This window comes from Xiphophorus couchianus, chromosome 12, assembly GCF_001444195.1.
Source record: "Xiphophorus couchianus chromosome 12, X_couchianus-1.0, whole genome shotgun sequence".
Classification (NCBI taxonomy): domain Eukaryota; kingdom Metazoa; phylum Chordata; class Actinopteri; order Cyprinodontiformes; family Poeciliidae; genus Xiphophorus; species Xiphophorus couchianus.
This window is the reverse complement of record NC_040239.1, coordinates 25,744,236-26,020,354: the sequence shown is the minus strand read 5'-3', so window position 1 is coordinate 26,020,354 and position 276,119 is coordinate 25,744,236. Positions and strand designations below refer to the sequence as shown.

Here is a 276,119-nt window from a genome sequence, read left to right as displayed (position 1 = left end):
TTATTTTAAAACATAACGTCTTTAACCTAATTCATTAGAGATGGTCTATTTATCTACGTACATGCAGGGAACAATAAATACAGAAATGGCTCTTCAGACATAAAACGGGCCACTAGTTTTGTTTAAAACTATAACTCCTTGTCAGGATATTTTTTTTATTTTAAATAAGAGCAGATGAGAGGGAGTGGCATCTACTGTGGACTCACTGGAGTTTGGATGTTATGAATAATGAAATCCAGGTTATGAATAATGACATAGGATTTTGTTTTAAAGCTGCAGTATGAAACTTTTATACACAACATGTTATAAAATACATTTTTTTAGGATTGACTATGTTTTGACAGCATAATATAAATCGGCCAATTTATGAAAAGATTAGCCAATTGTGAAGCCGTGTGAAGAAATGCACTGCTGCCTAACAAAAACATCCAATCAGAGCCAGGAGGCGGGTCTGAGCGCTGTCAATCAACCTTGTGAATATGCTGCTAAACGTATTTAGCAGCATATTGAGAAACGACTCACTGTTAAAGAAAACAGGATGCTAACTGACACAAAACAGTGTCAGTTAGACTCAAAATAGACATAGAATTTAGTCTGCCTCTCTGAGCTGCTCTTTAGAACCACAGTGATGGCAGAACGTCAGAACTACAGACATGGTGGAACAACTGCTATAAACTCATTGCATCTCTGAATGGTGCTGTTTATGTTATATCTTATATGCATATCATGAAATGGTGGCAAAAGCAACAAAAATCTAGTGTGCTCTGGACTTAAGATGGAGTACATGCACGCATATTCATGACATACTTTGATTAAACTAATTTATCTTCGGTGTGATTCCAGTACCAAAAAATTAACTTTATACCAGGTGAGTCTCTCTAACCTGAGAATGTGAACTTGTACTGGGCTGATTCTGTGCCTTTAAATCATTTTAACAATACTCCTGGAGAAGATTCATAACTTATAACTCTGAAACAGGAACAGGTCTGAAAAACAGCCTGTGTGCTACACTCAAGAGAGAGATTCATTTGATGCATCAAAGAGTGATGTCATCACTGCTGATGTCATTGTTACCAGTAGAACTGAACATTCTACTGATGCATTAACATCAAACACGTTTTGAGTGTCAGGCGAGTCTGGTTTATATTCAAAGTCTATGTGAAGCGTTGGATGCGCTAGATTTGTCAAACGCTCCAAATGGTTCAAATTGCGCCACGCTAGAGGCTTGAAGCGTGATGCAATAGCCCTCGACGCGCCTCCACATAGACTTTGAATGCAAACCAGCTGCGCCTGACGCTCAAAACGCATTTGGTGTGAACGCACCATTATATGTCCAGTGTCACATTAGGTCAGTGCTTCTCAATTCCAGTCCTTAAACCCCCTGCTCTGCATGTTTTAGGTGTGTCTCTGTTTCAGAACAGCTGTTCCAGAACAGCATGACCTCTTCTGCAGTCATCAAGTACTGCAGTAGCATGTTAATCACCCACAGATTCAATCCAGGTGTGTGGCAGAAGGGGAACACCTAAAACATGCAGGGCAGGGGGGCCTGAGGACCGGAATTGAGAAACACTGCATTAGTTCCATCATATTTGGTCCTAATATGATGGACTCACTGCTTTGAGTCAGGGGTAACATTTAGAGGTAAGATGCCATTTAAGTTTTAGTTAGGGTTAGGGTTAGGAATAGACTAATATTGTTTGGGGTTATTGAAAATGTGTGGATTAGGCAAAATCGCAGCTACTAAAATGAAGGAAATCAATGCAAAGTTCTAATATGGGTCGAAATAGTTTTGACAAACCTGTACAGCATTTTGTTTTCTAAATCATTATAAACAATGATGATATAATATTAGGGTGTTTTTCTGCCAATTGTGTAGCTGCAGTACACTAGTAGTCTAATGTGTTGAATGTGCTGAGACACATTCAACACATTAGAAACCAATCAGAACCAAAGGTTTGCCTTTTGGTTCTGATTGGATGTTTCTGGATAGTAGCAGAGCTAGATGGATTTTTGCAGATTCTCTGTTTCATATTCTACTGTCAGACACTTTTAACAAATATTCATCCATCATCTAACACACTTATCCTTGCACACACACATTCACACCTTAGGACAATTTAGAGAGATCAATTAATCAAGCAATTAATGCCGAGTGTTAGCAAAACCTAGGTTTGGATACTGACCTAGGTCAGTGCCACCTGGGTGTGGGTCGGCGTAAAGGCCGAGCCGGGCATAGATTGGCCTTCACGCCAACGCCAACATGAAGCCCCTTCATGCAACCAGTGGAGGTTGGTCGCATGGACGTATGTCTTTCCTCGGACCTCCATGTTTGTGTGGAGGTTTGGCTTTGCGTGGACTCCTCTGATTGCAACCTGGGTGTGGGTCGGTGCAAAGGCCGAGCCACGCTATGCATGGAGAGCCCTGGTTGATTGGAGGTCTGTATTTCGTTAGACCTCCCTGATTGATTGGAGGTCTGTCTTTCCTCGTACCTCACTGATTGATTGGAGGTCTGTCTTTCCTTGTACCTCACTGATTGATTGGAGGTCTGTCTTTCCTCATACCTCACTGATAGATTGGAGGTCTGTCTTTCCTCGTACCACCCTGATTGATTGGAGGTCTGTCTTTCCTCGTACCACCCTGATTGATTGGAGGTCTGTCTTTCCTTGTACCTCACTGATTGATTGGAGGTCTGTCTTTCCTTGGACTCCTCTGGTTGTAGGGAGCCTTCTATTTGCAGGGGGACCTCTGGTTGGGTGGAGACTCTAGGACGGTTGTTTTCCAGAGCAAGTTTTAACTTCACCTTCAGGTCTGCAACCTGACCCTGCAGAGATTTCACCGTTTCCTCCTGTGCTTTGAATTTTGAAGCTTGCTCAGCGTGACTTTTGAGCTGCTCCTCATATTTAAGTCTCACTCTGTATTCTTCTACCATGACTTCTATCAGACCTTTGTTGCGGGAGGTGTATTTTTCAGCCTCCCTCTTGAAATAATCCAGCTGTTGAAGAATGTTCTTGTCGGCTGTAACTTTGGTAGAGCAAGAAACCTTTGATACAGCTTTAATCTCTGGCACGTTTCTTTCATGTTCACGTTTGACTCGCAGGTGATGTTCTTTTACTACCATAGTTTGCAGTTTCTCAATCTCCTCCTGCTGTGATTTGACTTCAGCCTGATATGCAATCCTTCGGTTTCTTTCCTTATGGAGATCAAAAGCCTTACTCTGCAATTCTTTTTTGAGATCGTCTACCTGCTTCGTGAGATCGATGACGTGTTGGCTTGTTTCTTCCACAACTTCCACTGCGGGGGTGATCTCGAAGCCAGCAGAGGGAGTTGTTTCCTGCTTGACTTCCAGTGATGTTGGACTCTCAAAGTTGCCAGAAGGACCTGATTCCCCCTGGATCTCTACTGATTCATCTTCCGGCTTAATGGGGCTGTCGCTGTCATCTTCAAAAGAAATGACTTCGTCGTAGTCGACTTGGATATTGAGGTCCATCATGTCGAGCCATGAAAGCTCAGCTGGAAAAGCTTCATGTTCACAAACAATCTGTTGTTGCTTCATGTCTATATTGTGGTAAATTCTTGCTTCTCTGAAAGGCGTGTAATATCTGGAATCGATATCCCGCTTGTTTCAATTAATTTCGAACGTGCTCTGAAGAGGGATCTGTCGTGCTAGAACTGTGGAACAGGTCTGAGAAAACGCTGTCTGCGAGCTACATTCAAGAGAGAGACTCCTTTGTGGTATCATAGAGTGACGTCATAACCGCTGATGTCATTGATACCATTGGAACTGAACATTCTATCAACCTTATTACTGGGAGGCTTACTGGGGAAACGATTAAGGGTGTTACTTCCGTCGCCCACCAGAAGTAGAAGTATTTCATTGTAATTTGGAGGGTTTTTGGCTAATCTATATTCATGATAGAAGTTACATCTCTGTTTTCAGTTATTGTACAATATTTAGTAAACTTGTTTATGGACACCGTCTGCTATCAGAGAGCTATTCAGTACAGAGGGTTGTAATTATGAGCTTAATCACGGGGAGCAACAGTGACACCGCGTTAAGTTTTGTAAAAGAATTTCAAAAGAAAAGCCTAAATATTCCTCTCAGGGTAGTGCTAACTAATATTAGCCTTTACTATCTTTTTTCTCTCAGGTTATTGCACTGCCCTGCTGCACAAGACGGTGAATTAACCTTAGCACAAACCTTTGCATTTTATTGCCCCCATTAGCATTAGCCTTTTCCCTAAAAGAAGCTTTTAGCTATTTTTCTTATTTATTAGCCATGCTTAGTACACTGAATGGAGTGATGCTCCACATGCTACTGACAGCATTTTGGCTAATGTTAGCAGTTTGGCTCATTTTAACTTGTACACTAATTTCAACATACTGAATGGCATAAGTCCATGTTACTCAACATGTTTGTCAATCTCCACATGCTATTGAGTACATTGTAGCTTACTTTAGCATTGATGCTAATTTGTAGCATCAGAACGCCCACGAAGTGTGCCAACCGACATGCAGACTTTGGCAGGCTCCGTTAAAATTTCTTCAGAAATGTTCTAGTATGTTTCTTACTATACTGTCACAACACAGTGAAGTTAAAACAAATATGTAGATTTGTTTTTTTATATAGGTTACATACTCTGAATCTGTGGAAATTAGCACCAGACCTATAGGCTGGTACAGTGCATCTTTCCTTTTAATGTATATTACTCATTGTCCCTGTTTTAAATACATAAAATCTAAAATTGTGAGCAACCTTCGTCCATGGCTGCCCCAGACATCAGACCACATATGACCTAGCATGATCTAGAGAGACTGTTCAAAGTTCCTCCTCCTCTGTCTCTAATCCAAGCCCGTAAAATATTAAAGCAGATGACTAAGCGCTGTCCTACTGTTAAAACAAGTTTGTACAAACACAGCCAGCAGGGCTATTTTTCATCACTGAGTAAATGCACTCAAATTAAAATGCTGCATTTTTCAAAATGATTAACTGTGAGTTTCATTTTCTTTCCTTGCGGCTTGATGCTTTCAACTTTCCCTGTGTTCATGGATCGCTCTATTTTTGGGTTTGAAAAAAAAAAAAACCCACACACATCAAAGAGAGTAGCTTGTGGTGCACAACGAGCAGAAATGCAACATCCGTCTGCAGGAAAAAATACCAGCCTCAGATTGGATTGTTTCTCCAGCCGAAGAGCCGATCATTAATAAAAGTAAATGTCTCGCGTCACGGCGCACACGGGGCTTACTGACCTTCTTGGGACACTGCATCTCCCGAGCCAAGCTGAGCAGCAGTTCGTGTGAGATGGGGTCCACCAGATTGAGGAAGGCGGCGTTCTTGTACAAGATGTCGTTCAGCGAGGCGCCCTCCAAACCCAGGTCCTAGCGAAGAAGGCGAGACAAGAGAAATGAGGAACAACACAACAGCAGCGAAAATGTGACCGGACCAAAGCAGGTCATGACTAACACTCCCAACGCTTGGCCTGGCTACGGGGTGAAAGGAGCGGGATGGAAATAGGTGCCTTCTGTGTCGGGGAAGGGAGAGGAAAAAAGGAGTGCTTTCCTTTAAATATTCATTAAAAGAGACAAAGAGTTTTTCATCTACAGTGGACAGTGAGATCTGGGGCTGCGTGTCAGCGGGAATGTTACCCGAAGACAGCGCTAAAAATATTGCTAGTCAGAAGTAGGACTGGGCATTTATTGTATAGTTTATCATTTATCATGATAAGCTTCTTAACAGGATAAGATTTTGATTTATTGGTGTCACAATAAAATCATAGTAATGATGTTTTACAACCCCTAAAACTGTCTGTATTATCAGGATTTAAAATTTTTTTCCCACGGTTTGTTTAATAAAGCTGTATCAATAAATATCAATAAAATCACACTTCTTTATGTGAGTGGTGACTAAGGCTGGACAATAAATCAATAACAGTAGATATTGAGACAGACACATGATTAATATCAATAGATAATACATCTGATAGAATTTTCAGTAAGTTTACTGAATATCCAGAAGCGCTCTGCATTCTGGGAGATGTAGGCAGAGGAGAGGATTTAACTGCTCAGCCTCTCACAGCGAGCTAAGCAAGGTGAAAGCCATCAACTTACTCGCTCTTTGGTTACCTAGCAACAACCTGTTGCTAACTCGCGCAGCAGCAGTTTCAGGTTTCACCACCGTGCCTCATAACTTCTTAAAAACACGAAATGGTGTGGAGTGAAAAGTTTGGCATTGTCTCAGATGTTTAAAACAAAAGAAAATGGATCAATAATTATTGATATCGACCAATATGAAACGCTGATGTTGTGATACGTTTTTCAGCCATGTGGTCCAGCCATGCTGGTGTTCTAAAGAACCGTAATTTGAAATGGGAATGTTTTTCAAGAGTAATATTTGTTCTTGTGGGACTATAATTGAGTCATAGATTTACAGTTACCTAATAAATAAGTAATAAACAGTTCTCATTGTCACTTTTACAGTACCACAAAATATTGTCATAAAAATAAAAAGTCCATGTCGCCCACCCCTAATCAGAATGCTACGCTCACTCACAATTCGCACTAACTCGTAATAATTTGAGTCTTTCAATGATGAATTCGGACCATTCTTTTTCCAGGTTGGGAGTTTTTAAAAAACAACAATGCGACCACCGTAAACCTGACTTTATATCCGACCAAATCCTCCTCTTTCACGGTTTTATCAACATGTCCACGTCGTTGTGCTGCTTTAATGAGAGAATAAAGCCTTCGAGTGCATCCATGCAGCACGCACATGCGTGCACAAAAGTATCTGCATGGATTTTCTGCCCAGCGCATTCGGCGTGGATTATAACAGACAGTCTGAGTGGGCGGCTGGCAAGCTCCCCTTTTTTAACAAGGGCAACAGTAAACACAGACTGAATCCAAAGCAGAGGAGAAGAAGAAGCTGCTGCCCGTCTGAGAAGGAAGGTATAAAAATATACCCCCCCCCTCCTCCATCTGTCCGTGTTTAGACACGATCAATTGTTATTTGCAAAGCGTGACATGACGGAACAAATCCTTTTTGCATCTGCAGGCGACACTCAGATCTCTGTTTCCTTCCTGGAGCAGAGCGAACACTTCTGAGAGCAAAATCTGTCATAGATCCGCTGAAAAGCATCATAATGTAGAGATAAATAATAATAATAAAGAAGGAACATATTATGAAGAGAGAACGAGGCTGCACGTGTGTCCCATATGTCGCACGGAGGCCAGCCAGTTTCTCTTCTTCTTGTCTTAATTAAGGAGGTGCCATTTTCCCCCCCTCCCCTGTATGGAGACTTCAGAGTAATTAACACAGTATTGAGCGGCTAAAACGCAGACCCAAATAAATGAGATCCCCAAGGAGATGCTGCTAGATCTGGATGCACCTACTTACATTTTAATGCAACATGTCATAGCAGGTGAGAAAAGCCTTTAAAAACAAACGTCTAATTAAGATCTGCCCATGTTTACTCGGTGTCACTGGATGCTGCTGCCTATTCCATGTCACAAGTGGAATGGCTGGAATATGCAGCAATTAACATCAAATGTAAAAAGAAAAATTAATAAAAAGAGTGGGGTTATTTTTAAATTGCGTGTATTTTACAGGTTGGTATAATGCGTACGGCTGGTAAGTGAAAAGGCTGCTTGTTTTCTTTCAAAATAAAAGAGTGTGTTGTGGAATTGGAGCCTGGAAAGCCAGAAAATCAAATGCCAAGAAGATCTCTGAGAATATTAGTGAACACAAAGAACCACAAGGACCAAGAAACACAGCAGACAGTGCCTGGGGGACGTTGTGGAGATGTTTAAAGGCAGCATTATTTCACAGAACAACATCCTTAACTTTGGAGATTTCACAGGAGGTGGAAATCCATCGTCAGAAAGTAGAGAGAGAACAGCACAACGGGAAACTAAAAAACAAGTAATATAGATGTAAAATTGTATTATGAAAACTTTCTGGCCTATATTATGATAAATGTAATGATACATCATCTCTAGAGCAACAACATACGCTGCTCTAAAAATGACCCTATTGTCAAATGACACCAGTACACCAGTTGCACTAAGTAGTGCACTTGTGTCTTTAAGTAATAAATAATAACTGTATTCAATCATGTGTTTCAAATTTATTGACAATTAAAGATGATGGTAAAAAAGACAAAGTTCAAACAGCAAAAGTACCAAAAGTAGTGTCAGATTTTGGGGGTTGCAAACACCATTAGCTCAGTTTTTTCACTCTTACAATTTATATTTTTAGAATTTTCTGCCAATGATAATCAACGATAACATAAATGCCCATTTATATTTCAAAACCTGCCACCTGAGGTGACAGGCTGGGGTAGGAGAGCATTAATCAGAGACACAAAGTCCTATGGTAACTTTGGAGGAGCTGCAGTGACCCACATGGTGGTGGCTGCATCATGCTGTGGGGATGCTTTTTGCAATAATTGGGGGGGGGGGATGTGATTCTAAATGCTCAAAGCAGGGAGAGCCATACAACACAAGACCTACCGCTTACACAAATGCACACCACACATTTGCAAAAATCTTTCTTTCCACTCACCGATGAAGTGCTAATCTTTCAAATAAAATACACTTGTGTTTGTATTTGAAACGTCACAAAATGTGAAATAGTTCAAGAGGAGAAAGGAGAAAGTACTTTGCAAAAAAAAAAAATAGACTCACACAGAACAAAGAAAGTCTATGCTGCAGAGGCAAGGACAGCACTTAATGGTTTTTTATATATATATTACTTCTGTGACCTTATTCCTTGTAGTAAAGAGTAAATATAACCTTTAAAGAAGCATTTGTTTTTCTGTTGAGGTAAACAAAGCCGCAGGCAGGGCTTAAATTGTCGCAGCGGAGGGAGATAGCCATTAAATGTGGGGAAGCGATAAAGAGGCCATGTAGCTGTAATGGCAACATTAGAACAGCCTGAGGAGAGACACGAGTCTGCCTACAGAGGAGGAAACAAAGGCACGGACGCACGGGGGTCGGCGTGCGCGTGGAAATATCCAGAGCCCATCAGCCAGGGAGAGAAAAATTAAATTAGAGAAAACGTAACGACACACACACACACACACACACACACACACGGCGTGCGGCTTGACCAGCTATCCCTTCGAATCTCATGTCAACGCGCTGTGCATCTTACCGCTCTGAGTCACGAGAAACGGTGTGTCACAGGTACGCTGCTCGGAGAGCGGCCTACTTTCCATGCAAACGAAGCAGAGAGGGGAGGGGAAAGAAACAGAGTGACGGTCAAAACTGCACAAAGAAAGAGGCCAGAGTGGAGGTGAGTTGGGGTCAAAGGTCAAGGGGATCAGGAATTGAAGCCCAGCCTGGATGACAGCATCATACGTAGTTCAAACAAAATATAAAACACGGTCTAATAGGTTTCACAACAGAAAAAAAAGATCAAATGTTCCCACTGCATATTGATCGTGATACTTTTAATACTTTTACTTCTCATATTTTTTTATGCAACAGAAATGTGGCAAAAATATCGACTAGTTAAATTTAGTCTTAGATGCACAGAAGGTCTTAGTTTTTTGCCATTCTGCTGTTTATGGTGCATCACTAGGAGTAAATGAAGCTGATTGGCTGTTTCCTCTGGTAACTAGCCTGCAGTCTGCTGCTTTACCAACATGTAGTTGTTTTAAAACAGCATTACCACAACTACATGGGTGGATGGCTTCCATATAATGGCTGTAAATGTTTTTCCTCACTGGGAATGTTTCCAAACAGCCAAATACACGTTTCATCCCTGCTGCTGTATTTTCCAGCAGTAAGGAAAATACAGGAAATAACGACTAAAAAATAGTTTAGTCTAAAGTAAGATGGATAACAAAGAGAAACGAGGAAAAAGAAAACAACAAATGATCAAAACTACAAATCTAGGAAAACCCAAAACAACCCAAGACTCAGGCAAAAGTAGATCCCATATTACCAATGCAACCAAATCTATCACCACATTTTCATTGGATTATCGAACAGCTAATTTATTGACCCAGATTTCCTGATACCTGAAACCGATCTTATCCATACAGGTCTGAACTTCAGCCACCGTCCTCTTTTGCTCTGTGGTGACAGAGCGCTGACTGATGCACCCGCCCACCAGGTCGCCTGGTTGACAATAGTCACCCCACTATTAACAACTTACCAACTCTGTCATTTTATTTACCAGCTTTACAGACCAAACGTTAGCACTGGTCAAAATTATACAGCAATCGGCAGGTCGTGCTTTTTAAAAATGGGTGATCGGCCAGAAAACTGCAATCGGTGCGCCCCGATTGGACTCTATGAATGAAGATTTAAGAGTAGAGAAAAGTTGAATGTCTTCTAATATGACTGCAGTCTAATAATAATCAATTTGACCAAATCCAACTGCCCACCCCTTTAAAAAGTTTCTGGCAGCGGCCCTGGCATGCACGAGACTAAAAGTGTTTAAACATGCCAACATCAGCCCCTCATCTGTTGCTCCTTAACCAGAACAGGATGCGTGGTGGTGATGGGCGCCTGACCTCTCCGTCCCCTCCTTTACCTTCCTCAGCAGCTTGAGCACGTCGGTCGCCTGCTCGATCCTGCGCTCGCGCAGCAGCTTCTGGATCTCCTTGATCCACGCCACCCTCCTCATGTAGGGGCTGTGGTTGGCCCTGCGCAGCATCCCGGGCAGCTTGTCCGACTTCAGCATCAGAGCAAACAGAAAGTCCCCGCCGCCCCGGCCGCCCTCCCCGGCGCCGTCCTGCAGCCTGCGCCGCTTTTTGGAGAAATTCTCGTCGTCCAGGCTGCTCTGTCTGCTCAGTCTGGAGCCCATGGCGAGCCGCGCGAGGTCGTTGTGCGCGCGCAGACGGCGTCTTTCTTTGATCGAGGAAGGGATGCAGCTGCGACAGTGTTACCAGAAGGACAAGCGCATGACACGGCCCCGGTTCCGACGCTCCTCGTTGGGTTCCGGTAAACAGCGCCGGGTTCGTCTGGAGCTGCTGCTGCTGCTGCTTGTCCGGGGCTGAGCTTCGACACAACAAAATAAATACAGAGCGGCGTTTTACGCGTCCGGCCCAGGGCTGCTCGCTCGGCTACGTGCGGTACGTGTGATGCCTGGGATGATGAGGAGCTCCGACTGCTTCATCCTCCGCTGCTGTTTGGGTTCGTGTAACGCGGGGCGTCTGACCAATCACAGCGTCTGCAGCCCGCTGAGCATCTCTGTAAAAACCCCTCGGTGCTTCACGGCGGGATAAAATGGTCAAACTTCAGTTTGTCAACGCGAGAAACACAACAGTCAACAACGAGCAAACGTTGTACTTGTTTTTAAGATTTAAACGTTTTTTTGTTTTGTTTTGTTTGTTGTTTTTTTTTACATGTTGGCAGCAGAATCTGGGGGGGGGGGGGGGGGGGGGGGGGGGGGAAACAAAGATTTTAAAAACGTAACGAAAGATACACAGAGAAAAAGAAAAACATAAACAATGACATTCAATAAATGAAAACCTTTTTTGAAGAAATATTGTTGGTTCTTTTCATTTGGTGCGGACAGTCCAAAATGCATGGAACTAAATTGCAACCATCTTTTTTCTGGTTTTTAAGGTGTGGTTGCTACGGTGATTCCAGTCTGTTTCTCAGCAGCAGGTTTAAAATCACACAGAATACAAAGATCTGCACCAACAGCTGCTGCTAACCGCAGATGGTTTCGAATGGCAGAAAAATCTGGTGCTTATTTATTGTGGGTTTTTAAAAAATATATATACAGCACTACTGATTTTTTATGGAAATTACGATTTCCAAAACTTCTCTCAGCTCTCACCAGTGTAGGCTTTTCTCACCTTTCAGTTCTGTTGGACACCAACAGGCAAATACGTCGCAACTTGTTCAGACTTTTTCAATTTTCAATTCAGATGAATAACAGACATGACACCTGTGCGTAGGCCGCTGAGCTTCCTCCTCCATGGTGTCGCTGATCCAGCCTTCAAAAGGCCTAAAAGTATATATTATTACCAGCTGTTGAAACAAGCTCTGCTCTCTCCCACCGGCCATTAGACAAGTAGGAATTTCTCTTTTGGTCAGTCCAGTTGTCACTTTGCCTTTGTACAAGCTGTCAGATCCAATTTGCTTCTGCCAGTGCTCTTTCTTTGAGGAACTTCCATGGCCCAGTTGGATCAGTATCTGTTTCCATGGGCCCACACTGAGAGGGGGAGGAGGGAAGGAGTGGCGCCCCAGGGGGGGCTTCAAACTACAAAGTAGACAGCTATCAGTAATTTCTCCTGCCTCTCCAGCCTGATTCTATTTGTAGCTCCAATCCTTGTGGCTTAAAGCACTTTGATCCTGGTTTGACCTTATTTTCTTCTATGATTCAAGCTTATCCGTTTTTGGTGTGGGATATACACGATCTGCTCTCCAACACCTGTTTCTCCTCCCTAAATATCACCTGTTGCTCACTTTCCTCAAAGCTGTATTTCTACAAAGACGTCCTTTTCTATAATGCTACTTATTAGCACCAACAGATCTACAATTCTGCAATATTTATCAGACATCCCTGTCCTTTTTTTTTCATGTATCGTCATTGCTTTTTCTCATGAGGTTCAGGTTTGGCTTTCTTAATAAACCAGTCCAGATATGGATCACCAGGATATGTGCTAAAGACGATTTTAATCACAACGCAGTCAGTAAAAACTGTAGGTCTTGTCTTTCAAGGGGGAAACCCTCTAGTGGCAGAATGAAGTATTACAAAAACAATCAATTTGATAGAGAAGTCTCTTCAAGAAACTCGTTTTCCTTCTATCTACAGTTAGAGAATTTCTCTCCTTGTGCAAAAATACTGTAATTATTCACAATATAGTGAAATTGTAATATCTGTAATGTAAACATTATCCAACTGCTCTAGTTCAAAACATAAAGACAGCAACATCCTAATGATATTAATATAATACATAGACTATTGCACTGATAGTTAGTCCATTTACAGTTTTTATTTACAGTTGATTGCTAATTTAGCAATGTAGCTAGGCAAACAGCTACATTAACATAATTTAATAAAAGATTAAGAGCAATTTTCAAGTGAGAAATTACACACTTGCCATTCTGCAATTCATATACTACTAAAAGTTTAAAAAGCTGACATGAGCTGGTTATTTTAGTAGAGCTATCTGCTGATATTTGCATAACTTCTGTCAGAGTGATGGTATTTAAAAAGACCTGAATTTATCTTGCAAGTGAACAGAATATGAGCCTTCATTCAGCCTGCTGACTGGCAGTGATCAGCAGCCGGTAGGAAAAGGAGAGCGCTGTGTCATTCTGCTCAGTCCAACACTTTCTCTATCATTTCTGGTAAGAACAGGAGCAAGAACATATGAACAATTTTTAAGTAGAGCTTCATAAGGCTTCCTAAGCGCGTGGCCTGAGACTGGGAACCTTAATGCGTATTCTCCAACACACAAAATCAATACCTGACAAATGTTTTTAATCAGACAAGTCCACCTGAAGATCCTAATTGCACAGCATTTTGTCAAAAATAGCTTTGAAGTATATTTTCACAATGCGACCTGATGATTATACCTGAGTTATATCGGTTTGAGTTGAACATAAATCTTGCATCGCTGCAGAAATGACACACATTTCTCTCAATAGAGACGTTTTTGTGTGTGCTGGCTGACACGTGGCCCCGTTTTCAGCGGTTCTCCTTCGGCTTCGTCATCTAAACCCATTAGGTTGTCGGGTGGAAAACATGAGCATGCGGTAATGACATTTCGAAAGGACAACAGAAGAAATCAGGTTTGTGAAGAGAGCACACAGCTCATGCAGAATAACGGGACAACTGGAGGCAGCAAAGCATTCATGCCTCAGTTGCTGATATGGATTTGGATGCTGATTATGAGCATGATGACCTCAATTTGACTCTTCTGAGTTCTGCACACTCAGCTCTAGCCAACATATAACAGTAAGGCAATATCACTAAAAAAAAGACAATATTTCTGTAAGTCAGATCTGTGCTACTGGATTTATGTGTGGTTTTTTAACCCCTTACGGTAAAAGGTGACAACATCTCTGAGTCTGGAAAGGGTTACAGACTCAGGGACGGGGATTCTAGTAAAACATGGTTTGGGGCTTTTGTCCACAAACGGAGAGAACTTAAAGTGTAAGTTGGCCTAACTAAACTATTGCAGGAGCATATCGAGAACTCCTTAAGGAAACCAGTAAAGAATCTAGAACAACATCTAAAACACTGCAGGGCTCATCTGCCGTGGATAAGGCCAGTGTTCATGATTTCATGACTCAGCAATGACAAAAAAAACCCTTCTAGGGTCCACTTCAGCTCCTACAGCGCTTGCTGTAACTGATGGACGCATGACCGATGCTTTTATGACCTATAGTTCATGAATGCGTGGGTTAACTAGCAGTAAATCCACCACTGAATGGTTCAGACGACACAAAATAAAGGTTTTCGGGGTGGCCTATTCAAAGTCGGTAGCATGAATCTGACTGTGACGTGGCAGCATGATATTAAACTGGCTGTTTGTTCTCAAAATCAAGCCAGTGTTGCTGTACTAAAACAATTTTGCATTCAGGAATGGGCCACACTTCCTCCACAGCAAGGTGAAAGACTTATTTATTGGTTTTACTCTGATGCCTGGTGAGAGTTTTGGCCATCAGGGACAATCTGTTATTAACTGCAGGAGGCGTTTGCTTTCTCACACAAGTCATGGTTGGTTTGGACAGCTTTTCAAAAGAAATAAATCATCATTTGAAAACTGCATTCAGTGTTTTACTCTGGTTCTCTTTGTTTAATCTTTGGTTTAATGATCTGAAACATTTAAGTCAAAAAAAAAAAAAAAATAGAAGAAATCTTTAACACCTGCTTTACAGCAATATCTGTACATATGTTGCCATCTATGTATATCCTGATGTGATAATGTGGTTTCAAAACCCAGCCGCTTATCACTGCTGGCACATAAAACACAGCCGAGATAACAACAGAGATCCTGTCATTAACAGCCCAGCAGCTGACCATGAAAACACGTGACATCACCACCTCCCTCCTCCTCCGCGGCCACCGTGTCCCAGCTGTTCATGTTGCTGCGGCCGGCTCGTGATTAAATTTTGCTGCTGCGCGTACAGGAGCAGAAGATCCACTTTTTTGTTGTTGTTGTTGTGCAAAAACAAACTGGGGCAAATCATGGCGGGAAGAGAGACAGAGAGAGAAGGAGCGCATCCTTCCCAGTTAATCCAAAAGAAAACCTACAGCTGTAAGCGTCTGGATCGAGGATAAAAAACATTTAGATGTTCAATCATCCAGAGACAATCACGTGCGAGAATAGTTAAGGAAAGCTTCTGGGGTCTGCTGCTGCAGTGCACAGTAATGTGATTGTCCTCTTTTGTAATAATTCAGCTGTGACTGCTGAATAAACATCGCTGCTTCGGGTGACTTTGAGCCTGAGAGACGCAGAACAAGATAGAAGTGATTCGATTTAGAGCCGATCAGCAGCTGGACAGGAGCGAGTAACGCAGGTCAGCAACAGGGCCGTGCACCGGAACAGCTGACGGAAACGGGGTGTGGTGACGGTATTCACACCCCTTGTTGTTTTGCATTTAGTCAAGCCTTAAACTCTATGATTCCTCAGCACAGTGTTGAAAAGTGCTTATGTGAGGATTGGGAGAAAGAGGACGCAGGGTTCCCCCCAAAAATCTTTACAAATAAAAACTTGAAAAGGGTGGAAAGCATTTTTATTAATCCCCCTTGGGTTAGTAATATGTAGTACTATGCTACTGGTTTTCAATTGGATTTAATTCTGGACTTTACTGGGCTCTGGCTATATTTTTGGTTTCATGAGCCTTCACCCCTGTCTTGTATATTTTGTAACCTCTGGCAAGTTTTCTTCCAGGATTGCAGTGATTTATCTTCCCACCAACTCTGGGAGGGGGAAAAAGGATCTTATAATCGGGGATGGTATATTTAGTGTTAGTTTTCTGGTACACATTGTTTTACGTTTAGACCAAAATGTTCAGTTTTCCTTTCTTAATACCAGAGCTTCTTCTTCTTCTTAAAAAGTTTGTGGCATTCCTTACATCGCAAACTGAAAACAGGACTTTTTAAGGTTTTCTTCCAGCAACTTTATGCCTAAAACCCAGAAAGGGTTAATTGGAGGAGTGTGTGATTAATAGTTGTCTTGACGAGACAACTTCTCTCAACTGTGAGGATTCAGATTTTTGTAAAAAATAAAAGAAACACACAAGCTAAAAATCTATTTTAGCATTGATCTATGACATAAAATCCCAGTGAAACACAGTGAAGAGTGTGGTTGTAGCATCACAAAGTGCAAACAGGAGGTTTTTGCTTTTGTAAGACACTGTGTTAACTGCTGAACGAACACATGAAGATCACCAATCACAGAATGCAGAGTCAGGACTTTAAATAGATCACCCTCACCTTCCCGTTGACAGGCCGTGGCAGACTGATGGCAAAGTGAAACGGAAGGTTATGGATGATTTGGGGGACAAACCCCAAGAGTTTCACTCTAAAGAAATGAGAGAAAGGCATCCATCACTTGGAAAACTCGCATCATTATCTGAGAAATGATAGATTAAACAGTTACTACCTCTGACTTGTGTGAAGATGTGATTCAGCAGTTTGGCTTTTGGAGCACATCTTCAATTACAGGGTCGTATCAAGACAAAAGAAAGTTGCAATAACTGTTATTTTTCCGTATTTCGTTATCCGTAATCCTCTTTCTTGAAGCACCCAGCGGGAACGCAGCACATGTTTAATAAACACAGTATGACAGTGAGCTAACACCTGAAAAACATGGATGACGCACCCAGTGGCTTAAGCCAGACATCTTTAACACCTTACCATTACAGCTGATGCTCATTCAGGATCTGGTCGGCTCTTCAGCTTGATGTTTTTCTCTTTTTATCAGCCTGTGAAACATAACAGCATATCAAAGGTGACCAAACTTAAAAATTGTGGGGGGGAAAAAAAAAAAAATCTGTGGGTGAAACTTTACTCACCTGAGCTGCAGGTCTGATGAAGGCGGTTTGATGATTTTCACGAACAGGAAAATGGTCGGGAAGTCCCTGATTGCTGGTGTGGTGGTCCTTCTGGTGGCCACCGTGAGCCTGTTCTTGGGGGTCTTCATGGGCTTAGGGAGGAAAAACGCGCCTCCCCCCTCAGACTACTTCTACTCAAAGGCCGCCGTGGCTGCTGATGCGGGAAAGTGCTCAGAAGTGGGGAGGTAAGAGCAAAGCCAGAGCGCATATGTTGAGCCATGTGTGTGTGTGTGTGCTTCTCATCCGGTAAGTGCATTCTTGTGTTTCCAGGGACATTTTGAAGAGAAATGGCTCAGCTGTGGATGCTTCCATCGCCGCCCTGCTATGTGTCGGCCTTTTGAATGCTCACAGCATGGGCATCGGGGGAGGGCTCTACTTTATAATATATAATGCTTCCACAGGTGAGTGCGTACAGCAGGTCAAGAGGTCACAAGTGAAGAAAAAGTACGGGCACTTTCCTATCACTCCTCGCTCTCTGCCGAACAGGGATAGTGGAAACGATAGATGCGAGGGAGACAGCGCCCATGAACGCCACCGAAGACATGTTTGGCAACAACACTAAACTCTCTCGCACAGGTACCGACTAGCTGTGTGCTCGCAGAGTGTTTTCCAGCAACAGATTGCATTTTTGCTTCTGTCTCTCCTCTTTAATCCCTAACAGCAGGAGAAGGATTTAGGGTGGACATATTCTAGTCTTAAAGTTGTCCACCCAGCTTCTGAGGAGTACTCTGTCTTCTGCAACATTCCTGTCACCTCTCTTGCTCTATTTATAACAGGATCATTCAAATAAAACAGCAACAGCTGTTAAATATAGACAAGCAACAATGCTTTGTGTGCTGTTACTTTAATCAGGAATGTTTGACAAAAACACAATTTGCTTTTGCACGACAGGTGGATTATCCATAGCGATCCCAGGAGAGATCCGAGGTTATGAGATGGCACACAAACGGCACGGCAGGCTTCCCTGGAAGGAGCTGTTTGAGCCCAGCATCGCTCTGGCTCGGGACGGTTTCCCCATCGGGAAGGCTCTGGCTCACGCCATCTTTAAGAGCAAAGAATCCATTCAAGGAGATGCCAACATGTGGTAAGGGGGAACAGAAAGAGTTGGCTTTGACATTGTGTTCATTAAAAAAAAACCCAACTGCTGCATTGTGTTGTTCAGGTAAATGCTGGGTTCATGCTGTTAAGAGAAGGAGTTGGTTAGTTTTAAACATTGGTTCAAAACCCCCAGCTAGAGAAGATAGTAGAAGGAGCCTCATCATTGTTCACCGACCGCAAATTTGAATTATGCAACAATCTGGTCAGAACCTTTTCCAACAGGAAAAATAAGATGGCAAAATGATTTTGTATAATAATGTAAATGTCAGTGGGTTTGTTGTTTGACTTTAATTAAAACCATAGAGTAAATTTTAACATTTACACTAGCCTTTTAGCTGCTAAATGATTAGCTCAAGTTAGCTGTGTTCCCACTTGCACCAAAGAGTTGGTCATAAATAGAGACGCTTAACCGACCATTCCCCGTGGCGGTGCCCGGCCCGCGGCGCCGTTCCCCCATTTGTGACTTCTCACTGGTATCCAGCTTCCTCCCATGGCTCAGAAACATGCATGCTAGGTTAGCTAGCCCCTCTGGACAAGTCACCAGTCTACACTGACTTCATTCAGTCAAAGTCTGAATGTTGAAAATCGTTAGCTATGATGTTAGCAAACAGTTAGCTAGTTAGAAAATAGTTAGCATTTGATAGCTTAATGAAACAAATGTAATGTGTGGTGTGAAGTAAAGTCTTCCACCCAACCCTTAACATCTTTAAACAGCATCATTTTCTCATCTTGCATTACTTGTTTCATTGTGTCAAATAGGTTCAGTGAAGTCATTTCAAGTTTTGTTTAAAATGGCGGTCGGTTAGTAACCATCAGGCTCCTTCTACTCTACTCTAACCCCACAAACCAGGTCACAATGTTTGAACTAATGTGTTTGTTTGGAATGATCCAACAGCCTGAACCCAGCATTTGAGATAAAGAAATAATAACCCAGCAGTATTTTATGGGTAATAATCTGCATACACAGGAGCTTTTTCTCTACTGAGGCTTTGTGGGCTCAGGGTTCCACATGTTCAGTCATGTCTTGCTGTCTTTAATTTTCTCTGTCTTCAGACACTTGTAACATCTTTATTTTGTTGCATTTTTTTTTTTTTTGTGGTCATTTTCACAGTGAGGTGTTCTGTGATTCTGAAAAGAGAATCCTGAAAGAAAATGATATTGTTAAATTCCCAAAGCTGGCTGAGACGTATCAGAGGATAGCGGACGAGGGGCCTGATGTGTTTTATAACGGGACCATGGCACAGAGCATCGTGGAGGACATCCAGGCGGCAGGTGCTGTGCTCAGTGTGTTTACTTTTTTTTTTAAAGATTTTATTGGCTCTAGTGACCTTTATTTGACAGTGAATTGACAGGAAAGAGGGTAATGAGAGAAGGGGGAAGACATGCAGCAAAGGTCGCCAGGCCGGGAATCGAACCTGCGACAGCCGTGTCAAGGACTAAGGCCTCTATATGTGGGTTGTGCTTAACCCCTGTGCCACCACAGCACACCCCAGTGTGTTTACTTTTAAAGTGAAAAGAAGTGGTGATTAATCAAAACAGACATAGAGGAGCCCTGATGAAGTTGCACAAAGTCTTAAAAATAGACCTTTTATTTGAGTAGGATTAATTACATGTGGGTGGCAGAGTTTCATTTTGTCATCAGGGCAGCACTCGGTCATGTGTTATACAGAAAGAGCCATCTTTCATTTTATTATAAACAATATAAACAACTTCTCTCTTATGTTTTCCTCTGCAAATTTTCTAAAGGTTTCTGGTATGAGAGCAAGACAGCAGCAGAAGGTGGCTGAGTTTATGTCTGTCGAACCATTTCTTTGTTGATGTGGCCATGTTTTAGTACACTTCCCAATTTTGACGAATTTTCATGTAGAGCCCACCTTTATTTTTATTCAAAACATGAGGAGAAACAGAGCTACAACGTCACAAACCTTCAACCGTACTTAACGGTTCCCATGAGGCGGTTTTCCACATATTCCTCCTTGGTTTTATGCTAAGTCCATCTTGAGGGATTTGTTATAAAAAAATTTTTAAAAACAATCTTAATCTTTGAACAAAACACACTGTTCCACTTAAAATTCCAGTGCAGCTTCAACAACATCACACTCTTACATTTACGATGATAGGACAGAGATAGCTTTTTTCCAACATTAACACTATCTGATTGGCAGTTCTGTAGCATGTCATGGCTGTTACAAAGATTTGTTGAACCCAAAATAATACTCTTTGCTGCAATTTTCTAAACAGCAAACTTTACTTCTCCTACTATCTTAATTTGTACCTCAAAAAAACAGAAGGCGAAGGTTTGCTAACTGCGTGTCCTCAGGAACTCTGATGAACTTAAGTTTTATTTATTTCTAAGAGATGACAAAATGTCCTAATACAAGATAATTTACTCAAAAAGGGTGGAATTTTCAACATTATTCAAGCAAACAATTTACAAGAAGTAGAGTAAAACAAAACCAACTTGAAGCGCATTCTCAGCGGTTTCATCTGTGTTCCAGGTGGCATCATCACGCTCGATGACTTGCTGGAGTACCAGCCTGTGCTGAACGAGAACCCTCTGAAGCTGAACGTTGGGGAATACACCATCCACGTTCCAGACGCCCCCTCCAGCGGGCCAGTGCTGGCACTCATTCTCAACATAGTGGACGGTGAGCAGGCCGGCTGAGTGCTTGGGCAGCCATGCGGAAGAAAGGATGTCAGGTTTCCCTAGGTCATCCCGGGAATGTTTCCCCGCCTGCTGTGGAGGCAGAAAACACTTGCGCTTGCCAGACAGAAATGGACCCTCACAGCAGCTCCATCTGTTGTAGCAGGGAAGCTGCGTTCCCAACGACAAAGAGATAACCTTGCAGCATTAATGTTGCATAAGGGAAAACTAGGACATACCTGTAGACTCGCAGCCATTGCAAGTAATGAAACAATTTAAGTAAAATGTGAATATATAATGATATTCATAGAGAATAAAAAAGCTAGAATAAGACGTTAAAAATTCTGTCTGTTATTAGGAAATGTTCACAAGTTGATAACTAGTCTGATAACTTTCTAAATTATCCCTCAAAATGAAAGTGAGTCAATCTGGTTTAGAAAATCTATTCGTTGTACTCGTAAACCTAAAACGCATTTTCCAGCAAAGGAAAAAGTTAGGACACCTCTACCTTCCAATAACTAGTGATGACACCTTTGGATGTAATACCTTTAGTGAGACCCTACTTGTAGCCATCTACCTGTCTTTGACTTTGGAAAGTTTGTCCCACCCCTCACTCTGAGCTGAGAGACGTATGAGGGGTTTCTTTCATGTTCAGATTTTAAGTTACTCTCAAAAACATCAGGGTTTAAACTTTGACTAGACAAAGAGTTTTCAAATTCTGCATTTTTATCCAATTCTTGGTGGGTTTTGGGCGGCTATTGTGTTACAGGGTACATCTCCAAACCAAGACACTTCAAAATAAGTGTTAGGTCCTTTTCTGGAATGTTGGGTTTAGTTTATACCAAACAAGTTCTCTGTTCTGGTGTCCAACTAATTTTTCTTTAAACTGATTTGTCCAAGAAAAAAAAACAACAAAAAGAAGTCCTGGTCCTGGTCTATGTTCTCTCCTGCAAGCTGCAGTCTGACTTTTATATCTTTCTTGGAGAGCAAATGTTTTCTCCTCATCTCCCATAAAACTTAAACATCTAAAGTTTCTTTTTTGATCAAATTGACACCCGCTTGCATATGAACGAGAGTCGTCTGTAGATTCTGTAATAACATTTTAGGATTTTTCGAGACTTCCTTTAGTTTCTTGTGGTCTGCTTTTAAGTTTCTTGGATGGCCAGAACTCAAGGATTTCTGACCATTTAACCTCATTTAGAGCAGCAATCCTCTGATCATGTGTACCTGATGTGATATTAGTGACAGAATTAATCTTTTGGTGTCCTATTTGAACAAATGTAATTTGGGGTTTCCAAAAGAAGGTTTTCCAATGTCTTTTCTTCAGCATGTCTGGTAACAATGGAATTTGTCAGCACTGTCAACACTGATCAAAAAGTCATCTGTGTCAAAATATGTTAGAAAATATATGGTTTCTATGTATATTTTATTTCATTTTCACATAACTGCATAACTGTATTGTTTCTGTTTTTGCAGGGTACAACTTCACGGACACAAGTGTCTCAACAGCCGAGAAAAAAACTCTGACCTACCATCGCATCGTCGAGGCTTTTCGCTTCGCCTACGCCAAGAGAAGCAGACTGGGCGACCCCCGGTACCTCAACATTACTGATGTAAGCTCGCCCAATTCATGCCCTTCCAATTGAACTGGAACATCAAGTGCTTGAGAGCCTCTCATCATCACGTCCGCTTATTTTCTTCTCGAACACCGACTTGTTTTTCTTTTCTCCACCGTCTCAGCTGATCCACAACATGACCTCAGACTACTTTGCTGACGGCATACGGAGTAAAATTACGGATGACACAACCCACCCAGATAACTACTATGAGCCAGAGTATTTTGTTCCAGAAAACCACGGCACAGCTCACCTGTCTGTCATAGCAGAGGACGGAAGTGCAGTCGCTGCCACCAGCACCATTAATCTATAGTGAGAGTCCTAAATGTTCAACTTTTTAAGACTCTTGATTTAGATAGATAGATAAACAAAACCTTTCTAAGAGTTGCTTTTGCTTCGCAGCTTTGGGTCTAAAGTCATGTCTCGGTCCACGGGAATCATTTTCAACGATGAAATGGACGACTTCAGCTCTCCGTACATGACCAATGGATTTGGGATCCCGCCGTCACCCAACAACTTCATACAGCCAGGTTTGACCAAATCAACCAATCACATTACAACAAACCTCAATGTGTTTTCTCGGCATTGTGTGTGACGTACCAACAGCGCGGCGAATGATTGTGATCTAGAAGAGAAAACAATCTTTTCACGAAAATTCGAAACGTCTGGTTTGAATTTGTATACGGCCCCCTCTACCTTCGCACCCTTAAATCAAATCCAGTGACAACAAAAGTCGCCTGATCTCAAATGGAGTCCACCTGTCCGAAATGTAATTTCACTGTAAATACAGCGGTTCTGTGAGGTCGACAGAGAAAACAATGGAGTCAACAGATTCACATGGACTCAGGAACACAGCAGCAGGTCAGGGAGGAACTTGTGCAGAATTTGGAAGCACGGTTTGATGACAAAACAATTTCCCAGGCATCCGGAGTGTTACGGTCCAACCAGTAAGGCACAAGGACAAAGGTATATATATATAAAAAATATTTTCTATTTATTTTTCAAAATATTCTTCACAAAAGATTTTCAACAAATCTCAAACATATAGCAAAATGTCAACTAAGGCACGCCTAACTCAGGACAGCAAACCAAAACTGACCTCACACGACGAACACACAGGGGGATTTATACACAAAGGCTGGCCTGCACAAACGAGGAGGGCTGGGAGAGAAGACAAAGACAAACAATGCATAAACATAAACAACTAATTCAAACCAGCACATTTTGACTACAACACAACTGTAAGAAACAAAACAACCTATCACCAAAAATATTTGAGCAGTTGTGCTATTAGTAGAGAGAGAGGCAGATTCCTCAACATCAAGTCCCCTGCTTCCAGGAGCCTGATGGGTTGTTCCACTTCCTGGTTTGCCTGTCAACCAGTCCTCTCTCCCCCAGCCAGTCCTTCAAACTCAGCAAAACAAAATAGTCAAGGATTCAAATAAACAAAAGGTGTTTACTAAATGTGTGCACCCATAATAGTAAACTACTCATTGCAATAACCACCACAAAAAAGAGTGAAATTCTAAATGTATCGTGTGAAAAATTCTAAATATATTATGTGAAAACATTTAAATAAATACTGACACTGGGGAAAAGATGGAGGAACCTCTACACGGAGACATCTAAAACAGGCTGTTTCTGACTTTGAGAACTGCAGTTGGGTATTTGGACAAAATCCCAAAAAATATACATAAATGCTTGTCATTGTAACACGACCAAAAATGGCAACTTTGCAAGGCACTGTAGAACCACTTTCTGTTTCTCTGTTGTTGTAGGTAAAAGACCTCTGTCCTCAATGTGTCCAACAATCATCTTTGACAAAGACAACAAAGTGAAGATGGTCGTAGGAGCATCTGGAGGCACAAAAATCACCACGGCTACTGCTCTGGTGAGTATGACTCAGCCGCTCTCGTCTCCTGTGGATTCCCACTCTGCGTCCTGCAAAACTTATGGAACGTGTTGTGGTGGCAACAGGTTATCCTCAACTCCCTTTTCTTCAACTATGACCTAAAAAAAGCTGTGATGGAGCCGCGAGTTCACAATCAGCTCAACCCCAACATGACGGTGGTGGAGCAGGGCTTCGAAAAGGTGAGCCAGGCATGGACGCAGCGTGCAAAACGACAGGAAAGAAAAGAAAAGTTAGCAGTGATGATACAAGGTCAAAAGACCTTTCGGTAACTTCTCTGCGGTGAATCTGAAACTGGTGTTAGTTTGCTCTAAAACTGTTGCAAAATCTCATTGCAAATACTGCAAGACTTTTAAAAAGGCAGAAGCCTAAAATGAACTTTCTCTAAAAGTAAATATAACTTTATTCGGTGCATTTATGCAGCGCAACAAGTATATATTATATTTAAGCATTTTTACATCGTAAGACTTTCCCTCTTGAAATTTGAACTCCCGTCTACCTCAAGAAAGAGTTTGGTTGGATTTGCTCTCAATTGATTTTTTTTTGCACTTTTGTTTTTGATATTGTTTTGGTTTACCAACTTATTATGTTAAGGTATTTTTGTAGATACCTATAAACTTTATCTAAATTTTGTTGTAGAATTTAACAAAATTGTTTGAAGGTAAAAACACCTAAAGTTCACAAGTTTGATGAAATATCCAAATTAAATAAAAAGTATTGGTATCAGTATCGGCGATACTTGCCTTCATTTCACTTGATATCAGATCGATATCAAAATATGCAGCATCGCATGCCTCTAATCTATAGCAAATATTCACACGCATATTGTGTGTGATACAATATGCATTGTATTCACATACATACAATATGTGAATACAATAGGTATTCACAATATGCTTCATTTTTTCAAAAGCATTATTGAAAAAAAAAAGATCGTTTTCAATAATCGTATGAAATTAATTACTCTGTATCCGCGCAGAGCGTCCTGGAGGGGCTGGAACAGAAGAACCATGTGACCCAAACACTGAGGACTCCGGACTCCGTGGTCCAGGCCGTGGTTCGGCAGGGAGAGCGTCTCTGCGCGGAGTCCGACCCCCGGAAAGGAGGCTATCCAGCCGGATACTGACCCTGTCCGGTTTCCCTCAGTGATCAGTTTCCACAGAGACTCTGACAGAAACAGGAAAATGAAGCTATGTTTACACTACAGAGACGCCTCTCCTCCGCTGCAAGAACATGGGAACGGACTCAGTACTAAGACCTGTTTTTCGGCAAAACTTCTCCTTATATAAATTATTTTTGTGTGTGTTTTAAAGTAAAGTAAGACGTCGTGGCCAGTATAACTCTCGGATGCTGGTCAGGAAAAGAAATTTTTAGGGATTTAAGCAGAAGCCAAAGGTTCCAAGTGGATCTATTTTTAGCCGGACAATCACTGATGAAGCAACGCAGCTGTATTTCCAACGAACGCCTGATGAAACCAATGTCAACTTTTGGCAAGTTGCCACTGCGGCGTTTTAACCTGTTTTGCAATATAATGATAAAAAGTAATTCTACTGTAACTTATGACACTGGAAAAGACGACTACAGGTAAAACGCTGCAGCGCCAGCAGGTATGATGAGTTCAGAGCGAGGACTTCTTAGGTGGCTCCGCCTCGAACCAAACCGGAAGCTCAACTTGTTTTCTACTCCACAGTGAAATTGTTATTTCTTCATGTTTAATATCGTAGAGAGGTTAAGTGAATGTATAGCATCTTCCGAAATAAGAAAACATTTGCAGATATATTTTTCTAAACATGCATTGTTCCTATGCTATGTTTTGTTGCCATGCTTGTTATTAAAACATCGAGAAACAGAAATGTGTGTCTCATGTGAGAGCTGAAGGAAAGCGGAGACTGCATTTCACCCTGAAGGCATCACCAAATCATTTTGACACTATTTTCACTCCATACACCACCACCATGGGACAGAGAAGTTTGAGACACGCAACACACCCGTAACATCTCCAAAAGGGTTTACAGGGCCTCCATAACGTTTCCATACAAACTTTCAATACTCTTGTTTTTAATGTTATTATAAACATTTTCCAAATTGGGTTTTATATTTCTTTAAACTACAAGTCAAAATAACAGCGTTGAAGTTGGCTTCCGATTCATCATTGTGGTAAAAGGTTATATCAGGTTTTGGCACCAGGAAAAGCAGCAAAGTTATACATATATATATATATATATATATATATAAAGACCAGTCTGGGATTTAAAATCACAGTTTGAAATCTAATATCTTCACTTCACAAAAATAAACAAAATTGGTAAGTTGCTGCTAAATACCCTACTCAAAAACTAGGAATCCGGTTTAAAAGCAAGGAGCTTAAAGGCTGGGAGGCAAACAAACAAAAACAGCAACGCAATGTTCTTTATTTGAATGATTGTGTTTCTCTAGCAGTGAGCTGGGAAGAAATCTCGAGTTGTGGAGAACCCTTGGTAGTTATCCAAGTAAGAATCAACAGGAAATATTTAGTTTTTATCAATTTTTTAAGAACCTTTTTGAAACTAGAATTAATTTAGTCTTGGAGACCCATTCTTTTTAGTAGCATTTTCTAGTTACTCAGACTTGGAAAATGATAAAAAATCATCTTCCAGGCTGTTAAACACTGTGTTGGAACAGTAGGAGTGGTATTTACCTTTGCATATATTATTATAGTAATTTGCAATTGTGTTTTGCATGTTATGTTTTTTTTCCCCATTTATCTGAGGATTTAGAGCCTTAGGAAGCCTCCAGGTAAAGCCTTGTATCATAAATTTGAGGTGCTTTTTATTTTAGAAAGTTAATTTCTTACACATTTCCAAGTAAATTGCTTAGTTATAAAGTGGGAGGCTTGTTTCTATAAATCTGTTTGACAAACGCCCCGAGTAAAAAAAAAACAACAACAAATCAAAAACAATTTACACAAACTAAATGTAATTTCAAAGTCAGTGAACACACACTCCTTTCCCTCCTGTACACCTGAAGCACTGGCAGTGAAATGCATGTTAAAACATGTAACTCCAGGCACTATACGGCCACACGAGTTACCTCGCTATCCAACGTCTCCACTGTTAAAGGCAGCTCTATCCTATATCTCTCTGGGATTTGCATGGTAAACGAGGCTTATTCTACAGCAACGTTATACAATTCAACTGTTAATCCATAGGAAGAGAAGCGAAGCCAACACATTTTAGACAATTCAAGAGAACAAACCAGGGCGTTGAGGATGGAGATTAAGAAACTTCAGCTGAAATATCCATAACAAAACAGAGTAAAGGTTAATACAGGTCCGAGCTGTAGCATCACTTCACGGCTTCATCGGTATTCTGGAGACAAAAATAAATCGGCCAGGCTCCTGAAACACATTCGCCCTGCGCCCCTCGCTCATCAAAACATGGAGGAGGATTGAGCGAGTCCGTGACTGTTCCCGATGAACTTCAAACACCTTCTTCCTCCAGGTAGCAACCCGGCCGGCTGCACATTATTCATCACTCAAACCGGATCCACGCCACACAAATCAAGACACAAAGTACAGACTCTCGCTTACGTCTCTTTATTCATGACTCCTGTCTCTGTTTTGTTGAAATATAACTAACATTTTGAGCTGCAAGTTCCTCGACAACCTCCTATTCAAATCGAAACGATTAAGAAATGAGATGTTCACTCCAAATACACAAAATCTTACACAATATTTTTGGTGTAGTTTCCGTTCACAATATCTTTGTACACTTGGAAAAAGATGAAGCTAACTAGTAACGATTTGGCAAGATGTAGGAGCTTGTTTTAAGTCAATAATTCCTTAATATTGATAAGAACATACTAGCCCAACTTGTATTATTTTTGCTTATAATGTGGATAAAGTGTCATTAAAAGTGAAATCTGCCTGTTAAAATAGTACTTTTTTAAACTTTTACCAATATTTAGGGATTACTGACTTAAAACAAGTTGCTCTTTCTAAAAGTTATTTGTAATTTAGTTCTCATTTCAAGTGAACTAAGATATTTATACTAGAAACTAGACCAAAAATACTTGGTGAGACTGTGGTCTTTTTGCTGTGTCTTAGTGCCGAGACAAATCAGGACAGGGCTTCACCCCCACCTAGTGGTGAGCCGCGGTACTGTACGTGTCGTAATGCAACCAGTCTGATGACGCTGCGAGGGTTGCGCTCTGTCAGAGCTGCATGAAGACCGGTGGGGCTGGGGACTGCAGCTCCTGGTCCAGCAGCCTGAAGTTCATGGCGCTTTTGTTGCTCTGCGCCGTCTGTCCCAGCGAGCGGTGGAGCTGCGCCTGGAGGTAGTGGACGTCTCGGAGGCGCTCCTTACAGCTGAGCCTGGAGAAATAAGACTCGGCCTCGTTGAGACCGTCAACAGCCAAAGCTGCCGAATGCTGGCCTGCGAGGAGACGAGAAGACAAAGAAGCAGAAGCAAAGAGTCAGATGTAAGATCTTCCACGTGGCTTGATCAGATTCAGGGGGTTAAAGGTCACCTAGATGGCCCTGTTCTTTCAGCCTGAAGCCAGCTACAGCCATGTGACAGCGAGCTGCCAGCAGCATGGCGCGGCCTTTGTCGATGACAGCTCCGTGGGCGAGGATGGGCTCCATGGCTTCATGGAGAACAGTCAGCGCCTGCCCAGGGATGCCCAGCATCAGCTGGAGGAGGAAGAAATAGAATCACCTGATATGGTCATGGGAATAGAGGAGTCAGATTATTTCAGTTGTATATTATCTTTAGTCCAATTGATGTTTTCTTTTAGTACTTGGCAGTGTTGGGCACACTTCCGCTAACCTGCTAACAGCCGAGCTAATTTTTCGCTCAGCGCTTTAGCTAACTGAAAATGTTTAGCTTAGCTTCCCCTTTATTCACTTTTCTGAATATATTCTAAAGCGCTAATTTGCTTAAATGTTTTGTAAACTTTCAGCCAAATCTGTGCTGACGTTTTACTTATCGACATCGATATCCATGCTCTTATTCTGAAGTAGATGAAGAGCAGATCTGCTTCATCTCCTTTATTTCCCCCCCCCCCAATAACTTTAGTTAAAACATGAGATGTACAGGAACAAAAATAAATCGTAGAAAACAAGGTGTAAACATAAACACAACATCAGAGGGCATTAAAGAAAATGTAAATTATAATGTTAAAACTAGAACATTTCTGAAGAAATTTTAACGGAGCCTGCCAAAGTGTGCCTGTCGGTTGGCACACTTCGTGGGCGTTCTGATGCTACAAATTAGCATCAATGCTAAAGTAAGCTACAATGTACTCAATAGCATGTGGAGATTGACAAACATGTTGAGTAACATGGACTTATGCCATTCAGTATGTTGAAATTAGTGTACAAGTTAAAATGAGCCAAACTGCTAACATTAGCCAAAATGCTGTCAGTAGCATGTGGAGCATCACTCCATTCAGTGTACTAAGCATGGCTAATAAATAAGAAAAATAGCTAAAAGCTTCTTTTAGGGAAAAGGCTAATGCTAATGGGGGCAATAAAATGCAAAGGTTTGTGCTAAGGTTAATTCACCGTCTTGTGCAGCAGGGCAGTGCAATAACCTGAGAGAAAAAAGATAGTAAAGGCTAATATTAGTTAGCACTACCCTGAGAGGAATATTTAGGCTTTTCTTTTGAAATTCTTTTACAAAACTTAACGCAGTGTCACTGTTGCTCCCCGTGATTAAGCTCATAATTACAACCCTCTGTACTGAATAGCTCTCTGATAGCAGACGGTGTCCATAAACAAGTTTACTAAATATTGTACAATAACTGAAAACAGAGATGTAACTTCTATCATGAATATAGATTAGCCAAAAACCCTCCAAATTACAATGAAATACTTCTACTTCTGGTGGGCGACGGAAGTAACACCCTTAATCGTTTCCCCAGTAAGCCTCCCAGGAATAAGGTTGATAGAATGTTCAGTTCCAATGGTATCAATGACATCAGCGGTTATGACGTCACTCTATGATACCACAAAGGAGTCTCTCTCTTGAATGTAGCTCGCAGACAGCGTTTTCTCAGACCTGTTCCTCAGTTCTATCACGACAGATCACTCTTCAGAGCAAGTTCGAAATTAATTGAAACAAGCGGGATATCGATTCCAGATATTACACGCCTTTCAGAGAAGCAAGAATTTACCACAATATAGACATGAAGCAACAACAGATTGTTTGTGAACATGAAGCTTTTCCAGCTGAGCTTTCATGGCTCGACATGATGGACCTCAACATCCAAGTCGACTACGACGCAGTCATTTCTTTTGAAGATGACAGCGACAGCCCCATTAAGCCGGAAGATGAATCAGTAGAGATCCAGGGGGAATCAGGTCCTTCTGGCAACTTTGAGAGTCCAACATCATTGGAAGTCAAGCAGGAAACAACTCCCTCTGCTGGCTTCGAGATCACCCCCGCAGTGGAAGTTGTGGAAGAAACGAGCCAACACGTCATCGATCTCACGAAGCAGGTAGACGATCTCAAAAAAGAACTGCAGAGTAAGACTTTTGATCTCCATGAGGAAAGAAACCGAAGGATTGCATATCAGGCTGAAGTCAAATCACAGCAGGAGGAGATTGAGAAACTGCAAACTATGGTAGTAAAAGAACATCACCTGCGAGTCAAACGTGAACATGAAAGAAACGTGCCAGAGATTAAAGCTGTATCAAAGGTTTCTTGCTCTACCAAAGTTACAGCCGACAAGAACATTCTTCAACAGCTGGATTATTTCAAGAGGGAGGCTGAAAAATACACCTCCCGCAACAAAGGTCTGATAGAAGTCATGGTAGAAGAATACAGAGTGAGACTTAAATATGAGGAGCAGCTCAAAAGTCACGCTGAGCAAGCTTCAAAATTCAAAGCACAGGAGGAAACGGTGAAATCTCTGCAGGGTCAGGTTGCAGACCTGAAGGTGAAGTTAAAACTTGCTCTGGAAAACAACCGTCCTAGAGTCTCCACCCAACCAGAGGTCCCCCTACAAACAGAAGGCTCCCTACAACCAGAGGAGTCCAAGGAAAGACAGACCTCCAATCAATCAGTGAGGTACAAGGAAAGACAGACCTCCAATCAATCAGTGAGGTACAAGGAAAGACAGACCTCCAATCAATCAGTGAGGTATGAGGAAAGACAGACCTCCAATCAATCAGTGAGATATGAGGAAAGACAGACCTCCAATCAATCAGGGAGGTCTAACGAAATACAGACCTCCAATCAACCAGGGCTCTCCATGCATAGCGTGGCTCGGCCTTTGCACCGACCCACACCCAGGTAGCAATCAGAGGAGTCCACGCAAAGCCAAACCTCCACACAAACATGGAGGTCCGAGGAAAGACATACGTCCATGCGACCAACCTCCACTGGTTGCATGAAGGGGCTTCATGTTGGCGTTGGCGTGAAGGCCAATCTATGCCCGGCTCGGCCTTTACGCCGACCCACACCCAGGTGGCACTGACCTAGGTCAGTATCCAAACCTAGGTTTTGCTAACACTCGGCATTAATTGCTTGATTAATTGATCTCTCTAAATTGTCCTAAGGTGTGAATGTGTGTGTGCAAGGATAAGTGTGTTAGATGATGGATGAATATTTGTTAAAAGTGTCTGACAGTAGAATATGAAACAGAGAATCTGCAAAAATGCATCTAGCTCTGCTACTATCCAGAAACATCCAATCAGAACCAAAAGGCAAACCTTTGGTTCTGATTGGTTTCTAATGTGTTGAATGTGTCTCAGCACATTCAACACATTAGACTACTAGTGTACTGCAGCTACACAATTGGCAGAAAAACACCCTAATATTATATCATCATTGTGTATAATGATTTAGAAAACAAAATGCTGTACAGGTTTGTCAAAACTATTTCGACCCATATTAGAACTTTGCATTGATTTCCTTCATTTTAGTAGCTGCGATTTTGCCTAATCCACACATTTTCAATAACCCCAAACAATATTAGTCTATTCCTAACCCTAACCCTAACTAAAACTTAATTAGCATCTTACCTCTAAATGTTACCCCTGACTCAAAGCAGTGAGTCCATCATATTAGGACCAAATATGATGGAACTAATGCAGTGTTTCTCAATTCCGGTCCTCAGGCCCCCCTGCCCTGCATGTTTTAGGTGTTCCCCTTCTGCCACACACCTGGATTGAATCTGTGGGTGATTAACATGCTACTGCAGTACTTGATGACTGCAAAAGAGGTCATGCTGTTCTGGAACAGCTGTTCTGAAACAGAGACACACCTAAAACATGCAGAGCAGGGGGTTTAAGGACTGGAATTGAGAAGCACTGACCTAATGTGACACTGGACATATAATGGTGCGTTCACACCAAATGCGTTTTGAGCGTCAGGCGCAGCTGGTTTGCATTCAAAGTCTATGTGGAGGCGCGTCGAGGGCTATTGCATCACGCTTCAAGCCTCTAGCGTGGCGCAATTTGAACCATTTGGAGCGTTTGACAAATCTAGCGCATCCAACGCTTCACATAGACTTTGAATATAAACCAGACTCGCCTGACACTCAAAACGTGTTTGATGTTAATGCATCAGTAGAATGTTCAGTTCTACTGGTAACAATGACATCAGCAGTGATGACATCACTCTTTGATGCATCAAATGAATCTCTCTCTTGAGTGTAGCACACAGGCTGTTTTTCAGACCTGTTCCTGTTTCAGAGTTATAAGTTATGAATCTTCTCCAGGAGTATTGTTAAAATGATTTAAAGGCACAGAATCAGCCCAGTACAAGTTCACATTCTCAGGTTAGAGAGACTCACCTGGTATAAAGTTAATTTTTTGGTACTGGAATCACACCGAAGATAAATTAGTTTAATCAAAGTATGTCATGAATATGTGTGCATGTACTCCATCTTAAGTCCAGAGCACACTAGATTTTTGTTGCTTTTGCCACCACTTGATGATATGCATATAAGATATAACATAAACAGCACCATTCAGAGATGCGATGAGTTTATAGCAGTTGTTCCACCATGTCTGTAGTTCTGACGTTCTGCCATCACTGTGGTTCTAAAGAGCAACTCAGAGAGGCAGACTAAATTCTATGTCTATTTTGAGTCTAACTGACACTGTTTTGTGTCAGGTAGTCTTTTGTTTTGAGTTGAATTTGGCTCGTTTTTTGTTAAGTATGTCGCCACAGTTACTCGAAATGCCAACAAAAGTAATAGCTCCCCTCACGGGATTGAGCCTCACGTTTAGATATATATGTTGTGATGGGGCATGCAGCGGTACGAGGCGCATTAACGGTAGTAGGAAGGGGCAGTTATTTTGAGGTGTAGAACAATAGGGGCCTGCCCATAGCAATGCATAGGGATTACATCCCTATGCATTGCTATGGGCAGGCCCCAATTAATTGGTGCTTGAGTGTTGTAGTCTTTCAAGAGTAGATATCATTTGAAGTGAAGTTAGCGCTTTAGAATTAGCTTCCTCTAATTACCGTGATTTGCTAAAAATGTGCTTTAGCAAATCTTTTGTTTTTCTTCCAAGTTTTTTATTTAACAGTTTAAAGCACAAAATGGTGCTGAATTAATCTTTATGATTAGAGCCTTATGGTTAGTACAACTAACGTTTTAGCTAGTGATGCCCACCACTGGTATTTGAATATTTAGAAATTTTTTGAGCGCTCATCTATGAACAATTTTTAGCTTTTCTGCTTGTGTAGATTTGATTTACTCTTACAGGTTTATTTTAGTAAATGCCCAATCAGCCATCAAGTCTGTAAACTAAACACAGAATGACCGAATGTCTCCCTATTTATTTTATACATCAACTTGACAAACACTTTTCTGTTCAATATTTTCTAAGCAGATTTATTCTGCATGCGTATAAAGCTTGTAATCACGCCAGCGAGTTCTGGAAACATTCGAAAACATTCACTGTGGAACTTGAAATCTTGCAAACCAATCTGCTTCGGTTGTGAGCCAATGCATGGCAGCTTTCAGCCAGCAGTAAGACCTCCCACGCTGCGTGGCAGCTACTGATGGACGGACACAGCAACAGGCTTTCTTGTTGTGGCTGACCTGAGTGAAGGCCAGATGAAGGACGCCCTCTGAGGCCAGGGACTGCAGGTGGTGCTGCCTGGCCAGAGCCAAGGCCTGCAGGAGGAGAGGAAGAGCCGTGGAGAAGCTGGACGACTCCCAGTGGAGCTCGGCGGTAGACAGCATCACTCTGGAGGGCGCAGGCAGCACGCGGGAGGCAGGCGACAGTTAAAATCCGACTTGCCGGAGTAAAGTTTGGTGCGTTTTCTTCTTCACGCTGCAGATCATTGCAACGAGAAAGTGTGCAAGAACAACATAAGAGCCGAACCTGATGATGATCTCCGTGCACTTGGTCTTCTCGCAGTGAACCTGCAGCTGCTGGAGGATGCTGTAGGCCTCGGTGCTGCGGTTCAGGGCTTTCAGAACTTGGGCTTTCCTGCCAATAAATAAACTTTAAACACAGCAGCAAAGAGAACAGTCTCTCCAGGCTTGTGTAATGGTGTGTTGTGATAGTAGCGGCCTACAATTACCAGTACGTTTCCATAACAAATGTGCGCAAATCTTTACCTAGATTCTGTTTATGTCGAAAAAATATAAGGTAGCAATGCTACTGTTAAATAAAAATAAGAAATTAAAATCCTGCTTTGATAAAGGTTGTTCATGTGATAAGTCATGGACATAAACAGTTACATGAAATTACATTCATAATCATATTTCAGTAGCGGCGCTAGCGCTCATCATCTATCGTTAGATTTATTTTTAACTGGAGTTTAACCTTTTGTTAACTTTTTTAACGAAGGGTTTTAACAAATAAATTGAAATAATTTCCAATTTTTAACAACATTTGTCCTCCTCTATGCTTTGACCATCACTATGGTTGCAATTGCGGCACATAACCTGTCAAAAAAAAAAAAAAGACAGGATTTTAAAATAGTTTGTATTGAAATTGCAAATAAAATTTTCAAGCACCTTCATGAAATGGCACCCTTAATACATCATGTCCTGAGAAGTGCAACATAAGAATGCCATTCAAGTTAGCATATACTATACACAGTATAGTATATATACACAAATCCTACAGAAAATCTCAAAAAATGATTCTAAGGAAACAAAAATCTCTTGAAAGATTGGAGTTTAAGAGACGCTGTGAAACAAGAAGTCGACAGGGATTGGTCAAAATTCAGCTGAGTTGCAGTGATTGGTCAGAAAAGAAGGAAGTACAGAAAAATGGCAATGACTTGTGAAAATGTCAAGTCCATGCAAAATTTGCGATTAGTGTGTGTATTTGAAGTAATAGCTTAATGACACCAGACGTCCTTCCTAGACGGACTGAAGTAGCACTGTTGTGTGTGGTTTGGCATTACCTGTACAGTCCCTCTGTTTTGTTTAAAGCAGACATGGCCTTTACAAGCGGCTCCGCTAAATGGTACTTCCTGTTGTTCATGTGTCTCTCAAACTGGATTTTCAGATTGCAAAGCATCCAGAGCTGAAGATAGGAGGAATGCGAAAGTTAAAGGATCTTAGATTGGACAATTAAACATAATATGTAAGTAAGTAAGTATTTGAGGTAAATTAAATACACATCTGCCAGATTGTGAGCTAATGTATTAGAGCAAAAAGAAAAATACCTTTGAATGTTGCGTGTGAGGAGGAAACTGTTCCTTCAGATGCTGAAAAATCTCTGCAGTTGCGCTGTACAACCCCTGCATCGAAAACGAGACAGAGACGCAGTCCAGCGTTTACAGTCCGTCCACACGCTGCAAAGTAAGGCTGTTTAACATTCACTACCTACTGTATGTTTACAGTGAGATGAAAACGCAGCTTCCCCGTGAGAGTCGGGACAGAGAGCAGGGGCAGCAGCGTTACCTGTTCGGCGTGCAGCTCGGCCAGGTGGCACAGAGCCACAGCGAACGCCTCCGTGTTGTTCTGATGGACCCCGAAGTTCACCGGTTCCAGGCTGCTCATGTTGAGAAGGAGCTGGGCCTGCTGCAGAGCCATGGTGCTGCGGGACGTAACAGAGGTCACACTAAAGCAGCAGCATGTAGCGCTGATATGTTTATCAGCGCTATATGTGATTGATGTTTTTATGATGCATTGATGCATGTTTTTTTTTTTTTTTATGAATTTGTTCAAACTGTCACCATGTTGTGGCAGTGAGCTGTGAGACAGATAATCTGTGGAAATATTGATCTCCTCCACCTTCCGCCATCTGCAGAAATGCACCGCTCCCGGTCAGAAACAACCAATCGGAGTCAGGAGGAGGGTCTTAGTGCTGTCAATCACATTTGTGAACACACTGCTCAATGAGCTAATGGCAAAGACACAATTTACCTTTCCTGAAAAACTGCTAATTAGCTTGAACATTCACCACAGATATCTGTTTATGAACCAGCTGTAGGAGGAGAGTGTGAGCAGCATGTACATGAGAATGATTGACAGCGCTCTGATTGACTGTTTCTGATCAGGCGGTGTATTTCTGCAGATGCCAGTGGGACTGCAAGGAGAAACCAAAGAAGCTTTTTTTTCACAAATGATCTGTTTCATATTACACTGTCACGAAATAGTGACAGTTTTAATAAATGTGAAAAAATATAAATTTTTATAAAAGTTTCATTCTGCAGCTTTAAAATAATTTATAAGCTTGTTTGCTTTTGAATAGTATACAGTAGCTCATCATTGGTGTTTAAAATCATGGACTGATCTTAAAACAAACATCTGTACTGAGTTTTTCAAACAACTGGGTTTGAACTTTATGGTTATGTAAATATTAGAGCCAGTATGTATCACTTGGATATGGAATAAGGGAAATGAATGTAGAATCCAAATCTGTGCGTTGAATTACTGTTTCTTTAAATCATTGAAGTTTTTGGTTTGATGATCATTCGCCACCAGAAAAAGAACAATGAATCACTAAAAGACAGAAAGTGGTGGAGATTCACGTCCATGAAAACCAGAACTGTAAACGCTGTTTTAGTTTAGCGAATACTGAAGAGCGTGAGTGTGTGTGTGTGTGTGTGTGGAACTGAAAACCACCCGTTAGCGGCGCCGCGTAGCGAAGACCCTCACCTCTTGCCGTACATCCTCCATATGGACGTGGTCTGAGCCAGGCTGATCTCGATCAGCTCCGACAGGCTGTGCTTCCAGTGCAGGATCTCCGTGTCCTTCAGAGCGTCCATCAGCTTGTGCGCAGCCTTACCCTGCATCGCCCCCTGCTGGACCAGCGACTGAATGTCCAGAGATCCCAGGTACTGGAGCGGAGAGGAGAACAAGTCGGACATGTTGGCGACAGATGTTGACCTCAGGTGGGGGAAGTGACCTGGACATAAACAACTGGAACCGATTGCTACTCACAATAAGTACTTAAAACAAACAAATTAAGAACTGATTCCACTGGATGTTTACAGAACGCACCTCTGCACTTGAAAGGTTTTCGATGGCTTTGGTTCAGTTATATAAGAGACTCCCAGATGGGAAACTTAAAAGGAAATTATTTATCAATTTAGGTTATGTAAAATGCTTCAGATCCAGCCAAAGCACAACACAAATGTGGGGAAGCATTATTTAAGTGTTGGTACTTTCCTGCTAAAAGAAACTTTCTGACATGTCTGAACTGCATGTGGTTACAATAGTAAAAAAAAGTAGCGTGCAAACGTTAATCTAGGTTCCGACTGCAGAGAAAGGCTTCAGACACACAAAGCAATCTGCAAGTTGGAACATGGATCATTTTTCTAGAATTGCTCACAACTGCTGGAAAATCTCAGCTCTAACTTGCACTAATGTCAGACGTTACACATCTACCTGTACTGAGTATTTTATCAAATGGATGCAACCCTGTTTTATTACAGCGACATTTAAATGTATCCTGAGTTCAATCAGGATAATTTTGATTTACTTTAAATTCTACTGAGGTCAGAACAAACTCAAATCGCTTTGTGTTCTGTTGTTGATTTTACTGTCATTTTGAGTAAATTTCCTGCATTTTCAGCCTGAAATTCCTGTAAAAAAGGCAGAGAAACAAAAATGTTTACCATTAAAATGAAGAATAAACTAAATTGTTTTATTTTATTGGCCCAGGTTGCCAATATTTTTCTTTTTTTTTTTTTTTGGTGGGAGTGCGGAGGTCACAACCACTGATGTACAGACTACATATAGTGATGGACACTAAAGCTGGCTCCGGACCGGGGGCCCACATCCTTCTAAATCCGGCCCTGCTGTTTAATGTCCAAAATGTAACGTTTGAAAGCCAGAATAAATCAGCACAACTTTATCAATCTGAAAGGACTCAATATTGTACTGTATTTTGTCGAAAATGATTAAAAACAAATACGTTTTTTAGCTTCTTTTTTTAAAAATATTTTTATTCAAGTTTCCTAGATCTAGACCAAGTCTAGTCTCTCAAGGTCAGAGCTTTATCACCCTTCTAATAGAAATAAATTAGCCGCAGGAGCTTCTCCAGACATTCATTATACATATAATCAATCTGCTGAATTCAAATAGCCTCATTAATCCAGAAACAGTGAAAGCACCACTGATGGAAGCAGCAGGCGTCAGAGCTCAACTATACCTAGTACAACATCTCCATGCCTTTCTTAAGGTGTTTTCGAGGTACACAGAGATATAAGGGGCTGGTTGAATTCGAGCAGTTTTTAGTTCAAACAGTTCTGACCGAAAGAAATACCAAAATTGACCTTTTTCTGTCCATGCATAAGGGTTTCACTGAAACTGAAGATTTTCTGTTGGAGGTGAAAATTGCAGGTAAAAGAAATGATAAAGGTGAAGGACCAAAAATCAATCAATATATAAATAAATAAACGGTAAGAGTCAGAAAACATTTCCATTAATACTGTCAGGGATTCTACACTTTTCCCATCGTAAAATTCAAGCACTTTTCATGTATTTTCAAGATAAGTTTTCAAACTTTTAAAGCACCACACTTTGGAGATAAAAACAACACAAATTAACTAAAAAAAAGATTCACTATTATATAATATAATTGATCACTGTTATTATGCATTGTGATAATAATCTGCATTCTACAGCAGGGACAAAGTAAACTAAAATATATCAAAGCTTCGTGTCTCACATAAAATAATTCTGGCGATTCCAGCTGACCTACAACAAGAAAAGTTCAGTCTGATTTAACTTCAGACGACGAGAAGAAAATAAAGAACTTGCATGTTGTTTTACTAAGGTAACCTGGTACAGACATTTTCTCAGTGTAGTCTGGGTTCAAAATCATAAAAATTAATCTACAGCACGTACAACAGCCGACGCCAAACTACCCAGCAGATTCTCCACTGAAAGGTCATGTTGCACTCACCGGCAGGCAGAAATGAGCGGCCATTTTCACCGAATCCTGAGTCAACACCGTGCTTTCCGATCCCTTCATGTGTTCCAGTGTGTAGAGCCAGCTCTGGGAGAGAAATATTTATGACCATCAAACCATTCTTGGCAACATTACTGCGGCGTCAGAGCATAAAGCTGTTTGCTTTACCAGACAATGCTGTAAGCACACGTGGTCGTTGGACTCCTGGGCAATGCGGATGGCCTCCTGTAGAGCCAGGTCGGCTTGCTGACTGAAAGAACCAAAACAACAGCGAGAAAATATTTCTTTATTCTGTCCGAACAAACTCAAACTGCGGCCCTCCAGCTCTGCACTCACTAGTGGCCGAAACGGCAGTGCAGGCTGGCCAGGTTCAGCGCAGCGTAGCGGAGGCTTCGGCCGTAGCCCTCGTCTCCGTTGCTCTTTCCCTCGTTGCTGGACAGGATGAGGCGGTCGAAGTAGTGCAGGAGGCTGTGAGCGGAGAGGAAGATGTCCTGGACTCTCATGCTGTTCAGGTAGTTCAGGTAATGCTGTTGACGGCAGGAGGAGCAGAGAGCTGCTGTAGGATACACACCGTCACTCAGGTAGCATAAAACCGCTACGCTGCGGCATCTCGCAGCATAAATAACGCCTTCTCAAAGTATGTAAGCACAACTCTTTCACAAAACTGTCCAACACAATCCAATTTAAAACAATAATGTGGCAACAACTCTGTGCATCGTAAATCTGGAGCAAACTGCAAAACACCTGAAACACCGAGTCCCTTTAACTCTAGGCTAAAACCTCTCCAGTTGCTTTGGACCCATAATCACTGAAACACTGAACATTTGTTTTTAAGACATAGAGCACTTTGAACTGCACCATTGCTGAAATGTGGAACACAAATAAACTTGGTTGATTGACAGACTGACATTTATTTTCTGATAAATACGATTAGAGTTTGGTTATGAGTTATAGTAATAATGCTATCTGCAACATTTCTTGTTTTCATTTTGATTTATAGACACTGTAAGGAGAACGAGAGATTTATGACTTTGCGTCTCTTACACGCATTCACAACAATGAATCACAAATTCAATTCAATTAAACACAAAAATACTTTATTTTAAAGGGTAATTAAATGTCATTGTCGTTCCTATCGTCTAAACATCTCGAAAGAGTCACCATGGACGGTGATGAGGGAAGGAATGATATCAAATTTAATGTTAACTAAAACACAGGATGAAGAGGTTTCTCTTCACTGACAGACTGCATAATAAACAGCGGCTACATTTAGCTGCAGTTTTTAAGGGAATGCCCTCTCAGCGCAGAACAGCATGGCCTGCGCTGGGAGAAGAGCAAGGTCATCAAAGCTGGTTAATTAGTTGGACTACTGTAGCGAGTTTACAGCTGGCAGCACTGCTTGCCAAGTTTCTCTTTTAAAACGGCGTGACACAACGACCCGCCACAAGTTTTTAAAGCTGCGTTTCTTCTAAGCGAGGGAAAAGAGTAGCTGTATTTGTTCAGTCAGCTGACTGGCAGTGCGCAGCATAAGGTCGGGGAGGGGCAGAGCTGCATTACTCTAAGTTCACACTTTCTACTGTATCTAATTAAAATGGCTTTAATCCGCATGTTGATATTTTTTATAAAACGCCAAGATACCATGGAAACGGCAACAAGCATGACTGGGGATGCAGTTAAAAGTTCTGCAGGGCCTCACCGCTTCTGCAAAGTCCGGGTTAAACTTCAGCATGTTGTTGAGCTCCTCCTGCAGCGCCGCCGGCCTCAGGGCTTTGTTCTCGTCGTTCTTCAGAAGGTAAGCCTGCGGAGGGACGTTCCCAGAGTCAGAGGGGGGCCGCGTCGGCGCTGCAAAAAACACATCCGGGCCCCACGGACCCCTCCGAGCGAAATGACAAACAATACTTCATTTAGACTTCATCCAGACTCACCTGTCTAGAAAGAAAGTATTCGGCCTGTTTTTGAGAGAGGGGGCCCCGGCTCGGCGTGTTGTCACATCTGAAACAGACACACAATCTGATGTCAACTTTTAAAAACGTCAAAGTAGTAGTAGAGCTGATTAATCGATTATTGAATTAACTGTCAACTAATTTAGTAATCGATTAACTGAAGTATACAGACTCAAAAAAAGGCCATCTGTGGAAACCCCCCCCCCAAACATTAACATTATAATTAGTAATTGAGCCAAACCTCTATAAAATATACATATTTTATAGAGGTTTTTTCCCCCCAGAAAACTCACTAAGCCCGGTGGTGGGGCGCTCGGCAGTCACTCATCCAGCGGCCCGTTGAGTTTTTGAGTTAAAAAATGTTTAAAGTTGACAGGAAATGTGAAAATACCAATTGATAATCGTGTGTTATTGAAAGATTGGAAGATTAACACCTGAACACCAACTAGAAAGTCATAGAAATGAAAACATTTAAAAAAAAGACTTAAATAAATAAGCATTGCTGAGCCTGGTGGCCCGCCAGGCTTAAAATACACTGGGGGAAACCCTGTATGTATTTTACATTTAAGATAAAAATGCCCCTGTCTATAAATACGTCTTATCCAAAATTCCTCAAGTATTATAGTTTTAGCCTCACCTGGTTCAAATTCCCTAAAGAAATGCTGTTATTGCAATTTAGGCTATAAAATGGTTATTTTCTTATTTTAAAAAAGGTAGTGATTATTTATTTCCATCTTTTAATGTATTTGTAATATTGCTAAAGAAAAAATCAAACCATTCTTTTCCTATATCTGACTAATCACCAGAATAATCAATTCCTAAAACAATCACAGTGATGCCAAACTGCACGTAGTTCAAGACTTTCCTTTTGGCTTGAAGGTGATCACTAGTGGTTAAAGTCAGACTTTAAAAATGAGACGCGCGTCTGGCTGAAAAGAACAGCATCACTAACCGAAGTTCGGACTCGTGCAGTGGGGTGTCCAGCTCTTCTTTGTCCGCTCGGTCCCCCACGGTGTCCTCGGTGCTGGTGAGGTCCATGTCCGAGTCATCTGCAGCCAGTGTGGGCACACACACCTGCCCGTCCGTGGGCTTGGCGTAATGGCTGTGATAATAGTGCTGCAGGGACTTGTACAGCTTGTACACCTGACTGAAAGACAGCTTGTTGTACGCCAGCAGCATGTGCCTCATGAAAAGACCTGCAGAGCAGAGAGATTATTGGGAAACGGAGGATTTCCAGAGAAAAACAAAGCACGAGGTTTTGCGTACCTACGACGCTGGTTTTGTAAGCCTCAGAATCGAAAGCGGTGAACGGAGTGGGCAGAGTGGAGAAGAAGTACTCCATGTCTTTCAGCTCTCCGTCTGCCATCTCATGCAGCCTTCAAGGATTAGAAGAGACAAGCTCGGTGACTTCCTGCAAACACCTTTTCCACACCGCAGAGGATCGACAAACTATAGAGCTACATTTTTTTTATAATATTTTCTTTTATAATAAACTACTATGGATTTTACTATGTGTATGCAGGGATGCAACTAACAATTATTTTAGTAATCGATTGTTCTGACGATTAATCAGGTAAAAAAAAATGTACACAGTCTTCATATTTTTCATTCAACCACTTAGGGTTCCTTTTATACAATATCAGAAAAGACAACTAATTCAGTTCCTTTTTAAATAAGAAAATAAGCATTTTGTTGCCGAAAATGTAATAACACAGCATTCCTTTAGTGGATGTTTTTAAAAAAAAAAAAAAAAAATCTTAAATCCAAAAATGTATATATACAAATATTTTAACAGTTTTGGATGAATTATTGCTCTGACTGTATTGTTCTATCAGGAAATTAAATTTTTTGATTAACCAATTACTAAATTAGGTGAGGATTATTTCTGCAACTGATTCATTACAATTAATCATGATTAATCGTTTGTATTTGTATTCATCTGTATGCTTGACAATTCAGACGTGTCGCCCCCTGCTGGACGAGTGAGTGTATTACAGTTTTTTCTCATCGACTTAAAAAAATTAGGAAACAAATTAAGTTTTTAGGTTTTTTTTAAGTGCAGGAGTAGGATTTATTACATGCAGGTAGAAAATCATTATCTTCACTGTTACACTGAATTATTTTTTACATTAAAATGGACAGAATTTAAGGATGTTCTTAAAGTTGAGGGATTTTAATACAAGAAGCATTAAGGAAGAAATTATATTTTAACAGAACAATAGAAAACGCCACCCAGTGTGTTACATTGAGTAGTGTTAAATCTAGTATCTTTGGAAAACACTCAGTGAAAAATACTCAATAACCTGTTGTGAAGGCACCACAGCAGCATAATGTAAAGCCCAGTAACTACTATCCTTGGCCAAAAAAGATTAAAGAAGCAAAAGAAAATAAAAATCCTTTTTGACCATGAAATATTTCTCTGTTGAGGAATATTAATATTTACTCCGATTGTTTGCGTAAACCAGATTAAGAAATTACACATTTTTACTTGTTGGATTACACTGTACTTTACAACTTTTCTGGAAAAAATATGATTTTAGTTTGAATGTTAAATAACACTTTACATACCCCATTTAACTCTGTGGTGCATTCACACCGTGTTGTAAACTAGATCATCTGATCATGATCTTATTCAACAAATACTAGATTTTATTCACCAAGAGGTTTTGTGGTTGTATGACAGCTTGAACTGAGTGATACAAATCTGACCAAAAATCTGTTTACATTTTAAACTGCTACTGCCTAATAAAATGAAATAAAAAATGTCACAATTGCCAGCTCAACACCTTAATGTAAAACATGGGATGATTCTTTGCACAGCAGGAGTGTCTAATAGGGCCATCATCATTGTTTATCTTTACAACTTAGCATAAATAACTGAACCTGATTGCACACAGATGCAGCTGAAGAAGAGACTCACAACAAACTATTAGTCTTTATTATTAGTTAATCAAGACCATTCTTAATTTTTCTATAATAGTTAAATAATGGCCAGTACGTAAGTGACTTATTTGGATAACTACAGAGTTTGGCAGACCTGAGTTTGACTGCATAGGCGGTCTTAGGACAACACTCCTCCACAGTCTTCAGGAACTGACCAAGACTCAGGTCTGGACCCTGGAAATTACATTAAAAAAACATAGTGAGCAACACAAAAATAAGGAAGTTTGAATAGACTCAGCATAAAGACTTGAACCTGTTGGAGGGGCAGGATGAGCTTGTTCAGCCGCCTTCTCTCCGGCAGGGTGATCTTTGAGGAGGTCATCTCGTACAGCAGCGCCAGCACGGAGATTTTATATGGACTCACCCAGTCTTTAATGCCGAACACGTTAGCGTGGACCACCCCGTTAGTCATCATGGGGTTAAAATACAAACTTTCATGCACACTCGCCATCCTTAAACGGACTTAGCACTAAGCTAAAGACAGCTCGGTGTCCAGCATGCAGCAGAGAGAGTAAGCTAACTACCTCACCGAGTCCCGTTAGCGTCAGGAAAGTCGCCTAAAAAGAGCAAGAATAACTCCGCGTTCATCTTAGGAACCTTTAACATAAAGGTTTTAGCTCAAAATGCGGATATGTTTTAACCTCGTGACAAAATATGTACTAGCTTCCGAATATTGACACAAGTTGGCTGTTTGGCTTTCAAACCGCCCTCCTTCTGTCGCCTCAAAGAGACGTCATCAAAACGGCAGGGATATATTAGCGCGTCCGCCATATTGTAAGTGGCAAAACCACTTTGGAAAGTCCATGGCCTAGGACTAGCCAGGTAATATGGTTTTCATAATTAAATACCTTCTAGATTTGGCGTTTAGTAAAAAATTTTTATATTTTATATATATATAAATATACTCTTATTTTATGTAAAGTAATGTTGACAAATATAAATAAAGTCTGCATAGTGAGTCGATGCGCTCAAAATGTCTCTTAAACTGACCTATTTAATCTCCAAATGTATCAGAAAGATTTAGCTTACAAATGATAGCTAGACCAGGTTTAGTTCTGCTAATTTGATTTACAAAAAAATATTAAGTGTAATATTACTCCTCCTCCTCCTCCTCCTACTACTACTAGTGATAATCATCATAATCTTCTTACAATAATTACAATTATCATATTCTGCCTATCTACTTACCTGCCAACTCATACTTTATAAAGAGACAGAACATTGTCAGCTATAAATCTAACTAAACCTTTCCTATTTTAGGTTAAGATTAATTTGGTAAACATCAGAACATGAACTAAACACATAAAAGTAACAAAACATTTTAAAATTAACTGCTACTACTCCACCATTTAACAATCAGAAACAATTTGAATACTCCTGAATGATATAAAACAGAAGAAAAATAAATTGTTTCGCTTTGGGGAGTTTTTGCCTTTGTTTTCTCAAACTTGCCACTCACAGTATGGCGCCACCTGGACGCCAATGCGCCTCTTTTATGTACATGAATATCTTAAGCAGACAGACATCAATAAGAAATAATAACTATTAGACTTATGAATGCTTTGTTCTGTTTACAGCTCATAAGATTGTACCCTCATCATGATGTTATACTTTTCCTAAATTTACTTTATCTGAGCAACTCGCTATTCATTAGTATATACTGCCCTCCAGTGGTTAAAATAAACACGCACCAATTTGAGATAATTACAAATTGTAACCGCTGGAGGGCAGTGTGGAGGCAACATAAGATTTCCCTTCAGATCACCTGAAACCCCCTTTAAACAGCGGGGTTTGAATTTTCATCTTCAGAGCTGTACATTCATCAGACAACAATACCGAATCTTCTATTAATTTCAAGCATAACAAATACTGTTTCTATTACCAAGAGTGACACATGACCGACCTAATTGGAAATTGATGTGATGTGATATGTTTCTTTGGAAAAAAAAGTGAATCTAGGTCAAAGGAGACGTCTGACGGTATATCAAATTTTAATTGCATTCTTCATCTTTATGGTGGATCTGCCACTTTGAGGAAAAAAAAAATCTCTGCACATATTCATGGGATGCATATTATAGAACATAACTTAACACATGACTTTCAGAACATGAACAGGGTTGCACTGACAATGTTAAACTTTATCTGATCAGGCTTTAAGATTTGTACTTAGAAAGAAAAAAAAGTCTAACTACTCGTGCAGTTGTGTACGACAGACTCTCTGTCTAGCTTGGGCAGATTTAAGTGATTCAAAAGAGCCCTGTTTATACCACAATGTTGATGTTTTCTCATTTGACAGATGGCTTCGGCCGTCCTGGGAACACTGGAGCGGGCTATTGGCTCAATAGCCATGCAGCAGGCTTCTGTGCCTGTTGCTTCACACATGCTCCAACATTATGTTGGTCCTCGAGTACCGCTGGACTTGCTGGTAATTAAAAACGACTCCGACTTCCATCAAGGTAAACGAGCATTTTTAATGTTGTCTTACTTTTTCTTAAGAGGATAAATGTGTATTTTATGGGCCGAGAACCGTGTAAATAAACAGATGCGTGTTCGGCCTTGACTGCACATATGTTCCCATCAGCTGCACCCTGTGTCCTGCTTTTAGTCCTTCTTTAGGTTTCATATTGCATCCATTCTCATTCGCATACCGATTTGTTATTCACTTTCATTATATGTTTCACCGTGAGACTCTCTTACATAAATCCACCTCATGCAGAAAAAAAAAAATTATGATAAATTGACATTTGAGTAAGTTAGGGGGAAGAAATAAAAGACAAAAAAAAAAGTGACGTGACTTTACCCAGAAGATGGCACTATTTGATTTTCATACATTGCAGGCGGGTTCCTGTTGCCCCTCGTGAGGAGGCAGCACCAGGAATCCTCTCATCTCTCTCTGTCACGTTCTTGCTGGTGTGAAGTCAGCAGACAGACAGACAATAATTCCCATCTTAGCTGATATTTTTCTGAAAAGCTTCAATAAATTTACCATGAATGCCTCTGTCAAGACATGAGTCATCGTGAGCTAACATTACCAGCTGAATGACTTTGGAGTTTTCGGGGGATGTTTGATGTTCGGGGAAAGCACAAACCCAATAGTGACTTTTCACATCGACTTTTGCATAAATCTGTCAATCTGTTACCCGCCTAAAAAAAGGAAAAAACGTGTTTGTGCGTTCCGTTTATAATTGCCTTTAATTCATGCAAAGCTATACAGTCGTTGTGTCTTCTCGACACAAACTGATGACCCTGTTTTGGGCTTTTACACAGCAACAGCAAGGTTTTCATGGTGATGCTTATTCAAATTTAATGGTGATGAAGATGAATGCAGCCAATGGCTCTGAAATGTGAAGGTCACAAGGGAGGGCTCTGATGTGCAGTCCCACTGATGGCCTCCAAAATGGCTCCAACATTCACTCAAAAACCCACATTTCTCAGGAAACAGTCTATAGTTTTACAGTATATCACTCCAGTGCTGTTGGACATTTAAATACGTGTACATGCAGAGTTTTGATGTTCTACCAATAGGATGTCAAGCTGGAAGAAAAATCTGATTTTGCTGCCTTTACTGTGTGTGCATTCAGTTTTTATTTGCATTTTCTGAAGCACATAAATGGTATGGGGTTTGATGGTTTTCCCACAATTCCCACATATTCTGCATTTAATCCTTATTAGTCCTATATATCCATCAGTCCCAGCTGAGCCCGAAATTGACCAATCAAGAATTTCCTTTTTGCACTTGGGGTTCATTACTTTATTTAGGGATACTTTTCTATGTTTTGTTCATGAAATTATACATTTTCTGTATATTGTTCCATATCGTGTCTGAAAAACTCTGTGTTTTTTGACAGTTTTCTGGCCGACTGGTGACTACCGACCTGTCAAAAGCCTGACCAGCTGATTCCAATTTTAGCTGATACAATTTTATTTTTTATCTGAAATGTTGCTAAGCAAGAAAATTGCTGAGTTGGCAACAGTGGGTTGACTGTTGTAAACTGTAACTGTGCAGACATGACCTGTTGGGGTGGTGTATCAGTCAAACCTTCCTCACTGCAGAGCAAAAGAGGACAGTGGTTGACCTCTGGACCTCTAGACCTGAGGAAGATAAGATCGGTGGATAAGATCGGCTTCACATGTACTGTAAGTATCGGCCGATCTCCCAAAATCTCCCAAGCAACTACATTTTGTTGCCAAATTCCCTGTTATGTCTCAGTGCAATGACAATAAAGTAAGTCTAAATCTATAAGTGTAAGTCTATGTATAAGTCTGACTTGAAATAAATGAAACTTTGAAATTTGGTGCCTTCAAATAGGGCGTCTGTCTCTTTAAGAAGCTCCTACTCTTTCCGACACCCCGCCTCCAGCTCGTCGTGGTGACAATGTTTCTCCATTATGCCGTCACTCAGAAGTAGAGTAGATTGTATGATGAGCTCAAACCTGCGGTTCCACCAGCTGTTTACTCATTGCTAGGAGGGCATACCATTCTAAAACATAAAATAAAGCTAAAACAAAAACTACATTTTATATCAAACTATGGCTATTCACTTTCATTATATGTTTCACCATATAATGTTAGACCTCTTTAGAACTGAACAGATTCTAACAGAGGTCCTCTTCAGTTTCTCTGTTGAATCAGACTGTATGGGGGGAGTTTTTCCTGAATGTTGTCTGTTTCTGACTCTTAAAAGTCTGTGGAATATGGATTGCCAAAGATAAACTTATTGCCCCCGAGAAATGACAGACCTCTGTGTACGCTGACCCTGAGTCAGCCTCCTGCTGCTTACTTAGTGACTCTAAATGGATTAAGTTGTCAGCTGGACGGCTCATCCGAGATTTTTAATATCCAGGCTGAGGTATATCAAGCCACCGTCTGCCAAGTGGTATCAGAGGGATTTACTTTGGCTTTATTGCTACTTTCTCCCTCCACCTTTCTTATCGGCAGTAAGGTATGGTCGTGCCCTCTGCGATTCCTTCAGGATGTTTCCACTGTACGTCAATAAGACTCTGAGAGGAGAGAATAAAATCCTGAAACTCTAGAGGGAGGATGATGTGTTTTAATTTCAGCTCATAAGTGCAGAAAGTAAAAAAAAAAAAAAAAAAGAAGCCACTTCTGGATTTATTACGTTCTAATCCAGTTAATCCAGTTTTCCGTAAGGTACACCATCACCTCCACCAAAGATCCCAACCCAGAACAAATTCTGCAGCAGAGGTCGCGTTAACAGAATATTTTCCGTATTTGACCGGTTATTTTTTTAAACGAGGGGAAAATTTGAAGCCCGTCTGTCATTTGAAAGGTTATAATTAACACCTTGACTGGTGCACAGACAGTATAGACTTTACGCAAAGAGTTCATCGCAGAGGCAGCTAAACTCAATTAATAATCATTTCTGAATATCATGTCATGGACTCTGAACTAAATGCGTCTTTCTGGCCGCGAGCTGACGGCGCGTTGAGGACATATGGACCGGACGCTTTGGCGCGCGTCCGGTTCAGAGGCGCAATCCAAACCTTTGGTAGAAATGGCGCGTTTAATTCAAGTCTAAATTACATACAGACCAGAGAAAACTTTAAAAAATGCAACATTGAGTTAATCCATTTATAGTCTAAACAGAGGATCCGTTTATCTTGAGGAAATAAATAAAGGTGCAGAAGTTAATTAGACCGTAACATGCGCAGTCATTTGCGGCTGCGCAACCAATGCGGACGCTGCGAAGAATTAAACTGAACTCATCCTGCGGTTTTAACAAATGGAGCCGGAAGACGTTACCCTGCCGGCCCAGAAGGAGAGCGGCGCTCAGAAGCGCGGCAAACGTTTCAGGGAAGCGAAACCACGCAACAAAAAAATAAAAAAACCCTCGTAAAAGCTCATGCCCGGACCGCGCACTGGGTAAAAAAAAAAAAGGAAAAAAAGTTGAGTTTGGATGAGACAGATCCAACTGACCGATGAACCAGCGCAGATTTCTCTGGACCAGGATGAATTTGTGAGGTACTGTGCATTCAGACCCCAGCAGGTGAAGTGCTGGTAATTTAAGTGGATTCGTTTAATTTAATTTATTATAAGTTATTGGGGCCTCAGTCTGGTTGTTGTCACTAGAAAAAGTTAATGCGTTCATCTGCTTTATGTGTGATGGGATCTGGATTCACGGTTCAACTTGGTGAATATGAACTAAACCGCATAAAAACGCGACTAAATGGCCTAATGTTAATGTGATTATAGTTTGACGGGTAAAAATAACCGATTTTATTTCATGTTGCCGGTCAAAATGACGGAGAACACACACAAAAAAAAAAAAGTCTAGCGCGACCTCTGCTCTGCAGTCTTACAGAAAGTGATCCAGATACCAAAACATTGGTGTTTTTTGTTTTAGTTTCTTCCTTTTTCTCCGGCGGGTTTCTCGAGGTTCGCCTAGGGACGGCTGTGTATTCAACAAGCAGACAAACAAACTGTTGGATCTCTGATCTCAGCCTGCTCCCCGTCTTGGCCGAGCCAAGAAGGCAAACACAAACACAGACGAATCAAGACGGTTTAATGGCTTTCCGAAGAGCCACAAAACTGGTCCGAATATTGCCAACCTTATGCGAGAGAACATATTACACCATAAATGACCCACACATCTCTACCTAACCATTCATTTCAACCCCAGATTCCCAGATTTCGGGGCTATTCCTCTCTCATTTTGTTCAAGAATCGAAGGGAAGAGTTGAAATGTGGGAGGAGTGTGTGTGTGTGTGTGTGTGTGTGTTCTCCACAGAGAGAAACATGTCTGTGTGTGCTTGTGCATTATTGCTCTCGAGCCAAATGTGTTTGGTTTGTTCAGCCTGTTTTGTTTGTGCCTGTGTGTGTGTGTGTGTGTGTGTGTCTGAGCCGCTGCTGAAATATCTTCTTTTTCTTTTGGAAGCATAAAAACATAATTAGGCTTTTAATAGCCAGTTATTGGTTTCTTTTTTTTTTTTACACAGTTTTTTATTATTATTATTATTATTATTATTATTATTATTATTATTATTATTTTGTAACTGTAGAGAAACAAACCACACATTCCCCAAACACTTTATCACCAGAGAGAGGAGGGGAGGATTCCTGATGCCGAGTGGAAACGCATGAATTAATTTGAGGTGTAATGTCCCGTAGTGTCGAGAGAAATCTGTAAATCCAGACTTTTATGTTTTTAACATGCCTACAAAAAGTCTTCACATCCCTCGAACTCTATCAAAGCTTGACAGATTTGAACCCACAAATTTCAAATGCGTATTTTTCTTTTAGGTGTGATGCATCAAAACAGAATAAAAATAATAAATTCACGCCCTGGCAGATTTAGGGTTAAAGTAATGTTTAGATTTAACCAATATTTTTCTCCCTACTGAAGGTCATACTAGCTTTTCTAAGCGAGTCCCAACCTGAATCTGAAAGAGAATCTGTGGAGGAAGCCAAAAATCAGGGCGATGGCAACCAGCGACACTCTTCAGTCAGAGGTCTGCACGGATTTGTTGCGAGACTGACTGCTACCGGAGATCCTTCTTGGTAGGAACAATTTTGGGTTTTAACACTACCTGTGAAGTGGACGAAAATATATTTTTTCTAAAAATGTTGAACAAATATATAAATATATTTTTTTCAGATATGATTCTGACTTAATAGTTTGTAAAAAACAGTCTTTTGCCACAATTACAGCTTTAATTCTTCACCTAGATAGTGACATGTTTGTCTTTTCTTCTTTGCAGAAAAGCTCGAGCTCAGTCAGATTCAATAGGCTCTGTCTGAGATCATCAATTTACAAGTTTTACCACAGATTCCCACATATTACTGGGCTTTGACTGGGCCATTTGAGTACATAAGTATGCGTTTATCTGAACCTGGGGTCCCCAGCCGTTGCCCTTTAACCTTTATACATGTCCCTGCTTCAACACCTGCATCAGATAAGTAGCCCGTTAGCAGAACGATAGAAGTAGTTCCACCGTTTCAGTTGGGTCAAGGTGGGTCAGGGACACATTTAAAAGTCGCATCGGCATACAAGGACTAGATTTTGAGACGCCTGATTGAAACCAGTCCACTACTCTGGCTGTGTGTTTTAATCTCCTGCTGGAAGGAAAACCTGAGCTGCAGTCTGAAGCTGCTTGGAGTCTCTAAAAGATTTTCTTTCATTATTGTTCACCTCTTCAAGTCCAACAACTCTGACCCTATCCCCAATAAATAAATGCATCACGATAGCATGATGCTGCCACCACCATATTTCACCCTGTGTTCCACCAATGTTTAGTCTTTAAGGGTTTGAATACTTTTTCAAGGCACTATAAGCTTTGTATGCACACTAATTTATCCATTTTATGATATATCTCAGGTGTTCAAACAACTTCAAAAATATGTCATCCAAAAGATAACCCATTTTTTTTCTTGACCAATCAGCAGCTGACACCGAACCGCTTTAGTGTTGAAATTGATTCAACAATTCATGTCAGTTTTAACTACACACACGTGGTGTGAAGACGCAGCGGGCAACCGATCCAGAGCAACGCCATTTCAACGAATCCATCTCCGTTTTTGTGAACATTTCCTCTCACGAAACATCTCAAGGATATCTGTTGCCGGCTCCCACGCACAGATCCTCTCTCTCCCTGTCTCACAGAAATCAAGGTAATTCATTTCATACATCACAAAGTCATTTATCACCTTAAAAGAGTGACAGGAACAAGGCGGCGGCAGGAGCACAGGCTGACGGATTCTACGCTGAAAAAAAAGATTGGTCTGATTAGTTTCCGTCTTGCCACTTTTTACCGGGGCGAGTAAGCAGTAGAGCTGCTTGTTATGCAACGGCCGTCATCCCAGGCGTTGATGAAACACGCAGGACTGTTTTCAAAGCAACTGTTAAAGGTGCAGTCTGTCAAAGTTTAACAAGCAGCGATACGGAGTTGTAAAGATGGTGGCTGTCATCTTAAACGTCGTCCACCCACGGCGTAGAATCGGCGGATCTTGTGAGCGAGAGGCACGATTCATCTGTGCTGGCCGAAGATGCTGACTGCTCTGCATGGACACCTTGCAGAACAAATAAGCCACCTCCTAAATGGTCAGGACCCAAACCCAGAAGGGCCGACACAAGGCTAATCAGTTCGACTCAGAGCAGGAGGACAACAGGAGAGATATTCTGTGTAATTTAAAAACCTGCAAAATAAATGGCCGCTTCGGAGAAAGTAAGATGCCCCACTGTGAGCGTTTGGGTTTTTTACCTTCGCTGCTCATCCTCCTCAGTCTGTCCGGTGGATTAAATTTAACGTCCTTGCCCTTGTTTGTCACACTTAAAAAAAAACAGCAAAAAAACTTTTCAACTATAGCCAAGTCAAGTCTGGGTGAGTAGCTATTTCTTTAAAAACTGATGTCCATCCTGACTAGAGATCAGGTATGAAATACTTCAATGACATGTCTTTATCTTTGAAGGCTGGCTAACAGAAATAGTGTGACATCATGGTCACATTCAAGGACCACCAGAATGGATCACTAATTAAAAGTTCACAAACAAACTTCAAATAATAATAATAAAAAAATCTGTTTCTGTCAATTTTCTGACGTGCCAATAAGTAAAATAATTCTCTTTTTGACATCAATGATTTTTTCCCCCCTCCACTGTATAAATGCACCAAAGTTAGAGGTTTTGTATTTTCTGAAGCTTTTACCCAATTTTCAGTGTCAGTCATACTCCTTTAACAAAACCTCAATTATTAAAGGCTTTAAAGCAGGGGTTTCAAACTCCAGTCCTTGAGGGCCGCAGTCCTACAGTTTTTAGATGTGCCACAGGTACAAAACACTGGAATGAAATGGCTTAATTACCTCCTCCTTGTGTAGATCAGTTCTCCAGAGCCTTAATGACCTAATTATTCTATTCAGGTGGTGCAGCAGAGGCACATCTAAAGGTTGCAGGACTGCGGCCCTCGAGGACTGGAGTTTGACACCCCTGCTTTAAATTAAAAGGACACATTATGAATGTTATTAAATGGGCAGCGTTATGCATTTTCCAGGCCCATAGTGCCATTTTATAGCAAAATCAAGCAACTGTGTCACATTTGGTTGCTATAAAAATGCAGTACATGCCAAACATGACTTAAATGAAAATCGACTTGGCAATTTGACGCCTCTGTCTCTTTAAGAAGCTCCTGTTCTTTCCGACACTCTGCCTTCAGCGCGTCGTCTCAATAAAGCCTTTTATTTATGATGTTTACAAACATCCTGGAGTGAGAAAATGGTTTGCATGATGAACTCAGCAGTGTTTGCTGCTGCTAGTCTGGAGGAGCTGAGTGAGGAATGGTTGCCACGAGAGATTAAAAAATTTCTCAACACGCACGAAAGAAAGAGAAGCAACACTCCAGCTCTGTTTTTGATGTAACATTGTTGCATGATGTAAAGCTAAAAAAAGTCGATTTTACATAACACCGCCCCTTTAAGTAACAGTTTCTAACGGATGTTGCTTAATTTAGTTTCCAAGACGATTACTTTTTCTTGTTCAAGAATATCTAGGCTCTTGGTTAAAAAATGTCCACAACTGTCTCCTCCATACGAACGCGTTTCTTTCATCAGACAATTTTTCTTTTCTTTTTTCTTCTTCTCCTGTTCAAAATGCTGGTAAAAGAAATGCCCCATAAATATAGCTTCTTATCCGAACAGTGTTTCCATTGTCCTTATGTCAAGATGACATACCGTCTCACCTGTCCAATTTCAGCTTGACCCATCAGATATCATTACTAGTGGCCCGACAACCGTGAAAGTGTCAAAGAGTAAATGATGTCGGGTGTTGCCGAAGCTATACATCACAGGATCTCGACCACCTCGCCCCGCGGTAAAACTACATCATTACACATTACAATGAAGCAGCAGAAATGCTGGAAACCAAGAGAAGCTTGCTGAAAAAGCATAAAGAAATCCGGATGAGAGAACGTTTGAGGTACTTTTTTTTTTTATCGACAAAATAGAAAACAAACGGACTAATTGATATTCAGTTTTTCTATTTGAATGTTTTCATACATCAGGGTTTTTTTTCTTTCTTTTCTTTTAGAGGGATTGCTCAGTGAAGGGGTTTTATGTAAATTATACATCCACATCTTATTAGGAGCTGTTTATGGTTTTAAATGTCACCAGTTCCTCGATACACACTCTTATTCTGCTGCGCCAGCATCCCAGGGACGGTCATTAAACCGGGCCGAGCTGCTGGAAACGATCTCCTCTTTCTGCTGATGAACTAATTGTGCTCGTGCACAGTAATAACACCATTAAAATGTAATACCCCCGGGGTCATTACTTCAGATTTTGTACAGTTGCGTGTTGCTGGACCAAAGGAGGAAAACAAGTGCTTTGGCTACAGTAGCGTTAACGCTCAGGATTAACGATTAATCCACTTGACCAAAGAGAAAAACTCTCAGAAGAGCAAGTGATGGTGACAGTGAAAGGAGGGCTGTTTTATTCCTGTGTTTACTAGCAATTGTGCTCAAAGGGCACACTAAATAATTAAATTAGGTTCAAAGACAAACAAAAAACCCTTACCCCCCAAGTTGTAATGGCTCACTCTATTAATAAGTTAGGTGTGGGCAACTACTGTAGAGTTTATTGTTACCATTTATTCAGAGCGGATAGAGAAGGTTTGAGTTATTGGGAAGCACCATGCAAAGATAACATCAACTGGGTTGAGAACGGCATTAAAAACTGTTAGCGGGGAATATCGTCCTCCACAAAATGTGGTTGGGAGACGATTTTTGAAAGATCGTGATTGCCGAACATTTAGTGAAATCAAAACATGAAAAAGGAGCAGAATCAGGCTGCGTTCAATGATCAATACACCATCTCTTTCGATGTTACCTTTGTGTAATGCTTCCCAATAATTTTACCGTTCTGAGTAGACGGTAACAATAAACGTCACAATAGTTTCCCACACGATTAATTCATCTACTCTGTGTATATTCATACGGTGTAAGTTAATATCTGAGTGTTGCTTCGGATGGAGCTTGTAGAGTGAGTCATTACAACCTGGGGGGTAAGTTTGTTTTTGTTTTTTTTACCTAATTTAATCATTTAGTGTGCATTTCCACAAGCACGATGTAAAGAAGAAATACAGGGTTGGAACTGAACAGCTATGCAGCCTCGAGAAAAAGGCTTCAATTGTAGGTTTTCATTATTTTACCAAAGTATTCAGTTTTACCACAATCTGTTTTTGCACTTGGGTTCTCTTCACACCTCAAACATGACAGATCTAGTCTTCTTCTTTAAATAGGGATGAGATTCAGTCAGACAGATCATATTCTGTCCAGTTGCCTCTCAAGTACAGTTTAAAGCTTTTCTCATCACATCCACCACAACATCTGATTTTCCTATTACACCAAAAAACACTTTTGAATTTGTATTGAACTGAATATGAAGGTGCTGGTAGCAAATCATCATCGTAAACGAAACTCATCGTACGTAGATACAGTATAATCCCAGTGGGGACCTTCACCCTCAGACTGCAGCTTCTAACATGCAGAGAAGGAAAGTGATGACGAACCTGTTGTTGTCTTCAGACGGTCTCATGGAACCAGTTTACAGATATTATTAGGGAGGTAGCCATCTACAAAAAATGAACGTCGATTTTTTTTTCAGTTAAATGATATTGCATTACAGAGTGCTTGGGAGTCTTCCACAATGCAAAGGGCTCCTTTCTTAACTCCTCTGCATTAATTGGCTGGATTGTATCCTTACATTTTCTTCTTGCATCCCAGGCCATCTGTGTTGTGCATGTGTGCCTCTTCTCTCCTGTCCTCGCACTCCAAACAGACCCGGCAGATGGTTGACCTTCAACAGTCTGGTTCTCCTCTCCCCTGTCACCAGCGGCCCTGTGCCTGGCAGAAGGATGGAAGAGTTCATTGGTGTTGTTAGCATAAACCGTCTGCGATGAACCGCTCTCGATGTATGGAACAAGAGCGCCCGGTTTTCTTTAACGGGGTAGCTCTATATTGAGCTCTACCTGAGCTATATATCATCTGATGATGTTGTTCCTTCATGATGTTGAAGCATTCCTGGAGTGTTGCCTTGATTCTCCCTTGGCAACCATTCAGCTGTGCAGGATGCTCGGTGGGACTGAGCACTGCCGTCGACGACATAGCTTCTCCTCATAGCTAAAGTTTCCAAGCTCCCGCCTCACAGAGCAGCCCTCCAGGATGACTCCCCCACTCAGCTCCTTCAGACTAGCAGCAGCAATTAGCAACACCTGGAGTAACTGCGCTTCTGCTGAACTCATTACACGTGCTACGTCTCAGTGGTAAAAGCGCAGTTGAAGGGTTAATAGAGGAGCAATGTTGTGAAGATTTCCTGAAGGCAGAGTTTCAGAAAGAGCTGGAGTTTTAAAGAGACAGAGGCCCAAATTCAAGGCGTTAAATTATATAGTCAAATATTTTTTGAGTCATATTTGATGCATACAGCATTTTTATAACAAGTGAAGGAAGCAGAGCTACATGATTGTGTTGTAAAATGTCGACTATTTTGGAACAATGAAGGTTTTACTTCACCAAAACGTTCATTTCAGTGACACGAGTGTATACTCTTTTGTGTTAGCATTCCAACACGCAGACTGACAGTGCCATAAAAATAAACCTCTGCTTGATGGATGCAGACTGTGGGACCCATATTTTGGCCGGCTGAACAGACAAGCAGACAAAAACTTCCAGTAACTCCAGCAGAGTTACTGGAAGCCTACAAGTTGCATGGATCTTCAGGACAAACTTTCCGGATGTTTCTGATCCAAGCGTCACTTCATTTGTTGTCACGAGTTGGAATCCTGCAGAAACTCCATCAACTGAGTGGCATTTTGCTGTTTTATACAATTATTATTGTCATTACTCTGCCTGCAGCAGATCGTCTCTGACAAAAGTACGTCCTCGTGCTTTTGCCTATCAGGTGAAAATATAAACTAGTCGGCTGGTTTCCATAGTTTAACCAGTTAAATCCTATGAATGCAGAGATATTAAATTTTATTCTATAACTAAATTGGAGGAATGAATTAAAGTTATATGGATTTGTTTAATTGGTGATTTAACTTGATTCACTGCAGTGCAGGCAAATTAAATTTATTGTAAAACTATATGCATCAAGTGTACGTCTTTAGCAAACCTGCAGCAAATTAAGTTTGTAATATTGTTTGTTTTTTCTGTTTTTCAAAGTAGTTTAACTTTTACAGCCAAGTCGCAATTGTCTATATAGACACAAAACATTAGCTGTAATCAAATAGTAAAATCTATGCCGAAGCTTGTTGCCCACATGCTGGTAAATATCGAGGTTTTAGATTCAGAAAGTTGAGCCACGGGGAGTAATTGTTGGTCCCAGTTAACAGAGTTACACTCGATTTGTTTAAAACAGCCTTTTGCTACTTCATTTAGTTTTGTGTAACTGAGTTTGTATGCAAAGACCACTAAATTACACATTTTAAAGTGGAGGGAGGAAAAAAAAATAGACCTAATCAAATGCAATTTTGGTGCAATTTATTTAGAGGCTCTTATCAGTTAAATTATACAATTTTTGTGTTTAGAGAATCCAGGTGCAGTCACTGAGGGAGTGGAGGGGGGTGGAAGTGAATCTGTTTCCTAATTCATTTATGTAAGCTTGGCCTCTCTCCAGTTGCAGCAGATGATTTCATTTGTCTGAGCAGAGTGCTTGATATAATAGGATTACAATCTGGCTGTTGGAAAATCGTCTGTGGACCTCTGTGTCTGAAGGCTTGAGCAGGTCTATTAGCCCATGATGGCATCTTTTTGCTCATTTCTTCCTCGGCGTCGTCTGACAATAAAGCAAATTGTATCGTTCATGTTGAGACTGAAGGAGTTTAGTACTTACTTTCACGGTGAGGGATACAGAACGTAAGGGAACATTTTGGGACTTTTGCAGGAGAAAAAGTCAACTAATCATTTTTGGTGAGGGTTCTAGGGAGCTAAATCCTCCACTTGTGTTTTCTCAGACTAGACTCTCGTACTCCTGTCACATTACCGCTCATCTACCTTGAGTTTATTGTCTTCCTATGCAGTTGTCGTACATAAGCCGGGCGAACGCACGTGTTTCGTAACACTGGATTCACAACTTTGAGAAGAGCCCATGAGGTCAAGGGAGAAAAAATTAGGACATCCAATGAAAACCTTTTGCAGTTTTGTAATATTTGGATTGGTTAACATTTTAATTTTAATAATAACTACAAATTCAAGTAATATGCACAAACTGGTACAAATGAAAACATTAAAAATGCACCATCTTTTAAATTTTTGTTTGAAACGGAGGGGGGAAAAAAGCAATTTCTTATGAGGAATAAATGATAACAAAAGCAGATTTATTCCTACTCAAAATGGCTAAAATCCCACATACTGTAGCTGTATTGTATCAGTCTTGCATAATTAGAAGATCAATACTCATTAAGCATTTCAAAACCCTCAAGCGTTTAGTTTGGTTGAAATTCAACAAATGGGAGGATTTAACTCATCGCTTTCTCACTGGTATGACAACAAGCTTCCTCACCAATCCAATATCGTGTAAGTTTGGTTTTAAATAGATAATTATATGAATGAAAATAGTTCTTATATTGTTCTGAAGTAAAATGATAGTTGGTTTTAAAATGGTCTTTTATTGAACCTACAGATACTTGCAGAAACCCAAACGTCTGCACTCGTCATCCCAGCGAACATGAACTATGCAAAACGTGAGTTCGCCAAAAAGCGAAGCAAAACTTCAAAGAGTTTACATCCACAAAAATATGCATATTTTCTTTCATTTAATACACGTTTTTTGATTCACCAAAATTAATGCCATGAAGGGAGGCCGTATGCCAGAAGCTTTAAGTTTCTCCTCATCAAAGGTTTATGGGTAATTGGCGCGCGTGTGTGTGTGTGTGTGTGTGTTTCTTCATCATCTCGTGTCAAATGAGTCCATGTGTTGAGTCTATATGTGATAATGATGATGATTTATGTCTGATGTGCATGAAGAGTGTGTTTAATTAGTCTGGTTTGGGACTTTATACATTTATTTCTAATCGTCGTCATTTATAGTTGATTCAATCTTTTCATGGCAATTTATTTTAAAATTCATTATTCAGTTTACAGAACGTTGAGCTTATGGGTAATGAAAGATGCAAACAAGCTGTCATTTTCCGCCGGGTAAACTGTACTTTTTTTTTTTGCTTTAAACAAATCACTGCTGCTCTTGGACTAACAAATATTGTTGATGATACCTGATGAGGTATCCATAAAACATTTGGAAAGATGTTTTAGAATTTTTAAAAAATATTTAACAACAGAAAATCCTTCTTTCTTTTTTTTAGCATTCAGCGACAGCTTAATCATTTTAAACCATGCAGAGTAATCTGTGAAACAAACATTAAAAACTTTAATCACTTAATTAACATTTGAATAAGAACTTGTACCCAAATAAAACAAATATTTATATAGAATTGACAACTATATGTTTTTTCATCTGTGACTTGTTTACCACCCTCACTTTGGTAGACTTAATAAATTAGACCATGCTCTTTTTAACCAGTTTTTGGGATTGAAATCAGCCGCATGTTTAGTGAATGCTTTAATGACTATATTTAAAGGGGTGGTATTATTTTCCAGGCGCACAGTGTCATTTTAAAACACAGCCAAACTGTGTGACCTTCGTTTGTTCTAAAAATGCTGCATATATCAAACATAATTTGAAAGAAATTTGACTTTGGAATTTGACACCTTGAAATTTGGTCTCTGTCTCTTTAAGAAGCTCCTACTCTTTCCGACAGCAAGACATCGCAACGATGCTCCCCCATTAAGCCGTTTACAGCCGTTTTTAAGAGCGTTGGGCTTAGAAGTAGTTTGTATTTTGAGCTCAGCAGTCTCACAGTTTCACCAGGTGATTTGCTAAGTGCTGCTGCCGCTAGTCTAGAGGAGCCGCACGGGGAAGGGAAGGGCGCTCCGAGAGGCCGGAGACTACAAAACAGTGTACAGAGTTACTCTGATGCCCATTTCTCTAGGTACAATTTAAAAATGCCATTTGTTAATGTAACTCTGTGCTCCAAAAATATTTCTGGAAGTAGTTCTATTTTTATTACATTAGCCACTGATAAATGTGGATCCTTGTTGTTCTGCTTTGTCTCCTAATTTATGCCTTTTATTCATGAAAGCTCCTAGATTCCTCCAGTCTTTTTAAATCCACACAGGGAGAGATATGCAGATCCCTTTAAGCAATCCCTTTTCTGAACTGCTTAGTAGTTCTTTTGTTGACATCATTCATTTGTTGCAGTTTTACTTACTAATTCTAAAAGGCCTCTCTTTCATTTTACTTCTATGCAGTAAGAAAAAAAAATACAAAAAGAAATGTTATTTGAAGCCTAATTAATAAATACTTTCATTAGTTCAGTAAGTTGAGATTGGATTGTTACTTAAACATCTTAAATTAAAATATGTGGGACTCTTTATCTAGAAAACAGCTTAAATGTTTTCACAGTGCAAACCAGAAAACCTCCTTCCAGCTTCATCAAGCCGTCTGAAAGCAGACGCCCACCATTATTTCCAGTCTCTTACGGACTTCCTGATGCATTTTAATTAGGGATTCAATCCTGACTTCCTTACGTCTGCAACAGGGTGAAGATGCACCAGCATGACCGGGTTTTACCACATCATCACCATCTGGCTTCCAACCTGTTTAACTTCACCATCACCAGGGAAGTGAACTCAGCAGAGGGAATGTAGCGAAGCCCAAACTCGTGTCTCTGAGGCGTATTCAGATGAAGGCTTCCCTTGAGACATGCAGCTGCTTCAGGGATGCCCTTAAGGTGGGATTTAGTAAAAAAAAAAAAAAAGAGCCACCTACAGTACAGAGGGAACCACGAGTTCTGCTGTGACAATGACTGACACTGTTCTATTACTAAATATATATTTGACTGGATTTTCTTACATACCGTATTTCACTCAGCTGTCTTAATGCCCATATGAGGGAAGTTCAACATGTGCATTGAAACAGCTTTCTTTCTCTGACAGTTTTCTTACACAGATATTTTAAAACATTAGTACTTAGTCTTTTGTTTGCTGTGTTCTTATTCATTAAGGGTACATTCACACCAGGCCTGTTTAGTCCGCTTTAATCGAACTCTGGTTTGTTTGCCTAGAAAGTCCGTGTGAATGCGCAATGCGAACTCTGAACTCTGGGTTTTTTTCATGCCTGATAGTCCGGGGGACTCGGTACAATTAGGCACCAACGTTGCGACATTTGTTGGATTTTCAACTCGTGCAGTTTGCGTCCAACAAACCGAACCCTTTGGAAAACCTGCTCACTCCTCACCTGTGGAGGCGCTGCATCAAGATCCACAGAAGGAAGCAGCATGAAAACCTCTGAGGAAGAAACGAGTACAACTTCCGTCCTCAAAAGGTAAATGAATAATTCGCTCATTCAAAGGGGGTTGATTCTGCTTTAAAGGTACGATTCATCAAGAACACCTGACATTTTGTTTTTGTGAAAACAAACTCAGTGCACACCATGTGCAACTATTACAAACTGTTTGAGATAGAAAATGTGCTGACTTCTTCTGCCAGTAAAGTAAAACAAAAAAACACTCATGTATGTCATTGTTCTCTCAATTTGTAGCGCTTAAATAAACAAAAATAATTTTTTTTCACATAATGAAAAATCACAAAATATCCACAAAAGGAAATTTGTTTAATTTTGTTTTTGCTCCTTTGGCTTTTCTGGGGGGATTTAATGTCGATGTAGTCCTTATTATTATATATTATAGTTTATTGTGAATGTTATGTAAATGAACCAAATGTGACCCAGTTGTTGCTCGTTATTTATTTTTTGTTGAAAACACGTGAACAGTTTGTAAATTGTCCACAGACATCCAGATGACACTTAAACTCGGCGGTTCTCGATCGTAAACATGCATTTCCTCCCCTTTCCTTTAATAAGCGAGATGCTAATCAGCACATTTAATTATGAGCAAAAAAGGGGGATTAATTGAAGGATAAAAACCAAAACACAAAGAAAGCAAATAATGACATGCAAATGATATGTAAGGCCAGGGCGCTTTCTGTCATATTTGTATGGTTTCTACTCTAAAATTAATGCTTTTTAAAACACTAATTCCTCACCTGCGTTGGATAAAAAATGGATGCTGTCTCCATCCATTGCAGTTAAAATATGAGAACATCGCTTTATTTTTTACCCCCATTCCATCACGTTTTAGCTACAAAACAAACAAAAGAAGAAGTTTTTGGCAAATGGATGTTGCTACTGCATTGACATAACCGACCAAGGGGTGAAATTGATTCATTTTGCTTTCAGAATCCGTTGGCTTATTCTTGGACTTTATAGGCTTTTGTTTCCGTCTCTTACCTCCGACCACTTTGAGGCTTTGCTCGGTCTGCACTACTGTGATGGTGGACGTGTCGGTTCGTTTCCAAGAATTGCTTCCTGATTTTTGTCAGTAAAACTGCATCGTCATTTTGATTGTGTCAGAGCAGGAGAGTCGAACTCGGTTTCATTTTGGGTCAGTTCAAGACCACGACTGTCCTCACAGGGCCCGGTGGTGGTAGAATCTGTAAATAAAGCTGCATATTAAAGTATCAAATTATTATAGCTTTCTCTGTATTTGAAAATGCCCTGCGACAGACTGGCGACCTGTCCAGGGTGTACCCCGCCTCTCGCCCGGAACGTAGCTGGAGATAGGCACCAGCAACCCTCCCGACCCCATTAGGGACAAGGGTGAACAGAAAATGGATGGATGGATGGATGGATGTATTTGAAAATTAAATAATATTCAACGTCTTTTGACATTAATGTAGTTTGGCATTATACAGATAATAAATTGATTTGACTGCTAGAACAATAAGCATAATAACGATACAGACATGACAACGCTCCTCCTTCCGCTCCTCAGATCTCCTCTGCCCTGCAACTCCACCGCTCAGCCCCTTCAGACTAGCCAGCATCAATTAGCAAACACCTGGTGGAGCTGCACATCTGCTGAGCTCATTATACCAGCCATTTCTCAGTGCAACACTGGTAAAAAACGTTGCTAAAAGGTTAATAGAGGAGCCATGTTGTGACGACCTCCTGAAGGCGGAGTTTCAAAAAGAGCAGGAGATTTTAAAGAGACACAGGCCCAGTTTCAAGCCGTTAAATTACGAAGTCAAATTTCTTTTAAGTTGATGTATAAATCGCTTTTATAGCAACTTAAGTTAAGATAGGTATATGATTGTGCTATAAAATAGTACTTTGTACCTGGAAAACGCATAACACTGCCCCCTTTTTAATAGTTTTCTCCCTCCAGATCATGTCATAAAGCACAATGACAAATATTCTATAAGCAGCAGCAAAAGCCAGAGAGCTTCTGGAGGGATCTGGCACGTACCTGTATGAACAAAATTAACCACTGATGTCATCTTACACAGACCAGGCTCCAGCGCCGAGTCGTGCCTGAGTGAGCGCACCGAGAACTGAAGGAGACAGGGATCTGCATTTTATTCCCCAGGCTACCTGCTCTGAAACACGAGCTCGGATGCTCATAGAGGGCGAGACACTGAGAAGTGACGAGGCTACGGATGTCTTGCAGGCGGAAGATATGACATGACAGATGCACCACAAACAGGAATGAGGTGAAAATAGAGGTAAACAGCTTGTAAGCTCCCGTCTCTAAATAGACCGAGGAGCTCGTTTTCTATTTTCTGTTTTGCTGCCACGCAAACTGACGCGACGGCATGAAAGTTTGTTCTGTTCTCATGCCAGGCGACACAAATCCAGGATGGCGCAGAAAAACGCCGCGTTGCTCCTTTGACTTCAGACCTTCAGACTCCCGGAAGGGGCTCGGCGTTTCTGAAGGCGCCTCGCGAGAGCTCACCAAGCACTACTTCATCTGCGAGGATGTCGACTATAATGTTGACAGTTAATGTGGTCATTTGGTGCATGGCTGGAAGTGATGGCTTTTCAATTAATACAACCCAAATGGCAAATACGCTCAATTAGCTTTAATGCGTTCCACTTTCTGACAAACGCTGCGTAAGTGGGCGAGGGCGAAATAATTCATTCCGTTGCATTGTGCATAGCGACTTCACTTAAAGCTGCGTGTGTTCAGCAATGCGAAAAGACCAAGATTTGTCTTCTCTTTTTTTTTTTTTTTGTTGTTGCCATTTTTGTGTCAACCTGAGCATGATGGGCGCCGGTTGTCTGGGAGACTTAATGCTTCCCCTGTGGGCAGCAGAATGGACAGCACAGATACGAAAGACATGTTGGCAAGAGGCGGTTAGAGGGGAAAGTGAATTTTGAGCCGCTGCACGAAACCATCCAATACCGGCGCAGGGAAGTGTAGCAGATGTAAACATTGGGGGTAAGTATCAAACGCAGACTGTCTGCAGGCCCCCAGAGTGTTGACGACAATAGGACGGTACGTGTTGCTGGTGCCGCACCGAGTTCATTGAGTGGCTGTTCTTCTTCACCCTTTCATCATTTTCAGCTCTCAGTGTGTGTGTGTGTGTGTGGTTGGAACAAGAGAGACGATATAGTTTGACAATGCCACTGACCGCAGCTGGTTTTCTTTCATGTTCAGACTGACATGTTTTTCCTTCCCTCTGTGTGAAATTCTCCGTCAAGCCATGGCAACCGCAGAGTCTGGTGCCTGTAAACTGGGTAATCCTCAGACTGCCTCTGAGACGACTCTGCCAATCTGAGTGGGATTAGACAGCGCTAAAAGGATTGCCTTGGAAACATAATATTAATTTCAGAACTCACAAACACGACAGCTAGCTAGCAGCGCTGCAGAACCGGTCGGTGGGTTCCTTCCCTCCATTGCTTTTATTTTATTTTATTTTTTGAAGTATTCTCTGAATAGAGTCCTTCTGAAAAAGGTGCATAATTCAATAAAATGTGTGGGGGGGAAAAAATCCCCTCTCCTAGAGCATTAGTTCCAGTTGTTTGGGCTCAGATGCTGGGATTTACGCTGACAGTTCGTCTGCGCGCGTAAGTGAGTGTCTGCGCGCCCGGATTTGGGTCCTGGTCCGTGAGATTTATCTGCCAAGCGCGCTTGAGCGAAAGCAACAGCAGGTGTGAGATTATAGTTTATTCTTATTTTTGAGGTGAGCAGATGTGATGCCGCTTCAGCGTTTCCAGATACAAAGCGGCTTTTTTTTTTGTTTTTTGTATCCTTCTCATCATCCTTTGATAGGGTTTCATCATAAAACCAGCCAGCTGGTTTGATGGCTTTTTAGATAGATCGTAAAAATGGGAGCATTCGCAGGTAGGCTGGTATTTAGGGGAATTCTTTTAAAGTGTGTGAAAGTTATTTGGAGAGGGCAGTAAAAAGCTGTGGCATTCACAGGGGGAAGACTTTAAAGTTTTAGGACATTTTTACTCTTCTCGTTTGCATGCTTTTAATTTGGAATATTTGTGTTTCCTTTGTTTTTTGTTCACTTTGTGTGAATTAACTCAGAAGAAATGCACATGAGGCGCAGGGGGTCGGCTTGTTCCAAAAAAGGTGACAGCAGCAGATTTACACAAAAGACCAGTGAGTGGATGGCAGGAAGTGGAGAACAGCATCTCTTGAGGAAAAACTAATGGCAGGATAAACCATTTTCGGGGTTTGTGTGTCCTGTTGTGAAAGCAGAACTGCAGTAAGAGTAAAAACAGTGGCTCCTGCAGCAACGTTCGTGCTGATGCCTGGACTCGTTAAACTAACTAACCTGACTGACCCAGTATATATCCAAACTTTAATACCACATTCTGCTTTAGGTAAATAACTCTCCAGCAGGAAACTCTTGTTTCCTGAGCCTCACAACTCTGAGAAGACATAACACAAACATGTATCGCTGCTTTACAATTGGGACATGTGCTGCAACAGTGAAGATGATTTAACGTCAGGCTACGCGATGCAGACACTCTGTCTACACAGGTGAAAAATTATTAGGGTTGGCACAATGCATCCTCTGAGAAATTTCAAGTTACAGTCTGACCTAATTTCTGATTATTTCAGGTAAAATAAGTTGCGACGGCTTACGGATAAAATATTAATTTCTGAATTCTCGGTTGATCTTAAAATATAGTGTGGGGAATTTAAACAGCAAAAGCACAACCGCCTGCCTTCCTAAAGCAGTAGAACACCAAGAGTTTGACATAAACAAAACAGGCACTATTACTTTATACACTTGACAAGATTTGATGTTCAACAAAATGCGCTTCATTTCCACACATTTTCATTTATGCAACGCCTCTTTTTCAATATGCCACTATATGTGGGACTATAGGAAGCAGCATGTCAGCAGCTTTATAGCAGCTACACAGAACCTCCAGCAGCAGTAAAAATGCTAATTCAGTGGGCCGACCTCAGAGGAGCAGCAGCAGCAGCAGAAGAAGCAAGAATCTGGAGCAGAGGCACCAGCAGGAGGGCAAAAAAGGAAAGAAAAAAAAAAGTGACTTTCTGGGAGAGGGTAGAGTCTAGCACTCTGCCCGCAAAGGTAGGCCTGCTGCAGTTGGATGTCTGAGACTTGATGAGAAGCAGAAAGACCCTGAGGGCCTCGCTGATTGCCTCTAACCTGGTCTTGATTTTAGTTTCACCTTGGACTTTCAGAGGAACGAATTTTAACTTGGGTTTTTCTGACCTGTTTGGAGCTCTGCGCTCGTTTAACCCAGGTTGTTATTTGGTTCTGCGCAGAGGTGGGTAGAGTGGTCGGAAACCGAACTCAAGCAAGAACTGTCAACGTATTTTTACTCAAGGAGAAAAAGCAGCTATCCAAGAAATGTGTCAGGTTTTGCGGTGTGAGTGGTGGTGAGGCAGAGGCAGCAAACCCAGGTAGCGATAAAGTAGATGATTTAATAAGATGCAAATCCAAAATCCAAAAGTCCAGAACACAGAGAAGCAGAGAGCAATGATCACAACAGGTGAAAACTGGAAACTAGACAGACACGACGAGGACCCGACAAGGAACAAAGAACACAGGTGGGGTTAAATACACAGAGGGTAATCAAGGAGACATATGTTCCTTACTTCATATTAACTTGACCTAGAAATGGTTCAGCCACTGCAGCAGATAGAAATCAACATTAAAACATTAAATGTGGTGGACAAGTCTCACTTTAACCCAAACTGTAGACGTGTTTCAGTGCGTGGTGCATTTTGGTTAAAACATGTTTGTTTTAGCAAACATGTTTGTTTGTTGTTCAGTTGCTTCATTCAGTGGAGCAACTGGAGGTGGGTAGAAAATGTAGTCAAACGGAGCTACTTCAATAACATTATTCATAAAAAAATTTTAAAAACCCTGGAAGTACGTTTTTATACAAACTGTTAATTATTTAAATGTTACTTTGTAAATGTAATTAGTTAAACTGCAAAAACCCAAAACATAACCATGCATTTTTGGGTCTAGTGCAAATATCTTGGTGAACTTGAAATGAGACGAAACTCACTCATAAGTAAACTTTCAGCAAGATATGGGGGATGGTTTTTTAGTAAATAATTCCTTACAATTGATAAAAAGTACTAGTTCAACTGGCATATTATTTCTCTTAAAACATGGGGAAGATATATTGTTATAAGTCGAATAATCTGCCAATGGAACTAATAATAAAAAAAAATCAATATTAAGGAATTATTGACAAACAAGCTGTAATAACTTGAACCATTTCTTGATGGTTAGTTTTGCTTTATTTGCTTTATGTACTAAGATATTTTCACTATCTAAACCAAAGATTATTGGTAAGATTTTGCACTTTTGCCATCATTACTGCCCACACCTGGCTCTTTATTTTTTACATTTCCAATCCATTTTATTTTATTTTCCTCTGTCATCACAATGATTCCTTCATCAGCTTTAAAAGGAAAACAACAGTACTAACAGTTTGTGTAACCAGTTGCTAACATCTGCATTGTAACCAGGCCAATGAAATTATATTCGTGTAACAAGAAAAGGTGGATTTTTGTAACAGCGCATTATGTGAATCATTATCCATACTATGTAGTGACTTCCTTGAGTGTGCAGACTGGGAGCTGCACAGTGAGGGGCTAGGCGCTCGCTAGCTGTGCATGCATGGGCTACTGAGCAATGCATACATGTTTAGCTCACTGGACACTCTAATGAGCGCCTCGCTGCGATTGCACATGGTGCATGCTTCTTTAATTCATGTGCCTGTTGAACCTGTGATGGATTGGCGGCCTGTCCCAGTCCCAGCCTCGCTGAACACCAGTAGAGGGTTCAGCTTCGCATTACCACGAACAGGATTAAACGGGCAGGAGAAGCAGATCTGCAGATAATTACCCTCAGCTTCAGAAAGGCAAAGTCAGAAGCATGCTCCACATAAACCGTTGATTGATCTTTACTTGAAGTCTGGAGCTTAACGACTAATTTGTATGCCCCTGTGGGGGGACCAAGGAAATGAGAGCTAGCAAACCAGAGGAGATATTGATACAGGCCAAGTAGAGGACAAAGCAGGATCTTTGTCCTCTGCTGTTAGGGGTCATAAACTGGAGACTATCGGATAAGCAAATGATAACCAGGCTAACGCTAAATTGAGCCAGAAGCTGACAGCGGTGTGAATCTGCCCCACTTCTGAAGATCAAAAGTGTCTTGATTCTGAATCTGTCATGTTTTATTGGAGCGCAACGGCAGCAGACAGGTGGCAGCTGCCGGTGAATTGAGATGTGGACCAGATCAAACATTTGCATGATCACCACCAGGCTGGTCTATAAAGACAAAGACATCGATCTGATATTTCCAGAACCATTTTAAAGGAATTATGGATTCATGAATTTAAAAATGTAAAATACAAAGTTCCTAAAAGAGCGAGACTTTAAAAGATAGAAATGCTGAGAGGTGGGAATTTGTTATTTTATGTCTTAGAGTATTGAGGTTAAATGTAAAAAAATATTTTCCCCACAACTTTGGCAGATAAAATGTTATAGAAACAGATTTGCAGCACATTGTTCTATTTTATAACCTATAACATGTTATGAGTAGAAAATGCACTTTAAAATGTTGGGTTTGATCTTCGTCATCAGTTTCTTCAAACACCTTGTTTTTGCTTGTTGTGTACTTTATATTTAGAGCAGATAGGATTGCTTCATACTTAGCTTTTTTTTGGGTCCTAAGGGGCAATTCATACTTTGGCAACCACAGCAGTAAATAAACAACACCTACCAATCCCAGACCAAGGTCGTCTGGGATTGTTTTGGTTCAATCAAAAGTCACAATTGCTCAGAGTCCACAAGAAGTGACCAAATAAAAGTGGATTAAAACTGGAACCTGGTGTAATATAACACTGTCAGGAAACAGTATGCAGGTAATTTAAACTGTGCGTAAGGGTTGAGTAGTTTTATGAGTATTGGTACATGTGTATGAAATGGAAGTAGGTTATCATGAAACTGCAACGTGTGGGTATGAAATGGAAGTAGAGATCGGCAAAGCGGCAAATTAACCCAGAGGCCAGCACATCCGCTTGTTTACTTTTTCTTTTTTGCTCTAACACAAAGTACTAAAGTACTTATAATTTGATTGTCTGCAGTGTGAGCCGGATGGACCTGTAAAGTGATGCGATTATTCATTAACAACAAGTAGGAGAAACAATGTGGGGTTTTATTCTGGGTTTAGTGGCGTTAAATATCAAGAAATAATCAGAAAGAATAGAAATCAGCTGACATTTAGCACTTCTTACAGCTACTGTTTACAAAGCAAATCAAACGTGGAACTTCGAATTGTTTTTACCAACAGGATGTGACCTTTTGCCTTCTGCTATTTTAAATACCGCTCGTTTATTTCCAGTCAGAATGGCGGAGGACGGGCTCCCTGTGGCAGACAGACACTTCCTGTGCCGCTAAGGCGCAGAGCAGCCTGCCGGGGTCTGGGCTCCATGTTCTGGTCATTAGTTCAAGATCATTGACTTGATAATCTCACCTGGGAAGGACAGGTAATAGTTCCTATCGGTGCAATTACGGCCACTCTCGCAAACAGCAATCTGTACTTGTCAGCTTCCTACCTGCTCAATTTCTCTGAGCCGGGGCGCTAAGTGATGGAGCCTGACGTGAGGCGCAGACCGGCTGCCCAGAGTCACGAACCTCCGCTACATTCGTTCAGGCTGCAAGCAAACCTGCACCTCGAAAGTAATAACCCACTTTAATTAAATATAAATTAAACCCTAACGGTGCTTGCTACGTGACAACGTTAATTTTATTTGACATCTTGTCAAAATAAGAATACAAACCCGCTTTGTATTCCAGGTTGTACCGTATAGTGAAGTGTGGCTTTTTGGACGCAAAATGATTTGAAGGGTAAAGAGACGTCACTTAAACTTTATTGATAAAACAAGATCCCCTCCCTGTTTGACGTAAGCAAATGAACAAAAGAAATATCCCACCATTAAATGAAGTATTTTAAGTAGTATTTAAGGAATCGATAGCAGAAAACGACTTTTATTTGTTCTATAATAAAAGAAAACAAACAAAAAAAAACGTGAGAATCCTCTTAAAAAGAACAACCCGACTGACTGATCACTGAACAAAGTGTCTCTTAAAGAAGTATAGTGGTGAAAAAAGCAGAAACATCCTATTTGTTTATAACAGAGCGACCAGACACATGGGAAACAATCAGTATCTTCTGTTAGGGGTTGTTGGCCGGACAGGACAAAAAGAACCAAATAGGCGTTGAGCCCTGTGAGTTGTGGGGGCCGGGCTCTTGTGAATTACATTCGCATCCTGAAGATTTGTTCAGATTATATCAGGTTAGATTGATATCAGAGGATTTAGGAGGACGGACGGACACTCTGAGCCCGTTTGAAGCGGTTCTGAAAGCGACTCACAGGTCTCCGACAGAGAACAGTTTTCACAATCATGCAGAGTAATTAGCTTTTAACATGGGATTTCTTTCAAATGAATAAAGGCACGTGGATTGACTTTCATTGCTTATTGTATTGCAATAATGAAAAAAATATGTTCCAGGGGTGCCAATAAACCTAGCTGCCATTGAACTTTGGGGGGGAAATGCTGCATGTAAACCCAGAAACAAGTCCAATGAGAATTAATTTTTTTCAGTTTACCTTGCGTTATTACCTTCGGCTGTCCTGTGTGTGTTTTTATCCTCCCCAGATGTAATTATAAACATATCCAGGATGGTTCTGTGACTTTTCACAAGTAAGCATTAGTGTTTTTCCCCAAACAACCGAAAGGTCACACAGAGCGATGACGGAAAGCAAGTCGTCATACGGTAGCTATTATTCTTTGTTAAGAAAAAAAAAACAAACCAAAAAAATAAAAGGGGAAAAGCAATCTGGCTTAATTCTTAAAGATAAAAGAAAAGGACAAAACTTTCCAAAACACGTCTTTGTGCAAAATGTGTCTGTTTTGCATAAAAAGAAAGCCACATTTCTTTATGTGAAGAGAGTGACTGCGGATTATTCCTAAAAGCTTTTCTTCTACTCTGAAGAGGTGACGGAAAGGTCCGACGTCAGGAGCCGAGCAGAACCCTCAGCCCTCTGAAATCTCCTCCTGCTCACTTGGCCGCCCCACATTTCCCGCCGTTCAGATGAAATGTTTCAGATTTGATTGATCTCCGACTTGATCCATCTCTGCTCCTGAGCTCAACCACCTCCATCAACCTGGCAGACATGCGACCGGAGAGCTATCGATTTCTGTGGCCCCGAAATCACTCGGATGGAGGAAATACACTTTGCTTTCACTGTTCTGAAATAATTTTAGCTTTCAAAAACGGTTTCCTATATTCTCCGTTTTGGGAAAAAAAACAACAACAACAACATTAATTCAGGGGGACATTACAGTCAAAGGGAAATTGAACAAGGGGTTGCCCGCTCCAAAGCCAATGAAATCTTAAGATATAAAGCCCACATTTATAGTGTGCGGCGCTCCGGCGCAGTCCGCTGACATCAGCGGCTCTTCTGAAGAATAGCAGGTATTATGGGCTCCGGTGTTCATTTAGCAAACCTCCGCAGATAAAAGAAACGAGGTTCAAGACACTGAACTCTAACAATCTGCGTAATAGGACCCACTCGGTGTTGGTTTCAGAGTCCAAGGTTACATTAAAGGATTTGAAAACGGTGATTAATCCACCGAGTCAACGACAAACGTCGCGATTTGCGTTTATCGCCCCCCAAGCGACATCCCAGCGACAGGGTTTGCAGGTGTTTAGAAAGTCCCCCGTCGCTGTGCTGCATTCGGAAAAGAAAAAGACTCGCACAGACATGACGGCGTGTCACCTGAAGCCCCGGCTCCTCATGTCAAGGTCACCTCTTGTGTCACGGCTTCATGGAAAGCTGCCCGACGACGGGCTGCCAGGTATTAAGCATTTTAAATCTCACTTAATCTCCCCCTCTGAGTTTCGTCCAACCTTTCACTTTCAAGAAATTGAAACTTTTATCGTTTGGAATGTGTTTCCACTCTGCTCTGCTGGCGTCTTTCTTTCACGGACGGACCGCTTTGTGACACAAAAGCAAAACGGACAAAAGACACATTCTTGGTTATTGGATTTTGGCTCTTATGCAACACTTTTGTGCAAAAAAAAAAAAAAAAAGGATTAGAGAAAATTAGGCTGAGAAAAATCTCTTCTTTATAGGATGTTATTGTGTCTTTTGCTGCTACTAATTCTTGCGTCACCAGTTCCACGACCTTTTTCTCCAGACTGTGTTTCTCATCCGGGTGAGTGGGCGTCGCTGCTTCTGTGGGTGTTTGTTTCTATGACCCTGAAGATGTATACTAGACACAATACTGAGAGGTAATATTGTCCTGTGTTTTATTCTTATGCTCTGTGATTTCATGTGTTTCAGAGATGCCAACTTTGGGTTTTCCCTTTACTCAAGAGAAAACTCCAAGAATTCAAATCGTTCATGTTTCTAAAACCAGCTCAGATTTGGTTCTTTTTGATTCGAGCTTCTTCCTAATTCACCTGCCGTCTCTTCTTCAAGTCTCCAAGTCCAAAAAATATGTACTTTTCACCTCCATTAAAGAACTGGAAATGTCTCAGAGATTTAGTTCCCCTCCCAGTCAATCCTCTTGGACCTGCATAGTAAGAAATGGATTATGATACTCACCTTAAACCAACCAGTACAGAACATTTTAACACCTGTCCTTTCATTCCTAGAGCGCCTCTTGAATTGTTGCTCAGATTTGGTTCTTTTCTGCAAATTAAACCAACCTGTTGTTTCCTCTTGAGTGATTCTGGGTTTGAGTCAAAACAAAACTGCTAAAACCGTGACACTTGTCACACATTCTCATTTGCATTTGAGCCTGAGTTTTGGGATATTTCAACACACGCTTTGATCTGTTGTGAGTTCAGCATCACATCTCTGCTAGAAAGGTGAATGTCTGCACAGTCCTCAAGGAGCTAGTTTTAATTCTACAGAGCTGCAGAGTCTCGCCTCGGATTCCCAACAGGATTGAGATCTGGGCTTTGATTTGGCCCCTCCAGAACTTTAACCTTGTTGTCTTGGAACTGTGTTGCTTTTTCTGATAAATCCTTGCCCAAGTCATGCTTGCTCGACTTACCGATCTTTATTTATCATCCTCCAGGATTTGGCATGAACTTTTTGCTTTAGTCTTCCTCTGCTGAGAGGCCTCCCTAGAGAATGATGCTGCCACCACCGTGTCTCTGCTGACGTGCAACGCTTGGTGTTCACCTAGCATAGCATCTCGTCTGTAAATAGAAATATTTTTGTCTCAACAGACTGAAGAACTTTCTTCTTGCAGTTCCCCACATATGGATTTCAGTCAAGCCCTCGTATGAGTTTTTTTGTTTGTTGCCACTCTCTCGTACACCGCTGCTTGTGAGGAACAAGGTTGAGGAACAGCTGTAGTATGAACAGCGCCTCTGATCTGAGCCACTGAAGCTTTTAGCTCCTGCAGAGAGGCTGTAGGTGTCCTTGAGCCTCACCGGCTTCTTCCTGCCCAGTTGGTCACTTTGGCCAGTTCTACACAGGTACATTAAGGAATGTGTTTTGAAATTCATGCCAGAAATGTCTAATTTTATCGAACATAATTTGATTCATAAAAGAACTACAAGTCAGAGGTGGGCAGATCGATACAAACTATCGACGACATTGATAACGAGCTGGTATCAGTATCGGATCGATACCAGAGCGGTAAGATCGATACTTTAGTTTCAAATTCCCTCTTGAAATAAATTTTTTGGCATACTGTTTCTAAAATCACTTATAGCAAAGATTTTGTTTTGATTTGCTCTCAAATGATAATTTTTTTGCTCTGTGTTTTAGAAAAATGCACACAAATATGTTCCCCCTATTGTATCTGTTCATCGTATTAATATGCTGTTAAAGTATTTGGTTGACAACTATAGACTTTGTTCAAATTTTGTCCTATTTTTTAACAAAATAATTTAAAGAAAAAACACCTCCAGGTCAGAAGTTTGATGATATATTGAACCTAAATAATGAAAAGTATCGTATCGGTATCACTATATCAGTGACACTGACACTGTATTTACTTGGTTTCGGAACGATGCCAAAATATGCGGTGTCGCACACCTCTGCTGAAAACACGAAACATCCAAATGGTGTGAATATTTTTTTTTCTCTGGATGAAACAAAACAACAACAAAAAATCATTCACACTCAACCAGCAGCACAAATTTGAGAGGCTCTCAAAACAGCCGGGTAAGATGAAGCTGTGAAGCTTGTAAATCAAATCATTTGTTTGTTTTCAGTTCAAACAATATTACAAGAGGATATAGTTAAGTAAATGGACCAATGAAACGGAGGCTTGCAGGGAGAGCCGAGGCTGTATTTTCTGCACAGGAATGCTGGATCACGATTGACTTTTTTTTCCCTTTATCTGTTGTTTCTTTGTTTCTTACCTCTAACCTGTGTTACGTACTCCCTCTGTGAGCCCACGCAAACCTGCGTGGCACCGATAGAGATTTATGTACACAGCCCAAAGGTCATCTCGGTCCCAGATGTAATTGAGAGAGGGGGATGTGATGCTAGCAGGGAAGCACAGCTCACAGCTGCTGTGCATACAAGTGGAAATTGTCACGAAAAAAAAAAAAAGAAGGAAAAAAAACAATACGGTTTATCCCACTCACGACACGCTGCAGTTCTCTGTAAACACACAGCAGCAGCCAGAGACACATCTGATACCTCCGAGTCCAGCAAATATTGTTATGAGACAGAACCTCGTCAACAAGCAGAACCAAAGCAGATTTTTAAACTTCTCCGTTTTTGTTTGTGAATTGGCAGAAAATCGGTTCCTCGGCTCTGAACTCGCAAGTGCAGCTTTAAACTCCTTCCTGCTGCACATCAGTGTGATGGATTTGCACACGGCTGAGTGGCAGTGGGGGCGGCGGGTCCTCGTGCGGTTTGAGGTGTAGTGGCTTGTCCATGGAGGCCGGCAGTCGATGAGCTGTTCCTCGGGTCAGACAGGCAAACACTGTCATGGCGTGTGTGTGTGTGTGTGTGTGTGTGGGCGATCTCTGAAGCTGACAGGTAGGCCGGGTGTCTGTGCGCGGCCGTGCAGAAAGCCGGCTTGCACGAAGGCCCGGCCATTTCTTGCGGTTTCCCCAACAGACAGGGGGACACGACCATCTTACCAGACATACATTTAATAGCTTGAAATTTGATTGTGCTTTACGAGACATGCCGCCCCGCCGTGTGAGTCACACGAACATGGCTTTGCTTTTTGATTTAACATGTTGTGATATTTCATTTGACACAGAAGTCGTTCCCGGAAAGCAGTGAAGTCAGGAGGCTCTAATTGGATTTTTAGTTAAAAAAATAAATAAGTAAAATAAGAAAAGGTAATAAATTTTGCTGAATTTGTTACAGTATATTGACTACGTGGTTGGACTAAGTATTTTTTACAAACATCTGTTTGTGCAGAGCCGATAGAAGATGATGAATGCAGGAATGGTACTCGTCCCCGTCTGAACCACTAAGGTTGGTGTGCTTTACTGGTGTTTTGGGTGATAGATGTGTTTTCAACCACACAATATTTGTCTTTACAATTACATTTTTGAAAAGTGCAACTCACTGTCTCAATGCACGACAGGAACTCTTAATGCATCTTTTTCCTGCTTTGCACATCCAGAGGCCGTTTTCATCCACTCTTCTTTCCAAAAATGTTCAAGTTCGGTTAGAGAGAAGAGCATTCCTAAACAATATGACGTCCTGCCCACTGATTCTGAACGGGATTTAGGTCTGGACTTTGACTGGGCCACTCTAAAACATGAATCTGCTTAGCTCTAAACCATTCCATTAGGTCTCAAACTGTATGTTTGCTAATCTTGAGTTTTTATAGAGGTTTTCTGCTGAAATGATGCTGAGAAGTATAACCACAGCATGAAAGTATAACCACAGCATGAACCACAGCAGAGGAGAGGGTTTATTTTTCTTAGGATGGACTTTGTTTAAAGGCATCACAGTAAATAGAACTAAATGCACTTCACAGGGTTTTATTTGTTTCTTGCAAATATACATATATTTTAAAAAGCTTGTATTAATTTTCTTTTATGTCACAAGTATGAACTTTGTTATGTGATCATCACTTCAACTCCCAATAAAATACACAGATGTTAGCATTTGAAACAAAAACACTTTCATAAGGTTCTAAGTTACAGCTTATAAAAAAAAACAAACACTGCTGAAAATGTGTGCATAATATTACGTACAATCTCTTTAGTAGCGATTGTAAAGTATCTGGCCACCAGATGCACCTGCACAGCGTAATGGTGCATTGCAAGCTCGTTATCTGCAACCACGGCAACCTGGACGCCTCGCAGTCGCCGAATAAGCCGTGAACGTCGGTGCATACCAAAGTAGTCAAGCTCCAAATGTGCGGCCATCTGTCCAGCTTTGAAACTTTGGCTGAAATCGGGTCATGCAGCAGGACAAAGATCCCAAGCACAGGAAGTAAAAGGTCCGTGTGATGAAATGATCTGACAGACGCCAAGACAGCTGCGATAAGTCAGAGAGCTGAATCTACGACTGAAAAGAAGAGAGAGTGAACCAAGTTGCTCACAAACAATGAGAGAAATTGATATTGCTAAAAATATAAATATCTTTGTGTATTTCTGTCAAAGTTATTTGATCGGTGAGTGTAAACAATTTGCTTTAATTTATTTCGATTTAATATTTAAAGCCCCAGATAATGAAACGTTGGGACTGAAACTCACTTCTACCGTGGATCCATCAAAACAAAGTGCATTCTGTGAACTTTTCTATTTGGTCACTGCGGCTTCATTATAGTTAAATGTGACTTCTTACAAAAACAAAAAACCCTAAAAAAACAAACTAGAAATCTGAGGAGAGAAATGTGAGGCTGTGGTGAGGTTACAGCCCAGCTTGTGGTCGGCTGAATCTGCCGGATGTCTCTAATCTATCAACACTGCAAAGGATTCCACCGTTACTTCCTGAGCCGCTGCTAAATTGGCTCAAAGGAGGTTTAGAAGATAATGAACCTGTGCATCTAGCCTTACAATCTAAGAGCAAAAATGATTGTCCTCCAGTTTTTGTTCAATCAAACCGAGTATATAGAAATGTAGCAATCTGAGTCTGAAATCTCTGAGAATATGTAAATTCAGACGACGCTATTAAAACCCCCCCCCAAAAAACAGATCCAGGTGGGTAAAGCTGAAACTGAAAAGCTTTTTCAACCTAAAAGTAAAAGGGACTGTGAGTCTGTTGGGGTCATTTTTAATTACCAGCAGATCTGGCAGATTGAAATTAAGACTCAACCAACGTTAACTCCAAATGAAAACACGACAAAAAGAACCATACCTACCAATATCACCTAACACTGCATTCATATAGACACTATCAGACGATTTCAACTAGAGACGGTAATTTTAGATAAGATATTAATATATGTATTGATCTCGATGTTGAACAAAGATTCTAGATCACAAGTCGGTGAGAATGTTCCTGATCCGTAAGCACAGATCTATTCAGACTGAGTTTCAGTTGCTTTATTATTTATTTTTGCGTGAGCTTTTATGCTGCTAGTTGCACAGACTGAACAAATGAAAATTGTGTTTACATGTTTGACCAAGCTTGTGAATCTATTGGTGCATTTAAGTGGTGCAGAGTTACCACATACATTTGTAATTCAGGACATTTATGTCTGTGTTTAAAAACAAAAGAAGAAATGTTTCAGGCCAGTTCAGTTCTGTTCTTCTGTATTGGTACCGGCTGATACTAAACATCAGATATCTGTATCGGTATCGGTAGTGAAAAAAGTGGATCGGTCCGTCCTTAACTGAACTTTTAGGGTTTTATTTAGGGTTTCTTTATTTTTCCATACTGTAATAACGGCAGTAAAATGCACAACTGCAATTGAAAAAATCCAAACTTAATTCCAACTTGAATCCTACCAGATCATTTAAACAAGCAAACCAGACTAAAACATATAACCGATTCTTTGTAGAACAAAATAAATCTGTTTTTCAATTTGTTTTAGCTATTTCTTTGTAAATTATACTTTAACTGGATATTATTTACTTGTTACAACCTGCCAAAGTACATCTTGCAAGTATTTTGAGTTCAGTTTATAGTCAAAGTCTCTGATACCAACAGTTTTAAAAGGCCCAGATTATTAAAATAAACTAGAACATTCACTGAAAAAAGAAAACAGGTGATCCAACTTTAAAAAAAAAAATTATTTGTTACAAGTAATCAAATTAAGTTTATACAGGTAAATATGTTAAGTTTATTAAGTTGTCATGTTAAACATTTTTTAAAAGCTGGAGCTCCATTTTTTTCAGTGTTACAAAGAACATTAATAAAATTCAGAGGAATAATTTTACTTGATTTTATGGTCGTGTTCGTCATTCGTTGGACACATTTTGAATCTTTCAGACTTACTGCAAGCCCAGACCAATCTCGTGTGTTTACACGTTGTGGATCTTTGCGAGCCGTGGCCGCCTGACATATCTGATACACTCTGATGTGATGACTTCTGCATCCGTCTCCGTCTGCAGCTACGCAGAGCCGGGTGCCGGTTTAGCCGTAAGCATCTGGAGATACATGACCCACCCAGGCAGGCTAGCAAATGTTTAAATTACACTTATAAAATGAATTAAAAATGAAATATGAAAACTTGCGTGCTCTGTTGATGGAGATGAGTCAACAACATTTTCCCCCTGTGGACGGTCTGATGTTTTTCTGTAGAATCTCGATGTAATCCTCTTTCTCTAAGACGCCGTATGACACACTTCTCTGGTCAAAATGCAGCAACGTAAAGAAAGCAGTGGCTCCTCCAACCTCAAAGACCTGGAAATGGTTGTAGAACATAAATGTGTCAAATTCAAGGAGAAATGCAGAATAAGCAATTAAAAAATATATATTAAGAACTTATTCAAAGGTAAATAAATGCAAGCCTCTTGAAGTATGAACAGAGCAAGAAAACTTGAGTTCAGAAGATTTTAAACAGCCGTCACTTTTTTCATGGACTATTCTTTCTTCTTGTTAGTCAGCCTAAGAAATTATATTGGCTTGTTCACTTACAAACTGCTGTTTTTCTTCTTTTTTAAAGAAATTATTTATTTTTTTATGCTTCAGATAAATAAGTTGAAAGATGCAGTCTGCAGTAGATATAAAACCCCCCCCAAAACAAACAGCTTCAGTTTAAATGTGAATTTAGCAGCTGATGACAAACTGAGAGCGGGCTTCGAGCAATTCATCATTTTTAGCCTTCAGACGCAGAAGAGATGGCTCCACATATGGGATGAGGAAACACATGGATACGTTCCGTCTGGTCGCTCGCTGAGGTCACTCAACCAGCGTTTATTCTAATGTCGCGTTTGCCACGTTATTTAGCCCCTCTCTGGAATTTGAATTGTTATTTTTTTCTTCTAAATAATAAATCTTCCTTTAGCCAAACTCTCCAGCAGTCTTCACGTCCTTCAGCTGCCACGATCTGCATACGGAACAAATATCATTTTCTTGTAATACACAGTAACAATGTAATGTCATGCACGATATAAATTGTTTTAAGTGGTCATTTACAATAGCAGAAGAAAAGGTGGGTGATTTAATTACATCAAGAAACTATTGTCTTTATCAAAATCATTAAAAAAAACAAACATAAAAATCTTTCTATGAGGTAATTTTCTTTATGTCATTTATGAGAGGAAGACAATGAGAATATATATTTATTCCCAGAATCACAACAGCAACACTTCACCTGTAAACCGGATGATCTTATTAGATTTAGTCACTAAAATAATGAACGAAACAGTAACCACTCTAATAATTAATAATTACTCATCAGGGCCGGCCCAAGGTTGTGCGGGGCCTTGAGCAGAATTAGATGTGGGGCCCCTCTTCCTGTTAGGAACATCAGCACCACAAACAGCAAAATCTGGCAGAATCTGGGTGGGTCAGGATTTAATTAGTTGAGCATAAATGCAATCATTAATCATTTCTACTTATTGAGACATAAAATATTTATTAACAAACTGAGTACACATATGTTAACTTTATCATCGGTAAATGAAAATTGCCATCGTCCCTTATCATAATAAACTTTTGCTTCTGTTAGTTTCTCATTGTTCCGCTCAGTTATGTTTCTGAGTTCTCTTGCTGTGCAACATTAGACATTTGTAATAATAGATTGTAGCACAATCATATTCATTAAGCTAGAATGTTATTTAAAAGTTCATTCGTCCCATTAACTCAATTCACTAAGTAAAACTTCTGTATATTAATTGCAGTCAGGTGTCTTCCAAAATATGTCTATATTTTCGTCTTGCAGCGAATGAAAACCTAAAATTTAATATTAGAATATTACAACATACTCCTAAAAAAGCATTTTTATTTCAGAAATGTGGGCTTAATAAAAAAAAAAAAGTGTGCTTCTTCTCTGCTTGGAGAACGTTATTTTCAAGTGCTTTTCTCAAATCCCGTTGCAGAAGTTTTCAGGGAGAGAGCGAGTTCCAAAAACACCTTTCTGGCTTAAAGCTGTTAACTCAAGGTCGAAGACGAGCGCCGAAATGTTGTCAGCAGAAACAAAACAAGGACGCGTTCATTTCAAAAGAAGTTCGGAGCAATCTGAGAGAGATTGTCACAGAGATGGATGTAAACAAAAACTTGGTCAATGGTCGAGTCTCATTCACAGAAATAACAGGAGTGCAGAAATGTCTGATCTTTAAGACTTTGCCAAAAAAAACTCTTTTTGGTGCCCACATCTACAAATATCTAACTTAATTCACACAACTGATTAAAAAAACAATCCAATTACTAGATAATATTATCACTACTATATTATGTGATATATTTTGATTAGCTTTAGAAGAAGATTCAGATACTCTGAGACGTCCCATACCATACTAACCTTAAATTATTAAGCACCAAAAAATAAACACGACAAATGCCTAATCACAACTGACACGTTATCGCGTCATCTGATTTGTTTCTTCATCACTGTGAATCAGTCCGATTAGTAGAGATGCCAAACTAAATCCCCACTGCAAGCTGTTCCCAGATCTGCAGCTCAGTCTAAAACACGTGTGTTTCTCACTAACAGATTCATATAAAACAGATGCAGGAAGGCAGTTCTGAAGCTACTTTATAAAGAATTTGGATTTTTTTTTAAACTTCTGCATGTGGTGCCATGACAAACTTTCCTTTTTGCCTGATGCTCACATGGGTGCTGTGAACATCTCTGGTAACTTTCAGTCTTCTTTCAGAACTTTAAATAGCCCAAAGGAAGGTTTTGTGACAAGTGCCTGTTTTTCTGCAGCAAAAAGTGAGAGTCGCTTTCTTGTTTTTTCCAGACCTGCATCCAGCTGTTGCAGTCGGCCATTCAGTGATTTTACAGCTTGTTGATTTGTAGAGATTTGCTTCAAAAATGTAAAACCTTCTGACTTCTATCTTTGCAAAATCCATTCAGACGTCTTACCATATAAACTAGCTGCAAAAAGAAAATTAAGTGAATTCTTACCATCTTCAGGAGATAAACAGAATCTGAGTAGTTTAACTCCCTCCCAAGAATCTATTCAGACATTTAGTCATTTTCCTCATATTTGGGTGATGGAACATCAATTCCAGCAAGAAATATTCAGTTTTCCATTTTTTATATGATGATCTTCAATAGTTATTATTTCCATCACATTTTATTTATGTTCTGTAAACAGCCTACAAATATGAACAGGCCAACTTGGTTGTAAACTGGATTTTGGTAACAGAAGCTGGTTCAAAGCATCCCCCAAAAATAGTTTCCAAAGTCCATTCATCCGAGAAACATTTATCAAAATTCATGTGGTCAGAGTTATTTCAACAAGAAATTGAGTAATTTTAACAGTTATAACTACTCAAACTACTGTTGAAATAACTCTGCAAGAGTAAAATTAATGCCAGTGCTGAAAAGGACCCAATAGACTTGGCATAGTGTTGATTTAACTCTGCAGAGTTTGTTGTGTACAACATCCTGTGTTTTTATTCCTACGGAAATTTGTCAAAATTACACACAGACGTGGCTGCTTGTGAAGCTGGCGAGGGGTTCAAAGAGAGCTAAAATACAAAAAATAACAAATTTTAATCAGAGTTTCACTACAAATGCAAGTCTGCAAGTGTAGGACAGTCAAAATGACTGTCAGTATGTTCTATAGGTCTGGCCTGCAAAATCATGTTTCCAAATACCCTTAATTGTTACCACAGGATCTACAATAAGGTTGTTGCTACTAATTTTTCATAGATGTACAACAAGAAAGAGATTGAATTCATGGGATATGTGCGAAGAGGAAGCCATTGCTCTCTAACAGAAGGACACAAGAACATTAAAACTATGAACCTTTGACGGGCAGTCGGTATGGTTTGGGGATGTTTTGCTTCATCTGGATCTGGACAGCTCAACATCATACAATCCACCATGAAATGTGCAGGATATCAGAGGCACTTTATTAAAATATGCATGAAAAAAAAAAGCCTATGACAATGACCTATTGAGCAACTCAGCCCTGCAACATGACAAAAAACATACCAATAGATCCCCCAAGCCCTTGTTGAGAGAGTTAGGGAATGGAAAACCCAGGGCGTCCTAATTTGTTGCTTAGAATGCAAATGGTGCTAAGTTCAGCTTTAAATTAATTGAAAGTTAATTTTGGTTGATTACCTGCAATTAAACTTCTTTTTTTCCTGAGATAGAAAAAATAGACATCAATGTTTCTTAATGAACTGCACCTTAAATGGGATATCCTGATTTGTTATTTGACTGTAGTTATGTAAAGTGTCGGGTTATGCATCTAAACTTAAACTTGTTCTAAAGTGTAGTGTTGCTCAATTTAACCAAATACATGAATTTGCTGGGAAACAATTTCAGTTTGCGTCTCAGCTTTACATCAAACTGTGAACAGATGATTCATATCTAGATTTTCATCAAGGTGTCTCTGCAGGTCTTTCTACAGAGGGAATATTTCTATACATACATGCTTCCCGCAAAACAAAAGAATCAGCCAAGTACGTCAGAAACGAGGTCATTCGTTTAGTCTTGTTTGACCAGTTCTACTGGTCAGCAGTGAGAGATGAAATGACAGAGAAAGCTCCATTCAAAAGACTTACAAAAGCATACATTTACTATAAACATTTACTGTCATGAATACCATCTCTGATGGTATTCAGAGATTTCATTGATCTCTGAAGGATTTCATTGATCTGTTTCATTGCTAGGGTGGAATAATCTAACATCTTTAGTGATTTAAAAACACAAAAACACAAAGTACAATGGTCTGGCTCCACTATGGGAAAATGAATAAACAGTTTGTCAGTAATATTTAATTCAGTGGTTGAGTTAATAGTCCAGGTCTGCAACAGAGAGAGGCAAAGAAGAATTGCGCAAATTGAAAATTACGAAAATAAATTTGCTTAATGGAAAAATGTCAATTTCAAAGCAAACTCACGCTTTTTGTTAATCAGTTTTGGCAAGGTTTTTTTTTTTAGCCTTACTGAAATATATGTATTTGGCAAAACTGTAATGGAAACACTTCTTTCGCATCATGAGTCACATGATCAACAGCTGGATGCTACTACTGGCCAAAACGTCAAAAAAGACGACGGAAAGTGGTAGGAGGACGATGGTTTGTTTTTGTTGTTTTTCAGACAATGTGCAGCTGGTTCCCTCAGAGCTCTCACAGCTTCACACAGTTCATGAAAAGTTGTGTGTCATTCATCATGTCGAATCCATAGCTCTTCTGTAAAATCGGCAACTACAATTTCCCCAAAATGCAGCGTATGTAGCCGCTCCCAAGTATAAGAGGCTTGTTGCTCCAAAGCCTGAATAAGTCTCTGAAGTCTCTTCTGTTGGCTAACAGATGATGAGCGCAAGCGTCATGGCTGCATTGTCAATATATTTTATGTAACTGTTTCATCGAAGTCATGTTCTTAATGACTTATCGCGTGAACAAGCTCGTTCACGAGTGATTTTTATTTCATTTCTTATTTAATGGAAACACTGCAATTAAAAAAATACTGATTTTTGTTTTATATTATCAAAGTTTTACGTACATTTGTAATGGAAACTCGGCTAGTGACGTCTCTAATGGCTCCAATCTCAACACTGCTGAAAACGTATAAAGTGCATTTAAAAGTTACAGAAGTGATTGGAAAAGGACTTGTTCCACCAATTCAGACAAGAACAGCGATCAAATATCCAAACACGATTGTGATCGAAGCTTCTTTTGTTGCTACAAAAAAAAGAAGGTGTGATCAACTTGCAGCTTGATAGCTGGCATATAACCAAATAACTGGGATGCATGTGACGTAATGTGGATTAGAAAAAATCCACGGTAAATGAAACTTGCACACCCAGCTGTTGTAGGCTGTTATTATTCCACAAAGTGAAATGCACCAGTCATAAATCATTAGAACCCCCCATATTGTAATGACATTCATGCCCATAATGGGTGAACATGAACTCTTGACCGCAACTGTAAGTACAGGTGTAGCGAACAAAGCGGCTCCTGTGCCAGATGTGCGAGGCCTCTCTCTTTCTTGGCCGCTCTTGAAGCGATTTGTCATTGTGTGGCACTGATGTACCATCAACAGTCTCCTGCTCCCGTGTATTACAGAGGGGGGATATTTGTGGCTGCTGTGAAGCAAACAATTTAATAAATCAGTTCATTGCAGCATACACGATGCCCCGGGGCTTTACGAGCAACAAACATGCTACGGCATCTAAAGGCCCTGAAAAGACAGACGAGAAAACGACGACAACAGAGTCTAAGAAACGGTGAGTTAGCCATTATTAAAGCGGCTCTGTCGTGCTTGTTCTCTCAACACGGAAAGCGCCGTGTTCCTGGAAGACTGCTGAAGATATAATAAGCAATGGATGTAATGACACGTTTCCTGGAGATTAAAGAGTAATTTCACCAACAGCTGCTGGTTCCCAGTCTGCTTTGTGAAACAAGGTAACGGAACAGAAATGGGAGATATGTTTTAGATCATTTAATCAGCATAACAAATGGAAAATGGTGAAAAATTTACCCTATTAATGAAATATTTAATATGCTATAGTAATTAATATATTTTTATGCTATAGTAATTAATATAAGGGATCAAAATTAAACTTTTTTAAATAAGATTTTTATAAAGCAACTATGTCTTCATTCTAACTTGCCACGTTCTGAGATATCTCTGTCCATGTCAGAGGAAAATGGGGAGACAGACTTAAGACAATGAGAAAAGGCAAAAGCAGCTAAAAATCAAAACCCTGTTACCAATACAATATGTTGAATATGACCACAGTGTATCTAACTTCTGATGGCTTCATCAACGAGGACAGCGCACCAGTTCTCAAAGCTGAAATAATCTCAGCCTGGCGTTTGCCTCCACAGTCACCAGTTCTCCATCCAGCAGAGCATCTTTGATACTTAGTGGGACGGAAGATTTGTGTCACAGACGTGCAGCCAACTTATCAGCAGCAACCGTGTGATGCTGTCCCGTCTGTGCAGACCGAAATCTCTGACGAATGTCTCTGACACCTTGGTAAAATCTGAGCCATGAATAATTAAGGCACTTCTGAAGGCAAAAGGGAGTCCAAACTGGAACTAGCAAGGTATATCTAATAAGTGGGTCAGTGGGTGAGTGTGTGTGCGTGCTCGACAGCTTGGATTATGAAAGATACCGTAAATATAATACATTTTCCATATTTGATAATTTATTCATCTATAGAGGGCTTAGGAAACGTGCTATTGCCCCTTTGTAAATACACAATGATCTTAAAAATGGATGTCATTTCAAAGGATTAAGCAGACTGGGATAAAACGACGGTGTCCTCAGAGACCCTTTAATGGATTTCCCTCCTGCGAGGTGTTGGAGTCCATTCCAGACAGACAGAATAACCCAAAAGGCTTTTAAGGTAAAGACCTCCCGATCCCAAACCCACCAGGGCAGACGTTACAACTTCCAAACAAAGGCAAAACTGGCACAACCTCGCTAATTAAAAACGTGATCAAAAATGAATCCTTGCATCCATTTCGGGTTGTTGATTGGAGCTGCTGTGATAGATGCCCAGTCATGTGGGGCAGGGGGAAAAAATGGGAGGAAAACCGCAAATTCCACAAGCCATGAATTGCCTTCTGCTGGTGAGATGTAAATCAGCGAGGCGCTCTAAAATTGATGGAGCATCCTCTGGTTTTCTTCCTGACTCCCGAGATCACTCTGAATGCCCTACCCTGTACGTACGTACCAGGCACTGCAAGATGGATTACAGGCAAAACGGGAGGTGCGAAACAAAGAATTTCAATATCAAAGTTATCAATCACATCCAGTTCATACTGCTTTTCTTGGCACTCAAAATGTAATTATGGAGTATGCTGAGTATGAGGCTTGTATCCGTTTTCATCCCAAATGACAGTGCTTATGTTAAGTTAATTGAGCTCAAATCCCAGGATACATGGCGAAGGAGGCTGTAACATTAGCCGTTTCCTGCATGCAGCTCATTGGGATGCAAGGCTGGTGCTGGCAGAGTAAACTGCGCCTTGGCAGAGATGCTGAGCAGTGGTGGTTGGTGCTGCTGCGGGGACATGACAGCTACAGTCTTCCCAGCCATAAATCCCCGCACACTCCACAGGGCGCACAGCCACACCTGTGTATTAAGATGAAAGACATCTAAACTCCAGATGCCCCTCGGTGCCGTGTCACCGGGTGAACTTATCCGGCTGGAAGACTTTCCACCAATGGCCCGTTATTTTATTCTTGGTGGGATTTTTCTTCTTTTTTTTCCTTTTCAGATGCTTATGAGACAGGGGAAGAAGGGCGGGAGGAGTTGGGAATCACTCCGTCTCCACAGAGTGTGAACCTATTTATGCCACCTCCTTCACTTGTCCCACTCAGAATCAAAGCGGTTTGCTCAGAGCCACATCCAAAGCTTTTCTGACTGTGTCACTCTTGAACATGAGCATGTAATATCATGAATAGGGCGTAATAACCACTGAGCCTTTCCTCCTCGTTTCTAAACAAAATGATCACCCACAGACTAATTTATGAAGTGCACTTAATTGTTCATGTTGGTGATGGCTTCGAGCGTCTGCCTGCGGCACGTCGTTGGGGAACGGGGAGCAGGGGCAGGGAGGACGGCATTGTTGCTCCTCTTGTTCTCCACCCGAGCTCAGTATGATATGACTTTGATTTTCTACTTGTAATTTACCCGGCAACTGCCAGCCCCTGTGTCTTCGCCACATCTCATACAGACCTTTCCTTAGATCTCGGAGGATTGCCTAGCAACCTTTTTCCTCCGTACAAATACCAATCTGTGCCCTGAGCTGCTGATGTTGACCGGCATAATTACTACGTATTGGAGAGCAGCCAGAAATGGAACGGATTTAGGAACAATATAGGTCTGAAAGTCAGCCTAATGAAGCGCCGACTAAACCTTAGCACAGTGTGTGCGTCACATTAAACACGACGATGCAGTTGGCAGCGTTGTAAAGGGTGAAAGTACAAAGGAGCAGCTTCTGACAGGAGTTAGCATTCGGCTCGCAGACTGTGACAAGTTTTTTGTGTTTCTTGGCGACTGCACTATCAAGAAAATAAATAAATTAATAAATAAATGTGCCAGGCTCTGCACTGCATCTGGTTAAAACAGACGTTACTGATGCTTCCTTTTTATATTTTTCCAGGGGGAAGAAGTCTGTTATTTCATGTTCCTCCTCCCTGGGCAGAGCTATAAGTTGAATCAAATTGTTTGAGGTCCCAGTTCTATTTGCCTTAAAAGCTGAAAACTCTTGAATTGCTTCATCTTTTGTTCCTATCTAACCATAAATGTCAATTAGATAGATAGATAGATAGATAGATAGATAGATAGATAGATACTCTATCTATCCAGGATATTTAGGTAGCTAACTGCATAGTACTACCTAGCGAGCTAACAAAGGTAGCTAGAAACTAGACACCTAGCTGCCCTAGTTAGCTACCAAGCTACCCTAGTTATCTAGGTTTGTATCTAGTTAGCTACCTAGCTAACTACATGCAGGGTTATCTATCTAGTTAGCTAGGTATCTACCTAGTTAGCTACCATGCTACAATAGTTATATAGGTTTGTATCTAGTTAGTTACCTAGCTAACCCCAGGCAGGGTTATCTACCTAGTTAGCTAGCTCCAACTAGACCAGCTACCCAGTTAGCTAAGTAGCTATGTTTTAAGTAGCTATGTCAAAGCATGTTCTTGTGCTACTATGGCTCAGTCTATGTACTGGCATCCAAATGAAAATCTGTGGCAAGTCTTAATTAAGTCAGAGATCAGGGACATTCAAACTGCATGAGTTTGGGCTATTTTGCAAAGAAGAATGGGCAAAATGTCCACTCTTTAGACATAAATGTATTAGAGTCATACCCCAAAGTATTGATTTAGGAGGAGCTAAATCTAAAGCCACACCTCACTTTTATTAAGGAAGAAATATTTATTAAAACTTTGAACAAAACGTTTGGCTCGTCTCTTCCTTAACACAGCCGGGTTCTTCTCGGCGAGCAGCGGCCAGCTGTAAAACGAAACTAAATAAGGCGTGTTGACGTCACAGATCACAGAGTTTAATTCATACAAAACCACACATGCATCAGTTAACAAAGCTGCAGAGATACAGAGATATGCATTTTATCACAAAATAACAACAGACAAAGACAAACACAAAACACACAGACAGACAAAGGCGCCCACGTGGAGAAAAGATGGAAAAAAACTCTCTCTCTCTTAGCGTTACATGTACTATATACTGAGTAGGCGTTTCCTCACTTTAATATATGCAAAAAAGGCGCTCCGTTGTTCAACCAATCAGAGACCTGTTTCGGCCCCAGAGAAACCCGCGAAACTCAAAGGTGATCTGTTCTCTGTCACACCAAACAGGGGAAAGTCCCCAGCACCGAAGTCCTGATATAAATCTCGCCGACTCCCCTGAAGTTTCTTCCTCCCACATTCCAGCTGCCGTTTCCATGGAGATGCTAATTTTATGGCCCTTGTGTGCTCTTAAGCAGACAGTGGAAGGCGTCTGCTTGTCTCCTTGGGCCTCTCTGAAGGGTCACACAAAACCTGTTTTTCAAATAAGAATGCTTAATATTCCTTTACACATGTTGTAAATATTTTAGCACTAAAATAATCATTTTCCTTAACACTTTTCAGATTATTTTATTGTCAAGAAAGTTTGAAAACTATTTCATTTTTCTTTAACTTCACAATCTTTCACTAATTTGTGTTGGTTTATCACAAAAGATCACACAGTTTATCTTAATTTCAAACTGTAGTGGGATGAAAGGCATTTATTTAATGCCCAGGATTACTTTTGCAAGGCCCTCTATACCCTGCAAGGAACTTTAAGCACACTGCCGACTCTTGCAACCAGGGTAGCTTTAACTTTTGGATGCAAGATCTATAGCTGCCTCTTCTTACTTTACTGCTTCAAAAAGGTTACTCAATAACCGAAGACCTACTTTTTCTACCTTTGAGGCAGCATTAACGTCATCATTAAAAAATGCATTCAGGAGAAATCCTAAACAAAAAAAAAAAGACCCAATTGCCTCCTGACTAAATGTGAAAGTGGATTTCCTTCATTTATAAGCTTTTATATGACGCATTCAACGTGTAACCCTGAAGGAAGCACGTATCTTGTAAAATGAGGCTTTAATGCCATGCATCTAGTGCAGGCTGGAGTATGCTTTCAGCACAGTTGAACTTTTTATTTATTTATTTATTTATTCATATCAAGTGCAGCACTGATCAGGAGCGATCCTGTGCATCAGTGAAATCAAGTGGCATTCAATTATCCCGGCTTTCTGTGGCTCAAACAGCTGTGGCACCAGCTTGAGATTTTAAATCCAACTTCGGTGTTGAACTGCATTTAATCCAAGCAGTTCAATCACCGCTGCCGCCAAATGTGCATACTTTCAGCCTTCATCAGCCCCGTCTTTAGGACGCCACAGTCATTTTCCCAGCTGGGCTTGCCGAAGCTCTGTTCAGTGCTGCACAGGAAATCTGTGGAATCAAGCCTGTGCCTTCATATTGGATTTAGATATTAAACCTTCATCCTGTAAAAAAATAAAATATCATCCTCGTGGGAATTGCTTATTATTTTGAGTGAAGAAAAAGCATTTTTCCTGGGATTTTGTTTCTCATCTATTCACAACAGGCAATAGATTGGATGATAAAAAGAAATCATTTAGGCTGGGCAGAAGAGTCTTAGTTTGTTTAAAACCACAGAATTGGTTTAAAGCTGTGTTTTTCTCCTCTTTCCACCACAGATAATGCACACAGATTGTTGAGATTTGGTTGGTTTTTATCTTATTTCTTTATGATTTTATTCAACAGGGATCCATTTTAGAAATAAAAGTACGCCATACTTCACAGGTTTCAGATAATCAAACAGACATTAAAACGTATCAAACATTACACCAGAAAATTCAAGATGCAGTTTTTCTTTCCTTTTTGGAATCCACCTCAAGGGATTTTCTGGTTTCTACCGGTCTGGCAGCAATCAAGCCTGATTAAATTGAACGAAGATCTAATTAAAATGGATTTAATCCCAGTTAATTGTTAATTGTTGATTTAACAGACTTCAAATCAAAATTTTGAAATGGTTCCACAGGTTATCCATTAATATTTGCCAGATGACCTAAAATGCCATAAAGGACGTCTACAATGGGTGAAATACTTTTTCACAACACTGCATATTGCGCGTTTTTTCAAATGTTGCATTTCAAAAGCCTGTCTGCCAGCCTGTTGCGTACGTTCACTCCAATTTATAAGTTGACAAAACAGCAAAAGGTTCTGTTTTACTTCTAAAGCCGCACGCTCCAGTTACATAATCCTTTCAGAGCGGCTCGGTCTGACTTGGAGGTCTCTGTTAGGGAAGTGGCACATCCAAATCATTTTATTGTCTGAGTTGTACTGGCTGCATTTCCTCCCAGTCCTCTTTCCTTTCCACCAGAGATGTCTCTCAGATGACTCAGGCCGCCAGCTTCACGAAGGATAACATCATTTCACTTGTTTCCTCTTCCTCCTGTTAACCAATTTGAACATCTGGATTAAATCAGATACGATTTATGTATGTATATAAAAACAAAAAAAAAAACAAGACAAAGCTCTTTGAGGCTCTTTTTGTCTGTTTTCTTACTACTGGGCCAAACAATCCATCAGTCGGAGACAATGAAACGGTAGTAGAACCACGCACGCTCACACACGCAGTGCATTAGTACACATACAAATACAACGGTTGATGTATTCTAGTGATAGGTCAATGCAAAAATAAATAATAATATAAAATAGGGCTGATGTAAACAGACTAACTTAAGTCCGGGGACCGGTAGACCAGGGGACGAACATAAGAACTGGGGGGGCAATACGGGATATTTACGGCACCTTCGTTCGTCACACTCAGAAACTCATCTACCAGCCATGTACCGCCACAATGATTTCCGCCACCAGTTTGTTCAGACCGGGGTAATATGAAATTTATTGTGCGGTTCGTCCGTAAAGCTACACTTACACTGTAACCATTAGCCGCCCGCCGTGTTCAGTCTATCTGCTTACCTGTATAAATATGCCTGCAGCGCTCTTCCCGCCGTTTGCTTTCAGACAGCAGCTTGCCGTACTCCAGGCATCGCGCCAGTCATTTTAAGGATACTTATTGGTCCTCCAAAAACGATGAAAACCCGGGCATTATCATCAATCAATACAATCCCTACGAGCCGAACTTTAAGATTGGACGTTATGCCGCTAACACTTAGCTTTCGTCATCAACTCAGAGGCGGAAGTCAGAACCCCACGTAACGCAATTAATGTTCCTGCCAGAACATGGTGCGCTAAATAATAAAACATAAAGTAACGAAGCTTCGAGGCAGGTTTATTTTCCTCGAGGAATTTTAATAATCGAGGTACTCGAATCATTCGAGGAATCGTTTCAGCCCTAATATAAAATACATTTTCTGCCCAGGCTTCAAATTCTTGCAATGCGCTACGATTAGGACAAAATCATTAAAAATATTAAATCACTGAACTATTTGAACCAGACGATCACCAATTGTACTCGCGTCTTGAATAATTGGTAAATTAACTGATGCTTTCACGTGCTTTTTCCACTTACGGATGTGACTTTTTATCATTATAAATGTTTACACTACTTTTAGCCATACATTAAAATCTGTCAATGATAGGTCTTGTCTGTCGTCGTCGACAGACAAGACCTATCATTCCCCCCTCGTCGTTCTTTTAAACCGTTCCATCAACCTACAAGGGAATTACAGATGAAAACCAGCCTGTTTGGCTAAATCTGGCATATTTATGTGACATGTTTATATCGATTAATATTTGTCACCCCACCTTTATGAAGTACAGAAAAATAAAATTCACAAACATCTCGTGAAACACTGCTCAACACAGCCTCTCAAAAATGAAAATCAAATAAAATTTTATTTGTGTTGCACATTTCAGCAACAAGACAGTTCAAAGTGCTTCACATCATAAAAACACAAAAATCAACAATTTAAACATTACATTTTTCCAAGTGCCGTTATGTTTGCAAACCTACACAAACTCTACTGTGCAGGTCAAAGGTCACTCTGGAGGAGCTGCAGCGATAAGCAGCCCAGGTGAGAGTCTGTTGACGAGCTAAATGTTAGTTGTAAACCTGGTCTTTATGGAATAGTGGCAAGAAAACAAAAGTCGGTCGTGAGAAGTTTTGTTTGCAGGAGAAACATGTAAAAGAAGGAGCTCTCAACAAGCGAGAACAAAATGGACGTTCTTTTCTTCAGATCACGGTGGTGAGAGAAGAAAACCACAGGGACGCTTATCTTCAGTAGGAACTGGGAAAGGTCGAATGGTGCTAAATGCAGAGCAACCAGAGTAAACTACTAAAGGCTGTAAAACTGGAGCAGAGGCTCGCCTTCCAATCGGACATCGACACTGAAACAGCCAGAGCTACAGTGGAGCGGTTTAGATCAGGGATCTGCAACCTTTACAGCTCAAAGTGCCATTTTTACCCTCAGCGCAGCCAAAAAAAATATAAAAAACCTTGTTTGGAGCCAAAAATTATACATGACATTTAAAAAAAACAAAAAAACTTCTCAATTTTTGATGAAAATCTTCTGTAGGAAAATGTGTTGTAATTTTTAAAGAGCCAACGTTTTATTTGATCAAATAAAATCTTGTATCCAAAAAGAGGACGGATACATTTTGTTCCACGGGATGTTAATATTGGCGGAAAATGGTGTAAAAAACCCAAAACAAAAACATTTTGTTTGAAACCTGTTGAGAAAAAAGTTTTAGTAGCAAATGCAAAACCTGAATTTCATTGCCATTTCGATGAAGAGAAGAACGACATGAAAGGGATTTTAGGAGGGCAGATTTAGCAGTGGTTTTGCCAGAGGCCGGTGTTGGATCGCTTCACTGACTGGAATGTGTTTCCCATTTCCACTGCATGGGAATGTCCAGCTGCTGGACAATAGCTTTGTCTTCACACTGTTTCAGTGTGAAAACAAGGAAGTAACTTGCTCTGACATACGAATAAATAAATTCATATTCAGTCCTTCGTTCTGTCTGAATCCTGCCGCTGGTGAAATCTGGAGAACTTGACGGTTAAAAGTGAACGTTTTTCTTTTTTTAAAGTGTGATCATACTTCTGACCCTGAAAGTGATCAGGGTAGCAGTCTATTGCCCTGCGATTTGAGAGGCAGTCACATAATCAACAAGCAGCACTGCCGGGGTGTTGGGCCTGTGAGATGGTGAAGGTAATCTCAAAGTGTGGCCATAGCTGCTGTGGAAGTCCCCAGGGAAATCAAGAGCCTTCACAGCTGCCCTGCCCGGCAGCAGATCGCAGCACAACTTTAAAATGACAGACCGGCGGGCGTGCAGACGACCAGGAGGAGGAACAGAAAGTTCAGTTTGACCTTAAAGTAAAATACTTCAAAAACACCAGCAGACTCAAAAGAGGAAGCAGCAGCAGTGAGACAAAACGTGAGTTTTCCGCACCAACACACAGTCGGCAGATTCGACCTCGCAAATTTGAGGTGAACCGTACATCTGTTCAGTTTCCCAGTTTAGCTTCCTCGTAATTGTTTTTTTCTTTTAATCCACTTTTTCTGCATGTGGAGGGGAAAACGTGGGTCTCAAGATGCGAAGAGCACAAACATCTGGACCAAACGGATTTGAATCATTTTCCCTAAACGCAATTATCAATCATTATCCATAGGCGAGAGACGGTGGAGCTCGGCGTCCCGCAGGAGTGAGACGTCGGCTAGAGATCGATGCAACCGGATGAGGGATGAGTGGGTTTCGAGCCGATGCACGGCGAACCGTTGCATTGTCTAGCTTCCTCTTTGACAGCTCCGCGGAGAAGGAAAATTACTTGGCTCGTGCTTTCCAAGAAAATGCCAGCACGCTCGCCAGACAGACCCAATATGTTGTCCAAATAAATAAAATGTCAAGCGAATAACAAACCAAGAAGCATCTGTTGCCATTACCTCGACACTTTTCATTCCTGCAAATTAAGCCTGTGACAGAATAGGATATGAGCAACAGTCAGTCAGCCTCTGGAAGAAGCCGTGAGTACGGCGCGCTGTAGATAGGAGAGTTTTTCTTATTAAGCCGTTGGCATGAAATTCATTTCAGTTAGTTTTTGTTTTTCTATCACGTTTAATTGGTTGAATAAATGTTAATTGGGTACTGCATTGCAAATGTTTTCCTGTTTCCCAGAAGTGCTTTCATGACCTGTTGAAATCATCTATCAACAGCCTCCAGAGTGCGAGAAAAAAAAGAAAAAACATGTTGTACTTACATTCGTATGAGTCACTCACTGGATTTTGAAAATAAAATGAGGATGATCGATTTCCCAGTTTGCGGGTAGATTTGAAAGAAAAAGGAGCTCTTTCAGAAGACGGCATTAATTGAAAAGAAAATAAGAAAAAAAGAGGCATGAATCAACCGCCTTTTAGAGTAAAACCGATGCAAATACGTCTAGATTGAACCCTTTCTGTCACCATGTTGTTCTGAGTCCCTGAATGCCTTTCTGAGCACTCGAGGTGAGAGCACTGTACAATCTATCAGTGTCGTTAAACTGTTTTATGCTTGCGGCTACGGAGCAGTAAATCCTGCAGCGTGAATCTGTCATGTGTCAGAACATGTTGTCATTAGCAGATTTATCTCATGTGCGGCCGATTTTTCTTTTTTAAAGTGGAACACATGGCGGAGCGTTTACAAAACGCTTCACATGGAGGAAAATTTTAATTCTGGCACACAGGAGAGCCAGTGTAGTTAAGCGGTGCATCATGTGAGTGGGACTTATATAAGACTTTTAGGCATGGTACATTCTGAATAATGTATGAGATCTGCATCAGTGATGCACCCAGCCATCTTCCCATCAACTCAGACCAGTTTGACCCCCGCTGATAGATTTCCCCCCTGCATTCATTGCATTCTAGGTTTAGGCCAAAAGGTTCCGTTTTGGAGTCGGAGAACCTTCTTCTGCGTGTTTGCGGTTTCCCCCACATGGATTATAACAGACTGTATTTGGGAATTTTTTATTTTGTTTTCTTCAGGGAAGCAACAATCCACTTTTTCCACTTCTTTTTTTTTTTTTTACTTCCGATACAGATATCTGAGATTCCACATCGGCCAATACCGATCCGATATAGAAGAACAGAGCTGAGTTGACTTAAAATGTTTTGTCTTTTTCAACATAGACACAAAATGTACTGAAATACAAATGTATGTGATAACTCTGCGCTAGTACAGCACACTTAAGTACACCAATAGCTTCACACGTTACACGTTTCAAATGGATGGAAACAAGTGCGACAAATGATGTTTGATTGTGACGTCTCCGCTTCACCTTTCCTCTGGATGAAACATCTGGAAACGTGAATAAATTGCCTCAGCGTATGAAGGCGCGGCTGCCGTCTTCTTACCCAAACTCTGTCTCTGCATTACAAATTCTCCAAATCATGAAGTAATGCAATAAACATTCCAAAGTGTAATCATCTCCAGTGTCCTTTTATTACTAAAGAACAACCATAAAGCTTCCACTTTAGTAAACAGCATCAAAGGTTAAATCAAAACACTTCAACACTAAATTTAAATCTCACAGATTTAAGGCTACCAATTCCCTTGAATTGTAATAATACTGACAGAGTTAATCACGTTACCACATATATAATTAAATATGGACGTATTTAAGCTCTCATAGGCTTTGAATAACTGCATGACTGACTGTAGAATTAAACAGTGAAATTGATTACACAGTGAGGAAGATTGAACATCTATAAACTCTGATTCAAACTGATTATATGCAGCTGAGAGTAACCTTAAAACTTCTACACATTAAACACTCTTGATTTTAATAGATAACCACAAAACACATGTCAGGATACCACCGTAACCTTAATAAAAGTTGGATAGGAGAGTGTAACACAGCTTGTAGATACACTTAGCCATTTCTAAAATGGCCGCCGCAGCTAAAAGGTCTCTAACCGCGATTATGAAAGAAATCGCTCTCTTTTTAACATCTAGACATGTTGTCGCGAAATTATTACTGAAATAACTCATCACTTTACACTTTAGGGGGGACAGTTTTCACCAGCGTCACACATTACTAACCTGTAAAGATGAATACATTGCCTCAGTGAATGAAGGAGCGGCTGCCGTCTTCTTCCTCAGGATCTGTCTAAGGAGCGAAGGGGCGGGACTCCTCGCTTTATGCGTCCTGGTGAAACACTGTCTGTATTTTGGTTCCGCCTTTTAACCTTTTGATTTTACATTGTATTTCGGTCAGTTTCAGTCTAAAAAAATATATAAAATATTGGAATTGTGTTTTCCTGTTGCTAGTAGTACTAATAAAATTTATACCCTTTTAAGCAGATTTTCTGGACCATATCAACAAGCAATGATTAAAATCTGCCACTTTATGGCGTATCACACAAGGTTGGTCAAACACATATAAACAACTTCAATTTGTTCAGTCAGTGCAATTAGGAGTAGAACAGCCAATAAAGAAAGTAAAAGTAAACAATAGATTGATTACTTTTGTTAAACTTGTAAAAAATAAACTGCAACAAACCTTTGTTCAAATGGTTCAGAAAGTGCGATTAGGAATTCTTAATATGATGTAAAATAAACAATAAAGCATGACGTCTGCTGTTATTGTCATTTGGTACTCGATGCAGAATTTCTTCTAAATGTCAGGATCGATACAGATGTTAATCTCGGATCTGTGCATCCAATCCGAACATTGCTTTTCTTACGGCAATGTTCGTCACTCTCACCATAAATAGTAGATTTACACATGTGAGTGTGCAACTAATTCCAGTTCTGTTGACATATTTCCCAACCTGAAAATACCTCTGCTGCTGAGTTAGCATAAGCAGTGAGGTCGGGTGACATTTTTCCATCTTTAGAGGATGAACTGAACAAAGTTTTGTGAGGTCTTTGCATATGGTTTTATAACCCAATCCTGCTTGAAACGTCTCCACGTATTTTTTCGTGCAAATACCATGCACATACCCCTGAATATTTGATTTAGGGGTATCAGAGTAAATGCCCTTTACACTTTTTAGATTTATAGTTGCAAAAAAACTAAAACTAAAAATATTGATAATGTTGTTACTTCCCCCTCAAATTTCGAATTAAATAGTAAAACTTTGTGATTGTTTATTATGTTTCAATAAAATACATTCATGGTTGCAGATGTTTTAGCATAATTCTCTGAACACATAAATATTGATCCTCAAGAATGACCAAGACAAGTCATTCAGAAACGAGCAAGACAACCATCTGCAGATTTCAGATCACATTTCTTATTGTTGCAGGGGGTTTTTTTGCTTGTTTTGTGATGCGTCAGAGTTAAAACTCGTGGGTTTTGCATTCTTGATTTCAGACAAAAGCACATGAAAGAAGCTTATCCTTCCTGCAGGGCTTATCCCCTGAAAATGAGCTAATTAAGGGGAAACGTAAAGGCCAGATCAATGAAGTGGTTGAGTCAGCTGAAAGCACAAAGGAGAAGCATCCAAAAGACGAATGCTTTGGCCAGAACCTGGTAAAGAGGAGAGACACTAAAAGCATAAGCCCCAAACTAACTGTGGTAGCTGCAGCAGCAGCAGCTGATGAATGAGGGAGAAATAAAGAGCAGAGAGGCTTGTGGTGTTTGGTGTTATGTAACACAGTAACATGCACAAATCTGGTCAGCAATTATAAGATTATGAGAAGTTTATGATTATTGCAAACGTGGACTCTCTTTGCTCCAACCTTGCAGAGACTAAGAGCTTTTATTGGCAAAAGGTATTTATAGTAGCAGATGCACCAATTTTTTAAATTTTTTTTACATAGGATGTCTTTTCTAACTGAATAAGAAGTTTCCTCACCTTCAAAATCTCTGCGAAATGGCTGATTGAGACCCCCTTCTTTAGGATTATAAGATGCTGAATCTCTGTGGAAGTAAATTACAGAAGAATTAAGCTTGGATTCAGCTTACGGCACTGTAAAATGTTCCCAGTATTTCATGATGGTATGTATTTATTTATTTGAGTTAAAATAGCATATTTAAACCAATGTCTCTAGTGACACAAAAAAATATAAATTTATGTCACAAAACAATGAGTCAAAACTATTCTAGTCCACTGAGTATAGTCTAAAGTTTGGAGGATGTTGTGCAGGAAGTGATCAAGAATGACACATTTTATATGGTTTGCTTTAAATGCACCACTGGGTTCCCTGGCATATTGAGCCACAGTTTCAACATATTTGAAAAGTGGAAGTACAAAGGAAGTCACTTCCTCAGAATAAGGTGGAATGTTTTGCTCTATTTCTCTCAGAGACGGGATGACACTGGGGACTGACTATGAATGTGGAGAAAGGTGAAAGTGACAAATCTTCACCGAGGTCTCAGGTCTCTGTGACACAACCTTCAGCTGTATGTTTGTAAAAAATGCAATTGAAAACGTGCTTTGTAAACGACGGTAGAGGTAAAAAAACAAACAAAAAAACAAAGTTTGGCTATCTGCTTTTAATCCCAGCAAAGCAAAATGCCTTCAGCTTGATCTGCCCCACTCATCGTATCGGTGTAAACCCTCTGAGATGGCTGATAATTTAAATCTTTGGAACATCTTCTTTCATAAACTGACTGATTAATCCTGGATAAATGCATTAACTATAACAATCGATGCTGCAGTCGTTGTGATGACTCCTACATGTCCCTCTCCAGAAGTGTTTGTTTCATGGAGGACGTGTTCTCCTCAAATTACTTGGAACTCTGCCCAAAGCGTTTCTTGACATCATTGGGAAACGTGTCAAAAGTTTCAAAAAATTTATTTTGTATTGCAGTAAAAAAAAAAAATTAAAAAAACTTAACTAAAATGACACAAAAATCCAACCACTAACGCATTTAGTCAGTGGGGGTAAAACTGCACAAAAAGAAATGTTTTTTTTTGATCATAATCAAAGTTGTTGTAGTCACTGCTATCCCTGTGACATCAATATTGGACCAGTCTTGTTTGTCACATCTTAAGGTTCAGGCAAACATCTATTTTCTTATCACCATTACTTAGTCTAGATCACCTTGCTTTTTTTTAATGCCATTTCTTCCTCCCTTTCCCATTTTGAAGAGAAACTAAGTGAAATGGGCCAGTAAAGCAGGAAGTAATGGATTTCTAACTAAAAGTGCTTAGCTACTTTGTGCATCCTAAACATCTGAAACTTAAACGTATCTGTTACATTTGTTATAAAGGAAATTGTAGGAATGCCAATAATTGTGGCACTGCTAAATTGTGTTTAAAAATAATTTCTTAACATTTTGACATTAAAAATTGGATTTAAAAATAAAAACCTGTTAGATTTGGTTACTGCAGCACAAGAAGGAAATTATTTGTAAATAGGCTTTATCGGCGGCCCTGATAACAGTCAAGGCTGCCGGATTCGATGGTTTACTTAAAACACGACCGTCCCTGGCATATCAAACTGCTTTTGTTGCCTTCCACACAGCAAGCGGTCCTGTGTTGTTGTTTTTGTTTCATTTTGTTTGATTATTTCACAAGGCGTCACTCACACACTTCCCTATTTATATACGTGACAATTCTACACCACGGATGTTCTGGCGTTCACATGCTCCACGTTCACTTATTCTATTAAAATATTGCATATGGCAGATTACGAAAAAAAAAAAAAACGACAGCCACAACCAAAAATGAAAATGGGGACTTGTCTTTCTTCTGGATTAATTCGTTTAGATCCAGCAAAACCACAACTTACCTGGAGCAACACACCCAACAACAGATGAAGACATAATTGAACACTGAAATATTTACTCTTGTGTGGGTTGACAAAGATCACATCTATGTAACAATTAAACTTCCATCATTTTTACATAGCGTAATGTGAAAATGTGAAGAGCATGGAGCCGCTACGGTGCCTGCCAAGAATGTTCGCCCTCCTTGAGCCTCTCCATATTTTGTTACAATCATGAAGATAAATTTGATGGGATTTCAGGTGATAGCTGTACCGCAAAAATTGTTTTTTTTTCTTTTTGCATATTTGTGAAGAGGAAGGAATTCAATACATTGTTTCCAAACACTTTTCCAAAGAAATTTGAAAATGTGGCATCTATTTGCGCACAGCCAAATTTACTCCGATATCCCTAAATAAAAACCCAGTACAGTCAACCATCTTAAGAAGTCACCTAACGAAAATGCATCCATCCATTGTTGTCTCTTCCTTCTTATCTTGTAACATTACGTTGTTTCTTTCACAGCGCCTACACAAGTGTGATTGACAGCGCTAAGAGCCTCCTCCTGACTCTGATTGGTTGTTTTCCACCAGGAGAGGAGCTTTCCTGCAAATATCTGCCTCATAGTTTACTGACAGCTTTAACAAATGTGCAAACATCAGATTTTTTTGTAAAAGTTACATGTCATAGCTCTAAAAAAGAATGAAAGTATTAAGACATAAGTGAAAGAAGACCAGGAAATATCCAGTTTAACGTTTGCCACAAGACAGATGGGAGACTAAACTAACACGTAAAACTTTGCGCACATTACCCTGAACACATTATCCACAATGTGAAACATGGTGGTGGCAGTGTCATGCTGTGGGGATTCTATTTTAAGAATGTGGACGGAGTTGACGGGAAGATGTATGGAGCTAAATGAGAGACAAGAAAACATGAGTGTTGAAAACAAATCCATGCCACAGTTTAATTTGTAAAAATAAATAAAAATAAAAAAGTTGAAAACTGATTGATTGTTTTCTTTGCACTTCACAGATATGTTCTGTTGGTTTATTATAAAACGCCAATCAAGACATTAGTGGTCGTAAGGTGACAAAATTGTTCAAATACGTCATACTTTGACAGAAAAGCCTTGAAGCTCGGAGAGTCCCAGTTTACTTTATTACATCAGAAAACGGTCACACAGTCACAGGAGAGGAAAAGCAAGAGAGAGTTACCATTTGGGTAACTGGGAGGCCAGTTACTAATGCATAAAACAAGACATTTTCTTGTTCGACAGCCTTGCCTCCAGCGCGCCGCTCCTTTTGTGTCATCCGCCTCCGCAGTCGTCTAAATACAGCAGACAGTTGTTTGGGTCGAAGCCACCGATCTCGACGAACGACACTGTTACCGATCATTTACCACAGTTTTATTTACCACTTATTATATTGCAACATCTTGTAATGAAAGAAAAAAAAAAGAAGCACACATGTAGCTTTATGAGCGCGCAGTCAGATAATTGGTTTAATAACGCATTATGAAATCAGAAACCATTAACCACGAGAGTGATTCCAATGAGGGATGGAAAGTAAATATCAAAGTGCCGCAGTGTTGCTTCCTGGTGGGTAGTTTCTCTCCGCTGTGATAAACTAATGTGAGAGGGATCAACATCACACATCATAAGTCACCATAAAAATTAGACTTAGTGCCAACAAATCAGTGGAGGCTGTACAATTTATATGGCACTTACTGTCTGCTATATTCAGACTTGTTTTTGTTGATTTCTTTGCCTTGAACTAAAAAGAAAATACAGTCAGTCAGTCAAAGAGGGAGCTGAAAGAGAGAGAGAGCAGAAAAAAACTTTGTTTGGACACTCTTTCATTTGTTCTGCGACTCATCTTCGCGTATAGCGTTAATCGCTTGATTACTCGCACAGCAGAGAGGTTCCGAGATCCCGACAAGTCGAGGAAATGTGTTTAATAAGATTAACTAATCATTAAAAATGCCATCCGGGGACGAAGGACACGCGGGGAGTCGTGTTACTCGTTAGCCTCCTTCGCTTAATTGAGGACATGTGGGGCCGTGGACGTCAGACTCTCACCGATCGATACTGCTGCACCCCTTTTATATTCCTGCTGGGGACAAAAAAAACACAAAACTTTCATTCCCATTTACCCTGGATCCTGGATGCTCCGCGGTAGATTAGCTGTCTCCTTTGCTCCGTTAGCAGTCCCAGTTTCCTCCCACGCAACCTTTTTATTTATTTATTTATTTTTTTTAAAATTTCCTCTGAGCAGTTCGCTGACTTGTGTTGCACAAATACGGGGAGTTCAGGGGCCTGTCGGTGCGCGCAGCTCACCGGCATTGGGAGCGAGTCCGGGGGCGAGGCGGCGCCAGCTCGGAGGGGAGGGCGGCCATCAGGCCTGGGTGGTACGGGGCCGGCCCCGGACCTCCCGGCGCCCGGGCCGAGGGCTCCATGCCCACGTTGTGGTGCAGCGACAGGTGGGCATGGCAGTGATCCAGCACCGGCTGCTCACACCTGTACAGAGCCAGGGGGTTCAGCTGCCGTGGTATCTGGACAGAACAGAGTAGAAAGGGTAGGAGAGAGACAAAATAAAAAATAAAGGAAAAAAAAAACATGGCGTCACATATAAGGCTTCCAAAAAGAGCCAGAGAAGCCTTCATGCCAACATTTATCAGCTCTCAGAATATTAAGAATTGGCTTAATTTACATCATGCTGTCAAGGCACAGCTCCGTCATTAATGGAGACTTGGCCGGTGATGCAGCGTTGCGCCCCAAGACCTGAAATCTGCGCCGCTCAAACACCCACTTTGAGCTGGGATGATTTATATGCAAGATGAAAGCCTTAAGCAAGAGTGCACACATATTTTCTGCCCTCTTTTAAATGGAGTCAAGGCTCCATTTAGAAGAGACCGCTTATTACATTACAAGCTCTTTGCCGATTCAAAGCGCCATGTTCATTTCATATGCTAGCGTGGTCCGAATTATGTCAATTAAGGAGAACAAAGCTGCATCATGGCTTGTGGAATACAGATATTAATAGATTGATGCATATTAATGGGTTCGCGCAGTGTTCGAATGCGCCCATACATTCCGGAGTGAACAAAGGCAACAAGATGCAAAAATATTCAACTTCTCCGATTGGATTTTTTTTTTTTACTGAACCCAGGGGGAGATGGTGAAGGAAAAATAGGAATGAAGAAGTTCAGCAGCAAGCCTTTCTCAGATCTCACAAAAGTCTTTTTGAGATCCACCAGAGTTACTTTTAGGAGTTACCCCATTACAAATAATTTTGTGTCGCATCCAAATTACTTTTTGAGAAAATTCACAAAAGCTTCTCAAGATCCCAGGTTACTTTTGTTGAGACACTGGAAAGGTTTTGCAATAACAGCTTAAAGCTGAAAATATGCAACCTTGTCGTCAACAAACCAAAGATAACTAAGTTCCATCAGTGGAGGTTTTCTGTAAAGTTTTAGGATTGGTATTTATTGTTATTTGTCACTGTACACATGTACAGTGAGATAAAGTGTAAGGGAGTTTTGGTAACATTTCTTGTTAAATTGACCAGAACTGCTTTGCCGTTGCCTTTCCGGTGCATTTCCACACATTTCTCATCTCCCTTCACGGCTCATTCCAGGCTTTCTCCCATTGACTCAGATTCTCTCGGGTAGATTTTCTACCGGGCCAATCAGTGAACAGATGGAGAAGTTGTGAACAATGACATCAATTTTCTTCGCTGCTTTAGAGTTGTAGTCTGCCTGTGGTTTTAGAAAATGGCAGCAGTGGTAGTGCTTCCAAGTTTTGAATTAACACTGACAGTCATCTTTTTCGGTGAAATGTAAAACTTCAACAGAGTCCAAATCCAGGAAGCAATCGTTTTTCAATAACTGAGGGCCCAGACTGTCTCTCTGAGGCAAAGCGCAGAACAAGGGGCTGTATTTTTACTGTCAGAGCTAACAAATGATTAAAATTACTTTTTTCAGCAGACATTTTCTTTTCACATTCACGTCCCAAAAGAAGCTTATGGTGTCTGGCAAGGCTACCTAAGATCTCACACAACTTTTGCTGATTTTTTTTTTGTGAGGCAACGGACGTCTTTTTCATTCCGTCAAAGAAACTTACAAAGAACTACGTCTTTTTCCAGTTCGTATCCCTACAGGAAAAAGACTGAGTGTATACTCTCAAGTGATTGTGAGTAAAAGCAACAAGTCATGGACATAACATTTATTATAAAACACTGCATGTTGCAGATGTTCAGTCAAATGGATCACAAAGGCTTTGGACAAAACCAAATCCGTCCGAAGCGCGCTTTGTGTCGACTCTTCGTCCGATGTTGTCACTTTTCCAGAGCTCTGAATTATGAGACCACCTCGTTTTAAAGGTTACATTCTCGTCTTTCGATTACGGCGCCGCTCAGTTTATTCTCCCCTCTAATAAGAAGATTAGTGGAAAACACCATTGTCTAATTCAACGGCTGAACTTTGCACACTACTTGAGAGGACTTCATAAAAATTCATGAGCAACAATCCCTTGGAATGCACAATGAGCCGGCTGAAGGAGGGGCGCTCTGCTTCTGGGGGTTCTTTGTGCAGATTGTCGATGGGGGGGGGGAGGGTTCACAGAGGACTTGTTTCTCCAATTATTGCGACAGACGGAGTCAAACATGGAAACAGTAGAGTCGACTTGAATTTAGGCCTCGCTTTTTCCCCCCTGTCTACATGCGGCGGCAGCAGCTGGAGGGGCATCACCGACCTTTGCCTCCTCGACACTTTCTTCCTCCGCTTAACGTTTCTAATCGTGCTACAGAATAAGCCGAGTTGCCCAGGCAATAAAGGGCCGTGTTTGCCCATCAATGCTAAGCTTTATAGATCTAACTCAGATCTTTAAAAGTAATAAGATTTTTTAAAAAAAAGAAAAGCATCCTCAGAGAGGCGTAGAGGTGTTGGTGTATGGATCTTCAAGCTAAACAATATTCAGTCCAGACTGTACAAAAACAGTTTTAAACTCTACATTCTGGAACGGATGTGAAATTGTAAAAAGCCTGCGAGTTCATTTCTGCAGAGCTTGCATTCAAGTGAATTTCAGATTCCCTCGGGATTCATTTAAACCTTCTACAGAGACACAACAGGAGCTGCTTCCCATTTATTATCGCTATCTTCAGTCTTGGGTGGCAACATCAGCATTTAAGATTGTGTCTGCTATCTTGAGTTTACACTCAGAACAATTCTTTATATATATATATATATATATATATATATATATATATATATATATATATATATATATATATATATATATACACACAAATGAATGCAGGTGTTGCTTTTATTTGACACACACGCTTCTAATTCAGAAATGATAAAAGTATGAAGATAAACAAGCTGTAGATGTAGGAAACATACATTTTTAGCTCCAAGATTTGCTGAAAAGCAGTCGCTCTGCATCACCACCTCCCTCTTTCTCTCTCCCTCTCTCCTCAACCACTTTTGTCAGGTTTCTGCTTTTTTTTCCCAGCTCCTGGCTTGAACTGTCACCTACTTCAGCTTGCATAAAGTGCACCCTCAGCCCACATCTCCCCCCCTCCAACCCTCACGCGGAGCTGCTGCTTACCATGAAATAAAATGTAATTTCCTTTTCGAGGGGGTCTTTAATTTTTCGCAAGTTGCTGCACGGTATTTTATTTTTTTTTCTCCCTTTGACAGGTGCAGGTGGATTACGCGCAGAGCTTCTCTCGTAGCTGTTGTTAAGCGGAGCTAAAACGGAAACATTGAAGCTCTTCTTCCGAGCTTTCAGACCGGCTCTGGAGAGTCTCTCCTCATAATTCGTTGTGCGATTTTGTTGAAGCGAGGGAGAGGAAGGCAGAACTATTTGTTAATTTAAAAGTGTTGCTGAGGGAGTGAGGTGTGACACAACATGGGGTGGAAAGTTGGATTTCACACTTAGGGTAGGAGTTATTCTAATGCACCTCTGCTTAATAATTTTCACTCTGCTGAATGTTTAGGCACCACTAAAGAGCCAAACAAGGCAGCAGGGAATATTAACGCACCCAGCACCCAACGTGATTGTATTTACCTGTAGAAATGGCACCCTCAAACTCTTGAAAAAGCATCAGATCTGCAATTAATTTTAAATATTTTTTTTTTACCAGATAAAAAATTTATAGCAATTAAATGTAACTTTATCTGATTTGAACGCATACCTAATGTTTTTAAATTGATGGCAGCATTAATGAACACACAGCTTCCTGTTTCCTAAGATCACATGACGACTAAAGTATAACCTGTCACTGCAAACTGTAAGCAGGAGGATGAAGAAAGAAAAGCACACTGTCTTCATGGCAGCCATTTCTTTTTAGAGCTTTTGTTCACATAGCGCCAGTTTATTTAATGCTACATTTAAAATGTGTCATTTTGGGCCGGATTGATGTTTTAGAAAACTTCTATTATTAAAAACTAGAACTACATGTTTAGCCTTATTGATTATTTGATCAAATGAGCACATTATGATATACAGGAAGTTCGTCCCGCTGTGTTAATATGTATGTACCTTTCATCGAAGTTATTCACAACCCTGACAGATTCTTTTCAACCAAGAAGTTTGTTCCTGACTGTCTAAAGATAATAATGATTACTTAAACTCTTTATAAAGAGTATAATGTGAAATCTTTGTTGATATTACGACGCTAAATCCTATTACATGGGACGCTGGTATTTATGGGAGTTATAGATCACAAACATACATAGCTAAAATCTGTTATGAATAGTAATGAAAACACTTATAAGTAGGCCTGTCACGATAACAAATTTTGCTGAGCGATTAACTGTCTAAAAAATTATTGCGATAAACGATAATATTGTTTGAAGACCTTTTTACATTGATTTAATGGAAATGACGTAATAATGCATGCGATTTCCTGCCAAAGTTAGATACACTTTATTTTCAAAAGAACACTTAACACTTGAGCTGATAAACAAAATAAACAAAACAACCAAAAACAAAATTGATTCTCAGTCTCCATTAATAAAAAATGTGCTTGAATAAAAACTAAACAACATAAAGCCAAAGTGGAAATAAATACTGCATTCAACCAAAAGAGTGCAGATTATGAAGTCTGTATATTATGTTGCCCTTCAGTAATAATTAGATTTAAATAGAGAAGATGGGCACATCGACTACCTGATGCAATAATTCACACTACACGGTTTTTTGCCCCGATTTTCCCCTTATGACAATCTTAGAACGTTGGTCTTTCTAAGATTGTCGCTTCCGATTTCATAACCGATCATCCTGTAGTGTGTGGTGTGTTACGGTAGATCGTCGTTGCCGCTCCGATCTAAATCAGTGGTTTTCCCCGACAGGGAGCTTAACGCAGCCTGTTGAATGTGGCAGGTAGCCAATCAGAAAGCGCGGATTCTCCTCCGTGAATCCCAAACAGCTGACACGGTGCAACCCGAAGTCCAGTGGACATTGGAGATGATACGTGGAAACAACATCAATGTTTATTCAACATTTTATGCAAAGAATATAGAAATGACAAGAGGAGGAGTTGGAGCGAAATTGCTACCGCAGTTGATAAACCCGGTAACTTTTCAGCTGTTCTTCGTTAACGTGACGTAAATAGGTTATAATGATTTTCATTCAGTCAGGACTTTACGCTGACACTAGCCACATGCATTGCAGGTAGATTGTAGTAAAGCATTGATTAATGTCTGGTTTTAAAATTAGTTAACTGAACTTGTAGCCATTATTTTGTGCCCATTGTTGGACACCACACGGCAGGAACGAACATGATCGAACCGTTATACCTAGGATTTCTGTCGACTAATGTGTGGTCTGTCAGGTTTTGAAAATCGGCCGACAATCGGCCAGATCGTGTAGTGTGCGCTGGGCTTTACACTAAGGAAATTAGGAAGGGAGGGTCAGTGGAGAGAACCAGAGTAGATCCTTTTTTTATTCAGTGTCATCAACAGAAAGAGAAAAAGGCCGGAAGAGACGATAATGCCAATAATTAAAATGAGGTTGATAGTTTTAATTTATTGTACGATTAACTGATTTACCGTTTATCGCAACAGGCCTACTTATAACTGCCTGTCTTTAATAGTTCAAATGCCAACTATTAAACTGCTTTAATACACATAGTGGAAACTGTCTCAGCGCTATAGTAGAAACCATAGGCGTAACTTCCTGAAGGACTGGTGTGGACATGTTCCCACCAACTCTGGCATGAAGGGGACAGTCCCCACCAATATTGTTTAATAACGTTTTGATTGTTACAAAATCTCATGTTGTTGATGTTTTTAGCACTTGATAAAATCAGACAATAAAAGGTAACTATGTGGTAATAAGACATGTTTAGTACCTTTGACTGGCTTAAGCTAAAAGGTCATCTGAAGTTGAATATCGATAACAAATTCTTCCCACTGAAGACTGAAGGCCTCGGTTTGTTACAAACTCTGCGAGGTCAAAGTTAAACTAGATGCAAGCTTCGGGCGGCTGCGAGGTTACTAAGCTGTCACTGAGCTTTGTTCGACACAGCGACAAACTGCCAGGACGCCCGCAGACATAATGGCTATGAGAACACAGCGGGCCGGTTGTTATGTCTTCCACGACCAGCGGCCTTCTGCTCGTCTCTATGACGATTCTGATACACACTGGAGCCTGGCAGAGGAAAAGCAAATTAGGTGAAGCAATAAAAATATACTCTGTCACATTATTACTGAACCAAAGTACCGTCACATACTGCGCCTTGAAATCCTTTGGACATTGTATACACTGTATATATATATATATATATATATATATATATATATATATATATATATATACATATATACAGTATATATACATATACAGTGTATATATGTTTCTATATCAATATTTCTCTAATTCATGGTAGAAAACCGGCAGCTGTGGTTGCCAGGTAAAGTCCAGCAACCACAGCTGTTGGTATTTTACCACAAATTAGAGAAATAGCTTTTTTAAGAAAGTGTAGCTTATTGGTGTTATAGGTCAACAAAGAAGTATTTCATAATTGCTAAATGGAAATAAAAAGATACTTGGTTTTCAACATTTTTTACAAAGAAACTCTGCTGTTGCATTCAGCCTAGCCACCTTTCTATTGCCTTATTAAATAATATCTTTATAAAAACTCAAACTCAAGTTTTGTATTTGACAGAAGAAAAAAATTCAAAAAGATGTAAATGCTTTTGTATATTCTAACTGTACCAGGCTGTTTTTCTCATTTAAAAACATAACTGATTGAAATCAGTCTGGCAGGATGGCTCCACCTAGCTGTGTGTCACACTGAATTTAGTTTAGAAAGGTGTCAAAAAGTTCTGGCCCGTCTTACTCATCAGTGGGCATCAGCATCCACCGATGACTAAATAACGAAATGTCAAAGCAATTACTTTATGTCGTCTTCCCCTATAAGTGTGACAAACTCTTAACACAGACAAACCATCGCATTAAAACCTGCAACATTTAAAATGCGTCCATCACATTATTGTAAAAAAAAAAAAGAAAGAAAATTGAACGGGATTACTAACCCGTTCCCCACCACCTCACGTCTGCAGAAGCAGTAAACTTGAAACAGGACCGGTTTCATGCCTCAGCTTAGAGGAGAGGAGGAATAAAAGCCTTTTTGGCATACAAAACTGAGCGAGCGCTCAAGTTTAATCAGGAATATTGGGGAGAAGCTGGCTGTTATGCTTGGAGCTCTTAAAGAGGTGACTCACTGGCTCGCCCGGATTGGCCGACGGCCAGCAGATTTACTCCGAACTGGATGCTCCACGGAGTGGGACTCTGCAGGAAGCGGCGACCGTCGCCCTTCCTCGGCTTCCAGCGGCTCAGGAAATCTCCTACCAATCTGGCCTCGAAACACGAGACTGGATAAATACAAAACAAATCTGTCGATCGCGGAAGCTGCTTGAGAATAAGTCTCGCTTGCTCCTGATAGGCGTCAGTTCCTGCTCAGTGAGTCGCTGGACGTCATCCAGAGTAAAAGAGGAGGCATCTGGCATCAGCCTGATCTCGTCTTCACTCTGTTAACTGTTAGCTTGACCTATTTACACTGAACTGAATTTTAAGAGAGGGGAAACCAAAAAAAACACACAAAAAAACATAGCAGGCCCTGAATAAAACAGGTTGATGTTGAAATAATAAATCCAAACTGTTTTTATTCTCTTTCTCACTCATCTCTCTTGGACATAATAACTCATTATCACTGTAACCATCTGCATTACTCCATCAAGTGTGAGAAAACTTTCTGTTCAACAGGAACTGGTTTAAACAGAACCTATGTAACAACAAGTCTAATTTAATCCTGTTTTATTTGATTTAGAGCTAAGAGTTGTTGTTGTTTTGTAGGGTATGACTATTTAAGCGTGAAGCCTCACTTGCAATTATCTTGCTTGGAGTTGTTAAATTATTGGTTTTATTACTACTTACACATATCGGTCAGAAATGGGAGCACAGCGTCAGTTCATTTCAACTATTTACATTTTAATATAACTCAAACCAGAAGAGGAAGTGCACCAGTGACTGTCTGTCTGTCTGGTTCATTAACTTGTCCTAGGGAAATTATTAGTCATATTTTTTTAATAAATAAAATTAATACAAATTTTTCACATTTTAATTGCAAAGAATAAAAAAAACTCTTCTGTTTAGCGTTTAAGATTGTACATCAGGACCTTACTGTGAATAATTCTTTTGACCAGTTGTGATTTCTGATGTGATTTAGTCTTTCATACTGATAAAGTTACATCATAAACTCTAAATGTTTACAGAACTACTCACTCTTGCCAACTCTTATTGATCTCTAGTATCAATCATGGCAATGAGCGTCCACAAATTACAATACTTCCTCATAACGCTAACCCTGTTACTTCAATCTAGCTGATTTTTGTATGGTTTATGCTTATCTGAGCTGCATATGTCCCCGGTCTGTTTGTAGTCTTGAGATATTTGGTGCCGTTTAGATGAACGACAAAAAAACAAACAAACTGAATTCAGCTGTTGTCCACTGACTAAAGTAGCTGAGTAATGAGCAGGGTGGCGAGCATCAACACTGTTATGTGGTTCATGTAGCATTTTTTCTTTTATGGAAAATGAGCATTGCTTAATTGTCAGATTTGTGTTTTTTTTTTTTTGTAGGAGAAACGGCGAGACATCCACAGCACTTTTTCTCAGCTGCAGCTGAAAACGGTGTGGCGCTCCCGTGGCACGCGGCGCACTGCAATTAATTTTAATTTCCTAGCAGTTAGCTTCCGATTGCTAATGAGAGAGCGTTCACGTGGCTGGTCCCCCACCTTTCGCAATGGCGAGAATGCCGGTCAAGCCGCCGCTAAACGATTCCCAATTAGGTGGCAGGCGGCCGCGTCAAGCCGGCGTGCCTCAGACTCGCACAGAAGATGTGAGCTCTCATTGGCATATTAACAACATCCTCCGCCTGAGCTGCGCGGCTGCTCCCTGTCAGCTGGATGATTCACTCAGCGGTCAACGTTGCAGCACAGACAGGCCTCTATTATCATGGCTGTGTGCTAGGCAACACACCCGTGGATGCAGAATGGCCACATGACCCTCCTCTTCGAGATTGTTGCCTGGCACAGAGAGACTGAAGAATGGCTTCTGGGAGGGAGACATAAGAATGAAGCTGATAACAAGTGGGCAGCAAAGCTTAATTAAGTAGAGTAAGTAAGATTCGCTGTAGAGATTCCTCTTGATATCAGTTTGGAGCAGAATTTCTGGAAGTTAAATCATTCATCAAGATAGAGAAATAATAAAAAATAAAGGCTACCAACCACCTCTTCCACTGTTCACCTGAGAAAGTTAATTAGTGAAAGCGCATTTGAAATCACATGAAATCTCTAGTCAGAGCAGACGTCACTTCTGAGGAGCAGTTCCTCCTTCAGTTCCTCTCAAAAAACCGATTGTCAAAAATATCCGTTCCACGTCTGAACACAACAGAAGCCTCCTCAAGGTTTCAAATGCAGATTCGCATCGAAAACACAAACAGCCTCGGCGGGAGAAGTGATAATGCCAGGTGCATCTGAATATTGATTAAACAATATATGACAGACATCTATGAGTCACTGTTCCTCTCTCTGGCCTGCCTGTTAGCCTGTGGGAGACGCAGACTGGAAGAAATGCAGATCAGGAGATTAGTCCTAGCATAGCAAACAAACACCAAGAAAACTAAGAGTCAACTTCGCAGTCCTGGATTTATTTATGTCTTTTTTTTAATTTTCAGTGACATTCTATAGAATGCAACTTTAATGTGTTTTTTTTTTCAAAGGGACATGTAGCTGTAGTCGTTTTAAAGACGTACCCTCACTTAATTATGCGGGAATGAAGCGTATAGTCTCTTTACAGAGAGCGCTTCTTTAAAATAAAAAACATCGTAGCGATGCCTGAACGGAGCATAAATGTCTAGGCTACATTTGGTAGATATTTGAACATTTTTTGTCAACATGTGAATCGTAATGTGGATCGGTTTTAGCCAAGCCTGACACACAACAAAACAACAAAAACTTGTGACTCTACCACTTAAGTTTCTACTTGTGGAAGCAACTATATAAAACTAACTTTGACTCCTTTTTTACTTAGACGTGTTATTCATATGCAGACGTGCCACATATTTTCATTGCATCCTAATCCTAGCCAAGGACTTTATTTCCTAGACTTTACCAATCTGCGCTGGTTGGAGCTGCGACCGCATGTCCCCGGTAAAGCAGAGAGAGAAGAGTATTTCCTGGTGGAGCTGAACTGGGTCCGTCAGCTGAATGCACGTTAGACACTTTTAACAGCTCAGCTCGCCCCGTAACACGACTTCAATTGAAGGTAAATGGCCCTGGCTTGTGATCCCACAGGTAGTGTGTGCTTGTCTGGGACTGTGAAAAAAAGGCTTAAGGTTTTCGTTATTGCCATCTTTGGCATCAAATTGTGTCCATGGGAGATTGCAAGAAAGTGCCGGGACATCCAATTTAAAGTTGATTCCTCTCCTAAGGCCTTCAGGACACAAAACTGGTTTGTCCGTTGAGTTTGGGAAGCTTTCTGTGCTGACTGACTTATCGACGCGAGTTACAGCAGTGGGCTAACAGAAAAATGTTGGTCATAATACAGAAAGAAGTCACTGGAAGAAGCTAAAAAAAATATTGTTTCGTGGCTGATTTTTAATCTCTGCTATTTTTAAAACTATCATAAATTCTGGTTTACTCTTAATGATTAATAGATTCAGGTTTAAAGTCAAGTTTTAATGTTTTGGGAGAGCATCAGCAAAGATAAATCATTAGAATAGAGAAACATGCCAATCGGTGGTCAGAAGATACCGGTAGGGTAAGATTAATTGTATATGTGTTATTTTTCTTGAATTGTAATAAAAAAAAAAAGTGTTAATCTATACTCATTTCAAAAAACGTCTCATTCATTTGCTCTTTGAAACAAACTTCTTGATTGAATGAAAACAATTTCAAAATTTTTAAACCAATTTTGAGCACAACTATTAAAAACAAAAGCGTTCTTAATATGCTACAATGCATAAAGCATTAAGAACAGAATTGAAATATTTAGACTTTTTTTTTTGCCTCCCTGCAGTGACGGATCATTAATTATTAATTTTAGAAGCAGAATCCTATCAACAAGTTTGGCTTCTTGAGATTCTTTAAGAGAAAAAATAAATAAATACCGTTAGGGTAAGGCATATTCAGGCTATAAATGTAAAAAAACAGAAACAGTAGCTACAAATAGATAAAATACATACACAGGCTATTGAAAAATGTATACAAATGCTGGTATACTTTACTGATCATCTCTTAAAATGTTATTACTTTGTGTGTCGGACACTTAGACATGAAAACTCCTGTCCTGAACAATGCGGGTTGCTCATTTTATGAAGGGATTTTCAAAAGCCAGACAAAATTTCCTAACCAAGCATGTTCCACGAGAGACGTTGAAACAACAAAACAACTTTCCATAACATGTTCAGTCTTCCTGTTGTCTGCCAACGTCTCGCTTCCTGTTCAAAAGTAAAAGCCTGACTGAACAATAACTCAATAAGACTTTAAATAGCTAACGCTAAGTGGCCTTGTTGATGCCTGCGGTGCATTCGCCAGACAGAAGAATATCAGATTTTTTTAGTTTCTGAGTGGCCCAGTCAGGACTCGACAAGCTAAAATAAAGGATCATCTGACTGAGGTCAACGAAACAAATCACAACGCTTGAAGAGTAATTGATCAAGATCACAAGAATTAGAAGAAAGTCTGACGCTCTGGAAACAAAATGTAAAAAAAAAAGAAGACATGTTAAAGACGCATGATGTAAAAAAATGAGAGTACTTCATTTATGAGAATGCCTGTGTGAGATTCCACAGAAATGTCCAATGATCCGTTCTCCATCACCTGCTCGTACCGCAGCCTTCGTTTTCAGTGGCCAGGCGGTCAAACAGGTCATGGACCCTGTTTTCATCCTTTACTATTTCCAAAGCACCAAAATAAACAACCAAAACGGACAATTTGATCAATAATCAAATGCATCACCGCCAATATCAGGCAATCTAGCGAAGTGAACGGGGCAAAGAGGCAATCCTTTCTCAAGATAATATTCAATAACTCACACAGCGTGAGTCACACGAGACAGCAGGATGTTTTCCCTCTTCTTAGAGGTTTTCAGTCCAGTGAGAACAAATTAATACAGTGTGCAGTAAAATTTCTGAAAGATCATCTTTTGCTAACTTTAATATTCGCCATGTAATTACATTTCTATGTGAAAAGCATTCCAGATTTGTCAAAATAACCATAATCCTTCAGATGTGGGGGATTTATCTCCTCCTAATGCTGCTCATCCCATTTTCTGCTCATCAACGTTGGCGATGCAGGCCAGGATTTGCTGTTATTTACTAGATGGACGGCGTGTGAGTCACTGCCTGGTCTTTTCTGATCTGTGCAGATGCAGGTAACCCGAATATGGAGGCCAGGAAATATAGATGTTGCACTCGGCGTTGACGCGCGATTTATCGTTTGGTTCATTCTCTCTCGCCGACCGCTTTCCTCTCCCTTTACACTCCCACACACCGTTTCCCCGCACGCATCTGTCCTCACACGCTACGTGCTGCTGCTGCCTGTCAAACGCAGCCATTAAAAAGCTCTGTTTCACTAAAATGAAATAATACAAAACGAAATAGAATATGTTGCCCACAAGGTCAGGGGTGTTTACTCAGAAACTACATGTTAGACACCAGTAGGACGGCCTTTAAAACGTATGCGCAGGTTCATTGTTAATTAATGCACAACAGACAGACACCCACAAACATGAAGCTGCTTTCATTCTGCAACATGCGTTCTACTGGGGTCTAATTACTGCTGCCGTTCAGGCCCAAAATAATACATTTCAATTCTGAATCGCTGACATAACTGATTAGACGCACGGATGTGTTCGCCCGCTCCTTGTCATTATTGGGGTGCGTTTTTTGTTGTTGTTGTTGTTTTTATAAGCTCTTTGTTATGATTATCATTAATGTTACCGTTATGGCTTTAATAATTCTTCATGCTCTAGGGACGCCATCTGCCTTGACCCAGGAGGATGATCCGAGGCGTTTTAGGATGATCCTTGAGTCTTTCTTAAAACAGCATGTGGTTCAAGGAAGGGTCAGCGCTTAATCCTCTGATTTCATTGTAATTTTCTTTTTTTACTACTGTTATTAATATAATTTTTATGCAGATTGCAGCCAAGAGTCATTTGGTTGGTTTGCATTCCAGATTATTGTTCCAGAGCAAAAAAATGGTACGGTTACTATAGCGACGCACAATTCGTAATACTAACTCGTTGTCTCCAGAGAGCGTTTACTGTCTTCCCCACTTCAGCTTGAATTTATAATCTAGCCAAAATGATTATAAATCACTTTGATCAAGATCACAAGATCTAGAGAGCTGAGCTCTCAAATAATATAATGGTTTCTTGAAATAAGGATTGTTTTTCTGACGTTCAACACTGTTGTAAGCCTTTGTTTAGATTTTTTAAAAAAAGCTAACAATTTAACTAAGGTCATTGTAGTTGTCAGGTCTCTCAGATGCTGTGAAGAAAGCCGACATTTGTTAATGTAAATTTGTTTGGCCGTAGTTGACTCCAAATCACCAGAATGCCTTTCCAATTGACTATTTGTTTTTGTTTTGTCAATTTGTTGTTGTACAAAATACTATCAATCAATCGATTTGTTTTAAAGGGGCACTGTTATATATATTCCATCCACACAATACCATTTCATAACACAATCAAACTCCAGCTGCATCAAACATAACTTACAAATTAATTTAACTTTGAAACCTGATGCCTTGAAATTGGGCTGCTGTCTCTTTAAGAAGCTCCTGCTCTTTCCGACGCTGGAATGTACAAGAAATGTAATTTGGTATAATAACATTTTGTTGCTGACGATCTTTCAGTCTAAACATTTCGATACGGCGGAGATGCAGGAATGACAAACGGTTTGAGTTCGCTTCTTCTCTGCTGCGATAGTTGAGTTGTTAGTTCAGCTCCTCACATGCAGCTGCAGTTTTTCCTCCAGCATGTTGAAGACACAGAAGATCTCTGTGTCTCCATCATCAAATTGACCGGCAGTTCATGTCCATTACTGCCCCCTATAGGTCACTAAACATTCTTCTTCTGTTCAAATTGCAAACCTATCCCTTTGGCATGTAAGTTCATTAAATTTACCCCCATTTAACCAGTGATGGGTGCTAATTTCCACTTTTGGTGATATGTGGTTGTCTCTGTTTGACTGAAGTGGATCGGTGATAATGTAAAAGAGAATGATAAAACCGAGCACAATTGCATAAGGATCTGCCATTTACTGAAACTTGCTTTTTTTTTTTGGTGGCCATTTTCATTTTTCTTGTTTCCTTGCTAAAAAGATGTCATTCCATTCTCCTCCCACCACGTCTTGCCTTTATATCGACTGGTGCTGTTTACGTAAACGGTTCTCAGAAAACACTTTCAGTTCTAAGAGAGGGGGAAGAGGTCGGCTGTGGGACATGTTGAAACGGCACACTGTTCTGTCTGTTAAAAAGCAAAACCAAAAAAAAGAGCACGTACCGTAGGAAATCAAGTGAATTAGAGCGTTACTCTATGCAACTTTAATGTGAAAGGTTGACTACTGTTTGCAAACAGTTTAACCCTATCCTTCACAAACGACGCCTGTGTTAAATTCGCAGCCGCCGTCACCCAACTACGCAACAGATGAAAGTAACCGAGAGATGCCTTCAGGCGACTGACGAACATTTTGCATTCTGCAAGAAAAAAAAGAAAAGAATATTTCTCAAGTTATGCACAGTGCTGTGCAAAAGAGCTAAGCCACTTCCGTTTATTTTTTATTTTCATTTTGCCATCACGCAATCCTTCTTTCTAAATTTTTTTTTTTTTTTTGCTGTCACTGTTTACCCATCTCCATTTCCACGGTATCTACTGGATAGAAATAGTCGACATGGTGGCAGTTTTGTTTTTTGACCTGATGTTTCAGTTATTTCTGTGTAAACTGATCTGCGGCTCATTCAATCTTGTAATAATAACTGTAATTGATTCAGCATCGCAGACTTTGTGAAGGACTGAATTCTTCGAGCAAAGTTTTTCTCCGCTAGTGTTTTTGGACACAAATTCAAACAACTATAACTCCTAAGGATTGCTAACAGACCTTAAGGTTAAAATAAGTCACCCTGACGAAGTCTGTGCAATGCTTTCTTTATTCATTAACATCAATCAGCGTTATACTGCAAAAACACACAATCTTACCATGCATTGTCTAGTTCTGGGGAAAATCTTAGCACACTTTAAATATGACAAAACAAATTTACAAGTAACTTTATAGTAAGATATGGGAGCTCGTTTAAGTGAATAATTCCTTAATATTGCTGAAAAAGATACTAGTTCTACTGGCAAATTACGTCACATCTTTGCCATGCCATAAGTGAAATAATGTTGAGAAAATATTAAAACAAGCGTCTATATCTCGCTGAAAAGTTACTTGTAAGTTAGTTTAGTCTTTTTTCAAGTTTACTACAACATGCCAAACATACTTGGTAAGATTTTGTGTTTTTTGCCATCTACCCCATTTTCTTGAAGGTTAGCGGGACATTAATTATGTTTGAGTGCAACAACTGTAAAAGAAAAAAAGAAAAGAAAAGTTTCTATTTGTGACCACAAGCATCAAGTTGTTATGACAGCTGGAGGTCTATTTCGTGTGCTTTGCTTCAAAACTACGAAAACCTCATCCTTTCCATGGAGTTTGAAGACTCACAATAACACAGAGAGTCGTTGCTGTGACATTTCTTGGCCCTGCACATATTCAGAATTTTAAATCCAATAAATTAATATCCATCCTGGTTCTGAATCTCTATCAAGCTTGGAGTGACTTTGTTTTAAAGTGTAATCGCTAGCAAAGAGTCTGAAAATAATGCTGGATTTTAATAAACTTTTGGACTTTTTCGTTGCTGTAGGTGAAAAAAAAAATTACGTTTTGGGGGGATAAAATGGTCTGAACAGATGCTAAATAAAAGCTTTGTGAACGCCTTCATTACAGTGGTGTTAAGAACAGCTTTCCTGGTTCTTCTTTATTTGGACGTCCACTACTTTTTCAGTCTAAGCCTGTTCTGGAATAAATGTGTGAGTATTAAAAGGTTTCCTTTGACCTTCATCTGTAGACCTACTCAAAAGTGGAACAAACTTTGTGTTTATTAAGGGCCTGATGTGCGGACACAACACCGGTTCACCACTTGAGGCAGGATCTTGACCCACAAGCAAACAACTCAAAACAATTCTCAAGAAAATGGAGATAATTAAGGTGACTGAAATGAACATAGGACTGGAAAAACTTTAAATCTTCAGAAAGACTCAAAAATTCAGGGTCAAAACCATGTTAATGGTTATGAAAAGGTTTTGTACGGTGGCCGACAGGTGCAAATGCGCAGCAAAAGAGAAAACATGCAAACAAACAAAAAACACGCGCATAAATTAAATGCGGCAAGCAAAAAGCGAATAAAATGCAGCAAACAAAAAGAGAGACGCAAACAAAAAAGAAGACACCCCCGAATGAAATGCAGCAAACAAAAAGAGAGACGCAAACAAAAAAGAAAACACCCCCGAATGAAATGCAGCAAACAAAAAGTGAGACGCAAACAAAAAAGAAAACACCCCCGAATGAAATGCAGCAAACAAAAAGTGAGACGCAAACAAAAAAGAAAACACCCCCGAATGAAATGCAGCAAACAAAAAGAGAGACGCAAACAAAAAAGAAAACACCCCCGAATGAAATGCAGCAAACAAAAAGTGAGACGCAAACAAAAAAGAAAACACCCCCGAATGAAATGCAGCAAACAAAAAGTGAGACGCAAACAAAAAAGAAAACACCCCCGAATGAAATGCAGCAAACAAAAAGAGAGACGCAAACAAAAAAGAAAACACCCCCGAATGAAATGCAGCAAACAAAAAGTGAGACGCAAACAAAAAAGAAAACACCCCCGAATGAAATGCAGCAAACAAAAAGTGTTGAAAACGGAAGTGCTCCAGACCACTAGGGGGAGTCAAAGAAAATAGTATTCATTTCTATGGGACCAGATGCAAGATTCAGAGAAAGAAATTTGAAAGAAAGTAAAGGTACGTATAACTATATTTCTTTTCAGAAATATAGTTATACGTACTATATAACTATATTTAGTACGTATAAATACTATACGTACTTATATTATAAAAAGATACGCCGTCTTTTATAATGTTATAGAATAACAGAATAATTTATGGGTAGCGTGATAGACTTTGTGTCAGTCATACCGTTCTGGGCTCGGTCTCGATTTTCTTTGACTCCCCCTAGTGGTCTGGAGCACTTCCGTTTTCAACACTTTTTGTTTGCTGCATTTCATTCGGGGGTGTTTTCTTTTTTGTTTGCTGCATTTCATTCGGGGGTGTTTTCTTTTTTGTTTGCTGCATTTTGTTCGCTTTTTGCTTGCCGCATTTAATTTGTGCGCGTGTTTTTTTTTTGTTTGCATGTTTTCTCTTTTGCTGCGCATTTGCACCTGTCGGCCACCGTAGTTTTGCCTTGACAAACACAATATCGCAAGGGAGTAGGGAAAGATTTATTTATATTTATTATTTTGTGCAGCAGTGTGGTGTGCTGTCAGTTCGGCTGAAAAAAAAAAAAGATTTAAAAGGAATCAGTGCAGCATGTCCGAGCTATTTCATTGTTTAACGGAACCCTGCAGTTTATCAGCCTTGTTTGGTCCAGATGAGACGCCGACCTAATGTTCCAAATCGCAGATAAATCATTCAATTCAGAAAACAGTATGAAAGTCAACACAGACAGAGGTGTGTGTGTGTGTGTGTGTGTGTGTGTTCAGTAGGATGAGGCCAAAATGTATAATCACCTTTTGTTAAGGGGAATCGCAGACGGCTGCTCCACGGGTGATGGGTGAAACAGAACATTTTACGGCCACTCAAGATATCTGACTCTGCTGGCCCGCTCACACCGGAAACACCTGAACTCTGCGGGAAACTCGCTGAAGTGCAGCCGGATGCTTTCAGGGAAGCGAGAGTTGTTTGACAGTTTGCCATTACGGACGCTCTCGGTCAATGCTAAACGTAACGCAGAAGGATAAGACAAAAAGCTCTGGCTAGAGGTTGATTTGGGGATTACTGCTGCCGCCTGTACAAACACAAAGGAGATAAAAGTTGGGGTTTAGTTAAAAAAAAAAGTGGTGAGTGAGGTGAACTAAAACTGATTCGTGGAGGCCGCCTCATCTATCCGACTCAACTAACGTTGCCAACCGGTTTCATTTATTTCTCGAAAACATTGCTTCCTCTGCTCTGGTCCCTCTTGCCATTGTTAGTGAGAAGCAGCTTCAGGAATCCGAGCAAACTAAGCAAACTGCTTATCATGGAAAACCCTGAGAAACACCAAACCTGCGCATCAGGCAGGTAATTAGTCCTCCGCAAACTGTTTCTGTCACTTTTATCCTCCGGTGCTATATTTAGAAAAGAAGTGCTGCACAGAAAGTTCTGCGTCGGTGCATTCTGATCTTCTGAGAGTCGTCTCCAGACGTGACATCCTGTATTTAACTAGTTGGTTTTGGTTAGACTATAGGAACAGATTGACGCGAGGCGTGTGTGTCAGACAGCACGCTTGCATCAAAACCTAATTAACGAATATTTGTTGCCCCCTCACAACTGCAACAAAAAAAACCTAATATGCCAAACTGTTTGCTTGATTTTTGACTCCCAAGCTTCCACTTTAGTTTATTTTGCTAACCTGTCCATTGTCCATTGAATGGTAAAATGGGCAGGTTTTACTACTCATAAGTTTTACTACCATAATTTAACCTGCCCTATTTGAATAGGGCAGGTTAAATTATGGTGGCACGCTTCACCATAATTCAATAATCCAAAAAGGCAGCTTTCTGCCTTATAACCTTCATTGCCCCTGGATTATGTAAGCGGAAATTGCGAGGTCATATATTTAAATTGATTTGAAATGTATAATTTACTTTTATAATTTTACTTCTGCATGAATTCTCTTCCGCCTCTGCTGCTCTTTTGCCGCCGGTGCTTAAAACCCCCTGGAGGGTTTCTAGGTTTTTCCCAGCGGCGTCAGAGGTTTCGAACTGAAACCTGCCTTTCACAGGCTGCAGAGACGGCGGAGGAAGCGAACGGGCGAAGAGCGAGTGCTTCACATCCAGGAAGGAGTCAGGTGAGGGCGTGCGTTTGTCTCTGCGAGGGAAATTTTTCACCAGGCATTTAAGTGTTTGTTTAAATGCTCGTTCACAGCTTTGTGATTTAGTTCCTAAAATTAAAAAAATTAAAAAAAACTGAACCATCGTTTTGTGATATTACACTTTTAAATCTAAAAATGTAAAAGAAAGTGATCTAATTGCTGCTGATAGTCTATGACTTTTTTATTTTGATACGTAGGCACTAGATAGAGATCATGAGTGTTGACAGTCATTTTGATTTATGTACTCAAGACGATTTCAAAATCTTTTTTTTTTTTTCATTTGAATATATTACGTATTACAGTGATAGGTAACATAATAAACTTAAAGTTAGTGTCAGTTAAAACTGTAGCATCTGACTTTTACACAAATATGTCGTGACAGTGAGACACGAGCCAGATAATCCTTGAAAATGTCCTCCACTTCCTCCCAGTGCTCCTCTTAAGACATGAACCGCCCCTAATCTAAAACAGCCAATCAGAGCCCGGGGGAGGGTTTTAGCGCTGTCAATCACTGTCGTTTATGCACTGCTGAATGTGCTAACGACAGAGAAACAACTTATTGTTACACGAATACTGCCGTTTATGCTAGCTAGCCTGAGCATTTTTGGCAGGAGATTGACTGACAACCCTAAGACTGACTGGTTGTTTCTGACTGAGGGTTTCTGCAGTTAGTACTGGGAGAACTGGGAGAAGGCACAGGAGATTCATCTTTTTCTCAAGCAAATATGTTACTTCCAAATTGCTTTTCTTTTATCTCTGAAAATGCTTTAGACATTTGATAAATGTGGCATTATTATGATTAGAATAATTATGAACATTAAATTATTGCCTTTTGCTTGAAATGTGTGGGAGTCAGTGGGAGGGCATGAAAACAAGAACACAAGGGGCAGCAGTCCAATTCTGTTCCATGAAGCCAGAGCAAACTATGCTCCCTCCAAAGCTTTCTCTGGCATCTTACTAAATTGACTTTAAACTGTAAATACGGTCTGACAGAAAACGTGAGCGGTTTGAAACTGCACCTTTTTAAAATCGTGTTACCGCGTAACCCAACACGAGCCCAGCGCTCGCTGGTGCAGCACAGAGGAACTCGGATGTGGGTGATACAGAGAGGAGCACATGTGTAGATGCGTGACCATGTAACAACAATTGCATGTCACCCTTGAAAAAAGATACATTATATTTAGTTTATTTAGTTTGTTCAACCAAAGGGCAAAGTATAAACCTCTAGGACAGAAAACAGAACCGTAAGTGGTTTCTGAAAATAAAACTGATCCAAATGTACAAGACGGGGCGCCATCTTACCGTGCCGACGGTGTGATAAAAAAACCTAAAAATAGCAACAGTATTGCAGATTTCAATTTCATGTTATTCTGAGAAAAAGCTCCATGTTTGTCTATATTTGTCAGGTCAATACAATATTAGATCAAATATTAGATTCACCTCTTTAATCATTTAGGAATCAAAGATCTAAATGCTTTTAGACATTTGGATCTGGTGTAGATGGCTTGCTGAAGTTCAAATCAAGAATTCAAAATGAAGAAAATAAAAAATTATTTTGAACGCATCGTGCTTGATGGGGTACGCTTAGATCCACAGAAAATTACTGATCTGCTGGATTTTCACACGCAATCATTTCTTGGGTTTACAGAGAACGGTCCAAAAACGACAAAAATGTCCAGTGAATAACATCTGCGAGGAAAGAAATGCCTTGTGGATTCGACAAGTCAGAGGAGAATGAGCAAACTGGATGGAGGAGATGAAACGGCAACAGCGGCTGAAATAACCATTAAGTATTCACAATGAAATAATCTCCGACTTCTCAACTTGAAGCGGACGAACCACAGCAGGGGAAGACCACACGCGGTACCAGTCCCGTCACCTGAGAATTGAAAACTGAGGCTTTGCCAAATGAAACAAGCACAGATTGCAAACATGTTGCCTGGTTCCCTGACTCTTCGTTCCAGCTGCTTCTGTGGCCGGGCCGGAAACTTGGTGTAAACACGATGAAAGCATGGATCCGTTGTTCAGTAGTTCAGGTTGGTGGGGCAACAATAGTGCACGGAAGATTTTCTCAGCACAATTTGGAGCCCTTAGCACCAATAGAGACTCCACAGCTTGATTATTATGGCTGATTATGTCCATCCCTTTACGACCATAGTATTTCCATTTTCTTCTAGCAGGATAATAAGGCTGCTCGTTTATGGGATAAACCATACTATTTGTTTTGGTCAGCACTGAAATGACAATCATTTAAAATAATGACTCATTAAGTTTGGAAAAGCAAAAATAACTATTGCAGCAGAAGAACCACGAATTGCCTTCAAACATGTTCCAGTTGAATATTTCCAAAAAGATAACATAATAGAAGTGTTCATCCAAATGTCGGCTACTCGATTCAAAATAAAGGCAAATAAAATCCGCGATTAAGTCCCCTTTAACATTCTGGGGGGAAAACACGGCATGTTCCTTTATTTAAGTGAACTTCAGTAATTGCATTAAAAGCATTAGCAAATGATAAATCCCACAAGAACATGAAGAATTTTCACAACTGACAATAAATAAGTTATTTCAACTGAACCAGTTTGTTCACAGTTTAGTGCCGCTACTGAAACACGTTCCATAAATTTCAGTCACTTCCTAATTAGCAGCTCAAAGATCAATCCATGTTTCAGGTGACCTGAACGGCTAATTGTGCAGCAAGCAGTGGAGACGCCATTATCTCCCAAATCCTGTGTGTTTGATCAACGTCTGCGTCTTAAGAGTCTGAAGAGTTGCCAAACAAATGAAATTACTCAACCATGTTTTCTTTTGCTGCCGCTGTAACAGGTCCTTCTTTTTGCTCCGTTGCCATTTTATGTCTTTGCGTGTTTGGTAAAAGTCGTCACAGGACATTTTGCACTGACCATGAGTCTGTTGATACTCCCCTCTCCTCTCTCGGCCATCCTACAAAGAGTTTTCAAAACAAGACTGCAAATCAGCACCAGCAAAGTAATTATGTAAATAAATCAAATTTTTTGATAATTATGTTGCTTAGAGCTGAAATTGATTATAGGGTAATGTGCCATGTCATGAGGTCAGAATTGCCTCCAGCTGGTCTCTCCTGGAAGGTCACTGAGTTCTCTGTACTCAGTTGGGATGTCGTCATGGCCTACAAAGTGAAGATGTGGTTCAAAAGTAAACGTCAAAAAGTCGTTGAGCATAAAGACGCTGATGTCTAACTGTGGTTAGAAACGAAAGCAGTGAACAGGAAGAGGAGTTGTGAACAATAACGTTGAGTTGTTTCTGCGTCATTTTAGAATTGCCGTCTGCTCTTGGCTGTCGCTTGGCAATGGCAGGCGAGGGTGTGAACAAAGTCCTTCCAAATATTGAGCAGTAGAAGTTGGAGCAAGAGGAATGTGCAAGACATTTTATTGCTGACAACGATACACTTCTGTCTTCATGGTGGGAGATGGTTGTTTACAGAAAACACGATTTTTGATGAGCTTCATAGCCTGGCTTCCTTCATAATCAAGTTGACACGTCAATTACATCACAGCCAAACATTGACAATTGGGTAAAACAAAATCCAAAATCCAGGTGTGGACTTCAACAGAGTCCACGCCTCTAGCAAGCCGTTGTTTCTCAATAGGCAAAGATTCAGACTCTCTGGACGAAGCAGAGATGAGGGCAAGAGGCCGGTTTTTCCCAGCTGAAATAGCTGTAAACAAGATGGCCGTTGATGTTGACTGAAAGGCTTCGTAGCCTGCATGGCTCAAAACCAAAGTGGTTTGAGTAGGCAACATGTTTTTAACAGCAGTTTTCCATTGGCTTAACACAAGGTTCCAATAATTTGAGAATGCCAAACACTTAGAAAGCTGACCATGAAACATTGATTATGCAACAACCTGACTCAAGGCAAACAGGGAGCCGGTTGAGAGCTGACGCATTTTCTTTGAAAATCCCTGTCAGGTTTGCCTTTACTGTACTGCTGTTCTTACTCCGTCTCCCAACTCCAGTTGAGCTGCACTGACTCAGCCTTGATGAAAGAGCTTCACATGAATGAAGACGGGCAACTGTTGCACGTTTATGCATTGCAGACAAGTTTACACAGTGTTTATGCAGCGTGGTAACACATTTTCGAGAAATGTCACGATCTGCTGTAGGACCTGAGATGTTGTGTTGCCATTGTTCCATCCACCATCGTACAGGCTTTTCACTCCTGTCCAGTTTCCATGGTGATAACTCTACAAAATGGGCTGTACGTCTAACTCTTAATACAGTGGAACACCGTGTGTGTGTGGGTGTGTGCGCGTGTCATTACACATGCGTGTGTGCGTCTGTGTACAGCAGCCGATAGTTTATGTACTGCGTCATTTCATGAACACCCACTGACATTAAATCTTTACAGACACTGAAACAGGAGCACGCACGCAAAAACCTGAGCAGAATTTACAGCCTAGTTCTGACTTCTCTGCTTCTCTCTGTGTGTGCAAATTCTTCAACACAAGAAAAAATAAAAACAAAAATGTTTGTTCAGTTTTGTTTGTTCCTTTCTTCAAAGAGGCCCAGAGGAGAGCCATCTGTCTAAGATCCTGAACAGACTTGTCCAGTACTGATGTGAGCGAAACCGGGAGGCGACAAGAGATTAACCGCGGCCAGCTGTTGGCCTCGTGTGATATTTCCACAGAGGGAACAATCTTCACTGTGGGAGGATGGAGGGGGGGAGACACAGAATATGGGGGGTTGAGGTTTGCGGACGAGGCGCGGCGGCAAAGACTCATCGACGGTGATGAGATGTGAGAATTGCAGAAGGATATTAATGCAACTCAAGCGAAATGGCGTGAAGCCGGTGCTCTGACACAGTAGCTGCGGCGCGGAATCGCATTATCTTGTCATTCTTCTCCCTGTCAAACAGAGGGACTGTGCAGCTCCACTCTCACCGGTCCCAAGCTGGCATCTTCAGGATCAATTGTTTTGGTTTCATTTCACAGTCGCTGGTCCCGAGCATGTCGCTTCGCTTCAAGGCCGAGTATACAAGCAGCGGCTTTAATCATGCTGTCCTTACATGAAGCTTCACCCCATAACAGTGGATAATTGCACTGTCATTAAACTGTCTTCACCTGCTCAGCGTGTGTGACTGTGCACTGAAGGAGTGAAAAACATTTTAGAGGGATATCGCACGGCCTTGGATGTTCGCAGCGGCGTCCGTCACATTCAGCTCATGTACTCCCAGTCTTGCTTTTAGCTGAAGGAAGACATCCGCCGACACATTTTACACACCAGAGTGAGTATCCTGGTCTTTGGATGGACTAAGTCACATGTGAGACGGAAAGAAAAGGAGAAAGTTTAGAAAGCCTTTTTGTGGCTCTGGAGGCATTTGACCAAAATCGAATAAATCCCAAGTGGTGTGACTTGCATTACTGTCAGTTTGGGGTTTCAAGTTTGGAAATTAACAAGAAAAGAAGTGTGAAGATACATTCACAAAGAATAATAATAATAAAAAAAAACTTTCTGTTTCTTCTAAATCTTTCCTTGAACTAAGCTATATTAGTTTCTACACGCATAATATATTTTCTAATAAAACTAATGGAAATTCTGGACGACATATTGATGCCACATTCTTATTCAGGGGTTTAATGGTGCAAGAGTTCATACTGAATATTTTCAGTAGAGACCATTGGCTTCACCAGTATGGGTATTGAACGAATGCAGTGTTGTTATAAACCCGCACTGATACACAGTGTTTGCGTGCAGAACCAAAGTGCACTACTCCAGATTCCTCTGTGGAGTTTTTAGGAGGTCGCGCATGATGAAACGTCGAAACCAAACAGCACCGAGAGCACCGTGTAGCAGTATGATTAAAGTCTGCAGTTTGGGAACATTATGGCTTCAAATGCTCCATTTGATTTGTCTCAGAAGCTGGAGCTCAGATCTGGAAATGATGTCACACCTGAGTTGACTTCGTTGCATTTTCCAAGCTGGAAAACCAGAGGGAACTGTTATTAACTATGCAAGTCGACGACACTTTAGTTCTCTTCATTTTATGCATTCAAAAGCTAGAACGTTTTTTTTTTTTTTCCCCCAAACAGTGGTTGTGCAGCACTATGCCTGCTGCTGGCTTAAAAGAAAGACACGCAGTTTGCAACATTTTGGCTTTGTTGCTAAGTCTGTGCTCAGCAACAAGAAAAGGTAGCAACCATTTTTAATTTTAGAAAGATTTTTATTTTGCTTGAAATTGTATAATAGTGAACTTTTTTAATTTTTTCTGCATTTTCTGCTGTTTGCAAGTGGCCACACAAAATCATTCCTTGAGCTCCAAGTGGCCCCTGAACCAGACTTTGGACAGCCCCTTTAGCCAAAACATGTACATCATTTAGTTTCATTGTTATTACTATTAAATATCATATACTGTTAATGAAGATTAATTATCTAAACATCTGTTAACACTGATTTCTTTAGCTAAAATTTGAAGCTGAAGCGTTTTCTGTTTATCTCCATGTCTAGTTTTTTAATGTTTTATGAAACATAAACATTCATCATGAATCATAACAGTTTCTCCAGATCATGTTTTTTAGCCGTGTAAGCCACTGCTGCTGCACATGGTGGTTATCTCACCAATGGGAGCACAAACAAGCCTGGATCTTGTGGGCGTCTCTTATTATGCACTTCACATCCAGTGGTACTGAAAAACAAAATCGGAATATTATTGGAAAGTTTATTGAATTCAGTAACTCAGTTTGCTGAGTCACATGTTGGAAATTACTCAGTGGCTGACGTTTTCAAGCATTTATTTCTATGATAATGTGTATGTGTGAATATATATATATATATTCACACACACATATATATGTATGTATGTATATATACATACCATGTTCCAAATTATTATTCAAGTGATATTTTCTCAGATTTTCTTAAATGGTCAATGCAAATGATGGTCAGTATAATTTTCAAGTCATGAACTTTTACAGTATAAATCAAATTTTACTGAACAAAGCTCCCCATGAGAACAGTATTTTTTTTTAATAAAAAGCTCAAAATGCATTGTTCCAAATTATTATGCACAGCAGATTTTCTAAACATTTTATGGATTATAAAGAACTGCAAAACGGTCATTCTTTGAATGTGCAGCATCAAGTGATCACATGTACTAAAATCAAAAGCTATTTCAATCAAAAACATCTTAACAGACAGAGTTACATGTTAACATAGAACCTTCTCTGATATCACAGCACAATTCTTGATCCATTGAACTTGTGAGTTTGTGGAAAGTTTCTGCTTGAATCTTTGCAGGATGTCAGAAAACCTTCCCAGAGCTGCTGGTTTGATCTGAACTGCTTTCCACCCTCAGGTCTTCTGCTTGAGGAAACTCCAAAGGTTCTCAATAGGGTTGAGGTCAGAGGTCAGAGGAGGATGGTGACCACACCATGAGTTTCTCTCCTTTTATGCCCATAGCAGCCAATGACACAGTGGTATTCCTTGCAGCATGAGATGGTGCATTGTCATGCATAAAGATGATTTTGCTACTGAAGGTACGGCTCTTCTTTTTGAACCATGAAAGAAAGTGATCAGTCAGAAAGTCCATCTACTTTGCTGAGGTCATTTTCTCACCTTCAGGGTCTCTGAAGGGGCCGACCATCTCTCTCTCTCTCTCCCCATGATTTCAGCCCAAAAAATGACTCCACCACCTTCTTGCTGACGTCACAGCCGTGTTGGGACGTGGTGGCCGTCCACCACCAATTACTGCGTCCATCTGGACCATCCAGAGTTGCACAGCAGTCATCAGTGAACAAGTCTGTTTGAAAATTAATCTTCATGTACGGTTGGGCCCAGTGAGACCATTTCTGCTTGTGAGCTCTGGTTAGGGGCCCAATAGTAGATTAATGCACCTCAAGCCTCTGGAGGATCCTCCACCTTGAGGCTCCAGAGGCACCAGCAGCTTCAAATAATTGTTTGCTGCTTTGTAAAGGCATTTTAACAGCTGCTCTCTTAATCCAATGAATTTGTCTAACAGAAACCTTCCTCATTTTGCCTTTATCTGTACAAACCCATCTTTGTTCTGAATCAGCCACAAATCTCTTCACAGTACAATAACGCTTCAGTTTTTGTTAAATATCTAATGTTTTCATACCTTGTGATACGGCTCTACACTATCTGATGATTTTGTTCAGCAGAGATAGTTTCTCTTTCCCATATTGCTTGAAACCTGTGGCCTGCTTAATAATGTGGAACATCCTTCTTAAGTAGATTTCCTTTAATTGAGCTCATCAGACAAACTAATCAACCAGCTCTCTGAAATTAATTATAGTGATTCAAGGAGCCATGGCACACAATACCGTCTATAAATTTAATAGCACAACAAAAAACGTAATCTTTATGACACTTAAATTCAATTTGCATAATAATTTGGAACACGGTGTAAATATATGTGTGCGTGTGTGTTTGTACATCATGTCTGTATTCTCTCAACAGCTGTGTGTGTGTGGCCCAAGGGTCTACAAAGCAGCTCTCGCCCTCCGGATCTTCTAAGTGAAAACATTCACGGTACTTCACTGTCGTTTCTAACAGAAGGTGTCAAAAAGTCTCTGGTGTCTTTCTGTGTTTTTACTCAGGTTACCTTCCCTGTATTTACTGAAAACAGAACATCTGACAGACGCTTGCTCCCTGCGAGAACGACCAGGTTTGGAAGACGCGGCTCTGATGCCACTGCTCTTTGAATCGTTGTGTTAAAGTGTGCCAACTCACGATGATGTTGAGTCGCACAAACATTCGTCTGTGTGAAACCGAGGCAGAATTTTTTTTTTTCGCTTGAAAGTTTTACTGTTCTGCCAGGTGGGGAATTTCTTTTTTCCCTTACTGTTTTTAATTAAAATATGTTTTGCAGCACTCGTATGAATTGTTGCACACAGACAGACAGACAGACAGACAGACAGACGGGTGGTGTTCTGTTCAAAGGAATGACTAATGCTGGGGAAAAAAAGACACTTGGTCTTCAGCTGGAAAGCTGAATCCCACATGTTTGCTTCTGTCTCTCTCTTCCTCTCTGTCTCTGTGTCTTCCAGGATCTCTTTCCCTGCCTAACTAGCAGCTCTGCAGCCACATCACTTTGATGGTCCACTTTATTAAGATGAATGAATCTCATCCGCGCGATGAGATTCCTTGATTTCGCTGCGTTCCTTCTCCGTGTGCGCGGCGCGTGTCAGGTGCTCAGCTGTCACCTTGGCTAGCCTGACAGGTTCCCCTCCTGAAAGTCACCTTGGCGACTGCGAGTTCACAGCCCCACTGCAAACATCTACCTTCTCTGACAAAAAGAAGAAAAAAAAACTGCTGCAGCATGACTCAGTTAGACTGTGGGCTCTTTTGAACGGGCTGCAGAAAAAAAAAACATCACACAAGGAAAGAGAGCACCGGAGCCGGGGAGAAGAGGTCGCCGACCTCCATGTTTTCTGAGTTGCATGCATTTAAAATGCACTGATAAGCTGAAGGAGAGGAGGTTTGTTGAGAATGTGCAGCGCAGTTTGGCTAATATTTTTTCCTTCCACTGTAACACTGTATAAAACGATGTTGCACAAAAGCGCAGCCCTGCATCCGTCCTTTCTGCCCCGGAGGATCGGAGGCAGTAAAATGTAATTAATTACATGATCAAGTAGTTCAGTAAGGTCTCGGTTGCGCTAACACTGGGAAGTAAACAACAAGCAAGTTAAGGGATTGCTGCTAATTCACTAAGCTAAGTGATCAGTGTAACACAGAAATGTCCTGCACTCCAGTGAGATCCCCCGAGGTTTATCCACGCCAGTGACCAGACGGCATGCAGGCAGAACTGGAGACAGACATATATATATATATATATATATATATATAGGGGTTCTCTGAATGAGCAGCTGATATCTTGAGTCTCTCAGAGGGTTCAGCTTAATGAATTTATTAGTTTATTTTAAACTAATAAACTAATAAAGGCTATCGGCCAATTTCAGTTAGATGGGTTTTAATATAGACGGGCAGACATTCAATCAATCACAACTTAGTTATTTCAGTAACTAAGTTCAATGAGTGAATTATTTTAAAGATTAACTGTGCACAGATGTTTTTAAGCCCTCATGTCTGTTAATGACGATTTTCTACTTTCAGTCGATGAACGCACACATTTAAGATTAGAACATAACACCAGGCTAATAAAAAAAATAAGAATTTATTATACAGTAATGTAAGCTTATTGAAACTTGACTGCATATGATTATTTACAGTAAATATTATGGCAGTCTTACACTGTTGTAAGACTATAATCAATAGAATAGAATAGAATAGATCTATTACAAATTAAAGATATTTTTAGAAGAATCCCAGTAGAACAGCTCAGCCCACGTTCAACACACCCATACATTGTAAATCACATTTGTCTCACTCCAAAGTGGTATAAATGTGAAAAAAAGGGAGTGGTAAATTCCCATTTTGGTGTTTTCACAAATATAACAGAGGACTTATACATTTTAAACTTTGCTTTGAAGAATATCTCTTTAGTATAAAACAAGGCCTTGTCCACTTCTCAATAGCCAGTGTCACACATGTCTTTGCCCCAACAGAAGCTACTCACATGGCTGAAATACCTCCTCGCCATGGCAACAAGCCCTGCAGAAGCCTGCTAACGAACCATTCCTTCATTTCACGTGTGCTGGATCAGGAAAATATTTAGAACTTGCACCTCTTGAGCTTCAGAGTTTGTCACTTCTGACAAATGCAGTCCAAATAACTTAGAAACACTGTTAAACAGGAGAACCCTCTTCCCACTGCAAGAAGCAGGGAGCGGCTACCTAAACAAAAGACATTTTTTGTTAGTTTTTTTAAAGCTGCCCTCTGATGTTACGGTGCCCTGGTTGGTGAGCCACATCCTCTACTTCCAAAATTCAACACTAAAATTTGACTTTTTGGACTACATGTTTCAAAAGGAACGGTCACTGTTACAGATCACAAACCGATGCAAACATGGCAGTGGCTTAGAGGTTCATGTATTACTGTCTGCATGAGCCACAGAGACGTTTTAAAGGTTGGAGTTGATTTACATTGGCAGACACCCACTTTGAGTTTGGCCCTGTTCTGACCAGCTGTTATGATTAACACTAATCTATTTTATTAAAGTGACACTAAGAGTTATCTAGTGCGGGCAAGGAGTTGGCTGCTCAAAACGTCTTAGGGAAATCACAACTGTTCCTTTAAGATGCTGCTCCAAATGCAGCTGAGTTGGATCAATTTAAGATGCTTTTTACAGAAACCCAACAAATCTCCCCTAAACTTTTTTTTTTGTCCCAGCCTTTCTGAAGACCTGAACCCTGCAGGCTGTAAACAGCTCCAAATGCTCTGGGGCAGCTATCGAACGCCATTAACATAAAAATAATACACGCCCGTTATCAATTTGGTCGGCATTAGTTTGTGGAGGCATAGGACAGTGGGAGGCGTCTGTTTGGAACTCAGTTGGCATAATAAAGCGAAGTTAAGGCCTCATTTATTCCCATCTCCTTGTACTAATAAAGACGGAGAGGTTTGAGTGGAGACTATCAATCCTCTGGTCTCATAACCCTCAGCACATCTCCGCGGTTTCTTCTCTCATCCTGCCCAGAGAGAAATGTCCGCAGTGACCGGGGGGAAGACGCAACCTCCGTTTCACTCCGGATTCCGAGTCTAGCAACGGGAAGACGAGCTGGACTAGACTAGCGCCGCCACCCGGTTCAAATGACAGATTTAGAAATGATGTGGCATTTCATGTGGCGTGAGCCTGGCTCCACCGGCGTGAGGAAAAGGACAGCAGGAAAAATGTTAGAAGTGTCTCAGCCTGACGACACGGCCATCGGGTTCCATCGAGACTTTCAGCCCGATGAAAACAGGCACATGAGAGTGACCACCGTTTAGCCAGCGTCTAAACTCTCTGTGAATACGCCATTAATCACAGACACACAACGCCCGTCACTGCGCGCGAAGATCTGAGGAGAATGTAACATGACAGAGACTGTCCAAACGGATGTAGCCGAACATGCGGCTCGATGTCTGTTATGTCCTAAAATAACGAGCAATTCATCTTAAGTAGCTACTCCGGCGTCACTGTGCCAAAACGGACGAGCGGAGAAGGCCGGAATCGTTCTCACTCCAAAGCGAGGAGAGGAGACCATATATCGCCCTGGAAAAGAAACTGTCATCTGTTTTTCCATTTCCACAACTCCTGGCTCCGCCTGTGTCTTTGTCCACTGTCAGACACAGCTGACATTAGTATTCTGATACAGCCTCCTTCAAGCAGTGTTCGGTGGCAGCCACTTAATTTGTCATTTATTGCTCCATGACAACTGAAGTAATTGAACCCCTAGCCCATGGATGTGATCCGCCAGCCTTTCGACCATTTTCTCTCATTGTAGCGGAGACACGGATCTCATTTTATGGAGCAATGAGATGGTCGGTGAAAACCTTTTCCACAAGGGCTTCTGAAATGTTTGCTGCGCGGCTCAGAAATGGACTGGAGGTTGAAAAAAAGAAAAGAAAAAGAAAATCTGAGTAAAAGTATGAGGAACCATGCTCAACCAGTGAAGGAGCACCGACGTACAGGTACAAATGGAAATCAATACAGGCTTTTACTAAATAAATATCTAATTAATTACAGAAGACATCTATGATAATTATTTGTATTAAAATTTCAGTCACACTTTCGTATCTCGTCGTCTATGCTACGTGTTACGTGGATCTAAGCGTGAGGATAAAGTCTGTGTGTTGATTTTGATGTGCTCCCATTTTGAATAGAGCGTGTACACTGAGATCAGATGTGTGGACTTCACAGATTCACAAACTGTGTTGTTTTATAAATGTATTTTTCATATTAAACCATGAACTCATCTGAGAATGACGTCCGAGGCTCTACATGTGCCCTCAAGTTGATTATTGCAGTGATGAAAAGGGGAATAAGGCAGTGTTAAATACAAAGGAAGTTATGTTTTTTATTTCCTAACGCCATTGGGACAAATGTTTATATGCTACAGTGTGACGGTAGTATGAGAGAGAATCACACATTTAAAGAAATCACAACTAAAAGCCTGCATGGGTGTCAAATAAAGGTACAGTAAAACAAGGAAGGGCCGTACCTGGCAGAGTAACTGTAAACGTGTGTACCGAACATATCCCGTGCAGCTCTGTCACAGATGTGTCCAGTAAACACAGTGTTATTCAACACCTAAACATGCAGAATGCCCGTGTGCTGAACAGAGTGCACAAAACGCACCTCTGATCATTTCCGATCTGCTCATTTGCATACACACACCATGCTTGAGCGCTAATAAGTCACGCTAGCCACCACGCTGCAGGGCATGGGAGCCCTTACTGCTCGAAGAGGACTCGGTGTTAGCCATTTCCAGCATCAGTCAGGCGTTTAAACATGAAGTCAAAGGAACCACGAGACGTTTTGGAGGCATTTTAACATGTTTCTTTAGTTTGCCACTTCAGCTAAACAGGAAGTTAGACGCCAGCAGACAACCGAGCATGTCACAGCCAGGTTGCTCTGTTTTAAGCAACTCTTAAACATCTTAAACACACAGAAGAACTAATACTAACACCAACGCTGTTAGCTAGAATAAAATGTAATACCTACAATCACAGTTGTTTTCAACAAACAGTAAAACCCTGTTTATCTACAGAGCCGTGAACACACACATACCTGCTTTACATCGCCTGCTCTCCACAATGTGCTACCGATCATTAATAATCACTGAATCACAGGAAGAGTCCCCAAGGTTCCTCCATTGTTACAATAAGTGCTCTAAAAATTGAACATGTCTGACAGTAAGACAAACGCTTTTCCTCTTAAATAATTTTTGTTCCGAACGGATCTTGTAGAAGGGAAGAATATATTGCGATATAAAGTTCTTTCATTTTAAGGTGTGCACAAAAGAAGTTATTACAAGGACTATAACCTGCATTGTAAAAGAGTAAATGAGATACGCTGTGATTCTTTTTAGTCGGGTTATACTGGTGCAGACACTACAGTACTATCCCATAACCAGAAGGGTTTTACTGCACCAGTCGATTTTTAACTGATGCAGAGGAAGCTCAGTAGCCTGAACAAAGACCAGAGAAATCCCGCCTTGTTTATTTTGCAATAAAGATTTTATGATGAAACGTAACCAGAAAACAGAAAAACATTACGTCAACGTTGTTGTCACGGAAATCAGAAGACAAGAAAACCTGATGAGTACAACATCTCCGTTGTTTATTAGCGTTTCATCGCTATTTTTGGTAAAACATCATTTCACAAAAAGAAGAGTGGTTTGGGAGTGGATCTGAAATGATCGGTTTGCTTATCCATCAAACGGCGTTAGAAACTACCTGACATTTTATCGAGCAACAACTCATATTGACGCACGCACATAAAGTCCAGACCCATCTAAATCATCAGAGATTGTCAGAGCAGCCAGCAAGCAAAGAGACTCACTTTAAAGTGAACATCTTTAGCAGAGGTGAAGCAGGTGGATGAAAACACTATAGTTTGGCATTCTTTCATTATTTTCCAGGCACATGGTGCCATTTTATATCACAATCCAGTAACTATGTTGCTCCAGTTGTTATGAAAATAACGTATATATCAAATATGTCTCAAAAGAAAATTGACTTTGTAATTTAATGCTTTAAAATTGGGCTTCTGTCCCTTTAAAAACTCCTGTCCTTTCTGACGCTCCGCCTTCAGGAAGTCATCACAACATGGCTCCTCTATTAACCCTTTAACAACATTTTTACCAGCGTTGCATTGAGAAGCAGCTCCTATAATCAGCTCAGAAGGCGCAGCTACGTCCAGTGTTTGCTAATTGCCACTTGCTAGTCTGAAGGAGCTGAGTGGGTGAGGGTTACTCTGTGAGGCAAAAGCTTTGAAGATTTGAAGCTGCAGGTGCCAGGTCCACCCAGGCGTTTTGCACAGCTGAATGGTTGCCACGGGAGACTAAAGGAATCAAGAAACAATTGAAGCAACTCTCCAGGTATGTTTATGATGAGGGGATAACATTATAACATCACATAAAGCTAAAAAAACATCAGTTTTGCAAAAATACTGCCTCTTTAAGGGTGTGAGCTAGTGGCAATTCATCAGAAGAAATTGATCAGATTACCGTTAATAAATTATTTATTGACACCTGAAACTGGAACCAAACCACAACAAGTGTGTGATTTAAAAAATAAAACACATTTTAAAGTAAAGTTCTATATTTACAGCAGCAACATACTGGACATGCCATATCACATAACCTAATGTTAAATGTTTAAATATCAGTAACTTGCGTCTAGCTTCACTCCCCTGGTGAGTTATAATGGAAGCGGTTTCGGCGAAAGATTCCACCGGCAAACGGCTCGGTCTAAAAAAATGACCAAAACTACAAAAAGGTATGAGACGGTGAAATGACCAGAATCTCCCCTCCTCTCCTTTTTGTCTCAGTTCGCTCGTAAAAGGACGCAAATCGGTACGGATAGTAATAAAATGAGCAGTGCGGGAGAAAACATTACGTCCTGCACATTTCACCGTCAACTTGGAGGATAGCATTCAAGAATTTTGTCTGAAAACAATTTGGTGCTCTGTTTTTGCAGACCCACATTAAAGCTGGCAGATCAACCAGATCCCGGTCCGCTGCCTGCGGCGGCCCACGCTGCTAACTCCACTTGATCACCACAGAAATGTGAGACTGAACAGGGCTGCTGCTGCTGAATACATTTACATTGACCAGAACCTCGCTTTGCAATTACTTTTCCAGCCGAGTCCAAGGTCCAGACATTGTAACACTCCTATCCTGTCTGCTTTGCGAATTTCAAATTTCTTTTATGACTGCTCGGTTGTCTGCTGCTTTTTAGTTTTGGCCTAATTGGGACAATGAGAAGATTGTCACACAGTTTTTATGTTTTTTAGCTCTGTATTAGAAATTAGCCTATCATTTCTAAAAAGAAAAGAAATAATAATTCCTCAGTTTTCAGAAATCAAAAATAGACATATTGGTTTTCTTCATTTTCCTCTCATGCATATGGCAGTGGTGCAGCATGAAGGTGGTCGACTGATACTGCTGTTTACAGTAATTAAATGTTCTCATTGCTTATAGAGCAAAGATAAATAGTGGAACATTAGTTCCTGACAGCAAAAAATATGTTATTAAATACTATTGAGCGGAAAGGTGACCGTTAAAAAGTCTAGTGTTCTTTTTTTATTATTTTAAATATAAAACAATCAATATTCCCGCACAAACTCCGCTTTAGATGCACGGACCAAATTAGAGGCAGGACGGAGCAATTTCTTTTGGCATTATCTTTCATCCCGCGATTTCTATCAACGCTGTTTGATGTCTTGAGATTCAAATGGCGACAACAGGAATGAAAGAGCTGGGAACTTGTCAACACCTTAAACGCAAGATTTACAGGGAGGAGAGGCGACTCTTCAAACGAGCCTTTGGAGATTGCACTTTCTGCTTCGGTGAATGCGGATAATAAACGCATGAATAATTTGACACACTTCAGGTATAAAAGATCCATTACAAAAGGAGCATGACTTGATTAGTCGCTGAGATTTCTTTCTTTCTTTCTTTCTTTTTTAAGGTTGGGAAAGTTATTTAATTAGGACTTTGTGTTGCTCCGGCTTGTTTAGTTTACTTTAAAATGAGAAGAAGGAGAATTTCCCCAGGGAAATTGTTTGGCTGCGCATATATGAAGACAGAGTTTGACAGCCAGCAACTACATGAACTCTAACTCCAACTTGTTGCTCTGTTATAGTTAGAATATTACCTGCTTTCCAGGACATTTCAGATAAGGTCATTAAAAGTTGGGGTTTGTCTATATAGCAGTTACATTTTGTACGGTTTTAATGCTAATTGATTTAAATGTTGATGTAATCGCGTCGTCTCTGGTGTTTAGACACATAATATAGTATGTTTGTTTCACGAGGCGACATTTTAGCGATATTTGTTAGGCAAATCGGAGAAAACGTGTCATAAATCTAGAAACGGCTCAGTGTTGAATCGCCTCAATGAAGACGCTTCTTGAAATCTAAAGTGGTCATTAATACTTTAAAAAAAAGAACTGAAACAATCCCTTTTTTTATTTTGTTTTCACAAAATCTTTTATAAATTTCAAACAGTGTTTTTACGCATCTTCACTGCAGAACAAGGTCATTAAAAAAAAAAATCTCCAAGGAGGAAACGGCGACGGCTTCGGCACTGCTTTGGGCTAATAATTACCCAGTGCTGGTATTCTCTCAGTGTTCTGCGTTCTTTATTTCTGTTTCTCATCCAGAATGCTGCCAGACAAACGCTGCCGAAGTCACGGATCCTCGTTCGGAGCTTTGCAGTCGAGCGTTTAAATGGACAGTCTTTATTGGTCTGCTCTGTCAACGCAGCAGGTTGACTCGAGTCAAGAGCCACTTTTCTTCTTTAACTTGAAAATAAGCGAGAAATACGGCTGCCTGGTGTCGAGCTTAAACATGGTAATATCCAGCGCTTCACCTGATGTCGCTTATTTCACAAGAAGAAGCCACAAGCTAACAGGAAGTGGACGGTGCTGTGAGCCTTTCACTCCGATGAGCTTTTAGTATGACGAGATGCTGCACCAGAAGACCTGAGGCTGGTTACCAAGGTTTAAACCAAATGGATTTTAATGAAATGCCAGAGAAACATCGCCAGAAATGACCAAAATCACAGCACCAATCCAGCAACTTGTTGCCGCTCCAATCAGCTATCTCGCTTTTCCATGAGCAATAAGACAAACAACCTGCAATCTGGAAATATGTCTGGCCGCATACATAAAGTTGAAACTTAAGTACCGCTGCGCTAAAGCTACAGCGTGTCAGCTACACTGTGGAGAGCAAAGCAACAGAAAGGATTTTTCTCAATAAACTCTATGAAACTTGGTGCGTGATTAGTCTCTATTTTACCTATTTATAAAAATCAACGTAAATGACGGTAAATAAGTGTTTTAGATAAGATGATCTCAACTAAATAATTGTATTATTTTATCAGAAGCAGGAATTATTGCTGGTTTTCAGTTTCACAATTTATCAGGCTGCCTTGCACTTTTTTGTGTTCATACTGTGATATGGTGGAATTATCAAAAATAAGTTCAGAAACGCACGCGACTAGTAGCAGGTCCTGCAAGGCGTAGACACCTCCATTTTAAGTAGGGGTGCACCAATTTATCGGTCGGCCAATTTATCAGCGCCGGTTTCCTTAATTTTGGGAGATCGGCGATCAGCCGATACTTATATGTGAAGCCGATCTTATCCCCTCATCTTATCCACCTCAGCAAAGGTCTAGAAATCAGTCACTGTTCTCTTCTGCTCTCCCATGTGGGAGGTTCGATTGACAGACTGAAACATCAGGTCATGTTTGCAGTTAACAATAGTCACCCCACAGCTGCCAACTCAGCCGCTTTCTTGTTATATTTAGCAACATTTCAGACAAAGAAAAAAAAAAGGTATCGTCCAAAATTGGAACTGGCAGGTCCGGTTTTTTAAAAGATCGGTAATGGCCGATCGGCCAGAAAACTGCAATCGGTGCAGTTTTCTAATCTAATTCTAGGGGATGTGCACAATATCTTACCAAGTATTATCGGTGTAGTTCTAGTGCAAATGTCTTAGTACACTTGAAATAAGACAAAACTGAGTTACTAGTAAGTCTTCAGCAAGGAACATGAGCTTGTTTGCAGGTAATAATTCCTTAATATTGATTAAGACAAGGTACTAAATCTACTGACGGATTATTTCACTTATAACAAGATATTTTCCCGTAAGTGAAATAATCTGCCAGTGGAACTAGTACTTTTTATGAATAATAATGAATTATTGGCTTAAAACAAGCTCTCATATATTGCTGAAAAGTTACTTCTAAGTTAATTTTATATTATTTCAACTAAGATATTTTTTAAACAGAAACCATATCAAAATTACTGGGTAAGATTTTGCGTGTTGTTTTGCAGTGAGAGGAGCTCCTAGCACATTTAAGAGAGAGAGAGAGAAAAAACACTACAGAAAGCAGCAGCAGGAACTTGAATTATCCCAGGATTTCCTTCCATGCAGAGTATTTTTACAACTGGAGACGATGGTTAACATTTCAGGAACTACAGGCTGCACATGAGGATTGATAAAGACGATGCAAACAGCTCCCATCAGAAACCTACCCTTGAGCAAACTGCTGCCTCTCTTGAACCAGCATGCAAGTTTGAAGGAATTCATCAAACCACCTGACACATCTGCTAAATCCTTAATATGTAAATGTATATCTTTCTTTCTTGTTCTTTTTTTTTAAATCACTCAAAATAAACAGATCAAACTCAGACGTTTGGAGTAGAGTAGCTCCCACTTAGTATTAGCGAGTTTCTGTCCCAAACACACAAATCACGCGCTCAGTTAAAAGCCCTTTCATCTTTCGGGGGAGCTTTGTCATAACAGCAGCTCTGTGAGAAAAAAAGAAAAGACTCTGCGCAAAGAGAGATTGTGCATGTCCAAAGGAATATAAGCTGAAGCTAAAATACGCGACTGAAACAAAACCTTTGATGTTTTCTTTCACAATAAAAGCAACAAACGCACTGCACACGCTCAAGCACAATATAGCGCAGGTAACAATAGGGTGACAAAAGAAGCCCTTGCTTTCATTTGCCAAAGTGAGAAAGAAAAAAAGAAATATTCTGTTTACGCCTTTGTGTCTCAAGGACTGCTATTTGCAATGTTAGCAAAAACTGTCCTGAGATGTTATTTTGTTTCTTTCTTTCTTTTTTGAAGCCTTTCAACTCTTGCCACTACCACTTATCTACCCCCCACTTTTGCACATTTATGACAAAGGCTGAGAGGCTCCTTGATTCTTTTTGTGACCAATACAGAAGGAAACTCGCTGAAGCTGTTAGGCACAATAAGACATTTTCTTAGAAGTACAAACTTTTTACGAAGATTTCTATTGAATATTTGCGCACTCAATAAATGTCTCCTAGTGTGGCTAACTACAGCAGTCCATTATAACCCACTGAACAGGATTAGCTAAATATCCAATATATCTACACTGTAAATGATTTACTTAAAGACATCCAGGCAAAAATAAGGCTAAATGTAGTTAAAACCCTTTACATTCTACAGACATCAAATAGACAACATTTAAAGTTAGCTGACATTAATTATAGATTAAATATATATTTATTTTTTTTCTTTCATGTCCTTTCTGACAGCATATACATTTTAAGTATAAATCACTTAAAATGATCAGGCTTCTCTGATTTTACTCTTAATTGGTATATGTTTGAGTAAAATGAACATTGTGCTTTTATTCTATGAACTACTGACATCATGTCTCTGAAATTCCAATCAAAAATTTTGTATTTATTTGCAGAAAATGAAAAATGGTAAAAAAAAATAAATAACAAAACTTCAGGCCTCAAATAATGCAAAGAAAACAAGTTCATATTCAATGACAATGACAACGTTTTAACTCAGGAAGAGTTCAGAAATCAATATTTGGTGGAATATTTTTTTCCCCAGAGCTGTCTGAAAGAATCTGCTTCTACACTTGCAAAAAGAGAGAAAAATGAATAGACAACAGAGAAACCACAGCACCAAACAACATGTGCTTTTGTCACTGAAAATCACAATAATAATAATTATAATAATAATTAAATTAGGGCTGAAATGATTCCTCGAGTGATTTCCTCGAGGAAAATTTATCTGCCTCGAAGCTACATTAAATTATATTTTATTATTTAGCGCACCGTGTTCCGGCCGGGTTATTATTTGCGTTGCGCGGCGCTCTGACTTCCGCCTGAGTTGTTGACGGAAGCTAAGTGTTAGCAGCACAACGTCCAGTTTTCAAGTTCGGCCTGGGAGGATTTTATTGATCGATGATAATGTCTGTGTCTTTGTTGTTTTTCGGGGAACCAATAAGGATCCTTAAAATGACTGGCGCGATGCCTGGAGTACGGCAGCTTTTCTCCTCCCGGAACTTCTGCCTGGTGGCTGTTCAGAGTGAACAGCAGGGAAGAGCGCTGCAGGTGTATTTATACAGGTGAGCAGATAGACTGAACACTGCGGGCGGCTGCCCATTAGATAATTAACGCAAGTGTAGCTTTATGGACGAATGGCAAAATTTATTTCATATCATCCCGGTCTCAACAAATGGGTGGCGGAGCTCATCGTGGCGGGACGCAGCTGGTAGATGTTTCTGTGTGTGACGAACGAAGGGGTCAAATCCCGTCGCTAACATGAACACAAAAGCTATAAATGTCTGGGAAAGGTGAGAGTTCATTTATTAAATTGACTGAAGATGACTATAGAAACCAAAAGCTGGAGTATAGACATTTTTTAGTATTTGTGAGCCTGCATCTTTATTATTACACTGAATATAATTTTAAATTTTTTCTTCAGGTTTACTTACAAAGTGAGCTATTATTGTTACAGGTTAATTTTCTAAACTACAGAAAAGTTATTGTTGGGGAAGCTCAACTGTGAAAAATTGGACTGATGTTGATATGTGATAGTGACACTGCTGTTATGTTAGATTTACCAATGTTTTACTTTATCTTCTTTTTTTATCCGATTACTCGATTAATCGTAAGAATAATCAATAGATTACTCGATTACTAAAATATTCATTTACAACAGCCCTAAATTAAATACTAAATATATTTAGTGGCAACCACAGCCTAATATAGATTATATGTTATGAGGTTTGGAGATTCAACTTTTCAACTCTGAGCTGGAGGCATAAATTTTTAATTACTGGAGATAACCACTTGCACCGTACCATAATGCTACTGCAATGTGAAACACTGGTTCATGTGTTTACATAAAAAGTGGTGGTGTGACCTAGGTATTGATATTTTGGGTTACATTTTGGATGCTAATGTTCTCTCTCTTGTTACCAAGTCAGAGCTCCATTCACTCTAAAGGCGAGTTTCAGGTAAAGACAAGAAAACAGCACTCGGTCACAAAATCAGTTCCACTATGACATGCTTATTTTCAGTGTGGTGTCTTTAAAAAATAATTAAAAAAACGCTGAAAAAGCAGAGGCTACTTTTCTCCTGACAACTAAAACTGAGTTTGCTCAAATGAATTTCATCAGGTTTCTCACCTTGTTTCATTAAAATCGGGCCGGCCCCTCCTAGGACTTAATCACACAGTTTTCCTTCTAAAAGAACAAAAAAATTTAAATAATAATCTGACATCTCTGTTCCGCACAAACAATACTGAGACCTCAAAGCTCGGCACCAACACACGAGTCATCACGAGGCTTTACTCGTTTGGAACGCGCCAACATCCCTGATATCAGTCATTTCACAACCGCAAATTATCGCTGCGGTCTTGGCTCTTGCTCTCAACGAACTATGGCGAAATCAGCAAAGGTGAAAGGCACAAAGGATGCCAACTCATTTTGTCTTTCTTCAAGTCGCGGCGCGGGAAGTCAAGGTCCGAGTCGTCGCTGTCATTAGCTGCGAAGAAATCAAAGTGACCGGAGTTGGTGCGGCTGTTGTCAAATTAATTACCTGTGTGTGTGCGTGAGGGGGAGTTTGTTAGTAATTCCTGCAAAAGTGGAGACAGCGGTACCCAGATTACTATCGGCAATGCGATATGTCTTGGATGTACTTTGCTTAGTGCTAATGAGGAAGCAGGAAGTCAGGCTGCATCGTTTGACTCTTCTAACATACACACACGGCAACTCATGGTGGCGAAGATTACCCGGGACCTAGTCACACACTTGATTCCAACAAATCCACCTTCTGTGCTCGAAGGAGAGCCTCAGTTAATGAAGAGACGCAGTGTGTGTGTGTGTGTGTGCGTGTTCTTTTTAAAGATTACTGTCCTGTGTGTGTGAGTCACTTTCTCCACTGCGCTTTGAGACGAAGTGTGGGCTCAACAGGAGGTGACGGACACGGCACACTGCTGCCAACTTCTAATCCAGATATTACTTCGACAGCCCAGACTCCAGAAGAAAGAGAAATCCATGTACAAAACAAAAGGCAACACATTATGATGTGTTTTGTTTTTGGCTGTGGTACGCAATTATAAAGGCAAGAATAAAGATTCATTTCTATGCCTTCCTAACCTGCCTGTGCTTTATTTCCCCGACATTTATCTGCATTTGGACATGGCTCCCTCTCTAAAAGGGACAGTAATTATCTGTTTCGCTGTCCTGAAAGGTAATTCTCATCCCCGACCGAAGTCTGGACCCAGTCCCAGGCAGCCTGTTATAATGGGAAGTCCTGCAGTCTGCCGCAAACACACTTAAACACAGAAAATTACATTTCCCCTCACATTTGAAGCGTGTGCTTCATTATTCTGGAGTGCGTTTGACTCTGGTTTAATGTCTGAATGAATCCGGTTAGTACTTGCGACGGCTTTTTATCTAGGTGTTACAGCTAAAGTCAAAAGCATTACATATCCGTGGCGAGCGTGAATATCATATTTATTAGCTGCATATATATATGACTTAATTGAACCATAATTTGTCCAGGGTGCGTGGGGATTGATGTGCTACCTTCTGCTGGATTGTCATGACCTTCTTCTGGCGATGAATCTGGTCTCAAAAGGAACATGTATGAGAAACAAAGTGTAAAGACCTGGTTGAGGGCAAATTTTATATATGCTATACGAAAGAAATCTTTGAATTGTCCTCAAATTATTTGGAGTTTTGTTCCACAGAAAAATCTGCAATTAGGTGAATCCACAAATACTGAACCACCAATATGTTGGGTCCAGGGTATAGAGATTTGAATTTACCCAATTATATAAACAACAATTTGGTGAAAATCTTTTTAATTTATTGTCAATTTTCTTTTGTCTACATAAAGTGTGACTTGTTGCCACTCTTCATAAAGACGTGTGAAAATCACGTTTCTAAAGTGATTCAAGTGAGCTGCTGAAGAAAAACAGGCCCACGGCATGACAGATTTTCCAGCATAATTATCTGGTCTTAAGAGATGGGGGGTCGTTTTTGGACCCCATGAGATTTTTACTCTGTGCGCGGTCCAGTGCCGTCACACCGATGATGCGCTTTTACAAAGATTTTTATCTGTGTGTGGTTTTGGGAACTGACAATCCTGCGCGAAACGCCCCTGGATCCCTGCTGTCCGGCCGTGACATTTGCCGCGCTCCTCCTGAGCGTCGTGCTGAAAATTGCATGCTAAAACGTGTGCTAACAGTGGACGGGGAGTTGCTTTCCCACTAATTCATCCTCTGTTTAACAGCAAAAAAGCTTCCATCTTCAGTGTCTGTTTTCAACAAGTTAAATGTTAGTTTTAGTTAAAGCTCAGCAGAATTTAGTGAACTTCATTATGCAGGTTTTTATTTGGCAGAGAAGGATTTTATTTAGGTATGGCTCCCAAATAACTTGCTTATATTTAGATGGTTGTGTGTAGACAGTGACCAGCACCACAAATGGACGGACGGACGGAAAAACTGCAACTTTGACCACAACGTTTTGAAAAAGGTGCCGTAAAATCAGCGATTTTAGGGCACAACAACCACAAAAATAATACTGCAACATCCTGGACGGACGGATGGATGGACGGACATTATGGATACTTAGTTGACCCAAACACATCCCTGTTCAGTGAGATTTTTTATAATTTTTTTTTTTTTACCCCTCCAGGGGCCTTTTTGTGGGCTCTAATGTCCCTTATATCACAGTAGGCTGACAGGAAACTGGGAAGGAGAGGGGGGAAGACATGCAGCAAATATCGTCGGGTCCGGGAGTCGAACCCGCGACAGCCGCGTCAAGGACTCAAGGCCTCCAAATACGGGTCGCGCTAAACGCTACGCCACCACGGCACGCCCTCAGTGAGATTTTGATATATTTTTTTATTTAAACTGTCCTGATCACTTTGCACAGTGGTAAGATAACAGGCCCTTGACTAGCATAGCAACCATTAACATACTATCTGTGTCACGTTGTGTGTATATCTAGGATAAACACAAGGTTTATCTGATTACTAATTAGAAATCTAATTTCTCAGTTACATTTATCTTCAGTTAATTACTATGGGTGCCAGCAATTGTCCCACTGCTGATGGCTTTAAACGTCTGTTTCTTAACACTAGATTTTTTTTCTCCCCAGTCTGAATAAACGTGCTGAAAGTGAAAAGGTTTGTCCAATGCTACTTGCTGGCATATAAATATAATTCACTAAAATCTTAGTTTATCCTTAAAGTTGTGTTTTCTACTCAACTGCCAACAAGTTTACTCACGTCTGTTCATACGCCCCCAGGAAAATTTGGTTTAATTGGCTGCACCGCAACCACACACTGTTTTGTAGCCATCCACAAGTTAATGGCATAATTTTGTCCAGATACTTGACCACTCTTCTTGGCAGAATTGGTACATTTTTATAAATATAAACTGGTTTGTTTTCTGATAGGAATTCAGTTTTTTTGGTGTGATTTTAACAGGGTGAGTGTCAGGGATCTACGAAGGCGTGTCTTCTTAGTATGCGGGATAAGTACATTAGTAAGACTTGATGATGCACAATGTATATGTGAGACAACATTTCACTAATAAGTATTTCATTAACTGAATCCAACAGTTTTGTTGGGGTGTAGCAGGTGATTGCTAACGCCGGTCACACCTGTGGATCTCATCACTGACGGAAGATCAACGCTGAGCTACACGGTCTGTGTCATCTCCAGCAACTAGCCAGAGCCAAAACGCAAAAAAAACTTAACAATTTTCCTTCAAGAAAACCCAAGTAAGTTAAGTAATGGTGCTGCATGTAGATAATGTTAGCTAGATGGTGGTAATTCATGCTAGTTTATCACATGAATCTTGTTAACAAGAATACTAATGTCATTGTTTCCTGTTTTACATCCTTGATTGTTAGTTAATGCCAGGAATAAACCCAAGCCTCTTTACTTTCTGTCCACAAGTTGTGCTCATTGTTGTCTTCCATATAGTTAAAAGAATTATTTATTGTCACAATAGAAACGGCCAGAGAGGAGACATTAGAGCAGAGGCCAGCAGCAGGACGATGATGCAGGGTTTTCTCAGGTAAGGAGAGATTATAACTTGACGAGAAAAAGAGAAAGAAAGGGAAGGCTATGTGCAGCAATTTCAACTTTTTTTCCAAGGCCATGTCATGACTAAAAATAAAGCTTAAAAAACTGCAACTTTGACCACAACGTTTTGAAAAAGGTGCCGCAAAATCAGCGATTTTAGGGCACAACAACCACAAAAATAATACTGCAACATCCTGGAGTGACCGCTCATTGGCTTTCTCTCTTCCTTTCTCTGTTGTACACTGTCGTTCTTTTTGTTTCCTCCATACAAATTCACTTAATTGTCATACAGAGCCCAAAGCCACGACTCTTTGTCTGGTTTTAGGTTAGCCCTGACCACACGGTCGCGTTTTATGACTCTTTGCTCCAAAGTGCCAGGGAGGACTGAATCTGGACAGCGTCCCCGGACATCAGCCGTCTCCAGCCCCCGTTGGCTTCTGCCACTTTCTAAACACAGTATTTGTGATTGTAGCTGCAATGCGGTTCTGCTGTTATTTCTCTCCCCCTATTTTCTTGTTTCAATTAGTTTTGAGGTCACTTTTAAGCATTCCCTTTCAATTTGTCATATTTCATTCATTAATCCGATTCGATCCCCATGTTATCATTAAATATATATGTATTTCTTTTTTCTTTTCTATCAGTAGCTAGATTGCATGTCGGTTGTTAGACAAAGAGAAAAATTCAGCTGTAAATTTGGACTATTTTGTTTATAAATTCTCATACTTTCACACAAAATAAGCCAGTCATGGTACCTTGTTGTGTGAAGTTTTGTTATTGTTGGTAGTTTTGAATTCCTTTCTTAACGAGAGTTTGACGAGTTTGACTTATGATTTCAAAGATGCTGGAATCATAAGTAAAACTTGAAAACCTTAACTGTCTTAATATTTTCATTAATTATCATAATTACGAATAATTGCATAAGCCAAACATTGATGTAAATATTGATACCCAACGCTATAAAACTTTTGTCCAGAAGCCACTTGGCTTGTACATATTTGCAGCTAGAAATTTCTTGTCAGACTGAAAAATATTAACTTTGGAGGATGGGCTTCTTTCTTGCTTGACTGTAGACAGAAACACGGCATTTCAGCATTTCCTAGTTTGTGCCAGAGATGATGTTCCTGAACATCATCAATAAATTCTTAAGGGCTTGGGCCTTGTCCAGCCTGATGTGGATAAATATCTGAACAACAAAGGTACAGATATGGAACTGATTATCTTTGGAATTATAGTGTCTTTATTTTTTTTAAAAAGACTTTACATATAATCCTTTTTCAACTTTTGTATCTTTTGCAATTATTCCTCTATTGAGGAATCAATAGAGGAAAATACAAAACAAATTCTACCTTAGATTATTGTAGCTGAATGTTGCATTTTCCATCCACCCCTTAATGTTCAGAACAGTTTAAACCTCAGAAACTTTGATAGTATCCATGTCCATGATGGGTCTACTTAATACGTAAACATTTATAAACAACTGTGTCATATGCTGTGATATATGCCGAACACGCATTATGAATTATGTGTGGAGATTTTCATTTTGAAAAGAGAAAAAGAGATAGTGTTGTTGTTGTTGCTATTTATGCTGTCACACAGCTGAATGTTAAAGCCTGAATAAAAACCGATTAAAAGCACATCACCTGGATGTGAATTTAAAATCTTTGTTTTCACATTTACTCTAAACGTCCAACATATAAGACAGCTGCAGACTGACTGGGTCGCACAAACGGGAGGCCTAAAATACCCCGGTGCTCTTGCAGTGCCAATACAATGTGGACATTTAAACTCTAATTAAATCTTAGGATCCAAGACAGATGTTATTTGCTGCAGCGCCGCATGAGTCAGTCCTTTTTCTTTTTTTTAACCATTCAGACGAGCTCGTTTTGAGTTAACCACTTTCCGTTTTTTTGTTTTGTTTTTAAACCAGTGTGTGACTGGGCTTCCTCAACTATCTGGACTGTGTGTGGAACGTCATTGCTAACTGTGGAATTTCCTGTCCCCTTCCAGAGCTTAATCTGATCCTTCTCTCTCTGCAGTGACGGAACAAATCACCGAAATAGAAAAAACATTTGCTGTGTTTTGGGAGCAGAAAGAAAGCTTTTTGGCATCGTGCTGCAACCTTGCTGTAGTCGGTCTCATTGTGCCCTTTTTTTGTGTGTGTATTTTGAAAAAGAGAAAAAAAAAGAAAAGGGGGTCAGAATGACCTAAAGATCACACAAGGGTTAATCAGTTGAGCCGTGGCTCAGCTGGTGGAGTGAGCTGTCCACTGATCACTACTGAAACCCAAATTGCTCCTGATGGCAGGCCAGAGCTTTACAGGCCCACAACCATGGTGGGTGTGTGTGTGTGTGAGAGAGAGAGAGAGAGATAAATTTAAACACATTATAAGACTCTTTGGAAAAAGAAATAAATAAATAAATACATTACACAAGATTAAATTAGGCAATCTGAATCTTTGTTTAAACAAATATGCTTGTTGCCTCTAACAAGCATTACCAGTTAGCTACTGATATTATGTTAAGCTATTTTTGACTCATTGGTTGAACTTACTCGTTGTTGTTATTATTATTATTATTCTCATTTTTGCCTTCATACGTGACTAAACAACAGCAACAGTGCAAAATATTACAAAGCAATGCAAGCAGAAGCAGCGAAGAGTCAGCTTTCACTGAGTGGGCTCAGGGTTTGGAGCCTACTCAGGCTTGGAAAGGGGCCATACGTATCTCTAACATCCCAGCACCCCCTCGAGGGTCTGACTTGATGCCCCAAAGCAGATTACTCATGAATGATTTTATCACTGGCAAGCCCAAGCTAGCTGACCTCTGCCTGAGACCGATCCCCGCGGTGCCACCGATGTGTTGTGTTATGTAAAATGAATAATCTATGAGGAAACAAGAGAATGATTTTAGGACGGGGGATGCTGCTTTTTTTTGTTAAATGGTTTTCCTGCAGCTTCGAAGAATATTTCAAATTATAAAACATCACAAAAAATAAAACATCGGGCTTTTTTCTTTTCTTTTTACGAAACATGAGAAAGATAAACTTGTCAAAAGCAGTCCACGTTACTGCTTCATTTTATGACCAACAGTGCAAGAAAGGCAAATGCATGCAAATATGAACGTATCTCTCACTCGCTGACTGCTGGAGACAGGCACCGACAAAACCAAGTGACCCTGCAAGGCACAGAAAACGGATGGACGGACATTACCATAACGGTAATTTAAATAAAAATGAAGTCGAAAAGCGTTGAGTCACAGTTGCAATACGACCCACAAACAGAGCTCAGACTTCAGTGTTTGCTCTTTACTCTGGCTCCCAGCTATGAAGGACTTAAAGCTCGTCTTTACTGACACAAGCAGCCAAATGGAATTTCACTGCAGAGCAACTGGCTCGCTTTGCATAATGGGGTGAGGAGTTCAATGATGTGAGCACAGCTCAGTGTCCTGCTGCTCCTCTGCTAAGAGAACCAGTTGAGTTTTTTTTTTCTTTTCTATAAATATAAAGGAACCTGATAAACTGCGCCATTGATTCTAGTAAATAGAGCCCATGGTTGTTGGCTTATGATAAATGGAAGTAATTTAGAGATGTCAGGAAGTTCAACTTTAGGATTTTCTTCCCCCCTTAGTCATACTGGCATAGTTAGATTTCCCATTTCTGAAAAATGCAGGATGCTGTAAGCTGAAAATGACACAACAGAATGGCTGAATGAGAGTCGGCGGGGGAAATAAATCGTATTCACAGTTTTCAAAAAAGAAAAAAAAAAGAAAGCGTAAAACGTCCCCCAGACGCTTCATTACCTCCTGCGAGCGGCAGAAGAAAGAAGATGCGGTTAAGTTGAGATAATTACAGTTACAATCACGATTGATCTTTGTGAGTAAAATATGTTAGTTTAAAAGTGCCTCATCATATTCAGAATATTATTCTTTTATTTTTATGTGAAAAATAAAAATGTTCACACATTTGTTGAAACTGTCACCATGTTGTGAGAGTATGGTATGAGACAATCTGAAAAAATTAGCCTCTCTTCCTTCTCCCAGTGCTCCCAGTGCTAACTAGAAACAACCAATCAGAGCTCAGAGGCCGGTCTTAGCGCTGTTAATCTCAGTCTACTGTTAATCACCTTTGCTCTCTGCTATAGTGCACTTAGCACAGCCTCTCGTGAATGCGAAAGGTAAGTTGTTCCTCCACCATTAGCATATTTAGCAGCGAGTACATGGGATTGATTGACAGCGCTAAGACCCTCCTCCTGACTCTTATTGGTTGTTTTTGCATTTCTTCAGACGGCAGTAGTACCTCAGGGAGGAGATGGAGGCAATTGATCTTTTCACAGATTATCTGTCTCCTAACTGGTGACAGTTTTACCAAATATGTAAAAAATCCAACAAAACATATTGTCAGTAAAAGTTGGATACTGCAGTTTTAATTCTCATACCAAAAACTTGAGTTACTCTGACACATTACACAAAAAAAGACTTTAACTTCTAAAAATAACATTTGAAAGCAAGACTTTTTAAAGCCCCAGCCTATACTGAATGTACCAAAAATATATTGAGTGACTCGGAAGTAGCAACTGATGAAGGTTTTGATTCATAAAACGCATAATTTCCTCCCTCTACGGTTGGATGCTACTGCCACCAGATTACTGGTGAAATGATATCACCCTGAACGACGTAGGTGTGTTGTGTGCCTGTGTGTGGGTGTGTGTGTGTGTGTGTGTGTGTGCCTACGCTCCTGAGGGAAGCGAAGGCACGCACGACTCCAGCAATATCTGTAGCGTTGCAGCTCCATGCCTTGTAGGTTGTAGAGAAGCGGCAGGTTGGAGTGAAAGCTGCAGCTTATGACAAATTCACATCGCCAAACGCGTTTTGGATCCCAGGCTGAACAGTTCGAAAGCGAGTCGTGGCACCGAAATGTCAAAGCAAAGGCTCGTGGATGTTTTATGGAACGCAATGCCGCGTGCGTCTCACAGATTAGACGTGGCCGGAAAACATTACAGCTGCGACATATTGCAGGCAATAAAAACGCTTCTGCGGGATAATAGTTTCCATCGCTCCAGGATATCCCGAGAAGACATTACGGTTTGAATGAAGCTGACTTAATATGAAGAGGAACATATTCCGTTTGAAAGGGTCCCGTTTTCTCCCATTAGGATTGACAGCTTATCCAATTTAGTTTGAAAAGAAGAAAGCATAGGCTCGTCAAAATCCAAAGTATTCTTCATGTCACTTCATGTCATGTGTTTGGTGGATGGGGAAGGGTAACAGAAGCTGCAGGAGTTTAAAAGCATTAGCGAGTGACCCCCCCCCCAACCTTCCCTAAACCTCCTCAGTTCTGTCCCTGATGGTAAACCGAACACTCTGTGCCTTTTAGAAACAGGGATTGACTCAAAGTGGCATAAAACAGTAACGCTGGGCACGCATGGGCCCCGAAATCTATGCAAATTCTCGCTCTCAAATTGATGAAAAGCCTTTTCCGCGTGGCGGCACGGAAAATCTCGCTCGCTGAATTATCTCGGGCAAGAAAGCTCTGGCGGGTACACGTAAGTACTTCTTTCAACATCCTTTCCTTTACTGAGGTGTTTCAAATCCATTTGTTGGAATAAAATCAAATTAGGGGGGAAAAAACTGAAATCCGGAAGGTTCCCCTTCGCGGGAATAACAGCCACATCGGTTGCTAAAAAAATCCAACAAACAGACTTGTGACCTGCCTCTCGTTTCATATGAGCAAACACAGCCCTTCCTTAATTAACCACGAAAGTAGTTTTCTACTAGAGCACTGAGTGGGTATTTTAACACACATTCTCCCTCTCAGACTGGACATGCCTAGCAGCTCCGGGTTTTGAATAACCTCAAAAAAACACGTCACAATGAATATATATCACAATGGTAATATGGTAGCTGCACCCAGCAACCATCATTGCTCATGTTGCTCTCAGACACAATTGTAACCGAGACAACATTTTAAAGATATCCTTCAGTTGTGTGTATTCTCATTACCACAGTACAAAAAAACTGGAAATGAAGCTTTGGTTTCCTTTCCTAAAGCTCAAAGAATCAGGCATGTGCACAGACAGACACTAGGGGGCGCTATAGAATCCACCTGTTTTCCTCTGAGCAACTAAGTGCCCTTCTGAAATCGTTCTTTTTTTAAATTATTTTTTATTATTATTATTATTTTTTTTACAGTGACTAGAGTGCAAAAGTGCAATGAATAAAAATAACACCAATTATCCAATATGGGTATTTGGGTTGATGACATCACAAGAGGTGAAAGAACGGAGCCAATCATCTGGCATTAGTAAACACGACGACGGGCGAGAAACTTTTGACAGATCTGGACGTCGATTCTGAAGCATCCGAGTTAGAAAAGGTTCAAATTGACATGTTTGACACAGTTTGACTCCAATAACCCCCAACTCTGCAGAGCAAACAGTGCTGATGAAAATGCTCGTCCTCAGAACTTTAATTAGCACAAATCTCTTTCCGTTCTTCTGTTTCTGATTTCTTTTTTTTTGCACTCTGTAATTATAGAACCTCAGCTTACCTAAACAGCTTCTCTCTTGTTTTTTTTTTTTGACAGCAGATTAGTGAGAGTTGCCTGAACTGATTTACTGCAGAGGCATGTGGTAGGTTACTGGGAGAACTGGACTCATTATATTAGACGAAGTAGTTGGTGCACCAATTATGCAGAAGTATAACTGGGATTTCAAAAATATCTTAAAGAAACGCATCAACTCAATCATATAGTTGTCATAGCAATTTGGATTTAAATTATTACTGAAGATCTTCGATAATGGAATATGTGTATCTAGTCGATCAAAACCTGATTTGGTTGATTCTACGTAGTGTGGCACAATATTGGGAAAACATATAATTGCAATATTAGGTAACACTTTATTTGACGGTTTGTGAATAAGATTGTCATGACATAAACAGGACATAACACCTGTCATGAACATGAGTAAGTCAACTTTAAAAATGATGTAGCTTTATGTTATTAAAGCTAAAGTGTAATCAGTAATACTTTTATAACAAATTTATCATGATTTCTTGGTTAATGTCATGTTGTTGTCAAGACATTTGGAATAATTTCAACTTTGTATTAAAAATGTCATGATTTACCGAATGACACTTTATGACAACAGTCATAAATATTCATGAAGACTTCCTCATGTTCATGACAGGCGTTATGTCATGTTTATGACGGTGTCATGACAGTCTTGTTCACAACCCGTCAAATAAAGTGTTACCCAATATTATTGTTCAATGTTGAAGTGACAATATTCGATTTTTAAGAAAATGTATCTTCTTCTCATTTCTTTTCCATCATTAAAACATTTCCACCACTGAGGGAGAACATCACAGAGTTATTGTCAGCCAATAACTAATAATATCCACAAATACTTGAGACTTCCTCTTAAAATGCTCATAACTGCCTATTTTAATAGTACAAACACTAAATATACTCTACTGTGCATTAATGCACACAGTGAAAACTGTCTTGGCACTACTGCAGATGTGAGCATCCACAGGAATTTAAAAGCTGCAATTGGTTTGGCTGTTTAGCAAACACCCAGGAATAGCATGTCAAGGAGCATTTCTCCTAGGTTTCAACTTCCAAAGCTGCATTTTCTCTCAGGCATTTTAGATATGCACCTAAAAAATAGGCAAATTTGTGCAAGTAACATGGAGTTATGTTCCATAGAATACATTGAACTTCACCGAATATTGAATTCAATAACAGCAAGTTATGCTTTTGTTATTTTGATATGGCTGACATTACTTTTACAGTGATTGGATATTTTTTACCAACTCTAGCTTTGTTGTTGCCAAATTTTCCTTTAATCCATGCAGTGATATGGTTACTTTCTCTCGCTACAGCCCTAAAAAAAACATGCAAATCCCCTGAGCGTGCTAATTTGATTAAAAGAAATAAGAAAGTAACATTTTCTGTCTGCGCAAAGAAGCTTGTTTTTCACTTATTTCGTCTTGACAAGATACGTTCACAACTAAATAGCAAAATGAATGGATAAACAGATAGACAGATGGATAAACAGACCGTCAGGTGACAAACTATATCCAAAGTGAGTTCGACGACTTTTGCAGAAAAGTCCGGCTGACAGGTTTCACAATTTGCCGAACCGACACGAGGTTTCGCGGGAGTTGCGTCTAAGGTGGAACTTATGTTCTCTGTAAGAATAAGAGATCTGGAAAGATGGTTTTCACACTGAGAGGCAGAGCAAAGCACAAACCACCAAGTGTTTCTGGCATGAACATGAATCCTTCACTGTTACCAGCCCCGTTCACAGTCTGGTTCACAGTGTTCATCGCATTCATGTTCGACTGAGTCAGACTCCTGTACTCGGAGTCCAAACACAAGAGATTTGAAAAAAGTTTCGGGATCGCAGAGCACGTGTGAAAACACATTGTGCGGCGAGAATCCGAGGAGAGGGCTCCTCAGAACGCTTCATAATGAGGACGCTAATGTAGCGTTTGCATTCACTCCCAAACCCTACGTCGTCTTATTTGAAGGCGCTGACTTCCAACAGAAGCCAATGGAAAGCTCACTAACTAATGTGCTTTCGACAATAAAACCACGTCTAACTGGTTTTATGGTTGTTTTTGGATGGGTGGTTCATAGTAAACCCCTATGAACTACCATTCATAGGGGTTTACAGCTCTAGGAATGGTGAGATATCTGCATGTAATAGGCTGTGCCGTTCAACATGCCTCATTTGACTAAAGTGAATTTCCTCCCCCTATTTCATCATTGTGTTGACTGCCTGGTATGAAAGATGAAAAAAAGCTTTGGATTTTCAGTGTTTAACATGTATTCTTCTGAACTCGCCAACATCACATCCAAAATTAAATTTTATGCAAAAGAAAACAACAAAAAAGACAAAAACAGGCAATTCTGTCACACTGACTGCGTTTTGGTCCCTCATTAAGATTTCATGCGAATCGCCTGGTACTTTTAAACTCTTCCTTTCTGACAGACACAAGATTGAATTTACAAACAGCCCAGTCAATAGTGTTCCCAGATATAAAATTCTGCTGGAAGCACGCCGCTGCCAGCGTGTCAACCTCCTGCACGTTGGCCCTGTTTGTTTTCTCACTGTCTGAGGAAATACAGCCGGGGGAAGAAGCAGCTGAGAAGACGCGGCAGTGAAGATGCAGCGCTGCGTACCTGGGGGAAACGGGAGGAACGAATAGAAAGAAAGTCCAAAATCAGTCGAGGTCCATTTAAATTCTGCTAAGACAGAGCAAGGGATAATCCTAAGAGGATGACGCGCCCCACATACTGTTTTGTGCAGATAGTGTTGTTTTTCTTTCTCTTGAACGGCCAAATTAGGTGTAATTTTTCCCAACGCGAGGTGATTTGTTTTCCGGTGGATAATTGCTAGCTGTATAGTGACGGGGAATCCAGAAAGCATTTTAAATGTGGTTGCTAAAAAAAAAACCCCGTGCTGATCACAGTGTATTATATGCCACTTAGGTAGGGCAGGTTTTTTTAAAAAAAAAAGCTGCCACAACAAAGAGCTGACCCACTTGTTTGATTTTAAGATATGAAATGGCACCGAGAGTGAAAACAAAGCGATGAATCCCTTCTCTTTCTCCCGCCTGTGCCTGATGCACCCTGGAAATTATACAGCAGCGAATGTTTAAACATTTCACACAGAAACGAGGATGTGGCCAAACCCGTCCCTCGTGTCAATTTGTTGAGAGTAGCAGCGTTTCCATTGACCATATAATTGCGCAATTTGGAATTATGAAAATAAACTTGCTTAATGGCCACGCACCTACTTAGAAAAACTCGCCTTTTAAAAAAAGAAAATAAGTGCGCTAGGGTGAGGTGGTTTTTGGGCCGTAACAAAATTAGTGCTTCGCAAAACTGCAATAGAAGCACTTTTTTGGCATCACACGAGTCACATGATGCACACCAGGATCTTACTACTGAAGGAAAGGAGGAAGAAGACAACAGGAAGTGGTAGGAGGACGATGGCACAGCTTGTTCTTTAGTGACTTATCGCGTGAACACATTTATTTATGTGTGATTTTTATTTATTTTCTCATTTATTGGAAAGAGAGCATTTGCAAAATTGTGTTTTTTTCAACGTTAGCGGAATAACGACACATTTGTAACGGAAACGTTGCTACTGCGAAGTCAATTAGGCATTAGTCAAAATCTGGTGATAGAATTCAGATCAAATATTTGATTGATAAGAACTGTGACACCCACACAAACCCCAAAACGGGATCAGTAGAGAACAACACAACACTGACTACACATTCAAATATGAATGGAAGTGCAGTCAACATGTTTCTTTTGCAGTTAACTCTGACTGGGCTCCATCTGAATCCATCCATTTTAATAGATTCAGACTTTTGCACTCCATCCCCAGAGGTAGCATTAATGGACTGGTCTGTCAACTGTTTAGTTTGCTTAGCTGAAATGATTTCTTACCACCTATTCAGTGTAATATTTCTGTCCTTGTTGCCTCTGAATGATAAATTGTCTAAATGTGGAATAACAGCAATCCCATCTCGCCGTCTTTCTCTAAAACAAGCATCCTTGCTGTTTGCCTCCCCGCACTGGCGGTTTGACCTTGTTGTCTTTTTTTCTTCGCTGTTTATAGCACTCACCTTTTTTAATCGGTGGTATAATTGGGGAGGAAAGGAGACCTACCTACTTTAGAAAATGTTGAAAAAAAAATGATACAAGTATAACAAGATCCATAGCTTCAATTTGAGTTGCTGTCACTTTACCTCTTCTTTGAAACACCACCATTGCTGCGTTTTACTAGGAAGTCAGGGGTTTGTTTTTAAGCTCTCGATCACAGCTGTCTGTCGTTTGCTGCTCTCTGAGGCAGGCATTCGTTCACATATTTGTTTATAAAGTTTTTTATTTTATTTTAGTCCCTAAGAAGTACGCCTCATCAGAACCCATTATTCACCAATGATCACATTGACATCAAAGATTCTGTTTTTTCCACCTTCACTTTCCAAACAGCGAGTTGGTCGGGTGCCATCCACACAAAGTATCTGTTGCTTGTTGGAAAATTAGGATTTCAAAATCTAAAACACAGATCAAGTCTGAACTGGATAAGGAAATACTAAACACTGTAAAACAAGCTTTAGATTTGTCAAATGTTAATTTTAATTTTTTAACCCCACAGGCTCCTTTAGAGCGATCACAGCGTTACAACCGCCTAAGGATTAGACGCATCAGATATGGGAGCTGGTGGCATCACTACATCCCCACTGTCTGTGCATAACTTGAATAAAAAAATTAGTTGTACAAGTGTTTTCTCTGTGAAGTCCCAGCTGAAACCCAAATAATGAAATCTTCTGACACAAAACTTATGTCCACCTGTTGCATTGTTGCACATCCATATTGACTATAGAGTTGACCATGGAGCAGCATGGCAAAAACTTGCAGTCTAGTACAGATTTGAAAAATTCACGTGAAGCCACTAATATTGGAAAATGAATTAGGATCCAACCTTAGACAATTGTCTGTTTATCTCATAATTAAATTAAGCTTAAATCCCCAAACTGTTACATGTTTATTAGGATGGAAAGTAGTGGTGGTCGCTGGGGATTTTGCGAATACCACTTGGTAATATTTACCCAGGATTCAATAAGCTGCTAATAGGCAAGTTTGAGCCTGATTGGGACTTGATTTGGACTCCAGGTTTGAGACTTGAGTCTCATCAGTGGTTCTAAGCTCTTGCAATGTAGAGAGAATGGAGGCTGAATGTTAGCAATGGTTAGGCAGGCAGCTGTTGCTCATGTTTTGCAGTGAAAGGATGATTACGAGCCGGTGTTGTTGGTGGATTATGGGAAGTTAATGTCTCATAACAATCTGTTTGTGTTAGCCGTTGCTTCATTATTATCACATGGGCATCTCTTCAAATTAACGCTGTATTTCATGACTTTGGATCATTTCAGAACAAATTAAATGTAATTTACCTCTCGCCCTTAAGCTAATTGTGTTATTACAAGGATACGTCCGGTTAATAATACAAAAATACAAGCACTTACTACACAGCGTGTTGTTCATTGTGTTATTTATACCTTAAATTTGAACATTTTAACTATTTAGAATTGACAACAAAGGCTTTAAATGTGGGTTTAGAAAAGGATTTCTAACTCAAAGTGAAGAGAAGAAAACCCTCCAAGCCACATTCAGTACAATGTATAATGAGTAGACAATATAAATACAGTGATAAAGAATTGTTAACTTAGTCATTATAAAGGCACAAAAGCACTTTGATTTATTCAAAAATTACATTTTAAGAGGTATAAATCTCTTTCTATAATTTTTTTACTAGAGCTTAAACGCCTATTTATACTTCGAATGGGTAAAATATTACATTTGATCAATTTTCAAAATAATATAAAATTGCATTCAGCAGATGTTTAGATGGTAAATAAAATTTTATATGATAAAAAAATAACTGTTAATAAATATTACAAGACTGGGAAATAACTAGGCCTGTCACAATAAACAATAAATCAATTAATCGCATGATAAATTAAAAGAAACTCAATCATTTTAATTTGCTTGATTTATCATTTTTACCAAAAACTGAATGATAAAAGTCTTCAGTCTGGAGCTTTGCTCTCAACTGTCCCATTTTTTGAGTGATAATTTTGTTTACAGTGACTACAAAATTAATTTTATTTGTTGTTTCTGTGGTTTTCTTTATTTATTTTGGATATTTTAAATGTCTTCCAGTTTCAGTGTTTAAATGTTCATTAGAATTTAAGGTTTATTGCTCTTTGAGAACGTGTTCTTGCATTATTATGTTACTCGAAAATGATCACAAAACAACCATATTACCATTTATCGCAATAAATGGTAATATTTATTACTGGACATAAAGTCCAGCAACAAATGTTGCTGGACTCTATCGTCCAGTAACATTTGTTATCGTGACAGGCCTAGAAATAATTTTTAAAAATGTTATCTTGGTCATTTAAGGACAAACAGTACATGTACATGCAAATTAGATGTGCATAATCCCGGTCCTTGCATGTTCTAGATGTTTCCCTGCCTGGACCAGGGTTAGGAACTCTACAGGCCAGTCAAAACATAAACTACATTTGTGACATACTACCTGGAAATGTCATGCAGAGATGGTGGGCATGGGGAACCGTGGTGACAGATTAGCATTTTCCCTAGGAGCAACTCTGTGTTTTGACGCTCATATTTTGCATTAACTCATAGTGACGGTGGCAGAGAAGCAGCATCATTCTTGCTTCTGCTGACTGACTCGACCATTTCACCTCCTCAGAGTGACCAAGGTGTTTTGCTAAATGATAAAGGACTTCTTTTCTTCCACCGCTGGCGAGACACTAGTCTGCAGGTAGACAGGAAAGCAGAAAAGAAATATCACTGTCTCGCTAGACATGCTAACGTTCCGAGACATAGAAACGGGCCTGGTCGACGTTTCGTTCTAATTTAAGCATCGCTTTCGAGCCTTCGTTCAGATTCAGTCAACATAGTCCAATTAACCGAATTACGATATAATGAAAGGCTAAATAGACAGTAACTGCTTCAAGCTTAGTCAGACTGCTGCAACCAGAAAACAGAATAAATTGTTGTGTCTAATATTTTCATGTGCTATCATTCATTCTGTCTGTAGTGCCTGGATTTTTTTTTTTTTTTCATAAAGTGCAAGATAAGCTGTCAAATCCCATTAAAGCACAAGTGTCGCTGACAGAGAGAGCAGAAGCTTAAAAGGAGGAAATCCGGGCCATGTGATTACTGATTGATATGCTATAGTAATAGGACACTCAAGATGGGATTTCAGATTTTTGTCAAAGTTATTACAAATTCATTAATATCTGCAATAGTTTTTAAAGAAGAAGCTGATCTGGACCTCTGGACAAATTTTAATGGTTTTCCCTTTTTTTTTTAATCTACAAGTTTAAGTCAGGCTGAAGATTTAATGGAAAAAAATCCACCCAAAGATAAACTTACACTATAATTTATTATTAATCAGGGGTGTGTGGGTGTATGCCAGGACTGGTTTAGCTGTGATGTGACATATCAGGTTTTTTGGTGTTTTTTTTTTAGAGATATAACTTTCCCTTTACTTGCCACATTTGCTTTGGGTTCACTTAAGGATTCCCTAAATGCCTTTCAACACCGAGCCAGAACGTTTAGGTCGACGCGCTGCGCTTTCATCTGCCTGAGTTACCAATCCGCCTGCACCGCCGGCGCAACAGTGAGTGTGAAAGTCAAAAAAGTCGTATCCCTCACTCAAACCACCACATATCAAGAGGCTGCATTGGACTGTGGTCCATTGAGGCTGCTGTCAGCGCAGAAATTGGTTTCTGCGCCTCTTCCAAAATGCATTCCTCCTCTATGATGGATTGTTGAATGCCTGTGTGAAATTGTGGGCCAATTTGTCAGGACGTCTGACAGCGAGGCTTGATGTCCCCCCCCCGCCCCGGAGTTACAGTGGAGAGGAAATGTTGCAGCACGTGACAAATTACTTCTTCAAACAATAAAATCAATCCATCACCCCCCAAAAAAATTCAAAGAACATCAGTAAATCGTCGCCCGATAAAACAGCTCGAAGACGTTAAAACTGGATTGAAATTTAATGAAAGCTCATGTTTGCTTGTTTTTCCCAGTCCTTCAGCAGAAATCAGATTAAACGATGCACTGTGGTAACCAAAAAGTTATGAATGTAGGAAAGTATCTGGTGTCCCCACGTAATCTGAAGTGTAAAGACTCTCCATTTATTTAACTGCTTTCCAAAGCATATGCAGGATAAGGATAGAGGGCCTGGAGCCTCGTTTGCAGTGAAGTGGGAGCTGAGGTGAGGACAGAGCTGCCCCGAAGCGTCAACGTTCTGACCGTCACCCTAGGTTATGAGATACAGACCATGACCGAAAGGACAAGATTCTGGACAGAAGCCATTAAAATGAGCTTCCTTCCATGTGTGGCTCAATCTTTTGATATTTCCCTGGCAAGTCCTGGCAAGTGAGACAAACAACCCCCCTGAGGGCTTATGTATCCGTTCTAGCCAGTGAATCCCATGGGATTCTCTGAAAGCAGAGAGGAGGGAAGGCCTGATGAATAATTCCTCTGGACCCGTTACCCGAACAGCTGGAGCTCAGACGGACCGGCGCGGGTTCGAGTTCCACTTTTACACGAGCGATATTTCCAGTATTAACGTCTATTCACTCTCATGCTGAAACGAGTGAGGGAATATCAGATCTTTATTATTTGGAGCCTGAGATGTTATTGTTCAAATTAACCTGGCCACTGAAACTATCCTTTATAAAGATCTACTTTGCTTTCAGCAATCAATTAGCTTTGGTACACTTGGATGAATTCTAGCGGACAGAACATCCCCATACACGTACGATTTTTTATTTGTCTTTCATCACAGTCAATAATCAACAAGTTTCCAGAACTCTATGGAAACCACGTGTGTCCATGACATCAGTCAGATTGAGCCTCGCTATGCTTAAAGAGGCAGTATTATGTGTTTTCCAGGCATATAGTGCCCTTTTACAGCACATTCTAGTAACTATGTTGCCATCAGATGTTATAAAAATGCTGCATGTATAAAATATGACTTAAAAGAAATTTTAACGCAGGGTTATAATGCCTTACAATTGGGCCTTTGTCTCTTTAAAAACACCTACTCTTTCTGAAACTCCGCCTACAGGAAGTCATCACAACATGGCTCCTCTACTAACCCTTCAACAACGTTTCTACCAGCGTCACACTCAGAAGTAGCTCGTATAATGAGCTCAGCAGATGCAGAGCAGCTCCACCAGGTGTTTGCTAATTGCTCCTGGCTAGTCTAAAGGAGCGGAGTGGGGGAGGGCTGCTCTATGAAGCAGAACCCTGGAAAATCCAGCTCTGAGGAGCAACGTTGTCCTTGAAGGTGGCTCTAGTTCCAACAAGACGTTTTCTACAGCTAAATGGTTGCCATGGAGATTAAAGGATTTCTCAAACATGCATGAAAGAATCAAAGCAACACTCCAGGTGTGTTTTTGATGGGGAAATGACATTGCAACATGATGTAAAGCTCACAAACATCAGTTTGTTTGTGAGCTTGATACTGCCTGCCCCTTTAAGAATGTCATTGACCTCATTATCCATTAGCTCTTCAGCTTCCTCTTTGCAATATTTGTTTCCCCTGCCTGAGGACAACCATTTTCACTTGAAATAAATGCACAAATGAAAGAATAATGAAGGTCATCTCATTTCTGTCCATTAAGAAACAACTGAATGAATTGACCAGTTATATTTAATCACCTAAAAGTTAGGATTTAGCATATTAAAGAGCTCTGGTTGTTAGTGTTGTATGGGAGTCTGCTGTTCAGGCATATATACAGTTATTGTCAGAAACTGCAGTGAGTCCTAGGATAGATGCACAATTTTGAACTTATTCTGGATTTTCACCAGCTTTTAAAGGTAGTGTGAGTTATTTTTAACATGTTTAAGGTTGGGACTGAGAATGCTGTTCTACTAGCTTAATGCTACTTTTGTTCATCCGATTCCAAAAGCAGTCTGCTTGGAACTATTGGAACAACCAAGTTTCCATCATGTAGCCGTTAAGTTGCAGTAAGTTAAAGAATGTGGAAGTAGTCATTTTTCTTCCACCCACTTTATGTGACACAGCAGTACAAATGGAAACTAATCAGCTCCTGCTATGACGCTGATGCTCTTAGGTGCTAAGGAATCTCCCAGACTCCTGGTCATTGTTGTCTAACATCTCATCTGTTTGAAACTCTCTCTTCCTGCTTGTCTTGTGGGACCATTTTTCTTTTTCTCCAGAAAGCGTCTGGCTTCACCATGTGGGCAGCAAAAAGTTTGAGCTGAGCTTGAATGCGTCATATTCGAAGCAGGGGCTGAAACTCTCTCTCTCTCTGTTCATAGTGATGTAAAACTTGCTTCACTCTGACCCATCTAAACAACGTTTACTTATGCGCCGTCATTTGAACTGTTGATCAATAAGCTCTATGGTTGTTTAGAAGTGACTCTGAAAGACTTTCCCAACTTGTGTAAATCTGCAATTTTCCTTTTGAGTTCCTTTGACTTCCTCGGTGTTCTCTGTATTTGTCAAATGTCAAAAAAAATAAAAATAAAAACTTTTTATGCAGTAGAAGAAAAAAAAAAAGAGAGAAAGAGACCAGAGATCTTCTAGAAGCATCAGCCTCAAGTTTTAAAAGATTTAGGCAAATGAATAAATCCGTTTGGGCTTATGTGTGTCAAATTCATCGTGTGTGAATTTGGAAAAAGACCCAAAATAAATTCAAACACAGGGTTACGATTCGTGCTGTTTTACTCTACAAGAATTGCACCATAGGAAAAATGATCAATCAGGAAGCAGGGAATTGATGAAATGAAATTATCTATCTATCTATCTATCTATCTATCTATCTATCTATCTATCTATCTATCTATCTATCTATCTGTCAAAATTAATAATAAATGAGACCAAATCATTTAAGCCATATTACTTTGCTCCAAATGTAGCCCAGCTACTGAATATATTTGATAAACTTCAGGTTGTTTCCTATGAACAGAATTTGTTCCAGTCAGCGCCTGGAGTGGTAATTGATTTAATTAGGCTTAAAGGGCACACAAAGTACACAAAAGCTTTTAAAAAGTTAAAGTTAATGCTCTTTAAAGCCGCTTTAATGAGAATCAGAGCAAAGTGCCAAAGTCTCAGCTGTACGAAGCATAAAGTAATTCCAGCTTCCGCTGCACACTGCCAGTCAGCTGGCTGAAGGAAGGCTACTATGTCTCTCTCGTTATCTTAGATCATGTCATTTATTTCAGTTTTGAATCGTTGCGTCAACTCTGTGATTTAACACCAAGCACGTCCTCCCTTTAGGAAACATTGCGCGGCTTCGTTTTATCTCCGCACAAAGAGAACACCTTCCGTTTCTTTTCACTCCCAACTTTTCCCATCACACTGTAAGCGAATACGCCCGCCACGCTAAAAAGTCAACTTTCCGCTCATTGCTATCGACACGTACTTCAAATAAACTGCTTTTAGTCAATCCGAAGCTCAGCCGATAAAACAGCCTTGAGGTAAAAGCGGAGGAGAGTTTTCAAACACTATTAAATATGCTCTCCTTGCTGATATGCAGGATGCTGGAGATTCTGTGGTGATAATAAAGACCCATTAGCCTTACTTGTCTTTGGGGTCTTCCGCCCTATCCCCCCGTAATATAGTAAGTATATAAGGCGCAATAAGTAAGACAAAATAAAAAGTATTTTATAACTTCTTCTTTGTTCCAGAACATTTTCCAACATTACTGCAAAACATCACGTCTATATCGAAGCTAATTACGCTGTAAACCTCAAATTAAAGCTGATGTCTGGAGGTCAACGAAGCCTCGACTTTTACTGATTTTCCCCTCAGCAACGCGGCGCTCCTGCAGCGATCCCCCTCCTCGGCCGGCTCTTCAACAATCTGCAAGCTAATGATCAGTGATCAGAGACCCAAACAGCACTTCATCACATGTGCTCTGTAAATAAGCACTTGTAACCTCGAGTGAAATTCAATATTGTCTTTGCTGGAGCTCGGAGGAACAACATCATATTTTCCGCCTGTGCCAGATTAAGCTATTAGCTGGCCGCAACATGTGCCATTAGCACATCATAATGAGAATAATGAAATCACGAAAACATCAGCCGGGCTGAGGAAGAGATGCCAAGAATGCTCACTCCGAAAACAAAGGAAGTGTCACATTCCTTTTAACAGGCAACGCAAGACTACGAGCCATTATTAAAAAGATACCCTGTTGCCTCTTTTGCTGTTAAGTTTTGTATTTATTTGTTTTTTTTTTTTATGGTTCCCACCTCCTCACTAGAACCGACATCACATTCCCCGAGAGAAACATCTGTCAAAAGTCTGAATCATACACACTGCCGAATATGTTTTTGGAGGAGATCTCACCCCACGCACACAGCAGCCAGAGAGGTGCTTAACTAAAGATAGGTCTGCAGTCTGATTATGTGCATTTGTGCAAATGAATCCCACTGGAGCCTTTTAACGCAGTGTGAAATCGCTGCATTTTCCGAAGAGTGCTGAAACATATACAGCACGGGTTAGGAGCGACGCATGCTTTCCATACCCAGCAGCGTTTGGAAACTAATACAGTGTGGTCTTAAAGTATTCGGTTTGTAGAATAAGTCGGTGCCGTTTTGCTTATCCACTGAGCGGTGGACGCAATTTGCTGTGAATGACAACGAACTGGATTTGAACCATTAGAAGGTGACCAAGAATTGTCCGTATAAGTGACAAATTATTTTCACATGTTGTAGTGCCACAAACCACAAAGTTGAATCTTTCTGCTGGGGTTTTATGTAACAGGCTCTAATGAGGATTCTCCGAGGCACCCAGGAGACTAGCAGCAGACACCAGGCTTTGTTTGAGGGGCTGTTAAATTGAATTCGTGTTGAACAATCAGGCCAAGCCGAGCTATCTGTTCTAGTTTCAGCTGCTCTATACCAGGCATGACGGAAACTATTTCTACATTTATGTGCCGCAACCAATACGGATGCAGAGCCATCGATTATCATCTTCAGTATTCCAAAGACTTAAGAGTTTTCTAAGGGTTTCTAGATTCCTTTGGTTGTATATAAAGTAGTAAAAACCGGATAGGGACAGAAGAGGGGAATGATAGATGGAGCCCGGTTAAAACCGTCATCTAAAATAGAAAGTGGATAAAACCAATGAAAACCTTCCTAGAGACGCTTAGTCTGAGTATCTTCTTCTTTTAATGGCGGTTAGCAAGCTATATTTTGTAGCTTTACCGCCACATACGTGAATGGAGTGTGAAACAAGATGCTAAATATGTACTAAAAAGGTTTACAAACTAAACAAAACAAAAGAAAAACTAAATGAAAATAATAAAAATGCTACATTCTCTCCATTAATTTTGTCTTCTTAAGGCACCTCTACAAAAACAAAAAAATTCAGAACTAGAAACTCGCAGGTCTTGTACGTCCAGCTGAGATTTGTTGTCCGGTAAATTGTGCACTAATTCCCCTCTTTCAACTGCATACTTGGGGGGGAAAACAACAAAACATTTTTATCTTCTTCACGTCAGAAGCTTCTTAGGATCTGTTGTCATAACGTTACAGTTTCTAATCTAAAATCAGCATCTGGAGTCAGTCTTTGCAGAAGAAACTAAATGGTAACATTTATTGCAAGATTTAACTACTCTGGAAGAAATAAAAGAATGTTTGGATTTAATTGAATATAGATTTGTGCAAACAAGCATAGCCAATCAGAAGATTAAGCAAAGTTAGTCAGAAAACCACCGTTCATTGATTTCTATCCCACTGGATAGAAATCCAGTGGGATAGAAATCCAGTGGGATACAGTACAACACAGTCAAAAGAAATGGGTAATGTTGATCTTAAGCCACAAAAGAGTAAACTATTTTTGATGCCTCTCTGATGGACTTATGGTCTGGACCTTTGGACTAGAGTTCAACCTGCTGCCCTAATCTAACTAAATGAAAATGTATGGGGGTTTTTTTGTATAATTTTTTTTTGTGTGTTTATTCTCCATAAAAAAAGCTTTTTGGAAGAAGCCTTGACCTTTGAACACTCATATTCCAATTCATATTCCAATGGTGAAACAAGGAGCCAATTGCAGAATTCTTGCAACAAACACGGGGAAGTTGTAAGTTGATGGAAAGGTAAATGGTGCTAAATACAAGGCAATCCTTGAAAAGTGGACTTGAGAAAATAGCACTAAGGTCCTAAATATACATCCAAGAGCTACTAGAAGGGTTTGGACCAGCGCAATCAAAGTTCAGATCTACATCCCAATGCACAGCATATGTATAGCTCTTCTTTTTTTCACATTCGTCATTTTCTTTCTCCTTCATCCCTATTCACTACTTTGTTTTCACCCATCTGCAAAAGATCTACATAAAGCAGAATAAAAATGTGAAAGATTTTAACTGAACACTTTTCCAAGGCTGTGTGTACCGCTGGGGCGCTAAAGCCTCGCTGAGCTGCTTGCAGCGGGGCTGCGGCCGCAGCGCTATCCCCGAAATCTCGTTGTAAATTGGGCTGCCACTCAGTGGTCTGATAGAGACTGAGGGCATAAAAAGTCTTCATATGGTTGTTAAGCTGATGGCTCTGAGCGCAGCAAAACAACTGAAGGTGACCTGGACGCACGTGCCAGCATTTTATCAGACCTGCTCCGTTATGTACTCTGGCGAGAGGAAAGCGTCGGAACTTGTAAAACCGAGCTAAGACGTCATTTACGGCGGAGGCGGCGGCGTTTTATGGGTTGGACGCAGGGCTTGATGTAAAAAGAATGTCACTGAATCCTAGCCCCGGAGATCCACTGTCCTGTATGTTTGAGTTGTGTTTCTGCTTCAGAAAAACTGAATGAATCACATCCTCAGCAGGCCGTCAAGTTCAGCAGAAGTCTGTTAATGACCCTCCATTAGCAAGCTACACTTGCTGAAACACGCAGGACTACGGTTCCCGTGGAGCAAGACTCAGAAACACACACTTAGCCTACAAAACAAAGCAAAAAGCAAACAGGATTACCAAGCTGAGTGTAAGGGTCGGAGACGTTCCTACAGATACGACCACTTATGATCTTACGTCTGGCTTAGAGACACAGCTGGTTCCATTGGCCCACAGAAAAAGCTACTGAAGGCTTAAGCTTAAATCTGAAATGAGAAAAACAAAAGTCTAAGAGAGCTTTATTCAAAAGACAAACCAGCATTGCATATGAACAGACAAACGCTTATCACAACCACAGCGACAAAGACTGGCCCGGTTCTGTAGGTTCACTTGCACCAGGATCATTCAGCCAATCAAAAACTGACTTTTGAGCATCATGACAACTGTGTCATGTTGTTTATCCGATGAGTTTAAGGGAGTTGAAATTAGCCAGACCAGAAGAGTTTTGTCCTGTATGACACTTTACCAGATAAGGTAGCAAAGGTGAAAATCCAACATAAATTTACAAAATGGCTTCCAGAATATTTTTGTACACATAGTGTATCACTTTTCACTGACGATTTTAATAGTTCAAACACCAATAACAACCTTACTATGCATTAATTCACAGAGCGGATCAAAGTTTAAAGTTCAAAGGTCAACTCCCGCAAAAATATTAAAATTCATTCTTTAAACATGTAAATTCTCTGTGCATTTTCACGCATCTGGGTTAGCAGGGAGTTGACCAGAGCTCATTTCACACAGAGCCATCAGGTGACCAGTCTTCTTCTGTGCAGCCGTGGATCACCGACAGCCAGGCTCGCAATAACGGAGATTTTCAATCCCTCTAAACAAGAAGACAAGCAATCAAACTGGGAATTAATAGCAGGGGTTAGAGCTTTTTCAGGTCCAAGAACAAAGATGCCCCATTTGTCAGTCTGGGCGCTTATTATCACTCACTTTGTGTTACTGAATGGCACCTTTTAATAAACATGTCAGCATTTCATCAATGAACGCTGTCCCATACAACATGACCAAAGTGAAGTTAAGAAGAAAAAAAAAACCTAAAATCATCCCTTTCTAACAAGCTCTTCCACTTAAATGGTGAGCATTAATTTGGCAACAAATATTGCAACCTGTCAAAACTCCCCGCGCTTGATGGCAGCCTCCCTTCTGTGAATTTACGCACAGCTGAAGTGCAAGCTGTCATTTTGGCAGGCGAAGACAGCGTGGTTTGATCATCCATCATCTTTCTTATTCCTGACACTTTAAAACCAGGGCTCATTTCCCAGTGCCTCCAAATTAGACAAATGTTTGGTAAATAAAAAAAGAGCCCCCGCGGTGTTTTCAGGGTCTGTCCAAGGCGACGCGGTGAAGATTTTCCTATTTAATAAGACCTGCCGGAGGGACAGATTGCAGCATTCTGCATGCAAATCGAAAGGGAAAGTGGAAACTTTACAAACATGCCTCATCCTGGCTTGAACTCATCTGAACACGGAGAGAGAAAACACACACACACACACCCACACACGAACGCTTTTCGCACAATTCCAGCCTGAAAATCGGTCGAGTTTAAATCTAATTATTTTAGACAGGATTTGTGCAGCTAGGTGCATGCAGCAGCGGCATGACTTCCTCCTCACATCATCTGTGTTCACACGGCCCACTTTAATTATCTGTGAGCAGGAACTCCTCACCTTATTAATGCCTGCACATTTTGTCCGGGCACAAAGCTTTCGCCTGCGGCTCCGGTGCTGGGATTTTCACCTTTTTACATTTTCTGAAGTTACTTCACAGGAAGTGGTTTGTGGGGTTGACAGAAACCACCGAGGCCACCCTCTGAGTAGCCTCTATATGAGCACAGAAGTGGCAAGAATATATGTTTTTTTGCCCCCCCGTCCTCCTTCAAATAACGCGCTCTAGGAAGACCTCGCAAAAGAAGAGTTCAAAGTGTTCATCAAAATTCCCACCCCGAGAGTTTCAGTCTGCGGCGTCGAAACCGACCTGCTGAGCTGTGCTGGAGGAAATCTATAGAAACAAATTAACTCCACGTCTGTTGGTCTGGGCATGTGCACAAGATAACGGGCTTCAATTACAAAGCTCTCTCTCCTAATTGAAAATGCAGCTAATAGCTTAAGTGCTTTCTATCTTGGAAAGCTAAAAAGATGTGTGTGCGCGCACGCGCGTGTGTGTGTGTGTGTGTGTATGCTGAGGGGGCGCGTTGGATTCCAGCGTTTACTGAACGCCCTCTTAAGTGTGGCTTTTGGCCCCGGAGCCGCTCTTTTCAATGCAGCGTCTCTCCCACTTTCATCTTTCTGCAGACTGTGTTTACCCGTCGTTGCAATCAGAAAAGGCTTTCTCGCATGTCAAAAGAGACTAAAGAGAATACGGCGACTCTCAGGACTCTGAAGGAGAAGAAGTAGTTAAAGGCATGCCGGGTTGCAAAAATTAATCCAACACTTTTTGGTGGACATAAAATGTTTATTTTTTTTGTAAACTCTGGAGGTGTAGTCCGCCTTATTTTGCGGAGTTGGATTATGCCAACTGTTATGAAACAAAGCTAATAAATACAACAACTGAAAATAAATGCTTATTTAAATGGATTTCAGACATAACACTGTGAGGTATGGCCGTAGTGTTGCACTCATCATGGGGAAGAGTGCCATGGAAATGTGGAGTTTATAATGAATCACTTCACCTGTTCTTTCTTTCATGGTATACTGATTATTCAATTGCATGGATTTTTAAAAACGACATTTCAAAAATGTCCCCACAGGGTGAAATTTAAACAAATAAACCTAAATAAATGCACATTATTTTCCATGTAATGTCCTTTACCACGTTGCTCCTCCACCCAAATGCCTTTTGTGCACACCAACAGGATTCATTTATTCTCTTTTTGCAATACTGGTGTCTTAGACCTAGTTCAAACGAGGATATTAACTTCATTTCAGCCAGTTTTATTAATTCCAAAATCAGTTTTGATGTGTTTTGGATCATCGTCTTGTTAGAATACCCAAATCTGACCATCTGGCCCAAACTGACAACAATATTTGACAAGAAATTAGTTTAAATGTTCAGGAACTGAGCTAAGATTGGCTCAAGTCAGTCTTAAAGGGGCAGTATTATGTAAAATCAACTTTTTTGAGCTCTACATCATGTTATGACGTTATTCCCTCATCAAAAATGTACCTAGTCTTAGGCCTGTCGCAATAATCAATAAATCAAGGAATCGTATGATAAATTAAAACAAACTCAATAATTTCTATTAGCATGATTTATTGTTTCTCTTTTTTTCTCTCTTTCTAAGAAGAACTGGATGATAAAATTATTCAGTTTGGTGTTTTGGTCTCAAAACACCTTTTTGAAGGCCAATTTTTTTTACAAAGACTTCAAAATTCCTTTTATTTTTTGTCTTGTTTAATTATTTCGTATATTTAAAATGTTCCAGTTCCAGCGTTAAATGTTTATTAAAGTTTACTGATCTTTTAGAAGGTGCCCATGCATTATTATTATGCCATTATACCATCATATTACTTAAAAATGGTTTCAAAACAACAATATTATTGTTTATCGCAATAACGTCTGGAACAATTTATCGTCCAGCAGAATTTATCGAGACAGGCCTACCTAGAGTGTTGCTGTGATTTTTACATGAATGTTTGAGAAATTCTTTAATCTCCCATGGCAACCATTCAAGGTTAATAGAGGAGCGATGTTGCGATGACTTCCTGATGGCAGAATGTCTGAAAAAACAAGAGTTTCTTAAAGAGACAGATTCCCAATTTCAAGGCGTTAAATGACAAAGGTAACGTAGTTACTTGATTGGGCTATAAATTGGCTCTATTTGTCTGGAAAACACATAATACTTTCCCTTTAAGATGGAATCTGCTGGCACAACACTGTTACTGTCCACAGAATAGTGAGGTTTACATTTCTCAGCTAAAATCTAAGATGGATAAAGGTATAATTACACTCTGAGAAAGTTTTAAGGGGACAGTTTTAAACACCTGCACATTTCAAGGTTATCAATTCAAACTATTTTAAACAAATACACCAAACTAAGACATCTGAGCCTCAACTCTATGGAAAATCTATGGACCATGCTTAAGCGCTGCATATATGCGAGTGAATTAATATGTTTAACCAATCTCGTGTGTTTCTGCTGGGAGTAGTTGTCAAATATCCAAAGAGAATCACTAAAGAAGCGTGTTGATGACTGCAGAACACATGTGATTGCTGTCCAGTTTATAACCAAATGCTAGTTGGGAAGCATGTATGTACTTGATCATATGCATACATTTTTAATTGTGCGCTGGATAGAGAAAATCCCCCTGAAACTCAAACATGTGCGCCGTATTCTTTTCAAGGCTTTGCAGTTGCGTAATTCTTCCACTGTGTAAAACCAAAAGAACAAGTTCCCATTAAACATTAACGCTCATGATGAATGTATGTAAATTTCTAATCGCGGCGCAAAATGTTCCAACTTCACTTCAATATGGATAAGAAGAAACAAAATTAAATGGTTTGAAATTTCTGAGTTCTCCTTTTCGAATCTTGGAGATTGGCATGAAGCGGGAAAAAAAAAAAAAACCATTACAGTTTTTAACAGCACAAGCCGCTCCCCTGAGCTGCAGAGGGCACGGAATAACAAAGCTGAGGGACGACTCGGCTCCTTACCTCTGATGGGCTATTAGTTATTCTAGCTAGCAAAAGCCCCATTAGGTCTGCTGTTTAATGCTCCCACGCCACATTCTCACATGAAAGCCGCTAGATTGATAAGGTGAGCATCTCACCTCAAGCTTTCCTCTTGCTTGAGAAACGTTCTGCCACAGACAATCTGACAAGAGCTGATTTACCTGAGCGCGCTTCTTGTAGAACCTAACAGGAAACAAGCAAACGTGTTTTTTTTTTCTTTTCTTTTCTTTTTCTGTGTGTGTGTGTAACGACGTCTCTCTGGTGACTTTAGTTGAAAACGCAAGATCCAAAGCAAGAAACCTCTGAATATTCTGCAATTATTTATAGGCTGCATGTAGAATATAGGGGATGAGCTGTGTGGCAAGGAGGGAGATTAAAGTCTGTCTTTTGAGCTGCACAGACAGATACAGTTGAAAAAAGAAGCGGCTTTTTATACTCGGCAGCATGTCTGTTTTGTAAAACAGAAGGGTCCAGTGACATTACGGCTTTCCCTCCACAACATGTCCTGTTAATCAGACTGAACCAGAGAGCACGAGGCAAGAAACAGGAGACAGATCCGGAACATTGGGGTTACAAGGCCATAAAAGTGTCCAATTAAGCATTAGCAAATTTATGCTTTTTTTTTTACAAAGAATGAGAACTCAATGTTCAAAAATGACCAGGGGCTTCACATCCACTTGAAACCAGACATATACACACAATATACAGAAAGACACAACCTTTTTTCTCTCTGTCTGATATTAAATCAGACTAAACCTTTCCTGTATCAAGTCAGGATTACCAAAACCATATCTGTTCACAACATACCAGAGAGGACTTTTGCTGTTATTCCTTTTCTTCAATTTCAAAGGCTGGATAAGATCGACATTTTAGTTTCAGATTCTCTCTTGAAATGTTATTTTATTCTTTTGTTGTAGTTTCTCGGATGTATCACAGAAAAAAAAAGGTTGTTTTGATTTGCTCTGAAACACCAATTGTTTTGCACTTTTTAAGAAAACATGCATACAAATTTGTTTTGTTTCTTCTGTTGTTTCTGTTTAGCATGTTGAAATATTATTTAGGCATTTTGTAGACATCTATACACTTTGTCACAAATGTGTGTAGCAAAAGAGTTCATAGAACAAATCACAAAAACACCTACAGGTCAGAAGTTTGATTATATATCAAATATAAATAACAAAAAGTATTGGTATTGGTATTGGTATCAGTGATACTGGCCCTGTATTTACTTGGAATCTGATCGATACCAAAATATGCAGGATCGCACCCCTCTAGCTTGAGCCAGCATCTTCACAAGATCTTTTGCTTTGTTCTTGCATAAATGCATACATTTTGTATTAAAATATATTTATTTCTTGCCAGACAGAACCCATATCCTTCCTGAAGAGATGGCTAGACAATCCCTGGTGCTTACACTTGCTAATAATTGCTTGAACAGATGAATGTATTACCTTCAGGCATCTGGAAATTGTACTCTAAGATGAACCAGACTGCCAGAATGCCATGACATCATCATCTGAGGTTTCCCAGACTGTCAAAAATTCATAGTAAGTTTAACATATGCAATATGCTGGCTTTAAAGGACGTATTTAAGAAACTTTCTCTAGCTAGTTTTGGCTTTTAGCAAACAGAAGTAGCTTTTGTAATTCCTAACTGACTTAAATTAAATCAGACTAAACTAAAATAGTTTGAGGGAAAAGAAAAGGCATCAGTCCTGTGTGTGTCTCGTGTTTATGAACTTAAACAACAGCAGCATAATGCAGTTTCCCACTGCAGCAGCACGCCATAGCCCAGCAGAAACCGAGCCCAAATGCATAATTTATCTTTTATTTGGCTACAGGCCGTTATGGTGTTCTCCAGCGCGCAACGACTGTTTGAACTTTGTAAATGGAACCAATGAGGAAAATGCTAAACACACAATCGCTGGAGGCAGAGAGAAGGGGGTGAAATATGTGATCATCATCAGGTAGGTTTGCAAAGACTTTATACGACAGAAAACAAATATCAAAACTCACACAGCTCGCGTGCGTTTGTTACCACACCTCTTGTAGCAAACACACGGGATAGGAGAGAAACACCTGCACAGTGACTCGAGTTAATACACTGTTTTTATTCCAAAAGGCTGGCCGCTAATGCGCAGATTAAACAAACAGGGAGTCTTTCGTGTAAGTAATGAAAAATAGACCTGCTTTATGTACAATGCATTGCAGTTCACTCCAAAATAAGACTCATATTTGAGCATTTATCATTACATGATTGTGGCCGAACAGCAGGTTGGTCATATGGAACTGAGACAATCAGCATATTGGAAATCAAGTCACTGTGCACTGACCTTTGTTTCCTCATCCCAAAGCAGACAAGAGCAGAGAAGAAAACAGCTTGTTTTTTATATATATATCCAACAGAGTGTTAAGAAAATTTACCTTGCATGCCTCGCACTGGAAATGGATTTTTGGAGGGCAACGGTCATACCTCGCATTCCCTGGAGCCTGAGATGGTGTACGTGTAAGGTCCCGTCCCATTAACCAGCATATCCATAGTCTCTGAATGGGAGGGCTTGTAGTCCACATAGTACTCTTGCAGGGGGGAATTAAAGGAGCGCTCAGTCTGTCGTGCCTGTTTCTGGCGCTTTTTGACCGCCGAGCGCTGCTGGAGCTGTTTGAGACTGCTGGGATAGTGCTTCCATGACACATAGATAACCAGCAGAATTATAGCCACAGATAAGAAAAGTGCCACGCTGCCGGCTATGATCTTGTGGAAGGACACATAGTCGGTGTCGGGCAATGGCGCAGGGGTGGGGGCCTCGGAAGGAGTTGGCGAGGCCGTCGTATTCCAGGTCAGCTTTTTATCCGCCACCAGCTGCGTGGGAAGAGGCGGGAAATCAGGCTGGAAAGGGGAAGTGAAAGGCAAAGTTGTCGAGGGAATTGGGGTCGGGGTTGCTGTACAGATGTTATAAGTCTCCACCACATCTGTCACTTTCTCTCCTTGGGCCTCCTTAGGGCTAGTACAAATCATAGTAGTCTCTTTGTTGCCCTTGAAGGCTTTGAGCCAGGACACCAGCGGGCATATGTTGGGGTTACAGTGCCACAAATTCCCGGCCAGACTGATGGTGGTTAGGGAAATCCAAGTCTCCGCCGTCCGCTGGGAGACGTTGCTGAGTTTGTTGGAGTCCAGATTCAGAGTCTGAAGATTGGGCAGGCACTGAAACGTGCTGGCATCCAGCACTTCCAGCTCGTTTCCCGAAAGGTCCAGCTTTTGCAAGGAGGTCCACATCCACGGCAGGCCCTGGGTTAGCAGCCTGATACGGTTCCACTGGAGGTAGAGGGCCCTCAGGTTAGTCAGGCGGGGGAAGTGAGCAAAGTTTATCTTTGAAAACTGGTTGTGCTCCAAGTGAAGCTCGACCAACTTTAAGAGTCCCGCAAAAGCGTTGCGCGTCAAGCTCCTGAGCCTGTTGTAGCCGATATCAAGAAACTCCAGGTTGCGACAGTCGAGGAAAACCCGCATGGGGATCGTCTTTAAGGAGTTCGACCTCAAGTGCAAACTGAGCAGCTTCCGCAAACCCAAGAATTGATTGGGTTTCAGAACCTGCAGCTTGTTGTAGGACAAGTCGAGGTTTCGTAGATTTGGAACGTCATGGAACGTATTGTTCTTCAGCTGCGTCACCTTGTTGGAGCTGAGGATCAGCTCCTTGAGCCTCCGGATCCCGTGGAACGCCTGGCCATCCACCGCAGTGATGTAATTGTGGTCGAGGTAGAGCCACACCAGTTGACTGAGACCTGCGAATTGCCGGGCTCTGAGGTTCACCAGGCTGTTGTAACGGAGGGAGAGGCCCTGCGTGCTCACAGACACGTTGTTCGGTACGTCGCGGAAGGCGTTGGATTCACAGTATACTATTTTCCCATCGCATCTGCAGCTGGAGGGGCAGCGGCGCTCCCGGGTGCCGCTCGGCGCTGCAAGCAGCCAGGCGGGTATCGCCACCGTGAACATAAGCCATCTGAAAAGCACAGAAAGACCTAGAGACAGAGAAAATGACAAGTATAAAACTAAAGCAGGATTCAGATTCAGGCAGACATATTCAGAAGCAACAAATGCTCTGGAATAGTGGTGCTGAAAGTTTGTGTAATCAGTAGCATCTCAGTAAATACTAAGGTTTTTCCAACTAACATTACACTAAAGGATCCTTTAAAGGGACAGTATTATGTATTTTCCAGGCACATAGTGCCCTTTTATAGCACAATCAAGTAACTATGTTAAGTTCAGTTGTTGTGAAAAAGGAAATAGTGTATATATCAAATATGACTTAAAAGAAATTTTATTTCGTAATTTAACATCTTTAAATTGGGCCTCTGTCTCTTTAAAAACTCCACCTTCAGGAAGCCATCGCAACATGGTTCCTCTATTAACTCTTTAACAATGTTTTTACCAGAGTTGTAATCAGAAATAGCTCAGCAGACGCACAGCTCCAACAGGAGTTCGCTAATTGCTGCTGCTAGTCTGAAGGAGCCGAGTGGTGGAGCCATGTCGGAGGGCTGCTCTGTGAGGCACAGGTTCACAGATAAGGAGCTGCATCATGAAGGTGGAGCTGGGTTCAGCCTGGCATTTTGCACGGCTGAAATGTTGCCGTGGAAGATTAAAGAATTTCTCAAACATGCATGAGAGAATCAAGGCAACTCTCCAGGTGTGTTTTTGATGAGGGAATAACATTACAACATGGTGAAAAGCTCAAAAATGTCGATTTTACATAATAATGCTCCAATAAAATAAAAACCACAGGGCTTGGACTTTTCCAGTTGATTGTTTGTTTCAGTAACAAGATGATCTTGTCCATTGGAACAGTGTGTTTGAAAGAAGCATTGGCGGTTCCATTGTGCATTATTAATTATTATTTATTTAATTATTTGTAAAAGCCCTAATGAGATAATTTTCCAAATACGAATTAGTTAACATTAGGTTTGACTGGTTTAATATGAAAGAAACTGTCAAAGTTGCTAACTAATGACATTTCACTACATTTTCGATCCCTGGCAGCCATATTGGACACAAAATGCAACCTCAGTCTTTCTCAGTTAGATTTCTGACTTCAGGGCGGTTCCTGTTGTGGTTCTGACCAGGGAATCAATCTTCTGGGTATAAATAGAAAGCACCATTACCATACCTCACATGTTTGTTGCCATGCCGCTGAAACAAGTTGGATTTAATGTTATTCCCGGATCCATCACATGATGCGAGAGGTAAAAGAAGTAGCCACAAGTGCATGTTCAGCCTTGGTTTTCTCTTGTCTGCTTCAGTTTAAACTCAACTTTAAGGTCATAAATACTGTCAACAATGCTTCTTTTCCTTAGTTTCTGTTTGAAACAAAACTTTTTTTTTTTGCTTTAGCAACTTATTCTTCTTGTTTGTTATTTTTAAAGCTCTACAACACATTGTATTTTCTCTGAAAATAGTTATCAGACTGTATTTAGAGTACCGCTAAACGCAATAAAAGTACCACCAGTTGTTCTTGGATCAAGTGGAGATTTTTTTTCTTTAACAAGGGCATTCTGGCTCTTCACTCAGGATGCCATTGTGTTGGAGGGCGGCACAAGAGCTTGATAAGAAGAAAAAAAAACTAAAGGTTTTTGTAATTTTTGCCTTAAACATTTTCTGTTTATTTGCAAGTCAAGCCTGCCTGTGTTGGGTTCAATGTAAGCACTGTGGGAAAATATGGCAGAGGCCCACTAACAACACTGAAGTGAGTATCTGATCCAAGATCCCAATTTAGCAACAATTTAAAGGAGTAGTTCACAGTTTGTAAGGACTTTGAACTGCATTTGATTCACTCAAGTTCAAAATTCAAAAATGCTTAGCTTAGATAAACTCCTATGTATTGTTCTACTGAAAGGAGGCTACGTAACACAGTTTAGACTTTATGAAACCATCATATACTGGGGGGGATGTGTGTAGGGGGGGGGGGGGGGGGCAAAACAGGGCATTTGTAGGGTAACTGTTAGGCCCCTGTTAGATTTAGTCAAGCATGAAAACCATGATTCACAGACTGATCAACCCTTTTCAGAATGATTCTACATTGATTACAGGTTCATTAAATCAAACTTTGTTATCTGTGAAGCACAAAATGGGGATGGGGAGGGGGGGCAGGAGCATAGGAGGATCTCTCCCCAAGGCACCATTAACGCACAGTTTGGGATCCTTAATGGCTCCAGAATATGCATCACGGTGTTCTTCACTAATTTTCACACTCAAAGGTGATTCGATAACCACATTCATCAGGTATAATCTGACAGTTTGTTCCCCCCCCCAAAGAGAAAAGCCTCCTTGAAATATCCCCAGCCTGCAGTCATCATTCAGACGCGGCGTGATGTTAAGGGCACCGCCACCAACACCTTTAATTAAAACTGTACTCAGTCACACAGAGAGCAAGGCTCGGGAAGAGTGAACATACCCATACTTGTACGACGTCTTCCTTTCCTCATGTTCAGGGATGTCTTCCGGATGCGCTCCGGCTCCACATGTTAGACGCACTCGGCGCTTTGCCCAAACAGTTTGCACATGCAAGCACGGGATATGCACGCACTTTGTGCCGAAGTCAAACCACCCCCACTCCCGCTGCGCTCACAGCCGCGCACCTGTCGAAGAGGTCCGCGGCTCCCTCAAGGTGCACATCAACCTCTCTGTCCGTGTAGTTTACCGCACCACATCAGCTCGGTCCCGCATTTTTTCCTTTTTTCCTTCCGCCTGCCGCCTCAACCAAGGGTGGGAAGGAAAGCGCTCAAGCTCGTAGAGCCATGATGATGATGAAGATGATGATGATGGCACTCTCCAGCGCACGCTGTGGGAGGCTGGAGGACGCTCTCCAATCACAGAGTCACCAATTGTTGATTCTAAGTTGCGGGAAAGACAGTCGGGGAGAGAGCGGAGCAGTTTGGAGCGGAACTGAACTGCGCCGTCCGAAGACGACAAGTTGCGGTATCCTGCTTCAGGCGTGGGGGAGGCGGCGAGGAAGGGGGAGGTGGAGGGGATGGAGAGAGAGAGAGAGAGAGAGAGGAAGGTGCAGGCGGCTTTGTGGATTAGACGCGTTGGCCGTGACACCGAGAATAAATCAGTTATATAGCAACAGGAATGATGTTCCTGCGTGTGGAAGAGGAGGACGAAGGCTGCTGGTTGGCTGGCGCTCCGTTTTCAGGACTTGAGATGCCCTCTCCTGGCCACTGAGCGACACTCCGCAGCCCACACCGAACTGGTCCCCATTGTTCCCATGAGCACAGCCTGCATATTAATTAAAGCCGGGGAATGGGAACACTGTTTGCTCTGCATTTAGATCGTCGGGAAGCTTCGCCTGAGAACAGACGTCTCCAGAAAGATCTCAGATCACAACCTTATTTATAGATAGATAGATAGATAGATAGATAGATAGATAGATAGATAGATAGATAGATAGATAGATAGATAGATAGATAGATAGATAGATAGATAGATAGATAGATAGATAGATAGATAGAGTCAAATGTTTCAGGAGCTGCATGGAATAGTTGATAACTTCTACATTTTAAAGGGAGGCCCACAAGAATACTTAACAAGACAAACTCTTTAATTAAGCATTTTAAAAGAATATATATATATATATATATATATATATATATATATATATATATATATATATATAACAAGATATAGATATTTTATTTGGACTGATTTTTAAAAGAATATATTTCAAATAATAATCAAATTGTAAAATACAAATGAAATCAATCAGAACAAATATTCAATTTTTTTATGTTAACACAATAGTTTTACTATAATTTGTAACCTCATTTTAATCAAGTAATCAAAAGAATTAGTTACGCCCTAGTTATTCTGTTTTTACACTGACAGACCTGCGGTATTTGTCAGTTTAGGGGTTTTTTTTAGTAATAAAACAGATTAATGTAGCCTATTGAGCACCGCAAGCAAACAACACTAAACAGAATAAGAGCATATATTTAATATGTATAAATTCAGAATTATTTTTCCTCAATATGCATTTACAGCCTTATATCTCAGATCGATGATCGATACAATTAATAACGCCACAGTTAAGACACCTTGCTAGCAAGCAAGTTGGGTTTAGTCGTTAGAGTTGTGGTTACAGAAGCACAAACCTAATATGTTACTGAAATTGGAATAACGTTTTAAAATCTATATTTAAAAGGTTTAGAGTAAACCTTTTTTAATGCCAACAGCAGCTAAGATGTGCTGTTAACCAGTAACAGCTGCCTCAGGGTTGAGTTCAGCCTGTTAGCAAGTCTTAGCTTAGCATTAGCACCGTCAGGAAACAGTTAAATCTGGGGGGGAAAAAACTTTATTTTTGCTTAAAAATTACCAACCACACGTCTCATATTCCCAACTTTTACTAAGTTCATAAGTTTGTTGATAATGCCACCCTTCCAGATGAGCCTTACTGTTTTCTGCTTGACACGACGACTGAGAACAACCTAACATCTTCAGGTAAATTCAATTATATTGATTTGTTCCCCAAATAAAGCGGCTAGGGTCAGAACTTAAGCACATTGTGTACAACTTGCTTTATAAATTTGAGGGAAAGATATTCAGAAAATTAAACTTAATATGAATGTGGAATAATATGAAAAATCCCACTTAATGCTGTTCTTCTTTAATTACTGGCAAGGTGAGTTTATGATGGAGAGGTGAGGTTGTTAAGACTGATTATGCGTAATGGAAATTTCAAATATGCCTTCATCTGTACACTGTGTTGGTAGACAAGTCAGAAACTCACATATAATAATATATTTGATCCGGTCTGTGTGGAGTAATCTGCAGCATGCATTTTCAGGGAACTTAAAACAGAAACTGGTGCACAAGTTCCAATCGATAATGTAATGCTCACTTGGTGAAAATGATTGACACAAGCTCAAATGCGTTCATCTCCAATAATGTTTACGTTGTTATTTATTGGAAAGAAAAACAACAACAACAGAGTTTTATTGTCCTTAGCTTTTGGCATAGTTCATTTTCTCATCAGAAATGATAGAATTAATTTACATTGTTTGCTTGTATGTCTCTGCCTCAACAAACCTGAATAAAATAATTAAGTCATTGGCAGGACTCTGCAGAACTTGATTGCATATTGAGGAAGAAATTAAAGTCTTTGAGTCAGGTGTGTTGGACCAAGGACTCATTTAAGGGTTGTAGGACACCATTAGCGACTGAAGCTCAAGAGCTCTGTTTAAGATCAAGTCCATAAAAGTTGAACCAGAGATGAGATCAGGGCCATTCCAGATTGTTTATATTAGCTCATTTTCTCTGTTGTTACGTTTGTTAGGGTATTACTATTATCCTGTTGTGTTTCGCTTTCAACATTCCAGCTATTGATTTGATGTCAAGTTTAAAAATTTGGAGGTATCCCTCACTTTTTATTACTGTACCCACTTTGTGTTGTACACCATCACCACTGCTACCACAATCGACCTTCAACACGATGCTACCATCGCTGTGCTTGGCAAATGGGGTGTTTTGGGCTTGAAAGCCTCTTCTCGACTTCTCCAAACTATCATTCTCGTCACTCTAGTGACTAGTCAAATGGGTCAATCTTTGCCTCCTCTGACAATACATCTTACTTTTCTTTGCCACGTTTTGAGTAGCCGAAGGATAGTGGCAGAGGTATCTCAGCTTCCATTTTAAGGTAGACATGAGCCTCTGAGATTCCTAGCTTGTTTAGAAAAACCTAGTTAGCTTTATTTTTACGGAGGTGGCAGTTTGGATAAGATGGTTGAGAATTGGTCACATCTGAGTGCTCCAACAAGAAAATGACGCTAAACACATGAAAAGTGTTTTCGGGAAGGATAAAGCAGGTAATCCATAAAGAGAGCTAAAAGCTTTAAACAGCTGTGTTTGCATTGATCATGATTATGCTAAGTTTTTATTCAAAATGCGACAATGTTTTTTTTTTTCACACTTTAATGTCTGTGGGCTCATCTTGTAGATGAATGGCCAGCCTTTTGCCGCTTCATGTCAGTGTTTAGTTCGTTTCGTTGTACACCGAGGGTGAGATGTATCACACATAAACAAAGAGTTCCTCTAAAAGCTTCATAATGGGAGCCTGGGACGGAGTTAAAGTCATCATTTCTAATATGTCCCTTACCCCTTTGTACTTAATGAGTAGCATTAATTACCAGTAATGAACATTAATGAACATTTGAGCTCAAATCACAGATAGCGCGTCGCAGAAAAATAGCAGGAAACCAGACCAAAAGCGGATGCATCCATCACTTCAGCTCCAATCTCTGATTTAATTTCCATTGTTAGATCAATCAACTAACTGAGACTGAAGGGCAGGTCAGGAATCCACACACACACACACAAATTGCTTTCGCACACGCTTATTCACAAACACACAAAAATCCACATCAAGGTGACTGTGAGCATGTCAGCGACATTAACTCGGCTCCGAATCTAACATCCTGCAGCACTCTAATCTGTTCCATCAAAAGGTCTGGTGACGCTCGCAATTGATTAGTCATGCATGTTTTCGTAAACTGAAATGTGACACGGTGGCTGAGTGGGAGGGTGGAATGAAACTGCTGCACATGCCACTGCCACTAGCACAAAGCTAAATCTATGGGAATGACTTTATCTGGAGATCTTTGGCATCTGTGGGGTGAACTTGTTTAGAGCAAATCCTTGTCATCCACTCATCTCCCAATGAACAGAATAAAAGTCCACGGGTTCAGGATAACGTTAGTATCACGGTTAGTAAATACTTATTTTTCAAAGAAGACAGAAACAGTTTTCTCCGACATCTCATCATTTTGACTCTGCAGGTCACAGTGTTATGTCTATTGGTCGGTGTCTCCGTCACCCGATAATTAATACAAGGTTGTATGAAAAAAGAAAAGGATGCAAATTGACTCTCGTGCAGGAAAAAGGTTTCCCGTCCCCCTCTATCCCTGCTTTGTCCTTGCACCGTCACGAGGCCGGTGCCACTAAGTGAGAGATGAGGTAGACCTTGAACAGATCACTAGTCCATCACAGGGTAACACAAAATAGAAATCACGCTCAGGCACACACTCACACCTAAGGGCAATCAAGCCCAATTAACGTAACGCTTGTGCTTTTGGATGGCAGGAGGAAACGAGAATGCTTGGAGAGAAGCCAAGCATGCACAGGAAAAACAACACAGAGAGATTCCTGGCTGGGATTCAAACCCAGGACCTTCTTGGTGTGAGACAGCAGTGCTAACAACTCCTCAGTTGTGCAGCTATAGTAAGCGTCTGACTTGTTGTGGAACACTTTCTATTTATGTTGTTAAACAAATCTGCTGTGACCCATTTTTCATGTTTCGTTTAGCTTTTCTGGTTATCAGGCATTCACAAGCCACACAGGATTGAGTCTGGCACGTTCTTTTCACACTACGCTATTTTTTAATTTATTTTATATAGCAGTCCTGGCTTGAATTGACTTAATTCACCCAGTTCATTCTTGAAATCCTATTTCTTGCGACGTAAATAAATACTTGTGTTTCAGATTTTGGAAATAACAAGCAACTTCTCGAGTGTCGTCAGGAGCAAGCCAGCCCCGGGACGGAGCTCAGCAGAGACTCTGATGACACGTTCACCTTTCTCCGCAAATAAAACTAAACGGCTTATTATCAAACTTTAATTATGGTGGGTGACTGACTGAGGAAGGGATCTGCTTTTTCCATGACTAATGAATCACATGAAAACAGATTTTACAGATTAATATATTGTAAAAAGATCATTTGCGCGAGGAGAAAACTAAGGCAACTTTGAACTAATGCTGACCTCAACTTCTAAATCTGCAGCTTTAATGAGCTTCTGAACATTTGCCCCCTGCAGGCAGGCATCTCCCAAAACATCTGGCATTAATTCACCCTCGATGCTTCCTCTGTGAGGCAATTTGTACACCTTGTTTTGTTGTTTGATGCATCCTGTTGATTTAACGTGGATCATTACTCTCACTGGTTCTTCGAAATGTGTCTTTACGATGCATTTTGGAAGACGGCTCCTTGGCTGGTCCTGGTCAAAAAGAAAAAAGAAAAGTAACTGGCCTTTAAACCTAATAATTGCTTGTGCTATCCGTGGCATCGACAACTGCAATCAAGCATTTGGGATATTTCCCATTGCACAAATTTCTAAACGTTACATTTTCGCCTCGTGGGTCCACAGAATATTTTCCCAAATTGTGGGAATGGTCAAGATGCTTGAATGTGGAAATGTGGGATTATCTTTTTAATCTCTTTTGGTCAGCAGTGGGTTTGATCTTGGCACCGTCATCTCATGGATGCCATGTTTGCCCATTCTCCTTCTTCTTGCAGCTGATTGATAAACACTGACCTGAACTGAGGCGAGTGAGGGTGTGCTGTTCCTCAATCGCCTCTTTTGTGACCTCCTGTATGAGTCCCTGATGGGGTAATCATGGTACGACCGTCACTTCTGGGAATGTTCATCAGTGTTTTCTCCGTCTGTGGACAATGGCTCTCATTGCGGTTTGCTGAAGCCTCAAAGCTTCACAGGTGACTTTGTAACCTTTTCCAAAATGAGAAATATATTTTTAGATCTGCTTGCCTGCTTCATGGTGTCCTACTTAAGGCACTTTTTTGATTATTTGGACCTGACTGTTACCAGCTGTGTCTAGTTCAGGATTAAAAGTTGGTTTGGAAAACCGTTGCCTTGTGTTAAACGTAATCATGAGGTAATAATCTTCTGACCTTCGCCGTTTCTGCTTCAAAAAAGTCCAACACGCAGTTAATGAAACATACTCCAAATGAAAACACACATACGCCTTTTAGTCTCACTCTTTGTCGTTAACTTGGACCAAATTTCCTCTTGTTTTGGGTCAGTTAGAATTACCACAATTATTTCTTTAACTTCCTGCATGATGTCTGCAGACGTTGCTTCAGTATTTCCCCGTAATGTATTTTCCTCGTGATCGCACCTATTTTATTAAGTGCAAATGTGTGAGTTAACCTATCAGAAGCTTTTAAAGCCATGATATCATCATCATCATCGTCTGGACTTTCCCTCAATGTTCAAAGAGATATTGCTCATTCTGTATGTAAACCTCTGATTTTGAAGATGTTCATAAATCTCCCACATATTCCCCCTCTCTCTTATTTTTTGTGCCAGTTAGCAAATAGAGAGAGCTTTGGTAATTTACGCAAGACAAACTTGGTGTGGTTTAACTTCAGACGGTTAGAAAAATAGTTTAACATGATTATTTTTATTTTGTTTTGTTCTTTACGGTGTATGCAAACTTCTCGTTTCAACTGTAACTAAAACATTAAACAAACATTAAAGTGCGGCAAAAAGCCACAAACAGAAGAAAGAGAGATTTTGTTTTTTCACAGATGTTCTAGCAGTGGTTAAAAACAACGTCAAAACACAATTTAGAGACTTTTCTCTAAAAGAAATACTAATTGTTAATTGTCTTCACCGTCCTTCAGAAGAAGGTGAAGCTTCACCGGGTTCCGTCTTTTCATTTCGTGTTCATGCATAAGCAAACGCGTGTCGGTTAGGAGAGCCGTGACAAAGTGTTGGAGATACATTATCGTGTTGATGCCAATATGTTTCTGGGTTTACATCAAACAGCTACAACGTAATATTTTCCATCAGAAAGGTTTTTCTTTGGCAGCTGCTTATTTCCTCTTTCATTTGCAGTTGTGTGTGTGTTTTTTTTATTTCGAGATAGATAATGAATTGCAAATTGAAAATGTCTGGATACACAAGGTGTGGGTAAACTTTTCTCTACTAGAATTATGTCTTGTACGCCAGCAGGGAGAGATTTAAACCAGCTGAAAGCAGCATCCTCGTGGTTGGGGAACGTAGTGATACAGCTTGTTCCTGTAGTGGTAGGAAAATAACGCGTGGGAGCTTCTCTCCGTTTATAATTTCACCGGGAGCTGACCCTCACCTGCACAGCATGCCAGCTTCTAATTCTGCAAAAATAGGCACATTTACTAATCCGGCATCAGCCTGTCACCCTGGATGCAGGTATTTGACCTGTTTAAAAAAAAAAAAGAAGCAAGAATTTAACAGCGAGTGGTTCATACAACATACAACGCAAGCGTGTGCTTCTGTAAGCTGAGTGCGTAGGTTTTCCAGACTTCTTCTTGTTTTGACTTAGTGCTATAATAAAATCTATCCAGTTCAGCAGTTCACAGAGTAAAAACCAAACGTTAATCTCTGTAGTCAAGCCGTTCTGGAGCCAAACTGACAGAAAAATGCGTCACTTAGCATAAACATTGTGACAAAGAGGGAGCTCCCACAGACTGCTTATACAGTACAACAGCTCTGCTGTAGTAATTACATTTTTTAATCACATTTCTGTTATCTTAATGACAGCAAGAAGGTTCTTTTTATTAAATAATCTAATTGTTTTGCAGACTAAAAATTGTGAAAAGTTCATTTCAGTACCAAAATGTGCTGAAAGGCCACTCAGGAAGGAAGCAGCCGTTTTTCCAAACGCAACACAGAAAGCTCTAATAAAGTTGGCAATTGCAAAAAAAATAAATATTTTTCACCACTCAATAAATGTACTGAAATCAAAGGTCGTATTTTTCCGCAATCTGTCAGTATACATTTATGGTATTGTAGTAAAAGATTGCTTTACTTAAGGAGGTAAATTGTCTTTATGTCGCTTCATTTTGCAGGCCACAAAACCCCAAAGTGCTTTATAGTAAAAACACAGATGGTAAAAACGTAAAAGAACAAATAAAAACAGAACGCATTCAAGATCGAAATCTGCAAAACTAGTTAAAAACCAGCCTGAATAAATGAGTTTTCAACTGCTTCTTAAAAGAATCAACAGACTTTTCACATATTTGTAAAATAGGCACCAAAAAGATTCACTAGCACCACCTTACACACAGCTTGTAAGTTAGAAACAGAGATCAACCCACATGAAATGAGTGAATTAAAGCAGGAATGACAAATTGAAAAATATTCCACGTTTGTGGAAAACTGAATTAACCTGAATTCCATTAACCTGAATGTTTGTTTTTAACACGTCACACACTTTTCTATTTCACCGCTATCTGTAATCAAGTTCTTTTAAGGCCTCTCATGCCTTGTTTGTACTTTAGGTCCAAATAAAATTTTAATGAAGCTCCACAGATTGAGAGGTGCGGTGGCATGAACGATGAGATGGAGGTGAATTAATGAGAATGATTGAAATGAAATGCCCCTCGTAACATCCTCGTGAAAAGTTCCCAATTACCAGGAGAAAGTCCATAACGTGCAAACGGTCAGATTTTACCGTCTGTGACTCAAGATGCAAATTTTTTTTCATTAGTTTCCTTGCTTGTGTTTGTGGTTTTAAAATTTTATTATTTCGTAAACAAAAGGCAACAGCTAAAAAAAGAGCATATTCAAGAGTTGAGGGTCTTTTTGTTGTTGCTGTTGTTGTAGTTTTATGCTAATTATTAGAAATAAAAGCAGCTAACTACCATGATGGCGATCGCCCTGTAACCCAAATTTCTCTAAAAACACACTGCAAGTTTGCAGGATGACCTCATGAGCGTCGGTGTCGCCCAGCTTTTCTCAGACAATAAAAACCGACAAACAATTTTTTTTTAATTTTAAATTTGTAAATGAACAGCCTGAAATGCAACTAAAAAAGACGAACAGATCAGTTCAGTCCCCTGCAAACCTCATGTAATTTTAATCAAAAATTTACATTTTTACAGTTTTTGACCCCCTGTACGTCAGTAAACCTTTAGAATCTTCGGAATGGCCAGAAAAACTAAATCAGTATTGGGGTTCATTGTGATTCACTTCTTTTAAACACACTTTTATTTCACTGATGGGAAAGTCGAGGCAACATGCTTTGGTAATCTGATTCTCCTCTTCTCATTGCACCGCATATTCTCTATAAGAGACGGGTCAGAGGGCTCGTTCACAAAGCCCAGACAGCAGATTAAGGCGGGATTTCCACGGCTGAATCCATCTTTCATTCAGTTTCCCAGAAGCTGCAGCATATTTTCTGCAGAGCAGCTTCTCTGCTCCAGACTAACAGAGAGGCTCTGTTCGTCCTCGAGTCTCTTTAATCACAAACAATTACGTTTTACCGCTATCTAAAAGACACCTAATCCTTTTCATCATTCAGAATAATGCACCTTGCTCTTAATGGATGATTTATATAATCTATTATATCATATAAATATCATCTAAGACTTACAAATTTTTACTTTGGTTCAGTAATATAACTGGGATCGTTATTATTTATTGAATCAAAGTTGTTAGAGACATAGTGCGAGCTGATGTGGTGACATTACAAAGACTGCTGCTCACTCGGTAGGGCAGGGGTGTCAAACTCGTTTTCATTTTGGGCCACATCAAAAATCTGAATGCTCTTAAAGGGCCGGTTACACCAGAATATATTGATAAAACCCATTAAACTCTTAAAATATGAATAAACAGCTGTTTGTTTCTGCATTCAATAAGTGTTTCTTAAAATTAAATCATATTTAACATCTTTCCACACTGATCAGTCTCTCCAGGATTTTGTGAATGTTTTCAGATTTTATGGTGCTGATTTAGAAATGTTTGCAAGGAATTTTTTACAATACTTGCGCTAATGTATGATATTAAAAGTGACATTTTACTACTTGCTGTATCGATCACACCCTATAACTTGACATCATGTAAAGGTGAGGCAGCACTGACTTAAACCCAATGTTTTTGAATTAATTTTGCGAAAAATCTGCAGTAAAATCAGAAAAAAATATTGATTTTGTGTGAATTTTGCTTATTTGTGAACAACTGGAGGAACCTCTTGATGAAATCTGCAGGATAGAGGACCCCATAAAAGCTACGGAGGGCCAGATATGGCCCACGGGCCTTCTGTTTGACACATTGTTTTACAAGATTTGAAGTTTAAAGTTTTGAAAAACCTGGATTGTTTTTTTTTCACCTGCTATCTTGTTTGGCAAAGATAGCAAACAAGATAGTCTTCTATTTATTTACTTCAACGTTAAGATGAAATATTATATTTTCAAATAAAATCTTTTAGAGCAGCCATGTGACAATTTTACAGATGCATTACAATTCCTATATAACATTTGACAACTTTTAATTAAGATTTGTCCGTATCCAAATACTTCTAGTGCTTTAAACAAAAATGTATGTTCAACTGTGTCCAAGGCTTTAAAAAAAAAATAATCGAGAAATAATATGAGACCGTCCCCCTCTATTAAATCTGAGTAATCTAGCAGATCCAATATAAGCCTAATATTATTAGTTATATGTCTACCTGGTATGAATCCAGACTGAGTTTCATCAACCACATCTTCAAGAGTTTCTTAATTTTTGTAGCAATACAACCTGCAATAATGTTATAGTCATTTTGTAGTAATGTAATTGGTCGCCAGTTATCCAGAAGAAGCTTGTCTTTTTGTGGTTTAGGGATCAGTGTAATCAGACCTTGGGTCATTGTTGGTGGAAGTGATCCAGAATCCAAACTTTCAAGATAAACGTGGATGTAAAAATGGCGATAGCTGTTCTGAGAACTTTTTATAAAATTCTGCATTGAGGCCATCAGTACCTGGTGTTTTATTTAGCTTTAATTTATTGATGGACATTTGGATGTCTTCAAGTGTAATCAAGGAATCACATTGTCCTTTACTATTTTTACTCATTTGTTGCATTTTATTCAGAGAGTTAATAAATTGTGTGACAGTTTCATCAGAACATCTTGACTGATAAAGTTCTTGGAAAAAAGTTTCACAGTAAGATGAGATTTAAACAGGGTCTTCACAGACATTATTATTGATTTGAAGTTTCATAATACTGTTAGATATTTGGTGTCCTTTTTCTAATCTAAAAAAATAAGAAGAGTTTTTTCCTCCTTCTTCTAACCATTTCTGTCTCGATCTGATGTACGCTCCTTTAGCTTTGGAAATGTAAATATTGTCCAGGTTCATTTGTAAATGGTTTAATCTAATCTTTTGTTCTTCAGATATATTTTCTGGCAGAACATTGTTCAATAAGATAATTTCTTTTATTACTTCTGATTCTACTTTCCCTTTTCTTTTAGCAATCTCAGCTCCAGTTTTCATAAACATTTTTCAAAATTCATATTTTAGGAGTTCCCAATTTTTACTAAATTCCTTCTGACTGCAAGCTGTATTCCAATACTTTATAATTATTTGTTTAATGTTTTCTTCTACTGTTTGAACATAATACATCTCCACTGAAGTTGTTTCGTAATATTGCCACTCCTGCTGATTGAGTAGTGCCATGTTCCAGTCATAGTTCGTCCCCCCATTGAGTTTTCCAGAATTTGGTATCATTTGCAGTTGAATGAGTTTCTTGGATAAAACAGAAATCTGCTTTAAAATGTTTAATATATAAAAACGTTGCCTTTCTTTTAGTGTTGTTCCTTAACCCTCGAGCATTGAGTGAAATAACTAAAAAAAAAAGAAATGCTACTAAGAGTTGTAGCTTCTAACCCTGAAAATTGAGTTACAGAAAAACCTAACAAACTCTCCCAACAGAAATATTATAAAATAAACGGAGCTTTTTCAATATTTAAATGTCATTACTTAACTGTTAGTTCTGATTCTCAAGATGTCTTCTAGTCATTAGCAGGTTCAAGTTCTTCCCATTTTCTTTTATAAAGTGAAAGTTTGAGCAGCTTATTTTCCATTTGCAGCACCTTTTTTTATTTCTCAACTCACCTGACAGTTTCTGTCATCCTTGCATTTCAGCATGGATATAATCCACGGAATCTTTGAGATCATTTATGCTTGCTTGAAGACCGTCCGCTCTCTCGTTTATCGTCAACTTTAAAGTTGCTCTGATATTCTCAGCGAAGTCACGGTCTTCCGTCGATGTGTGACTTTTAGCCGACATCTTAGTTGGTGTATTCTCTGTGCTGACTGATTTGCGCTTACCACTTGCAGCCATTCTATGAATTTTTCAGAAAATGTTCCTTTTTAAGCAGCTTTAAGCACAATATTTAACGAAGGTCTCAGAATAAATGCTTCCCTGCGTTAAAGCAGCAATAACGGCTCCCTATCCAGACAATCTCGGGAGAGCTTGCAAAGAACGACCACTCACGCCGCCATCTTGCTCGGCTCCCCAGCTCTCTGCAGTCTACACGCAGACTCGTTGCCATAGCAACTGACAACAACGTCCCTAAAAAAAAAAAAAAAAACACTGAAATATTTCCCACATAAAGAGCAGAACATTCAGTCTGTTGCAGTAACATGGTTTTAGGCTTAATGTTTATTTTGCCTTTATTAATAAAAGTGATTGCTGTGGTAAGAGGAGAAAACTATAAATATATCGCTGCACTTTACTATATGGCTAGCTCCATGGCTAGCTCGCTGTTACTCTTACTCTGCAGTTGTGGAGTCACAATGTCTGGGATCATGAGCGCCCCCTGCCATGAGGCAAGAGAACTGCCTGCCTCACCTCGAATCTGATCTCTGCCGTTTCTGATCGCTCCTCAGCCCACGAAACACGTTACATACACAGTTGGTGACAAAAAACACTGTACATTATATACATATCCTCCTGACTACCAGGGAAAAAAATATTGTCCAATCACAATTTTTTTTAAATTCCACGATCTTTGTAAGGTAAATAGAAGACTGCAAAAAAAATTTTGGGAAAAAAAGTTTTTATTTTTGAAATATCATGTGTCCACTACAGTGGACATCGGAACTCCATACATTTAAAATTGAACCTTGATGGCAACCAGTTTGTCCCAAAGAAAATATCCAAACATCAACATAAGAATGAATTTCACATTGACAAAACTGTCCATCATCACACTAACAAATATTAGTGTGAGTATCATAGCAATTCCTGTGCTTAATTGCTATGATACTTCAAAAAGCAATTCCCCTTCTTGGAAACACAAAGGAACACTTTGCACTTTGTGCACATCACATATGTTTTGCTTGTGCAGCCAGATCTGCGACATCTTGACGCATGTGTTTCGTCCACCATCTCTGGAAGATGGATGGCACCGTAGTGTCTCAGAGCTGCATTTGGCTGTGGTTTCCACTTTTGACGTGGAGGAGTGTAGTCATCTTCACTGTCACTTCCAATTCCTGCTTGGGCCTGAGTAATCAACTCCTCACCAAGGAGCAGTTTGAAGTTAAGCAACTTCAGTGGTTTCTTCCCCAGAAACTGGCAGTCACTCTCATACTGAAGCCATGAGTTGGTAATTGCCAGGTCAAAAAAGTGGAAAACTGCACGCACTGTCCATTTCCGAGTGCGAGAAGCCATCCTGTAGAAACTCAACATTCGGTCAACCAAGTCCACGCCACCCATGTTGGTGTTGTACTCAGCAATTGCTAGTGGCCTTGACACCTGGACAAATCTTTTGTCTTTCTTGGACCATCTTCTGCGTGTGTCCTGAGGTTCAATGCCATAGGCAGAGGATGCCATGACAACTGGCTTGTTGTCCAACCATTTTATGACAGCAACTTCAGAAGGGCTTCGTCTGACAACCATCTCTGATTCACCTCTTCCTTTCTTTTTGAAGGTCTTGTCCTCTATGATCTTACAGTCCTTTGGAATCCTGTTACTCATGAGCGTTCCAGTTCCTGTTAACCCTTTTGTCATCAGGGTATCAAGGAGGTTGATTGTTGTAAAGAACCTGTCAAAGAACAGGTGGGTTCCTTGAGGAACAGACTCTGCCAAATGAAGAACAGCTTGTTCTCCAATGCCATTTCCTCCTGTAACTTGGAAGGTAGTCTTACCTTGGTAGACTACAAAGTCCAAGACCAGACCAGTCGGTGCAGCCAAGACAAACACTTTCAATCCAGTTGGATGTGGTTTGCCCGGTACATACTGGCGCACTGGGCATCGACCAGTAAATGGAACCATTTGTTCATCAATGCACAATTTCCCTGTTCTAGGCAGCCTCAAACATCCTTGCCTTACTTTGGTCAAGAGGGGCCTGATTCTCCACAAGAGATCACTTCTTTTTTCATCATCTGAGACATCAAGGTCATTGACGATCTTGATGGAGTTTCTAAGCTTGTAAAACCGATTTCTGGTCATAGATCCTGCCACAATTTGAACTCTGGTATTTGAGGCCCAATACATTTGAATGTTTGGGTATCCTAGACAGCCCATGTAAATAGAATTCCCAAAGAATGTCTTCAGTTCATCAGGAGTGGTATTTAATGTTGCTCCAGACACAAGGACTTCACGCTGATTTGTGCACAGGGCCATCACTTCAAACACAGAGTCATCAATGTACTGCTTAAAATAATCCATTGGGGTCCAGTTTTGGCGTGTCATGGCATCATTGCTCTGAATGATGGGAGAATCACTGTGTTGGAATTGGAATCTTAAAAAAAACAATAAAGGAAAATAAAACAAAATTAGAATGAGTCTCAATTTTTAGAGAATAAATAAGTTTTTTTAGAATACAAACTCAAGGTGTACTTCGTATTCTGGCTCCACAGAGGACGCCTACTGGACTGAGATGTGGACTGTCTTGCTTCATCTGACTCTGCATCTGCTTGCCCTGCCTGAATTTCATCCTCAGAGCTCTCTGAATCAACTTCCTCTGCTTCTGCCTGAAACATTGCATCTTCACCTTCTTCATCAGACAACTCAATATCTGAGTCTCCATCAATAATCCGCAGTAAAATTCTCTCTGCATCTGAGAACGACTCCCTTTCTTGTCATTTAAAAAAATCCACAAAAAAAACAAAAAAACAGAGGAAATAACTACAAATGTCCACTACAGAGGACAATTTTTCAACTTTTAAATACTACGATAAAATACAGTCAAAATACTTCATAGAATGTTTTAATATGCTGCTAAGAGACTTATTTAGAATATGCCAACAAAATTTTTAACCAAAATTTGCACAATAAGAAGTATTATGGACTTACTTTTTTTCTTCCCATAAAATGTGCTTGTACTGACGGACGCCATTTTCTGAGTGAGGAAAAGTAAGGTTCAAAAGCCCCACCCCTTCACATTTGGTATCATTGAAAAGCCCTAAATGTCCTCTGTAGATAGCAAAAGGAATTAATTCAGTAGTATGCAGTGGGTGGGAGATATTCAAGTTTACAAATGTCCTCTACAGAGGACAAATTTGAACTACTGGTAGTCAGGAGGATAAGCTAAAATATGGAAAAGCAGTTCATACTGTATATGAAATGTTTTTTTAACCATTTTATTGCCGACATACAGACAGGAGGAACTTGCTCTCATAGACTGGCAGTTGGCGAGAGGTTGATCAATCTCAGGTGAGGCTCACCTCGCTGCTGCCTCACCGGCTGGGCTTCCGACCATTTTAATAGAAAAATGCAAAAATTCAGCAATTATATATATATTAAAAAAAATTTTTTAAATGGTTAAGCTAAGTAAAAAAATAATTAATTTACAGTACAAACCACAGGGTAAAAATAGCAATATACATTATTTTATCATTATATTTTTCCATTATGACAGGTGAGGCTCTGGCTCACTTGCGTCCCCTGACCGCACGTTACTGGTAACTATGGCAACCAGTGACAGTTTAAAAACCCACTGGCTCTTTCTGCAGACAGACTGAATTGGGATACAAAGAAATGCAGAAATACTTAATGAAACAGCTTGATGAGATGTTCGATACAAATAAAAAACTAAGTGCTAAACTTAGACAGCAGCAAGAGCTGGTGAGGAAACTACTCTCAGAGAGCAGACAAAGCAAGAATTCAATGGTTTCTGTTCAAATTCAGACAGATTCACAAGAAATCCCAAAGAAGAAAACAGTAAATTATCAATCTGCTTCAACGCAAACAGAGATGGATGGACAGGAAACCAGCTATCCATTATAACCAGTCAGTCGAACAATTTCAACGCAAACTGAGATGGATGTGCTGGAAACCAGTTGTAACTTGAAACTGTCGAACAATGAAATGCAGAAATACTTAATGAAACAGCTTGATGAGATGTTCGATACAAATAAAAAACTAAATGCTAAACTTAGACAGCAGCAAGAGCTGGCGAGAAAAGGACTCTCAGAGAGCAGACAGAGCAAGAAGTCAATGGTTTCTGTTCAGACTCAGACAGATTCACAAGAAATCCCAAAGCAGAAAACAGCAAATTATCAATCTGCTTCAACGCAAACTGAGATGGATCTACAGGAAACCAGTTATCCATTAAAACCAGTCAGTCAAACAACTTCCACTCAAACTGAGATGGATGTGTTGGAATCCAGTTATCCATTAAAATCTGTTTACCAAACAATTTCGACACAAACTGAGATCTCTTTATTGCTAAAAAAACAGCCCTCTGAAACGCAACTGAATGGGTATCAGGATCAGCAGACCAAGATATTCAAGAGATCTACAGGTAAGAACAGGACAATGAAAGCTGCCTGTGAGCTGGAGATCCCCAATAATGAAAACGGTGAACAACAAGAAGTTTCTATACTAGGAACAGTTGTGGATCATATAGCCTCCATTAAAACTTACATTCGTATGATTGAAACAGAGATCGCCAAGGTAGAGCAGATCAATGAAGAAAAAACTGTCTCTGAAACCCAACTAAGTGGGGACCAGCAAGATGACAAAAAAACATCAAAAAAATCTAAGCATAAGAACAAAAGAAAGGCAGCAATGAAAGCTGCCTGTGAGCCGGAGACCCTCAGCAATGATAAAGTTTCTGTGGAAGACACTGAACAAGATGGAGTTTCAATACCGGAAAACTTCTTTTCCGAAATCGTCGGGGATCAGACAGCCTCCATCATAACTGAGGTTCGTAGAAATGAAACAGTGATTGGTGAACTACAGCAGGCGACTGAAGATGAAATGGTCCCTGAAATACAACAGAATAGGGATCAGCCAGATGAGAAAAGACCATTGGCTAAATCAAAATGTATGAAAAAGAGAAAGACGGCAATGAAAGCTGAACTAGAAACCGTTGTAAACCCAATAGAGACAGATCAAAACTTGATCCAAAACACTGAGACACCAAAAACAGATTTAGAAATACTAGAGATCCCACAGACAGCTTCTGAGCAAATAGAGATAAAACCTTGCAAAGTCTCAGAAGACGTAACAGGTAGGGTTCCTGTAGTTTGCACAGAAGGGGAGAGTGGTCTCATAGAAAAACAGAAAACATCGCCTCCACAGATAAAGGTTGAATTAGACGAAGATGGAATCCAAACAACACCTGAGGAATCAGAGAGTCAAGCAGCTGGAGCGTCAGCTGAGCAGAACAACGTCTCTGAACAAGAAGAGAGCCCCATGAAAAAGATTTATCTGTGGAGGCGAATCAAAAAGGCTCTAACTCCATCATGTCTGCGCCAGTTCAAAGACAGAAGCAACGTCCATCCAGCGTAGACATCAATTTATGTCTCCAGTATATTAGATTTAAAAGGAGGGTGGGGTCATGTGTGGGTTGGGTGATTGGCGGTAATTGGAAAAAAAGCTACTGTTGTTGTTAATTGGACATTTTAATATTAAAAAGCCAGGACTGCACGGTGGGAAACGTCTCCCCGTGTAGCTGTGGGTTCACTCCGGGTGCTCCGGCTTCCCCCACGTTCAACATCAGTACTCATGTTCATTCATTGTAAGATTTTTATTTCTAATTCTAAATAGAAAATAAGACAACCACATTTATTAATTAAAGGGAGAATTGGAAAAAGAAAATGTAAACAACATGGAACAAAAAGAGCCTTTTAGAAGTCTAAATCTATACAAATTGGAAAAAATTTGGAAAATTATTTATCTTTCTGGGCAAGATATATATATATATCTATATCTAAATTTAATTATATATATATATATATCTAAATTTAATTATATATATATAGACATAGATATCTATCTATCTATATGTAAATCTATAGATATCTCTCTACATATAGAGAGATATCTACATATGATATCAATCAATCTATATATATATATACACCTCTTCCTCTCTCTGTACGTGTACGGAGATATATATATATATATGGGTGTGTGTGTATATATATATATATATATATATATATATATATATATATATATATATATGTGTGTGTGTGATAATCTATCTATCTATCTAGAGCAGGGGTGTCAAACTCAATTTCACCAAGGGCCACTTCAACATATTGGCCACCCTCAACGGGCCACATTGACGGTATAAATCAGGAATGCCCAAGTGCAGTCCACCAGACTGCAACTTTTAGATGCGTCCCTGCTAAAACATACCCCAGACAAAAAGTTGACTTCCCTCATTAGCAGCAACTCGGTTCTTTAGAGGCCTATGAATGAGTCAATGATCCAGGTGTGTTAGAGAAGGAACACATCTAAAGTTGCAGAGTGATAGGTCTGGAAAACTAGACTTGGGCAACCCTAGAATAAATGTATGAAAATACAATGTTAAAAATAAATTAAACAACGCCTCATATTGTTAAATAACTGATTTTATGTATTCAAGTTTTAAATATTACATTTGAGTTTGCATGGATGTAAAATTACTGCTCAGTTTAAAAATTACAGTATTTTTAAACTGAGCAGTTTAAAAATATGCTCAGTATTTTTACTGAGCTAAACTTCGCTCTTTAGCTTGTTAGCTTGTCGATGTTTCAGTTTTATTCGCTGGGAAAATTAATCTTTGTCTGCTTTAAAGATAAGCAGACAAAGAATAAAAACAAGTTTTGATATTAACTCTCAACTTCATTCACAAAACTTTTTCGTTATTTATTACACAACGAACATGTATTTCACATAAGAACCAAACAATGAGGTGATGTTGCCTGTAATTGAACACAAAGCTGATCCTCTTCACCCTGTTACCAACTCACACATCCTCATTGTGTTCTGTAAATAAACACAAAACAAAACACAAGCAAAATCAATAAACTATATGCATATTCCAGTATACTGAGTTTTGGTTTTACATTAATTCTATTTAAATTTAGTTTGTTCGTGCTCACCAATGTTTTCTGGCCGGATGTCTGGCACCGTTTCCCCCTTGTCAGTTCGTCCATGTCCGGTTTTAGTTCTATTCTGTGGCAATCCGCAAAACGGCGTGTAGGTTTTCGTCAGTAATGCGCGATCTGTACTTGGTCTTGTTTAAATTCATTATTGAAAACATCTGTTCGCACAGATAGGTGCTTCCAAACATGGACAAAACGAGCTGCATGGAGTATCAGGGGGCAGGAGACGGTAAAAGTCCTCGATTGAAACATCTGGGAACTTCGCTCTTTAGCTTGTTAGCTTGTCGATGTTTCAGTTTTATTCGCTGGGAAAATTAATAATCAGCTTGAGGTGACTCTGCTGCACTCTAGTGGCGAGAAGCCGTAATGTAAGAATCGGAAGGCATTATGGGAGATGTAGTTTGTAGTCAATTCGTGCTCAAAACCTATTTTAAGTCAATCAATGGGGCTGTAAAACGGTGGTGGGGGGCACATAAAATGTGGCCACATGTGGCCCGCGGGCCTTGAGTTTGACACATGTGCAGTAGAGGGTTGTTGACTTCTCTGCAAGAAGAAACCACAGTAAATGTTGGGGGATTTTTATGGTTGAGTTTAGAACAGCGCCTGTGGGAAAAAGGCAAGTTCAATTTCACTCACTGACTACAATTGACTCTTACAGGCTATTAGAAAATCCTCACTTTCGGCCATCGATGACTAATTTTCTTTAGGAAAATATTCTGGGGACTGACTAGAATATTTCATCCAGACTGTTAACGACAGAGAGTTAGGGCCACGCTAATAAAATGGAAGTAGTGCAGTTGCTAGAACAAAGTGGTCAAATTGAGAGTAAAGTCGTGAAATTGAGGGAGTAAAGCTGTAACATTACGAGAACAAAGTCAGAACAGTACAAGAATGAATTCGTATGGTGAATTAAACTGAGCTGCATAATTGTCATTCTGGTGATTAATATTTTTTATTTACAGAGACATAATGTTCTTTTTTAATTATGGTTTTGGTTGCATGTAGGTTTTTTATCTCCATTTTATTTACTGATTTTGGTTGTTGTATTTTAGATATTTTAAATATCTCCCAGGTCCATATTTAAGTGTTCTTTACTAAGTTAAAGTTTATGGGCCAGATTAGTGTTATCATGTCATCATAAATAAATGTCGCGTTTTTTTGTTCAGTACTCGTGTTTCTTTTCGTCAGATAGCTGTGTTCGCTTTATTGCTGACGTTCAGGTTTTAACTTCTTCTGTTTTGTTAGAACTGTGCTGCCTACACACAAGAACTCGCTCTCACTGCCCCCAGTGGACAACAGCAGTACAACATGCACCTAAACAGAAAGTGACAGGACACAGAACTTGCAGCTGTGCCTTTCAAAGTAAATTAGAAAACATGAACATCCATCCATCCATCCATTTTCTGTTCACCCTTGTCCCTAATGGGGTCGGGAGGGTTGCTGGTGCCCATCTCCAGCTACGTTCCGGGCGAGAGGCGGGGTACACCCTGGACAGGTCGCCAGTCTGTCGCAGAAAACATGAACACATAACACAAAATAACTCAAAGACAAGTTAAGATGAGAACAACTTCTAACAATATATTACATAAAAATGAGCTCAAAACAACATTATTGTTTGTCGCAATAGTTACTTGGACAAATCATTGTCCGGCAAAGTTTGTTTTGTTTGCATCCTGTGATACATTTCGGTAAAGAACATCACACCAACAGTCAAACATGGAGGTGGTAGTGTGACGGCTTACTGCTCCTTTGCTGCAAGATGACTAGTTGTGATTGACGGCGGGCCAATAAATTCTGCTCTCTATCAGAAAATCGTGAAAGTGGCCGACCTGAAGCACACCAGTAACTAAAGGCAACAAACAAAACCAAGGAGCTAGCTACTCAAAGTGAGGGCAGAAAAACGACCTTTAACGAGATGCTCATCCCTGAAAACCCAGGCCAAGTTTTAAACAATTCCACAAAGAAGAGTGGGCCAAAAAAAAAAAAAAAAAAAACCCCACTGCAAATAGAGCTAAAAAGATTCAACTACATGGATATAAAAGGCTTAGTACCAATTATCACGCACACCTGAGGGCAAGTTTTACTGCAACAAGGGCAATTGTTTTTTCACATGGGGCGAGGTTGATGTGGATGATTTTCTTGCTTTATAAACAGCCGAAAACTACAGGGTTTTTCAATTTTTTTTTATTTACTGACATAATCTTTGCCTGATATATAAATAAGTTTGATGATCCGACACATTTAGGTGTGAAAAGAAGAAGAAAAAAAAACTAAAAGAGAAAAAGTCTGTAAATGGGTAAACACTTTTTGGCAGCACTGCAGATCTCGTCCTCCAACAGGTGCAAAGATATAATCAGCATCACTCACTTCACCTGTCAGTAGACATAATGTTATGCCTGGTAGGTGTACATTTTAGGCCCGAAGTGGGTTTAAAATGAACAAGTAATAGACGTTGGCTTTTATTTTTGTTTGGTTGGTTTTATTGAGGTAAGCACACATTATGCCTTCCTATAGGATAAGCTGAGAGGCTTGTCACCTGCGTTTGACGGCAAATGATAGTGGTTGTCATCCATGAAAATGATCACTTTGTCTGTTTTTGACAGCCTGCGGACACGAGGAGTCACGTTTCCAGTTTTCACATTCAACATGATATCCAGCTGATAACGTGTTTGTAGCGCTGACGCCTGATCAGACGGCGAACGCGACGCACTCCCCTCCCATCCTCTGCGCACTGACTATACCGCGGATCCTCTCTGCGCAGCGCCGATTTCAAGCAACACCTCCTCTCTCCCACTCTTGAAGAGAAGAAGTTTGAATGGCATGTGATTCTCCTCAAACACGTGTGAGCCTCGCTGCCCTCCTCAGTCCCCCCACCCCTTTTGAAGAGCGGATTTTATTTGACATTCAATTACCGGCGGGCGCGTCTACATACGTCTGGGAGCCACTGAACGATCTCGCATCCTCTCCCGCTGAGATGCTCCGGGAGCAGGAGAGGCAAACTCACCTTTTCATTACGCAGACCCACATAGGCTACGGTACGCTAAGTTTTCGTTTGGCAGAGAGCAACCCCCGCCTCTCTCTTTCTCTCTCTCCACCTCAAACCCGTGTAAATCCATCATGATTAAATCCTCAAGCTAAAAACAAAGCTGGATGCTTTCAGCTTTGACATTTCTGAGGTCACAGAGTTGTGGCTCGGTATCACCAATTTAAAAAAAAAAAAAAACCTAACAAAAAACCAAGTAATTTCACATTGTGAGCACAGGGGGTCGCTGTTACCACATTGTTTGACGTGGAAAGCTGTCCAATGACGTTTCCCAGAGTCTGTTTTGAAGCAGGGTGAACAAAGTGTGGAGGATGAGGATGGAACGGATCATAATGAGAACCGTCTCTGTCTGCCGGCAGACTCCGAGGGCGGCACAGTCTGACGCGTTCTGTTAATTCAGGCTATTGGTTTAAACACTGTTTAGTGCATGATCTCATGGCATCGCATCACAGACAGACAGAGGTGCGAACTGCTCGTCTCCATCACACGGAGGCTGTTTGCATAATTAGGCTTTGACGCCACTCTAATAGGTGCAACAAGTGTTAATTATCGGTGCCGAATGACTGGTAACGGAGAAATGAGCCGTAAATTGAGAATCTGCTACCACCTATTTTAGCTGTCATCATTATCACCATCATCATCATCATTATGGTTGCTCAGTGTGTTGACTCTAAAAACTGCTGAGGTTTCAAACGACCTCAGTTGTGTCATCTAGCTAAGCTTTGGTCAAGGTCGGATGGTTGGTCTGAACCAGGGTTAGGTTTTTAATGCAAAAAACAAAAATAAAATAAAAATAAATTAGACTTAATGTGACTTAATATTTTAACGTTGGGACCTAATTGATACTTTCCAGTCCAATGCACCGCGTGGCATAAATATTATTTGGGGCAGCCAGGAATGTGAATGCTCCCTGCAGACATCTGGAGCTTATTCTCACACTAAAGAGTGAGAATAATTTTCTCTGTCCAAGAATGGCACCACAGCAAATAAAGAAAATGATGGTTGAAGAAGAAGAAGAAGAAGAAAAAAAGCAACGAAATTGTGCTGCTCGTGTTTTTTTTGTTTTGTTTTGTTTTGTGAAATGCAGTTAGAAAAGATCTACTACCACTCCGCCCCCGCCCCTCCAGTTGAATCATATAGCATATAGCTTTTGGGAACAACAAGAACATAAAACAGCATTGGTTTTCTGTTGAAAAATCACTGTATGCTTTCTTTTCAGGGCTTTTCTTCTTCTTCTGTTCTAAGGAGACTGGATATGAAGCCCTACATTTTGTCCCCCCAGGAGGCTGGAGCCTCGGAGTGGAACGCTGTGGATCAACACAGTCCAAGGCCTTAACCTTAAAGTGACGGTTGACGAATAATACGCAATTTAGATTACCAAACAAATAATATTTGAGTAAAATACAGATAATTAAAATTTTAACATGCACCCATGCATATATTGTAAATGATGAGAGACAGAATAATAAACTTTGCAGCTGCATGCTGGGTTTCCACTATATTTGTTTTTTTTCCCCCAAAAAATCTTAAATGGAAATTTATTGAAGGATATAATTTATTTTATTTGGAAACTAAAAGCAGCAATTATCCCTTCTGCTGCTGAAAATATTATAGCGTGTTTATTATTATGATTACAATGGCTTTTAAAACCTTTGTTTATTGCTATTTTAATGCGTGACTCAAAGCAAAAATAAGGAATTGGAGCGCTGCACCTTTTAGAACGGCACAAGTATAACAAGATCACATTATTTGGGTAATTAGTCAGGCTATTTGTTCTAGTAGAAAGCCAGACATACTGCTTGTAGCTTTCTCACTGTTGAAGCCAGTCTGAAATTAATAAAAGGGCTGACTGGTGCTCATTTCATTTCAAAGCAGTGAGAATCTATTTTTGCCATCAGAAATATTTCCAAACAGCCAAATGTGCCCTTTTTGCAATCAGGGAGCAAAAGAAACACACACATACACACACACACACAGCACATAGAAACAAGCATAACTCTATGCTCCATATGCTCCAGCACTTTCTCTGGCATTTCTCTAAAAAGACTTTTGCACAGAGGGAACAGTGTGACAGAGATTATAACGGGTTTTAAAAGCATCTCTTTTTTTATAGCTTCTCTACTGTTATGTTGCTTGATCCTCACAAGGTCGCAGAGAGGGTCAACACTGCTTTGATCGTTGAAGACGTCCCTGTCAATGGGCAGAAAAGACAAGCACATCCCCACTCCTAAGGGACATGTTGAAATAAGCTAAGCTAACACATGTCGTTGTTATGGGAGACTGGAGTACACAGAGATAACCCACAAACCCAGGAAAGGTGTAACTTTTCACCAAGTTTCACCAGAATTAGCATTAGCATTAGCATTAGAGCTGTTGCTAAACTGAGACGGAGTTTAACTATGCTGATTCATTCACAGCACAAATAAACATATCAGCCTTACTCTACTAGGCTAGACAAGCGTGTAATGGCTGATTCAACCAGCGTCCTCAGTTGTATTAAGATGTAGAAAGAGAAGCTAACGTTGGTGCTAACTGATATAATTTTAATAGCTAATATGTCATATGCTCTAAAAATGTTGGTTCCTCCACCTGACACTGACCACAACACACTAAATAAACACATAAAGAATAATTTGTTTTACCATCAACAGATGTTTCTTGCACAAATTTCTGCATTCTTGTCCATTCTTGATTTTTGCTTGACTGTTAGGTTAGCTAAATACGCTAAGCTGCTTGCTCTAACATATGAGAGTGTGCATGGATTTTCTATTCTATCCTATACCTCTTCACAAAATACATTTGCTTCAACCAGTTGTGTTTATTTTGTACAGTTGAAAATGGCGATCTGGGAAGAATGATGAGGCCCTTTTCAGTCTGGTCAATCAATCTGGGTCACATATTTTAAAGGGACAGTAGTACACGTTTTCCAGCCACATTTTGTGGCACAATGAAGTAACTATGTTACCTTCAGTTTTTTTTTATTAAAATGCGGTATACATCAAATATGTCTTAAAATAAATTTTGCTTTGTAATTTAACGCCTTGAAATTGTGTCTCTGTCTCTTTAAGACCCTCTTGCTCTTTCTGAAACTCCGCCTACAGGAAGTCGTCACAACATCGCTCCTCTGCTAACCACTTCACAATATTTCTATGAGCGTCGCACTGAGAAGTAGCTCATATAATGAGCTCACCAGACGCACAGTTCCATCAGGTGTTTGCTAATTGCTGCTGGCTAGTCTGAAGGAGCTGAGTAGGGGAGTAGAAGAGGAAGCACTGCTCTGTGAGGCGGAAGCTTGGAAACTGCAGCTTCCAAGAGGAGCTTTGTCCTCCAAGGCGGAGCTAGGTCAACCCAGGCGTTTTGCACGGCTGAATGGTTGCTATGGTAGATTAGCATGCATTAAGGAATCAAGGCAACACTCCAGGTATGTTTATGATGAGGGAATAATGTTATAACATGAAAAAAAAAGTCAATCTCACATAGTACTGCTCCTGTAATTAAATCCAATCACAGCAGATCAACACTGTGATTGGCCTTCTGGCAAACATCCGAAAAATGAACTAAATCTATTAAGATTCAGAAGAAAATCCCTGAAAAACTGTTTTATTTCACCCTTCATACCAAAGGGCACGGTCCACATTTAAATTCAACATCCCTAAAAACACCAGCAGCAATCCAATGAAACTGATAAACACTGCTAGCAATAATTAGTTAATGGCAGGATTTTCCATGGCAGAAACCCATCATCATTTGTAAGCTTAGGTTCTTGAGGACGCCTACGCCTCCGAGAAAGGAGTGAGGTAAAGAGAGGCAGGAGGGAAAGAGAGCGCAGAGAGGAGGAGGAGGGGGTGATGTGCATCAGTCCACTGGCGCTCAAATGGGTAACTGCGAGCACGGCGGACTGAAGTGGAGCGGCGGGTCCAACTACGAGCCAAGTGAGACAGCGTCCCCCTTTCCGAAGCGTCACCCATAGGACCCGGCGCGGCTCTGACCGCTGCGGAGAAACTTGCGTCTGCTCCCCAAGTGCAAGTGCTCAGTATGCGGACCGACCCCTGCAGCTGCGCAGACTGACTGAGACCAGTTTAAAAAATAAAAAACGCTCCTAATCCATTTTTTTCCTCTCCTTCCCCCGGAGGATTACTCCTTTATTCAGTGATAATGGGTAAGTCATTCAGTTCTTCACTGTTTTAGTGACACAGTTTCAGTCTCTTCAGTCTCCTTGTAGCCAGGACGACAGCTGTGATCAGCTTCAACTGAAAGATTTCTACTATAATGAGTCTGTCTCTATTCGTTGCCAGTATTTTTCTGCTAGAAAAACTGTTTTTTGAATAAACCTGTTCGCTTAATCAAAACTACATTCATCTCTAACTTGTCTTCATACATGCATCTGTAAATAGTAAAAGTACCTGCGAACATTTCTTAATGAAGCAGGTCTCGAAAACAGACCTCAAGCTGTTACCCAGAGCATATCCACTGTCTGAGGAAATGAAAGTCCTACCTTTACTCATTCAATCCATGTTGTTGCATGCATTTTCAGAAACTGAGTCATCCCTTTGATTGCCTGTGCCCCACTCTACCCCCAACAGGTTCTGTGATGTTGGACTGGAGGTTATCTTGTCTTCTTCTGCAGGCAGCTGCTCTGCTGCTGCTCAGCAAGGGGGAGAGGATGTGCCCCGCGAGTTGTCGCTGTGAAGGAAAGATTGTTTATTGCGAGTCCGGCATCTTCCAAGACATTCCAATAAACATCACGACGGGGTGCCAGGGCTTGTCTCTGCGCTATAACAACCTGCTGGTTCTGCTGCCATACCAGTTCGCCCAGCTCAATCAGCTCATCTGGCTCTACTTGGACCACAACTCCATCCACAGCATCGACGCCTTAGCCTTCCACGGCGTGCGCAGGCTGAAGGAGCTGATCCTGAGCTCCAACAAGCTGAGCTTTCTGCACAACAACACGTTCAGTGCCATACCAAACCTGAGAAATCTGGACCTTTCCTATAATCAGCTGCAGTCTCTGCAGCCGGGCTATTTCTACGGGCTGCGCAAGCTGCAGAATCTGCACCTCAGATCTAACGGGCTGAAGCAGATCCTCATTCGCACGTTTCTGGAATGCCGCAGCTTGGAGTTTTTGGACTTGGGTTACAACCGCTTGCACAGCCTCACTCGCACCACGTTTTTGGGGCTCTTCAAGCTGAGAGAGCTACATTTGGAACACAATCAATTCTCCCGGATTAATTTCTACATTTTCCCACGCCTTACCAACCTCCAGGCGCTCTACCTGGCGTGGAACCGGATCCGGTCGATAAGCCAAGGGGTTCCTTGGACCTGGCCGAAACTGCAAAAGCTGGATCTTTCCGGGAACGAAATCCAAACGCTGGAGCCGGACGTCTTCCGCTGCATGCCGAGCTTGCAGACGCTTAACCTGGAAACTAACAAGCTGAGCAGCGTTCCCGTGGAGGTGGTGGAGGCGTGGACCGCCCTGACCACAATCAGCCTGGCGGGCAACGCCTGGGACTGCAGCCCCAGCATCTGCCCCCTCATGGGGTGGCTCCGGACTTTCAGGGACCCCAAAGACATCAACATGATTTGCAGCGGCCCCAAGGCCACGCAGGGCGAAAGGGTGGTGGACGTGGTCAGGAACCACTCGATATGCGCAGACGCTGCAAACATATTCTCGACCACAACTGTGGTCATTCTAACCTCCACCCAAGCCGTGAGTGTCACGGTTTGGCCGGCGGCCACCGGAGTCCCGGCCCTGACTCGTCCATCACCGCCGCCACAGAAACATACCCCATCTCCTCTGAGTCCTGCCGGGACACACATAAAGATGGCGGATCCCAGCACCCTCAGCTCTATGCCCCCCTTCTCGCCACAGACCTCCACGCCATTTATCCCAGAGCTGCAGTTTGAACATATGGCTTTCCATAAAATCATTGCAGGCAGCGTAGCCCTGTTCCTGTCAGTGGCATTGATCCTGCTGGTTATTTACGTCTCGTGGAGGCGCTACCCCAACACCATGAGGCAGCTGCAGGAGCACTCAGTCAACCATAAGCGCAGGAAAAAGGCCCGCAAGCAGGAACAGGACCTGAACTCTCAGCTGCAGGAGTACTACCTGACTTACCACTCCAACTCGGAGGCGCTGGACTCGTTGGTGAATGAAAACAGGCCGTGCACGTGCACCATTTCAGGATCCATAGAGTGCGAGGTGTGAGTGCTCCGCCTTTAGGAGACATGCGGTCTCGTTTCCGAGCGGAGATAAATGGATTTTAAATTTTTCTCTGTTGGAAGATAAGGAGGCTTTATCTCTGATGCAAGCAGATAGTCTGCAGCGCTGAAGGAAATACTTGGGGCTTTTGGCACCACGATGTGCGCAGAAAGGATGAATTGAATGGGAAGATGTATTCGGAGCTAATTATCACCCCGACTGACATGGAAGGAGTGGTGGGATTAGCCGTGTACGGTCCAAACTCACGACGGGACATCTGCTGCGGTACAAATGGGCTCTGCGGAGAGACTGACCTTGTTCTCAGTCGGAGCATACTCTCGTGAACCTACAAAGCCACTGTTTTTACTTACTCATTCGGTTCCAATCATGTAGCTCATAAAGCATTTAGGACATGTGCGCTCTGTGAGTCTGTACGTGTGCGAGTGCGTCCTGTTGCCATCTGGTCAGACGAGTAACAGCTCTGCACCTTCTTCTCACAGATAGCATTAGTCCGGTTGAGTTATTCCACAGTTGGCAGACGGGCTCAGCCGTAGCAGCCGTACCCAGTGTGTGTATGGGGTGTGTGTGTGTGCGTGTGTATGATGAGGGGTGGGGGGCAATCACAAAGAGAGCATCATTTGCATGAAGCCACTCTCCTTATTAAAGATGCTTCTCTTCCATGGGAGATGATCTGTCTGAACGGATAAAAGAAAATGTGTACGTTTTCCGTTTGTATCGTCACAATCGACCCAAATGAGGGATATTTAAAGCTCGTGAGACTAACCTCAGGACTGAGATGTACAAATGTGTCAGGTCCAGTTAAGGCCTTGGATGACTGTGTGTGTGTGTGTGTGTGTGGGCGTGTGTGAGTGAGTGTGAGAGGGGTAACAGCGTTAATTTTCATATCAAGTTTTGTATTTATTATTGCTGTCATTAATATTTATGCATCGTTTGTGTAAAGATATATATTATGTGTGTTCTTGACTGTACAAATTAAAAGAAACACTGACGGTTGATGGGAGGAAAACAAGCAAAAGAAAAAGAAATCACAAAGACAGAAAAAAAAGGCTTTATTTTACCCATTCATGAGAGGAGCAGTGGCAGAAGTGTACACACTCTGGTTGAGTGTGTACACTTGAGGTGAAGCCTTTAATTTGATGCATATCAGTTCGGCTGAAGAAAGAGAGGAAAAATATAACAAGGAGAAAAGTGCAATAGCCCGGTTGCATAAGTTTGCACACCATCAACCTAATACGCACCTTTTGGTTTCATCTCAGCATGAAGATGCACATCAACTTTATGTTGTTATGAATCGGATTAAATCGAGATGATGTTCATCTGTCCCGGTAGGATTTTGCTGATGTTTCCTCGTTTGCCTCTGTTAGCTCAAGCTCTCATTTCCAGAGAGAGGTCACAGAGGATCAAATGGATCTCTGAAGGTACCAAAAATTACACCGCAATGTCTGTATGCCATGGTCCACTGAATAAACTCATCAACAACTGAGGAGATTAATTGCAAAATAAGCGACACATTTAATAAAACAACAGCAGGGGAGGGGGGAGATGGGGGGCTGCCAAGAGGATTACAGCAACACTTGGAAGAGTTATAGGACTTCCTGTTGCGTTCTGGTTGTACTGCAGTAGAGCCTTACCCCCCACTTACAAAAACTAATTGTTTTGTTGTCTAGAAGCCTCTTATAGCTTTCAAATTTAATTGTAATTTGTAAAAAATAATAAATAATAAGATCTTAGGTCTCTTAAAAATGTCTCTACCCTGGTCATATGCCATTTCCCTCCCGTTCTGTTCTCTCTCCACATGTAAACACAGTCTCCTCCATTTCTCTGTCAACTTTGTGGCTGAAAATCACTTATGAACATTTTCCTGGAAAAAAAGAAAACATGCGGAATGACAAGAACTCAATAAAACAGCAGAAATGTTCACTAGAATGAAAATGAGGTTAAATATTTAAGGTATCTATATCCAGTGAGATCTAATTTAAATTTTGTGGAAAGGAGAAATGACCGGTATGGGGCCGGTGTGACCTCTTGACAGAGGTCACATGTATTGAAATAGCAGACAGCATGGTTTCTTGCGTGATGACAAGCTGAAGTTTCATTTTCTAAGATGTGTGGTACAACAATACCACGCAGAACAAAACCTTATGTTCAAATTCTTCAACTTACATGTAAGAAATAAAACTTTTAATATAACCTTGTTGTCGGGACTGAAATATTTACAAACAGTTTATTGAGGTTTTATACTTGCTAGAACCAGAATCAGGAAGACATTGACACTGTTTGGTTAAGCTTGTGTTTACTTATACTTTATTTATATACTTTGTCATATCGCTATGACATCATTCACCAACTTTACACAACACCGCAGCAGATGACTAAACTGCGAACAAAGCTCCAAAAGCAAAAGTAAGTTAAAACGTTCCAGTCAAAACTAACATTTCTATTTGTGTGATTAAGTATGGCTGATAGACAGATGAAAATATGTTGGCCTGGTTAAAATCTCTGGTAAAACAACTAATGGTGGGGTGAACCCAAACTTGAACCTTTCGCTGTGCGACACCAAAAACAACAACAAAAAAAAAACCAATACCGTCCCCACAATGAAGCATGATGGTGGCAGCATCATGCTGTGGTGTTACTTTTCTTCTTATGAAATTGTTGGGTGTTTTTTTTTTTTTTTTTTTTGTCAAGACTGATTAAGAAGTTCTGGAGGTTTTGGGTCCATTTTGACTCAAAATCAGCTAAAGGTGAAGAGAGCTCTCACGTTTGCCCATCAAAACGAGCCCAAACACGCGTACGAAACAATGGCTCCACCAGAAAGAAGAAGACTAATGAGTCAGGATGGCAGAGGCAGAGCGCCGGACTAAATATAACAGAGCATCTGGGCAAATATTAGCGGCAGAAGATGTAGGGTGCTGAGAGAGCAGTCTGCAAGCTGAAATTAAATAAAAAGGTGCTTCAACAAAGCGTTAGTTTAAGGATGTTCACTCTTATGTAACCGGGTTCCTCCTGCTTTTAAAATTTTTCATGTACCAAACCCTCGCCCTGACAGATTGCTTCGTTTTTATGATTAAGTGTACAAAGCTAAGGTCACATTAAAAGGTGAAAATAGTTTTAAAACTATTTATCATGGTGTCTTTTTTTTTTTTTTTTATTATTTTTTTACATTAAAAAAAATAAACTTAACAGAGGGTATGCACACATATAAGAGCCACTGTGTGGAAAGAAAGAAATGCCTTTCAATCCATGCCTTTTTGCCTGAACGTCCCACATTTCGGCTGTCGTGGTTCCAACACACCTCCCTTCGCTGCTTTTCTCCTGCAAGCTCCTCTGGTTCTCCTAAATCCCCGATGGAAATGTTCATTCGACCCACCACAAGTGGATTACACGCTCCACCTTGGACTCTGGAGAGGAGAGCCTGGAAACGAGCGGGTTTAAACTTTTAGGTTCTGCTTTCAGAGCCAGAGGAGCTTAAGTGGCAGATGTCTTTCTTTGTTTTGTTGTTGTTTTTTTTCTGTGGGACGACATGAAACCGATTCGGATACAGAAACATGCGGGAACCGTGGCGTAGACAAGCCACGGTTCTACCTCTCGGGGCGAGAAGAGTCGCTCTGGCGCGGGAACATGAAGGAGAGAGTGGAGGCGGTGCGGCCGAGGTCGAGAAGGGTTAGCTGTAATTTAGTTATCGTCCACCTTGCTGCGACCTTTTCTCCCCGCTCCAATTACTTGTTCATTTAGAGCGGGGAACATTATACGTGAACGTGTTCTACTCTATAGACTTGGACGTATTTGTTGGCGGCCTTGGTAAAGATGTGTTAAGACCCATTGTGGATGTAGAAACTTGAAAATAATGCAACTTTTACCTCAAGGCCATTTATTGATTAGAGAAAGCAATACTCCATAACGTCAGTGTTTACTTGTTAAAGGCTATAGATGACCCAGCTGCTACCCCAACAATCCCTTGAAAATTAATTAAGAGAAGCATTTTTATAATGAATTCCTACTTTCCCTGCTGCATAAATGTGACGTGAAAATAGCATCGATTTCTTGAAAAGGAAAGCATAGTTATCTTGCTCAGTAGAGAAAATGAGGGTATGAAGGTGGAAAAAAAAAAAAGTCCACTGCTCACTGATGGAGAATGACGAAGGGTGGCCACCACGTCTCCGTGACAACCATTAGTCACTATCTAAGTGGCAGTGGTTCTTCTAGGAAAAAAAAACCTTTTTTATATTGTACTAACACAAGTGTAAGCAGGTGGAGTCTGCAGATCTCCATGGCAGTTTAGCTTAACTTTTGTTGGATGAAGGACGACAACGAACACTCTGTGCAGGTTATGAGACCAACCCGAGAATGAGCAGATGAAAACATATGGTACAAAATCTGTGATGCCGTCGGCCTCTTTTCCTCTTTCAAAGACGTCTTCTCAAATTGCATGAAATTAATTTGTTGAAACAGTGGAGGATTTGAAATAAAAACCTGATGAACTCTTAACAGAAAATGTATTGGGACTTTAGATTACAATGGCTACGCAGTTAGTAGCACCGTTGTCATGCAGCAAGAAGGTCGTGGGTTTGAATCCCGGCCTGGTGTCTCTCTGCGCGGAGTTTGCATGTTCTCCCTGTGCATGCGTGGGTTCTCTACAGGTAATCCAGCTTCCTCCCAAAGTCCAAAAACATGACTCTTGTCTCTCCAAATTGTCCTCAGATGGATAATGATCCACAACTTAGGCCGTCTCAGTCCCCAGTTGTTCATCCTACAGAAAACGAGTGGAGTAAGCTGAAGAGAACGTAAGAGAAAAGTCCAGGTTGATCTAGAGAGATCGCAGAATAATCCGCCTGGTTAACCTTGTGAAATGTTGCGAGGAAGACTGAATGCTCCCTTATCTAAGCGGGTAGCGTCTGCCAAAAACTATTCCACCATGAAAAACAATTATTTCTAACGTGCATTTCTCAGAGTAGGTTTATGCTGATACAATAAAACACTTTTTTATTATAATTTTTTAAAACTCGTTGCACGTCTTTGCCTAGGAGTGGAAACAAAATTTGCCCGCGCCGTCTGGAGCTGAAAACAGCAGGCCGCCGTGAGCGTCCTTTACGGTTCTCAGCCATAAACGAGCGTTCCGATTCCTCCAGCTCCTTATCGGCTACGTCAGCGGCTCACAGGCCTCCTGCGCCGCACGCCTGGAGTTTCTGAGTGGTCAAAGGTTGTTCCGATAAGGATTTATGATCTCCCACAGTCCACATTTAAAACATGACTCAGGCTTTCTTTATGCTCCGAGCTGGCAGGGGGAGAGGCACGCCGCCAACAGAATTTATGTCCATAAATTCAGGCCACAGCTCTTGCATAAATGATGAATTTCTTTCAGGGTCCACTGGGGAAACCATCAGGGGAAAAATGTAATAAGACGAGCAAAAATGATTTGTTGGTATAATTTTGGCAGATATTGTAATTAGTGTTTGACTTGTCATATTGTGGCTGACGAAAAGGCAATTCCTTATGGTTTGAAACCTTTTGGTGTTGTGTAGCTGGGAGAGGAATGCTGATTAGAGCGCTGTAGTCCCGCATGCCGCTGATCATTACGCAGGGTATTTGTTTGGGATGAAATATTGCGGGAGTGTTGCAGGTATCGACCGAGCCAAAAAAAAACAATGCACAAATAGAACTCTGAGGGCAAAAATATTGCAAAAACTCACGCAGAGACACGGGAGAGATCGTTACACCGTGAGGCATATAGAACGAAGTATTCTAATCAGATGAGCGTGGAGGAAGGCCAAATGTAGAATCAATAAAAGCATGGCAGGAAATACAGCAGGAGAACGGTGCGTTTCCTGGCCAGCTCTCTCTGTGACCAGAGTCTTATTCTTTAAAAAAAAAAAAAACACATGCTGCTGTAGGAAATGTACTGGGTATTTTTGGAAAGTGTGCAAGTCTTTGCTAGCAGTTACGATTGGTTATTTAATGAGAGAATAACATCGTTGTAAAGCAAATGCGGCATTTCACCATTCATCATCAGCAGACTGTGTGTATTGGACTTCCTGATAAGCAGAATCTGGTTCCGAGACGAACCTCAGCAGCTTTCCAAAAATGTTCGTACTCTCTCCGCTTTTTATTTTAATTTTTACATTTTGCCCCTTTCCAGCCACAAACTTAAATGATAAGATCACAATCTAATACTCCTTATTGGGATTTCATATAATAAACCATTAAAATACGGTTAATAATTGTATAGTAGCGCTAAAAAGGTTTTCAGTTTTTTTAACTATTAAAAAGTAAATATCGTGATCCATTTGTATTCAGCGTCCCTAACTCAATATTTTGTGGAACCACCTTTCTCTGCAAGCGTTTTTTGAGTATCAGCTTTAACATTTTTAACACTTTTCAAGCCTTGTCTCTGATTTTCAATTAAACTCAGGTGTGAACTTTGACTGGGCCGCTCTAGCATGTGACTGAGCTTTGATCTAAAACAATCCACTACAACTCTGGCTTGTAAGATCAAAGTTGTCGTCCTACTGGGATCTGAGAGCCAGATATACTGTAAGTCAGCCTCTAACTGGTATTTATCTCAGATCATCTCTGACCAGCTTCTTTGTCCCGTGCCGATGAACGGTCTTCCCAGAATTTGACCGTCCCAACTCCATGTTTCCTCCAGTGGGGGTTATGGAGTGTTCTGGTGAATGTGTACTGTTGGTTTATAACCACGGATTATAACAAACTGCAAGTGGGATCACTTGTGGGACTCTTTAAGGAGCAGATGTGTTCTTGCCCCTCTTTCACGAAGGAGAGATCTGCGGCGCGTGCAAATAGGAGTTGACAGATTCTTTCATCTGAGCTGTGGATCCCCGCAGAAAGCCCACAGTTACCATCTGGAACCTTCTTCCACAGGTTTTTCCATCTCCCTCGTGTGACACGATGCAAACTGCCAAAGGGGCTTGCAGTGGCTCTCTTTGAATATTTCAACAACCTTCTCTATCCACCATAAGCAGCAGATTTGCGGCGAGCACAACTAATAGTTGTACTGTTGACAGATTCTCCAAACCATGGTAGGTGATTGCTGCAGCAATCGCCTTCTGAACCTTCTGGCTGCTTCTCTGATTAATACCGTTTTGACTCGTCTTCTCCGTTTAGGTAGACAGTCAAGTGTCGGTAGGTCTGAAGTTGCACCATACTTTCTCCATTTCAGCCAATGGACTGAACCCCCAGTGAGAGGTTCACGTTTTAGGATACTGTTTTCTAGCAGTCATGCTTTAAGCTGGTGTGTTCTTTGGCTCTTCATGATGATGTTTATCCCCTAAAGTGATCAGTAAAAACAAACTTTTGCAGCACATTTCAAGTAACATGTACCCAAGTTGACTCAATTGCACTACAGACACACCAATCTGTAGGCAACTAAGGGTGCAACTTGGGGTCAAGCTCTTTGACCAAGGGCACAACGACGTCCTGTAGGGCAGGAAACTTGAATCTAACCCGCAGTCTTACAATTAAAAGATGGATTTATTAAATTATAAACAGGAAAACTATTTACTAATTAGATGGCTTGTGAAAGCAATTGGTTGTCCTGGTTTTCCTTTAAATGTATCAAAATAAATGGGGCTGGATACAAAATGCATGCCTCACTTTTTCACATAATAAAAATACAGAATGTGTTAATGTACCATATGGAATGCAAATAAAATAGAAGAATGTTTGGGGCTTAATGTGATTTTAAAAAAAGGCACAGTAACCTCTTAGACGCATGAATCTACAACTGGTGGTTGACAGGATGGTGTGTTCTCATGTATTTATTGGTTTCCTCCAGTTTCTTAGCATAAGCTTACATATTGATTAATTGGGGTATTTTAAATTGATCTGCAGGATTGACAGTGATTTTGTTGTTTGTCGTGTGTTCTGTGACACACCACTCACCCGGCCCTTTGATCACTGGGATTAGCTCCAGGCCTCCTGTGACCCCGAACAGAACTAAGCGGTGTAAAATAGTTGAGCGAATAAGCAAAACCAAACCTTTCAGAGTACATAATGAAACCGCCTTGGGAATCTTTGTGCGCCGTATTCAAAGATGATGAAATTGATTATGTGAACTGGCTGGCGGGACTCGAGCTAAATCAGGCAGGTTTCTCAGCAGCACTATGAATTTGACTCGCATTTGAATGTAATGGCACGCAGCTTCTCAATAATCCTGACGACTCTAAAGTTCCACAAATTCTCGCAGCTCCTGTCCTTGAGCATATTTCACAATTCTATGGCCTACTGCTTCCGTGGAGGGGCCGCCGTCCAATCTCTTCAAGGATGATTGAGCCGTCGAGCCTTACATTGGACAAAATGAGTCCCAGGGACCCGGCGAGTTTCCTCCTTTCTCTCTAGATGAATTTAAGGATCCAACGCGCATTACCCTTAAGCTGGCACATTGAAGTAATGAGTTCCGGGCTGTTAAATCCAAACGATTAATGAAAATAGAGTCAATGAAGAATAAAAGTACTCAAAGGGAAGTTGTCACAGTTTAGGAAGAAAAGTTGTTCTGTGCTCCGCGCTGCACAACAAGATCTCTTTGTTGCGCTCCCTTTTGTGCAGAGCATGTCACCTGTAAAATTCATTCGAATACCGAGGCATTGCAGCCTTTTGTCGCATGTCCTGGGAGACACTCGAGGCAGGGACAAAAAAAAAAAAAAGAAGCAAAAAAACCTCCTTATCCTTCTGTTCCTGCGAAAGTGGAGGGCGGCAGAAGACCCATGAAGAGCTCAGCATAAGGAACTTTTTCACATATAAGAAATATAACAGCGCCGACAAAAGGACTGCACTGCAATTTGTTCCTTCTGACATCTTTTCAAGGTATTATTTGATCAAAAAGTTGAAGAGAGACAAAGTTTGTAGAGGGAAATAACATTAAAATTAAACAAAGAACTGAAGTGTTCCACTGCAGTTTGAAGGACACGGCCGTTCTTTGGCAGGTATTGTGTTACGGTGAAGGTGTTTTGAGTTTTACATGCACTTATCATCAGGATGAATGTCACTATGTCCGGGGCTTTTAATTATTTATTTTTTGTTTTATCATGGACATATAAAATACTCTTCATACGAGAAAGGGAGGAGGCTACTTGAATTGGTTGCCGTAAATTTTCAACAATGCTAAATTCAGGGTTATTCTAGAGGGCTTTTATTAGCCTACCTTACCCATTGCAAAAATAGTGCACTAAGCTCTTCTGTCTCATGCACACTTAAACCCAACTCATCCAGCTAAGTGGCGAGAAATTGTGTGTGTCAGTGGGTAACTTGAACCTCCGCCTCAACACTTTGGTCCTTTCACCAGATTCAAGAGACGGTGAATAGGCCTCTAAGTGTTTGTCCAACATGCTTTTGTTTCCTGTGTCCATAGAAATGCTTCCAAGCGGTCATGTGACTTCTTCAAGTGGCCAGTCGGAAACTTTTATCAAAGTTGACAGTACTGACTTCTCGAAAAGGGGATCCTGTCCTCAGGCTGAGATAGACTAAGAAGGTGGTATGAGGGATGAGGGTCGGTGCCTCCAAATCCGAGGCCATGGTTTTGAGCCGGAAAAGGGTAGAGTGCCTTCTCCGGGTTGGGGGGTGGGGGGGGGGGTGGATGTCTTGCCCCAAGTGGAGGAGTTCAAGTATCTCAGGATCTTGTTTGGGTCATGACCGAAAGAACGAGATCGTGGATACAAGCGGCCGAAATGGGTTTTCTCCGTAGGGTGGCTGGGCTCTCCCTTAGAGATAGGGTGAGAAGCTCAGTCATCCGGGAGGGACTCAGAGTAGAACCGCTGCTCCTTCACATCGAGAGGAGCCAGTTGAGGTAGCTTGGGCATCTGGTCAGGATGCCACCTAGACGCCTCCCTGGTGAGGTGTTCATGTCCCACCAGGAGGAGGTCCCAGGGAAGACCCAGGACACGCTGGAGGGACTATGTCTCTCGGCTGGCCTGGGAACGCCTCGGGATTCCCCTGGAAGAGCTGGAAGAAGTGGCCGGGGAGAGGGAAGTCTGGGCCTCCCTTCTGAAGCTGCTACCCCCGCTACCCGACCCCGGATAAGCGGAAGATAGATGGATGGATGGATGGATGGATGGATGGATGGACGGACGGATGGATGGATGGAAATACCACCACAACAACTGTATCACTATGGATCGTAATCCTGGCCTTCCAGGATCAACCAGTTCATTACTGGTTAGTTTGGAACAGATATAGAAAGCTTACTTGATCCTTTTGAAATACGTCTGACCGTATTCCTTTGAATGTATATGGAACTGTGTTTCACATCCAGGCTCCAGGCAGAAAAGTAAGACGCAGATAGTGAAAACACGAGATTCCTCCGCACGATATAATGAAATTTCACTATCTAGTCATGCCTAGGCATTAAATTCTTGTTTTCAAAATGCATTGAAATTGGAGTGCTTTCATCATTCCATCCTAGAATATACATCATTCAAAGCCCCCCAAATTAATATGACATTAATGCTGAAGATAAGTGAATGTGGGTTACTCCCTGCCACTGTACATCTGCCCGTGCTTCCAAGATAAAAGCACAGCTAGCAGTCAAATCTCACTTTCACACATTTATAGAAAAAGAAGGTAAAAATGTCCTGTAGAATATGTTACATTCTGCGAGTTATTTTCTCATTCATAAAGAGTGATCCCAGAGCTACTTTCGTTTACTTAACGTCAGGAAAACCATTTCAAGCAGAAACTCGGCTGACAGCTTGACCTTTCTGGCTGCATTTCTACTTGCCTTTGAGAAAATGTCTACCGTATAATAGTGCCTAAAGTCATGTTCATAAATTTATATATGACCCAAATGAAATGATCTTGTAACCAATACACGTTGTGCCACGGGGCCCGTGTGATGCACCAGTTTTGCGCTGCCTTCTTCTGAGATGTCACTGTGGAGTTTCACCTGTTTTATTCCATCTGATTCTGCAGCCGCTCTGCTGCCCACACCTGGGAAATCACCCAAAGCTAACAACAGTTAAAAGTATAAGATTTATGAGCAGAGGGCATAGTCGTGCTCTTGGTTCTTCAGTTATTAAGCATCAGCATCAGATGGTGATACCCTAAGAACTTGCTAATGTGTTGCAATGTTCCAACTACAATTTTTTTTATGTATTTTAATTGGATTTTTTATGATAGATCAACATAAATGTACCATTTGCAAAGTTGCAGAAAAATGGTACAAACAAAAATATCTGAAAAATATTCTAAGCTTTAAGCACTAGGAGGATCTAAATACAAGACAAGGGATCCTGAAACAAGCTTCACACTCTGAAACAAGGTTCACGTTACTGCAGAATGATTGGAAACACACTGCCGGGGATACAAGAGAAAAGTTTAGATTAATACAAAATATTACACTGGGCAGACCTAGGTCCAAATAAAAATCTGAGATAAGACATGAACATTTGCTGATAGACCCTAACAGTGCTTCACCCTAACAGTCCTGGACACGAGTTTGATTTTAAAAAAAGTATCAAACTCATCTCAATAGATAGAGAAGGCTCCACGGTGAAGGTTGTTAAAGGGCAGAGTGGGGGGGAAAAATGAGGCTTTGCAGGAATGAATAGACTGTTACATTAATGAGCTTTGACTGCCTTTAACGACTTGATCCTTATGGCAGCTGAAATTTACCCCACGGGGTTCTATCTGATTGCATGGCAGCTGATTCTTTTTCACCCATCTGTGGGAGTTCGCTGTGGAAATCGGTGGCATTTATTGACCTCTCCCGTGAGACACTGTGGCGGCAATCAACATCAGCCTGGCATGTTTGACGCAAGTGTAAATATTAAAACCCAAGAAAAGAAAAAAAAAAACATCTGTGAGCAAACGTGAATGACAGACAAAAGAGACGTCAAAAAGCCGCTAGATCAGAAATCCACTTTGTTGTGTTTTGTTGGTTTGAAAACCATGGTATTCGTCCGAAGCTTCATTCTCCACAAATTTGTCAACAATATATGCCTGATTGTAGCCGGCGAGGCAGCAAAACTTTCTCTTGTTGAGTTCCAATTTCTGCTGTCAAGTAGAGCAATTTAGTTTTTATGTGATTGAAGGTCTTACTCTCCCAATCATCATTCATCACAACTATTGTTGACACAAACCTACCTCTTCAGGGCTGATTTAAATGGTTTGCTCTTGATTGTTTGACACTGGGCTTTCCATAAAAAAGGGGTTGAATTTGGCATTGAACTGCACCCAAGAGAAAAGAAAATACATTGATTTGGAAATGAGTTAACCTTCATACCAAATATTTCCTGAAGATTAGAGCTATGTTTCTTTCCTTTAAGCACAACGTTGCACCCTTACAAATTTCTTTAAGTAGTTTCCCAAAGATGATTTTGTTTTTTACAAGGTCAAAGCTTTCCCAAAGATACCTCGGCCTACGTGAGAGCATAACTCCCCCTAAAACCGAAATCTAATTATGCCACAGATGGCGGCACAGGAGCACAACTATCACTAATCGTTTACCGTAACTGGCAGCGAGCCTTTTACGTCGCTGTGGAGAAATTTTGATCCACTTTGTCTTTGCAGAATTGTTCTAAGTTAGCCACATTAAACGGGTTTTTGGGCATGAATGGTTCTCTGTAAGGTCAAACTTTAAGGTCGTGTCTTGGATTGTTGTCAATGTTCTGCTGCATTACTGATTCTGGAATTGCACTGCTCATGGCGGTTCTGTGTTTTAGTTAAAGTGTTGGATGTTTGGACAATTATGCTGGAAGGATTTTAAAAAAAAATCTTACTTCTCTACTTTGGACAGTGATATGATGCGCAACCATGGCAACAAGGTATAGTTTTTAACTGGTAGCAGTCGATTAGCATCTCAAAAGCTCAAATAATACCTGAACCATGACCCCAAATTTAAGAGGCGTTATAAGGGAGGCCAGAGTAGAGAGAGAAGGAGGAAGTTCAAGCCGTCTCTTCCATCAATCACAAAGGGCAAGGATATTAACCCCGATTCCAATGTCGCGCTGCCTGGTTTGGAGCTTTAAAGAGGAGCAGGAAAAGTAAATGAGGTGGATTAGCAATTGCTGCCTGGAAATTGACCTGTTAGCATTTCTTCAGATTCGCTTTAAGACTGACTGCCCACAGCATCAACGTCCACAACGGCTCTGTGAAAATACTCTTTTACGATAACATTAAATTTCCCTTCTGGATAAATAAAGTATTTTTGAACTGAATTGAAAAATGCTCTGATCTGAAAAAATGCAGGCCAATGTTTTACTTATTTATTTTCCATACTTGCTCTGACCCTGCTGTGGATAGAGGATGAAGGATATTTTCTATTGCTAGCTTCATTGTTAGCAATACAAGCTACCTTGGATAACCTTACCCTTGTCGTGGCTAGACATTTAATAAGCACCCAATACCAAAGCACTGAGTCACTTTGAGTTATTTGTAGTTTTATGAAATGGTTTAAAGATGACAAACATCTCTGTAGCTGATTTTTGCTGTTTCATTTTTCTAATAAGTTGCATTGCTTGTAAGAGCGCTGAAATGCTGCATTCACTGCCACGTTTACTGTAAATGCCACTGATGCACATCGAACAGGAAGATAAAGGGGTCTGTAACTTCCCTTTATGACAGGCATTGTACTGCCATCAAATGTACAGTAAAGGTTTTCTTTCTAAAGGAAGTGATGTCATCCATCCTTTTGTTTGATTACATTTGCGATTGACTTGCAGCAACAAAAGCAGAGGGTGGAGTCGCTGGAAGAACTAGATGTTCTTTTAATTTCTGCCCTAATTTAACGAAAACTAAACTTTCCCCAAAACGACCCACTGGGCCATCTTTCTCCTAGAGCGTCGGCTTGAAATTAATATTCCACAGCTCATGTTATGCCCAAGTTTTGCCAGCCCTTCAACTAAATGCAAATTGTACCACCTACTGAGAGGCTGAGTTTTGCTCCTATACCAATCCAGTTGAAAACTTTATACGCACGGCTGCTTATTCCCCGTCTGTGCGGAGTTTCCATGTTTTTCCCTTTAACTCGGCGGGGTGCAAAGTCAGTCTTAAAGGGCCGGTATCCCACACGTTCCCCTGGGTCAACACACCTGAATCAAACGATGGGTTATTGGCCGGCCTAAACAGGAGAGACAATCCCTTAAGACTCCACTTAGTGAAGACTGGCGTCCTGCAACTGTCAAATGTGTCTCTGTGTACAATTATTATAACCAAAGATCTATACTGACGAAGGGCAAGGATGTTTGTTTAAAAATGTTTTGCACGTATTGAGGGAGCGCAGAAAAAGCACAGAAGAAGATGTGCTTTTCAGATTAGGCCTAAAATAAACTCCAACATGCAAAAATATTTTGCATGGTAGGAAACCAACACTATCCCCACTATGTGACATGCTTGGAGGCTTTTCGTCAGCAGAGACAAGGGAACTGGTCGGTTTAGACGGGAAGCTGGATGAAGTTAAATACAGAACTACAAAGGAATGGTTTTTTTTTAGTATATTCATGTGTCAGAGTAAAAGGGATTCAAACAGTGATTCGAAATCTTTTGAAATTCTCAGTCTACTCTAAGAGAATGCAGAAAAGAAAACATTCATGATGATTAAATAATACCTAAAGCCTTGAGTTTGTGGTGAATTAAATTACACAGGAAACGAGCAATTCGGTGAACATTTATCTAATATTTAATACGATTAATAATAAAAATGGATCAAAATTAACACAAGTTTCTTCCCTGAAGCTCTTCAGTTCTATCTAAAGTGTTGTTAAATAGTTGCATGTTTTTACCACAGAAAACAATTACTGTCTGAGCCACTGAAGTTAAAAAAATAAATTAATTAATGGCAACACAAAGCAGCGATGCTCCATACTGCTTTGTGTTGCTAAGCTAACGCCTTTAGTTCCCCCCCCACTGTGAAATATTTTAATAGCGTTTAATGCATGTCGTTCTGGTTTCTTAAGAAACATCAGTCTTTTTTTGAGGGACTGACTGAATCCTCCGCGCTGGAAGGCAACGCGTCAGGCTGCTTTCTGTAACTCTAACGCTTTACGCGGTGAATAGCTGACGTTCAGACGGACAGCCTTTGTTTCACCGCCATGTTTTCCTCCAACCCCTCGCTTCTAAAAGGAGCCGAGGTTTTGCTGCGGGACATGATAAAGCTCTGCAATTCAGCGTAGTGTTTTCTTCCACTTCCAACAACGGCACTAATCACACGAAGCGAACGCCGCGTAACTCACCGCATGTCTGAACGGCCGTGTGTGGCTATAAAACGCATTCAGGTCTGCGCTCCTCAGGGACGCAAGAGAGATTTTCTAGTTCAACACAAGTTCAGCGATTTCCGGATATGAAACAATGAATTCCTCCGTTAGCGGCCATAAACAGTGAGTTACTGTTTTTATTTGACGTCGACGGTTCAGTTATGAAATGATGTTACGTTACTGTAAAGGCCTTGAAAAGACACACACAATTGTATGATTAGCACATTTTCATATCTTACACAACACATAATATGTCTTTTATTAGGAGGCACTGCTCTTATAAACTCTGTTGTGGGTGCAGTAAAACTGATAATGTGATGATGATCTGTATAGCCATGTGCTGTCATAGATAGATGCTTGGGTCTGTTGAACCACAAAGGGATTTTACCATTTTAAAAAGGTTTTATGCATTCATTTATTGTAATGCATGTAAAAAGGCACGCGTACATGCCAGAACGGCTAGTAAGCTGCTGCCACTCAGGGACAGTGGGGTTTTATTACTTGTTCTCTGTTAATGCGACTGTTTGACATGTCTGCGGCCCCAACCTTTAGAGGATTATGGAGCGGAGTAGCTGCCGGGCCTTTTAAACACATCCACATGACATGTAGAACATCTATTTGAATTGTAAAGCTTTTGCTCCAATCAAAAAAAAGAAGAAGAAAAAAGCAGTTGACTTAGCAAATCCTTACAGAAGTAGAACATCAAGCCTGAACTTTACAGTAAGTATTTCCCCAGGGTTTGTTTTTTCTTCTTCTTCTTCTTTTCCTGCTCCCTCTGGGTTTTCCTGTAACATCCAGCGGGGCTTCGGTTAAATGAAAACAAAGCACAGTTTGGTAGAGTGGCATTTAGTAGGAAGGAGCGACTCCTGGCTTACAGGACACTACAAATTTTCTGACAATTATTTTCAAAGAGAGCAAAAATATTTCAGGAAGACAGCGAAAGTCAAAATAGAAACGATAAAAACTCTCATGTTTTGCTGCCAGCTCTATTTGAGAGGTTTCTCGCAGTGCTTGTGTGTATTCCACTGGAAAAAAATCATCTGCCAATTTAAATTTTTATGTCATATCCATGGATTTATCATAAATAATAAGGACTTAGAATTTAACCGAAAGTTATTTTCTAAAGAATAGTTCCACTTGTTTCAATAAGAGGGACATTTGGGCCAGATAATTACCCAAACGACCTCCTGCTGGTAGATATGTCATACTTGCAGTCAAACACTTTCTTACAGAAGTGATGTGAGAAAATGCCGCATGTTACTAAAACCATGAAAATAATAATCTTCCATTATCTAAGCTCAGAGCCTTTGAGATAATCAACAGAAGCAGGTATCAAAGACCTTCAGCAAAACTGAAATTATGTTTTGTTGACCCCCCCCCCCTCCGCCCCACTTCCTCCTGTTGCTGTTTCATAGCATGATCCAGTCATGTGATGCTCTGAAGGTCTATCCGTAAAAAAACAGACAGTAAACTCGTACACATGACCATCACAGGGTCCTGGGTAATTGGTTTCCCCACATCAAACTTAAACAAAAAGGGTACAATACCACATATTGTAACCTGATCAGAACAAGACATGGGTTCCTTAACTCACTAAATTCTAGAAAAAAGTGATTTTTCTTAAACTGTCTATCTGAGGATTTCTTTTGAAATTATTTGGTTCCCAAACGTGGACCCAAGGTTGTTGAATTTATTGTATTCAACAAACGTCCAGGAATGGCAACTCCTCTTCATGCCCCCAAATGTCTTTACAAAGGATACATTTTTTATCAAATAGTCACATTTTTTCCATGGCAGACTAACCTTAGATTACATAAAAATTACTTTTAAATTATTAATAGTCAAAGGGAGAACAAAAAGTTCATTACACAAAAGCATCCCATGGCTCATGGTTCCTTCCTGTACCTAAACTACAAAAGTATGAAATTGGAGTCACATATCCCCGTTTGGGTTTTTTTTTTTGTAGAGTTTTGGGCAGTTTATAGAAAATGACACTGGTTCATAACTTCTCATAGTGGGAATGAAACACCCCAACAACTTGTGCAAATTTACACACGGCAGAACCAAATATCCTGTGGTGGACTGAAAGATATCAAACCTGCACAGGAATGGAACTGGAGTCACATAATTACTTTTTCAACAGCACACTATGTGGGGAGAGTACAAAACTTTCTCTAAATCCTAACCAAACATCACAAATATGCACATAGTTGGTACAAAGCGTCTTGTGGAAAGAGGCTCAATTTTGTTCTAAAAAGTGTGAAAAAGACTAGAACTGCAAAATTGCAAAAACAGGGCCATATAATGTACATTTTCTTATCTCTGTAGATGATAAAGAATAATATTAAGTCATTGAATGTCAAACTCACTACAAAAAGTCCAATGGCATACAGCGCTTGAAAGATTTGGGTGCAATAAAGCAATAAAGCGTTTGGATTTTTTAAATCCAAACGCAGAGCAATAAACTGTGATTGAATCTGAGAATTGTAATAAAACTCAACAAGCTACAGGAACAACGGAGAGTCATTAGGAACATGAGAACCAAAGAGCTTAAATACTGAAGCAGAGGGGGAAATGACTGAGCAAACCAGAGGAGCTAATCAGAGGCAAGAGGGGAACAAATAAAATCTAACATTCAAAAATCCCTCACTGAATAACGTGCAGCCACAATTACAATAACCATTTAATTTGATAAAACAAAAGTTAATTAGAAGTTTCACTTGGATTAATGTTTTTCGTCCAATATAATCTATCCATTTTCTGTTATTGAGAGGCTTCTCTGTAACATCCAAAGCCTTATCAGATCCTCTCCGCTGATTTATGCAGCCAATCATTAAATTCTCATTAAACCATCTTGATGAAGAGTGACCTGCGTGACTGCTTCGCTATCAGGGGCTTGTCACACATCAGCAGTCTGAAAATTGAATTTTGCTTCAACAAAGTTGAATTTATGAAACCTTGAGACATGACAGCTTGGTCTGATTATTTTGTCTCGGGACCAAATCCATGACAGGGATGTTTTTAATCGTCACATCTGCTTCCCTGCACTTCGACGAGTAACGAGGAGCTGGAAGGAAGGGAAAGATAGATTAATGTAAACAGAGTAAATGTATGGTATTTACTTTATAAATGTGACATTTTGTGTTATAGTTATGATGCGAAATCCAACAAAAACCTTGGTCTTTATGGACATTTTCCACCAATGTCATACTTTCTGATTGCATAAACCCTTTCGAAGGTTAAAACAAATGGAAATACATACATGTATCAAGTTAAACACTTGGGGTCGTCTCTCTTGAACCTTTCCTGTTGTTTCTTCTTTTTTTTTTATGAGATGGTTCACAGGAAAACTGCTCAGACTGGATGGTTCAGCCCATGTAATCCCTATTGAACCGGGTGATATTTGCCATCTGTGTGTTTTCAGTTGAGCTAGTCTGGTGTCAAAACTCTTCCTTTTTTCCCCTCTCCAGTCTGAGAGAACGGGCAGCTCAGTTTAGCGCAGGCCCATCCGCCCACAGCGCTCATTCATCTGAATGACCTTGTGGGTGTACGTTTTTATACCAGCAGCAACAGCAGTTTATAAAAGGAGAAGAAAAAAACAACAGGAAAACAAAACTAGACGTAGGACTCCATGTGTCTTGGTGAGTGTCAGTTCCAACCATGTTTTTTTTTATTTTATAACCGTCATGTCATCGATGGAGAGGGGGGGGGGGGAAATCTGGTGGTCGAAATGTTTTAAGCTGCAGTGTGAAGGTTTAGGCTGCGTTCCAGATGCACTTAGAACTGGGAGATTCTGACTTCCAAGCTGGAAAAAATCACCTGGAACGCTGGGAAGCTGGGAGCAACTTCAAATACCCCCATTTACGAGATTTAAGGTGGACTTCGCGCTTCGCACCAACACACTGTAAAAACATAAAATCCTACTGAGTATTTTTATCAAGTTTCTAGTGCAAATATCTCAGTACACTGTAAATAAGGCAAAACTATGTATCTTTTCAGAAAAGTTTAGGAGCCTTCTTAGTCAATAATTCCTTAATATTGATGAAAAAGTACTTGTTCCATTGGCAGATTGTTTCACTTGTAACATGGGAAAATATCATAAGTGGGAAATAACGAAACTAGTTCTTCATCAATATTAAGGAATTACTGACTTAAAATTAAGTGTTACTTGTAAGATAGTTTTGTCTTATTTCAAGTGTACTAAGATATTTGCACTGGAAGCTGGACCAAATTACTTGGGATTTTGTGTTTTTGTAATGTAGTGGTAAAGCTGTGGTGGAACTATGTTTACCTTACAAGACACTTAAAAAAGTGCATCTGAAAACCAATGTCGCATGTATCGTCTCCAACTGCAAACTGAACAAACTAAAAGTGGTGTTTGCCTATGGAGAGTAAAACTTAAAATCAAGTTTGTAAGAGCTATTGCAAACAATGTTTATGGGCGTCGCCATGTTGAAGTTCAGACTTCGAAACTGGAACGCAGCATTAGATCCCAATTCAGGAACTTGAGTTGCATTTTCTAGTCCTCGTTTCTCACGTCTACAATGTTAAAGTACCACAGATGTATAACAGGAAAAGCACTTACGAAGCATTTGCCTTCTTTGACACTTGAATAGTCCAACACCGGATGAGAAGGTTAATGGCACTATAGAGGTGTAGCTATTTTTTTAGTGAGCATTAGAAATAAAAGAGTGAGAATTGATGTGGACTCTTTCCTCCAGTTTGGAGACGGATCCGGTCTGTCGCGTGAAGAACGACTGGAGTCAAAAAAAGGGCAGCTCTCGATTTACTGCTCTGCTCTGACCCACACCTGTGGTAATACGATATATGGGTCACGGCTGAGCTTCCCCTGCGGGGGGGACGGGTGCAAATGTGCCAAAGCCATATTTAGAGTTTTGCTGATGATGACCCCTATGTGATGAGTTTACAGCGGTTACATCAAGTTACTCTTGCTGTAGTTGGTTTCCTGATTTGATTTCCTCCTAAAATGATCACAGAGCAATCTCCATTTTAATTAAACCAAAAGCATTATGACCTTCAACAAATTCAAATCAAATGTTTCAGTTTAGCTTCCTTTCTTCCGTCATTGTCGTTTTGCTCTCCCTCTTGACTCTTTGTAACGTCCTAGAATGGCAGAAAGCAATTGGGAAAGTTCTTTGGCTCTACACTAAGCATATTTTGGAGTTACTAAGTAACCCCCCTGATCAACCGTTTGTGGAATATACGTAGAGAAGGTGACACTCTCCAATCAAGCGATGTAAATATGAAGAGAAATTTGCATAAAGATGCTGGTGGATATCTATTAAAAGGTGGTTTGAGTTGATTGAATGAGCTAATCAAGTCTGAACTTCTACTTCTTTGTTTGCTCAAAATTTCTACCAGAACCTTGTGGGGCTGAATACGTCACATTTTCAACATATTTTCTGACCAACCTCAGATAGCCATGAAGAAGATGACCAGCACTTTCAGCTTTTGGCTTTCCCCGTTTCTCTATTATTTTATTTTTTTTGAAGGCGTAGATGTTATCTGATTTCACATGCGCCTCTGGGTAACACCTCAGTGTGAGGCTGTGAGGACTTCTTGCCCTTTTGCAGTCCTCGTGTCAAACTGCTACCTGAGCAAATCAATGGAAACCAAAAATGCTTCAGCTAGCCAGGTTTTGCACTGCTCGCAGTCATGCCAGGGTATTTCCATGTGCGTGAACCAGAGGAAAATTATGAATTCAATTTAAAGCACTTAAAAAAAATAAGTGGAACAATGGCCTAGATATATGGTCACAGCCAGTTTGCAGTTAGAATTGAGTTCACCTACATTTTAAATAACGAGATCAGACAGCAGCAAACGACGAGAGCGAGCATCACTTCCAAACCGTGCGACGGCGAGAGAGCCATTTGGTTTTTTTTAAAGCTTTTATTAAGACCGAGGAGGGAACAAAGTCACACTCGCCAATTTGCGGCTCTGACGGAGAACAAATAGCATCAATAGACTGAAAATTAATTTCCACATATAAGTGTGTGGAGGAAAATTGCCATTACTGCATGAATTCCTCTGTCGGTTTCAAGTTAAGAGTGCAGGCGAATGCATTCGGAGCAGCTTCAGCTCTCCAGAAATAATTTCCCTTCCAAATGAATGCCTGCCTCTTATTGACTGATGATGCGACGGACGGCGAGGCAGAGCGTCTTCTGTCCAATCTCATCCTCATCACCAGTTACTCTCCACCGCGCGGCTGGTGGGCGAGTCCGCCGCGCCTCTCTCTTAATTTGTGTTTTCTGAAGAAGATGACAAAAAAAAAAAGGGAAAAACGTAAATAAATAAATGAGCTCGGAATGGCATCGTTAAATAATAATTCCCCGATGTTTATGGGAAAATAAGAGCCGTCATTACGGCAGAGACCGCGGCTGAGATTTTACTGGTTTTCTTTGATCACAGAATGCAGTTTCCATCTCTCTCTTTTACAAGCCAGGCTTAGAGGACCAAACTCTCCACGGTCCCCCTCTGTGTGCCAGACTTCACTGGGTTTAGCACAAGAAGCACAACTTATTGGATTAAGGAGTCCACCGTCTATTCTCATATCGCTGCGGGCTGAGAGTTTGTGTATGTGTGTGGGATAAGTGGCCGGCTTGAGCACATAGAAAGGAAAAAAAAAAAAGCATGGATGGTAAATTCCTCTTTACCTTCTTGTTTTAGATGCCTGTTCATATCTAGAAGTTGGTATTTTAACACTTCAAGGCTCATTAGGGGTTCTTGTTTCACATGGATTTAACTGCTCCACTCTAATTTCAGTCCTCGGGAAGTGTTGTGTCTGCACAGACAGGATAAGTTTTTGGCACTCTCTCTGTAAGTTGGACTCCCCGCTGATGATATAATGCTGCATAATTGAGCACAACGAGACAGAGATTTGCAGTAAAAGTGATTTACTGGCATGCCTTCTATTTGTGCTCTCAGTCTCTTCCATTAAACCCTTAACTTTTCACTGATTTGTCTCTAGATAAGGTGAAAAGCCCCCCATGAAACCCTTATCATCCATTGTCTTACTGTCATCTCAGTTTTTTTTTCCTAATACACAAGGTTAAAACATTACAGAGCCCTCAAGGGGACATGGGAAAATAAAATTTTATTTTGCGTTCCCTCGCAATATTTTTCTTCGTTCCCTCGCAATACTGGTTACCTCGCAGTAAGTTTGGCGTCCCCTCGCAATGTGTGTACTGATCTGTTTTGTACAAGGCCACGAATGTCAATTAAACATTTCAAATATATACACTTATAAAGAGCGTCAGTGAAAACGTGTTTGTTATTAACTTTTTGGTGCAAAAAGCTGATTGAAAATTGATTTATTCACTGTGTGTTTATGTCTGCGTGTGAAAGGGACTGCACATGAAAACGTCCTTTAAACCATTCAAGCTACCAACACAATAGAGACGCAATCAAAACTGTCAGACGACTCATTACCCTGTGATAATAACTCAGAAATGGTCCAAGTTTGAATGCATTTTTTTCCCTTCTTTCCTACTTATGGAAAGTTTTTGTTTATAACATAGGCTTGTGGTGCATTTTTAACCTAAATAAAAAGATGTAAAACTTCAGATGTTTCCCAACGAGATATTAAGACACATGGGAAAACCTCACGAAAGCCTTATATTATAGCAGAAAGTACGATGGCTACTGTAAGAAAGGTTTACTGTATTCAATTATGACCCGTGAACTGATCAGAACATTATTGCGAGGGAACGCAAAAGAAAAAAAAAAAATGTCCCCATGTCATGTGGGCTCCGGAAAGCATGACAGCTCATCATTTTGTAGTGAGGAAAACGTGTTGCAGTGCATTTGAGGACAGCTGAAGACATGAGAAAGTTCTTCCAAAATCACCCAAGTTGGTGATTCTATAAATAATCATGTGACAATTTGTGGTGGTGACATCCACCAGTAAAAAGCTTTAAATGGGACATGTTGTTCCCGAGATGTATGCGATGTATTTTAACTCTAATCATGGATCATACCCCGAAAAATAACTTTTATTCATCCTCCTAACCTTGCAGTTGCCAAAGGAAATTATCTCGCTGACGTGCAACCAGTTTATGCCATAGCTGTGATTATTTTGGGGGATTTTTTTGAAGGTTTTTGTGGCACTAGCGGCCTTTATTCATCAGTCACATGACAGGGAGAAGGACGAAAACAGAAGGGGACGGCATGCAGGAATCGAACCTGAGAAAGCTGCGCACCGCCACTGAGCTACCTGGTGCGTCACCACAACAGTGGTTTTATCTAAATCTAATATTCTCCTAACTACAAAGATGCACCCAGCAGAGATTTGTGGCTGATTTCCAACCTGTGGTTTTTTTGGAAAGTTATGAGCTGCCAATAATGATATCAGCTGATGCTGTATTTTGCTCAGAATGTTTCTTATTGCTTTTTCTGCTGTCAGTGGTTTTAATTTTTCACATTAGGAGCAGAGACAACAGCATAGCTTGCGAGTGAGAGAGAGCAGTGAGTGTGAAGCAAGGCTTTTTACTCATTTAAAACAAAAGACAAACAAAGGTTCGGAGCTGACATTTTAGCATATTTTGTTAGCAGTTAGCACAGTCAGCATTAGGCTGCGAGCGGTAAGGCCTCGGTTTTTCTGTGCGTCTTTCATGGGAAATGCAGCTCTTTACTACAGTAGAGATTTCCAGAAGACTGAAAACATTTTTAAGTCCATCTTGCTCCATGACAGACACAAAAGACTGTAAGGAAGCAAATTTGCTGCAATATATTCAGGCTTCATGTTATCAGATTTAGTTAACTCTGGGTGACTTTGATCCATCTTAAATAATAATTGTCAAAATGCTCAATATTCCAGCTCCTTCCTTCAAACCATATATGTAAACTATTGGTTTCAACTGAAAACTAGCACTTTTTTGACTTAAAGACTGTTCCAACATAAATATTACAAATGTAATGCAGACTTAAATATGACAAATATGGCAAAATGTCAGGTCTATGTGTATTTTTTGTTGTTGTTGTTGTTGTTTTGGATACGGCGTGTTTGAAAAAAAAAAAAAAGACAGGAAAAAGATTTGAACTATGAGTTTTGCTACTCTGGTCTGGCCTGGCTAAAAATCATTTGATTCCAGTAAAAAGCCAATTTCTTTTAAAATTCATTCTTTATTGTTTTACTGGATAGAAAGGTAACCAAGGATTTATAACATGATGAATTAATTACATTTTAATTTCAACATCAAGGTTAGACGACGACGGCGCTAGATGGTCATCTTTTCTCCGTTAAAAGGACAGTATGGATGTTTTGTGAGGTGATACTTGCTCCGCTCTGACTGGCTGAACACCTCAGTGGAAACTTGTGGCTGGTTCTCCAATCTGAGTCCAGTTTCCTGGAGGACGGACCCCGACTGAGGCCAGCTCCACAGAAACCACTTCAAAACTATCCAAACCGTCCCTTTTGGGGAGGCTGCTATTTTTTGAGGGAGAACTTAAGAATGGTGTGTCCTCTAATCCTTTACTTGTTTAGTTCTGATATACAGTACAATACTTCCTGCTGTCTTTTGAATTTCGAGGTGGGTGTTATACTCAAGGTGGTACGAGATTTTAAAAAAAAAAAGCTCCTTCTGGATGGTGACTCAATCTAAAGATGGTGATTCTCCTCTGTGCAAAAGCTTACTTGTTCCGGCAACAGACTGCAGAGTGGGCGCATATGGGGCAGAACAATTGAACTCTGATTGTTGTACAGATATATATGAAGTGAAGAGAAGCAGCAATTATTAAAATCAAGGAACATGGTGTCTGGCTGTACTTGCCCTCCTTCCTGCCAGAGGCGACAACCTCATCTTAGTAACTTTCAACCTTTAGAAGACAAATGCATCCGTCTAACAGGCTCTCTGACATGGACGCACGGTGATTCATGACGCGGTGCCGTCCGAGCATGGCTGCTGGCAAAAGCCACGATTTCCCCCAGCCTCTCCCGTCCGTGTGTTGGTCATTTGTTTCCTGCCCTGCCACGCTGTTTACATGTAATTTGGAGATCCTGTCAAGGTGGCGCGCTCGCCACCCCTTCGTCGCCTGATTAGGTCGCCTTTTGCCATTTCGGCGAAGATGAATGCGGACGGCAGCCTTCACAGACCTTGGCTGTGCAGGCTGCCAAAGTCTGGCTGCTTTTCATCCACCGGGATAATTAAGAAGACGCCGGGTGACGGGGGAGAAAGAAAACAAAACACGGGGTTGCCGGGATGCAACAACTTCAGAGCATTTTCATATCCGCCTGTGTGAAACCCCACCTGTATTGTTGTCGTCGTGTTCAGCGCTCGCTCTGTGATGTCTGTGTGATCCGGCCTTGTTTTAGTCACGCGGCTCGGTCCCACGCGCCAGCAGGATCACCACCTGGGGGCAGGAAGAAGAGCAATTAGCCACACCTGCTTGTGAGGCAGCCATACTTCGCAGGAGCTGCGTTCCCATTGACTACATAACATAACATAGCTACATAAATTCACTTAAAGGAAATGTATCAGAAAAATACGTGCATTTTTTCCATCAAAGTTGTTACGATGAGATTAGTTGTTTGTTTTTTCCCAACTGTATCGATGTATGTCACAGAGCCGTGATGGAGACACTTTTTTCCACATTACAGGAGTCACGTGATCAACACCCGGATGTTAGTGCTGGCGAAATCCACAAAGAAGACAACAGGAAGTAGTCTTCTTCTGTGTTATGTTAGCTACATATACTCAACAGAACCTCAGTGGAACATGACTTGCTTTATTAGACATTTTGCCGAAGAACATAGGGAGATCAATGCGCTCATAGCCACACCTGGTGTTCTTCCACAAAGAACACAAAATAGTACCACTGAAAAATGTATTGCTTTTATCAAATACATAACATTCTGGTTTGTAGTTACTTCTTTTTTTTTTCAGACAGTGTTTAGCTGACTCCAACAGAGCTCGCATCGCAAAGTTAATAAAAACCTGTGCGTCATTCGAACGTGTTGAATCCAATAACAAATGTAAAATTGCTGATTACCATTTCCTCAAAACGCTGCAGAAGTAGTCGCTCCCTTAAAAGTAAGAAGTTTTAAACTCCTCCAAAGCCTGAATAAGACTCCGGCTATTGCTCAATTATGAACATAATCTCATGTAACTGAGATTATGTTCATAATCTCATGTAACATCTGTTGCTGCCACGGTTTTTAATGACTTATCGCTTAAACAAGCTTATTCACCCCTGATTTCAATCTTATTTCTTACTTAATGGGAACACCGCAATAGCGAAATTGTGTTTTGTTTTTTCTCCCCAACATTGGCAGAAAATAGACAAAGATTCGCTCACACTTGCGATGGAAACGTGGGCTACTGTCGGGCAAACTCTGGAACACCCTGCAGCGCAGGCCTGTCAGGGCGTGGCGCCACTCAGCCACCCTGCACAGAGAGCCGAGGTCACGGCGTGAAAATACGCAGCTCGGAGCAAGAGAGGAGGGCGGGTTGGGAATTTGCATTCTGATCATGTTTCATACCGAGCGCTCCTAATTTGTTCATCTCCTTAATGAACATTATTGGCAGCGTCGCATTAAACCAGCGCATAAGTTTCCTAATGGCCAACGTCACACGCCGTGCTCCCCGTCATACTGTACGCTCTCCTGCAATCGATGCTGAGCAATTCCACCAAAACCTTCCAACCTATACGTTCTGGTTGTCGGATTTTGTGATTCAGATCCTTCACGTTCAATACAAAATTCAAGCCGTCTGCGGCTCTTGTGATAATCTCAATCATTTAACAAGAAATCTAAAATAAAAAAAAACAACAACAACAACTTGTACTCCAAGCACAAACAGCAGCAGCTGCTGTCACGCTGCAGTTTGCTTCCCCGAATTTGCAGCCGTCAAATCCTCACGGCTGCCATTGTCTGCCGTCTGTCAGTCAGCGAGGAACAACAACCGTGAATGTGTTTTTTATGGGTCTGTCAAAAAAAAAGAAGAAGAAGAGGGAGAATTAGGGGAAAACAACTTGTGGGGCCTGTCAGACTTAGTTACTTCTGTTATGCTGCTTAAAAAAAAAAAATCGTAAAGCGAGACAGTCATTATTTTAGACTAGTGCGCTTCTGCCAAACCAAATTTACAGCATTCAGAACCCTATCAGCGAGAGGTGAGCCAGCACGGAGGAAGTTGAGATATGCACAGCTTCCCAATAACAAATCACGGTGGACGAACGGCGCCAAAAAAAAAAAAAAGCTGAACGTCAACATAGTTACTGAGCTACTCAAAAGCGAACAATATTTAATCTCTGTCATCAGCCGCTTCACACACACACCCACACACCCGTGTATATTGAGCAGTATCAGTCAGATAAGCACGGCCCTCTCAGGTAGTCCAATGTCTGAAATAGTTGTGGTTTCAAAACCAGGGAGAAAAAAAAACCTTCCTGTGATGCAGTTCCCACGGTATAAGTCTTTGAGATATACTTCTTGAGTTTTCTCTGGCATAGAACGCATCACTAGCACTTTACATCTATTTATCGCTGCCAGTGAGCTATATGTCTTTACTATTTGTTGGTTTTATTCATTTACTTAGCTCTCATAGAGCTCATGCCGCCCCCTGAGGTTGAGGCACCCTGTGTGGAGAGTCATACCTCCCATATTAAAAACTGCTACAAACTAGCATGTCTGTCAAGCAGCTGAACGTAGGCTTTACGGGAGCAGATAGCCTGACCAATATAGATAAATATCAGCTGGATATTTCTTTTTGTTTGTTATTTTGTAAAAAAAAAAAAAAAAAAAAAGCAGGACAACAAAACCATATAACAATAAAGTCTTGAAAACTACTTTGACATTTAGCAGGTATTTTAATTCCTGACTTATTGAATACAAAAAAATATCTATCATATCGCTTTTAAGTTTTTAATTAACAAAAAAAAAAAAGGCAACTGCTGCAATCTGAGTTTATTTCTCCTAATTTCCCCCTTTTGAATCACAACATCGAGGCGCTGAGTTCCTGTAAAAGGAACTTCAAGCCCATAAAAGCAGCGTGAAGGAAGTCGGTCTGGTTCTGCAGCTCTGGGAGGGGCCACGCACATGAACTGTGATCAGCGAGGGTGTGGCCATAGTTACAGCTGCTGAGTTTCACCTGAGAGCAAAATAAGCAAGCCTTCCTCCCTCTCCCCCCCAGCAGGGACGCAGTGACAGGCCTCGGAGGACTCGCGTTTAAACTGGACTCTTTCCTTCCCGCGTGTCTTTAAGGTACATCAGAGCTTCCAGTGTTTTTCTTTCTTTCTTCTCATTGATCAACAGATCTTGACATTCTTGCGGTGCATCCAGACAGGACCCGGTTTGTCAGGCGTCTGGTAAATCATGATTTATCCCAGACCTTATTGTGCATTGAAAAGCTAAAGAATCTTTTGTTGTTGTTTTTTTCTTTTTTTATTCGTTTCTTGTTCAGCTTCACGTTGAAGGGCAAAGACGTTCAGAGATAACAAGCTGTGACTGAAGCGACTTCCAGGACATGTATTTACCTTCTTCTCCTTCCTCCTCTGCTCATAACGTCATGTTTGCTCTCAGGGTTGCGATGGATCCGGTGTGCGGCAGCGTGTGGCCGAAGGTGGCTGTGCTGCTGCTTCTCGCGGCAATGCGGCCGAGGACAGGTGAGCCTCATTCCCACATCTACACAGACTGCTTTGTGTTTTTCAGATGAGCCCTCTCCCCCCTGCCCCCACCTGCTGCTGATGCTGATGCTGATATTTTCACGTTTCAGTCCTGATCTGACTGGTGGATTGCATTCCAGACACTCGGAAACAAAACAAAAAAACCCCACATACATAAATTTCAGGTGTCTGATGAGCACCTTGAGTAACATTCATCATTCTTTTGCTTTTTCTTCCTGTTGCTAAGGATCAGAGCAGCGTATAACCCTGAGAGACAGGGTTTTTTTTTTTTTTTTTTTTTCTTCTTCCATCCCTGAGAGAAAAAGAAATTAGTTCTTGGGCTCCTTTCAAGCTTTCTATTTCAATTTACAAACCTCATAAAGACAGAAGTAAGATGCAGTGAGTGAGCCACACGCAAGCAGGTATGCGGGTTGAAACAAAGGCTGAAACGAAAGCATCCACACCTCAACATTTTCAGCTGCTAGAGGAAGGCTGGATTGATCAAGTTCTGATGCTCCCCATGTGGAACAGTGAAGAAGCGTGTTATCCACATCGAGGGGGGGGGAAGTGAGAAGGATTTAAATATGTTTGTATCAAGCTTAGTGACTGGGCTCAATGGCAAGCCTCCTAAAATAGAGGGGTGAGGGGGGAAACCACATGGTTGTGCCCAGGAGGGCTGTTTCACTGTGTAAACATCTGATTGACTAGTTTGCGCTGCTTTCCTGCCTCCTCTCATCACGTCTGACATTTCCGTGCCTTCATAAATACCTGTGACACACTTTGTTTTGTTTTTTTGTCTGTTTTGCTGCAATCTGAAGCGGTGTTGTTGTTGTTTTTTAATGCTGGGTTAAAGAGGGAGCATCAACTGAGCAGAGAATGATTTCAACTCAATTTTACGCATTTAGTGAAGGTAAAAGATCTAATTGTGAGAGATGTGTTTTCCTCACAGTCCACTGGAGAAGCCGGGTGTGTCTCAATTTATTTCTACACCATTACAGCTTGTAGGTATTTCTTTTTTTTAAATCTTTTTTTGTGTGCTGGCGTGATAATTAAAAGTCGTTGCTGTAAACGGTGAGTCACCGGGGCGTGTCTGATCAGCCGGTGAAACTGCAGCCTGTCGAGTGTGTTTTCAATTTTGGTTCTGTTTGGTTTTTTTTCCACTGAGTTTATCATCATCGTTTACCAATGTGTGTATTTCTTCCGGTTAACGAGCCGCCAGAATTATATTAGGACGTAGCTCATTTCACAGGAAATATGTAACTTTTTTTCCTTTTTTTTTTTTTGTATTCCAGCTCTAAACCCTCAATTTTCCCTTGACTTAAGAGGCCAATTAGTCTCACATCGGTACTCCTTTCCCACCTGGAGCATGCTCTGGAGCGCTGGCCCACAGCTTGAATATCATTAAGCTGAAAAACTTGTTAATGCACTTCTGAGTGAAATTAGTTTGATTCTTTTCTCTCTTTTACTCCTCCAAAGTTTTGATGGAATTAAAATTTCAGAGGGATGGGGATTAAAAAAAAGTGGATTTGATGAGTTAATAAAGGGATGTTTCAGATCTTCTTTCCGTCACAGAGGCGATGACGATAACATCGTCAGGGTCGCAGACTATTCAGCAAGCGGAAGGGGATTCTGTCAACCTGGGCTGCACCTACACACCGGCTGCAGAGGACAAAGGAGAGCTGGACATAGAGTGGTCCAACGTCAGCCCGGACATGACGCAAAAGGACAAGCTGGTGAGCTGCAGATGGGGGTGGAGGTGAAAACCAAACCTCAGTTTGTATGTTAAAGGGTTTATATGAGATCTTTAAAAACAACCTGCTAACAGTAAAACTTTGCATCTCAGCTCTTGTCTTACGCAGCCGGAGCGACGCACAACTACTACCCGGAGTTTACCAACAGGATGAAATTTTTGACGGAGCCGAACCAGGGAGACGCGTCCATCACCATCTCAGGTCTGAAGGTCTCTGACACGGGCACTTATCAGTGTAAAGTGAAAAAGGCTCCGGGCGTGGACATGAGGAAAGTCACTCTGGTTGTGCTGGGTAAGGAGGAACTTCTGCTTTTTTTTTTTTCCTTTCTTTACCGGTTTTACCTGTTTATTATCTCTCTGTTTGTCGCCGTCATTCACCTGGAATGTCCGAGCTTTTACTACACACAGGGTTTTGTTTTAGCTGTAGGTTTTGGGCGTACACTTCTCAAAACCTCCCAAATGGATTCAGGGAATTACCCTCAACATGTTCTTGCATCACAACTACAAACTTCAGTGTGTCTGGGGATTTTATGCGATAACCAACACAAAGTTGCAACGTGAAGGTGGCTTCAAGTTGGAGATTTTCCAACATTTGCCATTTAAGAAGAATGTAATGCATTCAGCCCCGACGACCCTGAAAGGAAAATCCAGTGAAACCAGTTGCTCTCAATTCAAGCAATTTGAAAACCTTAGAGGTTTTTTTTAGACAACATTGGTAAAAGTACAACTTTATGAAGACAAAGGAACTCAACAGACGAGTCTGGAAGAAAGTCTTAGAGACGTTTAAAGCAGAGTTGGGTTATAAAACATCCCAACAACTGCAAACCTGGACTGGACAAGAGTCACAGATCAAGTTAAAAAGTGCTGCAAAAATCCTTTGTGGGGCAAAAAAACCCTCTGGACATTACCGTGGTTACCATCCCAACTGTGAAACACGGTGATAGCCATGTGCAGATATACTAATTATTCAATGACAGGAGCAGTGGTTAATATAGAATATGGACTGAGTTAAACACAGGTTAGTAGTAGAGTACAGGCTATCTCTTCTGTGAGGACTACGACCCGAGACAGCCTGAGCTACAATCAAATGATTTAGATCAAAGTCTGTTCAGTCAGACAAACCCTGTTAAAGATTTGTAGCAAGAGTCGAAAGCAAATGTTCACAGTTGCCCTCCGTCCAGTCCGACAGGGCCTGAGTTATTTTACGAAGAAGAATTGACTAAATCTTCCGTCACATTTAAGACTCAGAAATACTTTATTCATCCTGGAAGGAAATTAAATGTCGTAATTCATATCGTTCAAGCGTCTAAGCAGAGTCTCTGTGGGCAGGATGGATCTCCAGGAGCAGTCAGTATCTTTAAAAAAAAAACAACTGATGAAGCTCAATTTCTGGCAGCAGAGATGATATTCCACCATAATGTGACATGAATCGGTTGTTGACAAGCGCTGCTAATCCACCTCATTTGCTTTTGCCACTCCCCTTTAAATCTCTGTTCTGTTCAACTCCTGTGGCGTATTCGCCCGTAGCTCAGGTATTACTTGAGCTTTTGAGATGTTGATCAGCTGCTCCCAGTTGTAAAAACAACACATGGTTGCAAAAAACAGACGAGCAAAAATCATTCCAGTGGCACAGCATCCAAAACAACCTAAACAATAATGAACAATGAAATGTTCATTATTGGGCTGCTGGTGCAGAAATGAAACATGAAACTCTACATAAAGAGCAAATGTGACACTCCCGGAGTGCTTCTAGCATCGTAGTCCAGCATGGTGGAGACGTACTCCAAAAGACCTTTAAATGCTGCAACAGGTTGTTCAGCAAAGTCTAGACTCAGGGCAGCAACACACTTAATACTGTTACATAAAACCCCAACGAAATACTTGGAGGTCTGTGGCTCTGACCTGTGGAAATGTGTCAAAGAAGTTCAGGGTTTGGTGATACTTCTGGAAGACCTTGTGTGCCCTGAATTTGTTCCGTCTCATTATTAGTGCCCCCCTCCACGCCAAGGTGTTGGGTTGAAGGCGGTGAGGAAAAAGGAGCCACGGTGTCCCTCCGTTGTAAATCCTCCAAGGGATCCACTCCTCTCACTTACGTGTGGACACGAGAGACCGGCGGTGCGATGCCGGCCACTGCGACGCAAGGTATGCAGACCTACAGGTGACGGCAGACGTTGTTGTTGTTGTTTGGTTCAGGTGTGTCCTGAAACATCTTGCCTGTCATTTAGACAAAGGTGGAGAGCTTCTGATAAAGAACCACACGGACAGCAACACCGGGACATATGTGTGTGAGGTGAAAAATGCCGTCGGACAAGCACAGTGCAGATACGACCTGCGTGCATACAACCGTACGTCAATGAAATCACTGTGCGATTTTTACTCGGAACATGTGAATATCCCGAAGCTACTTTTTAATTTTGATGATGTTTTTGCCAGTGTTCATGGGAAATAATTTTTAAAAAATTCCACGTAAGCCTCTTGTGAGAGCTGGATTTTAAGGCTTCACTGACGTCTCTGCTCCTCATCCTCTCTTCCAGCTACCAACAAAGTGGGTGTCATAGTTGGTGCGGTTATAGGCGCTCTGCTGCTGTTGATCCTCCTCCTGATTCTCATCTGGCTCCTGATCATCTGCTGTCAGAAGAAGCGCTACCAGAAGGAGGCTGCAAATGAAATCAGGTATTGCATCACAGCCGGCGAGCGTTTCGGGCCCCGATCGGAGCGGCATCTCATCGAGATTCGCCTTTTTGTTCCCTTGTTCTCACAGGGAGGATGCCCCTGCTCCAGAGAGCAGACCCTCCAGCAGGCAGTCAAGCAGGCACTCCAGTTTCCAATCGATGGCAGGATACCGTACTCACCAGGGGGTACAGTACACTTCTGTAAGGGGTCATCTGCCCAGTATCCACGAATCGGGTCCCGTCTACAACGGCGGCAGCAACTCGCCAAGCATAGCAGGGGACAGAGCAACTTCTCTGAAATATGACCAGCGATACGGCTATGCGGTTTAGCTGCAAGTGTGTGTTTTTTTTAGCGAGGCCAAAACTGTACAAAATGTAAAATATGAAAAGCCACGTGAAGGAAAAATGCTATGTATAGTTGCAAGTTACTCAAAGTGCATTCCCAGTGGGAGTGCCACACTGTGAGGCTTCTCTGTGTTCATATGAAGGGCAGGTTCTTGTCGTTTAAGTCGCTATTGCACAAATGTTAGCTGAAGCTTTATGTAAAATATATGTAACAAGCATTTGAATAATTCATTAAGGTGTTTTTACCTCCAACATACAAAAGTACTGTATGATTGTAATATTTTATTTTATTTTAATATGTACAGATTAAAAAATGCATCTTTGCACATTGGTTGGAGCTCACACTGTCTGGGACGACTATGCACCAGAGAACATTTGAAACCAAAACTGAACGCGTTGAGACGCGTAAATGTTTCAATGGGAGGTCCAGACTGGAGGCTAAGACAAGATGTCAGCTTGATAAGATGTCGGCTGCTGAAGAAAATCCATATTGTTACAAATCGCCATTTTCCACAGTCGCCAATGGAAGCGATTTTTGGAACAGCAAAGTGATAGTCAGTCTAAAATCACAGAGTTTGGTCAGTAAAAGAGGTTGCTGCAGAACTCCAAACTTCTTTTGTCCTTCAGATCAGCTCTGGAAGTGTATAGAAATATTTACTGAACATGTATCAAGGAAAACCTTAGACCACCAAGAGTGATGCTAGACTCTGGAGAGCAGTGGAGCTGCAGTATGTAGAGAGGAATCGTGCCTTTCTGTCTGGCAAAACAATGGATGAGCTTTTGAGATGTTAATCAGTTGCTCCCAGTTGTAAAACTGGCATTCACATACGTCCCCATGGACACGTCCCCATTAACCTGGGGACGTGTCCTGCCGCCACGTTTTCGTCACTGGCAGACGAAAACACAGCGGCATAGTCCGTGGCATGGAGATGATGCTGGCTGAGTGTGAAAAATGCCAGTAGGCAGTGTGAGAGAGTACGAACTTCCTGCAATCACGTGACTGTTTGGCTTTGGGTTAGGTTTGGGAGAGGCAGACCAACACATTTTTAAATGATGAAATGAATGCTGCAGCTCATTGATACACACTAAATTCTTAAATGCGTATGTATAAAAACTGTCGGGAACATAAAACTGAGTAGGAGAGTCGAGACTTTGTAAATACGGAGGCCGTTAGTCCATAGTTGTCTGGGATCCAACTCTTGACCTTTGAACCTTTGCAACACATCTTCTCTTCTTCTATGTCCATTTCCTGTCTGATTACTTCTGCTGCAGGTCACTAGTGCCATAAAATCTTAAACCAAAGTGTAAATCGGTCAGAATTACTATTACAACATTCTTTGGGAGAAGCAGAGAAACCAAAAAGAAGTTTCAAATCCTGACCTCTGAGATTCAGCAAGGGTAAGAGACAAAAAAAAAGAAAAAAAATCTATGCTTTCAAACTCTGAGAAAACAGACAGCTCTCAAGTGTGTTTGTGGATCGATGTGAAATTGAACTTTGAGCTACTCGTGAGTCAGAGCGTAAGGATGAAGAGGTGAATGTGGTGCCCAGAATCCTCCTCCCTGTGTGTTTCCCTCTGAATTTCTTTTTTAAGCAGAAGAAAGAAGTGCAAAATTGCCTTCTTGTGTTGTGTTTTTCCTCCAGCGTTTCCCCTCCCCCCTCCAAACAGCCACTAAACTGGTTATTAGTCGACTGCAAACAGTTGCAGCCCTAACCTGCAGCTGACATCGTCCAACCTCTTCTAAAACGCCCCGCGATGCTATGATCCCGTCTTCAGAAAGTCTGTTGAATTAATAACGGAGCCTAGAATGGAGCTGGAAGCTGATGGGATGTCAGCAAAAAAAAAAAAAACACCTCTTCTCCTGCTCCTCTCAAGGGTAAAGACAATCCTCTGCTAATATGTAGCAGAATTTATTTACCTTAGCTGCACCTCTGCTGTGTTTGACTTTGTCAACTTTTGTGCTTCTCTTAAAGGCAAATTGACACTTGGGTTAAAACAAAAAACCCCAAAAATAATCCTTTTCCCTTTTTACATAGTTCATATATAAAAAAAAATCCAGGGTACGATACACTGCAAGTCATTGAACCAATATTTTTACAATAAACCATACAAACAACTTTTTCAGTGTTGCATTTCAAATTCTATTCAGTTTAGTCTGTGTGGTCTTGTAGAGACGCTACGAGTAATCAGTATGCTACCTGCAGTAGCTCTCTCTCCTAATGTCTTTATTTGACGAAACATGATAGATTTCCAGCTGATAGCTGGTCAGAGTGGAGTCAAGTCATAACTCAACTAGATTAAATGTGGCTTCACTCTTGTAGCGCTTTTCCAACAACGGTGAAACTCAAAGTGCTGAAAGCAAAAAGATGATTTTACAAAAACCAGAAAGTACATAAAAATGACAAAACAATAAAAATGTATAAGAGTTAGCAAAAGGTTGTTTAAAAAAAAAAATCCTGTTTACTTAAAATCACAGGAAACAGTTTTTTTTTTAACATCACTTCAGTTTTCTAACTAGTTGGCCTTGGAAATTATTCCTGCATGAAAACAATTTTCCAAATTAAAAATATAGATAGCTATAGTGGTTTGTGCCAACCTTTATAAACAGCACTCACAACAAGAGGCATTATCTCTACATGACAACACTTTTAGAGGTATAGCGAAGTGAAAGTAAAAATAAATGAAGACAACAAACTCACAGTGGAGATCGTTCAGATGAAGAAGGTTGTTTTTTTTTGTAATTGGAAACTTCACTCAAGTCCTCAGAGCTCTCCTTCTAAAACCTTTAGCACTCATCCAGCACCATACCAGTAAACTTGGCAGCTCTGGCATCCCGTACCTCATCATCAACTGACGACCTACCAGGATTTCAACTGAGATAATAATCACAAACAGGCTCTTGCTCTTTGCTGAGCTACTAATATTTAGGAAATATATCATATCTTCAGGGTTTTAGAAGCGAGGCCCTTCAGCTTTCCATCCTGCACAGAAAAAAAAAAAAACTGTGAAGAAATCAGAGCCCACTGAAAAAAGCGGGCCGGCTCATGCTCTCCGGTCATTCAGGAGCCATAATCGTTAAGAAAAATGGGTGTTCATACGAGTTCTTATGAGATTTTAACTGAAAACAAAATGACCTGGACACTGAATTTCAATAAAGCTGTGATGTAAAGGTTTGTAAAATACTGTTGGCATGAGCTACGGTTGCATTTTTAAATGAAGATATTTCAACATGGCACAAATCCATTTTTTATTTTCAAACTGTCAGACCAATCTCAGTGTATTCAAAGTAAGAATAAAGAGAAACAGCAGCACCTACTGCAGGTAACAATTTATCAATCTGTTACCACTGCTACAAAACATGCAAGATTCTTTACATGAAATATCATGTAGAAATATCATTATATTGAAAGTTTTAAAAAATGCTATAAAAAAAACCACCAAAAAAAACATATGTCCTTCTACTGTAGTCGTTTATTGAAGAATGAGGGGATTTTCAGCATTTTTTAGACACTTGATAAAAATATCCAGCTTGGCCCAAAGATGTTCATACCTTGGCAGATTTGAGTTTAGGGTCAACTTAATTTCACCGACACTTTTCTACTGACTGAAAGTAGCCTCAGCGGACCTGGCCAGGATCCCAACTTTAATCTGACAGAGAATCTATGGAGGGAGATACAGATCAGTGTGACGGCAGCAGACTCAGAAAGCTGGAAACTCGTCACCAAAGACAAAATAATCCAAACTCTGGTGGAAACATGCAAAAAAGCTTTACACGTGCTGAAAGACGGCAACAAAATAAAAATAAAAATAAAAAATCGAAATCTACCAAAGGTATGAATAACTTAACAAATTTGCGCAATGACAATATGATGTCACTAGAAACTCATCCCCCGCCTTTAGCTACGGGACTCAAACAAGCGAGCGCTGCAGGACCTCCCCGGTGAAACAGCGCCTGTCTTTAGTTTGAAAACGAGCAGCTTCCCTGTTTGATACAGAAGCTGTTTTCTACGGTGGCCGACAGGTGCAAATGCGCAGCAAAAGAGAAAACATGCAAACAAACAAAAAACACGCGCACAAATTAAATGCGGCAAGCAAAAAGCGAACAAAATGCAGCAAACAAAAAAGAAAACACCCCCGAATGAAATGCCGCAAACAAAAAGAGAGACGCAAACAAAAAAAGAAGACACCCCCGAATGAAATGCAGCAAACAAAAAAGAAAACACCCCCGAATGAAATGCAGCAAACAAAAAAGAAAACACCCCCGAATGAAATGCAGCAAACAAAAAAGAAAACACCCCCGAATGAAATGCAGCAAACAAAAAGTGTTGAAAACAGAAGTGCTCCAGACCACTAGGGGGAGTCAAAGAAAATCGAGACCGAGCCCAGAACGGTATGACTGACACAAAGTCTATCACGCTACCCATAAATTATTCTGTTATTCTATAACATTATAAAAGACGGCGTATCTTTTTATAATATAAGTACGTATAGTATTTATACGTACTAAATATAGTTATATAGTACGTATAACTATATTTCTGAAAAGAAATATAGTTATACGTACCTTTACTTTCAAATTTCTTTCTCTGAATCTTGCATCTGGTCCCATAGAAATGAATACTATTTTCTTTGACTCCCCCTAGTGGTCTGGAGCACTTCCGTTTTCAACACTTTTTGTTTGCTGCATTTCATTCGGGGGTGTTTTCTTTTTTGTTTGCGTCTCTCTTTTTGTTTGCTGCATTTTATTCGCTTTTTGCTTGCCGCATTTAATTTATGCGCGTGTTTTTTGTTTGTTTGCATGTTTTCTCTTTTGCTGCGCATTTGCACCTGTCGGCCACCGTAGTTTTCAGACATCCTTGGACGGGGTTTATCGTCTCTCATCATTGCAAGTTAAAAAAAAAAAAATCCTCCAAAGAGATAAAATTGCGTTCCATTTAAAGAGCTCAGACTTGTTGAGAGTCTGTCCACAAACCTCACCTCCTCCACCGCGCGGCGCACAGTGATAAGGCGCCTGCATATGGACGCCTCCCAAAGGTAATTTTGTGATTATTCGCTTCCCTTATCAGGTAAACAGGTGTGCAGCTGGTCTGCGGTTTGTAAATGTGCGGCGCCGCTGCAGGAACAACCATTTGCATGTGGCAGACGGCGGTCTGTGGGCCGACTGGGCCGTCACGCAGCGCTGATGGACGTACAGTAAAGTAGCCGGACGCTCACAACAAGGAAAAAATCCTGCCCGGCCAGAGTCCATGCAAATTGAGCCTCACCACTTACCTGAGGTCGGAAAGGATGCAAATTAGATGCTTTGATATAAATCCTTGCGAGGGAATTTCTGACTCAAAGGGCTTCACCTTTGACAGGAGAATGCTTCACTTGCAGATAAAACTACTAATTTAAAAACTTTTAGAGTTAAAAGAAGTGGGAAACAATTCATCTGGAGCTTCATTTCAGGTAATAAATAAATAAATTAGCAAACATCCATTGCCTTATTGAAGCTCGATTTGCATGTTACTGTCTAAATTTCAGATTAAACCGTAATGGAAGAGTTTATCTAAACCTATTTGGGTTTGTTTTCTGTATTTCAAAAGCCAAATATGTTTTGTCCCGAGGCGCCCTCTCTGACAGTGACTGTGACCAATTTTATTCTGTCACACCAGTGATGAATCGTCTGGTTTGAAGTGTGTGAACCTAATCACTATTTTTTTTTTTTTGCCTCCTTGTCATCTCTCTGAACGCAGCGAAATCGAGCCGCCGCAGAGTTTTCCCCCACCCAAACCCAAACAAAGACGCCTGACGCGGCGTTATTGAATTACTCTCAGGAGTTTACGGCTCCGATGCGTTCTGTGCCGAGATTCCCGACCCGTTCGGAATGAGCAAATTGGCCCTGTGGGTGCTGACGGGCCTGACGGCTGTCACCACCGTCTTCTTTAACGTCTACATCTTTCTGATGACTCTGTGGAACCAGACGGGGAAGAAGGACAGGAGTCCCAGCGAAACCATCATCATGGCTCTGGCGGCGGCCGACGTCGCCTACCAGCTGATGTGCTACGCCTGGATGACCATGGACCAGGTGGACAGCGACTGCCAAATGGTGGGGATCTTCTACACCATCCTGCTGGTGCTCATCTCCAGCTTCAAGTTCACCATCATCTGGGACACGAGCTTCCTCACGTTCTACTACAGCACCAAGCTGGTCAGCACGCCCAACCACTGCTACACCCAGATCCAAGCCGCCATCCTCAAGCACGCCACCCTGGCGGTTTTCGTCATCCCGCTGCTCGGCCTCGCCACCTGCACGCCGATCCTGGTGGTGTTCCAATTGGACAACCGCACCCAATGGGAAACCAACGACATGGACTGCGGGATTCTGCTGCCGGAGTCTACCGTCGGACGGGCCTACGACGTGATCTTCCTGCTGCTGTCGGACGTGCTGCCCGGGATGGTCATGCTGAAGTGCTGCATCTCGATCTCCGTCCACCTGGCCGTCCACCTGCGCCACATGAAGGCCAGCACCAACGGCGCCCACCCGCCGAAGCTCGGCTCGGAGATGAGAGTGGTCCAGATGTCCTTGGCCCTGGCGGGGAACTTCCTGATCTTCCTCGCCGTCGACCTGTACGTCAACTACGAGGTCGTGGTGAAACACGAGAACTCTCTGGCCATCGCGCTCTTCATCACGTCCGTCTACGCGACCGTCACGGCCATGCTCCTCATCTACGGCAAGAAGACTCTGTGGAAGACGATGATACGCGACATCAACACCTGCCTGGACGCATATCCATGTTTGTCCTGCCTGAAGCTGCCCGAGCAAAAGGCTCCACCCGGCAGTCCTCCGAAGGTTAAAAAATGAGAATGCAGACGTTATGCCACCTTTCTTGTACTTCTGTCACGTTACAAAGTAACAAATAACTACAATTATAGACAGACAAGTAAATTTGCACAAAAAAAAAAATGTTGAAAATTTGTTAGAAAATCTCAGAAATGTTCTAGAAAAAAAACTGGACAATTTTTGACTTTTCTATCTCAGAAATTTCCATTATTATTTTTCTAAAAAAAAAATCTGAGATTAATAGACTCTTAGTTTTTCCTAGCAATATTTTAACTTTTCAATTTCTGAAATGGTCACTCTTTCTAGGTTGATCTCAAAATTTCTTATTTTTTTCTTAGCAAATTTTATACCTTTAAACTCAGTAATGTTCTTATTTTTTCTAGAAAATTTTTGAGATTAATCTTTTTTTTCTAGCTACAATGAGTTCGCTGTCGCGCATGACTGTAAATCAGAGGGCTATGGTAAGAAAATTGTAAAAGTTTGTAAAGTGTTTCTGTTCTGACCCTTTAATTTTAATACCCCCAAATAAAATCTAGATCAACCACGCTGTCTGTAGGATATATTTTGTAGATAAGAGCCCATCTCCACAGCTACTCTGTAAGGGCCTTAGAAGAACATTAGTCAGTCCTGCCCAAAATTTTAAAAAAGGTCAAAAATCCTCCTGGCTGTACCGCATTATGGACGAACATCATAGTGAAAACCAAGGAGAAGCAGAAGACACTGCAGCCGTGTGGAAGAAGGTGCTCTAGTCACTTTTTAATTATTTTTGGCCTACATGGAAAAAAAACAAACACTAAATATGGTTGAAAATCACTGTGATGGTCAGAGTTAATGAGCTCCATAAAACCAAATGTTTACCTGCTGCAGCAGCAGGTAAACATTTGGTTTGGCTCATGGTTGGACTGCTGGTGCGGTGGGTGAATAAACGTTTGTAGATTTCCAGCTGCAAAATATGTTAAAAAAGAAAACAAAAGACATGCATCATTTTAATCCCACGCTACAAAAATAATGCATTTCTTTGTGTTGGTCCAAGTTCGCGGTCGCACAATGTGACGACATGTGGGAGATTGTCAGGCTGCATGAAAGGCAGAGCAGCTTTGTGCTGAAGGTCTTTTCCTCCTAACTGCTTCAGTAATGACTGATGTCCTGCTGCGCCGCAGGTTCCCGAGTCACAGAGAGAGACGGATCCCGTTTGTTTGCTTCTTAGGGAAGGAACAAACACCGGCCTCCTCCTTTTTCTTTCTTTGAGCAGGCAGGTCACAGCGCCACGCCACGCAAATCACAACCCTACCTACCTCGGCGCGATCAGTGTTAATATTTCAGTGGGACAAATAATAGGCAGGCCCGGGAAGTCTGTCTGCGAGCATGGATGGCTGGACATGATGCAACTCGGTGCCCATCTTAAATGTTAAAAAATACATGCGACCGCGGTGAGAGCACAGAGCATATTAATAAAACAAGACCGCACACACAACCTGATTTTTTTTTTTTTTTCCTCCTTCTTCCAGGCCAGAGTGTTTTCCTCAGCCAGGTCCCCTCTACCTCAGTGGGGCCGCCAGGAGCTGGAACTGTTCCCGAACACCCTCCGAGTGAGAAAACAGAAAAGTTGATGAAGAAAAGAGGGCCCTCCTCCTCTTCCTCCTCCTCTTCCTCCTCTGCATGTTGATTGGCTCTCCTTAAGACTGCGCGTGGCTGCAGTTGACAGCTAGGTTTAAATGTGTGTGTATATATGTGTGTGTGTGTGTGTGTGTGTGTGTGTGTAGCGAGGAAGCAGAGCGTCAAAGTGCACTCAAGCGCCCAAAAAAAAAAAAAAAAAACTTTGAGTAAACAGAAGTTTCTTAAGAATATAAAAGGCGGACTTGTTTGCGAAGCTACATTAGCTCACAGCCTTTGGCACCACCTAGTGAAGTTCACAGCCGGGAGACAATAATGCGGTTAATCCGGCTGCGCGCAGAGGGACGGGGGGCCTCCAGCAGTCAAGTGGACAGTGAGAAAGGGCATATTTTCCTTTGATGCAGAGGGATTAAGTTGTGCCGAGGCCTCTGCTTTCATAACCAGTCTTTGTAGGCGTTCAGGAAGGAGCTGGGTCCAACACGACGGAGGCGAGAGAGGGTCAACAGGAAGAAAAACGCTTCACACAAGTAAAACAAGTCCCGTCTTTTACTAGATAATAATAATAATATTATTAATAATAATAATTTTTAAAAAAAACATCCGTAAGATCAACTTCTAAAATTAATTTTTATATCTACATTGTAAATATATATATATATATATATATATATATATATATATATATATATATATATATATATTACAGTTACATACAAATTATTCATGGCTGAATTATTCATCCACATCCATTTCTACCAGTGAGCATGACGGATTGATCATTTTAGCATAAATCATTCAGCTATTTTACATTTTCAAAAAGGAACACCTCTAAATGTTGGATGTGTAACACTTTTCTAATGGAGGTTCCTCAACGCCGAGTCGTTCACGTGGATTCCTGTCCAACAGGAAACTCAAGAAGGAGCCGATATTAGAAAAAATCTAAGCTCGTTAAAAACATGGATGTTTTAGGATATGCAAGCAATTCATGTTCCAACCATTTACCGTGTGATCCAGAGTTCTGCAGATCATCACCAACTTCAGCTCTGGTATAATGCAGCTCTTGTATGTTTCATTGATCTCACTCCTTCAGAACCAGAACCAGAACCAGACTGCACCCCAACCTGCATTAGCTTCTGACCAGGAAGCTCCTTCAGAAACCAACAGACGACGCTACAAAATACGTGAAGAAACAACTTCTGCAATGTTTTTTTAATCACTTTTATTCACTATTCAATCATTTTTACTTTTATATTGCATAAATGTTGTGTCATACCTTCTGATTTTAGTCAACAGGTTTTTTTCTTCTTCCAGTTTTCTCCACCGTCTGCAGGCCTGCTGGACGCTTCCTGCTGTCGTTTTCGTGTCAGAAACTTTTCCGTTTCGCCGCGTTAGCTCGAGAAGCAAATGAGCTTGATGAATTTGAAAAGAAATTGTGAAAGATGAGCAAGGAGGATAACACTTCAGCAAATTATTTCAACTTATATATCATAATAATGATTGAAAAACAACTTTGATTCTATAATTTAAAAAAAATGATAAAAAATTTAGTAGATTTAATTTTCTGTTTTTTTTTTTTTTTTGTGCTAATCTTTCCTCCAGCCCCCCTAGCGCTCCCTGGTGGCTCCCGCTTTGAAAACCGCCGCTAGCAGAAAACCAACGTTTCAGTTCAGCCCCCAGGGTTCTGGTCGGGTTGGACAGATCAGTAATTTCAACAGAATCTGATGATAATCTCTCAGGACGCTAACGGCTAGTCGTCGCCGCTCTCTCTCTGTCTCTCGCTCTCTTTTTCTGGATGTTAGCATATAAGAACCAAAGCGCTCCGTTTCCACCGTTGGACGGGGTTCTGCTGACTGGAGAATGAGAGGTCGCGACCTTTTTCACAAAACACTAGAAGACCACACAATAGCAGAAAACAGAAAAAGTACAGCCACATTTATACTACCTAAACGTGATATGGACGTGATAAGTCGACAGTTTTGGTGCGTTGATCATAAACTTTGGTTTTTACCGAGTGGATAAAGGCTGGTGTTGAAGTTGGCGTACTTGGCTTACATGTCTTCTACCAACTGTTCCAATCGTCGGGTGCAGCAGCATGAAATGAGGATTGGACTAATGAAGAACAAAGTTTGCATGTTCATCCCATGCATGTGTGGGTTCTCTCTAGGTATTGTTGCTTCCTCCTCCCACAGAATATGCATGTTGGCTTCATCAGTCTCTCTTCATAGTGACGGAGTGTGTGTGTGTGTGTGTGTGTTTGTTTCTCTATTACCCTGTAATAGACTGGCATCCTGTCCAGGATGTACTCTGCCTCTTGCCCATTGAAAAGATGGATTTGGATAGAAAAAACAAAGTTGGAATTAAAGGTACTTACAGGGAAATGAGGATGAACGTTCAGAGCATCGTTGCGTGATTAAAGGTCCAATCAAGAGTTCGATCAGCGTCTCACCCCAGTGTTTCTCTGTCTGGACAGATTCTTCCCTGGCTTCTCCTAGTAAGTGCAACTTTGTGACATCATCAGGCACCCATCTGAATACGAATTAAGGATTGTATTTCCACTTGACATAAAAAATAAAAAAAAAATACAAGAATATAACTTCCTTTATTTTTTCTTTACCTTTTTGTTAAGGTTTTTAGGAGGAGACAGTTTCAAAACAAAACTAGATGACATATGTTTCTGGCTGCAAGCTGTTTTTGCGATCAAGCTTACCGATATGCAATAGTCTAAGGAGAGATCATTTCAAGTATGTAATCCATGTTATGAAGGAAAAGCCATCATAACATGCTCATCAATTAGCTGTGAGTCATTTAGAAAGCTTACCGAGTTCTGAACAAGGAGAATAAAATCATTCACTTTAAGAAACACCTTCAAAAGTATAGAGATGAATCCAAATAAAAGGTTTGTAACATATTATATATATATATATCTTCTGCAAAAGGATTGCTGGGGAAAAAGTGCTGACTAAGAGATTACACATTAATGAATTCCATTCATCTCGAGATTAAAGAGTACATTTTTAGATCTGAAAAATAAATAAATAAAATCCTTTTATCTGCTTTTAATCGAGATGTTTGAAACCTCTCGATTCCAAATGTTTCAAACTTTCCTACGTGACAAACGTCCTCACGTGGTTTACGCCTCTCCAAGTAAAGCGCCCTGTTTGCTTTTCCCTAAAACGCATCACAGCAAAGCGTTTCTCCATGCAACACACGAAGGAGCTGTGTTGATTTAAAAAAAAAAAAAAAAAAAAGATAAAAAAACCCACACTGCTTCAGGGAGACAGCTCTGTGTGTCCCTTGGACAGACACAGCACCAAGCTGTGCCTACAGTTTACGAGTAAACACACACACACACACACACACACACACACACACACATATATATATAAACAGAAACAAGGGAAACAGAGCAGAAACGGCACTGAAAGGCTGTGGTTGAAACTATTACCTTGACCTGAACGAATTTTTACACAGATGATTTTCGTATTCTGAACACAAGTATCACAAAAACTCCAAGATGAGACCGCTGGAGAAAACTGCTGCCCGATAATGAACATTTTTTATATATAGGTTCCAGACCAGATTTAACTACAGATGTTTTAGCCTTTAGCTCCCTTTAAGAAAAAAACCCCCAATACATTTTGTGCTGCTTGATGGGCTTTTTAATTCAGTTTGAATGCCTCAACGTGTCCAGATTGTGGTGAAATGAGTCAAACGCACATCAGACGCTGTATGTAAAAAGGACGCAAACGCTACATTTTGTCACATGTCACATTTAAAACTATATTTTTTATTAGTCAAATAAAAAGGTGTGGTGTGCATCTGTATTCAGGACCTCGAGTCGATGCTCTGCTGAACCACTTTCTGCTGCAATTACAGCTGCAAGTCTTCTGGGTTTTATTAATTTTTTCACCAGCCTTGCACATCTAGAGACTGAAATTTTTGTCCATTTTTCTCTTTCCAGTGATCAGCATCAACCTTGTGCTGCTGTTGCTGTACGAGTGAGGGAAATGCAACGGCTCCGATTTGGACAAACACTTTGAGATAAGGAACTTTAATGCCAAATATTTTAGCTTGTCCAATTTGTGTAAAATTCAGCGACCCGGATGATGCCGCCACGTCTATAACAGTTCCCGCTCAGCTGGGAGTGTGTTTTTGGGAAATGTTTGACAGTCATGTCGGAACAGGAAGCAACGATCTCCAAACTTTTCCCGCAAAGGAGGATGCAGCCGTCCAAAAGGTGGCACTGCTCCTGCTTAAGTATTAGAACTTTCCTCTCAGTGGAGCTAATCCAACTACTGTGACTGTACTAAATGTAAAAGAATGAATTTTTTTCTTAACTTTTCAGAAAAGTTTGCAACAGTGTTTAACAAAACACATTTCCAATCTTCAGACGGGGAACTCAAAGGCACACAGACGGAGCGACTGGCCTGGAGTCAACCTGAGCTGTTAAAGAAGCTGGAAAGACACCAAAAGGAACAAAAAGAACGATACTGTTACAAATAACATGCTTTTTTCTTCCTTTTTAAAAAAAATCAATTTAGCATGAAGCTGTAAGCATGTTGCATTATGCAGGCCCACTTCCACAGAGGGGTTCCTGAGCGTCTAGTTAAAGCTGGCAGCTACAACACCGCTCTGTTTGCATGAGTGAACATCAGTACAAGTGTTCATTGCTCCTGAGGTTTCCTGGCAGAGTTATCTCCCTTACCTCACAATCTGACAGGAGGGGTGCAGGCCATTAAAAATCCTGATTAGCCAGACCCAAGCTCCAACACACACACACACACATAACCAAACACACACACAAACACGCGTGCATCCTCCATAAACATCTTATAAACCCCACCCCAGTCGATAACAAACCCCGTGTGAATCACCGTGAGCTACAGCAGCATCATTTACCTTCATCTGACCCGTGGTATTTGAAAAGCATAAATCACCTGGGTTTTCTTTTTTTTTTATTTTTTATGCCGGCTTGTTGGATGTGTTGAAACCGAATGTGTAATTTGTCACGCTATCAGCATCCAAACCACTATCGGAGTACCCACAGAGGATAACCTGTGTTCTCTGTGGTTGCACAGCTGCACTTAAGCGACGGAGAGAAAACACTTTTCAAACAAAAGGAGACATGCTAAGCTTGTTTTTTTTTCTTTTAATCTTTATTTTATTTCAGTCAACAGCTTGTTCATTATAAAAATATCACTATATGTCTGTAGAATCACTGTTTATAAACATTTCTGCTTTTTAAAGAAATCTGCACTATACAATGACATTAATCCCTTGTAAAACATCGGTCTAAAAATAGAATAAAAATAGCAAAGACATAATTATCAGTTCAATTTGATCTCTATCAAAACAGATTCAGCACCCCGGAGGCACATTATTTGTTTTACTTATTTAAAAATAATAATAATAATAATAATAAAAAAAAAGATTTACAGTGTTCGGTAAAATGACTTTGCTTCCAACATAATGTAAACACCCGCTGTGCAAATCTCAGAAGTTTTTTACAAATTTTTTTATGAACAGAAACACCACCTGAATTTTCAAGCTAAAGTGACCTCCAGAGACATTTTGTATTTATGGCTCCGTTAAAAGTCCCAGCAAAAACACATTTGGAAACTTTGCTCATTTACTCTCCTGTCAAGAAACTTTTATGCCCCTGCAATAAATATTTACCGGGAGCCTGAAGCAGACATGCTCAGCACGGCGACAGAGGACCCAAACCCTCATAAACGTGCTCATTAACAAGATCTAATTTGGGTTTTATGTCATTTTTAAAGGCCCTGCTTCTCAAGCTGTGCTCTCTTGGTTAGCCTTTAGCGTTACCGTTAGGAAAGTTTGGTATCAATTACTGTTACAGATAAGTTTGTGAACACACCAAACAATGTAGAAGTAAGAGGCGATGAGAGCCAAAAAAAAAAAAAAGAACTTAAGAAGTTCATTTTGTTCTACATAAAAAGAACTTAAGAAGAGTACTAGAGCTCCCTGAAGCAGATTACATTGAAGCACAAAGTAGCTCTGGTAGCTAGCATGTTATTTACCTCTTGTGTCGTACCTTGGCTCTGACCCAACTGCTCTCCTTTGCCGAGTTGGAACACCAGCAAGAGTTGCAGTAAAGTTAAGAAGAAAAATAAAACAATAAAGGAATTGCTAATCAATGAATCTAATATTCAGGCTAACCGTAGTTAGCAGGGGACGCTAACAGCAATGCATTTCATTTGGACTTTCAAATACTTTAGCAGTATGTTCATTAACAGAGGCCACACAATGTTTGTGCAAACAGTTTAACAAGATGCATCTGAACTATCAATCATGTATGCGAGGCGGCCATATTTTATTTTGGAACCTGTGATTTTCTTTTTCCCCCACTCAGGATTTCAGCATCTGGAAATCTACTGTGGAACTATAAACTTGCAAATTCCTGCTTCTGAGGAGAAAATGGAATGCATCATTAATATCCATCAAATAAATCGGAACCAAGAAGGTTTTAAAGAGATATTTTCTTATTTTGAGGGTCACACGGGCTGCGATAAAATGAGAGAGAGCAAGACTTTCAGCAGATAACAAGAGGGTCTAACAGAAAACGCCAAAGTTGCTATGTTTGATTCTTTAAAGCAATCAACCTGTCCGTCATGGGAAAAGGTGGATTTGGAAATTTCGGCAGCTTTTTGGAATTAGAGACCTACGTAATCTAACTGCAGATTTTCTGACGCTAACTGCTCTAATTGCAAATAGAAGTTGCGAAGTCGATTTAAAAGGTTAAATTGTAATCATTGTGTCGTTTGCAAATCTTATAAAAATGAGAACAATGCTGCTTTTGCTTCAAATATAAATAACAATTGCTAACTTGGTCACTTTGTTCCTCTTTCATAAACAGACAATTTCAAAACGTATGTGTTGCGTTATCCACTTGCCTACATTTTTTATATATGCCATGCTTTGCACATGGACAAATAAATATATTTCTATTTATTTGGGTTGGCCATAGTGGTGAGTTATTGGGATAAAGATTAATCAGAATAAAAAATTAAAGTACAAACTTGGAAACCACATTTGTGTACTTTTCCTGAATAAACAAGGTCCATATATAGATGACTTTGAGGTAAAATGACCAAGACCCAGAAAGGTTAGACATGTATATATGTTTTGTTTGAACAATGCAACATTGTTTAAGAGAAATCAAAAATAGCTCAAATCTGAATAGGAAAAATGGACCCAGAAAACTCTTTTTCTTTCATAACACAATAAATGGAAAAAAATCCAAATCCTGTTAAGGATCAACATGTTTGTCAAGATGATGGTCTGAGACAGCTGCAAGATGGTGGATGTTATAAAAGGTTAGAGGAAAATTGTTTAAAGGCGTATTTAGGGAGCTTCAACACAACTATACACAAAACTTGGAAAAAAGTCCGTCAGGTTTTCAACATCAGGTTTTGCACAAAGCAGACTAACAGCATTTGACGCGAACCAATCGCGCTTCGTTTCGTTTGCTTTTTGGCTCCGGCTCCACATTTAAGCAGGTTTGACAGTGGTATCAAATGTTTCCTTTTTCCTTTCTTTTTTTGGTTAACACTTCCCAATAAACGCCACCGCCTACCGCAGCGTAGCGTATCAACAGGTACGGCGTCGGGTTCGTCGTTAGCAACGAGCGCAGAATCTGCTGCACATTCAATAATGCCATCCAGTGTCTCGGAAACCTTGGCGGGTCGGAATGAAAGGCTGCGCTTTCACAAACAAAACAGGAACACAATCAACAGACACAGACTAACTCCGCTTCAGACCAACAGTTGCCTTCTGTACATGGTAATCCCTGCCTATTAGTTAAGTTTGACATTTATCTAATGCAGCTCTTTGTATAGGGAATGCTGTTAAACAGCCAGAGGGAGAGTGAGTCATCCAGTGTCGCTCCATACACAAACATAAAAATAAAAACATGACGCTGTACCATTATTCATTCCATTTGTTTGCCACTGATTGAACAGAAAATGCACTGCTGTGACCCATCTTGAGGGAATGAGTCTTTCATTACCTTAATAAGCCCACAGAGCCTAAGATTGTACCTTAAATCACAACCCAAATCATGCATCCGGTTCTGCTGTTTTGACGACGGATCCTTCCTATCAGATTAACGCTGCGATAATCACTCAAATTTAAGAGCGGAGGACAGCTTGGAAATCAAAGTGAACTGAAAAGAAGCAAATTACTCAAACTAAACAAAAAAAAAAAAAAAACCAAAGAAAACAAGCCAGCCCTGCTTCTCCCCTCAATGTTCCGGTTCTCTGCTGTACCTCCACTGTGGCGTCTCCATGACGTCTAAAACGAGACTGCGCTTTCATCACAGCCAAATCAGGGAATTAATGAAACTCCCAAGGTCGGCGCGTAGGTGCTGCCTTACTGGGGTGTTGCTCTTACGAGGGGAACATTGACTTTCGAGTCTTCGGAGGAGGCGGAGGAGGCTTGTTCTCAATTTTCACAGGTAGCGGAGGGACAAACTGTGGGGAAAAAAAAAAAAGGTTCGTGTTAAGACTTTAAATATAAATAAAATCCAATAAAAAAAAAACTGAGTATTTTCACGTTTACTAGCCATTAAATATGCATTAGGGAGGGGCTGTTATTTCCTCTAAGCAGATGTACCTCTGAAGAGATGGCGAGGTTGTCAATCTGGTGCGGAGGTTTCTTCGGAGGCATGGGTGGGGGAGTCCCTGGGGTGTCGATAGCATTGGCATCGTTGTCGCTGAGGAGTGATGAATAACCTAGCGAGGGGGAGGGGCAAATAAAAACTCTTCAGACCACATCCGTCTGTGAATGTGTGTGACCTGATTAGCTCTGCAGACCAGAATGTGCTTACACCCCAGAAAGAAAAAAAAAAAAAAGTCTGTCAGGTTCCCCCCTTTATTGTGTGGAAAAGCAGAACTTTAAGACGGGGAGAAATGCAGTGTGGTGCTTCTCAGAAGAGGAAGGAGCTCTTTGCTACGTACTGGAGCTGCGCGGCGTGTTTGGAGTGTGTGGGGAGGCAGCGAGCGGGCTGAGTTGGTTAGACAGGCTGAGTTGGGATGAAACGCCCTGGAAAAGGGAGAGGGTGAGCCGTCTGTCACCGAGCTGCAAACTTTTGGGTCTCTGCTGCTTGTCTGGTGAAACCTGGGATGGTAGTGGGAGGGGGGGAGTCAAGAAAAAAAAACAGGCGTGGAAAAATAAGATCTCCAAGAAAAGCACAGAAAACCATAAAGAAGTGCTCTGTTTTTCACTATTACACTTAAAATACCTTCAAATGAGCAAAAGCGCTCACACTTCTCCAACCGCGTTGGAATTTTATTGGGATTCTATGAGACAAATCAAGACCAAGTCCCAAACGGTTGTGAGATGAAAAGAAAAGGGATACATGGTTCTGAAAATGCACACCACAAAAGCGCAGCGTTGATCTGTATTGAACCCCGTTTCCTTCTGGACCCCTAAATAAAATCCACTGACACCAGCTGCCATCAGAAGTGAGTTAAACTGTGAATACGGTCGTGTGTAGCTTCATCTCATAATAAAAGACCCAGATTCAGCTAGAGGGACTACTTGGGCTCTCCAGAATGAAATGGAGAGTTGTAGAGATATTTCTAGCAGTGTAAAGTTATAACAGGGTTTCTGCAACTCAAATTTAAGACTTTAGATATATTCCTTTATTTAACCAGGTAAACCCCATTGAGATCTAGATCTCATTTTCAAGAGGGACCTGGGCAAAAAAAATTGCAATACATAGCAACCTGGTTACAAGATAAACCAGCTGTTTAAAGACCATTAAAGTCTTTAAACAGCTTAAGACCTATATCTCCACAGAAATGGACCAACTTTGTCCAGCCGACTGGCGATAAATGTGCACTTGCCCAAGACGGTCGCAAAAAAAAGAAGCTAGCTAGTTAGCTTTTTATTGCTAGCTAGATTTTTAACATTTTTAGCAAGTGAGTTACAGCTAGCATAAACTGTCTCGAATCACAGAACGCAATGAATAAGTCAGAGCATCAAGACACAAGGGGGTTTTTTTGGGTCAAAACTTGCCATAAACTAAACACATGATTCCCATAAGCATTGTGGGACATTACATATTACAAGTAAATAAATAAAAAGAAAAAAAGAAACCGCATACTCAAGTGGCACTACATGGATGTACAAATCCCAATCTCAGTCAGGTGTAAATACAGACTTTTGAAAACCGACCTCACCGGTCTCAGTCTCTTCTCCGTCCTTATGGTTGTATTGTCTGAGTTGCTGAATTTTAAAGTCTAACTTTATAATTAATATTGTCGTGTTCTGCTCCTCGGTATAATATAATAGTTTACTGCCTGGCACCAGTTCAAATCCAAACAATATTAGTGTGTTAGGAAGGCCCGGTCAGACTGCAGATCTAAATCTAACTGAAAGTTTGTGGCAAAACTCGAAAGTGGATCTTATGAGGCACTCTTTGTTTAATCTGACTGAGATTGAGCAGGCAGATTATAGGATGAGGAGGCAGTACTGAAGCCTCTAGACATGCGAGCTGGCAGACGCTCACCCCAAATGACTTCCAGCTGTAATCTAGGCAAACTGTTGAAAGCCAAGTGAAATCTCTTCTTTTTACGCTTTTCTTTTCAGCTATTCACTATTTTCTGTTGGTCATAAAATACACAAGTGCATGCAGTTATCACACAAAGTGAAAAATATCCAGAGGTATGGATAATTTGGTAGGGAACCAGAGCTTAACATACAGCAACTATAAAAATGTATTCACCCCCTTGGATCTTTTGCCCTTTTATTGCTTTAAAAAATCAATCATGATCAAAACAATTTGGCATTTTTGGAAAGAAAAAAAAAGTACCAAAAGCAAAAATGAAAACTGATTTCTACAAATGACAAGCAAAAATATTTCACATTAAATAAGTGACTGTGTAAATATTCACCCCTTCAAGTCAGTATTTAGTAAATGTGCTGTAGAAACTATAGAAATGTGTCTCCATTCTTCTGTGCAGAACTGTCATGTGGGGATTGGTTGCGAAGTCCTGCCACAAATTCTCTATATGATTTAAATCTGGGCTTTGACTAGACCAGAACATCCGCCTCGCTGTCTTCAAGGCATTTCTGTGCTTTGGGTTTTTGTCTCACTGGAAAACAAACGTTCTCTGAAGCTGTAGTTCTCTTCTCCAGCATTTCCCTATTTTTTATTGTATTTTTTTTGCTGCATTCATTTTACGAACCTTCCAGGGACTGCTGCCAGGACGCATCCCCACAGCATGATACTGACACTGCCGTGCTTCACAGAGATGATGCGTTTGTGGTGATGTGCGTAGTGTTTAGGGTCTGTCAAACATAGCGTCTTGTCTGATGGCCAAAAATGTTCATATCCTTGGAGACTTTTTTTTTGTGTCCAGCTCCTGACTTTTACGTTTCAGTAAGCTTTTCTCTGATTTGTGTTCCTTTGACTTCATGCTGATTAACCAGTGAACGGACCTTCCAGACACAGGTGTCTTTATAATACAGTGACTGCACTCAGGTGATTTCCATCCACACATTGCGAGAATATTTTTTACCAGTTGGCTCGTGATTTGTTCAATTAGGCGAGTCGCTTTAAAGGGGGTTGAATATTTACGCACTTACCTCATGTTAAATCTTTTCATTTAATTGCTACTTTGTAGATGTGTTTTTGTCAAAAAAGCAGTTTTGCCGATTGTGGTCGATATGTAAAAGCAATACGAAGGGTAAAACATCCACGAGGGCGAGGACTATTTATAGGCACCGTGTAACTGTACGTAGCACAGTTGCACAGACATAAGGCCTCACCTCATCTGCATCCGACTGCTTCTCCAGCAGCACTTGCGATTTGCTCATGCTCCACTCCTTTCTGTTCTTCCGAGCGATCCTGTTGTCTTCCTCGGAGCGGGACAGAACAGAAACCCTGCGATCACTGGGACAAGCCGACGAGGAGCGGTTAGCGAAACCACCCGAGGCACAGAAACAGACGCAGGGAAATGTAAAACAAAGGGGACGAATGACTCTGTTTTATGCAAGAATAGTAATTAAAGAAAAATGAAAAAAAAAAAAAAACGTGTCTGATTATCAGTCAGGGCGATGTGAGGATGTGGCGGCACTGACTCTTGGGAGGAGGCCCCGTCCGAGGAGCCGCTGGAGAGGCCCGAGGATGTGCTGGACAAGGTGGACGCAGTGGACATGCGGCGCAGGGTGGAAGACATGATGTAGGGCACGACGACCGAGCCCACGCGGCTCTTCTTCTTCTCAGTCAGAGAGCAGGGCTGGGACACACAAATGGGATTAAGCGTCACCGGGGTGCGGGTGGAGGGAGACAGAGAAGGGAGAGAGGGAGGGGTGGTGGGATCTTGGCAGGAAGATTCAGAGTGACAAGCGAGGCACAGGTTGCAAAAGCCTCGCTAAAGGAAGATTTATGGTCCTGTGCTAAAATAATGTACACTATCCTTTGAATGAGAAGTGTTTGATAGGAAGGCAAGAGGCCCAATAGCGAAAGTTGGCACCCCGCTGCACGAAATCGAGTTTTCAGCTGGCAACCCACCAAGGTTATGACGCCGTACAGCTTCTCCACTTTCTCCCGGAGATCTCGGAAGCAAGTGACTAAACGATTGTGTAAGGGCTTCAGCTGCTCTGTCGCCTTCTCCCCGTGGAGGCGAATCCCATCTTCCAGGAGCGGGATCTGTTGGGAGCGAGGGAGGGCATAAGTAGAGCACAGGTGTCTGGCGAAAGAGAGAGGGAAAACAAGGATTCTTGATAAATTTTACCTGCAGGGCGATGAGCTGCTTAAGGACCCCGATGCGTTCGCGGTCTCCCGGGTGCTCTTGGATGTAGGTGTCAGTGAAGAACGCCTGAAGAAGATGGAAACTGGGTGACGACTGGGCGGCATGTTGAGCGCGCTCATTAGAAAATGTGTCTGCGAGCAACATAGAGCCGGCTGCTACAGCGTTACAAAAACGCTCCCGTGTGAACAGGACTCCGCAACTCCGAACACAACGGAAACCAGAAATCATGTCAAACAGAAGCGGGCATCCATTGTTAAATGACAGCTAGATGACTTTATTAGTGCAGCCTGGTGATGTTTGACCACATCATCCTCAGCAATATCCCAATGCAGAGAAAAGTGTTAAGTCACATCAGTTTTAATAACATGTATGACCTTATTTCTATGGTATAAAAATATACTGTTAAAACAAACCAGATATTTATAAAAACAAATAAGGTAGCACTTTATTTGACGGGGTTTTTAAAGTGTCAATAATGCAAAGTTGGCACTTTTAATGGACTTTCAATGCAACTTTCACAGCAGCTTTGCATTAAAAGTGTCATTATTTATCAAATGACACTTCATGATAACCGTCAGACATTCATGAAAACTCCTTCATCTTCATGACTGACATTATATCACGTTCATGACAGTGTCATGTCAGTCTTACGCACACCCCGTCAAATAAAGTGTTACCAAAAATATCATTTTTTATTTCCCTGTCTGAGATGAAAAACAAAACTTTTCCTGTTTTAGGTCAGTTGGAATTACCAGAATTATTTCCATTTGCTTAATGTCCGGATAGTGATAGAGAGTAGGGCTGAGCAACATGCCTTAAAAATGTAATCTCTGATTTTTCGTTTTACCCAGGCGAGATCTAATGTTAATAAATGTTTTTTCCCAACTGTCTTTCCTTAAAAAAAAAAGAAAGATATTACAAATGACAAGATATCAATCCTCCCTTCTGTGAGTTGTACGACCGAGTATTAGAGCCAGCTTATTTAATTACAACATAGTCGTAATATTAGCAACGAAAGATGCACTGTTACCAGGAGAAAGTTTTAAAACCATGAGGAAAAAAAGCGAGAAATGAAGCAAAGTCTTAGATCATTTTTTTCGTGTATGTGTTGGAGTTCTCATAAAGTTATTATGTCATTCTCCAAATATTCCGACTGTATTCTTTTAATATTGCAACTTCATTCTCACAATTAAGAAAGAAACAACTGATTGATCCGTACATTTTGTCGTAGAATTGGCCTGAATTCTATTGAAACGGTTAAACAAGATGGCCGTCTGAACTATGGAAACCCAAGGAGAGAATTAGTAGGAAAAAAAAATGTAATCTTCAAAAACCAAAAACAATCTTAATTAATAAAATATAATCAAACCTAATAGAATTATTTTTTAAAGACATCCATTTAAATTTTCCTCTTTTAAAACGTTCTGGATATCTTTCCGTTTGCTGGAACACTGACCCATTCCTCCCGACTGAACCGGAGTCAGGTGCTCACACACACCTTCACACCTCCCACCACATTTTTCTGCACAGGACTGACAGCAGGATTTTGTGTCGGCCACTACAAAACACCGACTGATTTAATGGTAAACATACGGTCACTGTCCATTAGGAGGCTCCATTTGTGCCGGATCTTTAACTTCCTGGCTGAAGTCTTCAATATTTCCACTTAATGTTTTTTTTTTTCTTCGTGGTGCCATCAAGTTTCCTCGCCTCCAGCAGGAAAACACCCAACGTCATCAGGGCGGAAAGGTTCCTCTTTTTCCCTCCAGACATAACGCTAGTCGTTATGGACAAAGAGTTCAATTTTAGTTTCATCACACCAGATATTAATGTCTTTGTCTCTGAGTTCATTTGCAAACTGCAGCTCGTCTTTCTATGTCGCTTTTTGAACTAATGACTTCTTCCTCTCTGATTGGCTCTCCAGGCACTTCTCTTGTTTTTCTTCGTCTTTATAAGGTCTACTGCTTTTGTTCTGGAGTTGATGCTCACTTGTCACATCATGATACTTTCACCTCTGGGAAACAAAACACGTTTCCTTCCGTAAACCGTGTGAAGGCTGGTTTTTCATATGTGGCCTAGAGCTGCATATTATTGTTAGAACTGCTTAAGCAGATGTGGCATCTTCGGGCAACAGGAAGTGGTAGCCAAGGATGAGGTAAGACAGGTGCACAACTGTCGTCTCAATATCTTGGCTTACATTTCTTTAGATTTTTTGTCATGTCACTTAAAAATATTGTATATTTAAAGTGTTTTAAAGTACATAAATTGTTTCCCGTTCGGGAACTTGCAAAGTCATGATGTCACTATTTCGTAGAAAATTTCCAGTCATAATAGTCTTACTGTATGCATACTTCAGGATTAAAAAGAAATCTCGGAAAATATGATCATTACTCCAAGATTTAGCAAATAAAAATTAAACCGTGAATCCTAACAAACCTAAAACCAGAAAAGTTTGGGCTGATTTATTGTCAGACAGTGATAAAAATAAATAAAAGTTATATCTTTCTATACATTAAAAATAAATATCTGGTTTCAACTGTGTGCTTGGTCGAAAAAACAAAAACAAAACCCACAAGAAATCTAGGTTTCAGTCTTCTTGTTCTTCATCCAGAAATCTTCTCCTTCACTTATTATTCAGCAGAGTAAGAAGCAGAAAGTGTTCACTGGAGTAAAAGCTTTTGGCATCGAGCGGTGGTTCGATATTGTTGTGGACATAAAAACATTTATTATAAAGGGAAGCGGAGGATATGAAGCTGAAGGAGTTGGAGAGGACGTTACTGTCGGTTACTGTAGCGGCAGAGCGGCGCAGCGTTCGCTATGAGATCAGTTAAGAGAAATAGTTTTGTCTCGGTCGCTACATTTCTAACAGGAAACAAAAGATAAAAATTTTATTCTGTTAAAGCAGATCTTAAGAGAATCAGTAAGCCTCTCCAGTTATTCACTACTGAGTACCTTTGCTTTACTCTCTTAGCAGAAAGATATTCATCGAAAAAACATAAAAGGATTTTACAACAGAATAAGCTGACAGGAAAGTTCAAATATAGGACAGTGGGAGAAAAGACTGAGATCAGGGCCCAGATTACACATCTGAGTGATCAGTTTGTGTGTTTGCTTCTGTCTGAGCAAATATGAAATAAAATTGGAGTCTAGTCACCAAGCTAGATTTAGAACTAGAAATCTACGTTTTTTTTAATGGTTTGTTTTCTTCACCAGGATTAAAAAAAAAGAAAGAGTAGAGGAGTTTCTCAGAGTTAAAGTAAAAGCCTAAATTATCTAGAAGATACACACAGAGCTGCTATTTGTAGGCAGTAATGCTAATCATGCTAACTGATGAAATAATAGGCAAAAGACGGTTTGAAATGTCACTAGCATGAGCCGGTAATTGTTTTAAAAAGAAACGACATCTGTCAAAATGTTTTTTTCAATTGCGTAACTGAGTAGCAGCAGCTCTACTAATACGAAGCATTGAGGATCCATCACTGCAGGCGCACTCCTGTTTAGGTATAAATAAATTAATCCTTACACCGTGTTACGCATTTGAGTAAATTTTAGTCTTGTGAAAGGGGATGTGTTCTAATTCTTTTTTCATTGTGCTGTATTTACATAGATAAAGCACCTGGAAGAGTTTATTGTGCTTGCAAAACTGTTACCTGGGCCTGTTTTTGAGAATAAAAAGTGAAAAAATTAGATTTTTAATTCGCACATTGCAATGCAAAGAAAATCATTTTTTGATTGACAGAAAAATGGAGTCAGTTAAAATATGAGAAGTTCACAAAGCCAGAGATCAGAAAATGGACACCACATCTCTAATCTAATTACATCTAATTTGGTAGAAAAATTGACAAAGATTGAAGAAATTGAGAATTAGTAGTATAGGATGTGGAACATGACACTGAAAGATTGTTAAAACCTCAAAAATTAGGCAATAACATTTCCCTCACTTGAATGAAAAAAATTAATTTTGATCGTGTTGCATTGATTTAGTTCTGAAAAGTTGGTTGGTTATACAACACCTATAACATTTATTTTGGAAAATATTGATCAGAATATTTAAATAAAATCAGAATATTTCATAGCTAATTTAAGCCTGTCCTGACCTAAGAATATTAAAATTGTATCGAGTTTTCAGATGTGAGGCCTCCACCACTCCCCATGGAGGCCAGAAACTATTTTGATTAAATCTGTTGTCATTAGTAGATTCACGCGTCATAACGTACATCCAATTATTGTTCATTAATGACGCAGAAAAGCACTTAATAGAAAAAAAAAAAACATACAATGGGAGCGAATTTCACTACTCAAAACGCTTAAGGCCTCTCTGTTTGTTGGCTAAACACTGAGAAATTACTCATTTTGTTACATGGCACTTATTATTTTTGTTAAAAAAAACAAAGGTGATGAAAAAAATCTCTGTTTCTATGTTGTGAGTCTAAACCAGGTTACAGGATGACTCAGTTAAATTACGCATTTGATTTGATGCAGTCCAAATTAAAATTAGCACCTTGCGGCGGCATGCCTCTCCAGTTCACACTCAGTGCCACCCAGTCTGACCTTTTGATTGCTAAATGTCAGCGCATTATGATTCTACCCAAGCAGACATCCGCATGAGATCGTGTTATTACTACCTTACGACTATTTAAGACTCAACCGAAAAGATGTTCGGAAAGGTCAAAGTGGCAGTGCCCTTTGACCACCAAAGTCAAGTGTGTGGAGTCTGAAGACAAAAAGAAAATAAAAAAATGTATTAATTAATAAAAAGTCACTCGTGTTTGTTCTGTAGATATTGAATAAAAGAAAGGATATGTGCATAGATGACATGAAATATTTAAGAATCCAGTCACTGGAGACAGAAAAAGTGCACTCTGCAGCAAATCTGTCATACTAAATCACAAAGCCAGACCTTCTCGTAGTTGGAGAAGCCGCCCATGACGGCGGGGTCGACGATGCCGCTGAGCATCATGGACAGCGGGTTGATGGACAGTGACCGGTCGCAGGCCTGCTGCTGCACCAGGTTGCTCAGCTTCTCGTTGGCCATCTCCATCGTTTCGATGGCGTTCATCAACGGACTGATCTCCTCCTGACACGAAGAGCGTTTGTCATTAATAACTTAAGAAACGACAATACAACAAAACAACATGATTTAGGAATGAGGGCTGCTTCTCACCACCGAGACAGATTTGACTTCAAACCATTTGAGGATCCCAGGGAAGCGGTAGGCGGTGATGTAAGTGGTTCTCTCAATCCACATGGTCTGTGGGGCAGAATATTAATACAATGCTCAAGGGGTAAGACATTCATTGCTTTATTCATTTAAGGACTTTTTTTTTTTGCTGCTCCAAATTTGTGCTTTTCCATCGTCTTGAAATAGTCCAGTTGACTCAGTCCAATTGGGGAGCAAAATTGCAACATTTGTTACATTTTCAGCTGCGCTGTGTCAAACGAACCAAACAAATTGACAAAATTGTTCTCCTCCCCGTCTGTGGCGGCGCTGCACCAAAAACTAATGAAGGAAACGACATGAAAACCTTTGAAGAAGACATGAATGCATCGTGACAAAATGTAAACAAAAATGGAGCAGCGTCGGATCACGTGGTTGCTCAGTTATGTAGTAATAGGGAAAGAAAAAGCATTTCATTTGGACTCAATGAGGGAATTTGAGGAAAGAAAAGGTAGAAAAACCAGAAAGATGGCAGTGGTGAGACAGAGATGGATGCAAGCTGCCGTTAAAAACTAAAAGAAGAAGAAGTAGTGTCAGATTTTAGCGGTGGTTGGATTTCTTTTTGTCTTTGGCACAAGCACTTTCTCCCGCTAGCCTTAGACTCTCACGTTTGTTTTGGTTGTATTTACCCAGAATGCCCTGCAATATAGTTCACTTCCTGCTTTTGGAGCGGTCTCCAGTGCTATGGCATCCACATATGCATACAAACCGAGACCGAGGTTTTTAGGCGGATCACTGTTCGCTTTTTTTGGTCCGCGTCAGAGTTGAGTTTGATTGCACGTTCACGCCTCCCCAAGCAAAGTCTAGTAAAACAAACTGCAGTCCAACTGAAGGGGACTAGCCAGGGCTGGTGTGAACAAGAATAAAAATAAATGTAAAAAGTGCTCACAGCAAACTCGTTGTCCGGGTCCTTTTCACCTTTCCTGAAGGGCCTTGAGTACTGGAACTGGTCCACTTCATTGTGTCTATAATAGCTGCAGGAGAACAAGAGAGGACAGCGATGAGTTAGCACTTTGTCCACAGAACTACACCCCCACCTGCGCCCCCACCCTGGGATTGAATAGGAAATAAATCAGCCTTTAAATGTTGTGTCACACACTTTAATATCTGCTCTGGAACCCCCTTGTCTTTGAACCGTTGTGGCACAGTGAGAACAGGCTTCACAGTGAAGCACTGGATGTCTGTCCAGTTCAGTTAAGGATGAAAACCAGAAACAACGAGCGAGACAAGACGAGACAAATTGCTCTGAATCATTCTGTGTTTTTTTTTTTTCCCCTTTCTTTTTCGTTGGAAGTTGCGAGGCTGCAATTAGATAGAGTGGTACTTGAAGCTGAATGTTTACAAGGGAAACTTAACACACGTTGTACCGAGCTGGTACCGTTTATTCTGAGCACAATACCTCGTCGGGATTCATCCCTGTTGAGCTTTTCCATATTTTGTCACGTTAAAACCACAAACTGCAACTTATTTTATTAGGCTTTCATGGTTTTTGGGGGCGGCGGTTTGTCTTTAAGGGTTTCACTAGAACTGCTTTGTACATTTAGATGAGAATTTTTTTCCCGCCCGTTCTTCTTTGCAAAGCGGCTCAAACTCAGATCGGATCAAGAGAACTTTGAGGTTTCACCACAAATTCTCATTCCCATTTGGGTCTGGGCTTTGACTGGGCCATTCTATCACATGAATATGTTTTGATCTAAGGAATTCCATAGTAGCTGTAGGTGTTTTTTTTATTATTATAAAAACAGAGAATGTTGTGAATTTTAGGGAGAAAAAGACTGGATAACTTTCAAGTGCTTGGCTTCTGAAGGATACGCTGCCCAGGTGAATTGCAGATGTCGTCCCCAGGGGGCGCTGTGCTCGTCATCCGGACTGCATTTGGGAACTGAGAGAGCAGCTTTAAGCTGAAATCTTCCAGCCACGTGTACTCTTTGCCTCGGTAGATGAACATTTTGTTCTGCAGGATGTATGAAAAAGAAAAAAAAAGAAATATTGTGTAACCCATCAAATCAAAGCCTATAAACAAAAAGAATTGTCATCAAGGTTAATTTACATACTTAATGAGGTTGTGTGTGTGTGTGTGTGTGTGTGTGTGTGTGTGTGAGTGCGGGGGGGAAATGATTAAACCTTCAACGAGACTGCATTCATTCTGACATTCTCTTGTGGCATCAAAAAGCCAATAACCTTTATTGGAATTATTGCACATTGCCCCAAGAAATATTTCAAAATGCCAACCCGTTGCATAAGCCCAGCAATATGAGGTTGTCTCTAAGTCTCCATTTATTGAAACAGGTAATCATTTTCTTACCCTGAGGAAAGAAGGGAATCCAAGGCCATAATATCCGACAGCAAAGTACTCCGGCTGCGGCCGCATGGCGTGCATTATTTGCTCATAGAACTTGGCTTGTTTTTTCTGCGACGACGAAAGGCGTTGAGGCAGCATGATGTAATTAAGTTTGTTGCAAGTATGTCAGCGGTCACAAATTGAAAAAGAAGAAGAAGAAGAAACAATTATAATACAGCTGAAAAGAAGAACGCTCTTTGTCCTTGTAGGCGGTTTTAGGTATATGTCTTTAATGGTTTTTTGCAAAAGAATAACTTTTACATCCGAATTTAAATTCTTTTTTAACTTTAAATCTCGGACGCTTTAGTTGCCGAGCCCGCTCGCTCTTACCAGCAGCTCGCTCAGCTCCATGAAGTCAAACATGTGGATCTCGTGCATCTTGGCCAGCTGCTTGCCCAGCTCGATGGCCTTCTCCCACATCTGACAAGACAGGGATGCGCTCAATTAACAGAGGGGGAGGAACCATAAAACAAGCCGGAGCACAACCCAGACCGCCACCTGCCTCCAGCTGCACGGTTAATAAATGGTCGGCCGTTACGACACAGCATCTTGTGGCAGGAGTCTGGGCTGACGCAAGCTTCCTTGTGGGTTTCGCCATGCAACCACAGACTAAGCTAAAGGTGAGGTTATTTTGTCATGCTAAGTAGTTACCTTCCCCTTGTCCAAGTAGCGTATGATCTCCTGGAAGAGCCTCTCCTTTAGCTCCTGTTGGGTCCAAACTTGCTCCCCATCCCGAGGGATCAGATGAGGGGCGCAAGGTTTGTCTGACCACTGCAAGCGCCGAAACAAAAAAGCACAGAAAAACTGGTTGAGCTTAGACGCTGAAAGAAAAATGAATATTAAAAAATGATTTCTAGGAGTCTGGAGAGTGACAGACCTCCAGTAGTTCAGCATGTAGCAGCAGCGTGTATGCGGCCTCCGTGTAGTTTTCGCAATCCAGATGCAAATCTCGCAGCTTGTACAGATAGCTGGTTGAGAGAACAGAGAAGTTAGAGGCAGACGAGGGTAAAAACAAACGTCCTCACCGATTCCTTCTGACTCACCGGATATAAATGTCCTCTCTCTTCTTTTCTTTGTAGAAATTCTACAGGCAAAAGAACAGTTTCATTAGAAACAGTCTCTTAACCTCTTGGAAATAATTACATGAGTAGTGTCAAACGGGATTGTTTGAGATTTTTTGAGGCAAAAGGATTGTGATGGGAAATCTCTTAGGGAATGTGATGGAATATTGCATTGTGCATTATTTCACATCGGAAGCCATTAGCTATTAATATTAAATATGTTTTTATTATTTTTTAAGAGTCAAGAAAAAGAAAAGTTTTAAGAAGTTTTAAATTTGCTTGTTTTGTTTTTAAGTCAGAAGAAAGGATTGGAATTTGAATATAATTAAAATGTTTCCATAACTTTTTTTAACTTTAATGCTATAGGTGCTACTACTAATAAATTCCTTATTATTCTGCAAACAAAATCTAAAAAAAAAAAAAAGATTTAGTCATTTCATTTACCTTTAACAGTAAAATACTGCCAAAACAAAATTCACAGATAATTCACAACAGGATGTTCAGTGAAAGGTTCCTAAGCGGTCAATATCTGACCTGCAGAAAGCACATTGATTGGCGTCTAATACAAACTTGGGGAACGGTTTAAAAATTCACTAAATTCTGTTTCCTTTTTAAGACAAGAGTTGTTTTAAAGCGGCAGACTCCTCCTGAAGCAGCCGTTAGCATCAGCCAGCGGGTAAGACAGTTTCTAACAGAACCTCACAGTAACCAGCCCTTCACCGCCTTCCAGTGGGAGCAGGCTGCAGGCCTCAGGCTCACCAGCACGTTGACGGTGCAGCTCATGCGGTGCTCGGGACTCTCGTCGTGCGTGATGGTGCGGTACGCCAGCAGGTTCTCCAGCAGGCTGCTCAGCAGCAGAGCCAGCTCCTCTCCGGACTGGGACAGGTATCTGTGGCGTCTGCAGTGCTCCAACAATCTTAACAAGCAAACACCGGTCCACCGTGAAACTCAGGAAGCCGTGTGGCAACCGACTCAAAATCACATTTGCTGTGTAGTTCGCCATAAATTTAATGAAGTTGCTTTAGCTTTAGCGTTGACACGGTGTACTTCAAAGACTGAGAGAGAAGCTGAGAGAGAAGTACTCTCTGTTTTGCTCTGATCTTACATTTTCTCCAAGAGGACTTTGTACTGCTCATCTCCTCGACCTCCTTCGACTTCCTGATCCAATTTTGTTATGAGTTCATTCTCAAACTGCAAAGAAAAGAGGGGAATCAGAGGGAAGCGTTCGCACAAATAAAATTATGCATTTTTTTCCTTGTACGTGGATCCCTGGCAGTTGCAATTCCCTGCATCTACTCTTCCTGGGGTTCAACATAAACAACTAGAAACGCATAAAAAATTCAAAATAAACTACGAAAGTAAACAAATACAGAATAGAGGGCATATATTTAAGAAAATGAATAGAACTATAATGAAAACTATTCTACAAAACGATATTCACTTCAATATGTCAAGCAACTCATACACACAATAAGAATAATTCAGTATAGTTGTTTTTCTTGTAAATACCT

The 276,119-nt window shown here is 40.6% G+C and overlaps 8 protein-coding genes and 3 long non-coding RNA genes across 13 annotated transcripts in view; 5 read left to right on the top strand and 6 right to left on the bottom strand.

Annotated features, from left to right (window-relative positions):
- lrrc75ba (leucine rich repeat containing 75Ba) overlaps positions 1–11,370 on the bottom strand; it is a 21,175-nt gene extending 9,805 nt beyond the window's left edge. Inside the window, exons 1-2 of the mRNA XM_028034759.1 lie at positions 10,538–11,370; positions 5,248–5,376 (exon numbers count right to left, since the gene is read on the bottom strand). Coding sequence (XP_027890560.1) covers positions 5,248–5,376; positions 10,538–10,810 — 402 coding nt within the window. The 5' untranslated portion in view covers positions 10,811–11,370. The remainder of the gene's footprint in view (positions 1–5,247; positions 5,377–10,537) is intronic.
- Positions 11,371–16,986: 5,616 nt separating this feature from the next.
- On the top strand, positions 16,987–26,571 carry ggt1a (gamma-glutamyltransferase 1a). Its single transcript, XM_028034473.1, is given in 12 exon segments — positions 16,987–17,213; positions 17,299–17,429; positions 17,515–17,604; positions 17,920–18,112; positions 19,238–19,398; positions 20,625–20,774; positions 22,247–22,383; positions 22,511–22,698; positions 22,789–22,916; positions 24,165–24,334; positions 24,337–24,477; positions 25,275–26,571. Coding segments are annotated over 12 exon segments (1,830 nt in total). The 5' UTR covers positions 16,987–17,019; the 3' UTR covers positions 25,422–26,571.
- Positions 26,572–27,853: 1,282 nt separating this feature from the next.
- On the bottom strand, positions 27,854–45,238 carry anapc5 (anaphase promoting complex subunit 5). The gene is made up of 17 exons (XM_028034472.1): positions 44,757–45,238; positions 44,598–44,677; positions 42,827–42,936; positions 42,513–42,756; positions 41,543–41,609; positions 41,314–41,415; positions 39,954–40,144; positions 39,786–39,867; positions 39,612–39,704; positions 37,358–37,539; positions 36,158–36,293; positions 35,920–35,994; positions 35,656–35,777; positions 34,620–34,727; positions 34,334–34,481; positions 28,802–28,964; positions 27,854–28,707 (listed from the first exon to the last, which is right to left on the bottom strand). Exons 1-17 carry the CDS (start codon positions 44,952–44,954, stop codon positions 28,487–28,489), a joined length of 2,322 nt encoding a protein of 773 aa, XP_027890273.1. The 5' UTR covers positions 44,955–45,238; the 3' UTR covers positions 27,854–28,486.
- A 47,107-nt stretch (positions 45,239–92,345) lies between these two features.
- On the bottom strand, positions 92,346–98,626 carry LOC114154187 (uncharacterized). Its single transcript, XR_003597512.1, has 2 exons — positions 98,513–98,626; positions 92,346–92,924 (listed from the first exon to the last, which is right to left on the bottom strand). It is a non-coding gene; the product is annotated as an uncharacterized LOC114154187 (long non-coding RNA).
- A 4,641-nt stretch (positions 98,627–103,267) lies between these two features.
- LOC114155142 (leucine-rich repeat transmembrane neuronal protein 4) lies at positions 103,268–183,327 on the bottom strand. 2 transcript variants are annotated; one of them, XM_028034885.1, is made up of 3 exons: positions 182,460–183,327; positions 178,493–180,033; positions 103,268–104,681 (listed from the first exon to the last, which is right to left on the bottom strand). In XM_028034885.1, exons 1-3 carry the CDS (start codon positions 182,488–182,490, stop codon positions 104,463–104,465), a joined length of 1,791 nt encoding a protein of 596 aa, XP_027890686.1. In that variant the 5' UTR covers positions 182,491–183,327; the 3' UTR covers positions 103,268–104,462. The 2 variants fall into 2 exon arrangements, with proteins under 2 accessions (XP_027890686.1, XP_027890687.1); XM_028034886.1 differs by having other exon boundaries at positions 104,562–104,681; positions 178,444–180,033; positions 182,460–183,324.
- Positions 183,328–185,892: 2,565 nt separating this feature from the next.
- On the top strand, positions 185,893–202,286 carry LOC114155254 (uncharacterized). The gene is made up of 3 exons (XR_003597709.1): positions 185,893–185,903; positions 193,563–193,569; positions 202,134–202,286. It is a non-coding gene; the product is annotated as an uncharacterized LOC114155254 (long non-coding RNA).
- Positions 201,660–202,137, bottom strand: LOC114155255 (uncharacterized). The gene is made up of 2 exons (XR_003597710.1): positions 201,921–202,137; positions 201,660–201,804 (listed from the first exon to the last, which is right to left on the bottom strand). It is a non-coding gene; the product is annotated as an uncharacterized LOC114155255 (long non-coding RNA).
- Positions 202,287–208,395: 6,109 nt separating the features above from the next.
- lrrtm4l2 (leucine rich repeat transmembrane neuronal 4 like 2) lies at positions 208,396–213,058 on the top strand. The gene is made up of 2 exons (XM_028032658.1): positions 208,396–209,125; positions 209,550–213,058. The coding sequence occupies exons 1-2, from the start codon at positions 209,122–209,124 to the stop codon at positions 211,169–211,171; spliced, it is 1,626 nt and encodes a 541-aa protein (XP_027888459.1). The 5' UTR covers positions 208,396–209,121; the 3' UTR covers positions 211,172–213,058.
- A 26,387-nt stretch (positions 213,059–239,445) lies between these two features.
- vsig8b (V-set and immunoglobulin domain containing 8b) lies at positions 239,446–245,101 on the top strand. Of its 2 annotated transcripts, none has more exons than XM_028034474.1 (8): positions 239,446–239,602; positions 239,921–240,003; positions 241,576–241,736; positions 241,847–242,045; positions 243,743–243,895; positions 243,979–244,098; positions 244,288–244,426; positions 244,515–245,101. In XM_028034474.1, the coding sequence occupies exons 2-8, from the start codon at positions 239,928–239,930 to the stop codon at positions 244,753–244,755; spliced, it is 1,089 nt and encodes a 362-aa protein (XP_027890275.1). In that variant the 5' UTR covers positions 239,446–239,602; positions 239,921–239,927; the 3' UTR covers positions 244,756–245,101. The 2 variants fall into 2 exon arrangements, with proteins under 2 accessions (XP_027890275.1, XP_027890276.1); XM_028034475.1 differs by having other exon boundaries at positions 239,502–239,706.
- A 4,516-nt stretch (positions 245,102–249,617) lies between these two features.
- On the top strand, positions 249,618–251,703 carry tas2r202 (taste receptor, type 2, member 202). Its single transcript, XM_028034477.1, has one exon. It carries the CDS (start codon positions 250,636–250,638, stop codon positions 251,611–251,613), a length of 978 nt encoding a protein of 325 aa, XP_027890278.1. The 5' UTR covers positions 249,618–250,635; the 3' UTR covers positions 251,614–251,703.
- Positions 251,704–258,717: 7,014 nt separating this feature from the next.
- Positions 258,718–276,119, bottom strand: part of dock5 (dedicator of cytokinesis 5) — a 69,366-nt gene continuing 51,964 nt past the window's right edge. Inside the window, exons 33-51 of the mRNA XM_028033455.1 lie at positions 275,714–275,799; positions 275,368–275,524; positions 274,591–274,631; positions 274,425–274,515; positions 274,199–274,318; positions 273,878–273,967; positions 273,512–273,616; positions 273,019–273,160; positions 272,306–272,387; positions 272,096–272,180; positions 271,153–271,239; positions 270,889–271,065; positions 265,971–266,054; positions 265,748–265,885; positions 265,315–265,472; positions 265,003–265,126; positions 262,185–262,344; positions 261,841–261,959; positions 258,718–261,698 (exon numbers count right to left, since the gene is read on the bottom strand). Of these exons, the coding sequence (XP_027889256.1) occupies positions 261,615–261,698; positions 261,841–261,959; positions 262,185–262,344; positions 265,003–265,126; positions 265,315–265,472; positions 265,748–265,885; positions 265,971–266,054; positions 270,889–271,065; positions 271,153–271,239; positions 272,096–272,180; positions 272,306–272,387; positions 273,019–273,160; positions 273,512–273,616; positions 273,878–273,967; positions 274,199–274,318; positions 274,425–274,515; positions 274,591–274,631; positions 275,368–275,524; positions 275,714–275,799 (2,130 nt within the window). The 3' untranslated portion in view covers positions 258,718–261,614. The remainder of the gene's footprint in view (positions 261,699–261,840; positions 261,960–262,184; positions 262,345–265,002; positions 265,127–265,314; positions 265,473–265,747; positions 265,886–265,970; positions 266,055–270,888; positions 271,066–271,152; positions 271,240–272,095; positions 272,181–272,305; positions 272,388–273,018; positions 273,161–273,511; positions 273,617–273,877; positions 273,968–274,198; positions 274,319–274,424; positions 274,516–274,590; positions 274,632–275,367; positions 275,525–275,713; positions 275,800–276,119) is intronic.

Excerpts from the sequence above, each read along its gene's own strand:
- LOC114155142 (XM_028034885.1), bottom strand. The coding sequence starts at position 182,490 with ATGAGGAAAGGAAGACGTCGTACAAGTATGG. Across the intron at positions 180,034-182,459 it reads AAGACGTCGTACAAGTATGG|GTCTTTCTGTGCTTTTCAGA; the intron begins GTATGTTCACTC and ends CTCTGTCTCTAG. Across the intron at positions 104,682-178,492 it reads CAGGCTCCAGGGAATGCGAG|ATACCACGGCAGCTGAACCC; the intron begins GTATGACCGTTG and ends TGTTCTGTCCAG.
- tas2r202 (XM_028034477.1), top strand. The coding sequence starts at position 250,636 with ATGAGCAAATTGGCCCTGTGGGTGCTGACGGGCCTGACGGCTGTCACC.
- anapc5 (XM_028034472.1), bottom strand. The coding sequence starts at position 44,954 with ATGGCGAGTGTGCATGAAAGTTTGTATTTTAACCCCATGATGACTAAC. Across the intron at positions 36,294-37,357 it reads TGGAGGATGTACGGCAAGAG|CACCATGGCTCTGCAGCAGG; the intron begins GTGAGGGTCTTC and ends TACGTCCCGCAG. Across the intron at positions 28,708-28,801 it reads GAAAGAACAGGGCCATCTAG|GCCAGCATTCGGCAGCTTTG; the intron begins GTGACCTTTAAC and ends GTCTCCTCGCAG.
- vsig8b (XM_028034474.1), top strand. The coding sequence starts at position 239,928 with ATGGATCCGGTGTGCGGCAGCGTGTGGCCGAAGGTGGCTGTGCTGCTG. Across the intron at positions 240,004-241,575 it reads GGCAATGCGGCCGAGGACAG|AGGCGATGACGATAACATCG; the intron begins GTGAGCCTCATT and ends TTTCCGTCACAG. Across the intron at positions 241,737-241,846 it reads TGACGCAAAAGGACAAGCTG|CTCTTGTCTTACGCAGCCGG; the intron begins GTGAGCTGCAGA and ends TTTGCATCTCAG.